This window comes from Corvus moneduloides, chromosome Z, assembly GCF_009650955.1.
Source record: "Corvus moneduloides isolate bCorMon1 chromosome Z, bCorMon1.pri, whole genome shotgun sequence".
In the NCBI taxonomy this organism is placed as follows: Eukaryota; Metazoa; Chordata; class Aves; order Passeriformes; family Corvidae; genus Corvus; species Corvus moneduloides.
This window is the reverse complement of record NC_045511.1, coordinates 44,891,343-45,179,700: the sequence shown is the minus strand read 5'-3', so window position 1 is coordinate 45,179,700 and position 288,358 is coordinate 44,891,343. Positions and strand designations below refer to the sequence as shown.

The window sequence follows — 288,358 nt, the reverse complement described above, 5'->3', positions numbered from 1 at the left end:
AATTTGAACTCATTGCCCTCATACATTTTCAGATCTAGGATGTAGTCTAACTATGGGGATAAACTTGTAATGCCTATACCTTCTTAATCCATTTATGCTGAAGAAGTAATCCCTTTTCAGGCCACAGTTTGGCAAATGGGTTAAATTTTACTCTAGGATGTCTTCTACAAAAACAGTTATCTTAGTGGTGTCACACAAAGAACTAGTAATCCAGGGTAAATTCAACTCTGCTTCTTCAGATGAACTCCAAGAAGTATTTTTACAATGGCAGCCTTTGTGCCAGACTGGATACCATTGTCGCTTTAAATGCAGCCCATGTGAGGCCAGCAAAACCAAAAGAAGTCAAAAGTGCAGACGTTTGCATGAGTCAGGTCTGAAGAGTGCTGCTGATGAGATCCTTAGTGCACTTGTTTGACATTAATGATTAGAGAAGCAGGATATGAGCTAAACCCTAACACATACCCAAATCCAGCCATGTTTTTTTTTACCAGCCAGCATTGGTAATTTGAACATGTTTCTCAAGTTCTGTCTTAGTATCTCCTACCCTTTCTCAAAGAGATCTCTGCAGACAGGGTTTTTTCCTCTCTAAAATACTAGGAATTTGTAATGGTTGCAATAAATTTACAGCAGCAAAATTTGATAGCTGTCAGTGTTACTTAGTTTGTCAGTTTATCTCTGATTTCAATCACATTCTTGCAGTCAGCTCTGCAGTTTCTCTGAATTATAGCTCGACATTTTTTTGTTTGATACCTTGTCAGGGAGTAGATGTAAAGATGGTGTCCAAGACTCTGCTCATATGCAGCTCAGCATACATACGGTTCTGCAGTTTCTATTACAAACTTCAGTGACAGCAGTTTTAGCTGCTTTTTCAGCATACTCTGACCAAGGCAGTGATCAAAAACACAGGACACCCTGTCTTTTTGACTTGAATTGCTTGAAGTCAACCTGAACCTAGGATGAGCTCTGACTGGTTTTACTGGAACTGAACTCACTTCATCTAACATCACTTCCATTGTTTTGCACCACCTTCTTTGAGAATCTGATAAAGTTTGCAAGCAAGATGCAGATGGTCAGTGTGATTTCTCAGAATGGATAGTTGTTCCAGAGTAGAGATTGTAGTTTTTCAGTTTCCTGCATTCAGTTATGATACCTCCTTCAGGGGATTTACAAATGACACTTTGCTGATGCTAAGAAACCGCTTAATGTGATTGTAGAATCATGGGATAATTCACTTTGGAGGGGACCTTAGGAGGTCTCCAGGCCAATCTCCTGTTTAAAACAGTCCATTACAAGCTCTGTTCAGGATGAAGGTTAAGGTTTTATTGAAATGGGTCTTGAAAAACGTCTGAGGATAAAGGCCGTACAAACCCTCTGGGCTCCAACTTCACTACTTGATAGTCTTCATCATGAGGGAATACCATGGTGCACCTCTCTTGCTTCAATGCACTCTGGCCACAGTTTCAGCTACTGTCTGTCAGAGCCCAGGGCCATCCCGCTCGAGCAGCTGCCTGTTCCCATTGGCATTGCTGCTGGGGCTCTGCCTGCCCAGGCAGGGCTGCACATCACTTCTGCTTGACATTCACAGCACTCCTGTTGGCTTCTCCTCTTGTTTGAAGGATTTCAGTTCTGTAATGTTCTGCTCCAAAAAGTTCTCATACGCTTATTTGGTAATTTTATTATGGGTGGGGATTTTTTTCTTTTTTCTTTTTTTTTTTTCTTTTTTTTTTTTGTTTTGTTTTGTTTTGTTCTGTTTTGTGAATTGGAGTTATTCTGCAGCTCAATACAGAGCAGCAATGCAGATTTCCAAACCAGAGTCAGTTTTGACAGGTAGTAAGCAAACTGTGGAAAGAACTGGTCATCTTCAGTAATCCTTTCTTTCTGATATTTCTGTTGATGGATGTTATTGATTGTGGGTGGTTTGGGACTTGTGTGTTTGTCGTAACAGTGGCTTGAGACCTGTTGGAATGGTTTCAAGATAATACTATAAGTGATGGCTGCTGTTTCCTTATGGATTAAATAATCAGTTAGATCAGGCCTGATTTGCTTATACTAAGCCTGCCTAATGGACTGAGCTTGATGACTGAAGCGCAAAGTAGTAACGTTAATGGTGATTCTTTCAATTTTTTTTTCTTTTTTCTCCCTGTCAGGTCATGGAGCTGCTGGTTCATCTGAATAAGCGCATTAAGAGTCGACCAAAAATACAGCTTCCAGTAGAGACATTGCTAGTTCAATATCAAGATCCTTCTGCAGTGTCCTTTGTCACTGTAAGTGGCTGTTCTTCTGAAACTGTTTGCTGCTTTACTTTAGCAAGAAGAATATTCTTTAAAGTCCTGTATTTAGCTCTGTCAGTTTTCCTAGCAAGTTTGTAATTGTTATGAGGTTGATGTTTTAAGAGCTTTTTTTGTACTCAGTTTTATAGTCTAGCGTGGGTGAAGCTTAGTTTCATAAAGCACTTTGCTGTTCAAGTACTGACAGTTACTCTTGATATGTCATGATTGCATGCATTGTCACTGCTTGTATTGTAAAGGTGTTCATTGGTGAAAGCTGCATTTTGCAAGCAGCTATCAATCCTTGTCTTGATATCTCCAGGATAAGAGTTTTACTTAAAACACCTTTATCTCTTTAAACACATGAGGTCCTGTATTTCCATGTGGTTTTAGGATCAGGACCTTATCTGAGCAAGAAAAGGTGAAAAAATGTTATTTTATAGACAGGGAAACTTTCATAGATTATTTCATTTCATCTAATTTAAAAAGTGAAAGTTTTTAAATGTATTTCTGAAACTATGAAACGGTTTGCATTTCAGTTTTGGTAGATCTGTTGAAAATCATCATTATGAAACAGAAGTGATTAACTCACAGGGAAACTTTGTACTTCCTTGTTTTACTCTTCAGTCTTGTTTGTAGCTTAAATTGAAAACATAACATCTTAGAAATGTATGGAGAAGTATTTAGACTTTAAACAGCAGTGACATACATAAAAGTAATCTTAGATTGTCCTAAGCAAGTGGCATTATCTGGAATTCACTTTTTAGAAATGACCAAGACTTCTGGAGTGCCTGTGTTTTGTAGAGCAAAATAAACTATCTTGTTTAAAGACATACTTGACAAACTCTGCATTTGGCTGGACTTGGCAAAAATGTATTTTCATTAGTGTATCTCAGCGATGCACATTGCTTTGTGTCGTAAGGCTTCATAGCATTTTAACTAAAGTGCCATCTACAAAGTAGTGCAGTGCACTACAGCACTCCTCTTCAGCACTTCTTTCAGCCAGATTGTGGAACACAACTCTTATCTCTGCAGTTCTTGTCTGGATTTAGATGAACAGGATAACAGTTAAATAGTCCAGTGTTCACTATTGCTGTGCTGTGCTCTCCTGTCACTGGACTCTTAACTACACGTGCAGCTTTTAAATATGGTGATTTAGAAATATGTTTTCAAGAGAAATTTTGTCTATGCTGCTATCTTGGTATCTGTTCAATATTGTTTTCTATTTTATTTCAGAAATAGGTAAGAGAGATCATTACATTTGCTTTCTTTTAAGCTGTTGCTTAGTTGCAACTGCTTTTGGTGAAATTGGCAATGGAAAAGGAAAACCAGAGAGGTTTTTTTTCATTGTTTTTTTCTGCATTTTAAAGTCGAGGCCTAGCAAGACCTACTCTGAGTAGTCCTTGCTGAGTCTCCGCTTTAATGGTTGTCAGTCTGATAAATCTTAGACAAGAAATTGGTCTTACAAAAGAAATTCGTCTTCTTGTATGTTGTGTTACACAATTGGGTATTGGAAACGAGATACAAGAAGAGGTTAAGGAACACATGCTTATTTTGCATTGCTGCAATACTGTGTGCTTTTTCTACTCCTTTAGAATTTTACCATAATTTATGTTAAGATGGGATACCCCCGTCTGCCTGTGGAAAAACAATGTGAATTGGCTCCAACCCTTCTCACTGCAATGGAAGGGAAACCTCAACCACAACAAGACAGGTATAACTACTTATTCTTGGAGTGAATTTTATTGGTATGGTTTTAGTAAAATAATTTGTATCAGTTGTTAAAATATTTCTTTTCCTTGGTGCTGTCTTCATTACTCAGTATGTTCTTGGCATGTACAATTTGGATCAGTAATTCGGTTGTTTGGGTGGTACAAAAAATTCTTATTCTCTAATGCTGTAGTAATATAGAGGATCTGCAGCAGCAGACTTCCTATATGATAAGAGGTCTGTGTTTCAGGTAAGTAGAAATTTTAGCTAAGTTGTAATAAGTAAAAAGGAGACGAATTTGGGAGCTCTAGAAAACTGTTATTGATGGGCCTGGTTCTTATCTACATGGAGATGAGTTTCCACTGTGCTGGTATTGGAAAATGTCATTAAAATCATGTCTTTGTTCACTCTACATACTGTGATAGTATACAAGTATTTAAAAAATGACCCTACTGAAAGGCCTTGCAGTAAAATCTTGCTTCCATTCATGAGATTAGTGTGAAAATACTTGTAGCCCCTGGGAGCATGAGTTTTCTGTGTCAAAAAAGCAAGTACATGAGTGAAGAGAGCTTTGGAAAATCTGGCTGTACTGGTATACAACCACTGTGTTTGCCAGTGTTTCTTAAGGATGAGACAGTCCTAGATTGTATTTTGTGGCAGAGTTATGACACTGTCAAAAATCTGGACAAATGCAGAGACTGTCTCTCCAAATATCTGCATGCATGCAGACATATATGTTCCATTTTAAGGAAAAATCCTAATTTATCTTCTGGTTTCCATTTTTAAGTACATCAGATGGTAAAATAGAGGCTATTGGGCTGTGAATATGTTTAACTTTTGTTTATATTTTCTTTTTTTGCTGTTAAGGACCAGGTTTGTTATAAAAGGTTTCTGTCTTGTATGTTATAAATAAACAAATGTGTTTTTTTTAAATGGTTGCAGTAAATATAATTGTTTTTCAGCCTAATGCATCTTCTAATACCAACCCTTTTTCACATGAAATACCCTGCTGAACCACTGAAAGCAGCAGCTTCTCCGTTTAATCTTGCTGAAAAACCAAAGACTGTACAGTTGCTTTTGGACTTTATGTTGGATGTTCTTCTTATGCCTTATGGGTGAGTTGATACCAGTCTTCTCTAGCACTGTTGTGTTCTTTATGTGTGAAACAGTATAAACTACACCCTTGAAAACTCATTTAAAGTATGCTGTTACTTCCTGGCTCAAATGAAGCCAGTGGAAAGGTAGAAAGGAAGTTGATAATTTTAAGAACCAGATTACCATCTTCCTTATTTTACAAAACATCTCTTTTCTACTTAATTAGGTGTTACACTATTCTGTCCTTACCTCTTTTGAGATCAAAGTGAAACAATGAGACATGTGAGCTATCTGTTAAATAGCCAGGCCTTTCAAATAGAAGTCTGACAAAAATGTGTGCTCATCTTTCTGCAGTTGAGTTTTAAGGCTTATTTCTCCAAGGTCATAAGCAAGAATAATTTCTAAAAATTTATGTTTTCCAGAGTTGAACCTTTGAATAAGATTTGTCTTTTGTCTGTTTTCTGGTGAAAAATGTTCAAACTGCAGTGATGTTGTCTTAGTGTGAGCACTGTTTTTGAAAGCAAGAAGAATGTATGGAACAACTTGAATTTACTGATTACTGCTTGTTAGGAACCTCTGGTGTCTAAAAATCAGTACTTTCTCAAAGTGTTTTTTCCACTGGTTTTTGTGTCTTTGTATTGCTAAGGGGGCTTTTGCTTTTAAAGAAAATAGAAATAATTTTGATGGTAGAACACATTTCTGTTTTTTCTGGCAGTAAAAGTGGATTGGTGCCAGTATGATTTTTTTGAGCTCATAACTCTTGCTCATGTGAGTGGATTAACCTAAAGGAATGAATTTAAAATAGCGAGCACATGAGCTTTCACCGTGTAGCTTTGTTCGAGGCCGTGCTCCCCATCAGATATTATGGGGGCCACTTCCATTTTGTTTGAATATACAGAATCTTGTAGCTTTTACTTTAGAATGCCTGTTCTTCTGTTCATGGTTCACGCTCTTCAGTTGGCCCAGGTTAATTGCTCTTAGCTTCATCTGTGGCTGTACTGTCAACAGTTGAAGTCCTTGGGCTTTTCAGTGAGTCTTCACTCCTTCCATGCTTTAATACTCTGGCAGAGCATGAGTTTTTAAATCACAGAATCATTTAGTTTGGAAGAGACCTCTGAGAAAATACTCACAGATGCTGCAAGTAGGAGGTGAAAATTTTAATTTTCTTTCCAGAAGGTGCTCAGAGAATGTCTTGACCTAGCCTGTGGCTCTGGGTGTCTGTCTTTTAAAGTCTTGCTCCCTGGGGTGAGCCTTTTTGCAGTGGTTTACCGCTAATTTGTGCTTGTTAGAACTTGGTCTGTCGTTGCCCAGTTGTGAATTAGCCTTGCCAGTTTGCTGCAGTAAAGCAACCAGAAAGCTTAACTGTAGGGCTTAAAGCTCATAATGAAGTGTTCAAAGTTTTAACTAATGAGACTCGGAATGAAATCTTGTTGTTGAGATTGTTTTCCTCTTTCGGTTGCCTGTGTGCTGAATGCAGAAAGAGGGGCTGGCTGGAGCAAAATAATTCTTGTTGGTCTCTGTTTTCCAATTCTGAGGCCATATTGTGTTGACCAGCTTCCAAGGATACATGGAGAGGTGGGGTGGCTTTTATGAAGGCATGGAGATGAGCACAGGGCAGCTAGACTAGCCAGTCTTAAAAAAGACCAGGCTCTGTAAACTTCATCTTTTTATTTTTGCTTTCTTTGCCTGCCCAGTACTAAAACTGCCACTCTCCAAGACAGTATCTCATCTATTATCTTTTTATATCAGGGTTTGTTTCCTGCTACTTGTGTTGCATATGCTTCATTATTTTCCTTGCTGGGTTTGTGTTTTTTGTAGGAATCATACAAATATTGTTGGAGCTTTTAGCATGAGTTCCTTGAATGTAGTACTACATGAGTATTTATTTCTAATACAAAACAGATAATTTTTTCTAGTTTTTAACCCAATAACTCTTTCTGGAAATGCCAGTGGACCTTTCCCTTTCAAAACTGAAGTTTGTTTTCCTGTACAATGACATTGTTATGGCTCTTGCAGAATATGTTGGGATAATTGGTAGCCAAGCCTCAAATTCTGTCTTATGTTAGAGTTATGGGATTAATTAAAGAAAAATACATCAAGCTGGACATGTTATGTCTTTCTCCATTCCAGAATCTAATTCAGCTGGTAATGTCGATTGGTAAAGGCTCTAATGAAAGTCTTTCCCTGCCTGCTTAGGTTTGTATTGAATGAATCTCAAAGTCGACAAAATGTGCCCTCGGCCCAGGGATCTTCATCAAGTAGCGTCGGAGGTCCTGGAATCCCTCAACCACCTCCAGGGATGAGCTTTTACGCAGCCAAAAGGGTAATTGGAGATAGTCCATGGACACCAGAGCTGCTAGAACAGGTATTTAGAGCTGTGGGGCTGGTCCTTGGTGAACTGTGGGTGGTAACAGGGATGGTTGCAGATGGTGGAATGGAAAGCCGGGGGGAAAATATGTAACTGTTTCTGACCAGGCCTTTAGTTGCCCTGAGGAAATTTATTGGGGAGTTTTGCATGATGCCTTAAGGAATTTTGCTGTGGTGGGGTGGGGAGGAAGGTGGTTAGGAAGCAGTCATGACTGCAGCCTACTCTTGTGTTTTACTCTCAAAGGTTGCAACAGTGTCTTCTGTTTCTGAAGCATCCCTTTTTAGCAGTGGTGTAACAGAGTATCATGGTAATGCTGATACTTTGCTGCAGATGACTGCTGTGACAGGAGGCAAGCTAGGAGATGGAGAGCATGTGAATTTCTCCTTGAGCGAGCAGAAGCCATGATTTCAGACAGCTGAGCTGCTACAGTTACTGTAACATCCGCTTTCTTGTCAGTAACACTGTCTTTCCGTGGTATTGAACAGTGTAAGCTGGGGATAGTGAAGTTCATTGAAGCTGAGCAAGTGCCCGAACTTGAAGCTGTTATACACCTCGTTGTAGCCTCCAGTGATACAAGACACAGTGTTGCCACTGCAGCAGACCTTGAACTAAAGAGCAAGCAAAGGTAAGGTCTGGATGGTTGAAAAAGATGGTGTTAATATTCCTGACACAGCTAGCTGCAATGTATGTAGTGCTCCAGAGAGGCTGTGCTCGAGAGGAAGAAGGCTAAAGTCCCCTGTATACCTGTGAAGCTGCCATGTATTCCCTCTGGGCTGGGTATGAGGCTTGTTGTCTTGCAACTGGAAATGTCACTTGGCTCCAGAGCTGACAGCTTCAGCTGTGCGGGTTTGATCATTTTTGGTATTGCTTTTGAGCCATTTTCATACCAAGTCATGAAGAATATCAGTGGTTTCTACATTGCCCTCTGTGGATTATCAATTGTCAATAAGGCTTTAGTAAATGATTCCCAGAAAAGTATACTTTCATTTAATTTATTAGGAGAATAAAGAGATTAATTGTGAAATGGATCATAGTCTAGAAAGTTTGGCAAACACTGTTGTTATTATTGAAACTTTTGCTCACCTGCAGTTCACCTTTCATCATCTAAAGACAATGCTTGTCTTTAACTCATCAGGAGGCCAGAGTAATGGCTGTTTGTACTCTTTGCTGAGACACTAACAGTGGGAGATTTGCTGGCTCATGTAGGAGGTTGGAGCAAGACAGGCCTGTCTTTGAAATGTGTAGGTGGCTTCTGTAGGACTATTTAACTTGGAGTCAAATTTGTAATGTGAAATCTTCTGCATCTGAAGTCTGTTCATGTATCTCAGTCATGACAGTGGAGATGATGCTATTAAATGATGAAGGCTGATTAAGGAAGCTGGTCTCTCCTTTGCTGCTTGTCTTATCTTTCCTTCTGTGTTGGTATTCTTTGCCCAGAGAGAAAAATAACTGTGTGGACAAAATACATGTCAATATGTAATGCTGAATGTCTTTTATGAGAAATATATGCTAGTTCACAGATTACCATTCGGTATTCAATTGGGAGATGACTGTGGTCTGTATGTCTTGTTTCAGTGGGAGAGATGGAGCATGTAGGTTTCTCACAAATTATTTGATATCGTGTTGTCAGAAATTGTGAAAGTGTGATCACATCCTCTATGACTATGTATTACATGTATGTGGGAAAAGTGGTTAGAAGTCAAACTGAGGACTTCTGTTTAAACTTTGGGAAGAATATTAATATGATGCAAAATGCTGTGTTTTAAGAAACAGTCAAAGGTTGGAATCATAACATGTTGGTTTTCAATGTGTTTTTTTTCTTCAGTTTAATTGACTGGAACAATCCTGCTATCATCAGCAAAATGTATAAAGTGTATCTTGGGGATATACCACTGAAAACCAAGGAGGTAAAATTTGCCTTCACAGTTGTCTATCCTCTTAACTGCTAAAGAAGTAATTTTAGTTGTCTTACTTTATTTGAAAACATATATATATTTCTTAAATCTGTCACTTTGATCTCTGCTTTTACTGAGCATTTATGCTATTTGAATATTTTTTTCTCTGTGCCAGTGTTTTCTGATTTGCAGCAGAAAGTAATTTAGCTAACTTAAATATACTGGTGTCCAAAGATGCACTATTTCATCTCTGTTTCTGACAGGGATCTGTTCTGAAACCAGAAATGAAACGAGAGTCAGTCAGCACCCGTGTTAAATTAAAGATAGTTCCTCATCTTCTGCGATCCCGGCAGGCTGCAGAAATGTTCCCAGCTAACATTCAGGTGATGCTTATTTTCCAAATCTACTCTTCCTAATCAGTTTGATGATACAGTTTCTCCAGTACTTAGCAGTGGGAAGCATTGTTATTGATGACAGCGTTTAAAGAAGAGGGGGAATGAAAATCTTTGAAAGTGAAGCCAGACACTCTCTAATCTGCTCCTTCTTCCTTTTGGTCAGGTGGTATATGATGGACTCTTCGGTGCAAACACAAATGCAAAACTGAGAAGTCTGTCATTGCAGTTTGTGCATCATATTTGTATCATGTAAGTAGTTCAGAAAGCACAATGTTTTTTAGCTATTTGCCTAGAAGCCACTCTGTTTAATAAAGATATAACTGAACTAATGAGTACTAAAACTCGGAGAATGTAGGGGGTTTTTTTACTTAATCCTGAAAGCTCAGTGTGTCTGTGCTTGCACACAATAAATTGTAATTTCTCACCTTAACACAGTCAAGAAAAGTGATACTAGAGAAGATGCTTTTCAGGGATCCAAAAGATAATATTTTGTTGGTTTCTCTAATTGCAGTTGTCCAGAGAGTAAAATAAAGCCATTAGGTCCAATGCTTTTAAATGGACTTACAAAGCTGATCAATGAATACAAAGAGGTAAGATTAAAAATTCTTTACTGTAATTCTTCATGTGAATACAAGCAAAAGATAAATACCTTTACGATGGAAACTGATGAATTTTTTTTTTGTGTTCGCTTGAGAGGCTGCCAGAGGATACATTTTAAGAATTTTTTTTGGAAGAGAAGCAAATATTTTAAAATGCTATATAGGAAAACTGTTTTATTTATTTAACACCTATACATATGTGCTTGGGCACCAATTGCAAAATCTCAAGAAACAATAGTTTTAGTAATATAAAGAGGGAAGGCAAAGTAGTATGTAGCTGCTCTTACTCTGGAAAACACAGGGACTTCAACTCTGGATGTTAATCCCATTGTGTTAAGCAGCTGTATAGGCCAGCTTGTAATACATTCCATCCTATCTGTCCAGGGATGGTATTACTATGGGAAGGGTGTTACCAAACAGAACTGCAATGCCAATCTGCCCTGAACGAGTTATTTCCAGTGCCGTTTCAAAAGTCAAATTCTCCATTATGCTCCTACATGTACCTTAGAAAGGGCTGATGTTGCAGATCATCTCTTCTGCAGATTTGAGCTTCTTGCTGCTTTGTTTGAACTTCAGATGTGACCTTCTGGCCTGAGTTGGCATTTGAATGCATGGGACTCCCTGCCATTGGGAAGGGAATGAAAAAGGAAGTAAGCCCATGTGTATAAATATGCGATATTGGTCATCCGAAGGATCCATTGCGCAAACAGCTTCCTTTGTTTACGGTTGCTGTTCAGACCTAGTGGAAGGTTTCTGTCCCTCTGCTACTGTTTCATATACTCACCAAATCTCCGTATCTGTTTTTCTTGAAATAAAATGTAGTTAGCTGAGACCAGAAGAGAGATTAGATGTTTTGCCACCATTTGCAATTTCTTTGTTTCTTGGACAAAAGATCCCTCTGTTTCTATCTAATGTTTTTATTCTCGGATAGAAATATTTTATGTTTTAGGATTCTTTTTCCAGGAAGGCCTACTTGAGCACTTTCAAGACAGGATTTAAAGTAAATGTTTATTTATAAAAGATATACCTGTATGTATTTCTGGTTTTGCTGAATTTTATTTATTGTTTTATCATTCAAGGATTCAAAACTGCTATCAATGGCATATTCAGCAGTTGGAAAGCTCTCCAGGTAACTGAAGCATCATTTAAACAATGGGACATTGAATAATTTTTCCAGAGTAATCAGTTAATTTATCAGCAGCAAGCTTTATGCCACCTGCCAATTTTGCAGTTGAGTGCATGGTGCAGAGAAAAGCACTTTTTGTGACAACTCCAGAAATGTAAAAGAAATATGTTTTTAGCTGATAGCTTCTCTAGCAGTGGTTAATGGAAGCTCATGAATTTTGCACAGTATTTAAGAAATGGTTCCACATTCTGGATTGCTAGAAATAAAAATTTAAGGAATGTTCAGCAAAGACCAGAGGGCATGAAGCTAGGCAAGTGGTATGTTCAGTCATGTGCTGGTGATCTAAGTGGTTGTCCATAAAATGTCTCGCTTTCCAAACTGTGTTAAGGGAGGGGGAATTTGCTGCTTTATGGTGGATATGGCTAAGATAGAACAAACTTTCTGTGCTGGCTGTGATTGTTTGACAGTTAAAATTTGGAATGAGGGGAAGACCAATGAAATGTGAAACATTTCAATTTAAAAAACAAAAGCTTCATGGATTAAAATATCTTGTTTCAGCCGAATGCCTCAGCTCTTTACCAAGGATATAGCACTGGTACAGCAGTTTTTCGAAGCCTTGTGCAAGGTGGGTGCTGATGGGGCTTTGGGAATTCATTAGTGTCTTCTTCTGATTTTGCTCAGTTTTTGACACTATGCACTGTAAAGTGAAACCTCTTGGTTTTGTACTGCAGGAGGATGCTGATACTAGGCTTGCCATTCAAGAGGCATTGTCCATGATGGTTGGAGCATATAGTAACCTGGAAGGAGCCCAGCGTACCCTGATGGAAGCTCTTGTAGCTTCTTATTTAATAAAGGTATTTTCAGTGGAGTAAAAATCGCATGCCTTAAAAAAAGAGCTATTAATTGTCTTCCTGTTTCCTGACAGTTCCTGTTAGATACTTCCTGGAGCACGTCTTCCTTTTCTTACTGAGTGTATTGGCCTGTCTAGGAGAAGGCAGGGTGTGTATGCTCAGATAAAATATTTTTAGCATGGGTTGATGACTGCAAGGCAGGTAACACTGCAGTTCTTTATTTGTGTTCTGTTTAGCAAAGAAACAAATCCATTGCAATTGCATTGTATGTTTCTCATAGTCTTCTCCTTAGAAAACTTCAAGAAGTAGATGCTTCAAGGACAGTGTCTTCTGAAATGCTTTGGGACATTGAGAGTTTGGTAGAAAGGATCATTCGCTGCTAAGTGGGGTTTCATTGTGCTATGTGGTATCTGACATAAGGCACCTGTGAACTTCTCCAGGAGCTTAGTCTTGACACACTAGTCTAGACTAAACCAGACTTGACTGATCCATACTTTGAATACCTTGTTTGTGTTCAGAATACACCAGAAGTCTGGATTTTCAGAAAGAATGAGTGTTTTGTATATTCTGTGTTTGCATGGGTACTCAGACTGACTGTGTAGGTGTATGTATTTCTAGTTTAAGAGATAATTTTCATGCTGATAACTCTTTTGCTTAAGGGATCTAAATCTCCAGGCTGTACCTTTTTGAGACTATCTGTACCTTACAGACAGAATGATCACCCTAAGCTGATGTTTCTTTCCCACCTCTGGCTATGCTGCTCCTAAGTGTAGCTCTGTTTTCTGTGGATAGATGATATATGTCAGTTTCATTTCAAAACTGCCTGGATGGAGCAGTTCAGTTTTTCAAGAATTAGCATGATTCCCCAAAGTGTGCATGTGTTTAATTAAACACTTAATTGCCCACTTGTGTATATATGAGAAGTTAGATTTTTTTTGCCCTGTCTTCTGCCATATGAAGAGTAAGCATGAACAGTGTCTCAAAATGTCTAAACTTTTTGAATCATGTTGGTACCAGAGGACAAAACAAATGACTGATGATGTACAAGTGATGAGTGAAAGTCATTACTGCTTGTCATTTAAAACTCAACCATACGTTTGTGTCTTTTCCCTTTAAGCCTGAAGTTCAAGTACGTCAAGTGGCTGTAAAATTTGCTAGCACAGTGTTCCCTCCAGATCATATCCCTTCCAGATACTTACTCCTGTTAGCTGCGGGAGACCCGTAAGTTGTTTTCCTTTATAAATTATTTTCTCGTATATATATGTGTGTACATATATATGTGTGTGTGTGGATATGTGTGTGGATATATATATAAATATGTATATATATATATGCATATTCATACACACTGTATATGCATTCAATATATATTTGGATTAAATACAAATACATGTACATATATGTGTGTGTAAGTTTGCACATAAATAACTCAAAGAAAATCAAATATGGTAATTTGGAAATTAAACTTCACATTCTTGACACTTCTGTGGAGAGCTGTTACTATACTCAGTGACAGTCTTTAGTTTCAGATGAACTGCTGTCACTAAAGCACTTCATATTAATGATCAGTTGCAATTGCAAAAGTAAAAATACATTAACTGAAATCACTTTTACAGTGTCTAGAAATTATTTTTTCCTGGCAAATTCTGTCAATCTATTTTTAGCTTGTATTTGCAGGGAGTTGAACATGCCGTTTTGAGAGTTGCCACTCTCGAGTAGCTGACTTGTTAAATTACAGTAATCATTTAATTTGCAGTTTTCTGTTACGGCAGTGTAAGTGGTGGGGGTTTTTTTCCAATTTAATTACTAAATTTTTGATATGAGTAGCTATTGTGTAACTAAAGAAAGCTAAACAGATCAGTTGCAACAACCTGCTCTGTCATTGCGGTGTCAGCACTGTTTCAGGAGTAGTTATCTGCTATTAAGTAGACAATGCCACCTGGTAGGTGGCAGCTGAAGCTTGACTGTAGGAAGTGATAGGGAGAAGTAGCATATAGGAAAACAAGGATGTGGGAAGCATGAACTGTTGGTGAACACTAGAAGGATGTAAGAGGAACAGAACTGAGCTCATCCAGACAGTTTTGCAAGGAGAACTCAGTACTATCCCATTTTCTTTCCCATCTCTAAAATAAACAAATCATTAGAAGTTGTAATTAAAGATTTTTTTCTCCCTTCCTTTCAAAAAACCCTCCCAACATCTCATTTAAAAACCATTCTCTCTCCCCCAGCTTCCCAATACTTCTTACTGCTCATTGAAGACTGTTTGTTCTGTGTATATAATGTCTGTTTCTCATCTTTTCTTCTGAAAGGCGGGAGGAGGTACATGGAGAAGCCCAGCGGGTACTGAGAACATTTTCTGGAAAAAATGAAAAGGAGAGTTCTGGGAAGCAGATGCCATCCTTCCCTGAAATGGTCCATTACATTCAAGACAAGGTATACAGTGCTTCTGTCACAGTAGATGACAAATAGATGCATGATGTTCAGGCATGTGGTAAGTGTGGTCTTGCCTTCCCTATGTCGGTTTCCCACAGCTGTCCCAAGGAATAAAGTTAGTGAAAGTCACAGTGAGGACCACACATAGTATTTTATTGCCAAGATTACCACTTGTCATCGCTTTCTGCTGTCAGTAATTGCAAGAGATCCAAGTGTTAAGTAGCGAGGCAGAGCTTTTAACAAAAGGAATGTTTTGCTTTCTTGCAAGTTGTGCAGATGATATGTGAAACGAGGAATCAAGTTTTCAAGGCTTATAATCCAGCACATTTCACAAACACAGTTCCTGGAGGTGCAAGAAGACTACTTTTTATTTGGCCCAGTGAACAATAATATACATTAAATAAAAAAAAAATCCTAGGCTAGGAAAGGAGATACTAGAACAAGTGAAGAAGTTTAATTTGTTGACTTAAAGGCTTAATTTTTCATCTTCATTGCAATTTTTGGAATAATAGCCATGTAAACAGCCCTTCATGAGTTTAGTGGAAGGACGTGCCAAAAACTGTGCCACTCAGTTCAGTCACATCTGTTTGCTCTGAGAGCTCATCTGGAGAAGTGTTAAAATACTGTCTGTGTATAGTAGCTATACTAGGCTTATAAGCAGTGAAGGAGATGTGGAGAGTCACTAACAGTATTTTTTCCTGTGATAGCCTTTTTAAAAAATTGTCAGAAGTATGTAATGTCAAAGCACATCTGATTTTGCAAGAGATCTGTGATAACAGAACTCTTACACCTGAGATATTTATTGTGAAATGTGTGCTCTGATGGTGGTGTACTCTACTAATACTCTGAAGTATTTGATGTTTTAGAAGACAACTTGCTTTTTGTCCAGAATCCTGGCTATTTAAACAGATACTAAAAAATTAAGAAGCCAAGATTGAGTTTTAGATAACACTCTTAAATGCTGTCCCCTTGCAGTTATTTTTAAAATTTTCCTTAACATTTGTAATGTCACTAAATAATTATAGATCAGTGTAGTTTAGTCACTGCTGAGAAGAGTCCCTCAATCATGGAGGAATTAAAATTTTTTTTCGAGCAGTTTTCAAGTCGTCTTTACATGTCCTGACGGTGTATTTAAAAATCCTGGAGGTATATTTGTTTGTTGAGTTATCTCAAAGTGTGATTTTTCACATACTGTCAATAATCTGTGACTTTGGGAGATGTTTGAGAAGTCTGTATGCATTCCTTGGCACAGCTGGCTGAGATGAAAAATGACTTCATGATTTAGCATGATACTTCTCTCCTTCTGAAAGAAAAATACGTGTGAAAGAGTAGGACCAATCTGCTGGGTATGGGAGAGAAACCATTCCTCAAGGGAGTCACTGTCTGTTCACTAAATCAGATTTTCTTTAATAGTTCTGGATATCATTGAAATTAGTGTTGCAAATGATCATAGTGTGTTGAGGGGAGTGAGGATCTGTTGTCTTCTGCAGCTGCCTTGTGTGTTTACTCAAGTACAAGGCTGGCTGACTGAATCAAGCCCTACCACTGATGTGCATGTTGCCTGTTTAATAGATACATATTACTTTTCTGCAACATTTGCAGTGGGTGTCACTTAAAACCTCCTGTTTGGATGTTTTTCTGCTGGCATATTCCTGCTTGTCAGAGCTAACATTTACATGGAAAGGAGTTGCGCACTTGCTGCTGCAGCCTTCCATATAGCAGGTAGAGAGATTCCCTCTGTCTCAGTCTGAGAGACTCCCCAGGCTTGGCTGACACAGCACAGGGCACCCACCTCCCAGGACTGGGGAAGCCTGGCTGTTCTGCAGCCTCTCCAGGCAGACCTGCTATTTTAAAGCTTTCTGGCTGCCTGTCAGGGGGGAGCCTCAGAGTCTGGAAGTTCATGAAGTACTTTACTTTTAAATTCTAAAGTGATTCTTTGTTCCCTGAAAGGAAGAAAGAATGTTGTGCTCCTTCAACCTCCCCTGCTATTCCCTCTCATGCATTCAGAGTTCCCAATTTCTGAATTGATAGGGATGTAAAATAGATCAACCTGACTGTTACCAAGTGCACTGTGCCCTTTTTGTTACAGAGCTGTTACACATTTTCAGTTGCTAAGAGGAGGATTAACACAGTCATATCAGCAAAATTTCACTGACCTTCCCAACATCTCTGCTGTTATGGGTCTGTTATGGGAATGTTCCACTCTTAATATACTCTGTTGTTTAGGCCTCTCACCGAATGAAAACCCCAGCTAAATATATGACTGGAACTGCAGCGTTGCCTTTTAATCCTGTCACATTTGGGGAGGTAAGTGCCTGGTTTTCCTTCCTCAGATACGTATACCATTATTTATCTAGAGGACAGCATAAGAAGCTAACAGCTATCATAAGTCACCCTACATTCTAAAGTTCTTTGAAATACATGTTGGGATTAACTCTCCATCCTTTGTCCTTAAACGGTATTCGGAACAGGATTTGCATGGGGGGTTGGAAGGAATGTTCATTAGAGGGTTGCTCCACTGCTTTCTGCAGCATATCTAATGGAATAGCATTAGATATTAATAACATTAGATACTAGTCTTGTGCAGAGGTCCCATTATGCTCCCTAGGGCTCTTTTTCTAACAGAATTCCAGGCTTCAGTGATCTCTAGACACAAACCGAGATGGGAAGTGAGATCTGTGTTAGCAATGTGTTGAGTTGCGTTTGTACACATGCCAAATTGGTATAGGGTACAGGCTGAACTGCCTGCAAGGAATTGCATCAGCTGATGATAAACCAAAAGTCTGCGTATGATTTAATCTTTAGAGAGTGATGTAGGGTTGTCTACTTACGCAGGCGTATTGCAGAAGGTGGTCCTAAGATTTGTTATACTTTATATTTGTTCCTGTCTCGATACTAACTCTTCTGTCTATATTTGATTAAAGAAAAAACTATCCAGTTTTGATTACATTGGATACAGCACATTGTCTGCTCTTTTGTCTCCTGCATGGTTTTTGACTCAGGATCATGTGTTTTTATCTTCTCTACTTAGATAGTTCTCTATCTGCGGATGTGTCTTGCTCACAGTGCTGGTGTGGTGCCAACCTCACAGAGCTTGGCAGATATGCAAGATCATGCTCCAGCCATTGGACGTTACATAAGAAACCTCATGTCTGGCAACCACATATCTTTCTCTTCCTCCTCCTCCTCCTCTTCAAAAAGTGCAGAAACCAACCCTGTACACATATATATCAGCCTTCTTCAGCAGCTCTTAGCTGGTGTTGGAGGTAAGAAGCTGTGTGCAGCAGTATCCTGAAGAATTAAGTGTCTTCTCTAACTAGAAATGAGTTGTCCTGTGCTTTGAACTTGGCTTCAGCAATTACAGAGTTGAAACATGGACTGTATACTATTTAGTTTAAACTTGCTTTCTTCTGTGCTATTTTGTAGGTGGGAGAAAGCAGGGCTGTAAAATTGCAGCATCAGTTGACATAACAGTGTAAAATTGTGAAGTCATTGTATGTAACAGCTTCCTCACCAGTGATTGCTGTGTCTTCTCACTCTGATAATAGCCTATCTACCACAGGTGTAGTCTAAAACATTTGAATGCATTTAGAACAAATTGTTACCAGAGTGTTTCCTTTTATTAGTTTCCCTAATATGTCTGAGAAATATTATACCTTATTATTCTGTATTGTTTGTTACTCTTAGTGAATTACAAATAAATGCCTGGAAAGCCTGATACTTCTTTACCTCTTTTTAGCACTGAATGTTACATTGTTGTAAATACTGGAGTTGTTTAACACCCTGGTTCTTGAATTATTGTTTAGGTTTGCCAGTCATGTATTGTCTTCTAGAAGTTGTTTCAGTGTATCCAGAAAAACTAGCCACCAGATTTGTAGACAAAATGGATTGGATTAAGGTATTTTGAAAACCCTTTTTTTAATGTTTTTTAGGGGGATGGATGGGATTTGGCATTAGCAAAATCTGGCACATTTCCCATGGTGAAGCAGAGTATTATTTCCAAGCATGCACTTAATTTGAAATTGGTATCTCTACTCACAGTCAACACCTCATGTTATATGTATATGTACCAGGTTGTTATATGTACCAGGATGGGGAAAATTATTTTTTGGTTTTTTTGTATTACTGATTTTGTTCATTGACTTACATGTTCTAGGTAGTCTGTCATCTATCCTGCTGGTATAGTCATCCATTTTGTTTTTTTTTCTGCAAAAGAAAACCGAAGACAAAATTCTGCACGTCTGCATGTGTTAAAAGAAATTGTTGAACAGTGTGAATGTTTCAGTGAGAAAATGTGAATGACTTTTTAGAAGATGAGATTAATTACATCCCTAGTGGTTTTAGAGACCTTTCTGTGGTGATGGTTTTTTTCTGTTTATTAGCCCCAGACAAAAAAACCCCATACCCTGAAGTCTTCTTGGGAATAAGCCAAAGAGAATTCTGTTTCCCTAGATTCTTTTCTCAGGCAATTCCCTGCTTTTTCATGATTTGCCTCAAACGTCTATGATTTTTGTAGGTCTTGCGGGTTGCCATTGCTTTCACTGGGGCAATCTGGCAGAAACAAATACTTAGTCAAGGTTAAAAAACACTAGAATGTGTTCTAATAGTTTCTCTTGATGATATCTGTGCTGCATTACACTGTATGTAATGTTATCACTTCTCATTGTGGTTCGTATGCAGGTATGAACCACACAGGAGAGTACTTTAAAACATTCCTCTTTTCAGTATTCCTCATCATTTGTAGAAAACCTTTCTTTGTCTTTGGCCTAGTTCCATTTGCAGAATTAAGCTTCTAGGGGTGGTTATTGATAGTACCGAGTTTCAGAAATACTGTTGTAAATCGCATTTCATGTGTTTTTGCCTTGCCAAGTGGAACTAACAGGTTGAGGGGTTTGTTAGAAGTCAGGTGTGTGATCTGATGCTAGGTTGGAGTTGAAGTTAACATTACATTTCATGAGCCTGACAGATCATTTCTTGTTTGTTTGCTTGGCTCATTTTGGTGTCTTTGTGGTGGCCCAAGGCATTAAAAGATTAGGGTGTGAATTTTTCACGTGAGTGTTTTGCTTTATACATCAAATTACTGATGAAGGTAAGATTATATTGTAACAAATTACCCGAGGCTTCCAAAATTCAACTTTTTAATTATTTATTTAGACAATACCAGATCTCAAATGCGAAGTAGATAATTTTGCTTTGAGAACTGTAATTTCCTGGACATGTTTTTTTTTGTCACAGTTGGATTTAAACGGTTAACCCTCTTGAGGGTTTTTTTCCCCTTTGATTAATAAGAAGGGTACGGAAGCCTCCAGCAGCTCAGAAAAAACAGTGGTTCAGGGTGTGGGGTTTTTTAGCATAGTATGAGTGCAAAACCTGGAAGCTCTTAGCTGAAGACAAAATTTGGCCAGGAATTTGATCTGTGTGTTTTGACATGGAACTGGTGGGTGGCCCTCTTGTGGCTAGTGGTTTTCTTCCTACAAAATGCAAAATGAATGCTTTGTTGAATTGAGGGCTTTGTTTCTTAATAAGTGATAATGCTGTTTAAAGAGTGGTTTCTGAGTTAAGAACTATTTATGTATCTCCATGAGAACTTTCTTTATATATTGAAACTCTTTATGAACAGACTGGGTAAGAAGCTGCTTCCATATTTCATGGTTTGTTTTTTTTTTAAACTCCCACAGAACCTGATGAACACTAACAAAGAGGAAATGCGTGAGCTTGCAGCCCTGTTTTATTCTGTAGTGCTGTCTACCATGTCTGGAGATGAGCTTAGGGTGTCCTTGGAGCAGCTGATCAAGATGACAAAAGACAGCCATGTAACTACCTTCCTTTGTCTACTTCTTGTTTTTTCTCATGTCATGTAACTGATAGGATATTTGAATCTCACCACGTGTCCAGGATGTATTAACCTTAATCTGGATGTAAAATTAACTGACTTCCAGTTGGATGGTGAGAAGGGATTTTTTGTTGTAGGTGAGTGCGACTGATCTTTAAATAAATTAATCCCTGAAGCTGTTGTTAAGGTCAGTAGGAGGATTTCCTGGAGGTATGTCCCAAGCAAAACACAATCATGTATTTAACCAGTTTTAACCAGCTAAATAGCCACATCCTGTTGAATGGTAATGGATCACACTACCTACCTCACACTGTTTACCAGTCCCTTATTCTTGAGCATACGTAGATACCCACAGAACTGAGAATATTTTTAACCTCTTAAGTGTTCAACTCATCCCCTCCTGAGCCATAGTCGCTTCCTGGGTCCTCAACGGCTCAAGGTCTTGTGCTGTGTGAGGGCTGTGCCTTCTTCCCTCTCACCCCACATGGGCTGCTCAGCAGACCTCCGCAGCTGTGTCTTTACATGCTGGATTTGCCTGCCTCAGCTTATCCTTATTTCTCTCTTTTGCCCCTGCAAGCATGGAAAAGGAGTCCTGAAAACAAATTTGTCAGGTTTCTGTGCTGGTGTGTCTTGAATCCTGCAAGGGAGGGAAAGGAGTAGCATTTCTAGGTTCTGTTTCCCCAAAATGGTTTTGTATCACTCTCTCTGAAGGACTTAAAGCGCCACCATTTTACATTGCAGGTAACAGGCTGACAAGAGGCGCTGTTTGCCTTATGTTGTAGTTGAAAAACCTGATTTATTTCGAATCTGTGAAGGCTCTGCCTGTGAGCCAAAGCCATGTCATTGCTCAGTTTTGTGTAGGGCACACCTCCTGCAGACATGAAGCCAGTACAGATGAGTCCCAATCCACCACTGCTGCTTTCAGCCCCACACACCCATGTGAACTGTGAAAGGAAAAAAAAGCAGGGTGTTCCCATGCCTTTGTGAGTCTGAGTCAGGAAGAGCTCTGACTTTCTGCTACTGTACAAAACCACTTGAATCTGTACAGCTAGGAGTGGTGGTGATCCTAGTGTCTCAGTAAGGACTGCAATGTGAATGGATAGCGAAAGTGGAGATAGGGGAAGGGCCCATCTTCTGCGGGCTTTGGTGCAGTGAGACCATATCAAGGAATGGTCCCTGGTGGCCAAGCTAGGTTGAGGATCCCATTCTGGCAGCACAATTGCACTGGTGCAACTTTTTGTAGTGTTAAAAAACAAGAGATATGAACTAACCCAAGCTTAAGCCCCTGCACCCTTCCCTTTGTTTTGTTTTTCAGTTAGGTAGCATTTCAGTCTCACAGCCTTGTTTCTCCACAAAACCTTTTGCTCGAATTCAGTTGTAGAAATAACCATGGTCATTAAATAGTTCCAGTTCTCCAAATCAGCATTGGAGAAATTGGTGGTTTTGACATTTAATTGTATTAATTAGGTTTCACCATTTGTGGCCTGCCAAACTGTAGAGGCATTGCCTTCATTATAGGCCAGGTGTGTTCTCATTCTTAGCAATGCAAATCTAGTGCAATTACCCTCTAGTGCTTTTTACCAAAGAGTGTGTTTTGTCCCCTTAGTCTGAGTATGTCTGGTTATTAGAGTGTGTTTGTTTTGGTTTTTTTAAGTCTAGCTACCAAATTGTAGCTTTAGGCATGTGAGTGCTGGTGATAAATCATAATCTGTGCTCCTAAATCTCTTTTTAAGTTTAGTTAATTAATCTTAAAAGAACTCCATTCATCAGAGAGTACTAACAATATCAAACTCTCTGTTGTTTTATTATGTGTTAGAGCTCTGCATTCTTCTGGGTGCCTTCTGATCTGGCTTGTCCATCCGTATGTGTTTTTAAATCAGTGCTTTGTGCAAAGTGTTACTTACTTTTTGCACTGTTGGTGTTGTCTGTAGAGCCCGGAGGTCCAGCATGGATCCTTGCTGGCTTTGGGATTTACAGTAGGAAGGTACTTGGCCAAAGGGAAAATCAGAACAATGGAGCTACATGACACAGATCAACCAAATACTGCAGTCATGCCGGAACAAGAACAACTTATAAAGTCGACAACAGAGACAATAGGTAACTTTCTGCCTAAGACTTTGCTGCGTGTAACAGTTTGTTTTTTTTAAATCTACCCCAAACTAAGGATTTTTCTGAGATACTCAGCCCACAGATAGTGTAATGTTGAGTTCAATTTTTGTGATAGAATTTACAGCCTGTAAGAATGTAATCTGATTAGATGTATGTACATTTCAGCAAAACCTAGGTGGACTTTGTAACATGCACACCAACACAGCACATGCAGACCAACACAATCAGTAGTGTTGTTGCCTAGATTCCTCTCAGTGTCTCCTTTCATTTTGATTTTTTTCTAGCATACTGCTTCCTACCAGCTGTAGAGGAGATAAATGCTTTGCTACGTGCATGGGTAAAATACAAGTGCCTGCCCACTGCTAAATAATAATAATAATAATAATAATAATAATACAAAACTTGAGTCATCCTGGCTTGCTTTTTCCTGTAGGTTCTTTTCTGGACAGCACCTCTCCCTTCCTTGTGGTGGGTGCTTGTACGGCTCTTGGGGAGATTGGCAGGAATGGCCCCTTGCCAATTCCCAACGAAGGAACAGGATTTACAAAGTTGCAACTTGTTGAAAACTTATTGTCCAGAATCCCTTCCAGCAAGGAAACAAATAAGGCAAGATTTTTGTAGTGTTGTTATGATTCCTGTTCATTTCTTGAATGCTCATTAGGTATATATATTATCTGCTGAACTCAGCCTTGTTTTTCAAAGGAATTAGGCTTTTTGTTGGCTTTAGTGAGTTGGTTAGGGTCAGGGTCTTTCTAATATTGCACTGATCACTTGTGCTTTCTGTAGTCATAAGTAGGGGCTTAAGGGATGAAAATATGAATGGTCTTAATTTTAATTCAAGAAAAATGGGAGTATCTTCTTTTGCCTGCAAATAATTCTCAAAGGTAACAGGGCATTTGTTCTGATCTGCTTTGGAAAAGGGGTGCACTGATTGATCTAAGCTGCTTGCATGTACTTCTGATACCTTGAATGAAACTTCAGTAAGGATGAGAAATAGTGGGTTTAAAGTGCATCTTCTGGATTTACAGAAAGGTTATATGATGGTGTTATTTTTCATTTATATTTAAGATGAAGGAACGAGCAATACAAACACTAGGTTACTTTCCAGTGGGAGATGAAGATTTTCCCCACCAGAAGCTGCTGCTGCAGGGTTTAATGGATTCTGTGGAGGTGAGACACTATCAATGTATTATCCTTTATATTGCAGTGAGTATTTCTCTTTGGATACTTTTTATGTAGTCTAGAGCCAGGTTTACAAAGGGAGTCATCTTTTTGTAATAGTGCCTCTGGGTTTTTTAAAACTGCCTTTAAATAGAGAGCAGAGGTAGACTTTGGGCTGGTAAAATGTTTTATGCCACAGTTTAAAAACTTGCTAGTCCAGGTGTCTGCCTCAGTCTGAGACAAATACTCATTCTCCTTCAGGAGGCTTATGGATTTTTTTTTGCACACTGTATATATAAATTCTCCAGAGCTTACATTAATGAAGCCTTAGGCCTATACTTTGGCCTTCAAAGGTACCCTGGCAGTAGGTAATATAAATACACCTTTATCTGGACTTCATCAGCTGATATGACTCACTTGAATTAGAAGCTTGTAGGAATATATGTATCTCTTATCCATCTGTATGTATCATTGCAGTGCACTACATTCTTTACAGTACCTCAGAGCTTCTATACATACTGCAGGATGCCAGTTAACAAAATTACATAAAAGGAGCTTTTTTAGTGTTCTGCATTTACAGCTTGTTTTACCTTTCTTCCTTGCTGATACTGACATAGGATTCTGCATTGTAGAAGTGGCTGTTGAGTATCAGGCATGCTTTGCTGAGTCCTCCAATCTGATGTGATCAAACAAGCAAGAACCATGGAATTATAGGATGGTTTGGTTTGAAACGGATCTTAAAGATGATCTAGTTCCAACCCCTCTGCTGTGGGTGGGGACACTTCACACTAGACCAAGTCGCTCAAAGCCCCATCCAACCTGACCTTGAACACTGCCAGGGTTGGCACATCCATGGGCGACCTCTTCCAGTGCCTCACCACCTTCACAGTAAAGAATTTCTTCCTAATAGCTCATTGAAACCTACTCTCAGTTTGAAGCCATTAACCACTTGTCCTATCACTATACTTAGAATACTAAGAGTACTGAGAATACTGTGTACCCAAACTTCAAAAGATGTTTCTGAGTGCAGTGTTTTTCTCCTGTAACTGCATGGGGACATTACAACTTTCTTTGTAAAAGGTGTACTTGAAAAAAAACTATTTATCTTAGATTGCAGGATGCTAAGGGCTTAATTCACCAAGTGCCTGAGCATTTTGTGCTTCTAGAGCATAAGGAAAGCGATCTAGAAGGTCCTCAGAAGTTATGGAAACCAGTTCTTACAACATAAAATTAATCATAAATAATGACAAAAAAGTGGTATATATCCTGTTCCTGAAGGCTCAGAGAATAGTGTGAGGAGGACAGTGAAGCAAAGCAAGTACTGTCTGAATCCTTTTAATGTGAACAAGATTTCTGCGTCTTTTAAGATATCAACAGGAAATTCTTTCAATACTACCTATATAATAAAGCCATAGTAATTTTCACTAATCACTATCAGCATCATTTTAACTTGGTTTTATTTTCATTCTGTCGAATTCTTTCTTTTCACCAAGTTGAACCTCTGCAGAGACTAGTAAATACTTTGTCAAAGGTATCCTTTAAAAAAAGTGTGGAAATTTTAGCTTTCATCATTCAATTCAGACAGTTTGGCATCTCCTCCTTTTCCATCAACTTCAGTGGGTCTGAGGTGCCACCAGAAGAGTGATCTTGCTGTAAATTGGTGCTGAACATTTGGACAGGGAAACAGACTGTGGTTTTGGTGTGTGTTTAGTTAGTACTGTCAGTGATGCTCTGATGTGTTTTTCAGGCCAAACAGATAGAACTGCAGTTCACTGTTGGTGAAGCTATTACTAGTGCTGCTGTTGGAACCAGCTCGGTGGCTGCACGGGATGCATGGACGGTCACAGAGGAGGAATATATCCCTCCTTCAGGTACGCCTTCCTAATGTAGGGGCTGGGTTGGGAAATGTCTGGACTAACACTGGGCTCCATAGCTTCATTTCTGTGGTGTTTGATTTATAACAGTACATGCAAGAGAGGTTTTGTGTTTGTGGTTATATACAGGTTGTTTTACCTCGTCACATCCATCTGCTCAGAAGGCAGAAGTCTTTATTTCATGGCCTGTTTAAATAGCTTCTTATGTAATTCATTGCCACTTGACTCCGTATTTGGCTTTTTCTTTTTTGTTTGCTGTGTTGAGTTAGTTTTGAGTTTTAATACACAAATCTTTTAAAATACCATTTTGAAGCCTGAACAGGAAAATAAGGTTATAAAATCAAATTGCAAGTTTTTCCCAACAACTTCAAGTGATACAATTAAGTGAAATTTACATGCAATAAATGCAGAAATTTTATTTAAGTACTAAGATTTTGTACCCATTGAAATACAAGTGTGACAAAGTGCTAACTTCAAATCAGGCAACTGTAAATATCAGCCTCAGACCTGCAAACACATTTTAATTTTGTGAGAGTGGTCTTAGATGTCTAGTGTACACAAAGCTGAGCATGTGGTAGAAATTAAGGCTTGCCATTGCTCCAGAGATTTTGAGTCCTAACAGAAAAAGAAAAATAGTGCCCTGAGTCTTAGGCAACGTGAATGTTCTTGGCCACAGGCTCTGAAACATGTTCATGAAGGTTTAGGACTCTGTACTTCTATTATTTGTTCTACTATTGTTATTTTCCCAGTGACTCCAGTGACTTCCTAGATAAGCAGAGATAAAGGTGTCACCTGAGTACTTTCGGGTTTATTAGGTTTTTCGTTATTTTGATATTAAAATGGGTGATTCTCAAAGCTCCTCCCCTGCACCTTTATTTTTTTTCATATAGATTTGAAAGTGAATGACGTGGTTCCCTGGGTCCTAGACCTTATTTTGAATAAGCACATCATCAGTCCCAACCCACATGTTAGGCAGGCAGCTTGCATCTGGCTTCTGTCATTGGTGAAGAAGCTGAGCGCCCACAAAGCAATTAAGGTAAGAAATATACCTTTTCCTAGCACTGGCTCCTTGCCCCTAGTTTTTGCTTCTCACCTTGTTTCTGTCCCTTCCTTCCCCTTCACTTCTACTGCCTCTTTTCTGCCCATGCTGGTGCAGTCCTTACTGAGGTCTTTTTGAGACATGGCCTGTCTTTTGTTTCTAGAGGAACAGATTATCTGGCAGATGTACAAGGGTGTTTGTCACCTTTGTAAACATCTGACTTGCATCCAAGTCAGAGTAACCTCAGTGTAAATAGCTTTTATAAGATGCAGTAGCAGTACATCTTCCCTTGGGAAGAAGAGATTGCTATCTGTATAGTGTTTAGGATTTATATTTGGAAAATATTTAAGAGAGGTCTAGGAGGGGAAGGAGGAGAACAACTGAACTAATTTGTTTCATGGTGTTTATCACAACTTTGGTACCTAGGAGCAGTTAGGTGCTTCAGGTACTGTGGTTTTTTTGGTACGCTTCAGGAACCTTGTATTTCAAGTGCTTGTCTGTAATGAGGGAATGTGGAAAGTCCTATACAAGGACTAAATAAAACATTCTCAACCAAAGTGTCCTCTATCTGCATAGAGGTACTATTCACTGTGATAGCACCAAGTAACCATTTTATGCTCTCCCAGTATTGATAAAGAGCTTTGGGACAAGCTGCTTTGCGAATGTAAGCTGTTACATATAAAACACTGTCACGTACTGCACTCATCTAACAGTGCGCCTTGTAGGAAGGTGGTAAAACTCACCAGGTGAGGGATGAAGAAAGCCCCGTCTGGCTGCAAGCCAGATTTATGATGCATTGCTGCTTTGTATTAAACAAAGAAAATAAAATATGTGGTTTACTAATGGCATGGAATATGTATATGGTGGGCTGGACAATTAATTGTTATCTTCTGTGAGTGGCAGTCAGGCTGCTACTTGTGTGTCTGGAAAAAAGGGCAGTTCTTGTCGTAGGTGTAGCTCAAATAGGCAACTCCATTGATACAGTAGCCTCTGTTTACCTGTTAGAAACTTGCCTGGAGACTAAACAAAGTATCCAAAATAATGTCCTTTTTTCTCATCTTACAGTCTCATCTCAAGGATATTCAGAGTGCGTTTGTTTCAATTCTGTCAGATAGTGATGGTAAGTACTATTGTATCTTAAGAATTGTGTATTTTGGTGTGTATCCATCAGACTGGAGGGAATCTTGGAACAGGCAGAAAGTCAACTACACTCAGTCAGCGTTAAAAGATGACTGTAGAAACTTCCCATTTCTTACATTAATAGGAGTGATTTCTAGGCATCACATAAGAAGCACAGCTTTTTTGTGTGTTTTGCTAAAAAGCACACTGCATTTGCCCCTTCAGACTGTAGTAGCAGAAGTGGTATTACTTGTGCTCTGTTATGGGCAGCAGGATGAACATGAACAGAAACTGCATGTTCAGGAACTCTGAGGCCTCTTCAAGCTAGCACATTTTGGCTTACAGCACTACCCATGGCACCTAGTGGAAAGAGTGGCGTCCAGCAGCCTATGCAAAGCTCCCTGAAGCTGAAGAGAGTATTACCATGAATGATTTCAGGTGCCACTAGTTGTCAGAATACCTATGGCTCTTGGAACTCTTCTTGCTGTTCCAAAACTTGCAGTAACAATACTTATGTGAAGATGTAACCTAATTTGATTTGGTTTGTGCCTTCAGAACAAATTGCTGCTTCAAAACACAAACTTTGTTGTCTTGACAGACTAGATCTGCACTGAAATGGAGAGCAGTGAAGCGCAGCACAGAGCTGTGTTTGCTACGCCCTGATTTTGGTCGAACCTTGCTATTGAAATTTGTGTACTGCTAATTTATGTGCTTATCTTGAATTTTACTCCGTAAAATCTCTTGCAGAGCTTAGTCAAGATGTTGCTTCAAAAGGTCTTGGGCTGATATATGAACTAGGAAGTGAACAGGATCAGCAAGAGCTAGTCACTACGCTCGTTGATACCCTTATGACTGGGAAAAGGTACAGTGAACTGAGAACCCAGTGAGGGAGTGCTCTGAGTTGTGTGTGATGAGAATAAAAATGTGCCCTTTTTTTGTGCAGAAATAGATGTTTTGGGGCCAAGGGCAAGCCAATATCCATTCTCAGAGAGTCAAACTGAGGAATTTCTTATTTCAGCTTAGAGTATTTTGTGGCTGAAGTTGTTCTGGTTTTGTTCTATTCAACAAAGCTTCAAAATAATGTGTCAGTCCTGATTCAAGCAGTTCAAATGAGTTGGGATTTGGTTAGATTTACTACTTGCTGCATTGTGTAATTGCAGAGAACAATTACCACTTGCAGCAGGTCTGCACATTGTGAATGTTGCAGAAGTGGGGACTTGCTTGTGCTGAAAAGTACCTTTTGCTAAGGAAGTGGTGTTAATGATCGCTTGTCAGCTTTAGTGTGAAAAATAGTGGTCTTACAAGACTCACAGCTAGAGATTATATTGGTCAGTGTTGGAAATGCTCTTTAATAGACTTCTGCTGTCTAACCTGGTGTGGGTTTGGCTGCTGACTGATAAAGACCTAGGCTTGGAGTGTAGGGATTCAGTGGTGGTAAGCAGGAAGAAATACGCTGAATGGAAATGGTATTTTTTTGGTGTAGAGATTTGTTGTCCATTATATGGCTCATGTGTGGGCAGAACTAAAAAGCCATCATTCTGTATTTTGTCTTTCTACCTTCTGACTGCACAGCAAAACTCTCACTTGCTGTAATGTCTCCTTATTGTTAAAATGATAAAGGTTAGTCACATTCTTTGCAGTGTGTTGTAGCTTTGCACACCTGTTTGTTTTTTGTGGGATTGGAACTGAAACAACTTGTGAAGTTACTGAGTTAATAAAGCAAAACTATCTGTTCCATAGTGTGCAGTGTATTCAAGTGTAATGCTAATAGTGGACCTCTTTTCTATCAGAGCCAAACATGAGATGACTGGAGAAACTGTGGTATTTCAGGGAGGTCTGAGTAAAACCCCAGATGGGTAAGTTTGCTTACAGTCTCAATGACAGAGAGAGTCGTGCTGAAACAGAATTCCCTTAAAAATCTGCTTCCTGAACTTTTTGTTCCTTCTTGTTCTCTAAGTTACTTAATTCCATGTGATACAAATGTGCTGCCCACCTTTCTCTGCCTGCTTTAGGGTGTGAACTGAAAATAGATTTAGGTTTTATATCTTTTGTGTACCTAAAAGTAGTAACACTGATTTCCCTTCTGCTTTTCAAAGTCAAGGTCTTTCTACCTACAAGGAGCTTTGTTCACTGGCTAGTGACCTCAATCAGCCAGACCTGGTGTACAAATTCATGAATCTGGCCAACCATCATGCCATGTGGAATTCTCGGAAGGTAATGCTCTGCTTTCATGTGACTTCCATTCCCACTGTGAACTCTGGAAACAAAACTGCATTTCCCTATTTCTGGTTATATGATTTATGGAGAGCTGCATGTGGAGGGCATTGATGCTTTGGTATCAGTCCAAGGCAAATTTAGCAGCCTGAGGAAAAAATTTAGGGTTACTTGAAATTCTTATAACAAAACTTCAGTATCAGAGTGTTCACATAATCCTGCATTTGCCTCTGAATCAACTGAGATCCTTTTATTTTTTGAGTGTGCTTAGAAAGACAGTCCTTAATGTGTTCAAACAGTGACCATATTTTCAAAACTGGTTGAATTTTTGGATGCCAGAGAAAGTGATCTTTGCTATCTGAAGAGGTACAGCAAAAAGTAATCAGCAACAAGTTGCTAAAAAGCACTGTTGTCAAAAGTATCCCTTTTAAACTCAAGTTTTGATACTTTAAACCATCTGGGAGCTTTAGCAAAGCCAAAATACTATTGTATCCACTTCCAGGTAGAAAAAGGAGCGTCGTAAGTTTGAACATTTAAGTGTACTATTCAGAGCTCTGATGCGGGTACTCTTTTCACTGGCTTTACAAAAGCATGAAAGAACTTGTTTTGAGTCTCTGACAACACCACCTAGTGCAAAAACCAAGTCCCAGCTTTAACTTTCATCCAGAATTTGACAACTCAGTACATCTCTCAAGACCTCCCTCTTTGCACTGTGACTTCAAAAGCACAGGAGCATAGTGAAGTTTCTGACCTTCGTGGAATTTCTCCAGCCAGGATTAGTCAAGAAAATCCACTCAGAAGATGTGGGTTGACCTTTGTTATTTATTGTCGCGGGTTCGGTTTGTAACCAGGCGGAAACACCAATTTAGTGTAGTGGTTTGGTCCAAAATACTCATTACTGTTTATCTGCTGTGAGATGAGAATTAGGAGAAATGCAAAACAGGCACCAAACTTGAAAGAATATAAAGAAGTTTATTAACAGACCTAAAAGAAGAAAAAAAAAAAAATTATACCACCTTCAGAACTCCCCTCCTCTCCCCACCTTCCTCCCTTCTCCCACTGACAATGTTCAAAGACAACCCTTAAGATGTTCAGTCTGTTTACCACTTCCATAATAACCTTGTTCAGTCCATTTAGAGAGAGAAGTCTCTTCTTGCTCATGCTATGAAAACAGTATCACAACGAGACAGCCGCCCACTTCCAAATATTGTTCAGTCCATTTAGGAAGAGGAGTCTCTCTGCCTGCGTGTGAGTCCTTTCCCCCGACTTGCAGCTTTTCCCGCAACTGCTTTCGAGGGTCCACTCTTGAAGTTTTTTGGGGTACAATTTTAAGGTTGAGCCGTTCAGAAACAAAAACAGAGGCCCTTCTCCTTCCCTGGGAGCAAAGGGTCTTCCTCATCTTCATCGTTAGGACTATCTCTGGGAGCATCTCTAGGGACTGAGGTTTTCTCCTTTCCCATTTGGAGCAAAAGTCCTCATCTGATTCATCTCTAGGGACTGAGGTTTTCTCCTTTCCTGTTTGGAGCAAAAGTTCTCATTGCTTCCATCTCTCCCTGTCCAAACTTCTCATGAAATTACAGCTGCGTCAGCATCTGCCTATCTCAGCGCAGGTGCTTTTGCTCACGAGTTGAACACTCCACCCCCCAGATCTTCATGGAATTACCACGGGATACTCTGATATATCATAGCTTCACAAAAGAATTTCAGCTTTAAGCATCTCCTCTCTCTCTTCCTTCAGGTTTTCAGCTCTTCACAGCAATAAAAAGGGTTAATCTCACCTCGGCCTTGCAGCTTTGCAGCTGGAATGTTGAATTTTTCTTATCGCAGTGGAGAGGGGGGAGAGCCGAGCCGCTCCGGCTGCCCACAGCAAGGCAGTGGGGGGGTTCCACGGCTGGAACAGGTCCATCGGCTCCAGGATGGCCGTGGCCCCGCCCGGCCTGGCCCAAGCAGGGCCTGGCCGGGCCCACTGGGCCCTGCTCGGGCCCTGCAGCCACCTGTGCCAGCGCCGGAAACGAGAGAGAGCTTGGGGGGGGAGGTTTGCCTGTTCTTAAATGTGGATCACAGAGGTGATCACAACTTTAAGTGGCTTAGAGAATTGTCCATATTCAAACTGGCCAGCTGATAGGTTCTATCAGTTCCCAGAGGAAACTGTAAGCACCCCTTAGCAATGACGTCCCTTCCGAGACTAGGCTTGCTAACCTATGACATTTATAGAATTTGCAGAATCTTTTAAGTTGAAGTTTAGGTGCCCTAAAGCCCCAATAAGAGCTAGACAGAGCATGCTGTTCAGGGCCTTGCAGGCGATGCCTCACTTTTCCTTACACTTTCTGCAACTTCTTGCTTTTCGTGGTTGTAACTGAAAATGTGTCTTGCTGTTTTCTAGATTAACCCAAACAACACATCCTGTCCTGTGAAGTCTTTAGTGGGGGCTTTTGAGTGGCAGCTTTTGACACTGAAAGTCAGAAAATATGAAGTCAGTAGAGGCACTGCTTTCATTGAGTAATTTCTTCTTGGGCTATCCTGCCAAATCCCACGGGACTTCACAGGCAAGCATAATTTCCACTGTATTAGAAATGACAGTGGAACTGATAGTGTTGAAGAAAGAAAAGATCATAAAAGAATATTTAAGTTTAAAGTAAATATAGACAGATGCAAAATTATATTCCCCAGAAATTTCAGGTTTTAGAAATAAGATGGAGTTATTTTGGTTTTGGTTTAGTGATTGCTAAGTTATTCTAATTCTTCTAAAGCAGCAGAGTTGTACGGAAGCAGTGGCGCACCCTCACCAGTTTTGCCAAGAATCTCTTTTGGAAGAACATATTTAAATCTTCATAGTTTTAATTCACCAGTACTACTTCTGCAAATGAGATCAATCAGTATCTTGAAATAAAGGTTGGAAGAAAGTTTTGAAGTAGTATGTTGTCTGCTGAGTGTGATTGTATGCTTGAGATCACTGTGGTGCTGTAGCAGTGAGGATGGGCTAATTCTAGTACCATTCTAGTCCTTTTGATTTGGTCTAAATCTGAACTATGTCAGTCAGCTTTGCCCCTGACTGTGGTGTGCCCACTGAGCAATAACTGAGGGAGTGAGCAATGTTTCAGCAAATACTATTTTGTTGTCATTTCAGGGAGCAGCTTTTGGTTTCAATGTGATAGCTGCCAAGGCTGGAGAGCAGCTGGCTCCATTTTTGCCCCAGCTTCTTCCCCGGCTCTACCGTTACCAGTTTGACCCCAACCTGGGCATTCGACAGGCAATGACCAGCATTTGGAATGCGTTGGTCACTGACAAGTCGATGGTGAGTGACCAGCAAAGTGCAGCAAGGGGGTTTGCTGCCAGCCAGCAGTGTATCAGAGATCCTCATGGGACAGGTGCACTTTGTGAAAGGACGGGCTGTGCAGAAAGGGGTGAGGTACTGCCCTGGAAAGGAGGTGTTGGAATCCAGGGATGAGCTGGAGCTTGTGCAAAGGTTTTGCACTGTCTCTCATATGTGAAAGGATATTCCAGACCTTGTTTGTGCAGCCAGCATTAAAATTTATTATTTACTTACAGTGGGGTCTTTCCACTTTGATATTGCTTTGATATTGCCTATGAGAAGCTCTTCAGGAATCCTTATGGCCTAAGATGCCTTCCTAAAGCAAGAGCATCTAAATATAGTTCCTCAGTTTTTAAAGTGGGAGGAAGCCCATGGATGGAGGCTATTCCATCCATTTGAGAACTCCTCCTAGGTGTATTTCAGGAGTAAGTGTTTTTCATAAGATGCTCTTGCTCTGGTTCTGCAAGGCTTGGAATCGGGTTTGCTATCTTTTCTCCTAGGAAAGCTGATCTTAATGTGAAGTCATTCACTCTGATCCCTCATCAAAGCACAACTGCTTCTTGAGTAAATGCACGTTTGGTGTTGCATTTTAACAGTTCAGTTGATAAAGGCCTGGGGGACTTTTCTTATTGCATCTTTCACAATGTTAAGCACTCGAGCAGTGCAGAGAATGGCATGTCTAAAGCACAGTCAGAGAAAGTTTGCACAGCACTGGCAAGCATTAGTTCATCTGATGTGGCTGAAAGCAGGTTGTATTGTCCAAAAGGACTCTTTTTTTACAGAGTACAGGACAAGGATGCATAGCTGTGCTTGTTTCATGATTCTTCCTTTTTTTAATTATAGGTTGATAAGTACATGAAGGAAGTTCTTGAGGATTTGATCAGTAACCTAACCAGCGGTCTTTGGAGGATCAGAGAATCCAGGTATTGCTGGAAAAATATTAGATTTGTCTTTGAACTCAATTCTTGTTCACCATAAACTTGTTAACCTGAAGAAGTTGAGGGGGAAAAGAGGACACGTCCTCTCATGAGGGTAGAGCCCAGCCTTGTAGCCTGCCCTTGGAAGTATGATACTTGAAGCTATATGCCTGAATTTTTTTATTGCTTGTAGCTTTATACTAAACTACATTCTCTGAAGAATGAGTTTTCTGGTTACTAGTTCTTGCCTATCCTTAAATCTGAAATAATGCTTTCTCTTAGAAAACCTTGTCAATCTGACAATTATGTACTTGGCAGCAGGATGCCATTTTTAATAAACTGCTTTATGTTTTTAATGGTTTGTAGCTGTGCTGTATTGAAAACCTCCATTTTAATATCAATTCCATACTTTATACCATTTTGGTTTCTTATCCTATGCTTAAAGAAAAGAAGACTAATACAATTTTGTCACTGGAATGTTTGCAGTAGCAATTTTCACCACAGCAGCCTTTTTCACTTCCTATCAGCTGTTTCAGGTTTTACCTGAATGACTGAGCATTTTTTTTCTCTGCTAAAGGAGACATTCTTGTGACAGAGTAGATCTAGGGTTTGGGGGAAGTAAGGAATGTGAAACAGTTCTCAGTTTTTAAAGCTATTTATTTATATTTATAAGCATGCCTTTGTATATACACCTATATCAAGTAAGGACACCGTGTGAAAGAAATAAAATTCCCTGTTTGCAGTTGTCTGGCACTAAATGACTTACTAAGAGGAAGACCTTTGGATGACATCATAGACAAGCTTCCAGAGATCTGGGAAGTCCTGTTCAGAGTGCAAGATGACATTAAGGTAATGGAACTGAGAATTGAATAGGAATCTTCAACAAACAGTACAGTGATCAAGCTCTGAGGTGTTTAAAGAGAAATTCTCTGACAAGTCAGCTTGAAGCCAATGGGAGTTTTGAGTATTAAGCAGACTAGGAATTCATGCTCCTTGCAAGTAAAATTTCCATGCCATACCTTGGAAATTCTCTGTATGTTTGAAGTGTTGGGTTTTGTTCCTGCTGTGGTTATTCTAGATGATTTGGGACTTTTCCTTGATATAAAAGGATTCCTGAGTAGTTGCTTAATTTTGAATATAGAAACATTTCTTTTGGGCTGCTTGTGTGCTGAAATGACTTGCATATATGAAGTCAGAGTCTTTGGTTCCTTCCAGGTTTGAGCTCTGTTAATCTATTGATTGTACCAGATACTCAGATGGATCAAAGCAAGAATTTCTTTTAACAATGCAGTAATACTTTCTTTTAAATATATTAATTAGCCATGAAGATAGCCTTGTCAGTATGAGTGTTAATGCTTATCAATTAATATGAATCATTCTAGAAGAATAAAAATAGCAGAAATGATTGTTGACTTCTTTTTTAGGAGACTGTGCGAAAGGCAGCAGAACTAGCCCTAAAAACTTTAAGCAAGGTAAAAGTCTAAAATTTTGTCGTATGCACATGTAGCCAAGACATGTATGGTTTTGACGTCAGGAGTGACCACAAACTGTATTTACCATAGACTGTTGTCTTGAGAGGATCTCTAGTGTAAGATGCAGTTGTGGAAGACTGAACAGCCCCCTAGAAAGCAATCAAAATAAGCATCAACACATACTCTCCTGTACTTTTATTGATGCCTAGTGAAGTCCTGCTGCTTGAGGGTAATGTGATGTTAAGTTCTATATGAGCAAAGGAAGGGTATAATAAACTGGGTTTTTTCCTCTGATTTTTTTTTTCCTTACTTGGGGATGGAATTTAAGTAAACTTACTGTAACTTCAACACAAGACTGACTGATCTAGTTGACCTAGCCTGGTGGTACTTCACTGGTATGAAACAGAGTAATTGTATATGGACTTCTCTGTGATGCTGTTACTGGCAAGGTTTTTTGGGTGTAGTACACATATATCACTTAATATTTTGTTTGGTAATCCTCTAAAAAAGTCACATTGGTGGCAGTGGATCAAAAGCACTGTGTTTGAAATCACAGTCTTCATAGTGCATGACATTTTAATGCTGCAAGAGAGGATCTGGTCCCAAAATGTTGTGAAATGTTGCGATTGCAGAATCTGTTCTCATCTGGGACTTGCTGCTCTGCCGCATAGAATGATTGAGTCCCTGTGGCTGAGATAGGCTGTCCTTCAACTGAGAGGCCGTTTGGTTCATCTCTTCATCCAGATTCAGGTCAAGGCCTGCTAGGCTCTGAATTTGCCTTTTCTGGAAGTTGACTGTAGTTGAAACTCTTTTAGGAGTGAGTTTTAGGGCTTTACTACCTTGTGGAGAGAAGATGAAGGTGTAACAGAGCCTAGGCTTGGCTATGAGCAGTTTGTCTAGTTGCTGTTGGCTTCTTGTGTCTGAAGGAAGTAATCTGAGGGGGAGGTTTGTACATGTTTGCAGCACTGATTCTCACCTGTCCCCAGGTCTGTGTGAAAATGTGTGATCCCGCTAAAGGAGCAGCAGGTCAGAAGACGATAGCTGTGTTGCTCCCTTGCCTCCTAGACAAAGGAATAGTAAGCACAGTTGCTGAAGTCCGATCTCTCAGGTTAGTTTTGCACGTGGGGGTCAGGTCATGATTTGCCCCAAAGACACCAAGCTTGTTCACCTGAGTTGCAGAATGTTCTTTGTGTTTGAAGTGACAAGTTGCTCTCCGAAAGAGCTTTCCTGCTGAATTCTTTTTTCACGTAGTTTAAACAGCAGACCTGAGAACTCTGCATGTCTTTTGGGAGTTTGTGGCCTCTCTAAAAATGCACGGATTCAGTTCCCAGCAGGAAGTTCTTTTCTCCGTGTGCAAATGGCAGGCTGATCCACAAGCAGTGTGCCGTGCTAAGGCTGTCCTTTGGGACTGGCATATCTGTTCTGGTTGCAAACAAAAAGTCTCATGGTTCTTCAAACATTCATGTCTGATTTCACAAGTGCTTGTGAGTGTTGACAGTTCACATCCGAGACGTGACTGCATTTGGTCACACTGTTCAAATACATTTTATGTCTTGTAACAGTTCAATGTCCCTTCATGTGTAGGGACTTCATATGCTTGTCAGTTTGTAACCTTGTTTATTCTTTCCTTTGACTGAAGGACAGAAAAACTGGAAAATTCAGAGTTGGAGTGTAGCTAGCTGGTCTTCACAAAAATAATTATTAGACTAGAAGGCTTCTAACAAATTATAGTGAATATTTCTTGAACTTTTTCCGTTCTTCTGAAGATATGAAAACCATTTGTCAAAAGGCAGCATGAGAGATGTGATCAGTCTGAAACTGACTAGCAGAGTTTGAATAGGTTACTGTAACTTGTCTTTTCTTGGGCAGAGACAGTAGACATCCCAAGGTGACTTTGCCCAGTGCTCCTTTAAAACATGAGGGTGTATGATTTCTTCCCACATCTGTCTGCAGTGCTGCCTCTTTGCCCATTACCTTTGTGATTCCGGGGCCAGAGTAAATAATCTCTGGCCAGAATATAACATAACATCCCTTGGAAGCTCAGGGCTAGGGAATAATTTTGCTTAAACAAAAAAATACACATGATTTTGTTTGAAGGAAGATTTATATTGGTATATCTGGATTACAGTAGATCAGAGAGGCTTTTCAGATCAGTCTGTGTGTACCTCTGTTGATCTTCCCTTTTAATCATTTTCCAGCATTAACACTCTGGTGAAGATCAGTAAAAGTGCTGGGTCTATGCTGAAACCTCATGCACCAAAACTTATCCCAGCCCTGTTGGAATCCTTGAGTGTGCTGGAGCCTCAAGTCCTCAATTATTTGAGTCTTTCTGCAACAGATCAAGAGAAAGTAAGTGCAGCTATAGTGGGAAAGTATCAACAGAACAGAGATAACAAATATTTAATCTTCATTCAGTGAACAGAAGAACAGCAGATTGGTAGAGAGGTGTTCAAAAAGCAAAGAAAAATAGCTAATAAGTTACTAAAAAGTTTGGTTACACAATATGGCTGGACAAATGTGGGAGTTTTTTTGAAGGATTTGGATTATTTGTATTCCCTAAACCACTATATATTTCCAAAAGTGAAGAGAAATCTTAGTAATCTGTTTTTAAATGCCACTTCTGTTTTTCCCAAGGGATTAGCTTCAGGACTTCATGTAACTTAAATTGGAAGGTGTGCCATAGCACTATGGGCTGGAGGTGGATGTTGGCAGCACTGTGTCCTTTAATTTTTGTCAAAGAACTGTATTAATCAATCACAGTCTTCTGGCAAAGTGATTGAAACCCACTGACTAGAGGCAAATTTAGTTAATTTCATTGTGGGAGGGAAGAGGGTCAAACTTAGCCCTTGCAAATGAAAAAGGAGTGAGCAATGTGAACAGTTCAGTGTGGGATTTTATCTCTTTTGCTCCCCTTTGTTTTCCCTCCCTCTCTCCCTCCCTCTAGAACATCCATCTGCCTCTGAAAGGGAAACATTCATAGTCTATAGGCATAATTGCTTTCTCTATGCATCTGAAATGGATTTTAGCATGAGGTAATGAGTACAGCTGATGTTGCCCTTTCTACTGTTTTCATGTTGTGTTTACACTTGCGTTTGTTTGGGGTTTTTTCATGTTGGTTTTTTCTTTTAGACTGCAATGGATAGTGCCAGACTTAGTGCTGTCAAGTCATCTCCCATGATGGAAACCATTAACATGGTAAGTATTTATTTCAGAAGGATTCCAGCGTAAGGTATGTTGTAGAAGAATAAGAATTGACATGGAAGCTGTACGAAATATCTCTTCAGGGTTCATTTTATTATCACATCTCCATGTGGCTGGCTGTCCACTTCTTTTTATGTACAGACTTCTCATCATGCCACCAGTGCTTGCCCCTCAGATCAGTTGTGAATAACTTTGGCTCCATTTGGAATTAGATGGATTGTTTCTTCATCTGAAGACCTGCCTGCTTTGATGAAGAGGGCATCCTTCAAGTGCTTTTCTTTGGATGTGGGCTCAGATGGTTGTGGCATATGTTAGCTACCATTTCTCTTAATCTCTGGCCCACAGCTCCAAAATCAACTTCTCACCTGGGCGTTCAGCTGATGATAGTCATTGTTTGTAAGGCACAATTGCTGTTCAACCATTGCCTTGTGGTACCTTAGATACTCCTATCTGGGCCTTGCCTGTACTGCCATGGTGGAGATATTTAGAGAAAATGCTGGTATCACTGAAAGCACTGTCAGCAAGTGATGTTTGGCACCAGAGTTTCCTGCTGTTGGAGGAGGAGTTGCTGATGCCCAGATGCTGTACTGTAGGATCTGTCATGGAAGAACTCCCTGTCCTCTGTAAGAACCTGTCCCTTCCCAAAAAAGTTCCCCCTTTTTTGCTCAGGTATTGCACACAGCCAGGGGCATGTGGGCAGGTAGAGGATGTGAGGGCTGAGGAAGTTTTAGGTGAGCTATAGCCACCAGAGTAGTTCATTGTTTCCTCTACTTAAGGAAAAACAGCAACAGCAAGCCCTCCTGTACATTACAGCGTGTGGAATTGAGTTTTGGTGTCAGGTGAAGTGATCTCTATTTATAGAGTGTAAAGCAGTTGGGAATGAAAGGCTCCATGTAAAAGTGTACTTGCTGCAAACCTGCCGGCTGCAGCAGCTGCTGCTGTCCCTCCTCCAGGCCATGCTTCTACCCTGCCAGCCGTGGGGGGACAGTTGTAGTGCCCTGATCATTGATTGGGATTTCCTAGGGTAGGGGAGAGATAGTAATGGCTTCCCTGGAGTATTGTGAAGATGTCCTGGCCTATGAGCAACCTCTTCTATATTCTGGAGCTGGCTGGGAGATTATGTGGATAATTTCCTTCACCATACCAGTGCTGGAGGGTGAAGTAACAGTTGCTCCTACTTTGGAAGCTCAGAAATAGTTACCTTCATTTAGTATGTGATCCTTGAATTTGCTAGAGAATGGATCTCCCCTCTGCAGACTGTGTGCTGGTAACATGAGGCTTTCTGTTTCACCCAGTGGCATTTTAGGCATAGCAGATTAAAAACTATACTAATCACATCCCTCTTGTACCTTTATGTCATTTATACCATACATTTGTATGTCTTGACCTGTTTAAAAACTGTCTTAACTGGTTTTCATTTCATTGTTTAGTTTGGATATGTTACTACTTCCTGGTTTCAGAGAGCTGGGGAGATGTTGGGTTTTGTCCTAAGACACACACGCCCTTTTCACCTCGTTCTCACTAGTGTGTTACTTTCAGGCTTCCTGAAAAGTTGGAGTGCAGGAGTACATCAGTTCCAGCTAATGAGTTTTAGCAAGGTCAGCTCAGCAGAGAAGTGGGACAAGAGAATCTGTATGTGGTGGAAGGCGCTTCTTGTTGGCTTTTTCTCATCATGCAGCAAACTCTTGTGATTCAGCTGAGGACCAGCCAGCAGTGCTGAGGCAACCTCGGCTAGAAGTACACCAACTTAAGTCTGCCACCATTACCTTTCTTTTTTCTTATTTTTGTTCTTTTTTCCTCTCTCCCCCTCTCTTTTGCCTTTCTCTAGAGCTTGCAGTATTTGGATGTGTCTGTCCTCGGAGAGTTGGTTCCTCGGCTGTGTGAACTGATCAAAAGTGGAGTTGGCCTTGGCACAAAGGTACGTCTGTGGTTTTAGTAGTTCTTTTAGAAATGAAGAAGGGAATATAGAGCAGTGTCAATGTAAATATGGTTCTTTTGACTATGTCTTTTAAAGCAGCAGCTTGGGTTCATACGTACTGGAGTCATTTGACATGAGTCCCACTCCATTACATCACGTTTCTGAATGTGTGCTGCCTTAAACTACTCTAGGCTACATGGTTGCTGTGCTGTGTGACACATGAGTGCAGAAGGTTGTCCTTGATTGCTGTAAATCTTCTAGGATCATCTATCCTGAGTGTGGGTCCTTTTTCACTTTCTATTTCAATTCTTGTCATTCATGTTTTGCAAACTTTTACTGGTTCTACCTTTACTGCTCTTGGCTTATGAGAATAGAGGCTGAGTGGGTCTAGATCATGTCTAACAAGTGCAGGTAGCACCACAACAAGTATTTACAGTAATGACCAGAGGCAAATATTGCTTTATCCTACCTTTGTTTTCCCTTGCAATCTTCCAGGGGGGCTGTGCCAGTGTAATTGTGTCATTAACCACACAGTGCCCTCAAGACTTAACACCTTATTCAGGTAAGGTTTGTCTCTAATATCAGGTTTTCAAGGTGCTTTTTGTTGCTGTGGTGTTTCTTCCCTTGGTTTTAGCACAAGAATGATCTCTACACATATATTTTAATCAGAGAGCTGTTTAAAGTTACTTTTTTGGTTTGAGATTGGCATGCTTGGAGTAGGTTCAGTACCTCAACAAGTTTGAAGAGGTAGAGGAAGGAGTTGACGGAATAGTACTGAGCAGGAATAGGCAAAAATATTTCTTTACTTTCTTGGAGCTACAATGCCTGTGTTAGTGCAGCACTGTCAATATGCACTTGTTCCTTCAACTTGAGCTATGGGGGGACCATGAACAGGGACTTTGCTTCATTGGGTCTCTTCTGATATTAGAAAGAACATCACCTTTCTGTTGCAAAATAGAAATGAAGCTGAAAGCATGATCAGCTGGAGTGCTTGCGTATAGGAACCTTATCAGTCAAAGTGTGCAAAACACTAGCACTAGTTTAAACATGAGGACCAGATAGACTTATAACCCCATATACATGCAATGAGGAAAAATGCAAAAACTCAGGCAGTGTAATGAAATGCAGGCCATTGTAATTCTTGTCATAGCAATAAAACATGATGCTTTTGATAAAATAAAGTCTCTTCCAACAGGCAAACTTATGAGTGCTTTACTTAGTGGCCTGACTGATCGCAACAGCGTGGTACAGAAGTCTTTTGCCTTTGCTATGGGGCATCTAGTCAGGGTGAGTTGGGCTTTAGGTTTTATTTTGCTTTTTTATTGGTGGTCTTCTATGAAGCGTTTGAATAATTTGAGTCTCTTCCCTGTTACAGACTTCCCGAGACAGTAGCACTGAGAAGCTGCTGCACAAACTCAGCAGCTGGTACATGGAGAAGGAAGGTATGTTGTTTTTGGGGTATTCGCTTGCAGAATACAGTGCAGAAAAAGTTCCTGGTGATAGCAAAAGCTAGTAAAGAAACAGGTCTGTATTGTGATGCTTGGTTTCACTGTCTGAATAATTCCTATACGTTATATTGATACACAATACCGTGCATTACTCTGTTTCCCCAGAGGCAGACCAAGCAGTTAAAAGGATAATCCTGCTTCCCAGTCATAATGTGCTTGTTTTGCTCCTTCAGAGCCAGTTTACAGAGCAGGGTGTGCTTTAACTGTGCATGCTGTGGGACGCTACAGCCCAGATGTACTGAAGAACCATGCCAAGCATGTGCTGCCATTGGCTTTTCTTGGAATGCATGAAGTTCCTGAAGAAGAGAAAGGAGAGAAAGAGAATTCTACTCTGTGGACTGAAGTTTGGCAGGAAAATGTACCTGGTATGTTGCGTTAAGAATAATAAAGCTTTCTGGGAAGCATGGGACAAGAAATAGCATGCTTTCTGGAATTCCATTTTGAAAATACAGAATTCTCATGGTAAGAAATTTGGGAAGCTTGTTTCCATTTTCTTCCTTGCTCTAGATTTCTTGTATGAAGGTTATCTTCTCTGGCTAATTAAAATAATTACAGCGGCATTAATCACAAGGATGGACAGGCACATTCAGAAGTATTTTGAAATTGTGAGATACTGAATGCCACTGTAATATGGCCCTGATGGTACAGATAACTAGACATCTTTGGGAATTTTGATGCCAGCCTTTAGGGGCTGCTGCACACTTCAGAGTGACAAGGGCCTTTGGCCTTTGTCTCGTGTTGGAGATCTCTGTGATAATACCTTTGGGTTTAGCTTCAATGAATGAATCTGTGCTATAGAAGGGCTGTTCTGTCTGTGGAGGAAGATCTGGATGCATTATAGTATTGTTTTGCTGACACTTTTAGATTTCAGATCTGGTTCCTCAGTCACCAGATGACTTTTCTGGAGTCTGAGAAAGGAGCTGAAAAAGGTTTTCTAGTGACTTGTTCTTGGGGGAAAAAAAAAAAAAGACATTATATTCCTTAGAAACAGGTTAACACAATGTCTAGTGTCTGCTATCTTGGAGCACTGAAATGAGCTCGGTGTCTGAACACACAACAAAGACTTTATTTGGAACCCCTAGAAAAGAACCCAGCTTCAATCAGGCTGGGAGGAATTCTTCACCCCTTTGCCTGAAGTAGGCCTTTCTGATGTGTCTCATGGCCAGAAACCTCAAAAGATCTGTAACCAGTTGTTTGTTTTTTTCTCCAAGGTGGTGTTTGGCTTGTTTGCTTGTGGTGTTTTTGTTGTGTTTTTTATTTTTTTAATAAGATCAAATTTTTGTTTGTTTTGTGGCAAATTACAGTTTTCCTCCATTTGATGTGCAGGTACTCAGGGTGGGATCAGACTGTATTTGCAGGAGTTGATATCCATCACCCAGAAGGCTCTGCAGTCCCAGTCCTGGAAAATGAAAGCTCAGGGAGCAGCTGCCATGGCATCAATTGCCAAACAGACAGGCTCCCTTGTACCGCCACATCTGGGGATGGTGCTCTCTGCACTGCTGCAAGGCCTGCCAGGGAGAACCTGGACTGGGAAGGTAAAGAAGGAATTGTCACCTCGTGGTTTGCTGTGAGCCCCGCAGCGTGCCACCCTTGAGCCAGGAAATGCAATGTTCTGTGCTGCAGAGCAGCGCAGTCAGAACGCTGATGTAGGGAGTCTGCCTTTTGCCCTGCATTTAGCAGATACAGAAGTGACTGGTGAAATTCAGATTGCTTTAGGAGTTGGGTTCCCACTTAGACTAATTCCACTGCACCATTTCTAGCCTTGAGGGGTACTGGCATGTGCTATGGGGTGCTGCTGCCAGTTCTGTGCAGATTGAAAGCTAAGTCCTTTGCAGCAGGAGTGGCAGGAGACAGGCAAACATTACTTCTCCAAACTGGTGTCAAAGGCATGTATCCCCACTGCCTCTTGCAGGGGAATGAATACAAAGGTTTGCCCTGTGCAGCAGGACTATGCATTTTGGCTGTGTGGCACTTTTCAGTGATGTCTCTTTTGTCATTGCAGGAGGAGCTGTTGAAGGCCATTGCCAGTGTCGTCTATGCCTGTAGGTAAGTGCCTTGAGTGATCTGAGGATCTGAGATCTCAAAAGGGAGCTTGTTGTACAGTGTTATTGCTTATAGGGTACTAAGGAGATTCTAGAAGGTTTGTCATCGCCATCTTGATCACCTGTCAGCGTGTGAGGAGCAAGTGATGCTTCAGAGAGACCTGCAGAAGTAAATGGTTGATTCAGAGAGGAAGAGGAGGATGTTGACAGGCCACAGTTGCTAAGAGGAAAGCAGAAACTGAGGGGGAAGATGGAGACCTTAAATGGGAAAAGAGAGGAAGAGGTAGAAGAGTAGTGAGGGAGCAAGTGCCTTAGAAGCATGTGAGAAAAGAAGAAAATAAAACAGGGAGAACAGAGAAAGAGTAAAGAAGAGCTCCACAGTGTAACTTCTATTACTATTATTGGTAGGCAACTGAGTGCCTGGCCACAGGAATTAATTCCTCTCTGGGAAAAGCGGATTTTGGGAAGAGATTAACATGGGTGTGATAGTGTCCATGTGCCTTTCATTTCAGTGCAGAGCTGCAGAACTCAGTGCCTGGTCAGCCCACCATCACAGATATTGTCCAGGCTCTCCTGAAAGAATGTCGTAAAGAAAACCTGAAGTATAAGATGGTGGCACTGCGCTGTGCAGCTGGGGTGTTGCAGGCAACAAAGGAAGACCGGTTCCAGGAACTTGCTGATGTCATCTTTCCCATGATAAAGAAGGTGACAGTTCAACTTCTTGAGTTTTCTCTCTTTCAAAGCAGAACACCCAAGTGGTGGCAGTCCCGATGATGCTGACTGCATGCCAGGCTTCTGCCCAGAGAGCTGATGATTCCTCACACTCAGCCAGATCTTTGGTGGTGCTGAATACCAGACTGTGATGAGCCCTGGGGTGGTTGTACCTGTGCTGCCCAAATTCTGAATTAGCCCAACCGTTCTCTGGACGGAGTCCTGCCTGTGATGTCCAGCACTGCCCTGTTACCACATGGAAAGTTAATTCCTGGCTACTCTACAGGCAGCAAAAGGCTCCTGGGAAGCTGTGCAGAGTATTTTGTGTTTAGTATCAGCAGAGCCTTGCAGCTCTGCCAGTGGGACTCGTGTAGCACAGGCGCATGTTTGGGAGCCCGGCTGCAGAGCTTGCTGTGCCCCTCTGCAGGCTGCCAGCAGTGCCAGAGCTGGGCACGAGGGCGGGTGTGTGCAGGCTGCAGGGGAAGAGTGAGCTGCACTGCAGTGTGTGCCTAGCCTGCCCTCATCCTTCTGTCAATCACACCTTCGCCCATGGCCTCCACAGAACTCTCTGGAGAGCATGGGAGCGGCTTTTCCAAAGCACGATGAAGAGGATGAGGACATGAGGGAGAAGGAGGTTCAGATGGAGTCTCTGATCTGTGCCTTCGAGACCCTGGGCAAAGCCTGGCCGAGGAGCCCAGAAACACAGCGTAAGTCAGCTGATTACATGCAGAACAAACTATTTTCTCTTAAAATGGAAAGCAGAAGGAGGGAGGAACCTGGAGATCATGTGCAGAATGGGGAGGCTTTTGAGAAGATGCAGGATCTCACTGCTGGCAGTTTGTAAGGGTCTTCAGTGAGAAAGCTGCCCCAACAGCTTTCCTGCAAAGTAACCCATCCTTGGGAAAATTCCTTTACTGTTGTCTTAAATTCGCTTCATGAAAGTGTTCTGAGTTTGTAGACATACAGGATGAGTGAGGTGGCTTGCCTAATGAAAAGCCTAACTGCTGCTCATGTTTACATTTGCATCAAAGCTGGTACAAGGTGGAAGAATTGGGAATACCTGGAGAGGGGTGGGAAAAGGTTGCTTTTATTAGCATGCCAGGGTATGTAATGCAGGTGTTTCTTCTGCCAGCATTTGTAATGAATGAGTTGATGTGAAGATTTTCAGGGTCACTTGTTATGGGATGTTGACTTGGTCATATGCAGTGATTAGCTTGATGTCACTTGTTGAGGAGCACTTCAGAGACAGACCAGTGTGTGTTTCCTTCTGCCTTGCCCTGTGGTAACACAGTGATATCCTTATTTTCCTGTAGGTTGCTATCGCCAAGAGTTTTGCAAGTTAATGTGTGACCGTCTGAAACTGAGCACGTGGAAAGTGCAGCTTGGAGTGCTACAAGCCATGAATGCCTACTTTCAAGGGTAATTCTTCTTTCTGCAGTCCACTTCAGTGATTTGTCTTCTCTTTGTTGCTTGAAACTGTTTAATGAACTTCATGTCACTGAATTCTTGGAGAAGTTGAGCAGACTTCTGTGCCAGTGATGCAAGGTGCCTGACTGTTTTTGCATTTGACAGGCTAATGCTGTTTGATGAGGAGCACTCTGACCCTGTGGCTTTGACAGAAATACTGTTGGAAACCTGTTCCTCTATCACCCATTCTTTAGGTAAATGGACTTCTGCTGGTTTGTGGTGGATGATGATTTGCTTGTTAATGCAGTTGCCCTGTGGAGGTTTGTGTGGTAGAGGAAATGCAGAATAAGCGTAAGCTGTCAGAGGTAACATATAGCCCTTCCTTGCACTGCAGTGTGATTATTGTGAAGTTGCACTGTTCAAGACACTACTGTGCAGGGTGCAGTGCGCAGAGAAATGCATTCCTCTGGTCCAAGAGAGCTCTGCAAGAGGAGGCAAGGGCAGAGAGCAGACTGTGCAACCTCTCAGAACATAATCAAGCCATTCCTGATTTAATGAAACACAAGCTTTTCTCCTCCACTGTTCAGACTTTTTAGATACATATGCACTGTCTATCCAAGATTATAGTATCCAAGTATCCAAAAGATACTGCAGATTTTTTCAGCCAGTACATGAAGCTCCAAGGCTTAGAGGCAGTTTGTGCTCTACCAGAGCAAGGCATCCATATATAGGGGATATAAGTGCTACCTGTGTCATGTTGACAGTCATGGGCCTCTTCATTACTTTAGTAGTGTTCCCACTTGTCCTGTGACTGTAGTACCCCCAATCTTGTACCTGCATGTGGTCTTGTTTCTGATGTGCTTAAAGACAGCACCTACTTTAGTGCTAGCTACCAATTCAGAGACCCCTTTGGAGAAAGTTTCTTTTAGGTATCAGTCCTCATGGAATGAGGACTAGGGTCCTCACCTTAATAAGATTTTAGTTTAGAGAACAAGTAACTTTTTGCGACAAGTTTGTGCTTGATGGCTGGCATAGGGTTCATGCATACCCTCACTTAAAGCTGATTGTTACCATTTGTATGGTTTCTAGCCAGTACAACTCACCAGAACAGTCTATTATGCACAGAAGTTGTCTGCCATCACACTGCAGCTATGGCAGCATTCTTTTCCCTGTTGGAATACGTAAGGAGCAGTAGCTCTGTGGTAGTGGCAGAGGAAATGCATACATTGAGTTGTCAGCCTCCAGTTGTTGACTTTCAAATGTGCGTAACTGAAGAGCACTGCAGACTGACAGCACAAACAAGAGCTTAGTGAACTGTGCTACTAAAAATGGTCTGGAGATCACAGAGGTGACTGGTTTTTGTAAGGTTAGTGCATTTGGTTCTCACTGTGGTTTTGGGTTTTCTTGTCTGTTTTCTTTAAATCCCTTAGAAAACAAAAGCTACACATCCATAAGAACAGAAGCTTTGTCTGTGATACAACTGCTGCTCACCAAACTACAAGGTGAGACTTTTTGCTTGCCACCTAGAAGAGCCACTGTTTGCTAAAGATGGCACCTGGCTGTATGGCCTGGAATCCTGTAGAGATGACCTTACCTTCTGCTTGCAGCGCTGGGTGATTCTGGGGAAGCTGGGACTTGGAAGTAGGAGAGGGCTTGAAGTAACTGAGGCTAATCCCAAGTTCTAAAATACTGTTGCATATTCCTTTGGTGAGGAAAATGTTCAGCAGGGAGGGGCCCACATGAAGCACACAAGAGCTGTCTCGTCCGATCTGTCTGTGTTATGTTCAAGCTCCATAGAGGGGGGAGCTCCTCTTAGTACAGTAGAGTGATTTTTACCTTTTCAGTGTCAAGTTTGGTTTCTCATTTTTATTTAGTATTCAAGCCTTGCAGGATTGACTTCACAGGGTGAATCTTCTTAGGTCTCAGGGTCATATGTGTCTGCAGTTGTTATGTAGCAAGTTTTTCCTTTGGGTTTCTGTTAGCATTTCATGCTTCCTTTATTCTAGTAAAAATCTTACATGCCTTTTTCATGAGCCAATTGCAACATGGGAAACATTTGGTTCTTCAGGCCCTTGTGTTCACATGTTGCAGGCTTAGACAGTGATGCCTGGTCTAGAGAGGCACAACTCCCTGTCAGGAGGCAGCACAGGCATGTGTATGGACAGTATGGAGAGTGAAAGGTTGAAGCAGTCACTCTCTTAGTCTGTCTAGGGAAAGGAATGTCCTTTTGGATTTTGTTTGTTTGTTTTCTGGTGTTCATGTCCAATGTCTGTCTGTCTTTATCTGCACAGAAGCTCAACAGTGGGAAAGCCTGACACCAGAAAGCAGAGAGCACCTCATTCGTTCATTGTCTACGATGGCATCAGATAGCAGACCTGAGCTACAAGAGAGGGCGTTTGTGTTGAAGAAAACACTTGAAAATCTTGATTAAATTGTAAAACAAATTTCAAAGTGCCATGTAAAACAAAAACAAAAAAGTGCAGTGGTCTGAAAACCAAGTGGGGAAATGAAGATTACTCTGTAGGATGCATCATTCCTGGCCAAAATAAAAAATGCCTTAAATTCTTTTCCCCATTAATATTATTTTTACTCTTAAACTGATCGTTATTTTATCAGCAAATACCTCTGTCTGCCCTAGAATGTTTGTAAGTGTGCAACATAAAAAACGCAGGGGCAAAATGCTTTTGTTTTTTTTTTTTTTTAATCGGCAGAAGAATGTTACTCAGACCCCCTTTGTCCTTCCAAAAAATAGTTGAAAAACCACCAGCACAGAAAGTGAAAAGCATATTTAGTTTTCACATTTTTTGTATGTAGAGATCTTTTAACTGGTGTCTACTCCAGTAGTGCTGGTGTTTGTTATCTGTAGAGAGCAAAATGCTTCCCTTGATGAGGCCTGTGTTAAACTCCTGTGGCTTTCCAGGGGCAGGGTTTCATCTGACACCCACCTCTGCTTCTGCTTGCTCCTCCCTTGCAGCCTGTTGTCTGTGCATTATGAAAGGCAGAGTACTGTTAACTTCGCTCCTTCCTCCTCTGACCTCAGCATGGATTGACCGAGACTATGCCTTCCCCAGCTGGCAACCTCGGCCTCCCAAACTTAAAATGAGAACTTTTTCCCCCAAAGGATGCACAAGAGAGCACTTTACTAAGCTGTGTGGGACAAAGTTGAGCCAAGTTGGTACCCAGGTGGAACACTGCTCTTCTCAAAATTGTTTTGCATGGACACTCCTTAGCTCCAGGAAACTAAAAAAAAAAAGCCCCAATCTTTTCTAGGTATGTTTTTGAAGAGCGTTTGAAGTTTGAAATGACACATTTTTTTAATAGTGGTAATGTTTTATTCCTTTCCTGTTCGTAAACCTGTTATTGCTTTGGAAACCTGTAACAATTTAGACTTGTCAATATTTGTAAGAAACTGAATCATCTGTCATTTATCAGAGCCCAAGTCATGCTGGTTTCTAGCAATTTGCACTTAAGAAGATTATATCTGCAGTAACATGGGAGTAAAATTGCTATATGGTGATGTGGCCCTGCTGCCTGTCTCCTTTTTTTTCCCCCTCCTCCGACGAAAGACAAATCTGACCACTATAGCAACAACTTTTAATAGTGTGAAGATAGCACTGCTCCATAATCTGACCAGTATGTGTACAGCTTTTTGGGGATAAATGCTTTGCTGACGGTGAAATAAAATCATTAGTGTGGGCAATATTATGTTCATGGCTTTCAGCACAGGAAGGCTTATTTCTTTTCTTGCAGTCTGCAGCTCCTTTCAGATCTGCTCTGTTAGGGAGAGGATTGCTCAGATGACATCACATTTCCTCCATGTCCATTTATTCAAATTCAGGTATGCAGTACCTACTTTCCCCTCAGGTGCCATTCCCCAGTCAGTGTTTCCTGGTACTGTAACAATCTTGTCTGACTTGCTCTCCATAGGGAAGAATGTGATTTGTGCACATGGGGTAAGAGAATGTCAGGAAGAAATGGGCAGAGCTGTCCCACTGTGGCTCTCGTGTAGCAGAAACCTCAGCGAGCACTATTGCATTGTACACTAGAACTGGTCAGTGGGCAACTCCTTGGTGCTGGGAGCTGGTGCTATAATGTTTTGATTTACACCTTGTTGCAGGGAGCTGCCTTTGTTTACGTGTAGTTTGAACTATTGAGCACAGTGTACATTTTAAAATTTTACTGGGCAAATCATTTTGCAGTATCTTTAAAAACTTGCTTACCGTGACATGTAGTGTCATGAGTGCTCTTTTTTTTTTGTATTAGGTGAATATTACCAGTGATGCTTTGCTGTAGCAGTTCATTGTCTGACTTGGGTTTTTTCATATGGGTGAGTGACAGTAACAGAAAAGCAAGAGCCTCCATGTCTGGTAATTTGAGTTTTCACTGTGGACTGGAGTTTTCCGAGGCAATGCCTAGTATGGTCAAATGACTGTACGTAGAATAACTGTAATCATTGTCAATAGCAACCTGAATTTCTCTATTGGGGATTTACACTAGAGGGAAGAGTGTATTCTAGGAACTCTATAAATCAGCTGGATTAACAACTCTGGCCAAGAGTGTTAGGAAGGTTAGAGACGGTATGACACTTTCTGAATCACAAAGCAATATGTCTTTCTTGTGATTACAGAGCAGATTCAGAGCTCCTCTCTAAAGCATGTGCCTATACACAAAACCTACCTGTACAAAAGTTAATTAAGTCAGAGGTTTGATTTCTACCCCCCTCGCATTTGTAAACTTGATAGGATTAAAAAAAAAAAAAAACAATAGATGTGGCCTTCCTAGAGTTTCTCCTCTAAAAGTGATTGCACTATGTAAAACACACTGTACTTTGCCCAGCACGGGCATTTCTTGTGCTGCTGCAATGCTTTGTATACCTGGAGTGCAGTGCGCAGACTCGACTCTAGCACTCTCGCTCTGACTTACAAGCTGTTGCTTAAATGGATGTATATTGAGAAAAGTTTTCTAATGTTGCAAGATCTCCATCAAATTCACTGCAATCTGTACTGTCCAAATATGTGAATGGTCTGACTGAAAGAAAACCCTCCTGCTTACCAAAAAGGTAAAACTAAATAAAATCTGCATGACCTGTTCCTTGGAGTAACTGGTAGTGTTTTTTCTCCTTCAGTGAGTGTTTTATAGCGTTGCTGTTCTCCAGATTCAGTGTGATGCTGTTGTGCTCTGCGCTGGCCCTCAGGTCCCTCACCTCATGGAGACACAGGGTGGCTCTGCAGCCCTGGAAGGAACTGTGTGTTTTTGAACCCATAGCTTGGTGTCCTGCAACCAGGCAGAGTTAGGGGACATGGATCTGTATTACATAGACCCATTTTTTAATATATTATACAAGACTGCATATATATGTTATATATATGTGGTAGATGAGGCCATGAGATTGAAAACTTACTTAATATTCAAGAACTTTAATATTTCCAAATTACTCCAGACATGCACACGTTTCCCCCCAGTACAACCTCAATTATACGTACTTTTCTACGTGGAATTCTGAAAGGAAAAGACACAAATGAAGTAAGCAGAGGAGAGCATACAAACACAAACTTCACAGATGCTGGCTGGCCACCAGGTGGCTGAAGCATCATCTGGCAAGAGAAATGCTGTCTGTATACCCACTGTACACAGACCAGGCATAGGTCCTGTGCTGTGGTGAGCAGAGACCTGCTCTGCAGTGCTGTGACAAAGTTGGGTTTCTGTGGTTTGGGTATGAGCCCCACAGACATGTCATTTCTGGCCAGTGAAAGCAGCAGGATACATTCCAGTAAGTTCAAAATTGAGAAAGGGTTTAATTCTGAGTAGGCGCTATTCAGTGAAAAATAACAAGCACACACATCAGCAGGTAATGTACTTAATAGCAACAAGTCAGGAAATTGTAAAAATAGCTTGGAAGTTAGTTGTTGATGATTGCTTTGCTCCTTAATAAAAAACTACATACCAACAACAATTGGTATGACACTGTTCTCTGGGATTTGACAACAGGCAAGGAAGATTGTTACTACACTTTACAACAGGTCTTCTGAATGCTGTAGAACACTGGTAGCTGAATCAGATTTTCCTCATTAATTAAAAAGCTTTGTAAACTTAAAGCTACTACTTATATACATTTATATGTAAATGCTTATGGATTTACAGGCATTACAGCACACCAAGAGGATTGAAATTGTCCAGCTTACTAAATAGAACAGACTTTTTCCTATGCATTTCAGTTCTTAATAAGATGCAGATATGAACTAATAGCTAAAACATTAAAAGACATTTTAAAAAATTTAAAAAGCAATGGGGAGCACTTAAGAAGGTGCTACTGCACGTCAAGGACCACTGCTTCCCAGCTCTGCAGGTCCTCTTCACTCTTTTGTACGTTTTTTCTCAGCTTTCTTGTGGGCAGGCTCTTTTTTCCTGTTTTGAATCTGAGTGTATCTTGTAATGGTGGATATACCATCCACAAACCTGGTCTTGTAGAGGACATTTGCATTGTTGAACATTCCATCCTTCAGGGACACCACAATAAACTAAAACAAACCAGAAACACTTAAATGTTGCTACCCAAATAAAGACTTTAAACAACACTAGAAAAGGCTTCCAAAGAGAGGACTTCTTTTCCTTCATTTGGCTAATACCTCAGTAATAATTCTTAAAATACTCTAACTAAGGCCCAAGAGAATGTGCTACACGGGTCAACGTACACCCAAACACCACACTGTTTCTGCAGCTAATGACACTTCTGTCCATATCCCATCACCTGGCCTGGGATACAGCCCACAATGCAGGATCCCTGTTCATGGTGGAAGGAAACACTGGGAAAAAACAGTGCCACTAATTATGAAAGAATGCGGGATCTTAGCTAGTCAAAAGACACTACTCCATTTTACAATACTGGTAACAAATGTTCCCCTTCTCACTCTCATAATTTGGAATGGTCATGTCCTATTTGTCGCCATCAAATAGAGACAGGTACTGCCTTTTTTTCATGTACAGGTCACAATGATACAGAGATTCTTTCCAGTAGTGCCTGACTTATTTCAATAGGGTCAAAATGGAATATTTTTAACCTCAGGTTAAAGAACTCTAGGAAAAAAGAATTCAGGAAAGAAGTCATGCCTGAGAATGAAGTCATGCCTGAAATTGAGCATACCACAGATACTCCTCCCTATTGCTCCCTTTTAACCAGTGCAGCAACAACATTTAAGTTTCACCATTGTCCTATCATCAGTCTAGCTTTCAATTGAAGTAACTCAGAAATATAACACACATCCCTAGAATAAAAGACGTAAACAGCTCAGAGTCCTCAGTGCCATACTGCCTTTGGAAATAACAGATGGATCTCTGAGCAATCTGGTCTGGTGGAAGGTGTCTCTGCCGATGGCAGGGAATTGAACTGGGTGATTTTTAAGGTTTCATCCAACCCAAACCCTTTTATTACCTCAATAATTTCAAGATCATACCTGGGAGTGTCTGAAATGAGTTTGAAGCATCTGCCCAATATTCTGGGTATGAGAGAGATCAAGGGCTGCATCCACTTCATCCAAGATGTAAACTGGGGCAGGCCTGAAGAGGAGCATGGCTAATATCAAGGATAAGGCCACCAATGATCTAGTATGGAGACAAGAAAGTTATGATTTAGTCTCATCTGAAAGGCTTTGGCTTTTGAAAGCAATTGTTTGATAGGCAACAAAGGTGGTAAAGGGTCTGGAGCACAAGTCTGATGAGGGGCAGGTGCTGGGGTTGTTTAGCCTGGACAGAAGGAGGGACATTATTGCTCTCTACAACTAGCTGAAAGGAGGGTGTAGCCAGGTAGAGGTTGGCCTCTTCTCCCAGGTAACAAGAGACAGGACAAGAGGAAATGGCCTCAAGTTATGCCAGTGTAGCTTTAGATGGGATATTAGCAAAAATTTCTTCACTGAAATGGTTATCAAGCATGGAATGGGTTGCCCACAGAAGTGGTTGAGTCAGCACCCATGGAGGGATTTAGAAGACATGTAGATGTGGGGCTTAGCAACATGGTTTAATGGTGGACCTGGCACTGTTAAGTTTATGGCTGGACTCGAACTTAAGAGAGCTTTTCCAGCCTAAACAATTCCATGATTCTAAAATGCTCTCTCAAAAGCACATTACTGCTATGATTCTGAAGAAATGGAATCACAGCTTCCCATTTCAAAATGTGAAGTCTTCTGTCAGAAACAGCAAATATTACTTCTTATTGAAAGACCAAATTAGTTGGGTGATGATATTTAAAATTATGCTCTTGCTCTATTTTCAATTCTGAGTTGTGCAATGATGTTTTTCAATGGCTGGTTCTTGAAGTATTCTGTCCTTAGAAAGTTCTGTATCTCTGTCTCACCTCTTCCCAAATTCTGTTTCTGCTTTTCAGTTTGTTAAGGTTTTTTTCCTTAGAAGTTGCAAAGAAGCACATGCTCTACACAGTAGACACTGGAGAAGAAAACTGTTGCCATGGAACTACTTTTATACTGGGAAATACTTGTCTATATAGATTTTTGTGGTTACAACTCAAGGAGAGGACCATTTAATTCAACATTATGTCTACAGTTAAAGGTGGTTTTCTCACCAATTCATTTTTTATGCCACTTCTGTGTGGAGTAAAATCTAAATAAAGCATTGTTCTAAGTCAGAATGCATTAATAGTGCTTCCAATATTGAGTCCATTTGGAAGAAGGCAGAGTCCCTGACTTGACAAGGAAAAGATTAATCGTTTGCTTTTCAGAACTTTAATTAGTTAAGACATATCAACTACATAAACAATGACAATGGAAAACAAATGAATTCACCAACCTTTGTCCTCCACTAAGTTCTGTTAAGTTTTCCTTCCATGTGTTTCCTAAGGCAACTCTGAACTCCATACCAACCAAGACATTGTTAGCTTTAGAGGCTGCCAGCATAGCTCTGGCTCCAGGTAGGAGTGTTGAGAAAATGGAACCAAAGTCCTCATTCACCTAGAAGTCAGACCACAAAAGATGTATGAATGTGCTTTGGATCAAGAGCACAAAGAGTGGAAAACTTAGTGGTGAGCAGCACGACACTCGAGACATCTTGCACAGTTCAACACCGTGACTTCCATGTGACACACAAGGACAGTGAGAAACCAGCAGCTTTTATTTTTCTGTACTGAAGAGAGAAGCAACACCAAAGGATATATGACACCTCATACAAAGCATTTTAGAAGGATCAAATGAAAGTTGTATTGGAAGGCTTCTTTATGCTATCAGCCAGGGAAACGGGTATGCCCTCAGATTTATTAACTGGTGAATTGTGATTTCTCCTAATTAATGGACTACTAAAAGTACAAAGCACCATGTAAGAGATACACGTTGGCATCCTCCCCACTCTTTTTCTTCCCAGGTTTACTTAAGCAATGTCCAGGTATGGGATGAGATGCAACTTTATAACTGCGGATTAAAATTTCCTAGGTTTAGGAATTTATCTGAAAACACACTTATTCCACCATGCGTGATGCTTTTGAATTACAGCTCACTAATTTCTGCCAAACATGATTTTTACAATGAAAAGGTACCATTTTGTCAGTGATATCCTAAGTACAGGCAGGATAATTAATAATTAAATGGATACTTCATTTATGTGCAATTTAATCTTTGTTAAAATCAATTTTCTCAAAGGCCAAAAAGTACAAGTTCTGCTGGTACGGCAGAAAAGAAAGTGTCAAAAGATTTCCATGTAAAAAGGGATAATTTTATATTTTTGTTATTATTCATTATATGAGACAACTGGTAAAAAGGCAGAGTGCCTAGGTAACAGAAACATAAATCAGACATTGCTCTACCCCAATATTATGTATCCTGACAGTAACAGGAGCAGTACCCCAGGTCCACAGCCCTGCACTGTAGAGAGCTACACAGAACCAGAAAATTTTATCTCTGGTAAGATACTGGTTTAAGAAAAAGAAAATACCAAAAATATAACCTGACTGTATTTCAATGTACCTTAACCTTCATGAAATTTTTGTGGGCACTAAAAGGGAATGGGAAAGTAGTTTTGCAGGTTTAACTGGACCTTTACAATTCTCAGAGAATTCATGTCTTATTCTCAAAAGTGGGAATATACAGGAGAGATAAAGTGGTTATTTTTAAACATAGGTCAGGGATATTAGTTCTGAAAACAGACGGTTTTTTTTAAATATGCAAAACAGTAATCTAAGATAAATCTGATCTTCTACTAAAACATGAAGATAAATTTCAAGTGTCATACCTTCTTCCAAGCAATATCTAAAGCTGCTTTTTTCTTCTGGTCAAGCTCTTCAATAACTGCAAGAATTTTTGTCTTGTCATTCTCTACAATTCTTTTTTTCTTCGTTAAGTCATTGTACTGGTGCAATGAGAAGAAAAGATTGATTTCAATGAACTTTGTGCTCAAATGCATTTTGTGCTAATCTTACAGCTTCACTGTGTCATAGTGTAGCTATGAGATAGTCATTAACCACAAGATTAAAAGCCAGTGCATTCATTTATCTGCATGAAGGACGTACATTTTGGGATTATTTGCTAATTAAAGCAACAGAATTTTCAAAAATCAGCAAAGAGGAAAGACAACACTGCTCTGAAAGTTGCACTTCCAAGTTAATCATTTGCTTTTCCGTAGAAGAAAGGATGCTTCTGCAGGCTGATAGGAGAAAACAGCACTAGAACAGTTGAAGGGTAAAATCAGTGGGCAGTTTTGAGACAATACTGGAATAGCATGAAGATACAGATTAATTCAAGACAACCCTGCTACACCATCAAGCTGTCATGCTTGAAGATGAATATTATTTTGGTCTGCAACTTTTTAATACAGTATATAGTTCTCAGATACTCTAATGGATGCCACAAAGCTTGCTAATGCTTCAATTTAGGATAGACTGGAGTAGGAAGGAATAAAGTAGTATTTTTCACCGTCCAAAGTCAACATTATGAGTAACTTAGAAACCTGGTGTGCCAATGAAGGGTTCAAAGATGTAAGATTAGTATGAAACAACCAGCAAAAGATTTCCTGCTATCTCATGAAGGTTTAGTTTCATTTTTGGTGTACTGAGAAATAGAGCATGTGAAAACATAAAGCTACATTATATATATATCTGTATATATTGTATATACCATATGACCCGCTTGCCCAATCTTTATAGGCTAAAGCACAGAATGCTTACCCTCTCCTCTACGTCAGAAAGCATGTTCATAGCTCTCGTGTTCACATTCCTTTCCAACCTCTCTTTATGCTCCTGCAATTTCTGCAGCTTCTGACTTGCTTCTTTAGGATTGGTACTTTTGAAATCATAGCGTGTGTTTGGCTGGCCAAAGTGTGCTTTATCTGAAGCGATCCACTGGTGTTCTTTCAGCATTTTGGCCACCTGGAAGCAAAAAGATATATTGAGGCTTTTTCCTCACACTTCTCAAATGTGAACTAAAATTTAAAGAAAAAAACAAACCAGGAAAAGCCTCCCACCTACATTCTGAGGTTACCACATTAATTCTTCTACCCCAATGCAGCACAGGTACATATCTTTACAATGCTTTGTGTGCTTTCCTTGACTGTGGGCGAACCAAGAATTTAAGGTAGCTTTCACATATATCTCATTTACTTACTTGAAACTCTATTTTTCTACATCTGAACTATACCAATGTCACTGCATCTTAGAATTACCTTCTTTAATTAGTTATCTAATTTGTCCATACAGTCGGAGTGTTCTTACCGATCACTTTTTTCTGTGATCTACCCTCTGTTACTCCATACAGATAAGCTCTTTTACAATGTACAATTTCCACTCCCTCTTCCTCAGATAAAACTTTTCACATTGAGAGCTGCAAATATGACAGTGCTTAGGGGAAAAAGGGCTCTTTCCTTTGCCTGTGGCAAGGGAAATAACCATTCTTGGTCACAAGATATGAAGAAAAGCACACTTTTGAAATACCTTGGCAGCAGCATCAGCAGCGTCTTGTTGACATTTGGTGATGCTGTGTTCTAATTCTTTAACCTTAAGCTGTAATTCATTTTTTTTTTCTCTGTATTTTACCATCTCTGCAGATTTGTCTTTAATTGCATTATCATGTAATGCAATTACTTCCTTTTGCTTGGCAAGCTCCTTCTGTGATGTCTCTACAGATTCCTGAAAAAGCAAATCAGCAGACATTTATTGGCCTCCTTTACAAAGCTGGCATTAGAACCTTATTAGAACCGACACAGCAAGGAGAAAAAATTCACATGTGAAATTTTGAAGCAAAAAAGTAACTACCTCAGCTAAATGATTGTGGTAAGCAAGTCAGAGAAAAAAATGCACATTATAATGTGAGGTTCAGAGGATCACACACAGTAACATCAAAACGGATAATGAAACACAGTATTCACTTTTACCTCTGTCTTAGCCACTTCAGCCAGCATAGCATCAACTTGCTCCTGGTAGGATTTGATTGCTTCCTCTGCAGCTGCTATCTGTTGTTTATAGGAGGCCTGTTCTTGTCTCAGCTCTTCAAGTTCCAGAACTAAAGCTTTGACTTCCTAGAGAGATGTTTTCCAATTTATTAGTTATATTTAAATGGAAAGAATTAAGATTCGGTTTGATGTAGTAAATGCTGTAGAAGATTAACAGTACCCGTTCTTGAGCAAGGGTGCAATCTCACAAAAACAAAGAAACAGAAAAAACCTCAGACAGTGCCTATGTCAGTGACTATACGGTAATACATTAAGCCCAAAAACTGAGAGCATCAAAACCTCAGGAGAATCAAACTTCCTGATTTTTGCAGCCACTTTTAACACTGAGAAAACTGCCAACGGAGGTGAAGTTTTACCTGCTGCATATCTTTTATTTTTTTGCTTGAAGCATCTGCCTTTTTCTTGGCATCATTTAGCTTCTGCTCCGCATTTTTTCGTTCTTTTAGATATTCCGCTTCTGCATTTTTAATTTTATTCTCTAATTCCTTGTATTTTTCTTCTGCTTTCTTTTTGCTCTCTTCCGTTTTGTTTAATGTCTCTTCACACTCCACTGAACCAAGAAGTAGAATACTGAGATGGGGCACTGTTGTCATCTTTAAACTTAAACACCAACTAACTCTCTCTTTGCCTCCAATTGAAAAAAAGTGGTTGAACACTCAGTAATTGCTGAAGCCAGATACTTTAATGATTACTCTAAGACACTGTGCCATTGCTACCAATGATTGGTAGGGACCAAAGAGACAACCAGCCATTATGGAAATATGACCTTTTTTTTGACAGAGGGAAAAATATGGCAAGTCTCAGGATCAGTAAGTAATTAATCAGATGGCTACCTAACAAGATATCACCTCATCCCTAGAATACTATGCCTAGATATGTATCACGTCTGTGATTTTTTTTTTAAGATATTTTACTTGTTGCTGCATTTTGGGCATTTTTGTCTTTCCTTAGCTATATGAAACACAACTTCTTTTCAATGCTTTCTTGTCATGAAAACTACATTACTAACCTTAAATATCTACAGAACAGATGGCTTGAAAAAAATCAAGGATTACGGAAATATGGGATTAAATCCATTTTTAAACTTCCCTGCAAAGACACATTTTCCTTTATTATAAAGTATTAATTATTTTTAAATGGAATATAACATTTATATAGGTTATATAGGAGTATAACCTTTACAGTAAGAGAATGACCAACTGTAAGCAAATCACCTCTATGCAAGTATACTATGATTCTGCATTTGTTACATGTTCCAAAATACAAAGCTAGTATTTCCAAAGTGAAAAGTATTTCTTTCTTAAATAAAGATTCTGTTACTCAAACAGCCTGATATCCATCTCATTCTCAGCAATTAGTTTTCAGTTAAAAGAGTAAGAACACATTTGTCACCAATGGTTTTCTTCAGGGCAAGCAGCTCTTCCTCTTGTTTGTGGTAAGCACTTTGATCAAGCTGCTGCTTCAACAGCTCTGCTCCCTCAGACGTCATCTCCCATTGCTGCTTCAGATACTGGTACCTTTGGAGAGAGTAGTGACACACACTGCTATATGGAAGGGTACCCAGCATCTCACTTTCAAAGCTGAAGTAAGTAGCTAAATATCTGTATACCATTTCTTATGTGAGATACAGTGATGACTGTAGGGCAAATAAGCTCAAATGAATGAAAATCTGATAGAATTGCTTTGATAATAATTGTGAGGTTTGTAGGCATGTAAATTATTATATATGCAGCTCCTGCCATTTAGCCCTGATCTGCCACATTAAAAACAAACGTAACACATGGAATTTGGCAACAATTTAGAGATCACCTTGTTTTTCCAACCAGCAGTATGACAGATGTTAAGCTGAAGAATTAAAGAAAAGATATCTAAAAGCAAAAGTTCCTTCCTCCTCTTGGCTGTATTTCTGGAAGTCTACTGCAGCTCAAAACAACTTGAAAAAATGAATCCAGCTGGTAGATAGCCTGTTATGCAACACTACCTCCTTATGGCATTTTTGCAGAACTGACTGAACATATTTTTCTATTTCATCTTTTAATACGGTATTCAGTAATTGAGTAGCTGAAAATCAAATAAACTTAAAATTATTTAAGTCCTTACAGCAGTATCACTCAGATACTCGTTTTTATGATCTTTTTATTTTCTTGCAAGAAAAATAAGACTGACCACAAATTGGAATTCTGTACAGATGTTAAAGATATGTCTGGAACAGACCCATTCTCCAACAGACTTCATGAAACTTCAACCAATTTAAAGCAGACATCAATGTGTACCCTTTTTTTTCCTGTATTATCCAAAACAAAGGTTTTTTTGGTGTTACCTAAAAACTGAATGTGCTTTTTGATTGAACTTACCAATCATATTGGGAGGAGAGGGAGGAAGGGAATTATCTTCTGCATATTACACTTGCAAAAGGCCCTATGGCCTCTCAAAACAACTCGTTATATTAAATTTACTAAGTCACATTAAGAGAGATTATACACATTTTATAGTGGAAACCTTACTTATCAGCAACCGTCATCAAGCTTGCCAACTCCTTCTCTACAGCTGCAAGTTCAGATTCCTTCTTCTTGAGTTCTATTTCAACATCTTTCATTTCTTGGAATTTAGACAATATTGGTGCAGCTTGTGAGGATGCACCTGTTAAATGAAAAAAAATAAAAACCCAGGCTAATTGGAATTAGACCAGTGGATTCACCATTGGTAATTGCAAATTCTAAACATTAATAATGACTCGGGTTGATGATTTATTTTAGTTGAGAAACAGATAAGGCAGGTAGGCTAAAGTCAGAGTTCTCAGTGGACAAAGACTACCTTCTCTCTTACAGAACTTAGTTCTGCAGGCTTTGAACACTACACATGCATGTCTTGAGCAAACAACTAACTTTTCAGAATTTATGAAATTATTGCAAATCAATGATGAATTACTTCAAAAAGTGCTCAAATTCCAAGCACTTCTGCTTCCAACAGGATTATACAGTCAAATAAGATTTAAGTATTTAAAAATCTAAATTACTTTATGCAAAGTTTGTCATTAATGTTTTCTTAAACTAATTAATACTATTTCAGCTGAAGACAATTTTAGCTCAAACAGATTATTCCCGGTATGTGTCTAAACAAAAAGGTCACTGTTCATTTTTATAAAAAGTATGCAAGAGCCCTAAACACATCAACAGACACACAACATTGTTGTTAGTATTATTATATGAGTAGAACCAGCAATTGCCTCCATGCAGAGTTCCCTGGGGATCAAACACATCTCCATCAAGAGTAACACTTCTCGTCATTATCCTTTTGTCAAAAGTCACTTTCTTAGCATTATCCATATTGTTGCAGACCAGTGTTGTTCCAAAGACATATTCCATTGCTTTCTGCAGTTCAGATTCATATACAATTAGGGAAACGGCTAAATGCAAGTTAGCACGGCCAGCCTAGAAATCAAATGAAATGCAATTAATATACCTTAACTTATAAGAAGTTTCAAATCTTTCAGATCCTTTCAATCAGTGATTTCTGTCTTTTGTTGATAAAATCTCTTTCTAAAAGTATCATTACATTTTAAAACTATTTCAGTTATAAGTGGAATAATTAATACCCACTTAAACCTCACGTAACTGAAAGGATACAAAGGAAAACAAAATCAATATACCCTCAAACCTTGTAGAAATTCATATTAGTAAAACCATTAAGAATCCCAAGTTTTTAGTACAGAAATAAATTGAAAATGGGACAGAAGAAATAAAGTGTAAAGAGTGTATTTTTTTACATACCAAGCTTTGGGCCAACTTGACCGTGTCTTCTTGAACACACCTGGCTGAAATTTTGTTCAATGGAATGATGGTGCATCGATGCTGTAGTTCACCCTTTTCTAAAAGCTTTTTGCCAGTAACCTCAAATGAAAAATAGTTACAAAGCACACCTGAGTACACAAGGGGTTTTGTAAAGTGAGACAATAGGGCACTGGAAGAAGAACACACTGCTGCCACCAACTATGCAAGACTTCCTTGACCCAATTTAAACATGTACATGTGTCCAAACCCCTCTCAAGCATTCAGTAACAAGGCACATGCTTGCCAACCCCAAATCATACAATCACATCTCAAAATTCAGAGTTCTGTACTAAAGCAATAAACTTACCTCTGTGTCCACAATAATGTTGTAGAGTTTCCCTCCAGCCACTGCTTCCAGGGCTTTGGCATTGGATGGATCTTTCACAGTGAAAAGAGATGCAACAGGGCCTTTCACATGGTTTAGATTCCAATCTTTTTCTGGATGTCTTAAAATAAATATAAATTATGACAATGAATCATGTTTGGTTTTCTCCCACACATCTTAAAAAAATTTATATTTAAAACTCATTATGCTTATTATTCTGGTATAAGCAATTCTAAATTCTATCAGAAAGAGAACCCCACGCAAAAAATGGTTAAATTGAATACTTCACAGCAAAAGACTTGCCAATAAAGAGTCAGTTATATAGTCATTAAAATAATGCAATTCCTGATTTATTCACCCAATTTTCAATTGATTTTTCCAATGGGTTCTGTTATTACCACAGCTATAAGAATATGTTCAGCCTGTAACACAAACAGTTAAACCTGGGGGTATACATACTTGACTGGAGTTGACCTCCAAAGAGCAAGTCTACTCGTCACAGGCAGGAAACAATGATTACACATTTTTGCAGTTTAGACCTTTGGATTCTATGGCTTTAGATACTGAAGTTATGACTTGAAAATGCCATCAGACAAAACTTAAATTCTAGTGACTTTGATAAGACTGTAACATTTCCTGACTTTCCCCACCACCTTCCCCCTTCACTTTGCAGCACAGGTAAGACAGTCATTATTGACTGGCACTAAAAGGAAAGCAAGAGCTAAGACGGTGGAATTATCTGGTAAAAGGCCCCCAAAAGCCCTTTCAAACCTCTTTCAAGATCATGCTGAGATCTTACTTGTATGTAAAATGTAGATAAGGAAACTTTGCCATTAAACTTTCGCTCAGTTCTCTCAGCCGACTGATATCAGAAATCAATGCCTTCTTTTTTGCTAGGAGGGCTTCTCCTTTCTCTTCTTCGGAGTTGAACAAAAGTAGTAGACATATAACCAGAGCAGAGAAATCCGTTAGCTTAAAAATTGGTATTCTACACTGTTTATCTACATATACGTAGAGAATACTTACTTAGAAGACTTCCTAAAATTCTTTGTAAATTTTCAGACTAAAAAAATTCATACCATCATGACACCAAACATGCAAAGAGAAAGTTCAAAGTGTCATATTCTTCCCTAAAGGTTACTTGGAATTTCAACAGTTTTGCGTAGTGTCTGAAACAAATGTTACCTGGCATGAGAAACAAACTCTAAGAAGTGTTTTAGGTACAGAAAACCAGTAAGCAATAGGGATGTTGGTCCCTTTTCCCATTAAATTTTACCTGGAATTTAATTGTGCCATCAAACTTCAAAACGTTTGGCCCAAACAAAGTTTATAAAATCAAATTATTTTAAGCTGCTTTCTGTGGAAGTTTAAGAGTTTGTGGAGCCTAGATCAGGGAAATTTCTTTATGAGTGAAAGCAGCATACTTGATTTTTCACATCCCTCCTGCACTGGGGTCTGGGTGAGATGGAGTTAACATCCCCCACAGCAGCCCTCATAGTGCTGTTCTTTGTGTTTCTACTAGAAAGGCATAGATGTAACACAGTTTTGGCTACTGCTAAGCATGCTGGGACAGCATCAAGGGTGTCCCTCCAGCTCCTCTTCCAAAAGCCAGTAGGCTGTGGGTGGGCAATAGAGTGGGAGGGGACATAGCCAGGATATGGGGTCCAAGGGATGTTCCATACTATTACGAAGGTGTACTCATTAGTAAAAGCTATGGGAAAGGACAAGAGGAGGGAGCATCCATTATTAAGGCCTTTGTCTTCCAAAACAGCCTTTAGGCATATACTGAGGTCCTACTTCACAGGAAGGAGTTGAACATTGCCTCCTAATTCCTGATGGGAAGCAGAGCATAATTTTTTTTGTTTTCCTTTGCTTCTGCATCCTCCAGCCAGCTCCAAGACAGACCTGCCACTGGTCAAGGCCAAGACCATCACTGATGGTGGTGAAGCCTCTGGGATAACATATTACAGAAGGGGAAATAAAAGCCAAACCTATCTGCAGTGGCCAGAAAGACGAGTGACAATATGTGAGAGGAAAAGCCCTGAAGACACCAAGGCCAGTGAAGGAGAGGCAGGAGGTGCTCCAGGCACTGGAGCCGAGATTCCCCTGCAGTCCATGGTGCAGACCATGGTGAGGTAGGTGTGCCCTGCAACCCACGGAAGTACACAGTGTAGTAGATATCCACCTGCAGCCTGTGGAAGCCCAGACTGGAGCAGAGTCCTGTCAGAGCCTTTAGACCCATGGACAGAGGAGCAGGTTTGCTGGCAGGATGTGTGACCCCCCATAGGGGACCCACACTGGAGTAGCCTGCTCCTGAGGGACTGCACCCCATGCTGGAGCAGTTTGTGAAGAACTGCAGGCCATGCGAAGGATTCACATTGGAGAAGCCCATGAAGGACTGCTTCCCTTGGGAGGAGCCCCATGGTGGAGCAGGGGAAGGGTGCAAGTCCTGCCCCTGAGGAGGAAGGAGTGGCAGAGACAACATGTGAGGAACTGACTGCAGACCCCGTTCCCTGTTCCCTGGCACTACTCACAGAGAGGAGGTACAGAAGATCAGGAACGAAATAGAGCCTGGGAAATTACATTAAATTGATTTCCCCAAGTTATGTCTATTTTGCCTATGGCAGTAATTGCCAAGTGATCTCTCCCTGTCCTTGTCTCGACACACGAGCTTTTGCCATTTATGGTCTCCTCTGTCTAGTTGAGAAGGGGTGTGGCAGAATGGCTTTGGTGGACACCTGGCATCCAGTCAGGGTCAACTCATGATACTTTTATACTCCTTTGTATACTGCCCCAACATTACGCATCAGAAGTCTGTACAGACCTGAATAGTTCAGCTCCTTTATTTTGTTCTCTAGGCTTATTTTCATTTTTTCAACATCTTCCAATGCTTTTCGGTATTTATTGTAGCCTTCGTCCACCTTTTTAACTTCATCTTCTTTTGTCTTTAATTCTTTTTGTGCATAATTCAACTTCATTTGAGCCTGTAAGGAGCAAGCAAATATGGAACCAGAGCTTCAAAGACAGTCTTGCAGGTGCAAATTTAGAACACTTGCACTATCAAGCTGCCCATGTAATTTATAAAATTTTCCACTAGTTGCAGATATGACAAAAAGCAGCCTTGGCTTTTGAAAATAATGGCACAGGTCATCTGGAAACAAAAACATAGATCGTGTATTTAACGATGGTAACATATTAGAACATGAACAGAGTCTGAGAAGAAACAAAGTAAAATAAGGTGGGATACAGCTACTGTTTTACTTAATGGAGACGAATTTCTCCTTAAGTGAGACAAGGAAAAGTGAACTTTGAAAATTTAAACTCCACTCTCAGAGCCACCCCAGCAGAGGTTTTCTATCTTAAGACAAAACAAGTGTCATCTCTTTCAGTTGTGTGATGAGCATACAGTTTAACTAAGGAGAAAATAGCTTCTTCTAAACTCTCCATTTCACAGTCTCAGGCATCTTTATTTTGATTCCATTAAGTTTTACTGTAGAAATCTCTTAGTTTGATTGTGTATCACGGACAACAGTCTTAATTTTTTCCTATTCAGTACTATTGATCATTTGAGTACAGTGAGTCCTTCTTTGTATCTCAAATGCCACTTTCTAATACTTCCTCACAGCAATGCTAAAGCATTTTTCTGTGCAAGGATATTTTGTTTGTATTTTATCAAAAAGTTAGCTTAATGCGTATGCCAAAATGTAAAATATCTTGCACAGATATTCTGCACCTCTTTTCATTGATCTTTCAAGCATGCGTTTGTCAACTGGTTTTCAGACAATTTTCAAAAGCATGAAGGCAGGTCTGAGACAGGCTGAGCTTTTCTCCTTACCTGTTTAGCCTCTGTTACTGCTTTGCCAATTTCATTTTTGCAGATCATCATCTGTCCTGAAAGAGTAGCTTCTTCACCATCCTTATTGCTGGACAGGCCAGCAGACACAGCATTAAAATGCTGTTGCGCTGCAGCTAAAGCACGTGCATCTTTTTCACATTCTTCTTCTGAAATGTTTAGTTTTTTCTCTAAATTCTTTACCTCATTCTCCTTTGACACTAATGCTTTAGAATCCTTCAGCAAAACAAAGAACAAAAAAATAAATAAAAAACCTAAAAGGGAACCTGAGTCCATTACCTCGAAATTCATTTTGTTTAGGTGAGGAGCAACAAGTAGTTTCATCAACTACATTTCTATGACCCTTTGTCAGATTTTGTGATCTTGCAATATGTCTTTGCATGTTTTCAAATGTGTTACTTGCCCCTGAGCGTACTGAATATCTACAGACAGATGAAATACAGGAAGCGGTAACAACTGCCCAAGAACTAGGAGAATTATCTCTCTCTTCCCAATAATTAAAAAGCGATCCTCTTGCATAAAAAATACCGTCAAAAATATTCAAGGCAGAGATTTGTCATTTAATTTTAAGAGTAACATACATCCAGAAAGCATAATAGTTTGAAGCTATAGGGATCTCTGCTGAGCTTAACAGAAAATTTGGAACCATGAAGAATTGCACTTTATTTGTATTTACATCATGTGTGTTTCTAAAGGGAACCTACTACCTATGCCATACAAATTAAACAGTGCCCTTAACATTTGTCTCTGCTTTCCTGATGTAATTCTTGCCAATCATAGGATTCTTCATACCGTAACAAGAAAGAAAAACCAGCTGTTCCCACAATCTGAATTAATTTAGTATGTAAAGAAAATTATATACAAATATCTTACCTTCTGCATACGTGTTACCAGTTCCTTGTACTTAACCTCTTCACTTTTTAAGTTTTGCTTCTTGAGATCAAGAGCACTTTGTGCTTTTGTATTAACTCTTTGATTTTCTGAAAGAGCAGCTTCCAGTGCACGAAGTCTACCACCTACTTCCTACAATCAGTAATGAAGGCATTTTATTTTAGCCTCTGAAATCAATACAGTATTTGTAATATTTCATCTTCTGTTCACAGCTTTATGTAGAAGAAAATCTGACCAAGCAGGCAGTAGTCTCCAACACAAACAGGTCAGAACATCTCTTCCCTCTGTAATACAACCTAACTTGAAGCTACTATTGAAGAACCACATCATTCCATAAGATGGGACACTGTGGATTTAGACATCCAAAGACTCTATGGGCCATTCAGTAGCTAGTTAAATTTATTGCCCCCAAAATTGAAGTCAATATTGTTTACTGTCAAACAAAAGCTTGCTTACTTTTCTCTTCTTTTGAGACATCAACAAAAAGGGAGAAAAAAGTCTCTGGCAAAACTTACCATTGAATGCACAGAGTGGAAACCTGAGGGCAAACAGTTTTTATGCTTCAGTTATTTTTCATTTGCATTTCAGGCAAAAAAAACCACCCTTTAAATGGATGTCTTCTAGACAATGGCCAAAACCAACAATGAACAACGCATAATCTAAACAACCCACCAGAAGAAGAAAAGGGGATACTATCTGTAAAAATAATTCCCATGTCTTAAAATTCTTTGTATTTAGGTATTCAGATGAGCACAATTCTGTTTTTACTTACCTTATCCTTTTCCTTTTCCATCTCTGCTATGTCTTCATTAAGTTGTTTTACCTTCTGTTCAATTTCAGCCATGGATTCCTGAAACTTCTGTACATCAGACCGCATTTCCTTTAACATGTCAACGGAGGACATCTTTGTTTCTTCAGCCACAGAAAACTGATAAGCTACACAAAAGCGGCTTACATGTTCTATTTCTCGTAGTATTTTCTGGTATTCTAGATAGGATGCTCGTTCCTGAACAGACAAAAATAAAATTAAGAAAATAAACCTTAAAATTTGATGGAAAAACAGTGCTACATTAGACTACTATAGAAATCTTCTAAGCACCTCTAAACATCGGTATTTGAAAGTAAGAGGAAGGATCCTCCATGTTATTTAGTATACTTGGTATTAAACATTGCAGGCCTGCTCAGAAAAATCTCAGATAAATCAATACTCATATAATTGATTGCACACCAGAAATACCGCTTGACTTAGTTTTTTAAGAACTAAGACGCTTTTAAACATATTTTTATTTTGTTCCCTTGTTTTCTTCCTTCTTCCTGCATCTCTAGAATTTCCTGGAGGTCCAAAATGTCACAGTCTCTGTACATGGAAAGATGATAAAATTTCGCTCTCTTATAAGATTCTACAGAGCTTGAAAACATGAGATTGTTTTAGCCAAAACATACTGGTGCAGGGTAGTTGAAAATATTTTTTCAGTACTTGAAGGGCCTACCTTACCACCCTTCTAATTTTTCCATACCTCTTTCAGTTTCTGTAAAGTTGGACTGATCTCCTCATTTAAGACCTGAAACACATAGCAGAACATTTATATTCTGATTTTACCGAACCCTAAACTTTAAACATGTCTATGCATGTCTAGTTCCACATGCAGAAGAGAAACATTCTACAAGTCAAAATCCACATTAAACTAGTTGCTCGGTTATCTTTAACAAATATGAATGAAAGTGTATTTTTCAACATGTAGTACCATTTGAATGTTTTCCAGTTTGGATTCCTTCTTCTCTATGGTTTTCTGGACAGCTATTTTCTTGCATTCATACATCCTAGTACCAGCTGCTTCTTCAATCATAGCTAAAATCTAAAATGAAACAATGCAAAAAACTTTGATGCTTCCTCTTATGCTAGATTGGTTCAACTCAGTTGAACATCTCATCTCCCTCCAACACCTTTATTTTTGTTATCCCTCTCCCAACATATAGATTCTTATCATTCAAATCATTTCAGTAAAACTTCAGACAAAAAAACTCCCACAACTTTCTTACCTCTGGTGGCTTCATATTTAGAACTTTGGTAATTTGTCCCTGGTGACAGAAAGATAAAATAAGAACAGTGGTTGAGTACTATGCAGTAGTAAAAAGAAAAACCAAAACCCCAAACCCCCACTCACTTTTATACATTGTATTATAAGTTCAAGCACTTTTTAAATTTTTTTGCTACAAGAATAAACTAGTTTACTAAATAGTGTTGCTCTTCAAAGTTCAAATATGTCACTCTTTCAGGTAGCATGCTTGAAATGGCCCTTACATCGTATCTTAGGCTCAATCTCCACAGTACTGATTACTCCTTAAGGGAGTAATACAAATATATATTCTAGAGTCTCACTGGGTTGCTGATGTTAAATAAGCTCCTAATCATAAACCAGCTTTTTTGGTGATGCAGCTCATATGTAATAGGGAGAAACAGAATATATACAAAACTGTCCCCATATTCGCCATCCTCCTGGGACAGTTACATTTGAAACAATACATTCTGTTCTGTTTTATTATTCCTTGCAAATATTTCAAGGATTTGCCTAGTCCTTAACAGAGCCTTCTCAATTTATCATCCTTCTTTGGATAATTGTGACTTAAGAAGGTTCATATCTCAGCTTCATTCAAAATACTGTCTAACATGGAACATAAAGACTAGGAAATAAAATCTGTCATTTTAGCATAATAATAAAAGCAATACCTATCTCTTAAGCAGAAAAAAAATAGAAAATAAGATGGGCACATGTTTTAGAAAAGTTTGGTAACATGAGGGCCACACGAGGTCTTGTGCTACAAGATGTGTTTTAGGGCCAAACTATGCTGGACTGGAAATATTAACTACTTACCAGACGCCTCGTTTTTATTTGGTAAGATGCTACTCTAATTAGGAAATTAAGTGTTCTTCCGCTATCTCACCTGCCTTAAATTTAGTGCAAGTCCTATTCTTTCTGGATTTTATAAAGATGCACACAATACCTGCATAATAAGGAAGTAAGGATTATTGACATTGAGTCCAACAGAACAGAAGAGATCCTGCACACGGCTGTTGGCAGCATTAACACCATTGATAAGATACTTATTTCTACCTCCAACAATAACCTGGAGAACAAAGACAAAAAAAACCACTTGGTGTTGTGAGACTATAAACTGTAATAAAGACTAAAAAATCTGAGAAAATCACATGTATTATATCTTTGCATACACATGTATGTGCATACTACGAAGAACATCAGAACACAACTTGTTTGACATTTAAAATATTTAACTAAAATATAAGAAAAATTAGTCATTGAGGACAATACTGACAAACTTTCCAAAAACTCTTCTTTAAAAAACCAACCAATTAAAAAAATCGAAAACCAGAACCCCAACTTCTTCATCAGAAAAATAAAGGTTCCTTTGGACACCAAATTTAACACACCGTTCAGATGTTAAGAAGATATGAAAGCAGAAAAAACCACAAGATAGAAAATTATACCTTGCTTTATGAACATTTCTAGCTAGCACACTGGATCTACTCCTACAGTAGCTAACTAACTACACTGTGGGGGCAATGTAGAAGCCTTGCCTCTACTGCAGAAACTCAAGGACTTCAAAAATTACCCTTTTTTCCCTTGACCACTCTGTTGAGCATGGTAAAAATGTATATATATAGGTTATTAAAAAATACAGATGTTAAAGACTCACCTGCCTAGTCACAGTGATCTCATCATTAGCTTCAAATCCCAGGGGACTTCGACTCTTGTCCGAGTTATCAAAGTTAATAGATACGGTTGCCTTTGTAATTCCAGCTTGCCCATTCTTATAAACTAGGTCTTGCAAGTTGGAAGCTCGCACCTAAATCCAGGGAACAGATATATACCTTTTTGAAAGTAATTAATTTCACATTTTCATTGTACTACTGTAGGTTTTGGAGAAATTAATGAAAAAAATGAAGGTCTAGCTGTATATTTAAGAATCCATGTGAACTGACACATGGGAGCTTCAAGGCACTATCATTGTAAAACCACTAGCCGTGTGTACCAATCTAGTTTTAGTTATCCAGCTAATTGTTTCTGCATGGGGCTCCAGACAAACACTGCATACGTGTTTAAAAAAAGCCAGCCACCAGTAAATTTATTTAACAGACATTTATTTTTCACAATGCAGTTCACAGGGAAATGATTCAGAAAGTGTTCCTTGGGGGTCTGCTGGCTTTGTCTAAAACTGGGGGGAGGTAGGGATGGGAAAGAAAGGAAATCAAAAAATCACCTTCAGACAGATTAAAACTGGTGTCAGAGCACACAGTTTTTTATGAGAATAAAGCAGATATATTATCTCTTAAATAGCAGGCATTGCATGAAAACCACTTTTTAAATTTTTTATGATGAACCAGATAGCCAGATTTCAAGACCCAATCAAGAACTGAAAACATTTATTACAAATAAGTAAATTAGTACCTTTAGATGGAAAAGACCTTCGGTTTGAAGTTACCTTTTAAGTGGTTATTTTTAGTCTATTGTTTTAAGCCACATACTTTTTATAACTGTGGTATAAGGATGAAGTTGTAACTCAACCTTAATGTAAGCATGAACAACAATGACAGAGACCCAGATTTATGCAACGAAAAATCCAAATAGTAAAACTGTTTGTTTCAAAGAAGCACCACTTCAGGACTTCCGTGGGAGGTTACTCACGAGAGCAACATGAAACGTTGCTGGCAGAAGACCTTTCTTAAATGTCCCGTCTCTTTACCTGTGACAGATTGCTGATTCCCAGCACGAAACAAATGGAGTCCAAGACATTGGATTTGCCACTACCATTCAAGCCAGTAATGGCATTGAATAACGGGTCAAAGTCTTTAATTTCTGTCCTCTGAGCATAGGATTTAAAACCTTCAAGAACAATCGACTTGATGTACATCTTCTCACTCTTCCTAAGGGACCAGGCAAAGTATTCCTCTGAGAAGCAGTAAGAAAGGTATCTGGATTGTAATCCTACATATTTCAGAGTAAAGAAAAAAGAATAAGCCAATGAATCACACTGCCAAACAAACAACTAGACGTGTGAGAAAATCGAAAGAACGTATGTCTTTTACAACAAAAATATAATGCATTTATAAACGAAAAAAGCCAAGTAGACGACAGATCCAGGCAGCATCCCAACAATAATCTGTACTTCAGCATTTCTAAGCGACGTGCCTTTACACAAAGCTTATCGCGACACGTGGGTACAGTCTCATGGAAAACCACGGTTTGTCGCCAAGCGGGCCGCCAGCGAAGGCAAGAAAAGGCCCGGTGTTTCAGAACACCGCAGAGCCTGCCTTTCCCGCTTGCGGGAATGCTATACCCGTTCGGCCACACCGCCCGCGAGGGGCAAATCCCAGGTAAGCGGCAGCCTCAGCTGAGGCACCGCGAACAAGGGCCCATCACAGCCCCACCTCCGACCCTGCCGCCTTCATCCCGCTGCCCCCGCGGCCCTGCCAGTGACCCTGCTCCAGCGAGCCCTCCCTACCGGCTCTGATGCCAAATCGGCCGCGGGCAGCCCCGCCTCCCTCCCCGGTCCCGGTGCCTTGCTCGCTCACCCCTGTCCGGTGCCGCTCCCCGCCGCCGGCGCCCCGCTCGCCCAGCCCTGGCCGGCACCGCTCCCGCCGCCCGCCAGGATCGAATTTTGGCGCCAAGCGCCGCAGCCGTTAGGGGCGGTGCCTGAGGGCGGCCCCCCCCGCGCTGCCTGCCCGGCCCGCCCTGCCCTCCCCGGCAGCAGAGGGGCGGTGCAGGGCCGCGCCTGGCGCTTCTGGGAGCAGGAGCGAACGCTGCCGGAACGCGGCCGGAAGGGACAGCGCGCACCCCCGGGCAGGCAGGCAGGCAGGAAAGGCACGGCGGGCATAGCTAGGAAAGGGCTCCGCCACCTCTGACGGGGGCGCGACCCGGCGGAAAATGGCGGGTGCCGGCCCCTTGAAGGAGGGCGGCCGGAGGCCTGTGGTGCCCGGGGGATGTGGGGGTGGACGTGGCACCTGGGCGTTCGTGTGGGGTTCTGTAGCGGGGCTGAGGAGCTTGAGCGTTAACTCCAGGCTGCGGCGGGAAGTGCTTTTGTACCGCCTTGAAATTATATTAAAATGAAGGAAGTGCGGTTCTATACTTTCAATGCAATCCTACTATACCACCCCCTCCACCCCCGAGAAAAAAAAAAGGGGAAAAATAATCGCCATCTGTGCCTGTTCAAATCTGTTGCTGTGATTTACATAGACGTGCTTCCATTCAAGCAGAATAAGGAGAATTTGTTCAAAATGTGTGAGTACGTGTCACTGGAAGAACAGTAGCTGTCTATTTATTTCTGCACCGGTCAAAGCGGGAGAGTGAAGTCGGCTGGATGCATTTACTAATTCCTGAGCCTGCTTTAGTCGTGCTGTGTAAATGGACCAGGATTTTGCAGGCTGGCTCCAGTCTTACACTGTCAGCTGGACAGTGTTACTGCTGAGGTCTGCTGTAAAACTTGGTGTCCTGAACTACTGGGTTTGATGTTATTTTAGTTATTTGAAATAATTCAGAGTGCAGGTCTATATTACACTAGGGAAAAAAATAAAGTGTATTTGCTTGCTTCAGGAATTACATTGGATGCAGCTGTTTAAGGCACTACTAGTGACAGCACTGCAGCTGGAACTACTGCAGCCAGAAGCATTTGATGGTGCCTTATCTGCTGCTCACTTGCTTACCTCTGGACACCATACTGGGAAAAATAGCACAATGGAGAGTTCTGAGATTTCTGCTGCCAGACTGTGGCAAGGTCAGATATTAGACAGGTTGCCTGAACAATTTCTGAAGAGACTGTGAAATGTTTATCTTTCAAAAGTAATACAACTTCGCCTGTCAGTGTGCTGATCACTGATCTGTGATTCCACTCTTAAAATTTGTTTCCTTAGACTCTCGTTAACATCTCCCTTCTTTTTTTCCTCATGTCACTTTAATTTTTAATTTATCTATCTCGGTCTCCTTAATATTACAAATAACAGGTAACAGATACCAGATAACAGATCAGAGGTATGTCTTGTATGTGCTAAGTGGGCTGGAGCAGCAAGTTTCCATCTTTGAGGGAGAAGTTGGTTGTGCATGTTACAGGCAGGAACTTGTTCAAGGTTGAAACTACCCTTGTAATATTACAGAAATCCAGGAGGGGGCTTCAGAGAGATCGGTGGTGCTAGAAAGCACCAGATTGAAGCTTGTCTCTTGCCTTCTGAGTTCACTTAGTACACTATGCTGCAAGAGATGTGCACACTGCAAGGGGATGTTTAACCTTTGTAGAAATCTAAGCTTTTAAAAACTCAAAGGTTTTTTTTGGCAGCTGTAAAATCAAGTAGATTAAACATTTCTCTCTGTGGTGCACTAACAGGCCTATCTCTGCAAACCTAAGAAGTGAAACTGAGCTATAGTATGTTATTACAGCTTTGAGGAAATTTTGCATTTACTGATGTTGCAACATGTGTTTGTCCTGTATCAGCATTTAAGTATAGCAGAAGTACAAAAAGTGCCTGAAAGCATTTAGGGTGCTGTGCAGTGACTGGGAAAGCACAGCTGGCCTTTCAAGAAGCTTCAGCTTTGTTTGTCAGCCCATATCACCTGCCATACCCCATAGAACCATAGAATTGCTAAAGTTGGAAAAAGACCTTTAAGAGCTCAAGTCCAACCTAGCACTGCCATGTTCACCAGTAGATGAATGTCATTTGTCCATGTAGTAGACATATCCTCAAGTGCCATATCTACATATTTTTTTGAACACTTCCAGATATGGTGATTTCACCAGTTCTCTGGGCAACATGTTCCAATGCTTTACAGCCCTTTCTGTGAAGAATATTTTCATAGCACCTACACTAAACCTCCCTTGGCTCAGCTTAAGGTTATTTCCTCTCAACCTGTCACTTGTCACTTGGAGACTAGCCTCCCACCTGGCTACAACCTCCTTTCAGAGTGTAGAGAGTGGGTATAGAGTTTTCAGTGGGTGTAGAGAGTGATATGGTCTTTATGTGCAATTTCTGAGAGATGAATGCAGCTGACCTATTTCTGTGATGGCGTTGGTTTCCCTTTTCACTTCCCCTTGTGAACTTCCTCCTTTGAACCTCCGTTGGAATTGCAACCTTGTAACAATGTGCAGGGTGGCACAGTCATTTAGCAGAGTGGTAACTAGTCACCTTCAATCTGACCTTTTTCCAAGATTTGATAGTATTGCATAAGGAAGTGATTTTGCAACTTTATTGTTTCATAATGCAGTGTCATGCTTGAGTGGATATTTGCAGTATGGTCTCTGCCAAAAGTGGCATGGGAGTGGTTTGCCTTTACTTTGTTCTTATCACAGGGGAAAAAAAATACAATTGAAAAAGCATTGTAAGAATTAAGCCAAGTGGGGAGGACTAATTTTTGCTAAAACTTGTAGGCATGTAGGATTTGAGGCCTACGTAGTTGGTAATCCTTGTATGTGTATAGGAAATCCTGAGGTGGCCTCTGGGTTACTATGCCCTTGGCAGGACTTGCCAAGAAGTCCTTTTATGCTTATTTGGGGTTTTTTTGTGGCTTGTTTTTCTTTTTTGAGGTATTTGTCCCTTATGCTGGTTCTTGGCACTTTGCTTTGAAATACTGCAGAATACAAATAAATTAGATCTGGCAGAAGAAAATAGATAAGATGACGATTAGAAAAGCTTTGCTGTTGTGATAATGGGTGAATTTCTCCTCAGAACCAATCTACAAACTAATTATGTCTGAGATACACTTCACTCAGCTTTTAATCATACCCTTTTCTTACAATGTGGGTGTGACCATAGGTGTAGCTGCTTCAGAATGGAGGTACAAGGAAAAGTACCACAATCATATCTGCAAATTGTGACTGTCAGGAAGATGAACTGTTAAGCTAACCCAAAATTTGAATTGAACTCATATGTAACTGACAGGTTTCTAAGAGGATTTTGTCCTCACGGTTAGATGTGGGCAAGTCCAGGCTAGGAAACCATACCACACCAGTCAGGAATAATAGCTGAGGTTACTTAAGAGAGGTAAACTTCTCTGGTTTGACTCATGCTCCCTTGAGAACTTTACTGCTTTTCTGCTTTAGTGTGAAGATTCCCAGATTTCAGGTATCACCACTAGCTCTTCGGCCTCCAGTCAAACTATTTCAATTTTCTCAGACTTGTCTGTCTCTTTTATTCCTGACCTTCTTTTCTAGTTGCTAGTATGTATTATGGAATTACGGTTTTCACCTCTTCCTTCTCTCTTCCATTTTCCCCTGCATTGTGAACCTCCTTATCCATGCTGATTTTGGGTACCTGAGTTATGATTACCTGTGTGAAGGTTCTTAGCTTTCAGCTCTGCTACAGTTTGCAGCAACTGCAGTGTCTGAACACAGATGGGATCTTTGCTTTTTTATGTATATTCTTAGTGCAAAAACCAAGATTTCCCAATCTATTAGTTCTTTCCTTGATAGTCTTTATTATTTGGTAACTTGATGGGCTAGACCACAGGGCAAGGAGGGTTTGAAGGACATCAGAATAAATGCTGTCTTGGAGTTCACTTCAAAGGCTTTGATGGTTCTTTTTTAAGAAAATCAAGCAGAAATGCATCCCCTTATTTTTAAAACAGTCTTCTTATCACTGTCATTGGTTCTTTCTCAAGTTATCATAGCAGTCTCTTTACTGTAATGATTATAATGGTCTATGAAACACTTTATACAGAAAACACGCAAAAGTGAAACAAAGAGTTATAAATCTAACAGCAAAAAGCTGTTAGACAAACATTCCTAGTAACAATTTTGAGTCAAAATTGGCAACATATGAGGAATTTATTTGCCACAGACATGTTCAAAGAAACAACTGCCCAATTTATTGCATCATGGTATATGTGTTTTGTTTCTTTTAATTACTTCCAGAACATTTCATCCATCTTTGTTTAATGGATAACCCAAGTTTTATCCATAGCTAGACAGTGTTTTATTAAATTTACTGTCCTGGTTAGACAATTACTGCTGATTAAGTTTTGTGGGGTGTACTCGACTATGAAATGGCTCCCTTACTGCACCTGCAATGTATTAATCAAGTTTTCTGGGGTGTATAGGCCTTTGACTCCTTAACTTTCTCAAGATATGTGTCTTGTTCTATGACTTCTAATTATTCTCTAGTTAATTGATAACCATTAAATAATTCTTTATTGAATTTTGTTCTTCAACTATTGATTAAGTTCTCTAAGGGGTATGGGTCCATGGAGCTCCTGTCTGCATGTGCAGTGAGGTAATTTCTCAGGGTTTTCTACTGTCACTCAGCCAACACAGATCTAAATCAAAACCAGCTCAGAATCAACCAGAATCAAAAATCACAGTCAAATATTTTTAAACTAATTAAACATAGTTCATTACAAAATTTTTTTAAAAATCACAGAACTCCTGGTTAACTAAGATATAACTCACTGTCAAATGTATTATTCAAACCTACTGACCTTGAAAACAAAGCAGTTTTGCAGTTTACAAGAGCAGATTACTGTTCTTGGAGCTGAGGTTGTGGCTATGGCATGCTTAGTCCAGTAAGATTTAACTGGACCCCACAAATGTTGTATCACTGCTGTTTATCCTTTGGGGTTATTTGATATGCTTAAGCAATGTAGTACTTACCACTCAGGATTTTGTATCTAAATATACAAAATAGTCTTGGTTTGTTAACTTGGAAATTACTTTGTGTATCCATTAATCACACATGTGTCTGTGTTCTGTTTTCTGTTTGCTTTGGGTCTTTTTGTTTTACAACCTACAGAAAGGTCTTCTAGTCTTGAAGTGGCTATAATGATGCAATTGCAGTAGAAAAAGAGAAATGGTAAGCAGAGAATTTGTCCTGTTTCTAAAATTAGGCCTAAATATAATAAAAAATGGTTCAATGAAATTAGTCTTTCAGTATTGATCCTAGGTGGAATCATTGCTCTGCTGAAAAAACCGGTGTATTACAAAAAGTGGAGATTTTTGATAGGAAGGTGAGGATTCGGATGAATGGGAGGTGTGAGAGTGGAAGCACCCGGGGAAACAACAGAAGAGAGCCAGAAAAGGCCCGTACTGATAGGATGTAGATTTGCAGATCGTCATGATTACAGCCCGTTCGACAGTGCCAGGTAGGGAAAACAAAGGACAGCCCTCAGGCAAGTAGTAAGTTCCTGTACTCAGACATGGAGACTCAAGCTATTAAGATAGGATAGTGGGAAAATAAAGAACAGGGCTGTGCCTTGGAGGCATGCAGACAAAAGAGACAAAAAGCAGGGAGTCGATATTGATGATTCACAAACGTGTGACACGGTGGAAGACAAAGCATTTCTGAATCACGGATGGCTTGCTCTTGCGGGTACAAATGGCACATCAGTGAATGGCTGCCAGCCTAGCCATCATCCCTTTATCCCTGCTCATTCCTGGTTGGGGCACTTGGGTACCTATCCAAATGCGGGGCACACAGGTGGGATAAATCCCTCTCAACGCCTGTGAGTGTAAGCTAGTGAGTGGTATCAGTTTTGTGTTACTCTGAACACACCTTTTGCTCCTGTAAACGTGTTTTCTGGCTTTGCTTTGTTGTTGCTGCAGTGTCATGGTATCTTGTTACAGCCAAACACTGTTGATACCAAAGCAGATACATATAGTGGCAGATACAAATGCTGGCTTTGGCTGCCAACTTACCGACTGTGGGAGGCCTTGACATTGATTTTGATTATACTTTTTTCGTTTTGTGAGAGGTGATTTCCCCAGCACACGTTTCTGGTGCAGGAAACCCTCACTTGTGTTTGTCATTGAGGAACACGGAATATCTCTGTTTCATCATAGAAAGTTGTGTGAGTTGAGTGCTGATTAGTTTTTGGATTTGGTGACTTACTCTTTTATCTAAATAGTGGAGAACTTGCCCTGTTCTCCCTGATGCTTGCATGTGTGTCTTTAGTAAACACGTTTTGCTTTTTTTTTTTCTCGTGTCCTTGTTACTAATTAGTACTTCTGTCTTCATGTGTTTTGTAGTTGAACACGTTGCTGTGTATTGGTTTCTCTACACTTTTCACCCTTCATGTTGTACTTGTGCGTTTTCACAAAAAGAACAAAAGGTGAAGATGGTCCCCTGGACAAAGTTTTCCCCCATGCTACGTATCTCATTGCAACATAGTTGGGGCAAAATGCCAATTGTTTCTTAAGGTGGCTCGCAGATGGAGACTTAGCCACACAAGCTCTCCTTGCACTGGGAACAGTGAACATGTCAGAGCACAGACCATGAGTGGCAAACATATGGGCCATTTGCTGTGTTAAATTATGAATTGAGCAATGAAATTGACATTAATTTTTAATTAGATATTTTTCCACAGAGGTAGAACTCTTAAGAGTTCTGGATGAGTAAAATGTGATTTGAAGAAACTCCTGTTGTGGTGGATAGTCTTGGTCTCCAGACTGCAGTATTTTTTGGGTTCTAGAACCATGCAGTGTGTGCATTTAGCTTTGCATGCTTGATAATGTGCCTGTGCAACTGGCTGGGCACTGAACTGGGGGTGGTTTGGAGGACTGATCTCAAATCTTAATGCGAGGAAGGTGAATCACACTGGGTGTGACCTATGCTATGTTTACTGAGGGTTTACACTTAATCCTGGGGAAGTGTACTGCTGACAGCAGACATTTCGCCTTTTTAAAGTGTGTGTGACCGAAGGAGTCCAGTCACTGACTGAGTCGGATGTAGAAGGTTATTGACTTGTCAGCAGAAGACCCCGTTTTCACCTGCCTGCTCTAAGTATAAGATTCTCTTTCTTTTTCACTTGGGTATAAGAAGGGAAAGGGACTTCAGAGGATAGAATTAATGCAAGTCATTTGTTTGTTTCTGTCTTCTATGGAAAATGTTGGTAGCAATATGCTCCCAATTGCAAGCTCTGAGCTTCACAACTGGAGAAGCATTTTCTTTCAATATGATGAGTGTCACAGAAAGAGGTCTTGCTTACCTTTGTTTTTCTCACTTGCACTTTGGTTCAAGCTTGTAAAAATTTAGGTTCAGGTAAGGGGAGCAATAGACTTAAGTTTTTAATTTTTTTTCTAATGGGACTTTTTTTCTCCTAAAACTAGTAGATTTCTTTCTTTAGTATCTTTAGAGTGGGAGTTGCACATTTTGTTGGGTTGACTTCCCACATGAGGACTTGCTGCCAGCAGGCAGAGAGGTCTGGCAGGTCGCAGGAAGATCTGGGTTTCTAAAGCAATGAGGTGACTTTTCTGACATTTTCTTTATCCGATGATATTACCACAGAACCAAGCAGAGGTCTTCTTGGCATGTTATCGAGATAAGTGTTTTGCCTCATGAAATCTAAACCAGCCCCATGAGCAGCCCACCACTGTTGGGCATCGCTTTGACTGGTGTGCTTTGTTTGTGTTTGTTGCACAGGATGGTGATTGCCAAGGCATGGGTTCTAAAGAAGCATTTTGATGGTTTTCCCAAAACCAGTGACTTTGACCTGAAAGAGATAGAGCTGCCAAATCTAAAGGATGGAGGTGAGCAGAGTGCTAAGTGTTAATACTAATTTTTGTGGAGGTTATCTGATAGCTGATGTATGCCTGTGCATCTATAAAGCTGCATATTTCTGTTTGGAATTTCAAAAATTGGCGGCTTGTCACAAGCCATGTGCCTTAAGGGAGAAGGACAATTGCTGAAGAAATACACTGATGGGGTTGGTAGTTTCAAAGACACCTTGCCTTCTGGTAATGCCCTTAGAAACAATGACTGAACTCTTGTAAGTCCAGTACACAGCAATTGCAGCACACCTTTCAGAGTTTCATGTTGCCTAAGTGCACTTGCTGCCTGATGGCAAAGGCATTCGAATGTGTTTGCAAATGGAGAAAATTACCGAAGTGGTATGGCCTCAAAACCGACAAGGAAACCTCAAAGCCACAAGGAAAACAGAATTTGTTTAATGTAGAAAGAGAGAAGTGGACTGTGACACAGAACCAATGAGGTAACTGTAGTAAAACTCAACACATTTTACTAGTAAAAGGTTTTTATCTACTTTAATTTGCAAAATCATTTGAGAAAAGATGGAGAAGATGATACCCTATAGGAGTATGTTTTCAGTGGAGTTTTTCATGCTGATAGGGAAAATATTGAGGATAGTGCTGAGGGAGAGCAGTGACTGCATTGGGAATGAGGCTATAGCTGAAAGACCTCAGGGCTGGAGTCAGTGAAGGCTGATCTTTTATTTAAAGAAGCAAGATGGCAAGACTTCTGCCTGCATTCAAAATTTTTTTTTTTTTGCCAGTCCTTATCTTATTTGTTCTGTTGCAACAAGAAGAGATGTTGAATATAAACAGAAAAAAAAAGGACAGTTTTTATTCCTGTGTTTCTCTGTTTTGAAAACAGTAAGGAATATGATAACTTGTTACCATATCAACAGCAAGAGCTGTTGATAAAAGAATGAACTTTGATTTTTGGTTTCACATGGACATTTTTACCATATTTTCTTGAGCCTCATCTCACCACTTGTCATTTACAAAATTTGCCACACTTTAAAGGGTGTGCAGGAGGAATTGTGCAGAAGGTTATTAAAGTACCAATTATGTTTACAGAAAACTGTTTTCTCCTTACATATACAGATGCACTTAAAAATTTCATGCCTGTGGGTATTTAAGAACATGGAGTAATTTCTTCCTTCCTATTTTAATCCCTAAAGCAAAAAGAGGCATAAGTTCATACTACAGTGGCACTTTTAAAGGCAGTGGCCTTCCTTGTTATGTTATGTGTCTTTCTTGCTCACTCTTGAGTAATGGGAAGGTATTTGAATACATTTCTAGCTTGCACTAGCTAGACCACTGCAGCACAGGCAATGAAAAATATTAGTAGGTGGAGATGAACCGCTAAAAGTGCTGTGTAAATGAGAAGTTTAAAACATGTTTAACAATGTATTTCCCAAGAACTGGTGTTATTAGAGACAGTATGGTGAATTAGGCTACTTAGAAAAGATAAGCTAATGCCTTCTATTTAAGGAACCAAGTAGCTCGTATTTACCTGTGCCAGGGTGTCTTATCACCCTCTTCTGGCTGAATCGTGGAATGACATTTTATAGGCATCAAAATTAAATTAGAGTTTTGCTTAGGAATTCTGTCTGTGTGACCCTTCTGTAGAGAGAGGAGGCATATACAAAATTGCGGAGTTGAAAATAAGATGGTTTCCTAAGGATACACTGCAGAAAGTTTCTTTTTCAACAGCATACCAATAACCCAAAACTAATGAATGTAGTAGTCATTTCTGGTAGGTTTTCCCTAAACAAAGATGGGATGTGGGGGCTTTGAGCTGTCAGGAGTTCATATCAATTTAGCTGGAAAACTGACTTCTGGAAACTATGCTCTACTGCACTGTTAATATCCAGGAATTTGCTTTGTTTTTCATCACAGAGTTGCTGCTTGCATCGGTGTTTCTCAGTGTTGACCCTTACATGAGGTACACCTTTTTGTCCTTTCTGAATTTCTGGCTAAAATGCCTCATTTGATTTGCCACTTAAACCTCAAAACAACATGCACTGGCAGCACCCACTGTCGCCAGAGTCTCAATGCCTTTGTCTTCTTTTTATAAAACTCATATTAATTACAAGACTCAAAATATAGAGCTGTGCCAGATTTAGCTAGACATTGGGGTAATGTTTCTGCTGCCCTAGACTTTTCTTGGAATCAGCTGCTGTTCCTTGTCATGTCTTCAAATGAAATGCAATGTACTCAAATGAGACTGCAGACCCATAGCAGTTCCTGCTTAATTTAACTTAGCAAACTTGTACTTAAAGATACATATTCTAAGTTGGACATTGCTGATATACCCAATAAGCAGTAGTTGATGCACAGGGAGACTGGGTAGTTTGAAGAGGCTTTGTGGACACTAAATTCAGAGATAGTTCCCTGAGTCTCAAGCTTCATGTAAGCTTCATGTAGAGGTAGACCATGCTGGGAAGATCAGTGGTGTCATCCTCCCAACACTCCTGCCCGGGATGCTCAAGTAGTTGGCTCTGGAAAACATCGGTTATGCTGTTACAATGACAAGCTATTTGTGATCTGTTCAACAACACTGCTGATACTCTCCTTCTGGGTCAATTGGTTGCTACTAATTCTTAGTGTGTCTGGAACATTGTTAAAGTTGCGTACAGTAAGCTGTGTTTGCCTGTGTTACAGACCTTACAGTCGAAGGCTCATGAAGGAAGGGGACATAATGATAGGCACACAGGTTGCCAGGTAAGATCTTCAGTTCCTGATACCAATGTGCATGGCAGATCTCAACAGGAATGTGCTGACACTTGAGACATCTGCAGCCTGCATTATCCATCCTTGACTTGAATCTACATACTTCTGCTACTGATATTCTCACCTGTAACTGGTTGGAATGTGTTTTTCTTTTAAGAACCTCTTTTACCTTTCCGGAGAGCATTTAGGCCTCTGATAAAATCTATATGTTGTTTCTGATGATAGTGTCTTCAAAGGTAATTCTTACAAATGTGAAGCACTAACCATTGTACTTGCCACACATGTTAAACTTCACTTTTTAAAACCTGATGTGGTGGTAGCTGCGTGTCTGCAATCATGCATGCTATTTACTTCAGCTGAGAATACCTCACCATCACCAAAGATACAGCTCTAGCCAAAGGGTTATATAACCTTAAATCCATCCTTTTCCCAAGCTTGTGGTAATTCAGCTCTACAGATGTCCCCTCTGTCTGCTTGTTCCTGCTGTGCTGCCTGTAAGTTGCTGCCTAGGAACATCTGTGGCTTTTGACTCTTGTGTTTCTCTGCAGAAACATTGAAGGCTGGGATAAATTAACAAACAAGTCTGATGAACAGAAGGTCAATTGTTTCTAATAATTCTAAGATTCTTATCTACCCCTTTCCAACACAGTTTTCCTGTTGAGCTAAGAAAGTGAAATTTTCATTTGGCATAGAGACTGCTGATATGGATATCTCCCTGATTTAAGATATTGCTTTTTATCTGGTTTCTTTACCCCAAGAGGTTCCATCTTCAGGATCTTCAACTTTTAAATGAGGTGCAGGTTGTCTGAGAACAGACAGCCTAGCAGCAACTCCTTGCTGTTTCATGCTTTAATCCCAGCATCCTCTTTCTTGCATTCTAACTCACAGAAGCCTGGTCTGACTCAAACCAAACTGGTGCTAGTCAAAGAAAGAGTTGGCATTTGTGTGGGAAAATGGGGTTTTTTTTGGGTGGGGCTGAATCTAAAATCATCTTGCCAGTATTTCCCTCATGGTAAGAGGTCGTAGGCATTTCAGGAAAGGCACTTGACACCAACAGCATCAGCAGGTATGGGATAAAAATCCTGACACGAAGTATTTATTTTCTGAATTACAGGAAGAATGGAAGAGCCAGCCAGTATTGATTTGTTTCTGTGTTTTTGGTTTTGTTGTTTTGTTTTGTTTTGTTTTGTTTTTTTTTTTACTTTTTACACAGGATTGTAGAAAGCAAAAATCCTGCTTTTGCAGTGGGGGCCTTTGTCGTGTGTGATAGGGGCTGGAGAACTCATTTTATCTCTGATGGGAAAGATCTACGACTCCTTCCTTCCAGTTGGCCGGAATCACTCCCCAAATCTCTAGCTCTTGGAACAGTTGGCATGCCAGGGTAAGTTTGGAGATGAAAAGGCAACTATCCCCTGGATTTTAAGTGTGCAGGAGGTTTCTGCCTATCTGTATGACCTTTGTCTTGTTCTACCAGCATATTGCCTATTCACGCTGGTAGAAAGGTGTGCTTCTGCATGCCCTTGCCCTGTATAGGGCATGAAGTTTGGCCTATCCTCTACATCAGAGCAGGTTTACCTTGGAGATTATTGTGCCTCTCCTTGAGGAGCTGTAATAAGTAAGAAAGAGGATTCAGGAAGAGCTGGATAAAATCTAGTTCAGTCTGTGTTAACCTCAGTGGAAAGTCTCAAACTTCACTGGCACCTGGATTAGTCTGCTTTTTCTGATTGGGCTCTGTTGCTATCACTGTATTTCCAGAATCAACACCAAAATGCAAAAGACAGATGCTGTATCATGTAGCAAAATAGATGTCGTTTGAATTGCACTACAGCAGACAGAACTGCTGTGCTTTGGAATCTGTATTTACTATTGGAGTCTCTCAGTCATCTGCTTGCATTTCTTACCTCATTCTCTGTAGTTTTTATGGGACATGAGGACTTAGTCCTAATGCCTGAAAGGCTTTCAAAATTATTGTAAAATTGTGTGTGGTGGATAACTTCTCAGATTTCATTTTAACATCAGTCAAGATGCATGTTTTTTCTAGATGTCTTATAGAGGGATTCAGTTAACCCTTTCAGATGAGACCATGTGGGAAGCTCTAAGCTTGAATTTAGAGATTAGAAGAAGAGTTTTAAGGGATTCTGGGCCAGTTGATGAACTACTTCAGTGGTTCCTACAGATTACTAGTGCACTGCTGAGACCTGAAGTACAGTTTCCAGTTTTGGGCCCCTGACTACAAGAAGGACTTTGAGGTGCTGGGGCATGTCCAGAGAAGGGCAACAGAGCTGATGAAGGATCTGGAGCACAAATCTGATGAGAAGCAGCTGAGGGAGCTGGACTTGCCTAGCATGGAGTAAAACAGGCTCAAGGAGACCTTACTCTTCTCTACAACTACTGACCCCCATTTGCCTAGGTTATAGGCAAATGGGGGTTAGTCTCTTCTCCCAGATAACAAGTAATAGGACAACAGGAAATGGCCTCAAGCTGCATGAGGGGATGTTCAGGTTGGACATCAGGAAGAATTTCTTCACAGAAGAGGTTGTCAGGCATTGGAACAGGCTGCCCTGGGAAGTGGTGGGCTCACCATCCCTGAAAGTGCTCAAGAAACAACTGGATGTGGCACTTCACACTAAGGTTTAGTTGACAAGGTTGGACTCAATGATCTTGGAGGTGTTTTCCAACCTTCATGATTCTGTGTTTTACCTATGTCCCGGGGTGACTGTATGATACTGTATTCCCTATCGTCTGCCCTATGCCAGACATGAATCCTGTGCCTTCCTGTGTCTTTAAGCAGTTTCTCAGGAGAGGGGGGAGAGAAGCAGGCGAATTTTTCAGAGCGGTTTTGTGCTCAAGGACATACAGTCCTCTGCATTCCTGCTGCTACAGAGCCAAGGAAAGCACCTTCCTGCTTTTTTTTCCCAGCTCTTGGCTCCTTTTCTCGGGAGACAGAGAGTTAAAACTCTTTGGTTTTTAGCTAGCCTGCTAGCTGAGCTGCTTGCCTCCTTTGGCAAGAACTTTTCTTGGGTCTTTTCTGCTCTGTTCTGGAACGTCGTCACCGGGAGGCCCTACACCGCGGCCTGGAGGGGCCCACTCCAAACCCCAGCTCTGGAGAGGGCAGAGCCACACCTCCAAAGAATTCTGAATCTTCCTCGGTCATCTCCCAGAGAGAGGTTTTATTGTTTAATGTTATTCATTCTTTGTCCCTGTGCCTGCATGCACTTTGCTTGTTAAAAGATAGTTTTTTTCTGCTTTCCTCCAAGGAATTTCTTTTGGAATCGGGTGGGGGAGGGACTGTTGAAATCTGCCTTCTAACAGAGGGATGTTCATTTCGGACGTTTTCCTTCAAATTTGTCTCAAACCAAGACAAACCATAGCTGTGCACAGTAGTCCTCAGGAGCAGTGAGCCCATTTGTTCAGCAAGTTTTCCTCACCCTTTTTATCTTTTTCTGTCAGCTTCGATTTGTGATGAGTATCATTTAATCTGGTAGATACCAACTGGCAACTGACCTCTGTCTAGCTTGGATTTACTGTCTCTTCCAGTATGTAACTGAGTTGTCACAGAGTTATTGGTGTTTCTCCTTGTGACTAATGAGCACAATGAAAGCTGTTTTCACTTTAGAGAGATTTCTGCCTCAACATTCTCTTTCCCAGCAGTATATCTGTGGGTTTTTTCTGGCATGGCTGTGAAAAAGCCAAATAAGGTGGGATTAGGTTTTGTGTTTCACAAAATAGGAAAACTTAATCTTGTTCTGGTGGTGATGATACTTTGGTTCAGTGTGGTCAAGTCACACTTCTGTGTCTGTCGTCTTTTTTTCCTCACTGAGCATTCTTTCCTTTTCTTTGCAGCCTCACTGCATATTTTGGTCTGCTGGAGGTCTGCAAGATGAAGCCAGGAGAGACAGTGCTGGTTAATGCTGCAGCTGGCGCTGTGGGCTCTGTGGTGGGTCAGCTCGCTAAAATTGGGGTGAGTGGCTTGAACTGCTCATACTTGCTGCTGAGAAGACTTAGCTGTAAAACAGGGCAACAAGGCCATGAATGATCAGTAGGACAAGCATCCCTGAAAGCATGCCTGCACTAGGGCCTTGACATGGAAAAGCTCCTGAAGACACAGCAAATCTAGTTGAATGTTTCAGGAGCTCATATGCTGACAACAGCCTGACTTTAAGGGTGAGCCCTTCACCCAGCCCTCTCTGAGTGTCAGCCTGTGTTGTCAGGGGATGTTTATAAATGTTTTTCTCCTTTCCTTGCAGGGTTGCAAAGTGGTCGGCTGTGCTGGTTCAGATGACAAGGTTGCCTATCTGAAAAAATTAGGCTTTGATGAAGCCTTTAATTACAAGACTGTTAAATCTCTGGATGAAGCACTGAGTAAAGCCTCTCCTGATGGCTATGACTGTTTCTTTGACAATGTAAGTTCAGAGAGAAGGCCTTGTCTTGAGGAGCTGTCATTTTCTTTAAACTATAGCAGGAACTCAATATTGTATACATCTAATTGAAGTCTACACCGGGAACTCAATATGGAGGTCCATTTAATCAAGCAATGGTCTCTGTAGGAGCTTATTGCTTTTCTGTTCCCTTCCTACACATACTTCTGCAGCTGACTTGGGCAGTAACAGAAAGAACAAGACCCAAAAGGCAAAGCTGGATTGTTGGCAGTGTTTGTGGATGGAGAAAGAGAAGTTGTACTTCACTCTCTGAAAAGCATGGCACATTTTGGGGGGTGATGGTCACAATAACATTTAACTGATCCAGTCCATTCCTGGCCCCACCTTGGACCGCAGGCAGTTCTCTGCTATTGCTGATAGGGGAGTGAGTGTGGATGTCTCTGCATTATGTGGTCATGGGGGCTGCATTGGTACCCATAAACAAAACAGTAGCAAGGCCCACTTGCAAAACTACTGGAGCAGCCCTCAGATGTTTCTGACATCTCCCAAATATAGCTGGAATTAATGGGGGCTGTATACTGTTCTTGCCAGGTGTTTGAATGTAAGCATCTTGTTTTGAAGACTAAGAAAGTGTAACAGTATGGATGCAGTTAAACCGTGTCAGTTCACTTTCAAGCCAGAGAACCAGCCCTGGCTCTTTTAATTTCCTAATACAGCTAACATATACATTATACCTGATAATATAATACCTGGTCACAGGGGTATTAGCTGATATATTGGCCTTAAACTCCCTGGCTAGCTACCTGGTTTAAAGAAGCCGTTGTCACCTCTTTAGCATTTCTTTCCTTCAGCAGTGTGTCTGCCAATCCACGGATGAAGGTCTTGAGGTTCTTCCTTTCTTGGCAGTTGAAAGGAATATTTGGTGTTGGGGCAAAATGCTTGTCTCTGTGGCTGGAGCTCCTGCCACTTTGCATTAGCCTTCCAAATTTCATGTCCCAAACAGGTTTTATGGCCATGGCCATTCCCTTAATTTTCACTTCCAACTTTTGTGCAGAGCTCCCCACAGCAGTAAATTTTATTAGGTCTTCTCACCATTAAAAGCTTCTTTTCACAGCACATCCCTGTTCTGGAGATGAGAACCATTAAGTAAAAACTTACATCACCATGATGTGAAAATGTAGAAGTGCAGACTGGTGTGTCGGAAAAGCAGAGATGGTGCTTCTTAGCACCCTTAGGAGGAGGGACCTGTGTGCTAGTCCTGCCTGATGCTTCCAAACCAAGCTTCATGAAACAGATTTGGAATTAAAGCTGATTTCCTACATTCATGACTAATTTTTGGAAGAGTGAGATTGAGTCCTCATAGCATTGTGTAAACGCAAGGGTTTCTGCAGCCACCAAGTCTTTGGGGTAGTGGAAGTTGCTTCCCCAGACTGAACCTGTTGGTGCAACAATGCAATATTGGCAGATTTTGACAGTCAGTGCTAAACACTGGATTGTCTCTAATGCTGCACATGCTCTGGTTCTTATAGGTGGGCGGAGAATTTGCCAGTGTTGCTATCAACCAGATGAAGAAATATGGAAGGATTGCAGTCTGTGGAGCCATCTCTGAGTACAATGACTCTGTGCCTCAGAAAGGTGAGGACCTGATTTATTGTGTCTAAATTGATTTTCTCTTTGGTGATGGCAGAAAGACATAATGGGAGTCTACTGTTTACTTCCCTGTGCCATTTAAGTGTATATATGTGTGTACATTTGGGTAACTAACTGCTGCTGTGGGACACTGGAACCACACTCCTTCTGTGTACATGCACTCATTGTGTACACTATCTGGTGAACATCAGCTGATTAGAAATGAAGGAGTGGTTAAAATACTTAAAACAGGACTCCACAGGGCCCTAAGCAGATACAGATCAGCAGAAGACAGGTGTGGTGTCATGATGCCATATATACAGTAGTACATACTTTAAGATGAGATAATGGTTTTCCCCCAGGTTTTTAGATGATGCAGGTTTTTGTTTTTTGTTTTTTTTTTTTTCTCATAAGATTTCAGCTACTAATGAAACTGCTGAGAAATGTGGCTGAATGAATATTCATTTTCAATAACATTAAATTTTACAGATTTTCCTTCTAGAAGAAATGGGAGGACTGTGTTCTCTTTGGCAGCTGACCGGCTTTGGACTCTCAGATCACTTTAAAAAAATGGAACAGGCTTTTGGGAATGAGGAGACTATCACACATTTTTGTGATTGAGGAAACTGTTTTCTAGAGCTTATGACTTAAACTTTGGGAGTTAGAGAGAGCATGAGAGCCTGGCAAGGTGTCAAACAAGGTGTTAAAACAGTATTTTTGAGATTCAGCTGAAGTCCCTCAGGTGAAGCTGAGGCCACTTTATTTCTGAATCAAACTGTTTTCAGAAATGTTTAGCCCCATAGCTTTATAAATCAGGCCTTTGTTTCCCTAGGTGGCTGTCTATCCATGAATTTTCGGTCTTTTGTGCTGGAAATTCTGTTTGGAAAAATATCTGTTGCTTCTGGCTGAAACAAAGTGATTCAGTGGTCTTTATTGGCTAAAAGCTCACTTTATGCATTAGGATTTATTCTGAATGAAACTGATACTGCAGGTGGCTTGCTGGTTACTTTCTCTTGCAGGGCCTTATGTGCAGTATCCAATGATCTTCAAAGAGCTTCAAATGGAAGGGTTTCTTGTGACCCGATGGAACCACCGCCGAGAGGAAGGTCTGAACGCTCTGCTAAAGTGGGTTGTGGAGGTAAGGAAGGAAGGAAGGAAGGAAGGAAGGAAGGGGCAGTTGTCTGTCAGGTGTACTCACTCTGCAGATTCCCTCTTTGCAAAATCTCTTGTCATAGCTGTTTAGATGAGGTCCCAGCATGACACTATCCTTCTCTCTGCCTTGATCTTTGAGACTTTTGGGGACACTTAAACCATAGTAAATATGCCTGATCCCTTCCCTGTTTCGTTGAGACATGTGATATTAGCTTGTAGACTCAGATATATTCCAGAATACTTGTAGGCTTTGAAGAAGCATGCTTCCAGAATAATTCAAAACACTTATCTGGTAATGAAGATTTTCATATTTAGAGTAATTAGTGTATTTCTCATTCAGTCATTTGTAGTATGGGCCAGGATTTCCATTGTAGTATTGTGCTGAAATTACTGTCAAGAATGAATGTTTTTGTAGTATTGGGAGCTGGGCTTTAAAGGGACTTAATAGGGAATTTCTTATATTTTATTTTTCGAGGTGGAGGCTGAGTTAGTAGCCAGGTTGGTTCATGGGTGTGAGAAGTTTGTTAGCGGGAACAATAAAGGCTAAGAGGCTGTAGCTTTTACAAACGTGAGGATTTGGGATGGGTCAGGTTTTGATGATTGGATTTGCAATTCCATAGTTCTGTATGGGTAGAGACAGGCCTGGCTTTGCAGAAATGATCCCCTACATGTCAGTTGTCTGGGGACTACATAACAATAAATCTGTCCTGGTGTGTTTTTACAGCAGTGACTTCTGCTTCCCGTTATGACTCCACATAGAAGGTTTTACAACAAAAGCAGACCCTCACAAGGGCCCACCTGGTTTTGCAGTTGTCCTGGTGCATGCCAGCTTGCATGTTTCAAATGAAACATATATGATGGAGAAAATTTTGCTGCAATTTATTTAGTTTTGGTGGATGAAAATGCAGTAATTTCCTTTCTTACTTTTGACAGGGAAAAGTGAAGTACCATGAACAAGTCACTGAAGGATTTGAGAACATGCCAATGGCTTTTATTGGAATGCTAAAGGGAGAAAATATTGGAAAAGCTGTTGTAAAAGTGTGAAGTCAGATATTCCTGGGAGAATGACACAGGAGAATGTTAAATCCTTTTAATTCAGTTGTCAATTCATACGATCAGTATGTTTCAGTCATTTTGCTGGATGTTTGGTGATGGTAACTTCTGTTAATAATTTGGCTAATAAGACTAAGTATATTCCAATTGCTTTGCTCTTGAAGAAATCAAGAGTTGCTTCCCAGAGCTACACAAAACAAAGTACCTTAAAATTGCTGAAAATCAGAATTGTAAAAGATTTGATAGTAGCTTGAACCTTTCAATGAGCAGGCTTGTAGAAAGGAAAATCCGTTCGAAAGCTTTGCTAGCTTGTCAGCGATCTCCGACAAACAGGACGGGGAGCCCAGACAAGCTTTCCAGGAGCTTTTTATTATTTTATTTCTGCATCAGTCTCACAAGAGATGGTCTGAGACATCCAACAACTTCCTGATTGCAAAGCATTCTTAAAAGAAGGCAATGCTTTTAGCCAATCAACATGCGTCTAAAAGTTACAGACAGCTGTCTTAACCAATTCATAAACAGCACACGTACCTCTGCTATACACAATGCTGGCCTATTATGCTTTAACAATACACAAAATCCTCATTATAAGCCTTAAACTTATCTTTCTTGCTAAACATATTTTTTGCAACTCCAAAATCTATCTAGGCCAAACCTAGAAACCCTAACCATTGTTTTAATGTCCTTGGTGCTGCATAACTGTATCTTCTTCTAGTTTCTCACAGACAAAGCTGAATTCTAAATCCTTTTGCTTTATTTTCTGAAGCCTGCTTTTATTTCTCACACCTAAAATCCTTTCCAGCTTTTGTGTTTCCCCACACTAGCTGATGGCACATTTGATGTTTATCCATTGATTTGGCCCAGAACTTTGCAAGGGGGATTTTTTTTAACCAATATCGAGGAGGGGAGAACGAGGTAACCTAACAACATTTGGGGATTTCAGCTTCCTCTCTAGCTGGCTTGCTTTTTTTTTTTTTTTAAATTAAACAATGTAGCTATCTCAATTATTCGGAGAATATGGAAAGATAAATCTCTTGATGTATACTTTGCTTGTGTTATAGGTCTATTTGTGGAACACTTGTCTCTTTCACTTCCTTGTGGTTCACACAGAGGAGCTAAAATATTACAAGCACTTTTTTATCCCAGTGGATCTCAGTACAGTTGATATGGATAGATCACTAATTTCCATGAGAAACTTGTAATTGGTGTCCAGGCTTGGAGCTGACCTTGCCATAGTGTTCACCTTGGCTCTCCTGGAAGGTGAGATCAATATGATGGCCTGCATTAAATTGGTGTCCAGCACAGACAATGTGCCGAGCAAAGGAGACACACAGATTAACAACACTAAATATCTTAGATGTTCTGAAAAAGACAGAACAAGAACCTCTTAACTACGGGATACAGACAGGTATTGAAGGTGATGGTGATCCATTTTCAATCACTGTGGAGGACTTCTTGGTTAGTTTTAAGGTCTCATTACTGATTATTGAAGAGGGATCCTAAGCACCCTTACTTAATATCTTTGCAGAGCCAGGATTAGATGCTCCGTATGTCAACAAAAAGAGATCCCTTACTTAAGATGTAGATTGACAATACTTGCTGAGTGAACTTAACAAAACACACCCTGAAATGCAGGTCAGCTGGCCTCTGGGGAAATGATGATTCTTGGTTCTGGTACCTTTTATAGTGTTTTCTGAGGAGAGTGAATTGACAATTTGTGTTAGCTCCAGTGCTGTGGTTTTACAGGGGCCACTGAGGAAGATCTGTGGGCTAATACCACTCCGTATCATGTAAAGGGGTAAACCAGAAAAGGGAACTTGTTGTCAGTAGGCTTCAGATCCACTGAGTAGAGGTCTGCTGTTGTTGGTGGTGTTTTGTTGAGGAATTTTCAGAGGGCTTGCAAATCCTAAAATACTGCATTGTTTTTAGTCCAGTGAATTAACAATCTCTTGTTTCAAGTAAAGTGTTGATTAGGAAATGAACTAAGAATAGCCACATGAAGGTCCTGTCTCTTGGTCAGAGTTGTAGAAAGATTTGTCAGTCAGAATAATCCTGGCTCAGCCTGCTTCCTCCTAAAATACTGATCTGTACATTCCTCTTTCTGTGTATAGATTTTATGCTTCATAAATTGCAGTTGATTTTTCAAGGCTATTTAACCATGAAAATAAAATTTTTATGTGTAAAACCAGTACCACACCACACACCTCTGAGCCTCTGAACTTCTCTGGGGAACATAGCTATTTTTTCCTGAAAATCCAAGTTTTCTGTTACATGTCAGGAACACTGCCACAACATGAATAATGACAATTATATCCCTCACTGTCTGGCGTTCTTGCAGTAGTTTCTTACTGTAAGCTTTGTTGTCCTCAGAGTTCTAAGCTTTGTGGAACAATACCTGGATTTTTCCACATGTTGAAAATAAAAAGGAGTTATTAAAAATTTTGGGTTTTTTCCTTGTGGCAGTGACACAAGGTAGGATGAAAGTCTCTCTGTTTCCCCCTGCTAGTGAAGCAAGCTAATCCTTTGAGTACAACCAGGGTAATGAAGTTAACAAGGTGCCAATGCCCAGCCTAGAACAAAGATGCTGAGATGTGTTGCTGGGAGAGGCTTTTCTGCCAGTACATGGCTCTGTGTCTTTTTAGGGGCAGAGCATGGGGTAGTACCATGCAGGCAGTCCAGCCTGTCCTTGGACAACTGCACAGGGCTGGTGGGTGGCAAATGCCATGTGCCAGGCTCCCCCTCCTCTAACATTATCACTCTGCAGCTAAGCTTAAAGGCTTTCTGGGAAGGGGTGAGGTCCTGGTGGTCCCACTGGCTGTCAGAAGTTGTGCAAGGGCTTGGTCCTCCTCAGCACTACAGCAGTTCTCTATTGCATGTGTCTGCAAAGGTGGAAAGGGTGTCAGCTCTGCACAGGGCACAGGGGCCATTCTTCAATCACCTTGCAGCCGTGGCTGTGCTGATAATCATATCTGGTCTTTTTGTGCTCCTTTTCTCCAGTCCACATGACCATGTTTGTGCCCCTACATAAGTTACACTTCACAAGTAGGGTGGCAGTGGGATTCTTGAGACTTTATTATCCCAGTTAATGGAGGATGTAATATATGAGAGCAAGAGGAAGAGTTTATTTAATCTTAAATGTAAACAGCTGCAGGCTTCATCATTTGTTGGCTAAATAGATCTTCATTTATACATATCATTATTTCTAGAGTAGTGGTTTAACTGCTTAACACCTTATGCTTGCCTGTGCAAAATGAAGCAGTCTCTAGACTTAGAGTTGTTCCAGGCTAGTAAATATGCAACTTTTGTGTCCTGTTCCTAAGCAATGTCAAGCTGGGGCTGGTGGCAGTAACTTGTCTGAGCTCAGGACACAGTGGGTACCCTCCTTGAGGAGTTCACCATGGCCTGCTACACCAAAGGCAGCCTCAGGAAGCACTGGGAATTGTTACAGAAGGCTGTGGTTTGTTGAAATCAGGGAACTATCCCTGGAATGCATTGCTGCCTGATGAGCTTCTCTCATGGTCCCCCCAGGGTCGGTGCCTACAGGAGGGGTCATGAGACACTATCACCCAGCCACAGTATTCATTCTTATGTGAGATCTATTCCCCAGCTGGATCAAATCCAACCTTAAACTTGTCACCACATCTGCCTGTACTGAAGCAAGCAAGCCATAGCTCGGATCCTTGGCTTTTATCTTGCTCCCATGACCCCTTTACTTTAATTGCTCATCTCACACCGTCGGCTCCAGACAGGTTAGCTTGCTGCTGGCCATTACCTGCAGTGCAGAGACACCTCCTGTCCCTATCCTCAGCCCGTTATCACTAGCTCAGTGTGGGCTCAGCCTTCCAGGAAGCTGAAAGCCTCTGGAGCAATCCTGCTAAGTGGTGCTAAAACCACTGTGTTTCCATTATCAGCAGGCTTCACAGCTGTGAGTACTGTTCATGGTGTGGGTCCTTGCTCTCCCCGAGGTGCCCCTCTCAGAGGAACTAGAAACAAAGAAAGGTGAAATACCAGACTTCATTGTCTCCCTGAGCAAATGTGTACTTACTCAAGTAGAGGGGAAATGACCCAAGCCTGGTCTAAAATTCTTCCTTCTTCTGTGCCTTTGGACCTAATGCCTGGCTTCACCGCCCCCTAGAGTCTGTTTATACCTCTGTCACGTCCATGATGAATGCTCCAATTCCTGTAAGCCAGGCAGATGGTGCCGCGAGGATAGTAGGAGCCCACCTTCCCCCATGCATTTCCCTCTAGCCCATTACCTAGAGGTACTACCATCACCCCCGCACTGCCAGAGAGGTACAAGCACAAGGCATTCCCAGAGCCTGCCTGTGTATACACACATGTATAAAACCCACAGACAGCCGTGGCCACCTTGTGGCAATTTGCATCTCACAAGCTTGTGTTTGTCAGCTGCAGCTAGAGATGGGACTTTGGGCAGCTCCCATGCCTTCCTTACCTTGTCTGTCTGCCAGCCTGGACCATCTCAGCTTCCTCTCTCCAGAGGAGGAAGAACTGCATTTCAGGTGGATGTCCTTCCCCAACATCTCCTTAAGATTTTTACAAGTTTCTCAAACTCATCTAGTTCCATCTTTATCAAGGTTTTGGTACTGGGGATTGGTTTGGTTTGGTATTGGGGATGTTGCAGGGGTGGCTTCTGGTGAAGACGAGAAGCTGCCACTACATCAGATAGAGCCGGTGACAGCCAACTCCAAAAGGGATTTAAACAATGACCAAAGCCAAGCCCTCTGTGATACCTGAGTTTAAATAAAAGTGCTAAACTATAGCGGCAGGGAGAAAGGAACAAGAGTACATGAGAAAAAGCATCTTGTAAGACACCTTCACCTGGTCAGACTCTCCCACCCCTCACCAAGGGTGAGGGACCAGCACAACAGCATTAATCCAGCAAGGATTTCAACAGCATGTTCCTCCAGCCAATTCCTTGGGTGGCTGAAAGCTGCATGTCAATGGAGCTCAATCCAGAGGAGCGGCTATGCCACAGTTTGTTGGCATTGGTAAAACAATGTAAGTGATTTTTTAGTTTGGTAGATCCAGCTAGTTTTGAATAGTTAAGAAATTAAACATTAAAATTATTACAAATACTCTTACTGGAATCATTCCAGAGGGGAATCAAAGTCTAACTTATTCAGGTCAAGGAAAGAATGGAAAGCAGATGGCTAGCTCAGTTGACTGCTGCAAGAGATCGAAGAGACATGTGGGTGATTAAGCACCCCACATACATGACATAACTTCCCCAAGTGCACAAGAGCCTTTTCAGAACCCCTGGATGAAAGTAAGGAGTGTCACTATTCCACTGCAATTTGATCACACACAGTTCACTTACCACTCACTGTGACCCCCTGGCTCTTCCTTTCATGTTAGTCCTCTCTCATTAAACCTAATTATTCCAGCTATGTGTTTTAATTGCTGTACTCAAGGAAGTACTTCTCTTCCTGTTGGCCAGCCCATTATAAGGAGGCTATGTAACAGGCCTGCAGACAAAAACATCTTGCTTTTCTTGTTTGACAGCAAGGCATAGATCCCAGCTATTTCACAGCCAAATGACAGAGACTGCAGTCACTGCCTGATGGGAGAACTTCTTCCTGAAACCCTTATTCCCAGAAGAAACCTTTCTATGTTGTTTTTTCTCTGCCATGTACATCAAGTTTACCAAACACTCAAGTCAGTTGGCCATCTACCACCTCTCTTAAAGGCGTATTTTCAGGTCACTGGATCAAAGCAGCCAATTCTGTTCATGCAAGCAGCAGACCACAGAGTTTAATGAAAGCGTGAATGCTGTGCTACTGCCTGGCACATAGCAATGCTGGCCTCACACCTTCACACAAAAAACAAGCAAAAAATGCACCCACTGAGCTCTCTAGAAAGTATCATTACTTAATTCCCATGTGGGAGGGCATATGGCTAAAGCCCTAGGCTTTAGCAAGGATACTCATGCCCATTCCATTTAGAAGAAAATGCTTATTTGCTGTACCTAGGCTTGTTAAAGACCGAAAGACCCTGTCCTTGCCTGTTGAAAGACTCAAGCCAGTTCCCATCCTGAACTAGGGTTCTCTTGTCCCAGTAGGGGCACTTTTGCTCTAGGAATGGAGGCTCCTTACACATAACCAAAACAAAGCATAGGCTTCCATGACCTGTAATGACAAGGACCAACTACAAACAGTCAGATTCTGGTATAACTGTGCATTTGAGGAACATGTGTTGTTTCCTTTAAAGGGAACGTTTACCTAACATGGAGATCCCCACTGCATTTTCCCCAAAGAGCCAAGCCTTAAAGAACATCTTTCAAATTAGGCTGTGTAAGTTATATTCAGCACAGTGTGCCTATATACCAGTTCTTGGGAGGGGAAGATACGGTGGCACAGAAGCTGAACTCACTGCCCATTTAAGAACTGCTTTGCACCCCTTGCTTCAGCACAAGAGGTATTCCAGCTATTCTGGTCTTCCCAGTATGACTTGAATTTCCAGTCACCGTCACCTGGATTGTCCAAGGCTACTGCAGAGTAACATCTTATTAAAAAAGTAAACTATGTGTTAAACTCAACACACAAGCAGCAATGCACCACTGACTGCACCTTTTCCCTGCTGTAACAGGCAACAACCTCATCTGGCCTCACCTCAGCAGAAACACTGGATGTTGCAGCACAGTTTAGTATTATTTCTTAAGGATGATGTGGGATGCCGGGGCATCTTACTGAACTTCATCTGGAACTTTCAGCAGGAATTTTTAAAATCTTTCTTACAGTTACTGCCCAGAAATAGGCCACACAGAATCTGCTTCCAAAAGCAATGCTTGTTTGCAGATGGTGTGATGTTAATAATGCATTCTTGCTACAGCTTCATTTTATTCTCTCCTCACGAGTCTGTCCATGGCAGCACTTGGGGCAGTGGTTTCCCATTTACCTTTGAACAGTTCAAACACACAGCTGCATTTCTCTTAGTCAAATAGCCAGAGCTACATGGAAAATATTTCCCATGTTCTTCTCATTGAATAATCACAACTCAGAACTTACATCCAAGAAGAACCTTGATGGCTCATCCTCAAGAAAAGGGTGTGGCCACTTCTTGGACTAGAAAAATCTTGTTTCAAATTGGGAACATATAAATTAAGCTGTTCAAGGCCCCCAGTCCTCCAGAGCCATGAAGAAATTCATGCATGCTTGTGAAGTGAGTGTAAGGCTGAGTCATGGGTGAGTTCCCTACCACAAAGACAAGAGGCTCACTCATTCCACATTGTGTGCATATGCAGCAGGAAGTCTAGCTTTTCCATGAGTGATACTCAGTGAGCAGCACAGCTCACTAAGCTGTACCCACTGCTAGGTACAGCCCTGCTCCCTTCTTTGCTGAGTTCTTATACAGGACAACATCGAAGCCAGCAAGGAAGCCATTTTGACACAGTGGAAAAAACACTGTTCTTTGTAACAGTGCCAAGAGTAGGTCAATGGCAGGTATAAAAAGGCTGGCAGGTCAGCATTCATCTAGGCAGCCTGATTCAGGATTGGAGGACCACAGAGTCCAGTTTACTGTCCAACACAGTGTCAAGTATGTTTTAAAAGTGCAACAGTGCAATCAAGTGAAAATTACAAGAGTATATAAATATAAATTCTCTTGACCTTAAGACACTACAAGTTTCACTTCTTCAGTCATTTGCTCCAGACTATTGCCTAGGAACCAAGCAGCCCAACTCAGACTAAACACACTTTGTTACTAAAAGAACCAGAAGGTACACGTGCCAATGACAAGGAAGAACTGAAAAGGCAAAAAGGCAGCAAGTCCAAGTTCTACCTTGCACTTCCATGGTAGGATTGGTATTATGCCCTGGAAGGACAAGTCTTAGCTTTGAAGTCTAAAAAGTCTTTTAACAAAAGAAAGAACTATCCTACCCAGTGATCACCATCTTTTCTGCAACTCCCCTTTCTGTGTTTTTAAACCAGATTATAGCCTGGTGACTACCATCTGAGTAAGGTGGCAGCAGACCTCTCCTAAAGCAACCATCATGGCTATCCCATGTCAACAATAGATGAGGTTGCCTTTGACAAGTCTTTGTATCCAGACAGTACTCCTTTAACACAGCAAAATCTGACACCCACCTGACATAGAATTCTTAACATTTTTGTTAAACACACAGCAATATCCAAAAGTGAAGACTTTATACTTTATTGTACTCATATACATGGACCAAGAAGATAGTTTGCACCACTTAATCTAGCTAGCTTGTTTAGTTGTTGTTTTTTTTTTTTTAAGTAGAAAAGTTACAGGCTGCAATTTAGCCAAAGCAGTCATGCTTCAATGTCTTCATGGCTGGAGATTAGACTAGACTTTTAATGGTCTCTTCCAGCTTCTCTTTATTGGCCCCGGAGAACTCCTGCACCTGTAAAGAGAGATTGATTTTTAGAACTCTTGCATTCAATGCTTCTTAACATTAGTTGCATAGCATCCAGTCACATATGCACCTATTCAATTCTGCTAAAACCTAAAATTTTTCCCATCCTCAAAACGGAGTATTTTGCAGATATCCATGTATTATTTCCCACACAACTCATGAGAAACAAAATACTATCAAAATTCACTTCCAGACTACCATTGATCCTGAATCAAGATTGTGGAAGACTCAAAGAGGCTTAAAGAGACTCTGAAGGTCCTCACATATCAGAGGCAGCTTAAAAGTCACCTTGGCTTGCTCAGGACCCTACCAATCAAATTCTGGAAGGACTGTTCCAAATGACCTACCCCTGCACCTGGCTTCTCCTGTGAGAACTGTTCTTTTTGCAACTTACAGGGAAAAATGATAGAGGCAACATTCCTCCGCTGTCTCAAAACCAGCAGCTCTGTCTTCCTGTATCTACAGGGGTACAAGGTACAGAGCAGACTACACTACAGGCCATGAAACTTCTTGCTTGATATAAAAAGCAACACATTGACTGTCATGCTGTAATCACAATTCTTCCAATAACATCACAAAGTTGTGTAAGTTTACCCTAACAGAACTGTCAAAGGTTCAGACTGACCCCATACTGAACTGAAAGCCACCCTACATGTGACACTCAACTATACAGGGTATAATTCCATCCCCTTCAGCCATGAAACTTACATCCAAGCACTGTTTTCCTTTAGAAAAGCCTACCTTCAGCTTGCTTGGCAAACTAAAAGCCTAAGACAACACATGCAGCTCAGGAAGTTCCGGCACAGAGCTAGTCAAACTGCCCTGCACAGGCAGCCCACTGTGCTGTCAGAGCACAATCTGCGTCCCATCTCAACCATCTCTTGGCAGTGCAGACACAAGAGGTCTGTTCAGTCCTTTAACAGGGACAGGACCTTCACTTCAAAGATTATACAGCCTCTGTGTGAAATAAGCTAAACAGTTGTTTGTTGTATATAACCTCAACCAGGTTAGAGACTTCTGTTTGGGTGGGATTCCACAGGCACCTATAGTCATGTCTCTGCTTGAACACAAGCTGCATCCAGATGACAAACACTGACCAAGTAAAGAGCAGGCTGCTAGGCAGATAGACCAGCAGTCTTAACACTGACATCTCACCCCGCTATCTCTCATGAAGCTCAGCCTGTAAGATTCACCTGTAACTAACTCAGTTCACTACCTGTGAACAACAGTTTGCATCACCAGTTAACTGCTGGTTACATTTGCTGCGGTACTAAGATGAACTTGCTTGCTCTCAGGAGTGCCTTAATGCTAGTGGTGCCACAGAGACATAATCAAGAGAAGGCAGACTAAGTAGTCCAACACTCCCAATCTTCTTTGAAGTGTTTAGCTTGCCTGCTCCAGTTCCAAAAAAGCAGAGCCTACCTTCTTTCCGTTCTTGTAGAACTGGAACGTTGGCATGCACTTCACATCACAGTGTGAAGCGACATCCTGGAAGAGACAAAAAAACAATTTTTCAACTGGGTATATTCTCAAGGATGTTGAATTTAGAACCCACTCTAGTTGACTTCTGTTTAGGTGACAGAGCAAAGTCACTGCTGCTCGAGATAAAGTAAAAAGCACTTTGCTTGTCCACCACTAGCAAAACCAGTGCAGTATTAACATCTCCCTGAAGTAAGCCTTAAAGATCCCCTCTTCAACATTTAGTTCATGCAATAGCAAAAACCTTAATCTTAACCTGTACTCTGTGTTTGGAAAAAACCTCTGCATCAAAACAGAGGTCTGTTTGTAGGACACAAGAGCCCTATGGCAACTCTTGGGCTTCCATGTAACATTTTTCAAGTACCTATTTGGCAATGCTGAAACTGCAATACCGCAGACATTTTATTGCACTTAATTCAAGACCTAATTTCATTTTTAATGAAAGACAAAACAGTGCCAAGAGCAGTGGAGACACCAGACAGATCAGTAGGTTGTGAACCATTAGGTTTAATGAAGATTGCATCAAAGCAGCTTAAGACCTTAGACTAATGCTCCCTCCCAAAGTAAAGAGTCAGTGCTCCCAAGTTATCTGACACATGCCATAGGACTTCAAGGGTGCTGATAACCAAGGCAGTTTGTTCTGTTCAGGTATTCTCCAAAAAAAAAAAAAAAAATCATTCTTTCCAGCTAAATCCCTATGTTTCAATTTTAAGTTGAAGTAAATTCCCGTTTTTAGTGTGTGTGAAGACATTTTGAAGAGAAGTCTCTGTCACTTGTGTGGAAGTCCTTAGCTGTCTTCCCTCAGCACCACCCCACAGCTTACCTGGGCATCATCCACATCGATCTCTATGAACACCACATCACCATACTTCTCACACAAACTCTAGAAAGAAATAAAAATAACTATGCAGTTGCAATGTTCCAGGAAAGCTTCCTGAAAAGATGCATTCATATAAATTGAAAGGCTGGTGCTGCTTAAACTGCTAGTGATACATGCTTTATTATCTTAAAGCAGCTATTTTGCTACCACAGCAAAAATTTTCTATTCTGCTCCAGACTGTTTCTGGAAGAGTCTGTGGAAATCTGTTCTTCCCACAAGGACCCGCATATCCCAAGACATAGGTGGAAGGCCTTCTCTTGCAGCCTTTAGCTGATCACCAAAAGATGCTACTGTTTCTCCTACTTTATCAGGAGATAACATGGCCACCTAAACACAGCTGAAGAAGTTACATTAACTGTTTACAGAAGGGTAAGCATTGTTTCCTCTCTGTATCCTACTGCTTGAAGCAATGCAACTGGCAGGTCTCTGCAGACCTGAAATACATTTAAGCACCAGGACAAAAGCTAAACCTTATATTAGTTCCCAGCTATATCAAAGGTCAGTCTATTTTACTTGGTAGTCTTAAAAACAGATACTTCTGCAACTTCTTTTTCCAGGAAATGATGGCAATCACATAAGGCAAAAGGAATTTTCCTCCATGTTATTGTCAAGCAACACAAACATTTATATACAGTTTAATGCAGAAATAAACCCAGAAAAACTACTTACATGGAAAAAGGGCTTGATCATTTTGCATGGTCCACACCACGTGGCAGAGAAATCAACTACTATAAGCTTCTCACCAGCAGATTTCAGTTCTGCCTCAAATTCAACCTACAAAAAAAAAATATTGAACACATTAATGATTCCCCCCTCCTTTCCTAAATAAGACTAATCCCAATGATGGCTTGCTCTCAGACCTAACACACTAATCATTATGGCAGCTCTTAAACACTTAACTGGGTTATTTGTACCATCATGTAAGTGCTTCAATATGAATTGCTTTCATTGGTGTTAGCAGCAGTCAGTGTCTTATGACTCTCCAATTAGAAAACAGCCAAAATGCTCAGTCAGTCTAACTCACTGAATTGTGGGAATAAGCTAGAAATTCTCTAGTTATGATGCTCAACTCTGCCAGCTCTGTGTTGTCCCCTAAATGTGATCCTTACTGTTTTTCATAATCCAGATCTCATTTCTGGATTATGGGACAGACCTTCCTTTGCAGAACTTGAAAAGGACAGAAACAAACCTTTGTACAGTCCTCCACTTTGGTGACTTTTCCAGTCAATAGCTAACATTAAAATGATATTGTGTGTTTTACTCTAAAGCATGTTTTTGAAAGCAACCTCATAGGATAGTTATTTTGCCAAGTGAACCCACATTTGACATCACTAGCCAAAGCAATGCTACACATACAGACTACACAAATAAACACCCAATACTTATTCAGAGTCGTCAAATCTGTGTGTTACACTTAGTCACACCAATCATCTGTGGACAATATTCCTTGGAACTAAACATTCTTACATGCCATTACTCATTTTTGCTGGTCAAAAAGTGAATGCTTTGATAGAACTGAAAGACATTAAAAGCAATAAATACTTGCATGCTAGCAAAAGGCTAACAAATATCTCAGGCAGAAGCAGAAAGTGCTGGCCACCTACTTCCTGACACTATCAAAGAAAGTACAAGCCACTTCAATGATTTTCAACTTCGTTTTCTTGGCAATCAAGCTTCAAGAGAACTGTTAGTATAAACTTCAAAAGATAGCTGCTTTAGTCCCCGCAGCTTAAGAGAGCAAAGCACTGGAGTCCTGTCAGCAACAGCTGACTGAAAGGAGTGTGGTTACTTGCCAGATGTACACAGGGGTTGGTTTTGCAGTGCAGGAGGAGTTAACCAATTCATACCAGCTTCTGCAATCAGCCACAATAAACTGAGACTTGACTCTAGTAAGCTAAAGAATGTCATGCAGGTGAGGAGCCAAAAGTGCACACAGTCAAACTGGACACGAGTGTATTTAACATGCAAGCAGAGATCCTGCATGAACATTCTTATGTATGTATAATCCTATGTGAAAGTCTCCACAGCTTCCTGTAACTTTCAAATACACTCAGCTTTACATCTCCCTGTTAACAGACTTCTTCCCTCCCCACGTAGCTCTCTTCAGAGATACACATCCGTGTTGGTTTTTCTATCCTCGCATCTTGGACATCACAGCTACTCTGATACAAGATCTGTTGTAACACTGCACATCATGTACTCTCATTCTGAAAGAGATGGGAACAGTTAAGTTTTCCTGTCTCCCTACCTTCCCCTACTCCTGTACTGACATAGTATGCATTCCTGCACTCATTCCCACCAAGAGTTTAATGTCCCTTTACACAGCAATCCACGATTGCTGCTCCCTCCCAGTACTTACTTATAGTGTAAGTTCCTCAATCAAGCCTCACTCCTTTTGGCCTTGAAATCCTAATATTGATTTTTGGTATAGCTTCTCAGACCTCTGCACTGTAACATCACCACTCTATTGATTCCACTTCCCGCAGCTGCCAGCTTGACCATCCTCTTTTAACCTGTAAGTCTCCTGTCCAGCTACATAATTACTGTATTCTGCAAAAGGACGCCCAGCCCTGGAATGTGTTAATCATATGGCTACATACCTCAGGTTTGCTATTGCTTAGAACAAAGGGAAAGTGGAACAGCATCGTAATTACAGCTGGTCACATACCATTCACCACTAGTGGTGACCTGGTCCTGACTACAAATCAGGTGTTACCCTGTAAACCCTCTCTAATATCAGCCAAAATTGCTGTAGGACAGTTAAAAGAGATGCTGGGTCTGAAGGTGTTACCCCTGCAAGTTAGAAAATATCGAACTAGCAAGAAGTTCCAAAAGTTTTTCTAGTGAGCTTAATTTCTCTGGAGGACGGAAGACAATAGCAGGAGCAAAACAAAAAACAAGCTGCTTGACCTGTCCAACTGACTTCACTAGTTGCCTTTCATGTTAACTGTGAAGTGACAAGCTTTCATATAAAAAACTAAAAAAATCTGTTACCAGAAGGAGAACCTCCCATCACAAGACTATTTTGTCACACTTTGAGAGGATCTTACAGCTTTGTTAAAGAACATTTTCTTCAGGTAACAGCTCACTGGGGGAAGCCTCAGCTAGCATGCTGGTAACTATTGGTTTGTTCTTTGGGTTTTTTTTTTTTTTTTTCTTTTCTTAAATATTTAACTACAACCTCCCTGAACACACACAAGATGTCAATTTTGCTTCTATTGTTGCCCAGCAGAAAAGGGCATGCTACCTTCAACAAACACATTGGTAGCAGGCATCTGTTTCCAAGAGCCAAGTAAGAAGGTCTAATAATGAAAGCCTCTAGTGCCTCAGAGGTTCCCAGTATCTCCTTCAAAAAGGAGGCTGCTGGCCACAGATGGTGCTGAAAGGAGTCTGCTGCTCTCAGCAATAGATAAGATAGCTCCACACTATCTGGCAGATTTGATTAAAGTTTGGTTGTAAACATTATTTTCAACACATATCAAGTCACCCTTGAACTTGCCCAGTCATCACCTGACTGCCAATGGTTACTATGTAATTTAGTGAGGTTTTTTAAATACAGAAGCTAGCATAAACAGACCAAAGGTTCAACTGCATGAGCTCCCTAGCACACAGCACTTCTAAAACTATCACTTGTAGCTGAAACTGCAATTTTTCAGCATTTTCTTTAACTCAAATAACAAGAGAGGCAGCTAGAACGAAGAGAAAAGCTTTGACAGCACCAGCTTTTAAAGTTTATATACCCCATTACCTTCTGCTATAAAAGGCAGTATGTCCCACAGCCAAACCCTCTTACACTAGTCACTCATCTCAAGGCCACTACAAACCAACCAAAATACTTCTCCTTCTGTGCTCTAGCAGGTACTACAGTGGGATCAGTCAAGCACCCTGAAAATAGCCATTCTTCAGAAGCGAGTCTGTTTCTGGAGAGATGTGTAGGGAGAAAGGGCATATCTAGCTAGGTCTCACTCATAGAAGTCCTTGCAGACAGTGCAAGAATGGGTTTTCCCCTTTGTATCAGAAAAGAATACAAATGTGCTTTACTGAAAACCAGAATTAATCCAGAGATCCCAGTTGCACTGTGCTTGAATACTCTGGGTGTTACTGATGTTAAAATGCTGTTGTCAGCATGACTGTTGAGTCCACACTCTCCATGGATGAGCAACAAAATTCTGCTTTAACAGTGCTTTAACTAAAGCAGACTATTAATCAATGCTCACAGCTAGGAGGATAGTAGAAGCCTGGCTAACTTAGAACAGGCTCTTCCTTCAGAGCCAGGTTTGTCTTGCCATGTGTAATCTGTTCCTGTGTGTAACAAACCCCTCAAATCTTACACCAAAAGTTTGCCCCTCCTGTGCCACCACAAACAGAGAAGGGGGAAAAGATGCAAAGCAGAACAACAGTTTGAGGTTGCATTCACACACCATTCTCTCTCCAGGACCTGAATGGTAAGGCATTTCATTCTTAAGGAGCTTCCGGCATTCACCGGTTTTTGAGCTGGGGTCACAAGTGTTAGTTTGTATATTTATGTATCAGATGTCAACACTTTTGCGGTCCAGTAGGAGAGGTCTGACATGCTTTTCATTTATAAAGTGAACTGACTGTAGAAGAGCACAGCCTAGAAAACAAACTTGGATGTGTGAGAGACTGGAAAGACTGAGGTCTCAAAACATTTTGGAGTGCAAATATGCGGGGGAAGGGGCAGGTCAGGCCTTGCTCCGGTGAGGCAGTGCACTGCCCCACACACCCCATCCTTAAGACACTGTATCCCAGCCGCACAGTGGCTGCCAATCACAGGCACACTGGAGGCGAGGGGTATTTAAGGTCGTACATGCTGCTAGCACGTCTTGACCCTACCTCCTATTGGAATTTCTAGCAGCTGAACACCTCTGGGACCCAGGAGTTAGTAGCTATATGTGCCCTTTTCTATGTATTTTCTGTCCTTTTCTTCTTCTAATTCCCTCTTCTCAGAATTTTTGAGTAACCTGCAATCAAACAGACTTGGAGTTTGCTAAGTTGAATGGGCTAAGTTAATGCTTTGAGAAGTGTTTTATGTAGACTGAATGTTGCACTAAACCTTTTGCCAAAGTTCTCTGATTTTCTAAAGTTGCCAGTAAAGTCTTTTTTGTTATTTTGACCTCTTGAGAATATCTTGTCAGTACTTCTCCCCCATGTCTAACTCAGAGTACATGAACAACTGTAAGTCCTGTTAAAGACCTTGTAGAGCGAGTTTTTTGGGGCCTCACAGGATGCCACACAGCATCACTTGCAGATGCCTCAAAATGAGATCAAACTGACACTTGCACCAAATTTCAAGTTCAAAAGGCAAGACTAGCCAAACAGGATTTTTCCTGAAGTGAAAAGCTTGCTAAGTTTGCACGGAGAACATTTTTTGAGACTTGGGTTCCTAAGTTACAGCTAACAAATACTCTATTGTTGTCTATCAACCACATCAGCTGCTGTGCACAAGACCACATGCTATTTCATCAGCAGCATGGTATTCTCCATGTGTTGGTCTAGGCCTTATTACTATTCTGTACCTCAAAGCCACAGATGTGTTTGTATTCACAGAATCATCCAAAAAGTGATGTGATGCATTAGCGTAGTGAATATGTCAGACAGCAGCATTACAAGGGAAATACTACTTATGCCAGCAACTCCTGCTATGTAAGTATGGGTAATAGGCTCTAGCAGTCCCGTTCAAGTCAAGAAAAATGGATTCATTTTTCCATTATCTCCTACCCAGAAAGGCAACAGAACTTAGGCCAAACTCCAAGAAAGCAGTCTAGTCCTCTACACACTAGCAGTACATAAGGCAAATCGGGACTGCTAAATTAGGGTACTGTATCACAAAATCCGTTAGGTTGGAAAAGACCTCCGAGATCGCCGACTCTACGTGACCCAACACCACACTGTCAACCAGACCATAGCACTGAGTGCCACGTCCAGTCCTTTAAACATCTCCGGGGACGGTGACTCCACCACCTCCCTGGAAAGCCCATTCCAACGTCTAATCACCCTGTCTTTAAAGAAATTCCTCCTAATGTCCAGCCTAAACCTCCCCCGACGCAGCTTAAGACTGTGTCCTCTCCTCCTGTCGCTGTAGTACCCTGCTACCCGCTTGAGAAACGAAGCCTTTTCCTTAAGACTTTAAAGTGCGATGAGCAACAACCTGTCATAATGTGAAGTTGCATCACCTCCCTGCTCATTCCGACTCCCCGAAGTCTCAGGTCGCGCAGTTATTTGTTCCCTCTCCCTGGTCTGACCGAGCCCTCCGCGCGGTTTCCCCCGTTCCCGCCGCATGGCTGAAGCAGGCTCCGCCTGCCCGGGCAGCACACCGGCTCTCACCCGCCATCTCCCGCAGGCCAAGGCCTCTCGGGAGCCCAGGGCAGCACAAGCAGAGTCCCCTGACTGCCTAGCTGCCCCCAGCAGCTCTCCCTCCCCGTTCGCCTGCCCGTCGGGGAAATGATGCTCATCCCGCCGCCCGCCCCTCTCACGGCTAAAGGACATGGCCGCCTCGCCCATCGGACTCACCAGGCTGCCCACGGTCTTCACCATGGCGGCGACGGCTGGGAAAGGAAGGTCGGTGGCTTAAAGGCAAGAAACCAAGGGCTTCGTCCCCGCGCTCGTCTCGGCTTCCTCCCTCGCCTCCCGCTGCCCCAGCGCTTCTCCCGCGCCGCCCCAGCCGCCCTTTTATCCCCAGCGCCGCGCCGCGCATGCGCGGGCCCCGCCCAGCCGCCTGCGCTCCCTGCGCCCCCCCCCCCCCCCCCCGGCGCCCCTGGGGCCGGGGTGGCCGGGGGCCCTGGTGAGGGGGCCCGGCGAGGGGCGCGGGCTGAGCACCGCCGGGAGGGGCGAGTGCGTCCCCGCCGGCTGCCAGGGAGAAGCGGCAGCAGCAGCGGAAGAAAGGAAAGCCCAGGAAGGCTGAAAAAGTGCTGTGTAACGATGAGCAGGAAGTGCTGGGCCTCCCCCCCCCCGTCCCCCCCGGAGCAACTCTGTCTGACGCGGCGCTTTGCTCGCCTTGCGAGAAGGGGAGCTGGTGTTTCCCGTAATGCGAGCAGAGCGCGGCTGCTGCTGCAAAGCTGGAAGGCGGGAATAAATCACGGGAATATTTTTTCTTTTTCTTTTTTTTCCCTGGTTGTTTTCCTTCCCACCACCAAAAGCACGGAGTGGCGCCGTTTCTCTGTGGGATGCGGGCCTTTCTGCAGCGCAGAAGGCTCAGCGGCGCGAGCGGCGCTTGCCCGGCGTAAACACTGACCGTCTCCTGTAGCTCCCCTCATGGAGGGTCTCAGCCAGGACCGGAAAGACTCCTCACAGAAACAGGTTAGCCCCTTCCCAGCCGAGGGGACTCTGTGGTGGAACCTTAAGTTCCCATCTGTCTCGTTTATTTTTCTGTGTTTTGGAGACATCCTTCGTTTCACGACATGCTGCACCAATGCTCACCCCACAGTGCAATACAGGTCTGCCACAGCCCTCCTCTCCTTCTCTTGGGCTGGTGGGATTTCATGTTGGACTCGAGGTTGCTGACTACAGCTCCCACTGCATGGGACACAGGAGAGGTTAGGTTTTTGGGATACTGGTGCCACGTGTGTCATGAATGGGCTGTTTCTGCAGGTTTTAGTAGCTGGGTTACCAGCCTGTGAAAACTTTGCTCTGGGATACAGCGGAGCAGAGGATGGGAAGGCTTAGTGCAGGTCCTGGATAAAAAATATGCTTCTTCCTTAAAAAGAAAAAGAAAACAAAAGACAGTTTGGCTTGGATACAGGTGCCAACCCATCCCAACATGGATGACAAGGGATGTGCCCTGATCTGTTGCTTTGCTTGTGGAAACTGAGGAAGTAATTTTTTTATTTTGGGAATTTATTAAGTGTATGGCATAGTACAGAAGCAGGACTAGTAAGCTGTTCTCTGGCCCTGTGGTTGCATCCTCTTTGCTCAACTTTAGTTGCATGACTGCAGGTCACCTCCTGTCTAGCTCTTTCCAGATGTAGTAGGTTGGCCTACCTGAAGCACTTTGGATACTACTCTCCCTGCTTCTTCTCCTGCCTCTTTGATGCCATAAGCATCCTCTTTTTTTCTTTGGTAGCATCACTAGAGGAGCCAGGATGCCTGTGGGTGAGAAGCAGGACCACAAGGGCTTAGTGGTTTCTGTTGGCTTTCATATTTTCTTCCAGCTTCCTCCATCTGGTCCCTGCTGCCCTTGTGTCCATGTGCCTTGTGGCTGACAGACACAGCTGGTACATGTGCCCTGTGCTGCTTTGGGGAGGTGCAGCTGCTGCTGCTGGCTCAAGAGAAAGCAGGAATTCCTCATCAGCCAAGGCACCTTGCTTTACAACCTGCTGCCTGCCAGGATAAAGTGATAAGAAACCCAGACTACCTTCAGAGTCCAAGTCCTGAAGGCCCCAGCTCAGCCTAGCATCGTGTGGCTCTTGCAGAAGCCAGTGCAAGCAAAGGCAGGAAACACCCCACTCAGATAATAAATTTTTAGAAACCCACAGCTTTCTAGAGGTGAGTGTGGGTAGGTAAACTCTAAACTGGAAGGAGAGGTGCCCCCCTCCTCAGGTGCCGTGCATGGCCACTTGCCTCCTGGTATGCTTACAGTGAGCATACAGCAATTTAACGTCCAAAATGTTGCTGTAGGATTGTTGTATGGATGCCTAAAATAACTGGACAGTAATATAATTTATGTGATCTGTGCTTGATTCTTAGACTGTAGTAATTACCATCATGACAGTGCATAATAAAAATGGTACAGAGGAATGTGCGTCTTCTAGATGGGAAAAAAAATCTACACACCCAGAAAACACACCCTGTTTTCTTATTATTTTTGTCTTTTTTTTTCTTTTTTTTATGGAATGCCTCATTGTTTAGCTCAACAATGCTGTAGCTGTCCCATGTACAAAGTCACTCAGCCATGGGGGCCTCAGCTTTTCATGTGCCCTCACTCCCACCCACCTTCCTCACAACCACAAGTGCAACATACTTCTCTCCCCTAGGCTGCCGGAGAGTGGATGTTAAAAATGTGCAAGTTGAGCGTGGAGAAATTGAAAATCACATGAATTTCAAGCTTCAGCAGACTTCTATATGATTTGTTATTCCCAGATGTCAGTGGATAGGACACTGGCCAATAGATGGCTCTTGGCAAATATGGGGGGGGGGCAGGAAACACTTAAAGATACTCAGGAAGGTGTGTTTGCTTGCTTCTGAAAGTCAGAAAATGTGGCCCGAGGAGGGACAGAATGAAAATGCAATGTAAGCTTCAAAAGTCAGTCCTTAGATAGTTTCTCTTGCAAAAGATCTGGAGACATAGACAAATACCTATGCCACCCATGCATAAGTAAGTATATATTTGCCACACCCCTTGTATGTGTGGGGGAATGTGGAAGAGGAAGTTGGCAGGTCTAAATTTGGTGCCCTCAAGAGAATTAATCAATACCACTTAGGTGTAGGCCAGTAAAAAGGACTGTATTTTTGGAGAGCTCATGCTATGCCATGATCCTCATGAACATCCAAGTGGGAATTCAATGAAAATTTGCCTTGTTTTAGTCACCTTTAAAGCTCCTGTGGTGGAAGGCATCCTATATTTTTGTACTTTGTTTCTGCTGATTTCAGTCACCTGTTAGGTGAGAGCAACATGTGCCAGCAGTAGGGAAGAGCTTCATGCAGAGCTGGAGGTGAACTCAGGGTGTGCTCTGGGTCAGACCTGCAGTAGGTTTGAGAGGCTGAGCAAATTACATTTTCAGTTCTTTCTGAGCTGCTGGGAGGGCTGGGAAGCAGGGTAGGAAATATGGGCAGCAGTAATCCCTGACAGGATGACCAGTTAGGCAGGTCATAAATCATGGTGTCCATCTGGATGAGTGAGCTGGAACTGTGACACATGGTCCTGGTGTGATGCCCCCCAGCTCCACATGGCTTTCGAGAACTGTTTACCTGTCTGCAGTTCAAGGGCTTTGGAGCCATGAATCTACGTTTCCAGGGCTTGCTTTGTCTTTTCATCTTTGTGTGCCAGTGCATGTGCCAGGTGGCTGGAGGAAACACCAGAGTGGTGAGACCCAAGGTAGGATGGAGATCGGTAGCTGGACATCCTGAGTGTGGCATTGCAAAGCATTAGCCAGTGAAAAACCTGCTCTTGGCAGGCTTTGGACTCTGGCACACAATAGTCATTCAGGTTCTGTTTCCTCATAGGCATGTAATGGAGAGTGAGGAAACATGAAAATAAGAGGGAAAAAGAAGAGGAAGAACAAAGGAAGTGGAAAAGGAAAAAAAGAGCAGGAAACCAGATCCAGCAGCTTGTGCTAATTCTCGCAAGTTAACCTCTCCACGCCTCTGTGAGCGTATCTAAGACAAACTTCTGTCTCCCAAAACCACTATTAAGTCTCCTGACCACTGAAATGTGTCATTCAGTAAAAGGCATACCTACAAGGATAATATTACTGCAGCCATGGCACAGATGGTCAGTCATGTCCAGCATTAAGAAGTAGTGCATCCAGTTGCAGAAATGAGGAAGCTGCTAGAGGCAACAACTCCAGCCATAGCAGTATCAGATTTTACTGTAGGAAACCCTAGTTATTTGCCAGTGTCTTACAATGGAAATTGAGAATGTTACACCTGGCCCTGACACTGCAACAGAGCAGCAGCCTTTAATTGTCCTTTCCCTTTCCTTCCAGCCTGCCCTTCTGGAATATTTTGCTTTTGTAACTGGCCTATTAAAGGTGCATATAATAATTAATAGGTGTTAATAATTAATAATTTTATAGGTGTTCTTGGTGTTGGGCAAGCATAAGTCACAGAGGAAACCTGCTTCTTTTTCTCTCCCAGGCTGATGTACTACAGATGTAATTGCCCAGAGTTTTTTGAATGCTTGGTGTAGCATGTCTGGTTAAAAATGAGAGGAGAAGTTGAGTAAAATGTGAGGGGAAAAAAAAAGGAGAACAAAGATCTTAACCACAGTTCATCTCCCCTCATCCTGGGGGGATGTTGGTAACAAAGCACTTCTGAGAATCAAAAAAACATCCATGTTACTTCCCTCGCACTCATTTTTGCTTCATTTTTAATAAGTTCTTTGGAGAAAAGAATATCAAAACACTCCAAAGCTGATGCAGCTGCTACTTTTGGAACTTGTATTAGAAGAAACCTGTTTTTCTTTTTTAAAGTAAGTTTCTATGAGCTCACCTAGGTCTATGGCATGTTCTGTGTCTCAGAAAGGAAGGTACGCTGGCATGATGTCTGCAAACGGGAATGCTCATCTGCACTTTCTGGTATTGAGGCACTTCAGATCTCATGTCAAGACAACATGTGTTGTGTAATTTCCTTACATGTCTCAAACTCAGTCACCTCCTCCATGCTCACAGCCTCTGTTCTTCCTTGGATAGCAGAGCAGGCTGGAGCAAGCAGACCTGCATTTTTCCTATGAGACACTGTTGTGGTTTTTCTCTAGAGAATGGTGTCTTTATTTAGGAGGTCCTTCATTTTCCTAGGGAATGCTGCTGAATCTCTCTGTGCTGAACATCCTCTGCTGACACTCAGGAGCAAGACTCTTTGGGGAGCAGGAGGGTATTACAAGACTCTTGACCTTGAGGACAGCAGTGGACAAAGAGGAAAAGAGAATTTCAGGCTGTGCTAAAGTATGAAACTGAAATTTAACACTCTGTGGTTGCTGTGCTTGTCCTGGGTGTCTGCAGAGTGGGAGACCAGGAGACTCCTGAAGAGGAGATATTTTTGCTTTTTTGGGACATGTGCATTTTCACAACTTTTTATCTGGGTGACAGTATCTGCTGATTTGGCCTGAACATAGGCAAACACTGGTGTTTCAGGACGTGGAGATACGCATGTGGAGATGTCTTTGAGGAAGCAAGTCATGAGGAGTAAGTGTGTATGTGGTGTCTATCTAGAGGACAAAGTGGTTGGTGTGTGTTTTGCTTCCAAGTGTGGTGAGTTGACCTTGGCTGGCCACCAAAGCCACTCTATCACTTCACCTTCTGAACTGCACAGGGGAGAGAAATTATGTGAGTTAAGGACAGAGAAATCACTCTGCTGTTACTGTCATAGGCAAAATAACATCAGCTTGGGGAAATTAATGTATTGGCAGTTAAAGTCACAAATAGGATAATAAGAAATAGGAACAAGCCTTAAAACACCGTTCCCCACCACTCCCTTCTTTTTGGCACATCTTCACTCCTGATTTTCTTTACCTCCTAGCCCCCAGTGGCACAGGAGGATGGGGAATGGGGCCTACAGTCAGTTCCTCACACATTGTCTCTACCACTTCTTCCTTTGCAGGGGCAGCACTCACACTCTTCCCTTTCTCCATTGTGGGGTACCTCCCATGGGAGACAGTCCTTCATGAATTTCTTCAGTGTGGGTTCTTCCCATGGGCAGCAGTTCTTCATGAACTGCTCCAGTGTTGGTCCCCTGCTTGGCGTGCCATTCTTCAGGCACAGACTGCTCCAGCCTGGGTTCCATGGAGGGTCAGAAGTCCTGCCAGCAAACCTGTGCCAGGATAGGCTCCTCTCTCCGTGAGTCCACTGGTTCTGCCAGAAGCCTGTCCAGAATGAGCTTCCCCTGTGGTCTTAGCCTCCCTTGGGCATCCTCTTGCTCTGGGCATGAAGTCCTCCACAGACTGCAGGTTCTGGAGGTTCTGCTCTACTGTGAACTCCCATGGGCTGCAGAGGCAGAGCCTGCCACATTGTGGTCTTTACCAAAGGCTGCAGAGGAATCTCTGCTCTGGTGCCTGGAGCACCTCCTCCCCCTTCTTCTTCATTGACCTTGGTGTCTTCTTAAATCTGGTACCTCAGAAGTGCTATCACTGTTGCTTATGGGCTTACCTTTGGCCAGTGGTAGGTCCATCTTGGAGCCGGCTGGCATTGGCTGCAGTGGACATGGGGGGCAGCTTCTAGCAGGTTCTCACAGAAGCCACCTCTGCAGGCTTCCTGCTACCAAAACTTTCACACATAGTTCCCATTAACAGGGGATTTGGTTCAGTGCTTTTCATTTAGAATTTATCTGAAATACAGTTAGTTCCTGGAAATTAATAATATATGTATTTCGCCAGAGATGAGTCTGGTCAGTGTTGTGTGGGCAGGACCCTTTTCATCAGAGGGTTTCCAGGAAATTAGCAGGGCTCAGCCAGTATCCACTAGCACGATTTGCCAGGTGCTCTTAGTTTTCTTCATCTTAAATGCAAGTTTATGAATGAAATACACTTGAGTTGGTATGTTATCAATGAACTAACACATTTGCATTAAAAGTGTTGACATCACACATGGGTGCTTTGTAAAGTAATGTAGAGAAGTTGCAAGCTGTAATTGTCTTTAGCTGCCTTCTAAAATCTTGTTCGCAGACCAAAAAAAGTCCGTATGCACCAGAGGCTCCTGTGGTCCTGAAGTGTTTGTTCTGACTGCCACTATTCAGGTGTCCTTGCATGAAGCCTGGCTCTGATCTCCCGATCAAACATGTAGGAGTCCAGTGCCTTTTGGCAGCTGGCTGTGGCAGACCACACCGTGCTGCCCACAGGAAGCAGTGTGTGAAAAGGGGTGTGGGTATAAGATTCAGTTCTTCATTTTGCTTTGCATTACATTCAAATTACAAACCAGTGCCAATGACAAACACTGTTTTTGACTATGTCCAAAGCTGTCATGCTTTGTTTCTCTTTCTCTCTCTTGAAGCTTCACCATCTTCCCTGTCTTGTTTTCTTCTTAATTCCTGACCACCCCTAGTTTTTTTCTTCTCACCATGCTGTGCATATTTTCTTCTGGAAGTAAAACACTACATTTCAGTAGTTCTGAATCTGCTGCACAAACCTCTGCATTCCTGCACTACCTGCAGGGTGAGGGACCCAGATGCATAAGCCACACAGACTTTGATCTTCAGCAGTGATGCATTTGTCAGGTCTGATTTAAAAAGACATGATGCGGTTTGTACATTGAGAGTTGTTAATGGCCTTATTGGGAAGGTGCGGGGCTCACATACCCTCTCTTTCCTGTTTTGCACACTCCCTGGACCACTGCAGAGACAAATTTGGCCCCAGGGTCCTTAAAGTGAGTGCCTTGATGGTGCTCTCTGCTCCAAAAATTAGAATGGATGTGGGCCATTGGGTCATCTTCACCGGCTTCAAAAGAGCAAGTGTGTTATCTGTCTTAGGATCTCCATGCAGCTCTTACCTTCATGCTCCACTTGTGACCCTGAAATGGGTGATATGATGTCTGGAGACATTGTAGCAGTGCAGTAAAGAAGCTGTCAGGAGCATGAAGGGAAAATGATGGCAAGAGAAAAGCAAACTAGGTTTGGGCCTGCATCCCAAGGTGTCTCAAGGCCTTCACATTATCTTATCCCTGGGACAGCCTCACATCCTTCCCGTGAGGTTCACCTCAGAGAACTAGGGCACTGCCTCAGCACTGTTTTCTACCCTTGCACCCACAGCTGTCCCTAGGTTGGGGGGTTGATGAGTCTCTTAAAATGCAGTTGTATGGTTGCCTCTGAAATCCATTGTGGTGGGTTGGCCCTGGCTGGACACCAGGTGCTCCTCAAAGCTGCTCTGTCATTCTGCTTTTCAGCTGGACAGAGGACAGAATTCTTGTGGGTTGAGATAAGTACGGGAAGAGATCACTCACTGATTACCATCACGGGCAAAACAGACGCAACTTGGAGGAGAAATCAATTGGATTTATTACCAATCAAATCAGAGTAGGGTAATGAGAAATAAAACTAATTGCTAAAAAATCACCTTCCACCCTATCTCTCCCTTTTTCCTGGCCAATTTCTCTACCTCATCCCCCAGAAATGCAGGGAGTTGGATAAGGCTGCAGTTAGTTCATCACACATTGTCTCTGCTGCTCCTTTCTCTGGGGGGGGAGGACTCCTCACACTCTTCCCCTTCTCTGGCCTGGATTTCTCAAGGAGCTGCAGGTGGATCTCTGCTTTGCTGTGTACCTCTGTGGGCTACAGGGGAAGAGCCTGCCTCGCCATGGTCTTCACTGCAGGTCTCTGGAATGTCTCTTCCTTATTCTTCTTCACTGACTTTGGTGTCTGCAGAGTTGCTTCTCTCACATAGTGTCACTCCTCTCCCTGGCTCTCCTGTCCTACACAGTAACTTCTTACCCTTCTGTTACCCCAGAGGAGCTACCGCCACTGCTGATGGGCTTGGCCTTGACCAGCGGTGGCTCCATTTTGGAGCTGCCTGGCATTGGCTCCATCAACATGGGGGAAGCTTCTAGCAGCTTCTCACAGAAGCCACCCCTGTAGACTGCCTCCCTTCCTCCACTATGAAAAACTTGCCTTGCAAATGCAGTGCATCCATAAACCATCACTGTCTCATTTTCTTACCCAAAACCAACAGTGCTTCATCTCTTATTGCTGGCTCAGGTCAGGGTTGGTTTTGTGTGGGTATGGAGTCAAGTTTAACAAGCATGTAATCTGTGTTTTTCTAGATGCTCGCTTAACAGAACCATGATGTTCTCTGGAGACAGATGTGCCCAAGCTTCAGTTTCCAGAGGTGCACATACAATTGCATTTCTGTGCCTGAACAAATAATGCTGAAGAGTCTATGTTTATGCTGCAGAAGTTGTACAGCTGACATTTTTCAAAGCAATTATATTTTTAGATGTGCAAATATGCAGGGATGAGTAGGAAGATGGTCGTCACATCCCGGAAAAACTTAGGATCCTTGAAGGCATCTGTAATAAAGCATTTGAAAAACAGGGCCGAGATGCCCTAGAGCAGACAGAAAGAAACAAAACTAGCTGGCTACCTTATGAGACATGCGCTCTTGTGTCTTCCACAAGCTTGGAGGTGGCTGTGATTCATGCAATGACAGGAAGGCTTGAGGAACCACACAGCCAGAGCCCCAGGACAGAGGAGTCTCCCTTCTAGTCTTAGTGTTATCCATTAGACATCTCAAGCCGCTGCTACATCCGGGCAGAAGAGGTGCTGTAAATGTTGTCACATCCATGCTGGTGGAAGGTGTCACCTTTTTCATAAGGATTTCACAGCTGTTTGGCCAACATGTATGTGGGGTTTGTGGGTCTGTCCATATGACCAGGGTGACCACTGACAGATGGTACCCAAGTGTATGACTGGCTACAGGTCACACGAGTGCCAGTGATGTGTTTCAGGCATCTGTCAGCACCAGTCTTGTCTATTGCAGCAGAGGAATACAAGGGAACGTTCTCTCAGTCACCAACAAGGCATGAAGAGAACACCTGGCCTTGGCATTCCTGTGTGCTACAGAGGAGCAATGGGTCCCTTTGCATGCTCGCTACAGCCACGCTGAACCTAAGCCTCTAACCAGAAGATGTTTTCAAGTTACTGGGCTGTGCCACGTGCAGACCATGGACCTCCCAGTGAAGCTGTGGTCATATGCATAGTGGAGATGCAGGGGAATGTGTGGATCTTCCTTTCATTTTCTGCTCTGCTGGAAAGGTGAATGCTACTGCAGCTAGTACTGTCATACCAACTCCCTGAACTGCTGTAGGGCAAAGGATATGACAGTGATTAATGATGCAGGGAGGCATAGCTGCTGCTTTTCCTTCCTGTGCTGGACATTTAACTCCCTCTCAGCGTGCTGTCATATCCTACAGGATCCTTCAGACAGCCTTCCTCTGGAAACCTCCAAATGAAAAAAACCAAAACAGTGTTGAGCTGAGAGGTGGACCTGAACATCTGTATGTATCACATGATTCTCAAAGATAGTTAATGTTTACCACCTTTGTGGTTAATTAACAGGAACCAAATAATTCTGCTTTATTGCCATGCAATTTCCTCTCATGGCAACACCAGAATGACTTATGAGACATTTCTGAGAAGTGTGATACTCATTAACAGCCTTTGGGTGCACCTGGCCTCGTACGAGATGCTTCTGCATGAGTGCACTGCTGCTGCCTGCCACCGGAGACAAATGGGCTGGACACCTGTACCTGGGTGCAGGTGCCCTGCTGCAATGATAGACATCAATTTCTTCCCTGACTACCCCATGTTTGGGGTTTGTGTGTGGTGTTGGAGCAGTGGGGGTTTCTGCAGGGGGGCACCTGGGCGGTCCACATGGGCTGGTGGGCTTCTTCTTGGTCATCTGCTTTCTGATAAACCCTGGCTTTTCCCACCAGTGTTGCAGCGCTGCATCAGGCAAGCACCAGTGTGCAGGGATAGATGAGGCATCCTCTTCTCCAGATAGAGTCCCCCCTGACTGTGGTCTGCAGGAAATTCTGTCTCAATCACAAGTTTATTAAAATTTGGAGATTTTCTTCAGATTTTACCCAAATTTGAGATATAAACTTGAACCTTGCTGTGGGGCTCAGCAGGGCCCTTCCCTCAAGGTTGTGTTGCACAATGACGTCTGTGCCAGACAAGAACTCTCAATCCTTAGTTGACTCTTTAGTGTCATATTTATGTATTTTCCTTCTAAAGCAATCACAGCCCTAGCAGTTACAAAGCACAGAAACTTAGCAATACAAAAACCAATCAAAATGGAGAAGTATGTTCTTTTTTTTTGTTAAGAACTGAAAGAAAAGAGGCTGCAAGCAGGAAATAGGGTATGCAAAGTAAAGAAAAGAAATTAAGTTTTTTTGTGTGTGTGTGGTCCCAAGCTCTACTTTCAGTAGTTGCAAGAGAGGCTGCAATAACAGTGTCCAGACACAGAGCTGGTCTAGACAGGCCAATTAGTGTTTCAGAGTCCTCTGAGCTCTTAACAAGATTAAGGGCTCCCTTGACTCATTTCACCTTTCAGTATTGGAATAAAGGCCCAGATTTTGTCAACAGACTCTTACAGAAAGCATGCTGTCATTGCAACAAACTGGTTTATTTTTGGGGGAGGGTTATGTGCAAAAATAAAATGGTTCAGTGGGAAGCCTGGACCCATTCCCAAGTGCTGTTACTTGAAAGCTTTGCTCCTGATCTGCTGAAAATCAAGTCACAGGGAGATAGGAACTAGGTTTCTACAGCCTTGTACCTCTCTGGGAGCGAGCTTGCACCATGAGGTTTGGGACAGTGGTTATAGGCTGCAATTCAGCAAAGCGCTGAAACTAGTAAGTCACTGCATACACACTTCATTTGGCAGCTGGCGGCCAGGAGGGGAACGAACAGAAAGCCAGAGTTTGGCTATTGGGTTTTGGTCGGGGCCCAGCTTAGGCTTTCTTCTCTAAAGAGCGAGGCCAGTGGTTGGCTGGTTGAGGGAGGTCAAAGGAAGTTTGCTAAGGCAGGTGAAATGGAGAGGACAAGACTATGAGGGCACTTGGGGCTGGGCTGTTACTGACAGCTGCAATACCTGAGAGTTATTTCCAGCCTTGGCTGTTGCTGGACCACATCCACCCACTCAATGGCTGTTGACACCAATCACCCATTGCTTCTTGATTCCAAACAAAGATGGTGTTTCCAAGATGACCTCTGTCTTAATTTACATTGACTGGTCACTGGCCTTTTGGGTATTTTTGGTCAGAGCAGAAGGAAAGGCTTCTGATCTGCATGCACCCTGCCTTTTTTTTGTGTGTGTACCTCCTTTATTGTAGCTGGCTCACATTGCTTTTTTCTCCCATATAGGCTGGAAATCAGCGAATGTACATTAGCTTGGGCATCTCTCTTGAGAAGCACTGGGCATCTCTCTAACACCTTCTCAAGGCTCTAATTTTTGCAGCCTTCATACGATATACAGCCATTTAGGAGTCTGTAAAAATAAGTCCTTATTAATTTATTTATTTCTTTTTTTGGCACAGATTAAACCCCTTTTTAGCACAGATTAAACCCAAAACACTAGTAATGTCTTACGACCATAGCTGAAGCCTTCAGTAGCGGAATGTTATTTGTTGGGATGCAGTGTCATTGAAAGATTGTTAAGCCTAATCTGATGCCTTTGTCTATTTGGTCCTGAAATTAAACACTAATCAGCCTTGGAGCAGGACACCCAAGACTGTACATGAAACTGGGTGTATGTGGCAGCGCACATCCTCCACTTCCTCCCTGCCTTGACCACTCTACAATCAAGGAATTCTTGTTAGGCCTTGGCCTTGATTAATGGGCAGTTAAGTTACCCTTGAGCTTATCAAAAGAGCTGTTTGTTCCCAGGAACCTCTGTTGTCTAATGAGCCCCAGTTTTCTAATGAATAGCCTTGAAATCTTATTTTTGTCTAAATACCAGCCCAAGTGGAACAATATTATTGTTATTGGACATTTTTTTTCAGGAAAATTTCAGTTAAAATTCTCAGATTGTGACCAGGATGACTAAAGCAAATCATCTCACAACCTTGTGAACAGTGGTCTTGAATGAAGCACTTTGAACTCTCCTGGACCACAGGGGCCTGTGACCAGCATCTCCATGTGCGTTGGGTTTGTGTGACAAGGCTCTGGTAGCAGGAGGGCTCTGGGGGTGACTTCTTTGACAACCTGATGGAAGCTTCCCCCCATGTCCAACACAGCCAATGTCAGTTAGCTCTAAGATGGACCTGCCACTAGCCAAGGCCAAGCCCTTCAGTGACAGTGGTAGCACCTCTGTGATAACATATTTAAAAAGGAAAAAAAACCCAGGAAAAATTGCACAGGAACAATTGTAACCAAAGAAGAGTAGAGTGAGAATATGTAAGACACCAGGGTGAGTGGAGAAGGAGAGGCAGGAGGAGCTCCAGGCACCAGAGCTGAGGTTCCCCTGCAGCCTGTGGTGCAGACCATGGTGAGGCAGGATGTTCTCCTGCAGCCCATGGAGGACCACAGTGGAGCAGAGATCCACTTGCAGCCTGTGGATGACCCCATGCTGGAAAAGGTGGATGCTGAAAAAATACCATCCGCAGGCCTGTGGTGGGAAGCCCACACTGAAGCAGGTTCCTGGCAGGGACCTCCATGCCTATGGAGAGTGGAGCCAATGCTGAAGCAGGTTTGATGGCAGGACTTGTGGATCCCTGAGGGACCCACTGCTGGAGCAGTTCATGAAGAACTGCAGCCCGTGGGAAGGTCTCACACCGGAGAAGTTAATGGAGGACTGTCTCCCATGGGAGGGATGCCACTGTGTAGCAGGGGAAGGGCTCCTCTCCCTGAGGAGAAAGCAGTGGCAGAAACAATAAGTGATGAACTGATCATTCCCTGTCTCCCTGCACCAATGTGGGGTAGGAGGTAGAGATTCAGGAATAAAGTTAAGTCTGGGAAGGAGGGAGGGGTGGGGGCAAGCTGTTTTTAAAATTTTTTTTTACTTGTGATTCTCCTACTCTGATTTTCATTAGTAATATATTCAACTAATTTCCCTAAGTCAAATCTGTTTTTCTCATGGTGGTAAATGATGAGTAATCTTTTCCATGAACCTTTCCCCCCCATTCAGTTGAGGAGGGGAGTGATGGAGTGGCTTTGGTGGGCACCTGGTGTCCAGCCAGGGTCAACCCACCACACTGTCCGAGTGGGATGCCTCTTGGAGCTTCCCAGCTCTCACCTGTGGGACTCTGGGAACTGTTGCCAAAAGTTGCTCATGGGAACTGGGCTGATTCCCCCCTCACTCCTTGAGGGTCATTCCTTTGCCCCTTGAGAAATGCAAAGGCATTTGACATATTTCACTGAGGGGGATTTTTAACTTGAGGGGGATTTTTAAACAGGCATGTATAACTTTGTACATACTTCTATGTGTCTGTGTGTGTGCGTATGTGAATTGATTACACACCTTACAGCCTATAGCAAGTGTAGCCTGAATGTTGCCATCTCAATTTTACTGCTATGATTATAGTACACCCTACTGAATAATTTTGTAAGTATTAGATTAGTCAATAATTAAGGGATGTTAAATCCTTTAGCTGTAAACTGTTCTGGGGCTAAGTTTGGACACAGCCACACCTAGGCTTCATCAAGAGTTTAGAAAGCAAGGGGTTCCTCACCAGACCTTTTTACTCAATGGGAGGATCTCCCTCTTACTCTTTTTGTCCCCAGCCTCTGTATAAATAATTCTAAAGTGATTCTAATATAATTTTCCTTCATGTGCTTCGTCTAGGCAGTAAGCACTAGAGTAGAGCCTGCCATTGAACTTTGTCATGCTTGTACAAATTTATATTAAACCTGCTTTTGCTGCTGGTGATTTGTTAAATGACCTAAACCATTGTTTCATGACAATGTAAGCTTTGAGTTTCTAGTTCCCATTTCACTCAAAATGCACCTACCCTTTGTCCCCATGGCCTGTCTGTGTTGGGCCCTCAGGACTGAAATATAAGCAAAAGAAGTATATTTGAGTTGCATGCAGTTTTGTCCCAAGAGAGCCAGGTCCAGGCCTGGAGAAGTTGAAGCTTCAGTTACTTATTGACACAGATAGAAATAAGTGGCCACTAAATGCAGAGGCCATGAAGGGTTGCTCTGAAGCATATTTTTGAGAAAACACACTACCTTCCTGCAGTTCAAGATGTGTTTGTATTTTGTCCTACAGGGTCTGCTTCCCCCCTTTCAGGTGGAGATTTGCTTTTTCATGATTTCTTCTTCCTCACTTTTTTTATAAGTATTGTCACAATTAAGAGATTTACTCATGATGAGCAGTAGCCACTTCTCCAAAGTGTATACCAAGGTGGAAAGTTGAACAGTGATAAAAGATCAGGGCTTTGAAATAAGAAATGTCTAGTTAATCCTTCATTATTTTCCTGGCAGATGGCCAGAAACCCTCTCCTATTTTCGACAATAAAACATACTGTTGTATTTGTCTGTATTTGATTTGGATTTGCTCATCCCTCTTTATCAGCTGTCATGGATCTGGTAGCTTGAGTAGAACAGGATTGTTTCCAGAAACTAAGAATCCTTACCAGAAAACCAAAGAGAAAGGTGTGTTTTATATTTGGTATGTTAATATCACCTGTTTAGTTGCTGTATACTCTGTTAGCACTAAACAAAATGGGCAAAGATTGGCAAAAATATTAGAAATATACATTGGAACTACCTTTCTTATGCATATTTCTACCAGAAAAGGTCTCTACTGAGTGGGATCTAACCATGATGTGACTTCCATCATGCGAAACTAGAACTGCATCAGATGCCCAGTATATATTCCCCACAAACCTGAATCAGTGGGTATTTTTGGGTGGTTAGTGCTGGACTCATATTCCAATGTACCTGAGGCTTTGGTTGTGCAAAAATCAAATCCAGGAGCAGTTTCCTTTTTCATTTTATAGCAAAGCTTAGTTGCTGGAGTACAGACAAGAGACTTCAGGAAGGGGAAGTGCCTTTTTCTTCATACCTTACATCTCCTTTGTACCCAAGCTGCCAAATATTACGTGCAAAAACCAGTTTACTTACTGGTCTGACCCTTGAAAAGGCAGTGAACGGGCGGGACTACTTTACTTGGATGAGTTGGTGGTGGTTTAAATTCCTGTGGTCTGGGGAAGGGGTCTTAGTAGCTTGGGTTTTATGCTCAAGACCTAATGTTGTTGAACTTTATAAATAGAGGTGACTCAGTCTTTGTTTTACAGCCCTTAACCAATATCAAACCGACTTCAAAGTTGGAAAACATTATGTCGCTCATTCCTTTTGGAGTAGGTAGGCTAAATGAACTTGCCACCGTGACAAGTAACAAGCCCAGCACAGAAGCTGCGCTGTTTTACCTGAGTATGCTGTATTCATAGACTCATAGGCAGAGAAGAGCTGCAGAATGTACTTGAATCTGGATGCACTGGGACAGGCTGCTCCTCTGCAATTAAACCGCAGCACTTACAAACCAGTCACTCCTTTGAAGTGCATTTTCTTGATTCCCTTGGAGCTGAGAGATGAACTTTATTTCCTCCCCAGAAGAGATATGATTGCAGCAGATTATTGCTTAAGCAAGCTACTGAGGCAGAGTCAGGAAGCTTCCTTAGATTTCCACTGTGCTTGCTAAAGACAGAGGATCCTTGCAGGTCTATGGCCCTGCCAGTAAGGCTTTTATTCATGAGTAGTGCGCCTGAGTCCATACAAATGCTTGGCCTGCTTTTGGCTGGGGGAGGGATTACTGGTGAAGAAGAGAAGAAAGCCAAGCAAAGTGTCTTGGACCAAATCTTCCCAAGCTTTGGGGAACTTGAGAATTTGCTCCTAAATCCAGATGCTCCATTTCAACCTGCAATTCTGTTTATCTGATCTTGTAGCTTGAGATGCCATGGCCTGAGCTGAGTACCCAGGATTTGGGGTTTGTTTCAGGATCGGAGTATCTGCCTGTGAGTGAGACCCACAGGGTGCTGAGGGCTGGCCTGCACTTGGGAGGCTTGCACAGCTGTCAGCATGAGCAATAACCCTGGTTGCCTCTGCCAGAATCAGGGCACACTACATTAGGGTCCCACTGCTGTTGAGATTAGCATTGCAGCACAGTGCTCTCCCACTTTGTCCTCCAGCATGTTGCTCCCTCCATTCAATCCCACTTTTTGTCTGTTGCTTACTGGGCCATAAGTAAGCCCAGTAAGCTTGATCCTGAGGCAGCACCAGGACATGGTGCAGCACAGCACCCCAGCACCACAAGGTGCTCCCAGGGGTCTGTGTTGTCCAGTCGGTGCCCTCCACTTCCTGCAAGGTGAGCAGACCCAAACCTCCCCTCAGCTATGGGGATGCTTGAAGAACAGCCTCCTTCTTCTTGCTGTGCACAGCACAGCAATATTCAAGGACAGATAGACAAGGGTAAAGCAGTTTTGTCTGTTTCCTGTGGACAACCACTTTTGGGTAAGGTCACCTCTCCGGCATGCCATAGTACCATATTTCCTGAGTTGTCCCTCTTAAGAAGAGCCAGAGGTTATTTTTTGAAAATGTGCATCATCCCCCTTCCCCAAATTTTTGAACCATTTTTACATCCTTTGAACCTTAAGCATGAGCCAAATTTGCAGACAAACCACCCAGAGGGACTTGGTTCATATGAGATATTTCCACTCTAGGCATTGTTTTAATTGCTCTGCTGAAAGCCCATCATTGTACTTTGAAGCAGGGCTGGAAAAATATCCATTAATGACATTGTCAGCCTAACTGATGGTTGTTTTACTATTTTGTTGCATTAGTTGTGTTTATTACAGGTGGTATTAAGTCCTAAGAGCTGGGATTCTGCTTCACTTTCATCCTAAGCAGCAAGAGCAGTGTCTGGCTAATGCTGTGAGAATGAGGGGTCAAGGGTCCCTGCTCTCAGAGCCCATGGAGGGCCTCTGCTGGGTGCCTCCCCACTGCAGTTCAGCTGTCTGATCCTAAAGCACAAGCCAGCAGGTCATTCTGACCCAGCAATCTTCATGTTCACTGGATAATGAGCACTCCCTGTGCAACAAGAAAGGATGCTAAAAGCCAGTGTAGCTGTTCAGCTAAAAATGGCTGTCAAATTCACACTAGATGAGCAAAAGACTAGTCTGGGACAAACTGAATAGAACACAGTTAGTGACACAGACATCCTCCCTCATCCTTCTCCTTTTCTACACTTAAACACACAAATCCGCAAGCCCTGCCAGAGCAGATGCAATTGCCACAGCCATTGCTTACCTTATGACTGCTATCCAGGTGACAGTGTCGCCCACCTGCATTTGAGGGGCAAAGGAGCCTCTTGGGGACTGGGTGAGGGCAAGCAGGATGGCCCCCCAGCCTTCACCTGCTCTCCACTCCACTAACCCAAGAGTTTTGCTAGCCTGTACCTTGGTGCTTAGGGAACTTCCTGTATTTGTAGGCTGAGTTCGCTCTTACCAAGAAGTAGCAGATTTCTAGGGCAATGGCCTAGATTTGGAAAAGGTGCCCTGGTAGAAAATCTTTTGTTCTATCTGGACTTTGCAAAGTCCCAGGCATCTGGCTTTGTTCATACACCATTTTCATACTAGCTCAGCTTTATTCTCAGTGCAGTGGCACTCCTTCTTTGTCAACGAGTGAGATCAGAGGGAGAGCTTGTGTAAATCCATGGAAACAATGTGCAGCACACACCCATCTACCAGGCAGTCTGTTCATTCCCAAGAGCTTTCTTGAACTTGTCAATCTGCAGACTACTGAGTATTTTCCATATAAGTCATTCATATCAGTGGAGTTAAAAGATAGTGAAAGGATGTGATTTTATCAGATGACTCAGAATTGGGAGCGTTTATTCCTCTCAAGCACCTTTATATCATCCTGACTCAGCAAAACAAGTCCAGTTCAACTTTTTTTTTCTTATTTAGCAGGCTTCCTGGGAATATTTTCCTTAATGTGGACACCATTCTGCAGATCCTCATGGTCATTCTCAGGAAAGCTCCTGCTACAGGCAAGACACTTTGTCCAGGTGTTGACATCAAAAAAGGAGTCCCAGTTTGACAACAAGACCTAGCACAGAGATTTTTGGGCATGGAGCCTCCTTGTGCCACTGGCACATGCCCTGTGCATAGGTGTCCCTTCATGCGTGTCTGTCTGCACACATGGCTTTTCCAGTGTGTGGGGGTGTGTGCCACAAATACCACTGTACAAGCACTGTAGGAAAACACCAGAGCTGGGACATTGGACTGAACAAGATTTTTGTCAGTGGTTACAGCTGGCTGTCATTTATCAGCAGAAAGAATTTCTAATCTGCAATGAAATGTTTATTTTTTACTTTAAAGTCTCCTTGATAACAATTTGTGCATTATTTGCTTCTTCCCCTGTCAGGTCAATAGTAAATTATACAGACCCTTTTTACATGGTGCCCCACCTGACGCGGAAGTCATCATCAATGAAATAAAATGTGGTGAGGTACCAGAGAAGTTTGCATCAGCCACAGGAAAGCACAGACTTGAAGGGAAGTACATTGATCTTTCTTCCCCTTATTCTTGTTTTGGTTGCTTTAACACCACTGAAATCTTTTGTGACTGACAACCTGAGAAGTCAGCTCAGGTAATAAAGAAGCCCTTTTCTGAGGGCTTTAGGGTAAAATGTTCATAGTGCTGACACATGTATCCACCAGGGTATCCTTCAGTCACTCTGCTTCTGGGGGCAGGTCTCTCAGACTGGGGAGTAGCCTGCTCCATCTGCTGGGAGTTGGCTGCACCTGGGGTTTGGCAGACAAAACTCTGCTCTGGGTCTGTTGGATAGACATTTTTCCCTAGAGAGCTTGGAACCACAAGAGGGACATCCTGAAGCCTCTAGGGTTTTGGTACCAGCCTTTCTGGGTCATGCGTTCTCATTTGCACCACAGCAAGATGTACTGCCAAATAAACCCCACCAAGTTCTTTGGATAACCCGCACCAGGCCTGGGACACGGGGCTGTGATTATCTCCAAGTCGGTGATGGCTTCCAGCAGGGGTGGGGGTTCCAAGTGCAGGGGAGCCGGCCAGAGTAACGCCACGAACACTGATAGGATTTGAGCATCGTTCTCCACTTTATTGTTTACTTTCACTAACTTATATCTACTTTGCAAAGATTCACACCCTATTCCCACGAGACAGCCTCTAAGCAACAGGGGAGCCGACCAGTGTGTAACTTTGCCCAGGATTTTCAAGGCTGCCTGCTGCCAGGTGTCTTCCAGGCCTGCCTGGAGTCTGAGGCCAGTTCAGGGGTTCTTCCTCTGCAACCCTGGGTTGGCCAGACTTTCCTGGGGTATCATATACACCTGTTCCACAAGGAATCCCTCTACAGCTTCCTGCCAAGTTTCAGGCTTAGGAGAACTGTGGCTCCTCAGCTGGGCATCTGTCCGCATCCTCATCATACCTATGCAAGTGCTTGTGTGTATGTGTGGGTGCATATGTGTAATCCCCTTTACATGAGGGGAAATGTAAAACTAAACATGGTGCTGGCTGGAGAGAGGCCAGAAAGGGGTTTTTGGACTTAGCATCTCCTCTAGCATTGCATCAGAGCAAGGGGGCTTCCTCACCAAAAATCCAATTTGATTGTGAAACAGAAGGAAAATGGCATTCACAAATTGAATCCAGTACAAGTCGAATGAAAAACTGGTTTCATTAGCACCAATGCAGAGCTCAAGTTAGGCAGGCTTGCTCTTTGATTAAGGCTCCTGAATTTGTGACCAAAACCTCTGGCAAGCAGGATATAATAATGAGAAAGGACTCCTTAAATGCAGAGTCACATGATGATGTGAGTGGAGCTGTGAGTGGAAAAGAGCTCAAGGATGGAAAACTGCTAACTCTGACTTCAGAAGACAGAGGTGATCAGTTAATATTTTTGTTTTTACCTAGGTCTTTTCTGTGTTCTTCAGCAGGAAACACGTATTTTCCATACTGTCATGCACTAAGGTATTAAATAGGGGAATACTAAAGGCAAACAGGGAATAGGTATGATATTATTTTCGCTAGAAAACTCTGTGTGACTTCTGCATCCCCACGAGTTCTGAAAAATGGGGAAGTTTCAATGGGAGCCCTAGGAGTCTGCAGCAATCCTTTACCTGAGGTAGGAGCACAGAAAGGGCCATGCGGAGCAAGACCAGAGGTCCAGCTACCTCGAGGTCTTATTATTGCCAGTGGTACCCAGGGGTGGTTGCTGACAGGGCACATGCAATGATGCCTCAGCAGGTCAGAGTGGAACTGCACTGCTGCTGGAGCCAGGAATAGGGGGCAGGAGTACCTTTGCAATTACACATATTTCTGTGGGTTTCTGTAGAACCTTGGGGCTGCTGTTGCAATGGAGTGGCAGCTGTGGAAATAATTTTTTCATTACTCAACTGGATTAGCTGTTGGTGCTTCAGCCGTCACCCAGGAAAAGTCTGGATTCCTGATACTGCCTAGCCAGCTGCAGTGTGGATCACACCCAGGGGCATGTCCCTGCCACTGAGGTGCATAGGCAGATGAAAAATCAGTCTAAGTTAAGTCCTCCAAGTGCAGCATGAGATGAGTTTGCTGCAGCAGTCATGCACCTGGCCAGCTTTCCCCTCACCACACAGCTGCAACACCAAAGGTTTTAGGTGAAAGCTAATAATGTTCCCAAGGCCTCAAGATCCAGCAGATGTGGGGTGTGATGCAGGATGGTCTGCCTGGGTCTGCAGGAGGAAAACCTGCTGTTGACCACCTAGCTGAAATTCACTTCACCGTCAAGACCTGAAAACTGTGTAGCAGAGAGGTAAAAAACAAACCAAACAAAAACCCTTAAGAAAACAAGAGAAATTAACAATGGCTGAGAAGGAATCCATCTGACTGATGGAAAGCTGAGCCCCTATGACTTTGGTTGCAAAAGTGAAGGCCCTAAGCCTTGTGCTGCTGGAAGTGTTTGCACACCACTCTCCTCCCATTGGTTTTCCCACTGCCTGGCTTGGGGCAAAATAAGTCAATCCAAAGGTGCAGCTCAGACCATGGGTTCTTTTTAGGAAAAACATAGCTGCCCTGCCCCATGGAGAGGAGCTCTATCTTCTGCAGGAGCTTTTGTGCAAGAGGTTTATGTTGGTGAGTACCCCCTTACTTGGGAGTGGCATCTTGGCAGCTGATGACATCTGAGGTCAACTTCTTTCTCTTTTTTTAAACTATGCTCACCATTTTTGTGCCTGCCAAAGGCAGATGATGCCAATAAAGGACGATGCTTTTTGTTGCCTTCAGGCCAGCTGCTGAGTCCTAATGGCCTTGTGCATCAGGGAAGGAGAACAGTGCCAGGATTTGTCCTTGCAGATGATGCCGTCCACTTTTGTCAGTGGAGCAGTGGTCCATCAGGGAGGAGTGCTAGAGTGAGGCTGGAGTTCCCTGTAGTGCTGGGCCTGTTGGTGGGGTCTGACTGGTACCCAGCACCTTTGCTTTTAGTAGAAACTAAGTATCCTTCTTGGCATTTTATGTTTAAGGAGGCAGGGCCAGCCCACTTGAGTGAGAAGGAAAGGTCCCACCCATTATGAAAATTGGCAATCAAAATAATCTTTTTCATGATAGAGCCGCAAAACCAGTGCAGTGTACAAAACTGGGCATTGGGTAAACAGGGCATGCAACTGAAAGAATAAGTGAAACTCAGTGTTTGGGATGCTTTTCATCATTACCCCCTTTTACTCAGTAGAAATTCCCCAAGCTAAAGCCAGGGTGGCAAACATTTCTCATCTCCCTTCTGTGATCCATTTTCACCTGCATTTGTATTTTTTTTTGTTACAAAAAAAAATTTAAGAAAGGCAAGTCCCTTCCTCCTCTCTTTTACAAGTCCCGCTTTGTGCTAATAGTGCAAGAGATGGTTGCCATCATCCATGGTTACACCATCCTGATGTTTTCATGTAGTTGTCTGAATATGTCTGCTCAATGTAGCAACAGGTCTTTATCCTTCAACGACAAATTCCTTGTAAACCTCCTTATCCTACTTGTACAGTCATGAGGTAACAAAGCAGTGCCTTGTATAAGTAAAACCAGGTTCTGAGAATCTCTATTATTTTACAGCTGGAAGGGTTTTGGACATATGTTCCTGCTGTGTATATTTCTGAGCAAACCATTTTTCTGGCAGAGTTGTTTACAAAATTGTAAGTCCCAAGGAGAACTTTTCAGGAAAGGGGTCAGCTAAGACCACATCTACCTGCATTGTGTAGGTTAAATTATTGGGTTCAATCCTTATTGCTGGATTTAAACAAGGCTTGTAGTTGATCTGGATGGTAGGGAGTGATTGCTGGCTGGTATCTCAGAAAAACATGGGGTGCACCCTGGGGGAATTTGGGAGAGAGTCCTGCCTTCCCAGAAGCCACTCACTACTCCAACAGGAGGCAGGTGGCTGGACAGTCTGAAGACAATGCTCTGATCGTTTTAAAGGAAACAAAGCTGCTGCTTGGTTGGGTGGATGGCCTTGATTGTGCAGCATCTCTCCAAATGCAGGGAGTGTTTTTAGTTAGACTTCAGCAGTGGCCAAGGGTCACAATTAGCCCAAACATTTGGCTTAGAGCAGGGCCCCAGGCAGTGCAGGAGGTGAATTTACCTTGTGTTTTAAAACCATTTCCTTTGAGGGATGAGTGGCTCCAAAAATGCAGCTTCATAGGATAAAGACTTTTTAAATGAGGCACAGTTTTAATTTTTTAAATGAATCACCTCCACTACTTTGTTACTAACAACAGGTCCAGAAGCTCTGTTAACAGCTTCAGGAAGATTTTAATCAGGCAACACTTGGAGCTATTTTAGAGCGCACAGCTTTTCTGTTGCTTTGATGTATCACTCCCCTTTCTAAGAAACATTGACAGACTTCAAAAGTGAGAGGTGCTGCGCCAAAGCCCTTTGAAATGGCCAGGTGCCAGGTTCACCAAGATGCATCCCAGCCCTCATGTGCAGACTGAGCTTTGAGGATGGACTGTACTGCCTGTGGTGGTGGGGCGTCTGGGGCGAAAAGCATCCTCTGAAGGGTTTTTGCAGATGATGGGCATTTAGGGTCCCACAACCTAGTACTGTTCTTTGTTAGGGAAAGTAAAAAACAGAGCTTCCCACAGGGTCACAGCCTCCTTTGGGCAACCACCTGCTCCGGTACTGGGGTCCTCCACAGGCTGCAGGTGGATATGTGCTCCACTGTGGATGTCCATGGGCTGCAGGGGCACATCCTGCCTCACCACAATCTGCACCACAGGCTGCAGGGGAATCTCTGCTCTGGCTTCTGGAGCATCTCCTTCTTCCTCCTCTACACTGACCTTGGTGTTTGCAGAACTGTCCCGCTCACATATTCTCACTCCTCTCTTCAGCTGCTGTTGTGCAGCAGTTTTTCCCCCCTTCTATAATTTGTTATCCCAGAGGCACTACCACCCTTGCTGATGGGCTTGGGCTTGGCCCACAGCAGGTCTATCTTGGAACTGGCTGGCATTAGCTCCATCGGATATAGGGGAAACCTTTGGCATGTCCTCACAGAAGCAGACATCTTGCTACTAAAGTCTTTCCATGCAAACCCAATACAATTGGCTGGAAGAGAGAGGGGCATATGAACTTTTCTGTCCACTGGCTAGGGAGAAGTTTGCTGAGTGTGATGGTGGTGATGACCTGCCAAAAATGTGCCTATCTCACTTGAATACTTTGATGGTACCATACATTTGAAGTGCTTTTGCCTGTCTGGCAAATCCCAAAACATCCATTGAGCCTAGCATTCATATCCTGACCTGCTCCATTAAAGGCACATTGCTCATAGTGCCTTCCCTGCCAGAAAGGCAGCAGTGTAGTGGTTATGCTCTTGCCCTGCTTGTGCTGGCAGCTTTGTGCGCACCAGTGCGGGAGGGCTAATTAATGAAACTCGTACTTGCAACTTGTCTGAGGGAAAAAGTACCAGCAGGACATTCATGCATTGGGTGAGCATTGGTAAGTTAATGCCTCTTCCCAAACACACCTTTTTGGTAAAGACCAAGATCTATGTTTCGCAGCGTCCTGTCTTTGCTGTGTTGCCAGTTGTCATAGGTTAGCAAGCATAGTCCCGGAAGGGACGTCCTTGCTAAGGGGTGCTTACAGTTTCCTCTGGGAACTGATAGAACCTATCAGCTGGCCAGTTTGAATATGGACAATTCTCTAAGCCACTTAAAGTTGTGATCACCTCTGTGATCCACATTTAAGAATAGGCAAACTCCCCCTCCAAGCTCTCTCTCGTTTCCGGCGCTGGGACAGGTGGCTGCGGGCCCCGAGTGGGGGCCAGCGGGCCCAGCCAGGCCCTGCTTGGGCCAGGCCGGGCCGGGCCACGGCCATCCTGAAGCCATGGACCTGTTCCAGCCATGGAACCCCCCCCCCACTGCCTTGCCGTGGGCAGCCGGAGCGGCTCGGCTCTCCCCCCTCTCCACTGCGATAAGAAACATTCAACATTCCAGCTGCAAAGCTGCAAGGCCGAGGTGAGATTAACCCTTTTTATTGCTGTGAAGAGCTGAAAACCTGAGGGAAGAGAGAGAGGAGATGCTTAAAGCTGAAATTCTGTTGTGAAGCTATGATATATCAGAGTATCCTGTTGTAATTCCATGAAGATCTGGGGGGTGGAGTGTTCAACTCGTGAGCAGAAGCACCTGCGCTGAGATAGGCAGATGCTGATGCAGCTGTAATTTCATGAGAAGTTTGGACAGGGAGAGATGAACCAGATGAGGACTTTTGCTCCAAACGGGAAAGGAGAAAACCTCAGTCCCTAGAGATGCTCCCAGAGATAGTCCTAAAGATGAAGATGATGAAGACCCTTTGCTCCCAGGGAAGGAGAAGGGCCTCTGTTTTTGTTTCTGAACGGCTCAACCTTAAAATTGTACCCCAAAAAACTTCAAGAGTGGACCCTCGAAAGCAGTTGCGGGAAAAGCTGCAAGTCGGGGGAAAGGACTCACACGCAGGCAGAGAGACTCCTCTTCCTAAATGGACTGAACAATATTTGGAAGTGGGCGGCTCTCTCGTTGTGATAATGTTTTCATAGCATGAGCAAGAAGAGACTTCTCTTTCTAAATGGACTGAACAAGGTTATTATGGAAGTGGTAAACAGACTGAACATCTTACGGGTTGTCTTTTCACATTGTCAGTGGGAGAAGGGAGGAAGGTGGGGGGAGGAGGAGAGTTCTGAAGGTGGTATAATTTTTTTTTCCTCTCTTAGATCTGTTAATAAACTTCTTTATATTCTTTCAAGTTTGGTGCCTGTTTTGCATTTCTCCTAATTCTTATCTCACGGCAGATAAACAGTAATGAGTATTTTAGACCAAACCACTACACCAGTGTAAGGCATAAGGTCCACCACCCTCATTCTCATGAGCAAAGCCATGCAGCTGAACTTCCTGCAAAGTTAGCTCCTTTGCAGTGGGCTCTTTGAATCAAGCAGGAGCCAGATGAATGGATGAATGGAAATGGGGAGGTAGAGGCAGCCGAAACATATCTGGCATTTACAACCTGCACCTTCATGCAAGCAGAGTTTGTAAGTGAAGTGTATGTTCAAGGAATATGAACAGGTGGGTGGCACTCGTCCTTTGAGGCTGTTTCATTGTGGAATGCCTCAGGCAGACTCAAAACTTACATTTGTACTTTCTGTGCTATTTAGGGCATGCATGGGTATGCCAAGAAAAGACCAGTTTGTTGCTCCTCATTAAAAGTATATTTTTAATAGAGAAAATAAAGAAATAGAGAAAATAAAAGAAAAAGAGTGGAAGCTCTTTCTATTTTTTGCCTTTTTTTTTTTTTTTTTCAGATTTTACTCCATGCAAGGTTTCAGCATGACAGCACAAGCAGATATACTGCTAGTCCCGGTGAATACATATAGTGGTAGCTGCCTGTGAGATTCAAAGTAAACAAAAAAAAACAGGCAGCAACTTTTGGCATGGGAAGGGCTGAAGTGGTTAATTCTGTATTTGCATTGGTCTTAGTTTTGAGGTGCAGGCTGCATTTTGTGCTAGATGTTAAACTGTAATAGCAACCAATGAGATCTCAGCCAAGGGGAGGAGAAGAAGAACCCACAGCTGTGAGACACTGACAGGTTGTCATGACCTGACAAAATTAATCTTCAAACAATGGAAGAGTTGGCTCAGTCAATCCCAGAACTATTTGTAATTATCACTGAAAATTTGATGAATGCAGGAAATGTAACAGAAGACTCAAAAAGTGCATCATGACACCTGCACAGCAGATTGTACTATAACAACCTGATTTCCCCTGTAATGAGGTAAGAGGTGATGCTGACATGCAGGAGCAGGTCACCTGACACATCTTTTGGCACTGCCGAGGCTTTTTATACCTTCTGTGAGGCTTTCTGGAGCATGGTTTAAATTAGATTACTAGAACGTGGGTGCAGACTTTGTTGGATGATTGCAAATTTTAGGAGTTCTTGATTTATTATTATTTTTTTCTCAGTCTGATCCCAATTGGTGTTTTTATTGTTGATCTGAATGCTGGACTGTGGCATGTGCTTCTCACATCTACAGATGATTATGAACTGGGATGCACTGCCCTGAAGCACAGGAATAATGATAATGTTCTTGGCAAACTGGAAAAGTGGTTTGGTTAATAAAAGGAATTACTTTGAAAAAGGACAGGCGCAAACACTTGTTTGTGCAAACAACTCGTTTGCATCCCTGCAGTATGTCTGGGAAACTTCTTCCCCTTCTGATAGCTGGCAAGCTGCTCCTGGCCACACAGAGTAGAAAAGGAGAAATATAACCCACTACATTATCAGCACAGGACAAGAAAGATGTTATCTCATACTGCTCATGCTCATGAGATGTCTGGGAGGTGGCTGAAGCCTTTTGGGTGGATGAGGCAAGGGGTGCCACATGAGGGTGCCTGTTGGAGGGCCTCATCCATGAAAAGGGTAAACACAAGAACACCTTTGATGTTGAGTCCTTGGGTGCTAGGTGGCCCTGAGGCCATGTTTCCCTGGAGAGGTGGCCTAGAAATACCTGGACTTGGAGGTAAGCACTGCGGAGGGAAGAGCAGAGATTATTCTCTTCTCCCTGTCTCATCTCTCCCTCCTCCTTCCTTTCACCTTGTTTCTGTAAAAATAAAATTAGGACAAACAGGAACCAAAACACCCTGGGGGACCATGAACAGATGTGATAAAGGATGTAGAAAATATAAATTATTTTGGAAGGCATGGGTTTTCTGCCATCCTCCTTTCCACAGAGACCAGTGCACTGGAGAGGAACATGGGATCAGGGGTATCTTCCCACTGTACTCTGCAGGTGCTTGAGGCTTTTAAGTAGCAGCCTCCTGGGTGCTGCAGAAACAGAAATGCAAAACAAAAGCAGTGGAAAGTGGAAAAGTATGTTCACAGACACCTTTAAGAACAGGATCTATGTCCAAACCAGGGCTCGTGTGCTCTGGCATGGCAGCCATGGATACACACTAGCACTACAGGCAACTCCCTGGGATGATGGGAGGGATGGAGCTGCAGACCAGGGCTGAGAGTTAGGCTTTAGCCTATACCTGGGGCTGGAAAAGGCTTTTCCCTCAGTGCAAGTCCCTGTGCAACCCACACTTGCATGTGGGTTTGTCTGTGCCTGCCCAGCAAAGGCAGCTCATGTCCCAGGTCTGCAAGGAAAGTGATGGGGGATGAGGGGTTTGTTCAGGAGCACACCGTGAGCCCACAGCAGGGCTGGCAGGAGCCCTGGTCCAGCTCACTGGGATGCATCATTGCCCTGAAGAGAGGTTGCTGAAGTGCTTAGTGGGGATGCACAGCGGCTGATACCACATGTATAAAGGCAAAAGGCTCTGGCTGGACACAGTTGCTGTGCCTCCAAGGGAAAGAAAAACACAAATAGGATGAAGGTAGGGGGAAAAAAGACAAAAAGCTGTATGAGATGTTACAGAGATGAGGAGGAAGATACAGGTGCAGTTACACACAGCACAGAGAAAGCCAGACTGTGTGGCAACCGCTCTATGGCTGCCAGTTCAGCTCCAGCATGGGGGAAGGTGGCGGGGCAAAGGGATTTCTGCAGAGACTGGCAGGGCACAGGCAGCGGCTTTGGACTTCCAGGAGAGTCACTGTCCTATTGTGAGATTTAAGCTAGAGTTCAGGAATCTGGCCAGCTCATAGGAGAATTTATTTGGACATATCAATCAAACTGCATCGAATCCTGGCTGAAACATCACAAGGTTGGCAGGGAAACAGTCATCTTCATCTGACCTTTTTTTTGGCCAAACTGGAGCAGTATGTACTTGGTTTGCTCATGTGGTAAAAGCAGTCCTTCCTCCTAAAGATGCTTTGGAGGAAGACCAATGAAAACAGCCTGTTCCAGGAAAAAGACAGCAGCTAAATGTCAGTTTTCACCAAGAGCAGAGCAAAATTCCCTCAGAAAAGGACCCTCAAGGACTGTTTTACCAATGGTAGCAAAGCTCTTCAGGTACCTGGGTGCAAGCACCATTTTCAGGGAGAAGGCAGAGGAGCTTCTCATTGTAGTGCAATGTAGACCTCTTTTCTGCACTGGATGGGAGCTGTACATTGCTCAGTGGGGATGAAGGATCCAATCCTCCAACAAAAATCCCAGTGTGGAGGCTGTCTCTTGTGGGTTTGCCAGGCTGGTCTGAGTTGGGAGCTTTGTCTGCAGGCAAAATATAGGCGACTGGGACCCCAGGTAGACAGATTTGGGATTGCGTGACTGTGGGAAGTATCAGCAGGGCTAAAAGCCTGTTCTCAGGCCTTCCACTGTTTTTGCCCTGGGTGGGCAGTTGGCAGTGAGGGTTACTGCTGCCCAGTGCCTCCCCCCAGCAAGCAGGAAGGCTCCAGGTCTGACCTGGATCTTTCCAGACAAGAGTGAACACCATGAAACAAACTTACGAAACATCTGGCTTACTTTGAGTTTCTCTCTGTTTTTGTTCCTCTATTCTAACAGGCATCTTCAGCAGAGGATGTGCAGTTGCAGTACTTCACATCTGGATGTGTCAGTCTTGCAAACTGATCTGGTGGGCAGTGCTGCTGATGCAGTGGCTAGAGCCAGATATCCTACCATTTTCTAGAGAAAGTTTGTGAGGACTAAGCAGCCCAGAGCCTTGCAGAGCTACAGCAGGCAAGACTCTGCACACTTTTGCAGAAAGGGAATAGTAAGCCTGAAGGCCCAAACTGATTGCATCCTAAGACTCAGCTTTTTGCCTACTCGGATCTTTTTTATTTCTCACTGCTTCCAGTTATTTGCAGCTTTTATGGTCCTGATGACCTGCTATGTGATTGGACATGTGGCTCCCCAAGGTTTCTTGAATACTCTTCTGTCTGCCTTTGAGGCAGAGGGTACCCTGGTAGTGGTGACATGTCGCACTTTTGCTCCTGCATCCTCAGACACCCCACCACATCTCTGAGAGCCCCAGCAGCCATTGACTACAAGCTCTGCTTTGGAGACATGGGCTGGCAGCAGTATAGCCTGGGAGAGGAACTGGAAAGTCCCAGCTCCAGCCCAGACTGTATCTCTCCATCTTGAGTGCATGGCTGGGCAGATTACCTGATGCCTATGCTTTAGTTTCCCCATCTTTGTAGATGGCATCAATACCTGCAAGTCTTGCTATGGAAATTAATTACATGTGGCTGTGGTCTGAAAACTGGCCAAGTTCATGCCGATCTGCAGAGGATCTGCCCTGTGACACTTCGGACAACAGCCTGGCATCGCATCAAGTGACATCCATACTTCATCTTGTCAGAAGAGGAGTGGCAAACCAACATGGGTGCAGCAACACATGGGTGCAGGCAGGAACAGAGAGCAGCAGCAGCATCCATTGCATCAACCCACCATTATCTAAGCAGGGGTGGCAGAGGAACCTGGGCTTCTGGCACCCTTATGTAAAAGCCTGGCTGCTGTCCTGGCAGCCAGCTCTGCCTTTGAGTGCATGGGACCAAGGAGTTCTGTAGCCCTGTTACAGAACAGCAGGATGCCACACAGGACATAACATTGCTCTTGGAGGCCAAGCCTGGGTTTTGACATGACAGCAGCATGATAGTTCAAGAGATAGAGGCCAGTGCAGCTTCCTGTCAGTCTGCAGAGGGACAACAACTTTGTTGCCATGAAGACTGACTTTCTCTCACAAGACTCCTCAGAGGCTGTCTGCTCAGGGTCCCATTTGCCCTACTTCCTGCTGGTTGAAAGCACCCCTGCTTCCTGCAGGAGGTGTGGCACTCTTGGCCTTAAAACACCCCTCTGTGGGGCTGGTTGCATCCAAGCACTTTGGAGATATACATTCTGTATACAGTTCCTCCAAAGCAGCTGAGACAACATGCTGGGCATTGCTGCTCCATGTGGCTGCTGTGTGGAGCAGTGCTGCCCCTGCAAGGGGTCTTACTGTGCCAGGCTGCAGGGCACTGGCTGCTCTGCATCTGGCTCACTGCTTTGTAGTCTTGAGGATGCCTGCTTGCCTCATCATACCGGTATAGGCAGGGCTCAACTAAATCTCCCACCAACAGGCTTTTGATGTTTTTAAATTAGGAGAAGTCACTTTAACCATGGGCAGCTGATCTGATTTGTCCCTTGCAGCCCATTCTCCATCCATGCCTGGGGAGATGTGGAGCTGGCACAAGAGTCAGCACTACTTGCCTGCAAATGGAACACAGTGTATCCTCTGTGCACGTGTGTGTGCATGAGAGAGGTATAGAAATAACTCATCTGATGGGGCATGTTGGCCATGAAGGTTTTCTGATAGCAGAGATTTTCTGGATTAAGTGATGCCCAAGTCATTTTATTTCCCAATGGAATTTTTTGGTATGTTGGACTATGTGGAAAATCCAGTTTTGGTCTCGTTGTCCTTTGACAGGTAGTCATCCTGGCTGTTATTTCCTGCTCTAGCCCACTGATGCCTCATATAGATCCTGATCCTTGATTTGATTTGAATTTCATTAAACTACACAGAAGGGTCTTTGCCCAGCTATGAATACTGATTACTGGGGATATCTGCAACTTCTTTTGGGCCCAAAGGCACTCACTGGTGATGAGGACAGGGCTGAGAGAGACATTGCACCCAACTACATGTCAAATGTGACAGGGTTCTGAGCATTTTTGGGTCTGACAAGGAACGTGGTACCAGTGAAGGCAAGTTCTTGTGCAAGCCTACTTCAGGTATTCTTTGCCCCAATCTTTAATACTAAGGTTGGTTGTCCTCAGGTGGTTGAACTGAAAGGCAGGGATATGGAGTAGACTGAAGCCCCTATAAGTCAAAGGGAAGTGGTCCCTTGTAGTGTACCCCAGGGTTCAGTGTTGAGGTCAGTTTTGTTTAAAATCTTTATTGATGATCTGGATGAAGGGACTGACTGCACCTGCAGTCAGTTTGCAAATGACACCAAGTTTAGTGGGAGTGTTGCTCTGCTGGAAGGCTCTGCAGAGGGATCTGGACAGTCTGGAATGGTGGGCTGAGGCCAGCTGTATGAGGTTCAACAAGGCCAAGCGCCAGATGCACTTGGGTCACAACAACCTCACATGATGATGGGAGGAGTGGCTGGAAAACTGCCCAGCAGAAAAGGGCTGTAGGGTGCTGGTCAACATCTGGCTGAACATGACCCAGCAGGGAGCTCAGGTGGCCAAGAAGGACAATGGAATCCTGGCCTGTATCAGCAATAGTTTTGGACCAGGACTGTGGGGGAACAGTGACTGTCCCCCTTGTACTGGGCACTGGTGAGGCCCCTTGAATGCTGTTCCCAGATTTGTGCACCTCACTGTAAGAAAGACACTGATGTGCTGGAGCATGTCCAGAGAAGGGCAATGGAGCTGGGGAAGGTTCTGGAGCACAGGTCTCATGAGGAGCAACTAAAGGAGCTGGGATGTTTAGCCTGGAGGAAAGGAAACTACCTGAAAGGAGGTTGTAGCCAGGTGAGGGTTGTTCTCTGGTCCCAGATACGTGACAGGACAAGTGGAAACAGCCTCAAGTTGCACCAGGGAGGTTTAGATTGGATATTAGTAAAATTTTTTTCACTGAAAGGGTTGCCAAGCATTGAAAGTGGCTGCCCAGAAGTCACCATCCTTGGAGGTATTTAAAAGATATGTGAATGTGGCACTTGGTTTAATGGTCTTGGTAGTGTGAAGTTAACAGTTGGACTCAATGTTCTTAAAGCTATTTTCCAGCCTTAACAATTTTATGATTTTGTGGTCCACTTTTGCTGCACAGCTTTTACCTCTATTGCCCTAAGGCCCAATTACAGATCTTCTGGGAAATGTAAGTGGATGGACAAGGCTCCTTCTTCTAATTCTTGGTCCTTAAGTGCTTGATGGTTTCGGAGTGCTGGTGTCCGTGTACCAAGTCATTCATCCCCAGCCATACTGCATTCTATACTACTTCTGCATCTTTTCCTAAATAACCTGAAATTCTCAGAAAAACCTCAGTAGCTTCTTGAAAGCAGAAATATAAGAAACCTTCTGGATTGAGCTCTCTGACTGTACATTGTGCTTATTATGCTGTATCATGCCTTGTTCTATACTAACTCAACTCTAGTCTAGTGTCTCCTTACAGGGAGCCCAGCCCACAGGTAACTCAGAAAACTTATATGCTTTTTGGTACAGTGGGATATCTGCTCCACTTATATTCAATCCTTTGTTTTATATAACCCCATAGCCACCATCAGTGACCCCTCTCTGAAGTGTCCTCAAATGTGGTATTTATACACAGTAGCCACTCTTATCTGGTTTACGTATTCTTACCAGGGATGAAATCAGAAGAACCCCATGCTTCTGGAACATTTAGGCTGCAAAATCACACTCTGAGCAGGTGCTGTGCAGTGTGATCCTTGGTGGCATGAACAGGGTCCCCCCGCTCCTGGCTGGCTGTGTTTATCTCCCTTATTTATCTGGCATTTCAGAGCGTTGTGACTCCAGACTTGGTGACATTCCTCCTCCTCCCATGTGGACACCAGCTGCCAGCTTCATATAACAGCACACACAGGAATGGCAGCAACATTATCTCACTGGTGCTGGCCAGAGAGAAATCATACCTTTGTAGGACCAAAAGTAAGACAAAACAAAATTTACACAAGCTCTGCTGCTGCATCTCCACAGTGCTGTGGGTTGGTCTTGGTTTTGCTCTCCTCTCATCTGCCTAGGACTCTGCCATCATTGTTTGTTTCCAAGCATGAAACCCAAAGCAAGTGAGGGTGGGAACAGCCAGCTCACCAGCCTGCCTTAACACTTCCCTCCCTCCCCAGGGACACATTCATTTTGTTTTTTTTTTTTTTTCTGTTCCCCTCAGGAAGCACTGACTTGTCATTTCTAACTTTAATTTCACATAATTTTCCTTTAATATGATTATCCTTCCTTCACATAATTTATTCTCACAGGTGCTTATAGCACTTCCCTGCAATAAACAAGATTAACTAATGAGCTCTTTATCCCTTACCCTACATTGTTAACCAAGCTATTTAATAAAATCAAACCCGACATCTGGCCTAGCAATACCTGACTGGGCAGCCACCTCTTTTATCAACTTTCTGCATTCAGCTGATGGCAAATATTCAGTGCCAGGCACTTAGCAGCCATCTAACCAGTGTCTGCAGGGCAGACACAGTTTTTCATATTTATTATAATCTTGTGATGACTAAGGCTGTAGCCCAGAAGAATGCTTAAACATGTTTTAAACTGCATGGTGCAATTAAGTACCCTTAATGGTTGTATGACATGACCATATACTTGAGTGGTTTCTAAACTGCAGCTTTCTTGAGGTTTCCGTTCTTGTCATACACAGCCTCCCATTTTGCCACCCCTTCTTTTCCAGCATGGAAAAACCTCCCCTCACCTTTGGGAATTCCCCAAATGCCCCAGGCTAGGTGAGATGGGTCCAGAGTTGTGTCCAGGTTCTCCCTGGGCAGAGCTGTAAGACTGTCCCTGTTCAGCACCACCAGTAACCACTGCAGGCATTTCTGCCCTCATCCTACTTCCCAGGGAAGGACTATGATCCTTCCTGGGCTCCCATGACTGGTTCCTGGTGTTACTTCCTGGTCCTACCCTCTTCCAGGGTGAACAGGCAGTGGCGGAGCCAGGACAAGGTCCAACTCCAAGGTTTTGTTTTTTGCAGAGGGTATAGTGAACCTACCTTTTCCTTGAGGAATTGTCTCCCTCCCCAGCTAAGCCAGGGATAGGCATGCAGCCTGGCTTTGATGCTATGTGTGGCTTGGAGGCTGCCAGTTGATATTGCACCCTCCAGAAGCAGCCAAGAGCAGTAATTCCCTTGATAATTCCCTTGGCACTGAAAAATATTTGGGACCGGCCTACTGTACACATGAAGTAGGTGGGATCTCTGCATATCACAGGACTCCTGTGTCCTATGCACCAGGTCAGGACCCTGGTCATGACCTCGCCTATGAAACTGCAGTCTCATGGACAGAGCTGCACAAGGACAGATGCAGAAATCAGTTGTGAGCCACAACAGTGGAGCAGATGTCAGGGAAAAGGGCAACCCTAGGCTGCTGCAGTGCAGCAGGAAAAGGCAACAGCATCTTCTCCCCAGCTATTGTAAGCTGATCTGGATGTGCCTCTGCTCTGTGCCTTTGGTGTCTGCCTGGAAAATGCAGACACACACCCAGCAGCTGCAAGCATAACCAAGTATCTGTAAAATGAAAAGCATGGCCAAGGAGTGCAAGAGGAAGGGATGGCAAGGCAAAGCAAGGCAAGGCCAGGCAGCAGCAGCTGACACTGTGCCTCCCTCCCAGCCAGTGAGGCTGCTGGCTTCATATCCAATGAATCCTGGCCACTTCTAAGTTAGCTACAAAAAATCATGCCACTCCCAAATGAGGAAGAAGGACTACAGCCAAACTATTGAAAACAGAGTGAAATAAATGGACTATACTGAGGAAGCAGCTAGGAGGGGATAGGAAGGGAAGGCATGACTAATAGGCAGCCAGGAAAGCCCTGGATTTGTTTGTGGGGTATAGATGAGCTGGGAGTGGTGACTGCTGTGATTGTTCTTTGCCACCTGGTTGCATAACAACAGACTGATTTCCTGAGGCTGCTGGCATACAGCATGGCAAAATTTGTCATCGAGGAGAGAAGAGCACTGAGCAGAGATCCAGGGTCAGTCCTCACCATGCTCCTGGCCTCCTATGTGGTGCAGGCCAGCAGTATCACAGTGACAACCTGTCCCTGCCCAGCAGCCTCCTTTTCTGGCCTTTGCCATGCATGCAGGCTCTGGGTCCAAACAGAACTGGTGCCACTCTGCAATCAATGACATTGTCATAGCCTCAAAGTTTCTGGAGACAGAGAGAGAACTTGAGTTTTCAGAACAATCTGTTCAGCAGATGTTGGTTGCAAATGAAAATTTGAAGGAATAAGATTTACATTCAGCAAAGACACTAGACTGAAAAGATCAAGGTTAGTGCTGGTCCACTGAACTAGCAATGAGGTGTGAAGATGACATCTACAGAAGAGCTACCATTAGTAAATGTGATAATCATGCTTAAATCTCATCTGTCGTTTTAAATCTGCAGGACCTTGGGGGAGAAGGAAGGGCTCATCTGACCTGTAAAATGGGAAGACTTGAAGTGACTTTCTTGTGGTGGCACAGTCTGCCACTGTCTGGGAGAAACTCAAGTGTCTTGTTCACTAGGCCATGCATGATACAGCACAAAGTGGTCATGCTGGTCCATCTACAGGAGGCACATCTGGCAGGATGGACAAGCCTGCTCTGAAGAACCATGCCTATAAGCTTGTGAAGAGCATCAGCTTTTGCAGTGCTCCAAGCTCAGCAGGGACAGGTGGCAAGCCCACAGACCTTGATATTGGCAGACACTAGCAACACATCAGGCTAGAAAACAAGGGTAATGGAAATGCAGCCTTGCTGCTGGGAGAGGAGCTTGTCTTACATGGGATGGATATATGAAGAAGTGCTCTGCATTATGCGCGCGAGTGGAAATAACCTTAGAGAAACAGATCAATAATGATACTGCATATTCCACCTGGGCTGCATCTGGGTACTGCAACTCCTGTATCTCACTGCTGGAAATGTGTGGTCAGGGTATGTTATCCCAGAGAAGAATCTGCAGTGCAGTAAAAGCAGCAGGGATCCTTTCTGCAGTGAGGATCCAAACTGCTCTAAGACAACTCAGAGATGCACAAACTGTTCCTGTGCTGAGATGCAAAAGAGATCTCTGGTCAGACTGTTAAGGTGACTCCTCATGATAACAACTGCTGGCACACACTAACCCTGTCCAGTGCCCTGCCGCTGTGAGATCAGTCACACACAAACATTTCCCAGTGTACTTCCAAGCAGAGAGACATAGGTGTCAGTAGACTCCTTTCAGAGTTTTAGCTTGTTCAGTGTTCACAACAAAGAGAACAGGGCCAAGGAAAGAGCCTGTTCTTACCACACTTCCCTTTAAATAAAGCAGTTCTCTGTGTTTCTAGAGCATGCACAAGATCTGAGTCCATGTGCACAGGCAGCCCAGCTGTTCCCACTCATGTATTACCAGTATTTAACGTACTGAAAATCTGAGATGCAGATTTCTATCTTTTCTATAAGATACACATCAAATTTCAGGGCTTCATTAACAACACTATCAGTAACCTCACACCACATTTTGAGTAGCTGGCTTAGGAGAAGGCTTTCAAACATTGACCACTTTTTGCACTTCCAAGTCTCCATTACTGCTTGTGTATCCAAACCTTGACAGGCTTACAATATTACCTCGAAAAGCTTCACATCCTAAATTTTTGACTGTTATATCATATGTGCTCCTTGTTTGGACAAGTGATATTTGAGTTACAAAGTTTTCTTTCTGCTACAGTCATTCTTTACCTCATCTATCCAGGAATACGGGCATTTCCGTAGCTTTAAAAATTCCAGTACTGGTGCAGAATAAAATAAGTTGTATCTCCATCAGCAGTGAGTGAAACAGGTTTTAATCTTTATGCCACTGGTAAATTTGGCTCTTAAAGGTTTAAAACTATGCCCTAGAAACAGAAAGGATTTGAAAAATGAGGTGCTAACTGCATTTTTATCTGCAGATCAAACCTGAACTAATCCAACACAACCTTTTAAGATTGCTGGCAATTATTTTGTCTTTCTGCTTGAGTGGAGGTCTATTTCTGTAGTCTGTGCCAGCAGATCCTAAAGGTAGGTTAATACCATTGTTGTGAGGCATTATGAAAAGAGTGCAATGTTGCCTCTATATAGGTACTAAACAGGGTGCAGCTTTATTTACAGTGTAAAGTGCATCACATGGAAGTCGTTTAAAACACACAACAAGCAGTGACATAAATGACAATACAGTACTGGGTAGGGAGGGAAAAATATTCCAGCAAGTATCAAAACATCATCAATAGCACTAATATAACAGCCTCTAGTTTCAGCTATTCTGTCCTAACACCACATAATACAAAACGTGTTGACTGGGTTGCTCCCAGGACTTCACGTACTAGTCACTAGTGTGAAGCTGAGGTGCTAAAAGCTATTCTGCAGCCCTAAACTCTCCAGCAATGTCCTGCTAGATCTAAGCACTCTCCTCACCACTGCTGTTCTGCTCTGGAGATGACCAGGACAGAATCAGGGGACACACCAGAGAAGCACATTGGAAAAGGGACACCAATGTGAGAATGACATATAAATTAAGATCTGCTTTTCTCACCTATGCACTCTTTCCCTTGAGAAGTCTTGTGCTACTCACTGCAGCTTCCCTTCATTTGCTGGTAAGGCAGCAAGGAAGTCAAGCAGCAAAGTGCCTACTAATGGTGGTGACTGTGTGTTGAAATGTGGACATTACTTACTGGACACTAACTTCAGTCAAAGCTGCAAACATCAATGGCTGTGGAGCTGGGAGAAGATTTTTGCTACGTGCTAGCAGAGTCCATTAGAAAAAGAAGGTTGTGGGAGCTAAAACCACAACTCTTCAGCTGGTTGCAGCTCCCACTGGGAAAGAATCTACATTCACATTAATCTGATCCCCTAATGACTCCTATTTTTTACTATCTGTTTTTTTTTTTTTTAATTGGCTGAAAGCTCCTAATAGCTGAAAACTTTGCTTGTTTCTTTCTTCCCTGTTTCTGGTCTTGGGCTAACAGCCATCAGTTATGTGTCAGTATTTACTAGAGCCCTGTTACTGTAACTGTGAGCTCATTTTGGTGTCAGGGTTCATGCATAAAAGGAAGGTACATCCATGAAGGTGAGTGGGGTGGGGCAGTTGTGCACACTCTTAATCTGGAGGGTAGCTAAGCAGGAATAGGAAGCTACAGAAGGTAAAATTTATTTCTCCTTTTTCTTTCCCAATGATGACTGCAAATTACACTTTTCTGTTACTATTGGGAAAAATGGAGCTTCTGATCGATGAGTCTCCGGTTCTGACTCCAAGATCTTTTTTCATAGATCAGACTTTTTGTTTACTGATGACAATTGCCACATATGTGACTTCAAAAAATGCATGTGATTTCTGCCTTGTAATTCCACCACCCTACTTAATCACAAATCTTAGCATTTGAGTTCATCAGAGTATGACTTAATGGTGGCACTCAGGTGTGTGCTTTCCTCAGATGCAATGGGATTACCAGTGTGAGAAAGAGACATCTGATAGCACGTGTGCTCTCGGTATTTCTCGGTCAGCTGAGCATTTCTACCTGTGTGTGTTCTCAAGACAGGCTTTTTCCAGTTTTTTGAGGGTTCTGCATAACAAAAATGCAGATAGCAAACTTTCACCTGTAAACGTAACCGTTGCCTTCACTCTCTGACTCAGGGGCAGTCAAATACTGGGACCTAAACCCCAGATATCAAAAACATTCACCTAGCAGGTAGCTGCTAGATATGTACTTCATTTACATAGGAAAGGGATGGTGGTTACAGGCAGGTGGTGTGTTCCATGGCAAAAGGAAAGTGCAGGTTTCAGAGATCTGCCTGCTTCCTACTGCTGGCTCCTGGATTATCCAGTTTAGAGCTACACCTGCACTGCCTGTAGGTCAGAAAGCTTCCAAGGCTCCTGTTGGCTAGACTTAGTCCATTCTTCTCTCAATGAGATGATGTTCCCTCATCTCTTCTACAATTTTGACTATTTAACCAAGAAATCTCAGGTAAAATTCATGCAGGTGCCTCCCATTAAGTCACTCTCCAACGAAGTTAATGTCACATAAACTACACTACAGAATCTTCTCCTTATGCTCACCAGAAACGGTGGTTACAACACCGACTTTATCACATGCAGTTATAATTTTTATCAGCTGAAATTCAGAGTCAGGCCCAATGCAGAGTTTAGTGGCTCTGTCAGCCTTGTGTAACACTCTTTACTGTTGAGTTGCTGGACAGTAGTATGCTTTGGCAGCTGGTAAGCAGAATTGCCATATTCTGTTTAATCATAGTTGGCAGTATAGTACAGTTTAATTAGTTTACTTAATGTAAGAAATGGGAGGGACTTCACTTTAAACAACCTCTTCCTCAGTGGACTGTAGGAATCTTTACATTTGTATGTGTATGTGTGTATGACATCTGTGTAGCAGCATATATTTGATAACACTTTTGTAAATGAAAAATACAGAGTATTTCTTTAAAAATTGAAAGGTATTGTAAAAATGTATCACAAAATAAAATACAAAACAAGGGAGCTGGGGAGGGGTGGGGGAAGGGAAACAATGGATTTGATTTACAACGCATTAGATTCCAAGCCCTGGTGCCTAGGCTGAAGAAAGATATCTGAATGTAGAATTGCTGCTCTGATGTTAAAAGGGATAGAATCCAACCTTCCGTTTCCTGCATTGAAAAACCCAAACAAAATAAAATCAGGGGTGTGCTGAACATACCAAACGATTAACAGTGAGGTACAAGAGGATGGTGTCTGAAATTATACCAGGGATTAGAGTGCCACAGCTCAAAGAGGGGAAGACAGTAGGCATGGGGAATAGAGATATCTGACATTTAATTTTAGTCATGGCTCATCACAGAGTAGTTTGGAGCTAGTCTCGTTCTGCATGCTGGTAAAAGCTTTGGGATCTTTCAGCTTCCCCTTATAAATCACACCTTGTTAACCTGCAGCAGTGATTCTCTGCTATCGTGGCATTTGCCTGTATTATTTTAGAATTGTCAGAAAGGTATCATACCCCATAAAGGGCCACAGGTAATGGAGGCCAAAGCTTAACAAAATATGAAACAGATGTCAGAGCTTGTTTCAGTCTTCACCCACCCACTTGTGTTTGGGAAACTTCCTCTTAAAACAGCTCTGGAAGGGACAAGCTGCTAGACTCAATCCTGCAGGGCTAATGTCACAGGCTTTGTCTGTCTCCTGCAGAAAAATATTAATATTCATGTGGTTCTTATTTAGCTCTCCAGGATAATGACCAATGTGTTCAGCAGGAGCCTGTGTGAGTCGCGGTATAAACATTTTTGCTATCATGTGTTTTATGGCCCTAGAGCTGCCAGGAGATTTGAACTGGGACTTGCCTCAGAGGCAGTGTGTCGTACTCTTTAAACGATTACATCACTCAACGCTGGGTGTAAGATGACCTATTATTTATAACAACTCTTGCATGAGCCTAGTCTTGAACATGGACCCAGCTGAGGTATATACAGTTAATAATGAGCTCTAGTAAACAGTAGGCCACTAAAATTTCCTGAAGAATATTCTGTATTCCATGTCAAAACTCCACTTCCATTTACATCATGAAAAACCAGTCTAAACATTGCAGGTTTGCCTGTCTCCTTACATGTAAATATACAATTTTCTGAGCTTTCTAGAAGTTTGGCAATAATTTTGCACAGTACTCTCTAAGATCTATCCATATTGCCCATAAATCTTGAGGCATCTTAAGGTTACTGTTTTACAGAACCTAGAGATGCTCGAAATGTTAAAATTATTTGCTCATTGTTCAGATTTAGAGTTCAGTAGGGTATGATTCAGCCTAGCTCTGGGACAGTGCTCAGCAACACTTACCTAGAGCAGTCATGTCCAGTCCAGGAAGAGGGACAGTAGCACCGATTTGGTCGTATGCACTTCCCACCATTTAAGCAAGGCGACTGGCAAACAGCTGCATACAAACACACACACAAATTTGCATTAATGAGCACAACCACAGCAAGCTGATTAAGGAGCAGGGCACTGAAAATCCATCCTGCCTTAGGAATGGAAAGGGCAGCCTGAGAAGCACACGTCTGCTAAGTGTGATTTGACTCTATTACTTTTGCTGCATTGTATGAGCTGCATGAAGCAGCCAGTGTGTAATTTTACATTGCCTTAAAAATTCTGTTGTTTCTGATTCCAGTTAAGACAACAAAGGAAAGTGGAAGCAGGAGGAGGAATTAGAGGAGTCATAACATAAACTGGAGAATAGGAATAAAATGTAGACTTTTTTAAAACAAGGAATGTGACAGCTTAACACTAGCCAAGACAAGCAGACATCAAACATGGTAAAAAAGTATAGAAAGAAACAGCAGAGGAAGTTGAAGGTCAGAAAGCCATGTGCAGATCAACACTAAGCAAGGAGTAAGATTTCACACAATGGCACCTATATGGAGACAAAGAAAGGAAGCAGAGAGTGACAGTAAGGTTCTGAAAGACACTGGATAGCCCTAAGAGGTGAGACTAGGTGCAAGAGGGTGTTAGAGAAAAACCCCTTGTCTACCTTCCAGGTCATGCTGAGCCTAGTTGAACATGCTTTCTTGTGACAGTCAAACCCAAGGATATCAAGTAATCAAACAGGAGTCAAAGTTTCAAGTCTTCCAATCAGTTTTGAGATTGAAAGGTAAAGAACCATACAATTTACAGAACCAATTTAGATACGCACTTAATGAGGTACTTCAAACACAGACATGTTTATTGCAGGAAAATTGAAAGATGTGAATACTTTGAAGTAGATAATGCCAGACATAGAGAACAGACCTAAAGATACTAGTGAGGACAAAGGCTGGGTAATATTTTTGCAAGGAATATGCATCAGGAAACACTGATTAACACGGAATTACAGGAAATGTAAATGAGGAGTCACAGGAATGCAAAAAAACGACTCCAATTCCTCTGGGCCAAACAAGAACAAACAATGGCAGGAGGCTGTAGTGATAGGCCATCCATATACAATTAAGTGCACCATGTAGGTAATGTTGAAAATTACTTCTGATTTTGGAATGAAGCATATGATTGCAACATCTTTAGCTGTCACTGAAGTACTTCTCTGTCACAGCATAATGTCAATATCAGTAGCTGAAACAAGAAGTGATTAGAAAAACTTCATAAGCAGTGTCTATGACGCAGATGCAATTTTCACTAGAATTTTCCCTTTAGCTACTGAAAAGTAAGTCAAGCCTGTACAGATTTGAATTTCTGGCCCAAAAGTGAAGAAGCCATCTATCCTCCTCAAGCATCTATTACAGCTGCAAAGCTTGTGAAATACGAGCGGAAATGATGCATTATGTGTTAGGCAAGAGTCCCTTCAAAAGACAATAGTTCAGAGTTAAAATGCTCCCTGTGGTATTTCAGTTTTCTGCAGAAGTGTTGGGTTTGCAGTGTATCACACAGCTTATCCCCTAAAATCACTATTCTTATCAGTTAAACAAATACTATGAACATTCATTAACAGAGGCATGGATTCCTTCCCAGCTCACACCATCAGCTACTTCCAAGTCTTGCAGGAAGGCAAAACTGGGCTTTCATGTTAAATCCCTGTTAAAAATAAGTTAAGGTGCACCCGGACATAAAATACAGTGAAGAAACTGTAAAAGATATTTTTCAAAATAGCTAATATTTGTAACTGTTTAAGATCTAATAATGATTGAAAGACATTTCAGTAACAACTCAGTTGCTGAGTTTTACTGTCTTTTCACAGGGAAAAGTCTTTCCAAAACTGGCATTTGTTCAGTTTTGATATTCTAAGCCTCAGGTTCAAATATTTTCCATAACTGCAGTCAACCTCATCTCACACAAACTGACTGGTCAGGACACAGACCTGGACATCAGGAATCACTACCGTCCTCCTACCCCTCTCTATTTTTGTGTGCTCCATGCCCTTCACCTTTGGTTAGATGCAAGTAAGAGATCTAGTAAAAAGAAGTGCACATTGGATTTGTTCAGAGAACTTAGATGATACCTAATGTAAGGCAGCCATGTATGACATACCCATTAAACTCAACCACCCTTAAATCCTTGCTTTGCTCTGCTGTCTTTCCTGATTCAGTACCCAGGCAATTAGTGGGAATCCACCAAACCAGACAGCTATGTGGTGAAAAACCTCTACAATACCTGCAGCTTGTTTGTCAATTTAATGATGACCTGAATTTCCAGAAGATGAAAATGAAAATCATGCCCTTGGAATTGAGAAGAATTGTTTTATTCTTCTCCCTGGAAACCCTTTCTCCTTTGCATTGCTTTTTGCAGAGAGTACTTTGGGAATACTGTCTGTCCTTTACCAGAGCAAGATTTTCTGGGAATTTTAAAGACTCATCAGGGAGGGACTAATCTGAAAGCAGTTTACAGCTGGGGACAGCAACTCCTCCAGGAATATTATTGTAGGCCTAGCTTTTCCTGCAAGAAGCTTAGGAGTTCCATGAGTCCCTAGAGAACTGTGCTAGGTATTGCTAGTAGTCATAAAAAGTGAGAAAAAATGCAGGTGAGAACTTTTACCCATATGGCAGCGTGATCCAGTCCATCCGAGGGGGCAGTCACACTGGTAAGGGGCCACACAGCGACCTCCATTGAGACACGGCAGAATGCATATTGCTAAGGAGAAGAGCAGAGAACCAGAGAAAAGCATTACCTCCCATGAAAGCAAAGAATAGAGTGTGCAAAAGATGAACTTATGTTTAAATAGAAACTCCACTACCCCTTGAAGTGATTGCATGGAGTATCAGCAGAGTTGAGCAGGATCTACCGACAAGGCATGAGAAGCAAATACTGCTGGCATGGCACCCAGATATGACAAGGAGTAGTGGCAAAGAAATGGATAGGCTGGAGCAATTCCTAGAGTCCCTCAGATGCTTGGAGGCCCTGTGTTCATGGGAAATGAGCCAGGGCTGTTTCCTTTTATCCCAGGTATAATATCCACAGACACTGGCCACTTCTGTGGTGGTGCTAACAAAATCAGTTCATACTTTAATTACAAAAATTGGATTGTTCATGAATTCTTTGGACTCACAGATGTAGCATCCAAAACAAGTTAATCTATGCCCCGCCCATAGAAAAGCACTTTGTCTAGGCCAGTAAAAACATGCTGAGACAGGTGAGACCGTAAGTCCCCTGGGGAAAGGCAGCTTGGATACAAGGCATTTTGGGTGAAACAAGACTTGGGTTGGAACCTTTGGGGAAGAAACAAAGCACATACCAAGCAGCTGATGACCTCTGGACAGAGCAACAATCAGGCTACACTGCTCCTCTGAGCAGATCTGCAAAACTCCCATATGTTCATGATTTAAGTACCTTCACAAAACTCTTATCTCCACTATGTTAAGTGAAAAAAGTACTTGAGGGTACATGCTCTAATAAGAGCAAGGGTTGAGCTGGGTCTCAAATTTGGACCCCCAAGGGGCACTTCCATTAGAGTTTTATATTGGGAGGGTGAATGAGGTCTGAAGAAGACTGAGGTAGAGGTTCTTCCTCTTCTGCTGCTCAGCAGAGGTCAAGCTGAGCAGGTGCCGTCAGCTTGGATAAGAAAATAATTATGAGTTTCCATGGACCTCACATGGACTAACCCTTATCACTGAGAAATACTTTTCTATATCATTAAACTTGCAGTAGTCTGCCTGTTTTTTAGAATGGACAGGACTCTCTTAGGAAGATGGATCTTACCTTTTCTGTGAAATGTTCTGTGAACTACAAGGTGACTAAATTCTGTCAGCGGCCTTATTGTGGCCTGATCCTGACAGACGTGTGCTCAGTGCTAGCACTCAGAAATTCCTTGGGCTTCCAGAACAGGCCCTTAACTTCAAAGACTAAGCCCGTCTTTTCTGTTCACTGGCGCACTTTGCTTGACAAGCAATGCAAACTTGGGGTTGCACTGACCAGTTGTGCAAATTCTTTTCCTGAGCTGGGATGACAGATTGAAAGAGCTGGGATCATAAATGAAATGGCTGGTTCCGGAGAATGCTTCAAGTGTCATTACTGATGAAACTAATAAACTCAGCTGTGGGATGCCAAACACAATTTTGTCAGACACAGTTTCTGTGTCTGGTACTACTTCACAGTTTCTGCTGAAACTGTGAGACTTACATGGCTGAGTTGCATGTATGGCTGTGGTGATACTGACAGTCATAGGGACAGAAAAAAGGGCCTGTGTGAATGTACCACATGACTGGAGTTTCCATAAATGCAAAAAGACAAAACTTGCTGAACCTCTTGTTCTCATTCTGTATCTACCACTAATTTGTGCCATGTGCAACTGACACTGTCACAGAGAAGACCTGAAAGCTGCAGAGATAGATTCAGAGGACCATTTTAACATATGATACATCTTAAATGCTTGAACCGTATTCTTCTCCAAGAACTAGATGAGAATGGGCACAATTTTTGTAGGTTTCCATGTATACTCAGAGTCAGGGGCAGTGACTCAGATTCAGGGACAGTGACACCACCCCTGCTGTAGATGTTCTTGGAAATGCTAAAGCCTTACATCAGGGCCATACTGAATACTAAATACAGTAAGGGTACTTTCCTTTTCTATCCACATAGACCCATGCCTTACCATGTGTACAGTAATAAGGCTCCTCATGCAGCAGCTATGCCAGCCTGAAAGGGTTAAATCTCCCAAATTCCTTGTGCTAAGACCACCATGAAGAAAAAGTGAAACATGGTTCAAACTGGCATTCCCAAATGTTACCCAAGGAATTTCTGACACAGTCAACAGTCAGATTTGGTTCTTTTCAGTGAGAACAGGTCCAGTTCTCTAACCATTCTGAGATCTATGGCAGGAAAAGCCAGTCTAGAATTTGTGAGGTAGAAATACACAGGTCAGTAGGGATAGCATGGAAAAGGTAACACATTGCAGTATTTGAACAATGAATTGTTGAGGTTCATAACCACAGGCTGATAAATATGTAAGCCAAGAGACTAATGCAGCCACCAGCAGAACAGTCATGTCTCCTCTGTTCTAATCCCTGTTTGTTCCCCAAAACTACCAGGTATTGCTGTTAGAAACAGACTCTGGAGAACTGAAACAAGGTATTCTTCAACCACAGTGAAAGAGCACCCAGAAACAAAATCACATCAATTTAAATATTGCTTGTTTTACTTTGAAGATGTCAGGGAATGGTTATTTTTCTAGAAACAAGCCATAAGTATATACCTCTCTGATCTTTTTCATTTGTCAAGCAGAATGTATTAATGATTTTTATGGTTTTGGCTCTTATGCTTTTTTATTTTCCCACCTGGTTCACTGTGGTAAATTCACTTGTCTTACCTACAACACCCTAGAGATTAGTGTTAGGGATGATGTACGTACGCTCCTCGCAGAGACGGCCCATCCAGCCATCGGGACATGAGCAGGCGTTGGGTCGCTCGCAGATGCCACCGTTCTGGCACGGGAACCGGCAGACAGCTGGAAACAGCACGATTTCATTACTAATTCAGGACAGTGAATTAGAAGCCTAGCAACTCAGAATCTTGCACAGGTCTTTGCAGTTGTAAAGCTTAAAGCAGAACAAACAAATGCAGTGAAGTTCAGAAACATTGCTTGATTCCGATTTCAAAGGCTACATCATCTTCTGGCTCTGTGTGTTTGATTAGGTACTGTAAGCAAGAGTGTGGGAACCATTAAGACAATCAAAAAATTATCCATGGAAAGAATGAAAATGTAGACCTATTTATAGTGGAATAAATTATTTGGAAAATGTTCCAATGCTGACACTATGCTTTATCTGTTTTTCCCACTAACTTTTGTAAAACAAAATGAAATACAATACCCATACAATACACCATAAAAACCTATTACCTTCCTCACCCCTTCCTCAGGCCTTCTGAATTGGCTCTGGAATGGAATCAAGCTTTCTTCTACCCTTGGTATGAAACACCAACATAATGCCATCTGGCTTAATATACGGTATGTCTAAAGTAAGATTAACACTGCGTGGTAGAACAGGCAATTTTTACTGCACTATCATCCAGCACAAGGAGAAGTGGCCAAAAAGGGTGCAGCACTGGCACAGAAAGTGTTCATCTATGGAACTCAAAGTGTGACTGTAAACCTCACTTAGCGTTCATGCTGACTGGTGCCCCTTGGCTTGCGTTCCTATTAATAAGCACCTGATCATAAAAGTGCGGAATTTGGAGTGGACTCCATCATGCTGGGCCAGTATGTTCCTTGGACTGGATAGACTTTGGACTTCACTGTCATTTCTATAACACTGCACTGTATCTTGTCTCACACATCCAGGAAAACCAGGACTACTTTAGAAAATCACGTGAAAGCTATGCACAAACATATTATGCTTAAAGATCATTGGGGAAGTACAATCTTTTCCCGTTATAAAGGGAAAATGAAAAACTGTGCCTTCGAGACAATACTACAGAACAAATAAGTAATCAGACTGACAGTAATCTCAGGAAACTCAATCTGAACTGCTAATTGCATCCTATCTTTAACTAGTCATTAGGTGACCAAAATATGCATTTAAGCTTTGAGTGTTTCAGATCTTGTACAATATTAGCGTTAAATACAAACAGTGGATTGGCACACTGAAATACTGTTCAAACCTGAAGCCCACATTGGAAAGAATGCAAATCTTTCCCTCAGAGAGACAAACTTGAGTCACTCCTGGAGCTAAGCCATGCCAAGATGCAAGCTACAGCTTGGAGTCTGTTGAAATGAGGCCAAAGCTCTGCCATTTTATTTTTCAATCTCAAGAGCCTTCCCATCAAGTGTCAGCTGATAATGAGAATGGGAAGAGACCTCTGAAAGGTTAACATAATTTGCAATATTTTAACTGTGATTTTGAAAATTTTTGTTGTAAAAATATCTATTACTACACAGACAGCTTGTCTCTGGGTGTTGACTAAAGCAGAACAGTGTGCCAAACAGATTTCTTTTGAGCAATGAAAACACCATTTAAAGCTACCATTTAAACGATATTCCACAAATGTATAATGGCATGTGAGATAAAAGATTCGTGTATAAATGATATCCCATGTTAAATTCAAAGTCCATGAAATAAGTTCTCTGAAATGTATTTTCTCTCACTGTCAATGTAGAAGATGCAGGTTTTCCATGAGTTACAAATAGCTTTGGATGGCAACTCCATGACACTCAGTAATCAGATGTCAGGCAGATAGGCTTTTCCTGGATTTCTGCCCAGGTCCTGGTTATGAAACTGGACGAGACTGTATCATCCCTAGGTATGCACTTGTTATACACTAATTTAGGCAAGCAGAGACTATTTGTCTGTAGCTGTGGGGATTATTCTTATCAATGGACAAGAACTAGAAAAATGCTTGGGACTGGAAATTAAGCTGGGATCTCATTATTTTTTGGACTTTTTGCTATTGTAAAAGCAAGCAGGGCAAATGCAGTCCTGATCTGCTGGGGAGAGAAAAGGAACCATCAACTGTGACTTTAGTTACTGGTAGTAAATCTCACATCCACAGCATCAATCTTTTCAGATCCCCTTGCAAATTTATCTTCACAGGACACAAAAGCATTACACTCCTGCAAGACAAACATGGGTCAGAAGGGGAAAAATAAATTCTGTTATCTGTTCTGAGCTTTGGAAAAAGCTTCTCTGTCATTGCAAGTGAACAATTTCCTCAGGCCCCAGCTTCCCTCTCATAATGTTCTTGTTTGCTGAAGGAGTACGAACTTTCTGGTTGACAGCTCCACACTGACCACTCACAGTCAGTAAGATGTGGGAAGAGGGCAAACAGACAAGACAGATTTTAGAGCACTTCAGGAAGAATTAACTGGAGTCAGGTAAGCTGTGTGCATCTGTGCAGCCTGACGAGTCCTGCAGATATTTACAATCAGCAGATCCAGGCTAATACTTCTCACCCCTGAAACTCAGATCAGAATCTGGCTGGCAACCTCTAACCAGTAGTGATTCAGGCAAGTGCAGCTGTGGTGAGAGCTCTTCCAAAGAAGCTAAAGAAGTCTGCTTTTTAATTATAACATTTATGTTAACTAACCTGTTCAACCAGGACAAAATGTTTCAAGCAGGCTTAGGACACATTAATAATCAACTCACACAGCCATAAACAAGAAATGCAGCATGAGTCATTACAAAGAGTGCTTTCATGTTGTTTCTGATGTAGACCACAAAGGCTTGGGTCCTGTAGGGCTTTTGTTAGGAAAATCACTCACATGAATTATAAAGCAGTTTTGAAAGATCACTTTGACGTGTCATGAAAATGCAGGAAAGTCCTCTCAGAAACATCGTTAGTTCTTTTTAGTTCCCCTTTTAGGTGAAAAGAGGAGGGAAATGGTTATTCCTCTCCCCTAATACACAGGTTATCCTGCTTTGTTTTCCACCCTCATCATCTGTTCACCTCTTCACTTCATTTTTTAAAAATAATTTTCCCTAATACTTATTCCTCTGAACAGTCCCAGTAGACTCTGCAGTGTTGCAAACAGAACATGTTTGACAGTGCTTTGCAGATGAGCCCTTCCTGGTTGCTGGTAACAATAGGCATGAACCTTTCCTAGCAGAGTTACATCTCTTGGGATAAAATATGTGAGTTTGCTGTAAAATATTGTATAATTGTAAATATAAAATAAGAATAAAAAGTAAAGCTGGTGATATTAAAGGGACAGTTGAACAATCTGAAGTGTTAAAATTGGAATAGATAATATCCAAATAATTTTCCTAATGAATTCTAGCTTAGGTAAAGTAGCTATTATGCAGAGATCCCTTGAATTCTGTAGCAATCACAGTTTAGAAATACAAACTTTTCAGAAACAGCCTCGTGCTTTGGTAATGTGAATTTCCAACAGAACTTTTGGATACACCATGACAACTGAAGTAACTCAGATGCTTTTCCTTCAGATCTTCTCTACTTGGCTGCTTGATGGGTAATTCTTCATGGCAGTGGCAAGCCATGGTCACAAAACAAAGACAAACCTGTTTTTCAGGAGAAGCTGCTCTATTCCTGAAATATTCAGGAGTTGCAAGCCCATTTCTTTCATTCTGGTTCTCGTCAAAATGCTCTACTGATCCATGTTTTAGGCAAGACATTATAACTATCAGATACAGGAATTTAACTAAGTGCCTGCTTTCATAGAGTAGGGCAACTCAACTTGTTTAGGTGTCAGCATTCATAATATTTTGCTGTCAGAATTAATATAAAAAAACTGATGAGGGGTCCATGATTAGCCAGGCTTAGTGCAGTATGGAATCCTCTATCTCCAAAGGGCTTCTGACCTAAACAGAAAGTCTCTGAGGAAGGAAGAGCTGTTGCTTCTATTTTGACATGGGGAGCTGAGACTTGCAGGAGGAGAGGCAGACCTGACAATTCTGATAATGGCTCCAGTGTTCCCAGGTGAGTGTCCTTGAACTTTTCTTCTTCTGTGTGAACAGGAATGGGTCTGCTTGTGACTGGCCATGTTACAGAATGGGTCTGCTTGTGACTGGCCACTGCTGTGTTGTAAGGTTTTTTTGCTTTCTAAACAGAATACCTAAAGCTCAACTTGTCATATGGTGGCTGTTCCACAGTCTGAAATAAGACCTCAGGTTACAGCTAACTCACTGTTCCACAGCCACCCAGCAGCAGAGGCCAAGCTTCTGATATGGAAATGGCAGATGGCAAGATCTTTTCCACCAAAGCCCTATGACCCTGGAACTCTTTTGCTATGTCTCATCTGTGGCTTTACCTTAGTATTTGAATATGGTTATATATGTTTTTTATTGTTGAGTTTGTCATCTCTTCTGTTTTGTGTTTGTTACCCCATTTTCTGTTCAAAACTTTTCATTTATTTGAATGTTCTTGTATGGAAGAGTTAATTCTTTGCTTGAAACAAGTGAATGTTTTAGCTCAACAGACTGAAAATTACAAATACCTGCTGGTATGCCAAGTGTAGAAAGGCTGGACTTTGGTATATTGTTAAACCTATGAATTTTCTAGAGTGCTTAGTGTGTATTATTTAGTCAGCTGTATCAATCTATCTTTTATTGCAAACTGATTTTCAGGAGCTGCCACACTTTAAACATAAGCACCCATTTGTTCTATTTTGGTTTCTGCAGTGTTCGATTTTTGACTGTGAAAAACTGACTGGCAGTGCTTCTCTGAAACAGCTCAGCTTGTCAGAAAGATGACTGGTTCTGCCATTTTCTCACAAAAGATGTCAGGAGAAAGGATCCTAGGTGTGGGATACAACACTGTAGCAAAAGAAAGTGTAAGACTAGCAAGGACTAAAGAGAAAAATTACAGAAGCCTTCTCTTTAACTTAGAAATAAAGCAAGAACCTGGACTTTAAATGCTGTGAATGAAACTACAACTGCACTGAAACTAGCAAAAATTTCACTTTCATTTTTATTGCACCTAGGATGACACCTCTGTGCTTATGGCAAGTTAAGATATCCTTCTGTTAATAAAAAAGATATCCTTACCTTTGCAGGTAGGCGGTGTTGTCCATGTTCCATTTTCCAAGCAAATGCTCCGCATGGGCCCCTCCAGCATGTACCCACTGTAGCATGAATAGGTGATCATGTCTCCATACTGATAGAAGCTACCATGAATCAGAGCATTCTCTACATGAGCTGGGGGACCGCAAGATATCTCTAAACAGAAGAAACCATCCAGATGTTGGTGAGCTGCAGTGCCTATATGATGCAGGTTCTAACCCTGGACACAATGCTGTCCAGGGGAGGTGCCAGAGACACACCTCTGGTGGTAAATCAGTAATGGAGCCCAGGGATCTGGTCAAACTTAAGAAATGGGCTCATGAGAACCTTATGATCTTCAACAAACCCAAGTGCAAAGTGCTGCACTTGGGTCAGGGCAATCTCAAACATGAGAACAGATTGGGAGAAGAAGTCACTGAGAACAGCCCTGAGAAGGGCTTGGCGGTTCTTTTTGGTGAGAGGCTGGACATGAGCCAACAGTGTGCTTTTGCAACCCCAAAAGCCAATTGTATCCTGGGTTGCATTAAAAGGAGTGTGACCAGCAGGGTGAGGTCATTCTATTCTGCTCTTGTGAGACCCCATCTGGAGTGCTGCAGTCCTCAGTTCAAGAAGGACATAGATCTGTTAGAGTGAGTCCACAGAAGGGTCCACAAAGACGATCAGAGGGAAGGTGCAACTTTCCTATCAAGACAGGCTGACAAAGCTGGGATTATTCAGCAAGGATAACAGAAGGCTTCAGGGAGACCTCATTGCAATTTTCCAATTTCTTAAGGGAGCATTTATATGAGAAGATAGAGGCAGAACAAGAGGCAATGATTTTAAACTGAAAGAAGGCAGGTTTAATTTAGATATTAGAAAGAAATTATTTACCTAGACAGTGATGAGGTGCTGGAAGAGGTTGCCCAGGGAAGCTGTGGATGCCCCATACCTGGAAGTGTTCAATGCCAGGTTGGATGGGGCCCTGAGCAACCTGATTTAGTGAATGGCATCCCTGCCCATGGCAGAGGGGTTGGAACTAAATAGTCTTTAAGATCCTTTCCCATCCAAGCCATTCTGTGATGCCATGAATCTAAACAATATGCTTGGAAGAAGCCAAAAGGCTTTCAGACATGCTTGCAAAAGGACACTACGCCTTCTGTCAGTATTAAAAAATATAATAAAAGGCAGCACCTCTTTCTGCAACCTGTCTCATCATCCGTAATCTCATGGGAATCATTCTTAGGTTATTTAGGGTATCCAACAACCAATTCCAGCTCCAGGGCTTGCAAAAGGTAAATTGAGAATACCTTTACAGAAGGGCCTAGTAAATAGTAGGATGAATACTGTTGAAGCACCAACCCACATAGACGTACTCTGAATCCTTTTAAAGAAATAACTCTGTTAGAAAGAAAGAAGACACAGCTCTTCTCTAGAGCTTCTTAGAGCCCTCTGGGAAGTACCAATCTCTGTGGAACCATGTGTCATGTACTTACTTTCACACTTCGCTGTTGCTGGAGTCCAGGTCTCATCAGCATTACAGGTGATTACAGACTGCCCTTTCAGCTGGTAGCCTTCCCTGCACCTGATGGACACATTCTGACCAACATGAAAATCCACCTCTGACAGAAGGGCATTCTCTGGGATTACGAAAGGCACAGGACAAGGGTTTGCTGTTCAAAGAAAGGGTGTGAGGGAAAAGAAGGAAAGAAAAAGAGCCAGAAGGAAGAGAGGACACTTTAGAATAGTTTCTGCAAATTTCAAACCCAAAACATATGAAAAGCAATAGAAATGGATACTGCATATGAGTCCAGTTTGTAATTTGATTTGAAATTATGAGATTTGGGTCATAAAATAATAAAATAATGTTTAATTCACTGTTGTCACATGGCTTGCTACTATACTGTGCTGATGCCAGGAGAGGACATACTAAGGATTTAAGTGAGAAATATCCTACTTGTTACTCTGAAACCATTCTCTCTTGTCCTTCCTGTTTCCCATAACCTTTCTACAAAAGAGAACCAGATCTATCCTACTTCATGTTCGGAGGGGCTGGACCAATAAAGAGCAGCAAAAATTCAGCTATTTGATGAGAGACTTATTGTGATACTCATTAGAGTTTAGCATTTCTCTAATTTTATTTATTTATGGCTGTAAGCTTGCTGGGCTTTCTTGCATGGTCTATTGATCTCATCACAAATGTGGAAAATATTTGCTCTATAAAGAGCAGAGATTTATGTCAGTTTCTTGATACTAAAATGAAGAAATACTTTGTAATACAAAAATTAAATGTCTCAATTAACCATCCTAAGACTACACTAGGTTTGAACATTAGTTACAGGCACATACAGCAACAAGGAAGGCTGTTGTGGGTGTGTGTGTGCACAGTGCATATGTACACAATGTGCCATTTCACAAAATTGCGGAAGAATTTATACAGCCATTAAATCCAACCTGCTTCTCCAAGCAGGGCCAACTAGGTCAGAAGATGCCCTGGAACCCGACCAGTCGAAATTTGAGCAACTCTGTGGATGAAGATGTCATGTCCTCTCTGACTGAGTCTCTGTTCCTCTGTTTGACTCTGTTGACGGTAAAAAGTTTCTTCAGAAACTTCACTGGAGCTTCGTTTACTGCAACTAGTGTCCATTGCCTTTCCTTCTACCACTGTGCAACTCTGACAAGAGTCTGGCGCTTCTTCCTTTACACCCTGTCAGTATGTCACTTGTGGACAACTATAAAGTCTCCCTTTTGCCTTCTCCTCCAAATGATTCTCTCACCTGCTCCTACTATACGGCTGACTATAATAACTCCATTTTATGTCAGCTTTCCAACTAAAGGGAACTATGCAGAAGACAGCTTGTTCTTTTACTGTCACAAAAATACACTCAGAGAGCTTAATGCTTTAGCTTGTATTAGTAACTGCTCCTGTTGTTCCTCTGCAAAAACTTTTCCATTACAAAGCAAACACACACGTTTACAGAGAGGCAAGGGATTGCTCCATCTTCCATCTCTTGTGCACTCTGCTGCTGGTTCTCCTTCCAAGCTGTATCCCCTCTCACAGGCATATGTTACTGTACTGCCAACTGTATTGTTCTCATACATTGCTTTCCCATTCAGCAAGGAAACTGGAATTTTGCATCTGGTCTCTGCAAAGGAAGGAGTCTTATTAATTCAGCTTGATATTAGTCCTGGACTTCCAACAATTCCTGAATTAATAACACAATATGCTTAAAGTTGACACAGACTTATAAATCTTGAAGAAGATAAACTCAATAGCCCTGGGAAGGAAATGTAGCCAACCTAGAGAAGAAGCTCCTCCCGGTGATGGAGTAAAGCCCCAGCAAAATAGGGAAACAAGGACACATTTATGACTTCATACTGCAGTCAGTGGGGCAGAAAGATGGAAATCATTCTTTCTTGCCACTGACAGATTTTCCAGAAACCCCACATTACAGAATCATTTCTCAAAAGCAACTCAGTCTCTGAATCATATGATATGCATGCATAAGGGAGGAGCTATTGCTTATCCCAGATCAGAATGTTCCAGGACGTGAAACCAAACAGTTACCTTCACACAGTGGCAAGGGTTTACTCCAGCTCCCATTGGCAAGACATGTGATGTTCTGGGGCCCAACAAGATGGTATCCAGAGTTGCACACAAAGGTTACATTACTTCTGTATGTGCTTCCAGTAGAAATGGCCTCTCCTTTTTCAATAGAGGGATGCAGCCCACAAGTAATTTCTAGGAGAAAAGAAAATGTTTGAGTTTTATACACACAATGAAGACTGTTCTTTTTATGAGTCACACACTATCTGATAGCTCTGTTCTCACCCTGAATCAATGGAAAGACAGCAAGAAAGAAGCTGTGAACTGTTACGCGTTATACAATTCCTTCCCTGCCCTTTCTTCTGGTGTTCACACTGCAGACACCTGAAAATGTGTCCAAAAGTATTTGGTGTTGTTTTAAGATATGAGGTATTTTCAAGTCAACAGAGGATCCAGAATATTTCTTCTGTGTAGGCCTGAGGCTATTTCAGTTTCCTTTGTGCCCCTACAGTGGAAGATGATCTCAATACGTGCTCAAGAGCAATGGCAGTAATTAAGAAGAATCCTGACCCCTGTCCCACACTGTGGACACCAAGTAAATTCACCAAAGGTGAGAGAGAAGAATGCAAGGCATAGGACTATGACTTCAGCAGGAGAAGAAGGAAAATTATTTATTGGTAAGGACTATAAATATTGGCATTTTATTTATAAGCTGTATGAAATAAGTAATAAATGCTTCTTTTCAAGCTCCCTTAATTAGTTATCTTCTTGATAGAGAGCCCAGATTTGATCCTTGGGGGCACAGTTGTGATATCCAGACATACTGAGTGGCCAGGATATACTTGCTTTGGCATGGCAGGGATGAATATGATATCCAAGGCTCTGCACAGCACAATTCAAGGCAAGTCAGATACAGCAGGCCACATTCCTACTCTACTGACCTGAACACGATTCTATGTTTGTGCCATTTCAATGTGCCAAAATGAGCTTGCTTCAGATCAGAGAGGTACTGCCAATGAGAACTTCTCTGCTGGGCTTTTCCTCTGACTCCTCCTTTTACAGTCCCTCTGCTGGAGGGAAAAACAGGGAGGAAGCCAGATAAAACTCTCCTTCTGCTCTAGCTTTCCTGGGCAACACATGGCTCTGCTTGCTACTTACGCACGCACGTAGGGGCGGAAGGGCTCCACTTTTTGTCAACGTGGCAAATCCTTCTGCTTGCCCCGTGTAGCTCAAAGCCAGGGTCACAGCTGTAAAAAACTTCACTGCCAAACAGGAACTCCTCTCCCTGAACAGATCCATTTTCTGTCACGTCTGGGGGTCCACATGATATTCCTGTAAAGTAAGCAATACTTTCCAATCAAACAGAATGTATCTGGCTCGTCCTGTTCACAGCTGCTCCACAAGTTTTACTCTGAGAAACAGGAAAGAACGCAGCAGTTGTCTTCTCATTGCCAGGAATTTGCCCTCGAGTAGCAGAGCAGAATCATGCTTGTTGCTTCCAACTCTTGCTAAAAGAAAAAAATCTGTTGTGGCTGTGCTGGCAGGAAGCCTCAGGAAATTGTTTCCTCTTTCAGCCAACAGCTAAAGTCCATGTAAGCATTTATGTAGAAACTCCTATTTCAGCACTGTGATCAATGACATCTCATAGAAGTGAGGTACCTTTGAGAATGATATCCATAGAATTACATTTGAGGATGCTAAATACCTGTGACTCCTGGCAACTAATGTTCAGAGGTCCTCAGTAACCCCAGAAATCATGACTTCAAGTGTCAGAACTATTTAAACCTGGAAGCTCTCTGCACAGAAGCAAGGCAGAAAGGTGTAGAGATTTCCTTCACACTACTACCTGCACACACCAGCAATTCTGCCACCCTTCCAGGTTGTTATCAGTGGTACTTACCAAAAACGTTTAGGGGTAAATGCAGACAGTATGAGTTACAAAGCAAAATGAGCATTAGTGATTTCTGTTGTGTGATATCACCCTTGACCAACATTAAGTGATAGACTCAGGTAGAACGTACTTCTGCACACTGGCACTGTGCCACTCCAAAGCTTGTCTGCTTGGCAAGTTCGTTCTGCATCACCCTGTGAAACAACAGATAATTTTTTCAAAGAACAACTTAGCTTTAGTTAACTCTTTTATCCCATCAGCTTTAGTGCCCAGCAAGGCGAGGAGGCTTTTTCTCCATGTGCAACCCATGTAAAGAGAAAATGAAGTGCTACAGTTCAAGTCTACTAGTAGAGTTCATCGTAGAACTCCCTTCTGCAAAATCATGGGTATTCTTTATAAACCAAAAGTTTCTGGGGCCAGTTAGTCAGTTCTCTTGACCTTATCTCTAGAGTATCATCTTTTTGTCAGTTTTATCATTCTTGTTCCAAGGAATGTGTTGTGAGGACAGATTTTCTCCTTTCAGGACTCACTTACAGGAAATTCAACTAGCAATTTTTTTCAACAACAGTACAAGCTCATGTTTTATAATGTGATGAGCTGATTTAACCTCATCACAAACACTCATTCTTTATACTTGCCTATAATTTACGTTATTTCTTTCTTACATAAAAGTTAGATAGACAGTCTAATAGCCCAGGATTTAAGTCTTATTTTATTCTGAGACACGGAGAAAAATATTTAATTTTGTCCCTTACTGTACTGTACTTTCATTACAAAGCAAACCCATCGATAAAGGGCAGCTGTTTGACATGTTGTTGCATAGCATCACACCCAGCGGACTTTTCTTCCCAAAGGAAAAAAGCAGGACTTCCCTTCAACAGCAGGGACACAGTTTGACACTAGGTGGCGAAACTGGATTACAAAGATATTTGGAAGAATTTATTACTGTATAAAACCACTGGCTTATTCCTTCCAAAAATTATTTGAAACAGCAACTCTACCTTTTTGTCTAAATACCAACACCTCCATCCCCAGTAATATTGCCTATTTGACAACACCATGAAAATTAAATGCATTGTTACCTAATAAGCATTCTCCAAAATCTTCTTATTTTTATCTTGACTGAGTGAATTAACTTCTGACTGGAGGATTTTACATGCACGAAGTTCTTAATTAATTACTGGTGTTATGACTGTACAAAGGAAGCACAATCCTGCACTCTGCTTGGTACTCACAAAACCAGCATTAAGAGCCAGCCTCTGTCCTGGAGACATCTCACCTTGTGTCTCACTCTGTCATCACCTGGGGATGGTGGAGATCATGCTGTGCCTCAGCAACATACTGCCATTTCTAAATTCACTGCAGCTTTTGAAAACACCCCTGAGACAACTCTGAACCTGTTAGCCTGAGTCCTGATACTGGGAAAGCAATGCCGTTTCAGAGCTCAGGTGGGGATAAAAGCCATAATAAAAACAATGGACAGGAAAGAAATTTGATTCCTTCTCCATCAGGGAATAAAGCTTTCATTGAGCAAACTGGAATATCTTTGATCTATCACTTTAATACCATCTAGCAATGTCATACAACTGAGGGCAGTGGAGTTTATGAGGAACTTTAAGTCTGGAAGACACAACTCTTGGCACAGCAGACAATGCTTGGGACACCATGAAACGGAAGGAAAAAATGCAATCTAACTCTGGCTGAAGAACCAGGTCAAGGGAGCAGAATATGAGAAATTAACTCTTCTATGACTTATGGTTACAAGCATGTGTAGTGCTGCACTTGCAGAGGTCTTCAGTTAAGAAAATTCAAACACTGCAAGATACCTGCTGGACGTATACCTTTGAACAGGATTCTTGTATTTGCTTTGACTATACCCTTAAGCCACTCAAAGACTACCCCAAACATACCATGAACTCTCTACAGATAAAAAACCAGCAGACACCCAGCTTCTATGGCATCAGTATGAATGAGACAGTCCACAGCAATCCCACAGGAACTGAGAATGACAACTAAAATTTAGAGTGTTGGAGATTTGAGCTTGCTTACTTGTAACTCATAGCCAGAATCACATTTATAAAGAGACACATCTTTGTAATTGTATTTAGTGCCAACCACAAATCCATGCTCTGGAGACTCTGGAGTTCCACAGGACACAGGACTGCAGATGTCATCAGAAAACGGTGGCAGCCAAACACCATTTTCCTGAAAAAAGAAATGTAATTAGAAATGTAAAAGCACTGCTTTATATGTTGAATTCATATCTAACTGAAAAAGAAAAATCATAGTAGAAGCATCCAGTTGCTGTGGGTGTAGAGATACAATACTATCTGTTCAATCTTTTATAAAACTTGGTAATTTAAGTAACACTTTTAAGATGTCAGCATAGACTGGAGTTTATCTTTGGCAGGAACACTTAGCTTAAGACTTACAAAACAGAAGGAACAAAAAGTAAAATGGGAAAAAGAAGCTTGGAAAAGCAAGGTCACTGGTGCAAGGTCACCTTATCACTCAGGGAACACATAAGAAGAATGAAAACTACATCTGCCTGATTTCATGTTTTGTATTTCTCTCCAGGTTGAATGTCTAACACCATGACTAAGTGCTTCAGCAGCCTTCTCTGACTCACTAAGGGAAGTCTGATACCTGAAGAAACACTAGTCAAAGACACCTACTCCTACTTCCACAGATACTTGAAACAGCAAAATAAGGTGAAAACATTTCCATAAGAAATACTTTGCAAACCCACACGTGCTCAGCTTTTCTCATATGAACATAGCTAGTGATTTTAAAAGTCTATTTACAAGCTTAAGATGAGGTTGTCCACAGCTAATGTGACAGCAGGTTACCAGCAGAATTGATGAAGATGTTTGTTCTTTAACACTCAGAGGATTAAAGTTTGTACAGGTGTACATTGGATTAAAACGTGTGTTGCCTGTTATTTTGGAGAAAAAGCTCTGCATTCAATCATCAAAATACATTAGAAATGTTGGACATAATTTTTTAAAATCTCAGACATGATTTAAGGCCTGGAATGTGACAAAATGAATGCTTTTTTAAAGAACAACCACAGCTTTTGATGGAAGAAGAAATAAAAAATTTCTAGTTCTGAAAGTCTATACATAGAAAACAAATAATCATTCTTACTGGGAAACAACTAAACATTTTATATTTTGCAGGATATGCTTTGAATTTTTTTGTTGTGTCCAGTTAAGGGCCAAAAGGTAAGGAAGGTATGAGAAGGACTCCTGAATTTGAGAAATAAACAGCAGAATAAAACAGTGTTAATAAAAATATACCTTGCATGTAGATGTGCTTGTTCCCACCAGAGTGTAGCCTTCTACACATGACAAAGTGATGCTTGTGTTCACAGTGAAGTTGTTCCCAAGAGCGATTACATTAGTGATATTTCCCGGGAGGGGACACTTTCTGGGGCAACAGGAAATACTTTGAGGGGACCATTGTCCATCTTCCTGGCAAGTGCATACATCCACTTCTGTTGCCATTGTGTAGCCTTCCAGACATCTGCAACACAGCATGAAGACCTGACCACAGAGACACAGCTAGGAATGAGCTAACCCATAAATTAAAAAGTCAGGACAGCAATTTTTCAACATTAGTTGTTAATAAGCACATCTTAAAACTTCTCTATTATTTCAAGACAGGCCTGTAAGAAGTATGTCTGGACTGAATTAATTCTGTTGCAAGAACTGGAAACTTCAGAGTTAATTTCTGTGCTGTTTCATACTGCTGCAGCATCCCAGTGGAAAGTGAGTTGATGGCTTTAGTACTTGGAGGGCACTGGACATTTTAGTGCAGTTCCTACACTGCTCTTCTCTTTGTTAGGAGGATCTTTGGTGAGGTAGAGTGTGTGTGAGCACCAAGCAATTCTAAAGATGATTTCACTTTCTTCCAAGAATAAACCAAGCCTTAGCCTGACCACAGACCATTTGCTTAGACATTTAAGGCTGACTCAATGGTGCTTTACCAAGAACATCTCAACTGGCTTGCACTAGGGGGTTCGCTTGTAGAACTGCAACAAAAGTACTCCTTTCACCTTTTTAAAGTTGCATGGAAATGACTGACACTGTTCACTTCACCCACCTGCCATCTCTGTCTCAGTTCTGTCCCATACCATTATTTGCTTTTACCATCAAAAACCATCTTCCCTTTTGCCAGGGCTTTCTTCATCTTGGAGAAAGAGATCTGCAGTGTATACCCTTCACGAAATTAAAAAAACCCCTCAGTTCCTGACATCTGACAAAGGAGTAACTTGCTGACAGCAAGAGAGATATCAGCCCTTCTGTATTACAACAGGCACCTGAAGCAGAAGGAAAGCACAAATACAATGCCAAGAGGAGAGCAGCTGCACACCCTGCTGACTGTTGCTGTCACCTGCTAATAAAACCTGTAAGTTGAAACCAGTGCTTCAGAGAAGGAGAATAGGAAAGCAAACAGAAATGGGAAATTAAAATCAGTGGAGGCATCAGCCCAACAGGCTGAAATGCCTTTCTGGAGTTTTCATGAATTGTCTAAATAATATTTTATGAAGTGCATGGCAATGTGGGCTTTGTCAATCTGAGTATATAAAATTTGCACTAACAGAGGGTCCATAAACCTTCCATCTCCATTACTTCAGGAACTTCTAATGAAAACAGAATAGCAACATAATTCTTACCTGTACTGGACCTTACTTCCATAGGTGTAAGTGTTTCCAAGAACCTCTGCATTTGGGATAGATGGTGGTGGGCCACAGCTTAATAGCTCACAGCTTGGGTATGGCTTCTTCCACACACCAGTCTCCACACAAGTCAGTTCTGGACTCCCCTTCATGACAAAACCTGTCAAGCAGGTATAGATGATGGTGTTCTCATCTTCAGAGCTGCTCCCATTAATAAATGTGTTGGGGATGATGGGCGGAGCACCGCAGGAAACCTGTCCGCAGCGAGGAAACCCCGAACTCCATTTTCCAGCTGCCTCACAGGTGACTACAGAAGGCCCCAGCAGTTTGAAGCCCTCCAGGCATTGAAACTGGACACTTATCCCACAGCTGAAATCTGTACCAAGAACGACCCCGTTTTGAATCTGTGGTGTAGGACACAGGCAGGGTAGACAAGATGGAAGGCTTCCACTCCAGGAGCCATTGGAGAGACATTGCCGTAAGGGATTGCCATGCAGCTCATAACCAGGGAAGCATATATAGTGGACAAATTCTCCATAAGTAAAGGCTGAGCCATTCAGAAAGCCATGGGAGATGTCTTCGGGGGGTCCACAAATGACTGGTTCACAGTGTGGAGCTTCTGAGTCCCACGTACCATCACTCTGACAGGTAAGCGTAGATGCTCCTTGCAGGCTGTAACCATCATTGCACTGGTAGTGCACTTCATTCTTAAAGCTGAAATCTGAGCCAGTAGTTCTCCCATTGGGAAGAGGCAGCGGCGCAGGGCAGGTCACAGCTTTGCAAACTGGACTGATTCCGCTCCAGCTTCCATTTTCAAGGCAGACTCTCCTTCTGTCCCCATCTAACAGGAACCCTTCGTTGCAGCTATACTCTGTATGTCTCTGGAACGTGTAGTCCTCTCCAGTCACCTGACCGTTTTCCAAAACTGGTGGTGGGCTGCAGGAAACAGGAATGCAAATTGGCTCACTGCCATCCCATTTCTGGCTCTCTAGGCATCTCCTCTCTGCAGGGCCATTTAACTGGTAACCAGGATCACACTCATAGTAGACAACACTCTCAAATGTGTAGTTTTTCCCTCTTATCTTCCCATTCATAGGCTGGGTAGGTGAATTGCACATTATTGCTTTGCAGTAAGGAGCAGTGTGACTCCACTCTCGACTTGGCAAGCACAGCCGTATGTCAGAGCCAACCAGTGTGAATCCTGGCTTGCAGGTGTACCGCACTGCGCTGCCGAGTGTGTTCTCAGTGACGTCCAAAAAACCGTTCTCTGGGGGGGACGGCAAGGTGCACTCTATTGAAATACAGGCAGGGGCAGTGCCGTTCCAAGCCCCATCTTCTTGGCAAGCTAGAACAGGGTTTCCCAGCAGCTCATAGCCAGAGTAGCATGTGTATAAAATGATTGTTCCAAATAAGAAGGTGGTGAGCTGTATTGCACTGTCCTCCTTCAAGGAAGTTTTGAACTCTTTCATATTGTTAGCCAGCAACATATGCGAAAGGGAGGGACTCTCTGTAACACCCTCCTGGTCAGAACGTCTTTCCCCATGTCTCAACTGCACGTACTCTCCGAAGTCAATGTGAGGAGGCAGGCCACAGTCTGTTGGAAGGCAGGTTGGTGTGGAGCTAGACCACCCCAATTCTTCACAGGTCTGCATGGCAAGGCCTGACAGCTGAAAGCCTGGTACACAGCTGTAAATGACCATGGCCCCGTAGCTATAATCTGCACCCTCCACAAAGCCATTCTCAATGGGTTGAGGGGGCTGGCAATTTATGGCTTTACAAGAGGGGACCTCTGTACTCCACTCTCCTGTTTCTAGGCATCTCAGCGTTTCCTCCCCTTGGAGCTGGAAACCTCTGTCACAGAAATACCTAACTGTCTGCCCGTAATGGAAGTTTGTGAATGAGTATTTGCCATTGAGGATCTTCTTAGGCCTTCGGCATTGGATAGGTTTGCAAACTGGCCTTCCCCCAAGCCACTGTCCATCTTCGCCACAGAGGACAGTTGTGTTCCCTAGCAATTCAAAGCCTGGTTTACATGTGTAGAGGGCTGTGCTAAGGAAGGTGAGGCCCTGCACATCAACTATGCCATTCTGAATTTCTTCTGGTTGTGGACACTCCACAGGAATGCATTCTGGCAAAGGCAAGCTCCATGAGCCATCAGCCTGGCATCTGATGGTGGACATGCCCTTCAGCAAAAACCCATCCACGCACATGTATTTCACAGTGCTACCAAAATGAAGGGATGCAGTCAAGGGGTCTCCAAAGGGGATATAGGGTGGTGCAGAACACTGTACAACCTTGCAGAAGGGAAAGGAATCATTCCACTGCTGGGAGGGCAAGCATTTCAGTACAGAGGAGCCGTGCAAAACATAACCCTCCTTGCAGGAGAACTGTACAACACCGACTTGGTAAGACACTTCCCTTAAGACTAGATGATTTTCTGCCAAGGGTGGTTCTGGACATTTTGTTGGCACACACTTGGGGCTTTGCTTTTTGCTCCATTTCCCAGACTTTTGACATATCCATGAAACATCTCCAATCAGCTCATAGCCTTCATCACAGAAGAACTCAACTTTGGAGCCCATATCAAAAGTTTCTCCCTTGGAGTAGCCATGCTGGATGGCTGGTGGTTTTCCACAGCTGAGGGGAGCACAGTAAGGAGGTGATTCACTGTACCATTGCCGATTTGCTTGGCAGGTAAACACTGAGCTCCCCACCATCTGGTAACCAGAGTCACACTGATAATTTGCCTGATTTTCAAAGAAGTGTCCAGTGGTGTTCTGAAAAACAGATAGGACAGAGACATGTCTGAAATAAAGACACATGATTTGGGCAATAGGAGACTGATTTAATTTCTTGTGTTCTCCTGGTCTAGCTTCTAGCTGAATCCCTGGCAGCACTAAAGGCTGGCACAAAATATCTTGCCTCAAATGATATACTCTGTTTTCAGGAAATCTCAGACCACTTCCAAAAGAAAACAGAAAATTCAAGGCTTAAAAGGTAAAATTTAGAGAAGGATTCCCCTGCTTTCTCCCTTTCTGACCCATGAGACCACAATGTGTGTGGACAGAAAGATGGAAAAGAAATGGATCAGGGCAAGCTGCCATCAAATGTCCTATTGTTGTCATGATTCTTTAGTTTCCAGGTGCATCTAAAGTTGGAGCCCTCAAATCTGCTGCTACTAGGAGACATTTATAAATGCCACATATGCAGCTGCAGGGCCTTGAGCAGGCAGCTGAGGAGCACCTCAAAGTTGCAGTCTGAGCTCTGCCTGAGGTAATAAAAAATTTCTCCAACTGTAAAGAATATATGAAGGAGTGATTCTACCTAAGGAAGACAAACCAGAGTGATATGCATTAATTAGAAGATGCATCTGTGTGGGAGTCTGAACAGAAATTGTTTCTATTACTGCTGGAAACCCATACAGGAGTTGGAATGCCAACCTCCCCCTCAACCAAATTTAGTAAATGAAGATTCCCTGGTAGTTAGATTTAAGGAAGGAAGAGGATGTTCAGAAGAAAAATGCTTCAAAAATTCAAGGTTAAATCTTTATAATGGTGTTTATGATCTTCCTTACCACAATATTATCCTTGTGCATCAAAGCAAAACACAGGTTAAGCAGTTGTTACAGGTTTGCGCTGCCACAAGAAGATTTTAAACTTCAGGTATTATTGCAATTTAATTTAATAAGGAAAGGGAAGTTCTGACTTCAGTAGAGAAATGTGCTTACATCAAAAGAAGAGAAATTATCCCAAGGTGATTTATGTATTGCATATCAGATTTTTTTCCATAGCAGTGAAAATAGCAAGGCTTGTGAACTGGCATCATTACTTCAAACATCGCCAGAAGGCCCTTGAAAGCTACCCAAGAATCAAACAAATGAAGAAGACATTAAGGAAATCTCTTGAATGCCATATGGCATCTTTAGTCCCCTAACTGAAAACCCACTTTATGATAGGAAATCCCATGGAAGAGTTTATGCTTTTCAGATACGATTCTGCTGCAAATCCACCCACTTTTCCCTTTTCTTATACCATCCAATGTTGTACTTCCTCAATTTTAACAGAAGAGCAAAACAGAAGAAAGAAAACCCCAACAGCAACAGTTGTGAAGATATATTCAGTTTGCCATGGTACCAGGCAGATGAGAAAACTCATTCTATACCTTAATAAAGCCATTCTCAAGCTGAGGTGGTTCTCCACAGGACACTGGGTGACATGTGGGCAAGCTGCCACTCCAGTTGCCAGTGGCCTCACAGGTCCGCTTCTTCTCTCCCTTGATGTAGAACCCCTTGTTGCAGCTGTAAGCCACCACTGCTCCAAAGCTGTAGTTGGACCCACTGGCATAGCCATTGCTAATGTGGGGAGGCTCTCCGCAGCGAACAGGGATGCATTGGATGCTCAGAGGAGAAGGATTCCACTGGCCCCCTCGAAGGCATTCGATCTTGGCCGAAGTGTTCAGAACAAAGCCTTCCATGCACTTGAAGCTCACGACGGAGCCAGCTGCAAACTTGGCTTTACTAATGGACTCCAGGATGCTGTATGAGACGGTGGATGGCTTTTCACAGAAATCAGCTATGCAGTGGGGCATGTCCCTGCCCTCTGGAGGTACCCACTTCCCTTCTGCATTGCAAAGCAGCTGAGAGTTATCAGCTAGGCTGTAACCATCCAAGCAGAAGTAATAAGCTATGTCACCAAAGAGGCGGTGGCCACTCTCTGGTGATGCATTTTCCACAGGGGGTGGCTCGTCACAGGATACTGCCAGGCACTGCTGGTGGCTCACACTCCACTTGCCGCTGGCTAAGCACTCTATGGTTTCAGGGCCAACTAATGTGTAACTGTGGATAAGGAAACCACATAGGAAGTCAAAAAGACAGGCACTGTCAAACTCTACAGTTTCCTGATGCCCCTGCAGTATGAGCTTGTTTGCTAGAACCCCAGAAGAACAGGATTGTTTAAAAAAGATATGGTCAACTTCAAAGGGAAAAACTAAAAGCCTACATGTCCATGGGTGAGGTACCACAATGGTGGATATCCCAGCACACCATGTGCATGTTGCCTCTCTCTCATCTGTCCATCCAATTACCATTTCTGAACTTCCATTTTGGCTCAAACTACTACAACAAACCTAGTATTGTGCTGTGACCATCCATGCAATCCTCAAATAAATGATCCCACTGTTTAGCAAAACTGGTTGGAAAAGAAAGAGATGAAAAGCCCAGAAAGGCCTTTTGTGTTTCTGTATTAGCCCTCTCAATCTATTTTCACACAAGCAAAGTGAAACCTCTTAGTAAGTTACCCAGAGATGCTCTTGCCAATAATGCATATAGAAACTTTAAAATAACTTCTTCTTAAAAACTCACTGTAAAATATTAGAATGCCAACAAAAAATTAATGCTGACTAGAAAAAACCCCAATGAAATGGTTTACAATAAAATTCTACCACATTAATACTGTTAGTGTAGCTGTAGTTCTCCAGACTGTCTCTGGGATGCAGGGACAGGCATTAATCCATCCTGCTCATCATCCCGCTTAAACTCCTGCTGCTTAAATATGCAACAGGCAATAGTGTACTCACAGTACCTTTGACTGTTTTCTTAATTTTTCTTCTCTGTGGTGTGCTCCCACAGAAAGCCAAGAAACAATAACCACGGCAAAGTCCCCAGTAACTTTCCAACTGAAGGCTGTTCAGATTTTGAAGCAACATCTGTAAAAGTGTTTTGTCTTGTTTGCAGGATTGTTTTTTCAAGGCCTCATGACTGGACCCCAGAAAAAGAGCCTGTTGTGCGCTGATGTTTAACACGATCCACTGTCACAGACAAACAGCTGTGAAAGTCTTTAAATGCTGCTATCCTATCCCATTTAAAATGCTTGCACAGGAAAGAGAAGCAGCTTTTAAAATTGTAATACAGTCTAGAAAACATAGCAAGGATGCTTTGCTTCAATTATGTTTCAAATAACATTGCAAAGCTCATTTATAAGAAAAATGTTGGCTTGTTAATTTACCCTTTTACAGCAAGAAAAAGCAGAAAATCCTCTAGTCACTTTGGACTTCAACTGGCAAAAGCTCTGCATACCCACTCTGCCTTTTAGGCAGAACAGTTCCAAGAAATTTAATAGAACTGCTCACGGACTGTAGAGATTACCATGTGCCAAGGGTCTTGCAGGATCAGAGTCCAGCATTATACTTTCATGCTTGATATCATCTAAATTGAGCCTCCTCTTTGATGAAATAGGGTCTGAAAATGTCTCTACACAGAGTAGATAGAATTTAAAATATTGCCCCTCAATAAACAAAGAGTCATAATTTTAAGGAAATAGAATTTAGAACACCACAACAGACAGTTGTTAAACTGCACCAAAAGCATTCTTGCACCTTGATGCAACGTAAGGAATTCGTTATGATCAGAGCCTTGAGTTTACCCTAAAAGTATTGGTTCTGTAGTAACTCCAAGGAAAAGGGCTTCCTATTGAATTGTGCTATCATTCTCCCAGATTCCTCTCTATTCTTCTCTTCCAGAGTGTATTCAGTTGCTCTGAAACTACTTTAAGAAATGTCTGTATCTCATACTAACTTGACAGCCCATGAAAAAAATCTCCAGCGCATTTATCTTCCAAAAAGTTAAGACAGAAGTAGTAACAATGAATTAGTGTGCAGTTATAAAGGTCTTATGAAACAGTGCACCAGTTTTACTTGTCCTGACAAGTGTGTCCAGTAGTGCTAATCTACATACCCTTCCTTACACGTGTAAGAGACCGTGTTTCCAAAAGTAAAGTTATCTCCATTGATGACTGCATCTTTGATGGCAGGAGGGGATCCACAAGACACAACATTGCAAGTTGGTGGTGTGCTGTTCCAGTTCCCTGAAGATGCACAGACAAGTACAGAAGGTCCCTGAAGGCTGAGACACAAAGATCATTATTAAGGCTGCCATTTCATTCCAGGTGAGGGATAGAGAGCGAAAGAGCTGCTTTGCCTCCTGGCTCCAGTGAAACCAAGGGGTCTTTCACACTGACTTCAGTAGAGGACAGAATGTCACCCTCTGTTCATGGAAAAACACTCTGATGCTGTCAAAAAAAGCTGGTCTTCATATTACTTTGAAGAGAAAGCTGGTGGATTTCATGTGGGGCCTCAATGCTCTGTGCAGATACACACATAATTCCTGCTGTAGCTTTGTCCATCATTGAGCACAAAAGAAAGAAATATTTGTTTAAGCTTAAAAATTTACTTGTATACCATCAACAGTATGCCAGTCTTGAGACTTGCAGCCAGGCCTCCGCTTGAGACCAGATTCACCCAAGGACTTAAAACATTATCTTCACCCAAAATACTGAAGGAAACGCTCCAGTTCAAGTTTGCTCACAAAAAGGCACTCAGTTCCTTCAGGAGGTAAAGGATTTTGCTTGAGTGAATGGCCACACACATTTGAAGTCGATGGTATTTTTTGGTTTCCTTAGCTGAGGAAACAGCATTGTTTCAGAGGGTGTGACTCAGGTGTCTGAACAGAGTGCGCAACACCACCCTGAGATGCCCTGGGTGAAACCCCTTGTCTCCAGCTGCTACGTCAGCTGCCTTTGGGCTCCCTGTAGGTCATATCTGAGAACCCTCCACACGTGTCTGATTCCCTGCAATTTGCTCTCAAATGGTATTAGACCCCCATGTTTAGCTGACTGAAATAAGTTAATGGAAAAGAACAACACTGACCTGTAATGCTCTTACAAATTTGGCACAGGCCCTTGTCAGGGAAGTAGGGCTCTGCCTACCTATGGCAATATGTTTAAGACTAAAAACACGTAAGGGGTGCTTGAAGGAAGAGACTGGGTCCAGAAGTAATATATAAGATGGACACTGTTCGAGAGGGCTTTCTCTGGAGTGGTGACCACAGGAGAGAGGACCTCTCTCACCAAGCTATGGTAGATAGGTAATGACAAAGAGTCAAAATTGACATGGTATTTCCTGCCTATATGTCCAAACTCCGCAGTCAAAAACTCATTGGTATTGGTAAAAGCACTGCCTGGTTTAGTGCGGTGCAGATAAGCCCACAACGTGAATCTACAACTTAACACTATGCTGAACTTCAGCTGAGGTATCCATTTGTACTAACACAATTAAAACATTCACCAAATGAACATACCTCATCTGCCTGCCTGCATCTGGACAAGGAAATTATTGCAGCAGGAAAATGCAGAAAAAAATAGTCCCTAAAGAGGTCCATACGAGACCACTTATGTCAGAGTATATCTGCTAGAAGTACAAGCAGATACCAGGAGAGGCAGAAACCTGCATGTACGACTGCATCCTTGGATATAGCATTAATGAGTTAATCGTAAATTGCAGCATATTAAAAATGCGTTTCCAGTATAATTGCTTACAAATGTAAAACAGAACAAAACCTTAGAATACATTACTACTACAAAGAGTTCAAAGAGTAAATTAGTAACTTCCAGAAAGTTCCTTCACAAAAGGCATTGTAAAGCAATAGCAAAACTAATATTGGGTATGAACTACAGTTGTAGAGGTATAATGATCTTTAAAGACAAATGAAAACTTTCAGAAATAATGAAAACTATTTTTCTGAACATTCAAAATATTTTTATACATTTGATGGTAAAATGAAAGCATTACATATGTACATAGTAAATCCTGAGTGACTTTTCTGAACTGCTCCAGTTCAGGATAAAATACAGAAAGTACCCTAAAGATATAAAGAAGTCTTTTTCAATTCTGCCTTAGTATTTTATCTTTCTAAGCAATGATCCCAGCTTTGTCTCTTTCAGACCTTCTAGCAGGCATGCCACCTGCATTTGGCTCAGGAATGTTTGTGCATTTACCTATATCCATTGTCACAGGTGTATGACACAGAGGAAAGGTAGGCTGTGCCACTGAGTGTGTATTTTCCATTGCTGATACCCTGTGGACTAGGGCACATCACCAATTCACAGGAGGGGGGAGCATGATTCCAAATGCCACTGGCAAGGCACAGAATTTCCTTTTCACCCACTAAGTTGTATCCATCATTGCATCTGTGTTAGAAGAAAAGAAGTGCTATCAAACACAGAGCCTTTCATGCACAACATAATCAGCCATCCCTTTTTTCCTCATCATCCACACCTGCATAAACCATTTCTTTTCAGGGCATAGAGAAGTAGTACTGGAGTAAACATTCAGCTCTGCTAATGAACAGCCACATCTATAACCAAACATCTTTCCATTATTTTAATCCCATCTTGCTCCTCTCCATCATTTCAACCAATCTCTCAATTCAGCCATACTCTTATTTGCTGCCAGATTGTCAATCAATTATTAATACAGCACTTCAAACATACTGAATTCCTACCTGTACACCACCTTATTATGGTATGTAAAATTTGAGCCAAAAATGGCACTGTTCTCTGGAATAACTGGAGCACCACAGGATATAGCTTTAAAAAGACAGGAATACAAGAGAGGTTGATATAACACAAACACAAATGAACAGAAAATTAGGATTTGCTTTGTTTTCTCTCAATAGATTTGAAGAGGTGGAAAGCCCTAAGTAACAATGAGTTCTTGACTAATCTGTAAATGACATTTAGGACTCTTTATCCGATTTCACCTTACTGAGAAACTGAACTAACTGGAAGTAGGTAGTTATAACTGCTCTACAAACCACATGCTTGACTCTCAAGAGGACTCCATATCTACCTCTCTCTACAGAAAAAGTAGCTGGTTTTTTGCTTAGACAGTCTTTGTCAACTCCTCACTTTACCTGTTGCTTCACCACATTTGTTCTGGTTTTCTAAAGAAACTATTTCTGCTCTTAAACCGTGACTATGTACGTGCATCAGCCTGTCCTTTCTTGTTGCTTTTTATCCACCGAGACGCAGTTAATGGTCTTTAAGTCATTAATTCCTTGAACATAGAAGGCTGGGTAGAGAAGAAATACACTTCAATGCTTGCATTAGACTGATTCTATACCTCTGACGCACCGGAGAATCTTTGTTAAGAGAGTACTACTACAAATATGACAACTGTGCTTATGTCTTAAGAAAACAAAGACTTCAACACTGAGATCTAGATCTGCTAGGACAGGGTTTCATAAGCTCCCACGGTCTCTAAAGGCTCTTCACTACTGCTTTGTCGCTTCCCGCTCTCTAATGATAAAATCACATTTCCACATGCATTCTCCCCGGGAACCACACCTTCACAATAGGGTATCGGGTGGCTCCACTCTCCGGACTCCATGCAAGTAAGTTTTGCCACTCCTGTCAGCTGGAACCCTTCTTTGCAGGAAAATGTTACTTGACTGCCAACACTGTAAGAATCCCCATATAAATGGCCATGCTCTGGATTTCCTGGATTACGGCATTTCACGGGTTCTGAGGAGGAACAGGGAAACGACGAATAATATAATTGTCAGGTTTTACAAATAAGCTGCAGGAGATATCGTTGGGAATTTGCTGAAAGTAGGAAGGCAAAGGACATGGAAAACACTCTTAAGTAGCTTACAGCCTTTTCTTTGCTTTATAAGTAAGTGACAGACACTGAAGGCTCATGCAAGTAAGCTAACCTTGACATGGACGAGCCTTCTCTAACTGAGTTTGCATACATCATCAGAAGCAAACAGAGCTTACAGTCATTTTTCCCTCAGTGAGGGAAAGCCCATTCCAGCATGTCCCTCCCTGAACATGAAAACAGCCCAGCTACCTTTTATCCCAACCTATGCCACTGTCTTGTTATGTTCATCCAGAATTACCTTGTTTGATGTTTCCACAGGCAGCTCTAGCCCTACTCAGAAACCTGTATTAAAATATTTCTTCACCGCACAGCTCTGCTCTGAGAAGTGAAACACTGTGGCCTTCCCAGGTCTTGTGCTCCATGTGGAAGAGGATTTTGCATGTGTGTGTGTCTTGGAGCAGCATCCCAATGACTGCTGTACCCATATGGAGAGGTGAGTTTTCAAGAAACAAAAGGAGACACTTTATCACAGCCTCATCCAGAATAAACTGACCTGGAGATGAAAGCAGGCCCATCCTAGATATCAGTTATTGGCAGCTGTCTTTCACTGTGGGAGGCAGGATACTGGCCTATACAGAATCTTGGAAAGGCTAGCTTGATGTTTTTCTTTCCCATACCTGAACATTTTTTACCATCTCCTGTGTAGGGAGGGATGCAAGTACAGACATAGGATCCATTTGTGTTGAGACAAGATGCATGCTCATCACAGTCCGATCCAACAGCACATTCATCAACATCTGCAAAAAACAAACCCACAAAACACACGTCTCTAGTGTGCTATTTGTAGCGAGCACTTGCTTTAAATTTCTGTCTTACTAACAGTCAAGAGGAATTACTTTTAGTAGTATAATTAAAAACCACTGTTAATGCAATCACATTTTTGATCCTCTGGTAAAAATATTTAATATTTAAACAAATATCTATAACTCACTGTAAAGTTTTATTATCATTTTAATTATAACTTGTTCTACAGCACTGCACAACATGAGAAAATCAGAGATAAATCTTATTAACCTTCAGCCACCACTTCCACAGAAAGTATCTGGTTTCCAAACTGCAAAAGAACAGATATTGTAACTATTGTTACTACTAGTCTGGGCAGACACTCTGAGGAAGGATTCTTGCATTAAACTCTTGCTTGAGAAATCCTCTATATCTCAACCTTCCTACTTATAAGACAGGAAATCTCAGCCAAGAGGGGAAATGCTCTGAAAATATTAGAGCCCCATCTTTGATGAAGAGAATTAGACTAGGCCTGAGAAGAGCCTGCAGTTGCCAGAAATGTTAAAATTAGTTCAAAATATATTAGTTATTATAATTAACTACTTACATGATAATAGCACCTTGTGCCGGTTTGGGCAAATTTAGAAATATATCCTCTGATAGAAGGCAGGTTACAACCAACCCTCCCCCACCAGGTTTGGGAAAAAATAAATTTTCCTCAAGGGAAAATGAAAGAGATAAAAACTATTTATTTAACAAACACACGGGAAAAGGGATAATGATGCTAAATAATAAAATCTCTCACTGTGGAGAAAAAGCCTGGGAAAGTGTCAGAGTCCTCCCTTTGGTCTCCTCGGAGCTGGGGCTTGGCCCAGGGCCAGGCCCTCTGTGCTTGGTGGAAAGTCCTCCTGATGTGCTCTGATGTTGAAACAATCCAGCAGAGAGAAAAGGAAAAAAACGAAGTACCAGGAAAACAAAAGTTCAAGTCTCTGGAGGAAAAGGAGCTGAGGAAAAAAGCCTGCCAAAAGGTGGCTGGAAAGAAAAGCAAGCCGGGCGCTTCCCTTCCCTCTCGCTCTCCTGCCGCTGTTGAAAGAAAAGTCTATCTCTGTGTGACCTTGAACAAGCTGCAAACTGCTTTGAAAAAGTTTTGCTCAGTTTTTCCTTCCCCCTCTCAGGCTCAGTTTAGAGGCATAGAAAGGCACAAAAATTAGTTTCTGGGCATAGGGCAGCGATATGGGATACACATCATAAAGTCACCCCAAGACACACCTAAAAATTGCATTTGATAATTTATGATCCATGTAGTTTGGTACTATGCAGCAAAAAAAAAAAAATCCCTCACTCCTGAATACCTCATAGAATCTTTTAATCTTGACAGGAAGGAAATGTCCTTGGTATATGAACAATGAGTCAAAATTGCAAAGAGTCAATTTCAAAGTACCTAATTGAAAAGTGCTGGTATCAGGGATTATTCCCTGTATAAATGTGCCTGTTTCAGACTGTTAAAGAAAGGTAGAACTGATGCCTTAAGTCTGAACTTTTGTATTTTTCAAATCCTGTCCTGTTTAGTATATAACTCTGAAATTTCATACAGCCAGTTAGCTGCTGTTCTCTCATGCTGGTTAGACATAACAAACCCTCTCTGGGCCTGAACTCAAGGACACCTTGTTGTCCCAGGCCCCAAAATATGTGAACTAAAGCCTCTGACAGGAGGAGCAAACTTGGGGTAATTACATCACTACCTGAAATTATAATTGGAGAATTAACCCTGATATGCAAATGAACCAAACTTATAAAAGTGTGAAAAACCCGTGAACCAGGGTCCATCTTGGGTGGAGCCCCTTGGAGGCTTTTGACTGCCCAGGGTGTACCTTTAAAGGCCCTACAAATAAATACCTGCTTTTATTCTCTTAATCTTGTCTAGCCTCTGTTTTCAGGTAGCCACTTCAAGGCATCAGAACAAATCTTCATCTAAATACCGTTGATCCAGGTATACCATGCAGACACACAGCTTTGGTTCTTTGCCCATTTCCAGAAAAAAACCCACTGGTTAAAAAGGCAAGACAATTTATTGATTTGGAGTGTTTATTCTTCACTGCTGGATGAGTCAGATCAGTGTGAAAAGACCACAACACATTGAAAAGAAAAGGAGTTTCTTTCTGACATGCAGGATGACACCTGCACATTGATACCAAAACAGTTGCCAATTACAAAAGTACCAGGAAAATGCAAAGTGCTACCACAGCACAAGTGGAATGACTACTTCTTCTGTAATATCTTGTTAGGCAAGAGACTTCCAATGAGTTGGAAGTACACTGTGAATCAGACCCTAATGAACAAAAGGAATGCTTCAGGGCATAGATGTACCAGGCTTTGCTAGCAGCTCCCTGAAGCATGAGTCAGAAAGGTAAAAGGTGGGCCAGGGTGCCAAATTCACTCTTGTTTTCATTTTCCCATTAGCCTGCTTTATGAGAGACAAGGCAAGCTGGAAGGTGGGGCACAGGCTTTTTCCTTCTGAACATCATGACTCCTACTGCATAGAGGTTGAACTATTTGGACAGCCTTGAAACACCTGTGATGATGTTTGTAGGTTCTGAAGGAGTGCTGCTGGACAGGATGCTATGAAACCAGATGAAACCTACTCCAAAGTGAATTTTGGCAGAACTAAAAGACTGTTGGCTTTTCTTTTGCTTATCTTGACTGAAAAAATTCTGTGCTGCACCTACAAAAGCTTAGGAGTCAAATCAAACATAGATCTTGCCAGTTTTTTACTGTGCAACTCCCATTTGAGGCATGACTAAGACTGCAGCGATCCAAGTACAACTAACTAGTGGATCCCAGCAGGGGTCTGCTGGAGACATGGCCCTGCAAGACCAGTGACACCTACTCCTCTGTACACAGCACAATGCCAGCCTGTCTCACCTTTAAGCTGCGTCACTGCACCTGGTCCATCAGACCCAGATGACCAGCAAGTAAGTTACAGCGTGGCAACTGCATGAGCTGTGTCCACAAGTGCACTCCCAGCCTTCTCAATGCTGCAGCTGCTTGCTGGCAGGCATGTGTGACTCACCAAAAAGCCCCACAATGGAAAAGGGCTCAGAAAACACTGGCAAAGGTAATCTGCCCATGAAGCTTGGGGACTAAGGAGACAGTAAGGTGGCCTTTCTTTTCAACAGACATCAATCAACAGTAGAGTGGATCAACTGGCACTGTAAATGCTTCTCCTTGAGTTCATTAAAGAGTGTGAATGTCTTCCTGAGTTAGCCAGACCAGCATGGAGGGGTGGAAATGAGTATGTGGCTCAGGTCAACATGAGGTATAAAGACAACTAGCAATGGGCTTGAGCTGACCTTAACCCACATATTCATTCCCAGCTACTGTGCAACATCATGATGGTGAACATATTATAAAGCTTGATAATGGAAAACACATTGGAATTGTGCCTAAACTGTATGTTGCAATTGCTGTATTTTGTTAAGTAACTTGAATTTGTTTGTATTGTGCTATGCAGTACATTTTGTATCACTCTACTTTACCAGAAATCCTGTGCAGCATCTACTGTCTTCAGGTGAGTAAATCTGATATTAAATACTACAATTTCCATGTGTGAAATATCTAAAAACACCTGGTCAGAGAGCATAGGACACTGACAGCATACTGAAGCACAACAAAATGCATAGGTTAAAAGCACAGAATGCAACACTGCAGGACATGGAAGGAGAAAGGCTGGGAGTGCAATGCAGGCCTATTATGTATATAATTTTGTATATGTTTGATAAATGCAGGATGTGGGACATACCGGAGGATGGACAGAGAAAGATGGCAGAATGTAGTTTTGGTTTCACATAAGGCTGAGCATCGTATTTCAGAAAAGTGAACATTTTGGATTATGATTCTGGGACAGTGGTCAGCCTCCACAATTTCAGAATGAATGTCCACTCAAACCTAAGGGCACAGGAGAAGTGTAAGGTGTCAGAGCATGCAGCCAAATGTATGGCACCTCTTACCAAGGCAAGATGGTGAAATGCTGTTCCAGCTTCCATTGTCCAGGCAGAGCATCCTGGATTCGCCCAACAAATAGTAGCCACTGTTGCAGTGATAGGTAACAGTACTGCCAGCAAAAAAGTCCTCAGCTGAATAAAAGCCATTTTCTAAAGTTGGAGGCACTCCACAGCTGATTCCTGCAACATGGGTGAAAAGAGGGCACAGGCATTAGCGGAGTAAACACAGATCATCTTCAGAATAATTCCACATGAGAACCACTACTGCATATTTTGCCTCTGCAGCTGTACAATCCCATTAGCAATAGGGCCCAGTCCTTTCCTGAAGCAGCTACTCAATTCCAGGTCTAGTGGAGGGTCTTGTTTTGTGGGCGTTTGTCAATAAGAGACTTAGCAGGACTCTCCAGCTCCTGCTAAGAAAATTTTGCTAGCTTCGGAGGAGACATCTGTGGCTGAGATCTGAGTAGATGCCCTTCAGTCACAGAACACTTCTGATAAGAAATGATCCTTGGTGAGTTACAAAGAAAAAGGAAAACTGAGTTTGTCTTGCTTGACGTTGTTGTTATTTCCCTTTGCTGAAAAGCAAGCTCAGTGTTACTGTGTTCAAACATTGCAAAAGTAGCTAACAGACACTGCTAAGAGTTATGGTACTGGCCTGAGATCAGGAAGTGCATGAATGATGGAGAGATTGGAACTGACCTCACACAGAACCCCGGGCATCTCTTAGATTGACAATAATAAATAAGCCTGTCTGATCCCAGTTACGCCAGCAGAAGGCATCCCTGTACCTGCCTTCCAGAGGTTTCTATTTATTCTAGCAGAGGTGCTTGTGTGCTTCTTTATCTCAATCAAAAAGGCGTGAACTTATTCCAACAGCCGCACAGCTCATCTTTGTAGCTACACGGCTTATAGGAAGTCCTTGTTCCCTAGCTGTGTGCAGGGATCACACAACAAGTATTTAAAGCCTATAGTAATGGAAGCCAAGTGCTTGCTGTGGAGGAATAGAGCTGCAGAGCCTGTAACAAAGACAGGCTCTCAGGCATCTGTGGGTTTGGGGATATTTAGCACCAGCAAGAGGAAAAGATCCTGGTGGGTGAAGACAGTGATTCCACTGAGCCTGATTCAATCAGTACTTTTTCAGGCCTACACCACTAGTATAAACCTGCAGTTTTTTATGCAGGAAATAGATATCTTCAAACAACTTTCACTCATCAGATACTCGTGGAACAGGTACCTTTAAAATAAAGGCCAGTGGGTGAGTCTGGCCTTCATTCCCTCAGCCTGTTTGTGGCAGGTCAGCCCTGTTCTGAGTTCTGTGCTCAGCTTGGCCCAATACAGAGAAATCAGAAACACTGTCAGGATTCTGGTGGTTTGTCACTGATCACACACCAAAAAAACGCAAAGCTGTCTCTGTCAGTGAACTTTCCTTCTGCCCAGCAGGACTTGCTTTTGGGTAAATCCTCACAGGCATGCTATTCTTTAAACAGAAGATGAGACTGTGGACTTGTGCTATAAACAACTGAATAAAGAGGAAGGTATTAAAATCACATTATTTTAAAGACATTTTTAACAAATTTGATGATTTTCTCCAAATTACATATAAATTCTAGGATTATGCAATATCTACTTCTGGATCCAATTTACTATTATGCTGAAATGGAAAATGTAATCACCTCCAACACAAGCAACTGCAGTCACAAAAGAGGAGGACCAAAGGAAAGAAAAAGGCAGGAGCAGGAATCATATAATCAAAAGAAACTTGGCAGCCTGAATGCATACAACTCAGTTTCTTTGAAGAAATCCTGTAAATCTTGGAGCACTGCCAAGTTCTAACAGAAATATCTGCTGCCTTTAAAGAAATTAGTTCTTAACTTACTGAAGTCAAGGTTTCTACTTCAAACCAGCCATTCTCAGTGACATTTAAAAATCACAGAGATATTCTAGCATTTCCTGTGTATCTTCCACACTCCTAATGCCACTGAGGAGGAAAGTACCTGATAGCTGATTCAAATGGACTAATTTCTCCCATGGGTGTTAGAAACTGACTGAGAAACATGTAAGAACCTGATCATGATATAGTTTCTGCTCAGCAAAACATGAGCATAGTTTTAAGCATACATGTATATGCTGTAACATGGATAGATTCAAGTGCATGATAGCTGCAGAAATAAACAGGCCATGAATAGTGATAGGAGCCAAATAAATGCTAGGGCTTCCTAATCCTGCCAGGCCATTGAGACAACTCACTTTCACAGCGGGGAAAAGGCCGTGTCCACTGTCCCAGGTTAAGGCAGTGCTGAACAGAGTTTCCTACTATCTGGAATCCTGGGTCACAGGAAAGGCTCACTTTTGACCCTGGCTTTAAATCAGCAGAAGAGGCCCGCAGATGTGGTATGGATCCTTGCAAAGATGGGCAATCTGTGAACAAAATACATGCATACAGTAAGAGATACAGCTACGTGCTAAAATGAATAAATTGGTTATGTGATTGTTTGATCCTGTATAAGTTTATCCAGGAAAAAGCTTTGGGAAATGTTATGCATGCTACATCCCACTTGGGTCCAAAGGGTTTTGAGAATCATCAACATATAAAATCAGAAAAGGAATCTGCAGGAAAAGAAGCAAGGAGGTAGCAAGTATTTTAATATCATACAATTACTCTTAGGATAAAAGGCAGGAAATTTTTTTTCTGATCCAATACCATCTTCACTCTTTTCCCATCTCAATTCAGGAAGCAATAAATCTTTGTCAGAGATTTCAATGAACTTTTGTTACAAACCCCTGGAATTTGAGGAATGAGGGATGGCATGTTCTAACTGTCAACTTATCAGAATAATTTACTCAATGTTAGTAGGACAAAGGCTGCAAGATAGCATAGTTGACCCCATAAAAGAATTTTATAGTATTGTTCAAGAAAAAATGGGTTCTAGGAAGTAAAATTCTAACCAGCACAAAATATACTCTTGTAATCTATCTTCACTCTTCCAACAACTCCTGGCAGGAAATCTGGCCAGGCTAGTACATTTCCTTTTTGCAGTTCTTCTGGACAGGATGTAGCCAGAGATTCTACCTATGGATTTAAAACAGTTGGTTAGGTGATGTTTAAGGACAGTGTAGGAAAAGAATATTAAAGAAAAAAGATATTCCCTTCATACGTGCATGCAACACTAGAACAGATACTTGAGCAAGTAATGTTCATCCTTTCTAGCACAAGAGGTTCCTGGCTGAAGTACTTATTATTCTGTTTTTATAAGCCATCTAGCTATGGACAGTTTGTGCTGAGTCACTACCTGAAGGACTACTTGACATACAAACACAGTATTGAAAACAGCTCTTGAGACCCAACTGCATTTGTTAGTGTAAAAGAAAAATGCATCTACATCTCATAAAAATACAGTAATGAGGATGCAACCTGAAGAGACCACTTATCTATTTGCAGAAAATGTCAAATAGGAGCCAAAAGGGACTTAATGTTCAAGATCTGCATTCTGAAAACTGCTAGCACTGCATCAGATTTAAGGGACAGAAGAAACACAAAGAGGAGCAGTTTCATAAGGCAATTAGTTGTTTCCAGAACACAAGTTTTGTGAACTGAATTAACTAGACTCTCTAAAATACTGCAGGCAAGGCCCAACCAAAGAGGGACAGGGACATAACTAACCAAGTATAGAAACAGGAACTATACAGGCCAACTAAGTACAGGAGGGAAGAAAGAAATACACTATTAGATCAACAGCAGATTAGTATCTTGAGAGAAGATCTGGTCATATGTCTCTGATGGAAAAGTTTTCTCATATGGGTGATTGGCTTCTGTCAAGTTTCCAGTGGATGCAATCAGCTACCAAGAATAATGTTCTACAGTGTCTATCCTAGTGAGAAAGAAAGATACGTAATGAACTTTGGAGTGATTTGTTCTCATATTGTCCCTACTCTGAACTCCGTGAGGCAGATTGGACTCTTCTAGAGTCAGTATAGCTGGAGAAGAAATCAGTGTTCTCTGTTTATTCTGAGGCCATTTCAAAGTTCTCTTTTCAGCTATCTGTTCCAATGGAAACTGCTTAGGCCAAAGGCTGCAAACAAGTTGCAAGGAATCTGCATGAAAAACTTTCCAGTGTGGGAAATACAAGTTTGAGAATCAGCCCTTTCAAGCCATATGATGGAGAATGGGAGGGCCAGAAAGGACCTCACAGTTCCCTATACACTACTCATATTTCTGTTGCTGTCAATTCAACAAAACAACCAGAGTGCTGGTTTACCTAGATAAAATTAATGTGCAAGTGAATAAGCAACTAAAGCACACAATGAAAAATCTTAAAGACTAGATTCCACCCTCCTCTATTCACTAGGCAACATATTCTGTCACCCTGCTTTCCTTTATGGCTGAGAATAGGAAGGTAAGACTTAATGAATAGTTCCAGCTGGCCAGAACACACCTAATGATAACAGATTACAATTGCAATTTACTATTCCAAGCTCTGAAATGAAAGAGGTAAAAATTTCATAGGAAGCTTACTTGGCTTAGCTTCCTGTCTGGTGTCACATCTGTCTTTTCAGATGAGTAATATGAATACTATAAATGAATGGCAGGATTTTCTTCCCTGTCCTAATTCTATTGCATCTGAACCAAGTGGGAATTCAATCAGATCTGTCATTAAAGGGGAAACTACTGAGAAAGCTAAAGAAAATCGCACTTAAAACTCTTCACCAGTGTGCCCTGTAAAAATCACACGTATGCTTATCAGCTTCGAAACTGCTAGTGAACAAAGACTTGAAGATCTGACTTGGCAATGCAACAGTTGGTGACCCTAAAAGCCAAGAATAGTAGCAGATGGTTGGTTAGTTTTAAACCTCGAAGAGAGGCAAAGTAGTAAAAAAAGGAGAAACAGAGGAGACGTCTGGATGCTGGAAGCAAGGATTCTGCTTTACTGTTTTTTCTGTTCATGTCATTATTTCTTATTTGGATCATGGATAACAAACAGCTACAAACCACCAATTAGTGGTACAACTTTAAGAAAAATCAGGAGAGCAGAATCTTCTAATCCAAAGACTCTTCCCCAAAGAAATGCCTCTAACTTTAAACATTTGTCTTTGCTGTTCAAGTGTTATCAAAAATTTAACACTTCTGACCTTCAGTATTGAAATGCTAATGAGCAGAAAGTGGTGATGGAGCACTGTCATCAGGTTTGCAGATAAAATCAAGTTGGTGATAATATCACTAGTCAGTGTGCTCAAGGACAGAGTTGTGTCTGTAGGGACCTTGACAGGCTGGAGTAAAGGGCCAACCCAGACCTCACGAAATTCAACAAGTAAAAATGGGAAGGAAAAACCTTCTGAACAATATAGTCTGGGGAAAGCCAAGAGCAGGAGCAGCTCTGTGGAAAAGGACTTAGGGACTCTGGCAGGCAGTGAGCTGAGTACTGGCCAGCTGTGCACTGTGCAAAGAGTGAGGACCAACAGCATCCTTGGCTGTGTGAACAGGGTTACCATCAGAGAACGAAGGAAGGAATTATTCCTTCTCAGTGCTTGTTAGATCACATCTGGAGTACTGCATTCCATTTTGGGCTCCTCCTCACGACAAGAAAGACATTGACAAGTTGGAACAAGTTCAGGGATGGGATGGAACATTTGCTCTGGGAGGAGAGGCTGGTTCAGCCTAGAGCAGAAGCAGCTATGGGCACACCTCACAGCAGCCTCCAGTGTGTATGGGGAGATTATAAAGTACATAGAGTCAGGCTTCTACAGCAGCCCACGGTGGGAGACACAACCAGTAGTCATAGATGGAAGTAGGAGGTGCCAACTAGGAATAGAGAAACAAATTCCAATCAGAGGATAACTGAGCACTGATGCTTGTGTCCCAGAAAAGTTGAGGGATCACTGTCCTTGAAGACGCCTTTAAATCTTTATTAATTTTTAACTCAGTGGAAGTTTAGTGCTGCCAAGCCTTTACTTTTTGTACCTGATTAGATTTAACTCAATATTCAGTTATCCTGCCCTTTCAGACTTTTCCTGAGACTATATAGACCAGATTTTTCAGTGTCTAATGCATTGACAGAAATTCTGAAGTTTCCTCTCTGAAGTTTTAACAGTGCCTTCACACAGCAGAATAAGGAAACTGTATGTGGTCTGTAAAACAAGTGCTTAGCTTGCTTCATTGGATTTTTCTCTCTTCTAGCAGTACTGTTAACTTTCATGCATGACTTCCTTTCTGTTTTGAAGCCACATACTACAGAAAGGCTCAATCGAAATAGAAGATGACTCAGTGTTGATTTTACCAGACTTAGTTTTGCTTAAAGCGACTTTACTTACTACATTGAGCTTATTACCCTAAGTCAGAACTCCATCTAGTCCCCACTGACTTCTGAGGGAGTAGAGGTCTACCCAATATGCTAACTTGGAATGCCTTCTCAAATGTTCATCCTATGCTCAGAGCCCTCTGGTCGAACACTGCAGTAAGGATTTACCTGCTGTGGAGAAAGTACATGGTCCCAAATGTTGAGCTGGCTGATGGAGCCCACAAAAGATTCAGCTGGGTTGAATCCTTCTCCTTTTTGATCTTGCTCTTGACCCAGCACAAGTGCACCACCACCTAAACTCAGAATTTGAAGACGGGTGGGAAACAAAGCCTTACAGCAGGGATCCCATAAGAAGATTAAAAACTAAGCAAAACAAAGCTTTTTGTACCCTGTGTTACTAGGGTTTTACAGTGAAGACCACCCACCTTCAACAAACTCTCTCAGCAAAACCTCTGGGAAGCCTTATGCTAGGCTGAGGTAGGTCAACATAACAATTTGGAAGTGACTGTCAAATACATATAGGAACAGAAATCACCTATGGCCGCAATTTAAAATGCAGTTTTGAGCAGGTGGGGCATATTTTACAGTACTAACTTACATTTCCTGCTTTAAACAAAAGCTTACAAAGTCGTACAGGTCAAATGTGATTCCATACCCTCTGAAGCACACTGACGGTAGTCAATGCTCTGAGACATGGTGCACAAGTTAAATTTCCTCTCCTTGACCAGTAACATGTGAACATGCATTTTGTTCATCATAGGGTATGTGGACAAGGTCAGAAAGTAATGGTGGCAGTACTCTTCCTGAGGTCTTAGAGAACTCCAAGGTAATTGTGAAAGACAGGAGGAAGCATAAGGCACTTGGACTAAAATGTTTCAGTATTTAATTTTTTATTTTAATAAAATAGTCTTTTGAAGCTCCATGTAAATTTGGATAGCAGTATGCAAACAGTATCAAACCAGACTCTCTTTGCAGCCACATAACACCAGGCTTTTTCTAGCTCTTCAATGCTGAAGATACTTCTTTTCCTGTCCTCTGATATGACTCTATAGATGACTGATCACAGGAAAAAAATGAAAGAGCAAACCCCACCTTGTTAGGAAAAAAATACAAAGATAACTTTAAATAGGTGACTGAAAAGAACAGGAGAAGGCTAGGCTAATCAACTCTGAACACACATATGTAAGGAAAATGCCAGATAAACTTAATTTTGTTGAGTGAGAAACTTGTTCTCACAAAGCCATTCCAGAACTTGGTCTGCACAGGTTCCTTTGTGGACTAAACTGCATTGTCCATAAAAGAAGTTACCTACTAATTTATCCCAGAATGGCGCATTTTGTCCTCAGTGATGCCGAGTGAGGGGAACTGTCCTCACAAAAAAGAACAGCAAACATGAGCTTTTCATAAATGCTGAAAATGTGAACATCTACTAAAAACACCTACATAAAAATTTTCTTGCATATTCTGCACTAAAAACAGAATGAAGGCAACAGACGTGGTATAAAATGAATGAAGCATACCAGGGATCTTTGATCCAACAGAGAGCCCACTGCCTCCATCGGACAGTTTTCCATCGATGTACACCTTCCATGCCCCATCCGTGCATGTCCATGTGACCGCAATGTGATGCCAGTTTCCATCATTCACTGAAGGACAGTCTGTTATCTTCTCTTTCCCATTCACATAAAGAACCCAGCTGCATGCAAGGAAGACACAGGCATACTCAGCTGCATGCAGCAACTTTACAAGCGTGGTCTGTCCCCCATGACTCAAATAAATGTTATTTGACTAACAAGGTAACTGTGACTGTATCATATGAGAAACCTCTCTTGAAAGATCATCACAGATGGTATCTCTCTCCCAGATGACTTGGAAATTGATTATCATATGCAAAGCATAGTGAAATAAGTAACATGTTTTTGTAACAAAATATAAAGGCTCAAGTCATGGCTACGTAGTGAATTCTTAAACTTTCCTGTTGAGTTTGGAGTCACACTACAAGTCATACTCTGCTTTTGTAAAAGTACAAGTCATACTCTGCTTTTAGAATCATGCTAGAAGTACTCTGAGTGCTGAGCTCCATTTAATCCACTTATTGTCTCAACAAGCCATTTAGATAAGACGTGAATGTAGTCCACAAAAATTGTCTTCTAAATTCACTGCTCTCTTGCCATTACTCTTCTACAGAGCAAAAAGTGATGGAAACAAAGCAAGGAGAAAAGCAAAACAAAGATACAACTCTGTCAAGGGAGTTTGGATGCAGATTTTTCTACCCCAAAGTAGGCAAAACTTAGACTTCTGTTCTACACTTCCTTTATCAATCCAAGACATTTGTAAGCTATAGAAAAGCAGAACTGTGATTTACCCATTGTAATCAGTCAGAAGAAATGCATTATCACTTCCATTCTCCACTGCATAAGAAATGGGAGTCCCATAGTTTGTGGTGTCAGTAGATTTCATCCAGAATGTGCAGGTGATGCCACCAAGAGACGGTAAAACACCATCAAGCATGACGTATCCATAGATACCAGAGACTTCAAAATCAAGATTGAAACCAGAGGACTGTTCTGCAGCAAAGACAAAGAATTTTCAGAACACTATTCACACAAACAGAAAAAGAATTAAATGAAATCTAAGCAAATGCAATAAAGTGGAATGAAGCCCTTCGACAAAAAATATTCATTTTAAATTGAATAGAGGTAGAAAGAACATTTGGCAGTCTAACATCAGCCAGCATACAGAGCTTTCCAAGGCTAGAATACAGCATTTGAAGACAAATAACTGAAAAAGAAGCTGATTATCTAACAATGAACATGAACCTTTCTTCTCAGTCCTCTATCACTGAAGTGACATATCCAACTAGCATCTACCATCCAGCAACCTAAAGAGGTATAATCAGCTGGTTCCATTTAATCAAGCTTTGAAGAAAAACCCCAAAATAACCCAAGATTTTTCCTGTTCTGGACTTACTGCAATACACTGCATTGGTATGGGACAGCACTTCTGTGCTGCTGTTCAATGCACAGTGACATGCTTTACAAGGATGCTACATGTTATGTTATCAAGTGGAGCTCTCCTGAAAGGTGGGTGTTAAACTCTGACATAGGATGGCAGGGGTAAATGTCCTGTATGTCTTCTACTGTCTTTGTGAAATCAACATGGCTTCTGTTTAAAGAGTCACCAGCTACTAGTATACGACTTTATAATATTTAGGGAAAGGTTCTAAAAGACAAACAGATTTCCGCCTTGTGGTTCAGATGTCTCCAGTATCCCACAGGAAGTCGTCCTGTGACTCTTGCCGCCTGGCTATAGCAAACTTGATACCCTTTTGCCTGTAGGGAACCTGATGCCTTTAGGACTTCTGAAGCTGAGACTACCACATACTAATCTCGAACCCTGTGATGCAAAGCCCTATACAAAATAGAAGAAACAGAAAGAGCTGCTTAACTCAGACACACACAACAACTACAAATTAAATTCAATACTGGGTATTAAAAAGATAGAACCATGCCTTAGAAAAGAGAAATGACACAGACACACGCTGTTACTTTTCTGCAATTATTAATGCTGCAGCCACACAGACTTCACTCATTCTCTCACAGTCCCACCACCCTAGCTACTTTCTGGGGAAGCTGTATGAAAGCAGCCCAGCCAGTTCAAATCTTGCACAGAGACTTAGTCAAGGCACCTTTTTCTGAGACTTAGTCCTGTGTACCTGTTTCACACCTGCTGCCTGTAAAGCCAGGGGGACATTTACAAACGTACGAGTTCAAGGCATCCACACAGGTGGCTTGGTTTAAGCAGGGACTGGAGTCACAGTCATTGATGTTCACTTCACAGTTCAGTCCTGTGTACCCTGTCACACAGAGACACCTATGGAGGTAGAGAAGCACACTTCAGAGGTGACAGCTATTATAACAAAGAATTCTGGCTATGAGGCAAGATCTGCCAATGAGAATGGTATATCATAACACTAAAAAAAAATCAACAGAAGATATATTACAGAATTAATGGAGTTTTGTTTTGGTCATTCCTCTTAAGCACGCTTGCATTCTATTAGCTGTGTAAAATCACTTCTAGACAATACAATGCAGTACAATATTTGAACAGCCTACATTTCTTCATATGAAACTAGGAGACATAATCATTGCACTGCCATGAGCAAAACATCTCCGAGGTACACAGAATTAAAGATGAGAGGTATTCAGCTTCGCAGACAGACACATTTATATTTAGGGAAAACCAAGCCAGTATAGAGACACCAAAAACCTCTGATACTTGGAAAACCAAGGTGCTTGAAAGGCATCAAAACTGCTGGGGCTTTGGGGAGGGAAAGACTAACTAAATGCAGACATTAACAGCTGGCCCATCTACCTATACAGTGACCTAAGATATGACACTTCTAGTGGCATTTGTAGCTTCTGATCTGAATTCAGATACCCTAAAGCATAAAATTAAGTAGCTCAAAGTTTCCACTGGGGTTTGCATTTTAACCTCTACAGTCTCACTATGTGCAGCTATCCCTGTCTTTCCGAGCTATAGAAATGTAGTATTACCAGGTACATAACTGGTCATCATGTATTATTACAGTGGAAAGCAAGACAAGCGCCTGAAGTTTGGGAAAATGGACATCTTTTGGAAGACAATAATAAAACCATGCAGTCCTACCACACTTACATTTCAAACTCTGCACATTTTCTTTGTTGTTTTCCTTGGAATTTTTTAAGAGTCAAGACACTAGGATATATTTTATTGTCTTTTAAAATCTCTTTTACAGTTCATAAAGGGACCACTTATTTTGGATCAGGCTGCCAAAACGCTTGCTAAAGAAATCTAAGAAGGCTGAGGCACCAGAATACGTCTGACTTTCCAAATTATATTACATTAATGATCTGTTTTTCACCTGAAGCTGTTGATACCATCTCTGCATGTAGCTCCATTCCTACAAGGCCTGCTGAGACACTCATCAATGTTTCTTTCACACAAGACACCAGTAAAACCTGGGAGACACTTGCAGGAGAAACTTCCAACTCGATCTTCACAAATAGCCCTATTAAGACATGGGTTTGAAAGGCATTCATTCATTTCCCTTTCACAGCGATCACCTGAGAAAAAAAAAAGAACAAAGTAACAGTTCTGGATTGAATTAACCTAAGAATGGAGATTATTAACACATCTCCGTTTTTTAAAGGATGCAGCTGATCTTCTGAGAAAAAGCAAACATAAGAGTAGCCATGCAGGTTTGGGATTAACTCCACTAACAAGGGTTAAGTGGACACAGAAGAATTATGAGAACCATCTTAACAGTTACAGAAATAACATGTAGCAAACTGTAGAATTTAAACATGACTAATTTGGGGTGAACCAGGAAATCACCTGAGAAACTATTCTGAGCAACTAATGAAAAGCTACTATAAAAGACATTTGGCTGAAACCTTAACTCCAGAGAGAGATGTGAAAGCCATAAACACATGATTCTGTGATTTCTGATGTGAAAGAGGCCCTATGTCACAAGCAGTGAAACTGAACGTGATTTTATGGTGGAGTTCTTTGTCAACATGATAATCAACAGATATGTGTATTGGTTACAGAAACCTATGAATGCAGAGTAGGGGATTGGGGAGTAGTTTTAATATAGACCATTTTTTCTACAGTTCTAATATTTTTATTTTTAAATAAAATTAAAAGTAACAATTTGAACCCATGTTCAAACATTGGAATGTTGTTATTTGTTCCTTAACATCATGCAGCAAGTTCATGGCAAAATTAGTAACTGAAGATCTAGCACTTAGTAAATCCTTCTGAAGTCACATTTGCACTACAGAGAGTCTGAGAGATTAGACAGATTTAAGGAACATCCATAAGTTACATTCATATTAATATATATTATATATATTGCTATATAGCAGTGAGATGGAAATACTTTGGGTAGGGTAGGAAGACACATTTTTTGGTCAGAAAGAGTAAAGACTGACTTAAAGAGAATAAGGTGTACCTGTGAACCCTTTTGTGCATGTGCAGCGGTAACCATTCTTGCCATCAACACAGTGGGCTCCATTCAAACACGGACTGGAGCTACATTCATTTATGTCTTCCTCGCACAAGAGACCTTCAAACAGCAAGGATTACAAGGCATGATCAAGGCATGGTCACAGACTGTATGCTGCAGTGACTTGATGTGGAAAACAGAACAACATCATACTGCAAGCAGGATGAAAGGTAACCGAGAGCAGGTGATAAAATTACATGATTGTCTACTCTACTGCAACAGTTACAGAGATCATCTGTGTTATTTGGATGCTGGGATCAAGATACAAAGTCCATTGTGTGTCTTTATAATGTTTAAAAACCCATCCAGCTAATGCTGCTGTTGATAAATGTATAGTCATAAACACAAACAGTGAGGGAGACCATTTCTAATGGAAAACACAAAGATTTTTTTTTGATTACACAAAATTATCTCCTCAATAGTTTACTTCAATATTTAGAAATCAGGTGCTGCTTTGGCCAAGTATTCAAGTGTGTTAATTTCCCTGCAGATTTCAATACCTTCCATGTGCATGCAGGTGACAGTTCAAAACACTGAGAAAAAATATAAGCAAAAGCCCACTCACTTATTCACAAGGCTGCAGTAAAGCAACTGCATAAATGCTGTATCTAGCTGGGCAGCCAGTCTCACAAGTACTTTCCCTGTTAGTATTTACTAATTCCCTAAACCTTATTCCATCTTTCAGACCAGAAATGTCACAAAAGAGAAGGATACATGCACACACACAGACACAAACACACACTCCCCCATCCTGTCCTCAGAAGCTCATCATTTTATTTCAAAACCTATTCACATATACTAGAACCTTACTCTAAACTGTAGATCATACTGTTTTCCTGTTATAATTCCGTGGATATGGAATTACACAGCACTTGTGCTTTGTGTTATTTACTTGGCACAGAAATGATGCCTGTCTGAAGCAAAGCTATGAAGTGAAACAAATTACCTGAATAGCCTGGTTGACAGTGGCAAACAAAGGTCCCAATGCCATCTTTGCATATTCCATTGTTTTGGCAAGGAGATGATTTACACTCATCAACTTGTGTTTCACATTTCAAGCCTAGAATGCAAAATAAAGGACTGAGAATAGGAAAACTTAAAATTGTTCAGAAACGTGGATGATATGACTACCTAATATAGGAAAACATGATTGATTAAGGTTTATTATCATCTCATTAGATTGTGCTTTAACACAGACCTGAGACAAATGTTGTTAGAAAGGTGTGATGCACACTGGACAACAGAGCAGTTTGAGAGAGTGGCAATACCTATCAAAAGTAACTTCTTGAAAACAGCTGAATTGTAAGACATCTCTTTGCTTTGAAGCCACTAGGAAGCTAACACTGAAGAGGAATACAAGCTCAGTACAGGTGGAATTAGCTGTCAAGACTTCAAATTTCTAGCTTTTGTTAATCATAAATATTGCCAAGTTGATAGGATTTTCACATCCATTAACTCCATTAAAAGAAATCCTTTTCAAAAGCTTTTCTGCAAAACACAACATAATACAGCAAGGATATGAGGAAGCATCTACATTCTTATATATTCTAAATATGTGATGAATATTCCAATTAGTTAGGCTATACTGAAATGCTTTACTTCTTTATACGTCCTCATTTTAAGGGCATCAAGAAATACTAGCTACTCCACCTGCTTCCAAGTTTTTTACCTGTATATCCAAGGGGGCATATGCAAATATATCCACTTCCCAATTGCTTGCATGTCCCATTATTGTGGCATGGTTCCAGAAAACACTCGTGGAAGACCTGCCAAAGGCACAAACAATACAATTACAGCAAAGCTGGCACACAGTACTCTAGTTTTAAATTGTATAACCGATAGTAATTTTGGAAAGATGGGATAAAAAAGTCACTGGCATTAGCTTCTAGTTCCTCCTCTGTCTTCCCAGCACGGTAACCATTTGTGGTTTTTTCCTATTGAAAAATACCACAAATCTGAAATATTATTTTAAAATTACCTTTTACTTAGCAAAATTCCCTCAAAACTGTCTGAGCTATGATTCACAGTTTATATTAAGCTATATATAATATGCAAGTTCTCCACTTTGCATCCTTCTACATCAGCTAATCACTTCCTGCTACTGGCCATCAGGTGAGCTGATGTGGCATTATTTCTACTACTTTTGCAAACCAGAATTCATCAAAGCCCTGGAGCAAATGGTCAATTAAAACCATAGAAGATCAGTTTGTCACCTATCCCTGTGTTATACAATGGTTCAGGCCAAATTTGTCATGAGTCAACCTTGCTCCTATTTACACAATATGCCAAATTCCGATTCAATCAAGATTCCATTCGGATTCAGTCTCATCAAGAGTTACAGACTGGGGGTGAGAGGGTGGGGGTAAGGAGGCATCTCCAAGAAACATTGTCACTAGACGAGTTTCACACGAGAACTTGCCTGTTATTTCAGAGGGGGTACTCACAACAGAAGGGAGCTCTGCTTGCCTCCTCCCAAGTGTATCTGTGCTACAATATGTAAACTCAAGATTTTACATCTGAGACTTAGATGTCTGGTTGCATTTTCTGGAATTCAGCATATGGAAGACCTCAGATGACTGAATACACTCAATCTACTTTTTCTAAATTGTCTGAAACTCTTCCTGTTGTTTACTGTTCTTCTACAAGTGTAATAATTATTTCATACATCAGGTGTAGGCTTCAAGACTGGAATTTAAGATTGTTGACAGCTGATGCCACTTTGTCTGTTCAATGAAAGTCCTTCTATGACAAAGTTTGAGTGCTCCCCTCTTAACCATTGCTTTCATCTCTTCAGGAAATAAAGTCAGCAAAAGAATTACATTTAAAAAGGTCTTACTTGTTTACTGCTGCATGAAGTGCTTTTTATTTCACCTGAGATAACACTGGAAAATAACACTTGTCTTTACCTGACTGCTGACTTTGTACCGCTTGCTGATATTTTCTGGGAAGGCTGGTACCATCATTATACTCTCCTCGGCTGCTGAAAAAGTAGAGCCAAAACCTAAAGAGTAAAGATATGAAAACACTGTTAATAACACTGTGTAGTAAGGTCCCTATTCCATGGGGGCATTATAACTGCATGTTAGTAATGCATATAGAGATACACTGAAAAAAGTGTATTTGTGGGAATAAAAAGCAAATTTTACAGTTCTCATTACACAAATATGTATTTGTAAGGACATACATTTCTAAAACACGTATGTGTGTGTACATATAAAAATATTTTCTATGTTTTTATATACAGATACATGCATGCATATACATATCAGTGTGTATTTATATATGTTTCTCTCTATAGCATATGCGTATAATATACATAAACAGTGTACACACACACTGCATATGTATATTCTGTTTATTGAGCCTTCATATTGAGTCACTCTTAAAAACAGAGGCTACACCAGTAGGCAGAACCAGCTGAGAACTTCACTGGTTGAAATCAAAGGCCTGCATTTGTCCAGAAAGTAAGTGGGATGTTTTCTATTAAGACTACTTCTGGCTACCCTTTAGATGGTCCCTTTATTCGCTTTATCCAGCAGAGAAAATTTGGCTTACTTGAACAATCTGTGATGGATCTGGCACCAATAACAGTTGTTGTTCCATAAAAGGGACAAGACAAGCAGTAGGACTTTCCCGGATCTGGTTGATAGTAGTCTCTGGGACAAGGGTAGCAAGGTGTCAAACCTGTACGAGAGAACTCGCCTGCACGACATGGTACTGCAAAAGCAAAAAGACCTTTTTTGAGCAATCTGATCTCTTGCACATCCACCTTACCGCCCTCCACCTCTTTTTTATTGCTTTCTGTTCTCCTCTCATAGTCTCTTCTTAGGCTTAAAAGGAACAGGATGAAATCTGCCAGGAATTCACAACTCTAGGAAATGTCAATTTAAAATCTTCTGTGAGGTGCCATGTTGTTCTCAAAGGATTATGGAAATATCTGGAAAGTATTTCATTTTATGACTTTTGCTGCTCTGGGGGCAGCTTTTAAATGGAACTTCCCTTGCATCTCTCACATGTTTTTTGTTTGTTTGGTTTTTTTACTTCGTTTGTTTTGGTTGTTGTTAGATTTTTTTCTCCTTTAAGAAGGAGTAAGGACAAAGACAAGGCTTTTTTGCACCATGTATCCTTACAGACTATTTCCCTGGGAATTCTTCTGGCAAAGATTGTCAAAGACAGTTGAGGAGAATTTCTTGGAACAAATTACAGAGAAAACTGTGTTAAAATTCAGAATTTTTGCACAAAAAATGAGGGAGAGATAATAGTGACAATTTCCTTTCTCTTATGTGAGGAAAAAGGTTTTATTTTCATTTAGGTACCCATCACATATCTCATTTTATTCCTCCTTATATAAGAATCCATCTTGAAAATCAGGAGGAGGGCAATTGGTAGCAGGAAATGACCTACCACTTTGCTAGGAAATGTTGCTTGGTCTACACTTAACCAGAAGAAGAATACAGTCTAAGGCAGATGAACTGGATTATATTCACTGATGTTTAAACAACAATTTAGACATTTTTAATATTTAGTTAAAAAAAATTCATCACCCTTTTGTTACAAACCTCCACAAGCTGAGACATCCACGGCACCTCTTTTTACTGTTGATGTATTTTCTGGACAAGAGATGCAATTCCTGGATCCAAATGATGGCTGATATGTTCCAAGTGGACATGTTTCACACGTCTCAAGACCATTAGGTGAATATGTTCCCTGCTTGCATTGAGCTACAAGGCAAAAGAGCTCAGAAAGATTAAGCAATGTCCAACAGGAAACATGGCTCCTGATCTCTGAAAATAATGTTGAAATTACAATACACATCACAAGGAGTTTTGTTTCTGGAGCGTACTCTACTCTGAAGGACTTCATGGCTACAAAGGGCAAAAAAAAAGCCAGTTCTGGTAAGGTACTGATAGTGCAATTATGAATTATTAACCAGTAAATTCTCTTCCAATCAGCTTCACAGATGATTTACTGCAATCCAGCGACTCATTTTCATCAACAAAACTAACAGTAATAAAGACAATAAAAATTAAATCAAACTAGCTCTTTCCTTTTCAGAAGAAGTTACAAACACACAGTGGTTCTGGGCTGTTCAATGCCTCAGCATTGTAGGCTAGGATGGAGAGGGGCTGGCAAGGATGACAGTGGTATTAAGTGTATTTTTCTCTAAAAAATGGGCATGCAGTCTCAGAAATGAAATACAGAAATGAAAGACTGAAATTAAACAAAATGTTAAAGGCTAACTCTTCTTAAAACCTCTGCCCAGGCATCCTGCATGCCAGAGCATTGGTGAAAACTTAGATATTTCCTTATGCATGTGCATTAAGGTGCAATTAGGAGCACTCCTCATTTCACAGGCTAGCTTCATTCCAGTATTTCCATCATGGGGTCCAAAAGGACGTCACCAAGAATTCAGAAGTGGCTTCCTGAGTAAGACAAAAGTTCTCACCTTTGCACTCGGAGATGCTTCTAGAGTGTAGATACTCAGTATAGCTACCAGATGGACAACTTTTGCATTCCAGCTGCCCTTCCTCATCTTGATAGGATCCAGTCCAGCAGCTTTCACAGGTAAGATGCTCCAGGGAGTAATAGGTACCCAAAGGGCAGTTGACTATAACGTAATGTTGGAAACATAAGTTTCCCTCAGAGTGAGAAATCATACATACCTGCCTTGCCCCTGGAGTTCCCATTTAGTCAAATGCTGTTTTTTATGAAATGTGATTCTGTTCTTCAGCGGATAGGGTATCTCTCTGGAACACTGTGAAGATTTAACTATGCACAGGAAATGGAATCCAATTCCCTATCTTAGCTACACATCACTCACAGGACTAACAGGGTTAAAAGACTGCATACCAAACACTGTTTTCTCTGTATGACCAAGCATGGATTTGCCTGTCTTCCCCCGGGAGTAGAATCCTGGATACAAAGCATCCCTTTTCCACAGGCCTTGGTTAGGAACATAAACATCCTCTGGAAGTCAAACTGTGCAAAGCATTTTTTGCAATTTATTGTTATGGGAGACCACAAGCACTGGGCTGTGTCAAATCATAACCCTCTGCAGAACTCCTCTAAAACCTTGTTTTGCAAAAGGATTTTAAATACACATAAGAAACAAGTCATCCAGCTTACCACACATTCTCCCTCTCAGCACAGAACCAGGCCTGCAGAAAAGAAAGGCCTTCTCAGTCTCCAGTGAGTTGGTGTCAGCTACAATGAGCTCAGATGCAAACTGAAAAGAATACATAGGCTCCTTATTGAGAGTTCTATTCAGCCTGTTTGTGATCATTTCCAGAGTTTTAAGGAGCCGTCTCTGGTTTTCCAATTCCAATGTATCATTTCTTTCATCAGGCAGTGGCACGCTAGCTGGAATATAAACAGCAAACACAAAAAACACACAGATTTTGCAGTCAGCACTTCCAGTGTACTCTGGAATTTATCAAGAGTGCAACACTCAAGCTTGTCAGTGGAAAGTGGAAAAGAGGCCACGTGCACACAGCCCTCCATGAAGGCTATGATCTTTCCCTCAAAGAAAAACTCTGTGATGAAATGGCGCTACAGCTGTGTCCAGAGAATGGCCATCTGCATCTTCACCAGGCTTCTGTGAGCTGGAGAAGTTTTTACTGACCATCTTAGAAACACAATTTTTAAAAAGGAGGAAGCAGAGAAGTTCCATGTTTTGACTTGTCTCACCTGTGATGTTAAATATTAACTTGATTTTTTGGTCAGTCATTGGAACATTCAGCTTATGCCTTTTGACCCGAGCAGGTGCTGCTTTTACAGAGGCAGAGAGATGCTTGGATAAGTCTTCTCCTTGTACTGCATCAACAAAATCACCATAGGAATAATCCAGGTTGTTTGCTGTTCCCCAGCCAGCAGGGCCTGTGAGACATTAAGAAAGAACAAAAAGAAAAGCAACATCATGTGGAAAATAAGTACCTGTACTTATTTCTGAAATACAACTCCAACAGAATGGGATCTGTTTGAAGCTCCAGATGATGTGTATTGACTTTGACTCTGTATAAGTGGCTACTGTACCTGCATTTTTGCCAATGAAAAGTCTTACTCCTAAGTGATATCTTAGATGACCTGAGTCATGTGAAATTAGCCAAAGCTTTAAAGAACTAGTTATAAAAGTTACAGTGTTGCAATTCTTTCTCTTCCTCTGTCCTGCATGAACCCACACCTGCACCCTCACCTGCCAGCAACATCCTAAACAATTCCATATTGCCCTTACTTACAGACAGCACAGCCTATGCCATGCTTCCATTGCGTCTTCTCACAACTCCTTGTTAGAACAGTTCTAACATTGTCTGGCCTCTCAGAAAAGGCATCACCTTATGTGTGTATTACCCTAGATAGGCATTTCTTGTTACACACAGGGAGTCAAATTCAGCCCGTGTCTAATGTCCTTTGCCACTCTAACATGATTTCAATCAGCATTGCTTCTGTACACAATCTACTTCTCATGGTTACTAAATCTAGAGGGATGTGGTCTATTACATTTATCTAGATTATTTTTTAGAAAACATGAAGATAGAAGAAATATCTGCCAATCATCTGTTAGCATCACCAAGATTATGCTTTATTTACAGTGGCAACTAGGACAAGTTAACCTCACAGTTTAATATCATGTGAGCATTCCACAACTTATTTTCTAAACTTCTGTCTCTCATGCCTTGAGGAGAGTTCTCATCTCCTGCTTCTGCAGTGTAAAATCATGAGAAACTCCTGAAAAACAGCAACAAGGTTATTCTGGTAAGAAGTTGACATGAACCAGATGAGAATAGGACCCTACATTCCATGTCTGTAACACTGTTTTTTCCACATGCCTTTACAGATTAGTTCCAGCTGTCATCAGCATTCATCCTTATGCTGATGACAACTGCAGACAGTACTTCCAGACCTGCTGCATGTCTGAACACAAACAAATGCTCTCAGAGTGAAGCATTCTAAAAGGTGAGCATAAGCAGGAAGTTCTACCAAGTACCTCCACTATAAATCTGTAAGAGAGACACAGTCCTATGACAGATTCTGATGTGGATCTGCCAAAATGCCTCCTGCTAAGACAGGTAATGTAAGGTATCCATTTTCAGCTTTTCTTCTCTCAGCACTCCTAAGGGACTCAGAAAGGCCAAGAACAACAGCAGCACAACACAGACACCAAGCTGTTCAAAACTGGACTGAAAATGAAAACTTACTTACTTTGGCATAAACCAAAGTGGGAACAACCACTAGGACGGTTACGGATTTCACTCTGATACAGCTACAGTCATGGTGCAAAATCTGCCCTTGCATGCAGGAAGTATTTTCACAGCAAATGGGCCAATGTAAGTGCATATAGCTTTACACAGTGAGGATTCTGGGCAGATCCGAACCAGCATCACAGATGCTCCTCATCTTTTTAACAATCTCCAAATCTAATTCTTGGAGCTTTTCAGTATTTTCGTTTTCAACTGTATGTGATTAGGAAGCTACTTTTTTCTAGGCTAACCAAGCACGTTTCTAGGACTGTGTGTGTCTGTGCTTTTCTTCCCTCCCCACTATAAGGCATCTCAGGAAATTCTTCCTCCACATTATATAGGAAGAAGCATGGATACCAGACATCAAACAGTTCCACAATATTTTTATAAAACCTATTATGTAATTGCTTATTATCTTATGAGTGCCACAGTTATTTAAAATAAAAAATCTCACTAAAGACATTGTGGCAAGAATCCCACTGCTTTAAACCTGGGTGGCTAAGAACCTGTGGAATCAATAATTACCAATGGCAAATCCATTTTCATAATCATAATTATATTCCAAGCAGTGTTTCTGTGTCTGATCTTCCAGTCTGCAGTCAATATCATCGACATCATTACAGAATGATGGGACCTTTCAACATAAAGAAGAATAACATTAAAAACATAAAACCACATAAAGCCCTCTCTCCTGGCTTATAAAAACTTCTAATTACAATGTAAAGCACTGGTTCTGCCAGCGACACTAGATTTACCATTTCATGTCTCTTATAACCTGGGCAAGGTCTGCTAAAAGAGGTATGTTTTATTGATAGAACTCAGAAATAAGAAAGCAACTTGCAGGAGTACAATCTCTTTGTTATAGAAGACCTTTTTTTAAGAGAAGATGTCAATTCATTAGTCTTACAATTAATCACTCTTGCATGTGAAATCCCAGAACACAGAAGTATATTCAGGCTTTCTTCTCCCTGCTGAATAGCTCATATTTATAAAGCACTTGTTTTCTTTCCAGCTATATTACCTGTAATTCTGTGAGGTTTACAAAAATGCTGTCACTTTTTCTAACTTTCAAACCTTTCTTCTTCATACCCACCTCTCCCTACCCATGGAAAGGGACTTATGCACCAAAAGATCTCAGAGGGGAGGGAAAAAAATCTCAGGAGGACAGAAATCACATGACAGAAATCACACAACAGCAAACTCAACAGAAGCCTTTCTGATATTGTTTATTTTTTACCCTCCATAAAAACAGTAGGAGATTGATTACCTAAGAATAGATGAATGCATGATTTTTGATAAAATATGTATTTCTTGCTTTTTACAGAAAGGTTTCAAGCAAGTGGGGCCCTAGGCAATGTTTTGAAATGGTTTTGTTTTTTCTATATCAACTTTCATTGAAAAGATGCTCCTGCCCATTCATTCCCACTTTTTGCATCTCTGGTAGAGATTCAAACTCTTGGGAATAGGAATAGGCATATTCAAAACAGCCTTTTTGAATGTTTTCCCAGACTGTTGCATTTTGGTGTAACTGGTTGGAAAGGTCACTATCCTTTTTTTCCTTATTTTCTTTTACTTGCCAAAATAACAGCTCAAGCACTGGTGGTGCCAGGGAAAGAAACAGAAATAAAATCAGTCAAGATTTCTCTGCTGGAAAGAAAAAACCTGAATCAGGGCAAGGGACTCATGCAACTCATGAAACTCATGAAACCTGAGCAGATCATTGCTACTGGATTTAAGTGCCTGGACGTACACACCAAATTTGGAATGTATCTATTGGTACATATGCATATTCATCATGCTATTTGGTTATATATTATACACATACTATATAAAATACATTTATTTTATGATCACACCCAACTTTCAAAAATAGCACTGAGGGGACAATTGACTGGGGTTTTCAAAGCTACACAGGTTCTCCTTGGAAGCCTACTGAAAATCTACGAGCTGCAGCTCCCTAAACTACTTGGACACTTGCATAAATTCTGCTGCATATGACTCCACATTGAAGACTAAACTGAACTACATTAAAAAGCCAGTGAATCATCTTTATTTTTAAAAATAACTTGTCACCTTCTGAAAAAACACAGAATTAACTTATGGGCTTCTGCTGTCAATTTCCTTGCACAAAGGTAGCTAACTGGAAAAAGTAACAATATTTTTCAAGAAGTATGTAAAGGGAAGGAGTATTTACTAACCTACCATTTTACCAAGAGCAATCTGGAATGCATCAGTAAAGCTGTTTAGAAGATTGTTGTCATCACATCGTGTTGCTTTGTAGAGCATTTCAAAGGATTTGAATCCATGGTTTGCAAAACGATTTACTGAAAAATGTTGGAGAAATAAATTTTTACTGATCAGCGCAAGAGTTTCATAGCTAAAATGAAGATAATTCAGGCTAAAACTGGAACACAAGGAGGCAAGAAGCACAGTCTTTAAATCAGCAATTTAAATGGATCACTGTTATCTCAGCCAATGATATGACCCTTTGGCAGGCATAACATTTACTGGAAATTTTAAAAGACATTAAAAACTAAGTCATTTTTCTACTTCAGCATTTTCTTATTGGAAAAAAGCTGTGAGCTGTCAACTAAAGTTCATGCTAACTTTTTACTGAGAGGAAAGCAATAAATATAAAAGTCTTATTACTAATGTTGCTAGACTAAATATAAAAAGTTCTCATCGGAAATTAAGCAAAGTTCCGACATGTCCAAGTTATGCATTTTGAATTGGTATCTCTGAAACATAACTCTCATTTGTTCATAGCTGAAACACTGATCTTTTCATGCTGAAACCAAGAAATTGACTCCAATGGAAGTGGACGCAACACTAGATATTGAAGCGCCTCGGATCCACTGCCCAGACAATATTGAGACTGTGACTCTGGAACATCATAACTCTGCTAATATCAGCTGGCAGGTACCAGCAGCTGAGGATAACTCTGGTGACGAGGCAAGTCAAAATCTGTATCTATTTAACTGGTACTAAGACTGGCTTCAAATGTAGTTCTAATACATATATTATAGAAAATGTCACCAAAGGTGGAATATTCCACCACTGAAGTTTTGCATGTGTCCATCTCAGAGAAAACACATAAACTCTTCTAATCTGATGGTAATTAGATATGTAAATACAGCACACACTATGCATTTCAATCAGTAAGTTGCCAATACTGTTGTATTCCTATTAAAAAGACACTTCCAGTGCTTGTTAAAAACCTGTTTCAACTAAACTGTTATCTTTGCCATCTTTGCTATTTTGTGATTCCTCCGATTCAAATTCACAGCTATTTTTGTGGTTTAGACAGCTTCTCAAATAACACATTTACAGACTTCCAAGCATCATTTCACAATATTTGTAACAATTCAGAGGCAGAGGACAGAGAATATTTGTTATAAATAAATAGAAGTCAGAATTTCTAAAACATTTTCATTTGCTTTCTCATTAAATATAGTGTTTCATGAGTTGCAGATTCATCTTAGTACCAGTAAGACTTACAAGAGCAGCTAGGCCACTCTGGAGAATAAGGTGGCTTCCAGAGACCATCTTCATATGCACAATAGTAGTTTTCACTTGATCCTTCTGAAAAGCTGTAACCCTCTGCACAGTGCAATGTGCAATTAACTCCTGCTTCATCTGATGTGCATATAAAATCACCATTCACAGGCTCAAAGGAAACTTCACAGGGAGAACCTAGGAAAAACGCAAAGATTTATATAATGATTAATGCCATGAAATAAGTGATCCTGCATGAAAATGGCACTGATGAGATTTCCAAAAGTACCTAGTAGTGACCTGATCTTGCCTCTGTTGAAGTTTGTGGAAGTATTATTTGCTACTTCCATAAAGTCAGGATCAGGCTACTGCTAAATAATTCTCAAATTCTGCCATTGCAATTGGAAAACCAGAAACACGAAGACTTTAAAAAAAAATTATATATGAAAAACTGTTTACTAAAATAATATAAAACCTCAATCTAAGTTTTCACATGAACTTTACACAATGAATTCTAGTAATCTTGTTACATCTTGAATTCTAACTAAACATTATCCATTCTGCACCATCACAACAACTCAGGGTAACCTCATAACCTCAGTTACAATTCATTTTTCAGGCTGACTGTGAAGGAGGTTGTGAACATCTGTAAACGTTAGTCACAAACACTGAACCCCAAGAAGTCTGAGGTGGTATAGACCTTGATACAATGCCAGTTCTAAGCACTGGCTGGTCCTTGCTAAGATTTAGAGGAAATCAGAGACTAGCACATCCATTTGCAACTTACCTTTCCTGAAAGCTATAACCAAAATTCCAGTCTGCATGATTTTAAATTCTCTCTTGACTAACAGATATTTTTTATACAGATGTCCAAGTAATACATAAAAAGTAAAAAGCAGGTACAGAGTAGATTTTTTATTCTTAATATTTTATGTGCCAAATTATTGTTTGGATTTTTAAGGAAAAGCGAACTGGGGGGAAGAGATGTCTATGCAATAAACAAAATGCACTAGTATGCCTATAGGGACAGGTATATTCCAAAATCTAGAGTGTTTTATTATCTTCTGTAATATTTGCATGTAATTACAGAAAAATTAGCAGAAAGTTTTCCTTTTAACTACAGATTTGAAGTAAGATTTAAGTAACACCTATTAATACATTTCACATGGTATCTGTCACTGCAAAAAACCAAAAGACCCACTTTTATGTTTTACTGCTTAATGAATCTTAATTTCAATGCTTTTATACCTAATTTGAATTTATAGAACCAAATTCACCGCTGCGCTGTATCAGTCTTAGACAGTACTAATGAATATTTTGATTGCCTTCAAGTTACTCCAATATAAAAAGGGAATAACTAAAGGGAGGGCTGGAGCAATCTTGCATCCTTTATGATATTCAGTTAAAACAATGCCATATGGTCTTGCCCAGAAGATGAAGACAACAGACCTTTGAGGACAATGTGGATCTCACATGTCCTGTTATTGCCAGAAGGATCCACAGCTGTGTACTGGACTGTTGTCTCTCCTTTGGGAAAGCGATCTCCGGGTGCATGACTCCTAGTGACAGTCAGTGGACCACCTAGAAGAGTTAAAAGACAATCTAAGGCATCGGTAAGCAAAAGAGTCTTGCTTATAGCCAGCCCTGACAAACGGAAAAGGAAATGGCAGCAAATCTTCAAAATTATGTATTCTTAAAAATAAATAAGCAAAAGGAACTGCAAAAAATCTCACTCCAAGGGATTATGAGCGAACAGGTGGAGTTCTCTAGCCTTCCACCATCTCCTGCATGTTTTGGGGTCCACTATCTCACCTGAATTGTCTGAAAATTCTGGTTCTTCCCATGTCGCTGGGTAATCATTTTCCACTGCTTGTATGGGTGGTGGAGATCTGCATCTGTCAACTACAGGAGGTTCTGCATCTGCAGAATTTGAAAGATGGCATGACATTACCTTACAGAACTACTGTCACACTCAAATGGCATCTACAACCAGAAGAAGTCAGGTAAACAGCAGCTTTAAGCTCGTATTGGAACATACAACAAAGGTGAACAACCTGGAAGTTGCAGCAATTGGAAGACGCTGAGTGAATGGACAAAAGTAATTATTCTGCTGAACTCATGGCTTCTGCAGTGTTTGCTTTCTACAGAGCAAACCTTGGACTACCTGCAGGACTCCTGAATAACACAACTGTCCTACAGAAATACTTTAATAGTGATTTGCATCAGTAATGTGTGTGAACTTTGGAAACTTTGTTGGAGTCTTTCAAGAATTAAATAGAGATTTATGATGAAAGCAAGAAGTGACAATGCAATAAAGCACTTAATAAACCAGTCTGGGGAGAAATCTTAACAGTCAGAAAGAATGGCAGAATAAAATACACCCCAAACTGAACATTGCAAGCAGTGACTGCAAGTATGCAAACTGTGACCCAGGAATGGTGATGACAATAATCCTGGGCTTATAACTGCACACCTAAAGACCAGTGACTCACAGTCTCTTTCTGCACAAATTAGTTTGCAGCCATGACAGACAGCCTTCCCAGTGATTTTTACTAGCACTTACCAATAACTTTGACGTGGAATGTACAGCTTGCCTCATTGCCTGACTTATCAGTTGCTGTGTAAGTAACGTCAACTTCGCCAATTGGGAAGAGAAATGGTGGTATAAAAGCTGGGGTAACACGAACTGAGACCTGTCATAGGAAAACACTTGTTATTTAAAAGCCAAAGCTGGTTACTAATCATGGTATTCATGTTTCAAAAAGTGCACAGACTAGTATTCTTCAATGTCAAGCCTGTTCATGCTTAATGCAAATAGCTTCTTAAAGTAGTAAGGACGGACTTTACAACAGGGTGATCTATGTCCCTTCTTAAATCTGCCTTCCTTATAGCAACAAGGATTTCCCTAGTCAGGATCTGGACCCTGACCTGTTGGAGATTACAGCATTGTGCATTAAGAAAATTCCAGACTGATGCTTGTTTGTCAAATGGCACTGAAGGCACGCTACATTGGCTTAGAACCTGTTTTGTCTGTAGACAGCTCTCCAGCTGCAAGGGCAACAGACCTGGGAGAGGAATGGAGCACACAGTTGTGGGCCATAAGTTACATATGCAGTTTGAATCTATGTATGTGTATGAGTCAATAGCCCACAGATGCTTCGGTACGGCACTTGGCTTCCACAGTTCAATGAATGTCCCTGTGTCAGCAGAGCTATAGTACCTGACAATAGCTATGCCACAGATGAAAATGTGTGAACTTCAATCTCTTTTACTGGGATAGCTCAGTTTCCTAGTGCAAAAAACTCCTGCATTAAAAGCACACACAGACTCACTGTTCCTCTGCTGACTCCTGATAAAGCATTCAGTTGCTGTAACTTGATCATGCCTGAGCCTGTACGGAATGTTGCTCTTTATGAAACAGCTCTGAAGCAAGTTTTCCTGGTAATTCCATTTCCAAGCCTCTGACACCTATGGTGGCCAATGGCAACACTTCTGAACCTTGCACAGGAAAATCAGATTTCTCTTTCTCACCTAGGAAGCTGAAATTAGTTTTTACTTAACCCAGCGTGTACTTGTTAGCCCTTTAGATTAATGAACTGGTTTACTTCCTTCTGAGAAGAGTTTATTAAACTTCTTCACATTCTAAGTGCTCATTTTTAAAGCAGCTGTCTTCATATTATAAACAAGAGAACATTCTTTCTTTTTACCACATAAATTAACCGTATGAGGTTTTATGCACTGAAACTCCATGCAGTGTTCTGTGGCTGCAAAACTCTAATCAAGACAGAAAATGCTGAATTCTCAAGATAAAATTTTCTAGAAGATTTTGCTTCTGCTTATCAGAAGAAAGAAATTCTAGTGGATGATAAAATTAATCGAAATCAGAAAGACCGCGTCCAGTTAAACAGATAGAGATTTTGACTTGCCTCATCGCCAGAGTTATCCTCAGCTGCTGGTACCTGCCAGCTGATATTAGCAGAGTTATGATGTTCCAGAGTCACAGTCTCAATATTGTCTGGGCAGTGGATCCGAGGCGCCTCAATATCTAAACCAGGAAAAGGACAATCTAGTTTTATATGTGGTATTACGGAAGTAAAACCTCTATAATGGTTAGACTGAAACTTGTTATAACCACTCTTTCTCATAATGCCTGGAATATAAATGTACATATTTTTGTAAATTTCCTGTCTCTGCCCCTTTGTAATTCTTGCCTAGAGATTCACACATGATTAGTAAATCCTCCTGTGGAAAGGACTGATTTTTGCTGTATTTTTGTTTATCACTGAGTACAACAATATTCTGGTTTCTACACAGAACCAAAGCCCAAGGAATAAGTAAGAATTAATTTGTTTCTTTTATTACTCATCCCTTCCTTCTCTATCCCTTCCCTGTCCAGACACAGGACACATACAGATGAAAACACTTGTTTCTGACAGTCAGTGACTTAAAAAAACCTGGAAGTAGTTTTGACATGATATATAAACTATGAACAAGACAATAGTGACTCTCAAATTCTCTGGAGCATGCTGTGGAACTGACTTAAAAGTAACAATGTCAAAATCTGGGCAGCAGTTACTGGAAATGTTCCTTAACAAACTCCTATTACAAGGTATAATGTAGGACAAATGGAGTCTTCTTGTGACATGTGACAGTGCCAGATGGTTCCAGAGGACTGGTGGTACAATACGGGTAACATCACTACCAACATTTACACCTCAAGTTTCTCTGACAAACTTGAAGTACTACTTCAGTTCCCTGGCATAGAGCCTCCCAAAACATTTGTGGTCAGGTTATTTTATTGCCGTGGTGTTGCTTGATGAACGGTCTCTAGACTCATAGGACAAGGACACATTTGGCTCTGAACTCATCTATGCCCAAGAGGCTTTAAAACAACTCAGAACTGATACCACTTATATTTTTATTATGAAATAATTCTGGTACAGACATAACTTGGGCAATTAAATTACATAATTAAGAATGAAAAGTAATAAATATATGTGATTTTGCCTTCCTTTGAACTCATTCAAATGAAATTTTTATTAGAAATGTACTCTTATAAATAACTACCAGTTATGGTTCACACTCCCTTGACCACAGCCTTCAGGCTGGGGCAAATTCCATTTGAAAGTGAAATTCTCTGAAAGGGCTAATAATAAATAAGTCAGAAAGAAAATGGCTCTTTTGAACTGGCCAAATATGTTGGCAGCAAAACAGAGAAAGACAGTAACAACAATGAAAGAATTGAAATACAACTATTCATTTTTACTCAAAAAGAATAACCTTCAGAGTTTCTCAGTGCCTCCTACATTAGGGGTTTATGCACTGGTAATATCTAAAAGCTTGAACCCAAGCCATGCTGTTTTATCTTGATCTAAACACTTCAGCTTGTGCTGGGATCCCATCAAATATTAAAAACTGTGGTTTGGCCCAGGTTTACACAAGAGATTCAGAAAAAACAATGTGGTACATCATGAAACGGGAAACAGTATGTTTAAAGAGAGAGACAAAATCTTCCTGGCCTGTACAGAGAAAAAATGCCTCAGTTTCTGTAGCGACCTGGCATGATGACTGCCGTAACTGTTTTCTGTACTGTTCCATCACCCAGTGGCTGGCAAGGGCCCCAGTTTGGGGTGAAAGCAAGAATTCTCAGAGCACAATAGTTCATGAAGAGGTGAAGAGCATATTCCCAGACTTTTGTTTTTATCCTGCCATAATCCAGAGCCAGACCCCTTCCAGTTCAGTTATGCATGTGTGTAAGGGAATAAATAACCTAGCACTCCTGGAAGAGGTGAGCAGAACTGTACATGAAATGGCAGTTCTGTATTGAAATGCATGTCACCATCTTCTGCCAACTTTACACTTTGTCAGCCAATGCACTTGGTGTTAGCCAATTTTGGCCTTAACTCTTGTGCATTGTTGCTTGGGGCATGTCAACAGCCATAGCCACTCAAAGACAACTGAAATGAACATTTCTCTATAGTCTATCCGCCAGGGCTTACACAGCCTTTACAGTTTTGCTCTGACGACAGGGTTTAAAAACTTGTGCTAAACCAGTAATGATAGTATTATCATTGTTATTTTACTAGAAGTGTGGGCTCCACTTTGAATATTTTTAAGCTACAAGCTTTTACCTCTACTTTGAAATTTTAAATTTACCTGCACATCAGGCCTTTTAGAAGGCAGCCACCTAACAACTGAGAGATGGAGCCCAGGAGAGGCAGTTGATGATGAGCACTACAAGATGACACTCAAGTGACCTCTGAACTCCACATTTTTATTACAAACTACAAGTAAATCTGACAGCCAAGCTATAAAGGTCCAGGCAACACTTCTTACACACTGTTTAAGTTTTACTTTCCCCAGTTCAAACCTGACCTTACTCAGTTATTTGCTGTGTGCTTCCCTTCAATTCTGCACTCGTGTGTACACAGACATGATTTTGTGCCGGTCTCTACCTTTACACAGAGCCTCCTGGATGTTTGCACTCCATCTCCCAAATGAAATGCACCTTATTTCTTCTCTAGCTCCAGATAGGATGAATCCCTGGGGACAGCTCAGCTGGCACACAGTCCCAGAAATGGCAGGCTCCAGCCCACATCTGGGAGGGAGAACTGTCACACGTGCTGGTTTCTGGAGGATGGGACAACGCTTTTCTGCAAGACAGCAGTAGAACATGATTTATAACTGACATACACAAAGTACACATTCAAAAAACCTGCAAATAATGTCATATGGAAAATTAGTGGGAGCAGAAAATACATGGTCTTTTCAAGAGTCTGTAGAGGTATGAGTGCATCAAAACATTATGACCTGATGAAACTTTGCTACTTGACTTTCAGTGCTGAATGAAGTAAACAACAGCCAGTTTATCAGATCTTCTGTTGTCTCACTCCTGCTCTTCACTGAAACAGGAATATAGTAATATTCATGCAGATCCCCTATATCTCACTCTCTGGATTCACTTTTCTTTTTTCTTCTTCTTTTCCTTACATCTTCCTCTTTAATGGCTGCTCTGCAGCTGCATTTCCTTGCTTCTATGAAAACTAGATCATGGCAGGAGAGAGATAATAGAAGACATATCTGTAGCCTTCTACAGCTTCTATCTTGAAATAAGAAAGAGAGAAGAAGAAAGATACTCTGCCATGAACTCCTTATAGGTTAGGGATATGATCTGATTTTGCTTACTGCATTCCAAACCAAATGAAACTGGACTTGGTCTGCTCTGTGTTCAAAACAGCTGGAAAGACTCAGGGTGACCATAGGAAGCAGCTGAGCTCTGTAAAATCAGGAAGGGTTGATGGTTGCTTAAAGGTTTAAAATAGAAGTTTTGAACTATTTTGTTACTAGGGTTCGCTACAAATCCTGAAGACCATTTACATCAAAGCAAAAACCACAATGTATTTAAACAGGTTCACAAAAGCTTTGTTTCATTCTTAAGCGGTTGTTTTTAGGAATGTTATTTTTACTTCAAGTATGGAGGCATTAACAAAGAGGGTAAAAAGGGGTGTCCCATGAATGTGGTTTGTACACTTCCAGTACTGTTTCTTGCAACAGAAAATAGGCAAACACACATGAAAAATACTTCCTTATTCAGAGCCAATGAGAAGACTTTTAACTCTTTATAACTCATCAGTGAAGAAATTAGACAGGTCTTTACACCAAGAGCACACAAAAAGCAACCCAACCCAGCTACACAAAAGGGAAGCTCTACTGAGCTCTTAGCAATGGTTTAATGACAGAAAAATGATTCACATTCAAAACACTTCACATTCCTTTTCTCTCCTCTCCTTTCCCAAAACATGCAGCAAGTAACAGAAAACTGGTTTTTATGCATGAAACTAATTTAAAGACTCTTAAGAATTCTGTGTATTTCCTGAGATGTAAACCCTCAATACCTAAATGTTTTTAAAGTCCAAGCAATTAATAATTGCACTTCATTTCAACAGGATGCACAGGTCACAAACACTTCTAACACATTTGTTCTGTTCAGGCAGATACTGCTGGCTCTATAAGGTGGAACAACTCCATCAGGAAATAAAACCCCAAACCCTAAGTTCTGGTTGCTCACCATATGAAGGTAATTAACAAATAGCAAAAAGATCACAATTTTAAAAAAATATTTGAAGAGACAAGCTAAAAGCATTAAAATGTATATTACTCTGGGAACAAGTAGAGAAACTGAAACATGTAAGCATGAAAAGCAGAGGAAATTGCAGCTCTTTGGAAAGCAAAAACAGCTGGGACTCTTGCTTGAGACACATCCAGCTATACTAGAAAAATCCAAGTAGAGCACAATCCTGAAATGTCTGACAAAGACTCAGGATAAAATCTGGTATATCTAGCCCAAGGGAATTTCTTCTAAGTAGGACAGGTTTTTACCAGAAAAAGCAACTGTAACAGTGTTGTTTAGATTTTTTTATCAGTGCTCAATTCCAGAATTTGATCAAGCTGATCCAAAAGTCTGGAATTCATTAATGGTAGAGGGATATACATGACATTAGTCATATTGATAGGGAATTAATAGAGAAGAAGTATTTCTAAGGAGACACAAGAACCTGCTTTCACCTGCAACCACCTGTGATGAAACACAACACTGTATTGTAATTCTTAACATCAAAAGGAACTTGACAAATAAGAAGATTATAAAGCAAATCATGCCTCTTTCCTTCAATCCCTTTGCCAAGACTGTTTCAGGGAAAAAAAACTGGCCAGCTGCAATCAGAAGCGAGAAATAGTAATTCTTTCAACGCTAGATGGCATCAGCACCCTGGATGTCATTTGTATTTTTACTTCACTAAATATTGAACAAAGAAAGGAGAAAAGCATCGTGCAAAATTCATTAATTTTAAAGTGATTGATATTAAACTTTTGCCAATGGGTAGGAAACACAAGAACATGGCTGTGGAGGTTTTCTGGTTTTACTTTTTTCCCCCTCAAACTGGAGAAATGACAAAGCTTCCCTTTTCAGCAGATATCTTGTTTGTCACCCACCTATAAAACATATGTACCCTACTCAAAAGTAGCTCATTGCTAACAATATCTTTAATGGAAAAGACAAAAATTTAAAACTTATGTAATATCCAAGCTTGCATTACCTTCCAGTCTCTTGGAAAGAGATGCATGACAACAGACCCCACAGAAGTGACTGTAAACAATCCAGGCAGTGTTGTGGTACAGTGACAGTAATGGTTACAGATGGCTGTGGTGCAGTCTCAGTGAGCTAACTTGCAAATATGGCAAACTTTGCACTGATGAGCAGTCAAACTGAAAAGCATTCAGAAAACCAGCTAGACGAATATCCTGAGGTCCAAGAAATCTGTTTCAAGGTAATAGACTGAAGACAACTCCAGTTTGCTAACAGAAGGATATGACATTAATAAATTATCAATTACAAAAGCCTAAATACAGTAGGATTTCCAGTGCCTTTTATCCAGCAAATGGTAAATAGTAATTAGGAGCTATTTGGACTAAAAATAAAAAAGACAATACCTCCTTGACAATTACGATAATTGAGAAAATGGGTACAAAGAGTAGCTTCTGAGGAGGATACAGTATCAGTTTTCTGATATACATCCTTACATGAATAAAACTCCACACATTTATATTGAACCAGAATTCCAGCAAGCTTGCTCTAAACACCCATCACAACAAGAAGCAGCAGAAATGCTTCCCAGCTAACACTCTTTCCTTTCTGACAATCAAAGGTAACTTTCTCATTAGATTTTTCAGACTCAGCAAAAATAAGATATTGCCATGGATAATCCAGGAACGGAGGCAATATTACATGGTGTGAAGAAATCTTCTGATAGAGAGCAGAGCTGGATTTTATTAATCAAAATGCTAAGCTAAGAAGGATGAATTCAACTGATGAATATGGTTAATCTTCTAATTATAATATTCCAACCAGATTTCAGGGGCCCTTCCTTTTGAAGTTAATTGAAGTTTTTCCACTGATTTTAAGAGAAGAAAGATTAGGATCTCTTAGCAAACCGTCTTGTTAAATTAATTCTTGTGGATTATTTTCATCGTTTTAGAGAATGTACTTACAGTTAGAAATTTATGCTTGTCTCACACAAAGTCCACATTTTTAAGACTGCAATAAAACAGTAAAGAAATAGCCACAGGTTCAAATGAAGTCACCCTACTGCCATTGTATTTACTGGATCCAGGTGACATATACTTCACTCTGACTTTAGTCAGCACTGGATCAGCTTCTGAATTGCTGGATTTTAGACTTGTGCTTATTTTTTTTTTTCCTTCAGTCTGTGCTTGAAAGTGTTTCAACTGCATTTCATCATCTTACTTTTCAAAGTTAATTCAAGACCTGTCACTAGTCCTAAATGGATAATTCTGAAATATATAGTCCTTTATTTCTGGAACAGCAGTACATGCCTAGCTATCCCTGCACAGCTGGGGTGACCCCTGAATTCTGACTCAGAGGTGCTTAGTTCCTAACTTGTGTAATCTCTTATTTCCTTATTGTGAGTCCAGCAAAAGTGACAACTACTGCACCTTTATTCGAGTGGTTTACACAGGGCCTGGCTAACATAAGCTAGTCCTTGCCTGCAGATCAACTTTAGCTTTATGATGGTAACTCAAAGTACTGGTTGTTCATATTCAATCCCTAGCATAGACCTACTGCTTCTGTGTTTCTTGTAACACACTGTGTGACAGTGTCTGACACTAATGAGACACAACAACCTTTCAGTAATCAGCAGTCCATGTGGGATTTAAATGACAATCTGTCCACTTTCTCCATTTACAAATTCCTTTGCCCTTCCCCAGCTTCTAAGATCGGTATAAAACATCCATACAAAAATTCTCATTTGTAGCTTAGCTTCACCAGTTACCACAATATGGAGAATTTCTCATCTGTGTCAGCACGTTGGAAAAGGCTGTGCTCTGACATGAACAGAGAGAGTTAGGTCAGATACCTACCCACACACTTTGGCTCCTTTGAATCCCACTGAGAGGTTCCCTGGCAGGTGAGTTTGCTGGTTCCTTCAATTTCATAGCCCTCATTGCAGGTCACAAAACATACTGTCTTATAGGAAATATCCGCTGTTGAACAATTAATGTATCCGTGTTGAGGAGACCGAAGTCTGGGACACGTTCGAACTGCAAAGGGAAAAAAACACCAGTTCAGTCTGAGCACTGAGTATCAGTGGAGTTACACTACTTTGCCCAGTTTTTCAGAGGTGGGAGAGATACCATCTTGTACATTAGTTACAGTAACTTGTACGAGTTTAGGGAATAGAGCTAGTACAGAGCAGACTTTTTCAAAGGCTTGATACCTTCCTCTTCCGTAAACAGTCTTACATGAAATAAATGTATGAGGCTGGGCACACACTTCCAAGTTCACATAAGTACTGACATAAGTCCAAGCTAACAAACTAATTGTGCATCTGGCACACAGTGTGGGGCCTGAGCTGGTAATGCCTTCAAAAGAGGACAGCTGCAGGCATATGGAATCCTGTGGAAAATTGTGTGTCCTTGGGAGTTCCTAGTTTCTAACAACGCCTGAGAGTTCTTTGGGGGATTTCCAACTGGCAGGCTGGTATGGGCTGAGAACACACCAGGCAACAGGCTAAGAGCTTATGAACAGGTCAGATGACAGTGCCTTGGTACTCAGGAGTGTTCTCAGGCACTCTGGACTGCATTCACGGAATACAGACACGGATAAGCCTCAGCAAATAAGAAGATGCTCAGCATGCTGATGGAGACAGAGAGAGGAGGAAGGAACTTATACGGCTTGTATACCAGGTCCATGAGAGATGAAAAGGAACAAATCAGGCTGTTGCTGAGACAAAAGAGACCCTTTCAGGTGTCAGGCATGGAGACGGTCCTGGCTGCTGCTCAGCACAGAGGCTTTTCTCCTGTAATGTCTTGCAAACACTGAAAGCAGTATGACTCCAAGGAGAATGCAGTCCTGTGCAGGATGTGTGTGCAGAAAGGGAAGCAGGGAAGTGAAGAGTGATCCTCAGATTGTTTTATGGTTTTACTACTGAATCCTGATGCTGCAATCTAGCACAAAATTACTCTGTAATTAAGATTGATCCCAAAAGAGATGAATGATCACAGTAACAAAAAAGTAGCACTGGTATGAACTGGATTTATGTTCTTTGTTTCAATGTCACAACCTCAAGATTTTATAGTAGGACCTCTTTCCTTTGTACGGCCTTTTCAGTGCAGATCCTTTTAAGCTAGGATCTCATGCTCCAGCATTTTTGCCCTTGATCCCATCCAGACAAAACTCTGAACTACATACACACTGCCTGGCCTTTGGGTCCCTCAAATAGCTAAGCTGTATACACCTACTGTCTGGACATGAGTATGTGATGATCACGATACCCCAATAACCAGCCACTGACTTTCCAAAATGAGTTGAAAACTCTGATTTAAAACTGATCTCAGCTGAAGCTGGCAGATACTGTTCAGTATGTTCAAAAGAGGGATAAAAAAACCCATGAGGGCAAATGGTGTGATTGCTCGAAAATATAATCAAGAAGACCACATTTCCTTAAACCCACAGAATGGCTAAGGTTTGAAGGGGCCACTGGAGCATATCTAGTCCAACCTCTCTGCTTTACGTTGGTCATCCTAGAGCACATTGTACAGGGTTCTGTCCAGACAGTTCTGAGTCTTGCTAGTGAGGGAGACTCCACAACCTCTCTGGCCAGCCTGCTCCAGTACTCAAGTCACTCTCACTGTGAAGAAGTTCTTTCTCATACTCAGGTGGAACTTGCTGTGCATCAGCTTCTGCTCACTGCCTCTTGTTCTATTGCTTGGCACCACCAAGAAGAGCCTGGCTCCCTCCTCTTCAGATACTTATATACAATGGTAAGATCTACTCTCAGTCTTCTCCAGGCTAAACAGGTCCAGCTCTCCCAGCCTCTCAACCCTTCCTCACAACATGAAATCCTTTCTCATTTCATTGTTTTCCACAGCTTCTGTTTACCTTGCTGGCAGGAGGGCAACCTCTGGTGACAGGTGGCTTCAGAGAGCTGGACAACTTCTCTGCTGTGTTTTGGGAAGCTGATTTTACCAATTAACCTAATCTTGCTGGTGCCAGGTAGAAGGCAAAATGTGATCTCCTCTAGAAACACATTCAAAGGGAAACCAACTTGGCAGCCTCTCCTTTCTCCAGTAATTGTTTACTCTGCATACAAGCGGACACCACTAGGCACCTCAAACTAATTAATGGGCATGTGGCCTGAGTGCTCCTTCAAATGAAAGCCAGCTCCATAAATGTCAGTAACTACAAAGCCTCTGAAAGCTACAAACAACACATATTAAATAATGTCTTCTTTTTTTTAAACAGCTATGGTGACACCTAGAGAAAAAAAGTTTGTAGCAAAAACTATGTATATGGGATGAGAAAGAAGCAAAATAAGCCATGCAGATGTACCTAATATATCCTTATATTACCACTCTCTCACTTTTACTCTCTGAAAGTATTACTACTCTTGTTCTTGCATATACACAGGCATTCTTTAGGAAGCATATTTAAAAATGATCTTGAAAGGCCCATTTTGTGAGAGGCGCTCTGAGCTTCAGAGCAGCTTTGTAATATGCTGTATCTTAACTCTAGTAGGGGGAGTAAGAAAAACATGTTTACAGCTGAATCTCACATCTTTCATACACAAGAAAGTAGGCTTGCTCTCTTAAGATATCTACAGAAATAGAAATACCCAATCTGCAATAAAAAGAAGCAAATTCTACCAAACTCTACTACTTAGGAAGCCTAAACGAATTAAGATACTGAGGACACTCTTGGCAATGTTAATGTGCCTACAGAGAAGGCAGTCCCTTCACTACCTGCTGTCTAGACATTTCTTCTGGAAGGACTACACAGCTGCAGTGCTCTTGCCTCCTCAAGTGTTTCAGTGTTCACACTTAGTGTCTCAGCATGGCTCTGGCACAAACCTATAACTGAGCCCACGTTACCTCAGTCATGGTTCCAAGCATTAAACACCAACCCACCCTCTTATCAGTAACATATTTTCCACGACCAAGAAACATTTCCATAAAGCCAGTGAAAACAGTAACAAAAATAGAGTATATTCTGCTTGCTCTGGGGTTTTTCCTAATAAATTGTTCTTGATTAAATATATGGTTTGCAGTTGTTTTTTTCCTGGGTTGCTGTTAATTGCATGACATATGACTGCATTAATCACTTTCTAATAGCACAGCAGATTTTAGCTAGAAAAAGAACTGAGGAGTATTTAATGTCAAAATCCAAAGCAGTGCAAAGGGATTTTCCTTCACTCTCCCTTCCTAATTTATGTGATAAAATACTCCTGGGATTAACAAGATGGCTATAAACCATGCCTTTGATCTTTCTCCCTTTCATAGCCTGAGTGAATCAAGACTAGCAGATCTAGCACATGTAACAGTAGGATTTTAAATACTTTTTTTTTTTAAACTGGAAATCTTGAGTATGATGGACAACGGCACAAAAAAAGCAAAAATATATTCTTCCAATGCTTCAAAGGATATTAGCTCAATATCAAGACAGTATCTCAGTGCCTTCCCCCAACCTTCCAAATTCCCTGTTAAAGAAAGATCACACCCCAACACCAAGTAGGTGAATTCCTTTAAATGCTCTAGCAAGATTTTCAAGTACTAGAATCTTCCACTTCTCCATGAAAGAGAAGATGAAGGATCACTTCTTTGTGGCTGACTGCAGCTTTTCCCAGATTTTTTGCACAAGGGGCTCCTGTGTGACAGAAGCTTTGACAGTGGGTCCCCCAATATCCCAGTCTGCCTGAAGCAGCATGCATCTTCAGTCTATGTTTTGACTGCTGGAAAGCCCACAGCTCCAAGTTCTGCTACTCAAGATACCCTCATGTTACTGGCCAGCAATTTATTTTCCATTGAAAGCTTCTCCTTCCTGCCTCTTGTCACTGGAAGCTAAAAAGGAAACCTAAGATTTCCAGAACTATTTGAAGAAATGTCCTGCAAATCTAGGCAGAAGTAAACTGCTATAGGAAGAATGTCCCAAGAGACCGATCTCTAGCTCAGATTCCTCCTTTCAGAACCATAAGTTGCTGTTTCTTTCAGGGCTGCAGTGTTTGCTGTACTGTCATGAAGTGCTAATGCCTCCAAAGATCAATCCAAGGCCAGGGCAAGAGTTACAGAATGAGCTGATGGCTTTTAATTTACTAGCTTTCAGGGCAGCACATTAATGTCAGGGGCATTAAAATCAAGTTAAACATGCTGAACTGCATCTTGTGGCTGTTGAGGAGATAAGGGCTTCTACCTGGTTTATTCTTTTTCAGTCTCTCCTTAGAAGACATACCAGATATACAGACATGGAATTGCAGTTTTCATTCTAAACCATCAAAAACCCAGCCTCAGGTAGAGACAAATAATAGCAAAACAAATCTCTGCTCCTATCAGAAAATCCAGAACTAACATTTTTCAGGATGCTCTTTCTTATATCTTCTCCCTTTCACACCTATTTTTTTCTGGCTGGCATTCTTCTATAGTGAACTTCTAGGATATTATAATTGAAATTCCACTCAAAATTCTTCTGAAGACCCTGCTCAAGTCCCAAGCTTTCCTGTTTTTGGTAAGAAGAAATTGTAAGAAAGCAAAATGGAATTCTTCCATGGCTAATGTCTCCCAGCACCAACGCCCCTCTAAGCCGAGAGTCTGGTGGATGTTCTAAAACTGCCATGTAACAAGGTCTTGTTACATATTTAAGTACTTGGTAGGTTCACTGGATTTACACAATGTAGATACTAAATTCACAGAAATTAGGTGGAGAGAGGTGAAGAGAGATTTAAGGAAGGTGACTGTATATTCACTTGCAAAAAGACTGTCTGCTTAGTAAATCTTGCTCTGCTTTTTCCTTTGTAGAAGTCCTCCTTCCATTTTAGAAAGGAGGGAAACAGAGTGATTGGGGTGGCAGCCAGCCTTTGGAACTTTCTTTCACACAAGGACTACCAGGATCAGATCTGCACACCCAACAATGTAGTGAGTAGAGAACACCACTGTATTGAACGAACAACAGAAAAAATACTTTTCAAACACATACCTCTGCAAGTAGCCTCTGATCCAGACCACTGCCCATTTGGTTGACAAAGCCGGATGCTGCTTCCCACAAGATCAAATCCTGCCTTGCATCGGATTCCACAGGCAGCATTAAAGTAATTGTTGCAGACATTCTGGACAAAGTGACCATTTTCAGGGGGCTTCAGTTCAGGGCAGTGAACAACTAAATAATCAAACAGCCACAACAAAGTGGTTACTAGCTGGAGGGCAACAGGACACTGAAGGAAAACAATCCTTTTAAATTTCTAACTCAGCTTGCACCTTGGCATTTTTTCTGGTTTGGAACAACAGAGAAAATCTTGCATGCAATTTGACATGACCCTCACAGCACAAAGCCACATAAAAAAATTGTCCCAGCACTGCATTGTGCATTCCAGGGGTATTCTGTTCCTGGATGGAAACACTTACCTTCACAGGTTTGTCCTACAGCACGATATCCCTCCTGGCATGTACAGTCCCCAAGGGAGGTACTTCCTGGTGGAGAAGTATGATTTTCATCAGGACATGAGATGCAAGTGCTGATTCCTCCTGGTGAACCTTCAGGCTTGTATGTTCCTGGTGGACAAGCTTTCAGCAAAAGAAAACAGAAATGAGTTCAGGACATTCACCTTTCACCTAGCAGATTTGTTCAGGTGTGTTGCTTTACTCTTTTTACATTATTCATCTATATATTCAGTGTCACTTAGGGCAGGAGCATTCTCCACTTAAAGTACTGCAGAGCTGTTAAGAGGTTTCAAGTAATGCCTACCAGACTCAGTGGAGTTATCTACAGTGACTGTCCGGGGACTGACATTAAATCCATGATTAATCATCTTGAAAAGAAACCCAGTCCCAGAAGACACACACTGACAAAACCTGTGCAGATCTTATGAAGACATTCTTGATTCAGAAGTGTAAAAAATTAGTTCAGACTTAACTACATTCAAAACTACACAGATGTTTAACGCATACAGATTCATCATAAAAACCTAATACAAGCCAGCAAAACCCCCATATGATATATATGGTCTATATACTAGATGTGCGAAAATGTGCGAGGCACCAAAAATGAAGGGATTAATTAAAGCAACTACTTCTGAAGATTTTGCACTCATTTATATTGCATTTCATATTTTTAATTCTGTGCACCTACACACACAAGCTTTAAAAACATTCAGGTGATACTTCCTAATGCAGGGAAAATGCATAGGGAAAAGGCACCTCTCACCAGAGAACTTCAGATTGGCTTGAAAACTCTGAGTCTTATTGCTCTTTGCCTTGAATTCTATTCTTCAGGAAATCTCTGTAATTATTTGTTTCTTTCACAAGATATATGAATTAGGGGAGGGACTAATCAATAGATGCTGCTAAACGGAAGTTTTGATTGACAAGATTACCACTTGAAATGGAACTCAAAGACACTTCTTCTGAAAAATGTAACTCCTAATGAAAATTCAGAAAATATTCTGAGAAGGTTATGCAATATTAACACTGAAACCCAACCAAAAAAACTCTCTCTCCATTAACTTCACTGTCAACCAAATGGCCACATTTTCTCCTGCAGACTGCAGGTCAGGCTCTCATATGCTCCCCTCAGTACAGTCAATTTGCAGCATTTGATGTAGCTTTGCATGGTAAAAAGAACTGTACAGCCATAAACAGCTCAAGTGACTTCCTCCTTACACAGTTAGGTGTGCCCTGCTTCTGGAGCTGGTCTCTCCTGTGGAGCTGTATCTCCTGGAGTTGTGACATTCTGGCAGAATTAGTCTCTGCTTTGGTAGATGTTAGACCAGCTCTGTCTTTTCTGCCCGTTAGATGCTAAGACACTCTGTCTATTGTCTTACTAATGAAAACTTACTGCTTTCTAGGCAACTGGAGAAAAAAAAAAAGAATACAAAGACAAAAGAAAATCCACTCTCCTTTTTCCTCATCTGTCATGAGAGAATTGACTTTCATAAGCCAAGTTTTATGGAATATACCTCAAAAAAAATCAGCCAATATGAACAGGTGGTACTTTCCAGAAGGAGGATGGTTTTTTTGGATAGGTTCCAGAGAAAACACTTTTGTTTGCTTTTCAGAAAACTGTGTGTGGTTTTTTTTTTTGAAGAAAGCAACCGAGCTGCTTCCAGGAAAGAGGCAATTTTGGGTGCTGTAATTTGGATTCAAAAATTTTTATTTTAAACACACTTTTAAAGAGACAATGAGCCTTTGCAGTAAGGGATATAAGTACAAAATAAATCATTTCAGGAAGGAAATAGGGCAGAAAAATCCAATCAGATTTAGAGCTGGGATTTTTTAATTTTTGTTTTGGGATTTTCAGAAAAGTATTTTGAAAAAAAAGTCTGTTTTTTATAATGCACCTGTTCTTCCCATCCAAGACAATCCTCTTGGACTTCTACTGCTTCTTTCCTTTCTCTGTGCAGAAACTCCCATCTTGACATCACATGACTCTGAAATATTGTCTCCTGCTTTAGATGATCAGAGTATCAGAGGTACTACTCTGAAATCTCTGAAATACTTCCATATGGCACTCTGTGGAAGTCTCTGTGCATTCTTTTTAAAACTGTATCCAGCACAAAGTGATGAAGTGCATCCAAGAGGATACAGGAAAGAGTGAAAATGAAGCATCACAGGGGACCTGCTCTATGACAGTGCAGCCCTCCATATGTCAGTTGAAGTAAATTAGTCTCTGCCTTTTCCATGGCATATAAAATGACGCTGGTGTTTCATTCCAAAAAATCCCCCACCATAAACTAACAAACCCCAAACCTAATTTCTCTCCTCCTTTCAACCTCACCTTAGATAAAAAAAACAGCAGAAAGTTTCTGTTTTGAGAAATACGGGATAAAAATAATCACCCATTCTATGATGTGAGCATTTTAAACAATAAACCCAGCAATTTGCTTAGAGCTTTGAATCAGTCTGGCTTTGAAGAAAATTATTAATTCTGAAATCACACTTACAATTTGCTCTTTCCAGTCAAGCAGCAGGAGGTAAATAACACTGTTAAAATGGTTATTAATGTCTCTACTGAGAAAAACGTGTTTCCCCAAATGTCCTCATTCTTTTTGTATGCTTCAAAAGCTTATCACTGCCTTTGCATGAAGTTGAGCTATATTCTAACCTGGCTTGTTATATAGAACTTTTCCAAGTCTGAATCCCTGCTCATTGATCCCAAATATACCCTAGACATATTCAAACTACAAAACTCCACACAAGTTACAATCAGAATCTTTGCCAGAAAGCACTGGCTTACAGAGATATTTTGAGTGTGTGAGATCACACAGTCTATCCTGAGATGTGGAAGAGATGGTTTAAGAATAGTGCACTTCCATCACAGTCGCAGAGGTTAGCCTGGCCTCAGCTCATATTAAAACCATTCAAAATCAGCTGTGGATGAGCAGAGCCCTGGCCATCTGCTCTAGACTGTCCACACTTGACCCAGCTAGACTGCAGGCCCATCCCAGCCAGCACTACATCATGGCACAACTCCACACTCAGTGATGGATTCAAAGGTAAGCCAGAGCTTAAGGGAAAAGCACATCTGAGGAGCACACGTGGCTCAATCCATGACTGATCATACAGTCAGTAATTTTTTCCACGGATCAAGCAGTATCAAATTTCATTCTTGTCACCAGCATGCAGTTAGCAACTCTATGCCAGCAAAAAAATGACTACAGAGAGAGATCATGTTCTTTGGTGCTAATCCGTAAAAACAATTAAAATTTTTTTTGACATTTGCTTCCCCTTTCCAGCAATGTCACGGTATAAAAAGCCTCAGAACAGTGTGTGAATAAACCCCAGTGTAAATAAGCACCAATCCATCACTGTCAAGAATGACAAAAAGAGGCAAGAATTGAAAAATGGGAAAACAATTTTAACAGTATCAGCCTTTAAACAGAGAGGACACTCATGTCCACATTGCATACATGATTTCCTCAACAAAAAAGAGAATTTCTATATGTGAACCATGTTGTTCTCTGCCCAGTAGTGAGGGGGGGGGGAGCAAGGAAATGCTTTTTGTTTGATGTAATTCTCCTCTTGAGACCAGAATAGTGAACACTGAGTTACACCAGAGGATTACCTCTTTGTTAGAGGATATCTGGAAGCAGGGATTAATGTGCTAACTCAAACAAGCACAAGGCCCAGATTCCACAAGCACACAAAGATGGCTCACATGGAAGTTGTCATCAACAACCTGCTTTCATAAAATGGTAGATATTCGTCAAGAACTCACATGCAGATTCTATTGTCTGTAGTAATGACAGTGCAATAACTTTCTGACCAGAAATGATAATGAATGCTTACTTCAGCAAGCCTCCTGCATTTTCCTCCTCAGATATATTCTCCTAGAGTATATAACTAACCAAAAAATTATAAGGAAATCCAGCATGTCTCTTCTGGTTTTGAATGTTACTGGGCTGGATGACATCTTGGGCCACCAGTGGAATGCACTTTCTTACTTACACTTAAGTTGCACATAAAAAAGAAATCACTAGAAAAGAAATATGACAGGGGTTTGCTAGAAACGAAGACCCACAGGGCAGACAGAAAAACATTTTGGACAACAAACCATATTGACAGCATAACTATGTGTCAAGATGTTGTTTGAATCTAAATGATAGAATGTTAGAAAAGGCCACTAAAAATTAATGAACAGACTTTCAAATTTAGTAGGAACTCTGTTCTGCCTTCCTACAGTAATGAAATAACTGACATTTTAATCTTCACACAAGAAGAATTTAATGTTGTAAAAGTGGCAACATAAACAAAGGCTTATTTCAAAGACTCACTAAACAATTACTACATATTATCCAGTTTGGCTTCTTTAACACTGCAAATGCTAAAGCCAGCAGCAAAGTTAAGCCAGTCAGCATTGAACCCTCACAATGGCATAAAGACTCCAGTCTGGACTTAAACAGGTGGAGATTATGAGGCAAAGGATTCTTCTACTCTGTTACACAGGATCACATTTTTTCCTCTAAAAGTACAAGTAAAAATTTTAAGGATAAACATTTCTGCCTTAAAAATGTAAAACTTTCAAAATCCTGGGAGAGCAGGCAAACTCAATTTCCTCCCCAACTACACTAGTGCTCTAAGTCACTGAAATGGAATTATTCTTCAATTATCCCAGTGTTAAGAGAGAGGAGACTCAAACTCCATGTATTTCAAAGATTAATTTGAGGGATTTTGTATTTTCTTCAATGCATAATTTCTCCCACTAACTACCTCTACTAAGTAATCCCTGGTATGAGCATTTTTTCCACACTTTATGCTAATGAAGCATCCGATTAAGGGTTTATCTTTTCGGGATATGGCAGGAATCAGCTAGGCAATATCCTGCTTTCTCCTGCATCAACCTGAGCTCTATTCATACACAGCTACTCTGATAACTGTAGTCCATAATTCTCATTTTTTCCCCAGAAGTGTAAAGCCTAAATGAAATGACACCTTTATGCAAATCTCAAATAGTCTTTATAACTCAGTCTCCAAACATCTTCAATGAGGAAAGAAAGCCTAGTTTTTCATTTAATCAAGTTGTGTTTATGATATTGTAATTATATTTGTGACACTGATTGCATGGATAGGTACTCAACACAGATGTTGCAGAATCAGAGTACACCATGAATACCTGTGAAAAAAGTGCTCTGGCAGCTGTCTTTGCCATTAGTCATGTTTTAAATTTGCTACCATGAATAGACCTGACAATAAAACTTAGTTATTTTATGAAATGGGAATTAAAACCTTAATAATGAAGGATATACAGAGAAGTTACAGTACAGTATCTATCATGTGCTACATCTTTCTATGTTCATATCTGCATCTCTCAACATGACAGAGTACTACGCAATCAAATTTGTTTAAGCGCCAAGCACGTCCTCTCTTAGAAGTAGCAGGAGGAACAAGAGGCTATTATGAATTTCCTTTGAAAATAGCCTGCCAAATAAAATACACTTTACAAGGAGAAGCCACGGTGTCACAGAGGAAACGGAGATCCCCATTCCACACCGAGCAGTCAAAGACTTCCTGACACTTTCCTACTTACTGCTGCAGCAGAAGATGAGTTTGGGATGTCCTGCAGTACTAGCATACAGTGTTGCTCAAACCCCCCTCCTGCTTCCAAAACCTTTCTGCTGCTGCTGTTGCACACTTAATGTGTGAGTGACCTCTGCAATGGAAGAATGTGAATAACATGGGATGCCACAGCTTCATGGAACTCCCCAGTCCTCTGTAATCTCCATGCATTTCGCAGCAACATCTCTTGGCTATTGCTGTAACTGTTTTATGGGCCATTCTCAGCTTGGGCCAGTAGGATTACAGACCACCACAACCTCTAAAATATACTTCACTGAACCCGCACACAAAGATCTTTAAGCTTGCTGCTCAAAGACTTTCCACACAACGGGCTCTCTGTTGTAGAGATTATGTCCAGAAATTTGTTGTCACATTTTAATTATCTTGGAAGATGGTTTTTCTTAAGATCCTCTATATGGTAGATTTTTCAGGTTGGCCACATCATGATTATGAAATGCCTTTAGAAAGATAAAGAAAAGCAAATCTAAACTACTAGCAGATACAGTAATCTACCTTTCTGCAGTTTGCAACAGGTATGATACTACAAAAGAAAAAAAAAAAAGAAAACGAGGCAGGAGCATGCTAGGGTTACAAAAAATAGGCAAGAAAGTGGCTTTAGTTAAACATTTGACTTGTATGACTTGTACAAAGACTGCAAAGGAAAACCCTGAGCTTGCCTTTACGTGTAGGAATCAGGGAAAGATTTCTAAGTCATAGCATGTTCTCCAGCTCTTTAACATCTCCTATTATCCCCAGCATGTGCTCTGCATTAATTTCAGACAGCATTGAGCCTGCTCATCCATCTGCTCTTTGTCAGTATTTTTTAAGCATCCTTCTCAAAGCAACATGATTAGCAATTTAACAAGCTAGATGTCTGTTCCTGTTTGATGTATTTTGCTCCATCTCCTTAGTGGTTCTACAAATTTCCTCTAAAGCAAGGGCAGCAGGCTGAAACAATTCAGAAGTTTAGCTGTGTCTCTACATGATACATAGAGGATGGTTCACTCAGACCTTACAGTTGAGGTTACAGACAGCGAAATTGCAATATTCCACTACCAAGTAGGCTGCAGCATTTGCCATGACACTTAGAGATGATTTAGCTCTAGATTTTTAAGGACTTCAAACAGTCATAACAAACTTTGAGAAGAAAAAACTTTTTCTTGATGGAAATGAGAATCTTGGATCCCCTCCCATGAGGCAGAAGATGTTGCCTGGAAGGAGATCCAGTCCTTGGGTGAGCATCCCATCCTAGTACTGCAAGCATATGCGGTGTGGAGAACAATCTGCCTGCTTGAAGAATATAAGCCCAAGAGACACCACAGCTTTTAAAAGTTAGGATGCCAACAAGAAACTTCTCCACAGGGAGGGCTGCCTGTGCTGAGCATCTCTGGGTAGCTTGGGGCCAGCACATTTACACAGGATTACTGCAAAGCAATGACTCTGAATGCAAAATACCCTCCTTGGTCATAGCAGCAGTATTGAGAATATATAGACAATCCATTTATGCCCACTTTTAAAACTTTTTTTAAAAAGCAGGCCAAGTATTATATGTTTAAAGCTTGGTGAGTGCCTTAAACAGATTCATACTTGAACCACACTTGCATTGCAGGGACACAGAGCTGTGAGATGTATTATAAATGTTTTACAATCATAAAAATAAAGACTACTGATAAAGATTACTACATATACTTTTACAGAAGGTAACTTTTCTTTTTGTTTCAAAGCATGTGGCTTACGTAAGAATAAGAATAAAAATCCAGATTCTATGCACTGTATTGTAACTTTAGAGGAAGCCTACCCATGCTTCATTCAAACAACAAATTCACAAGATAGATCCTGACAACCTATAGTACCTATATACAGAAAAGTGCAGTACCTATATACAGAAAAGGCACTCATGTATTGAAATGAAGCTCTTTGGGTTTAAGTCTTGGTGCGTTATAGACAGTTACAGGTTTGCTGTTTGCATGGACATAAAATCCAGCCATGGTGATATATCTGGAGGAGATACCCAAACATACATATGCCTATCAGCTACAGATACCAGTTCACACCAGCACTACTGATCTTTAGACCTTGAATATTGATGTATGTTCTCATGTCCTCACGTATTTCTAGAAGCTATAGTGCTAAAAGTGTAAAATTAATTCCAAAACTACAAAAAGGCTTTTTCTGGGAAGTTAACTCAGTTAATGTTGTGAAGTTTGCTATGCAAATAAGTATTATTTATGAATTTATTTGCAGGCAAGTGAAGATTTTATGTCTAAAACTTCATGCACAGTGAGACCCTTATACAAAAGGGGAAATCCAATAAATTCTGAAAATGCTTTGCTCAGAGCAGCACTGCTATACAATAGGCTTCTTTGGACATAGTATTTATCATAATCACAGACACACATTCCTCAGCAAACCTTGATCACTGCTGATGTGATAGCATATGCTACTCTAAATAGTACTGTTCTAAGTGCCCTGGATAGCTTCCTGCGATTTAAGTATATAAACACTGGAAAAGAGCATCGCCATCCTGTCCTAGATGCACTTGTTTGCCATTATTGCTGTGAAGTTACACAATCGTTTTTAGAAAAGCAAATTTAAACCCCCCCCCCCCAAAAACAGACAGAGTGATGTAAAAAAAAATTCATTAAAGACAATCCACACGTTTTGTTTGTGCTACACATAGTTGAGAAAATACCTGTTTGAGAGATCTAGTATCTGTCTTGTCTGAAGGCACTGGAAGCCCAGGGTTCTCTAGACCTGGTCTAACCATTGTACCATGCATCAAATAACTCTTCTTGTCCTTTTACCCTTTCAGAAAGGGTTCTGGGTCAAGAAGGAAAAGAGAAGGACAAGAAAAGGACATATTTGCAAAATCTACCACCTACCTCCCTAAGAAGAAGGACTAATAATCAGCAACTGGTGCCTAAAGGGCTAAAATGATCCCTAGGCCAGATCCCAAGTGATGGCTGTCAGATACGGAAGAGTGGAAAAGCTCCCCTGGGCTGCAGTCTATGCCGCTCAGCTAACTGCTCTGAGAGCTAGAGGCACACACTGTGAAACAAGAAATAGAACTCCTTTATCCACAGCTTGAAAGATGGACTACTTGGCAAGAGAGAAGTCTGAGCTGGGATGAAAAAACTCATTCTTTAACAACTCCTAATGTGCTACACCCAGATGAATCTGGACAGAAGTGAGAATCTCCACTGCCTGCGACCCCTTGGACATGCTGCAGTTACCACAATCCAGCCAGCACTTGCTCAGCACAGCTACACTTTCTTCCAGAAGCAGGGAGCAAGAGTCTCATGTTACAGCTAACACAACACATCACCTTCTCCTGGGATTGCTCAGTATAACAAAATAAGGGAGAGGGTTTAGAAGCTGACAAAGCACGTACCCCAAGCTTCACAGCACTGATAGGTCACTGCAGTGAAGAATGTGCTTGGTGGTTCAAAACCCATTTCCACTATGTTCAGCAACTTGAACAGTTTTGTGTTCAGTGATTCTTGGGACTTAATAATGTAACCAAAAATTACTCTCTGCTCAAACTGAATGAGCAAACTGGCTTTCCTGGTAGAAGCAAGTTGTATAGGGAATCCAGCAGTAGTCAAGAGACTCCATATCCTCAGATTTTCTCATTCTCATTGGTACAAAAACTGTGAATTTTCTCTCTGGCAAAATATTAACAGAGCCCTGTACATTCCTGAATAATAGTCTAATGAGAAATACTCCTTTTCTGCTGTTGCTTCCAACACCCACTCCCAACAGCTTCTGTGCATATGATCCTGGAGTTAAAAAAAAACCCCAAAAAGCCAGATACCTATTTCTGCCTCCTTTTCTGAAGATCAGAGTAGTTCCAGTGCTCAAACACAGTTGGGGAATGCAGCAAGTAAAAGTTATTATAAACAGGAAAGAGAAGCTATTTCTGCCAGACCCTCAATAAACTGTCACTACTGCATTAGGTGCCAAACTTGGCCTCTTTTCCACATCCCTTATTTTCATCATTAAGTATACTTTTCAACAACAGTGATTATACTCCTATTAAGTAACATTTCTGAGCACTGAAGATAATAGCACATGACTGTGCAGATGGAGAACATATGTCACTATTTCCATGTTTATTTACTTAGCAGCCCAGGGTAGGAAACAGAGTTTTTGGTTAACTTAAGACAGCTGAAGCACATGCAATAGCTCAGGCCAGTAATCAGGCAATAAAAAGTGGTGGTTTTGCCAATTATTTTTTTACATATTGTGAAACTACCCCAACTATCCCTGCAGAGAGTTCAGTAAACTGTTGTAATCTTGATGTTATAGTTCCTGCTTAATTCCTGGAATCACTGCTGATACTCATGATTTACTGTGAAAAATGCCATAAATCCCATTCTCCATTCCTCAAGCAAAACTCTTATGGAAACTGACAGGATTCCCTGAATTCTTTTAATATTATCCAAATACGTATATCAAAATAAAGTCTTGTTTATGGAAAGCAAGAGCACTGAGATAACAACTAAATCACTATGCTCACTGTTAACTGCTGCTTGCTCAAGAAGCACTTGAAGTGACTGCTTCTCACTTCATTTTCCCCAGTTGTCCCCTGCCTCTCACTCCTTTGCAAGATACAAAAGATGTTCTTAAGAACACATGACTCTTGCTAAAGCAATGTCTGCTTCAGGAAGAGGGTCACTTCAGATCTGAAGAAAGGATTTTTAAATACTCAGTCCTGTGGCTGCCAACAAAATTAACATTTCTGCTACAAAGGTTAAAAAAAGATGAAAAATAAAAAAGATTATCTTGCAGTGTCTTAACCAAATACACAGCCTCAGACCTCAGTCTAGTGAAGCTTCCTTCTGTGAAGAACTGCCATTGAAAACATTTCTGAACCGTACTATTCATCCCCCACTGGACAGCCACTCTGCAAAGACCTAATTTTCTGCAATGCTGGAGTTCTCCCATAGAGAAGGAATCCCAGGGTAGCAAGTTGTGTTTCTAAGACCCCTCCTTGCAATTTGGTCAATCAGTATTGACAAAAGGTGCTAAAGTAGCGCCTGTAAGTAGGGAAACACCAGCATGATGTTGTCTCAAGAACTGTCAGGTTCTCAACCTCTCTGCACATCTAAGTGAAACTGAGGTCTCTGTCCCAGTTCTCCAAATGTAATTTTTCCACCTTGAAAAGGCAGAATGACTTGTTCTCTTTGTAAAGGGCAGCAAGACTCTTTGCATGTTTTGTGAGAAAAAAGGTCTGCTACACTTCTGGTCCTACCTTCTCCTTTAAATAAATGCCCTTTTTCTAAGCTCTTTTGCCATAAACAAGACCTTACACATCTGCAGAGATGGAGAATAAGAAGGAGGGAACACTGCTAACTGCAATCTAAAGCAAAAAGGAAAAAAAGGTAAGCATGCCCAGAGAAGGGTAGTAAAGATGGAAAAGGGTCTAGAGCACAAATAGCTGAGGGAGCTGGGGATGTCTAGCCTGGAGAAAAGGACGCTCTGGGGAAAATATTATCACTCTCTACAACTCCCTGAAAGGAGGTTATTGCCAGCTGGGGGTCAACCTCTTCTAAGTAGCAAGCTACAGGCTGAGAAGAAATGGCCTCAAATTGTGCTAGAGGAAGTTTAGGTTGGATGTTACGAAAAAATTTTTCACCAGAAGGGTTGTCAAACTTTTGAAGAGACTGTCCAGAAAAGTGGTGGGGTCCTCAAACCTGGAGGTATTAATAGATGTGTAGGTATGGTACTTAGGAACACGGTTTAGTGGTGGACTTGGCAGTGTTAGGTTAATGGCCAGAACCAATGATCTCAGTCATCTTTTCCAACCTAAACAGTTCTACGATTCTATGAGTACTGCAATGGAGTATCACTGCTAAGCAGTGAAAAAGGTACGCATGAGGGAACACTCAGCTACTGTTACACTAAAGAGATACTGCCAGAGGGTCCCTTAGTGTCTGAGGCAAGTATGATCTCTCTCAGTCCAAATTTTGTGATCACATTACTTCGGTTCTCAGGAGTTCGGACTGTGAGCACAAGGTGAGGTACTGGTCCACTTAAAAAGCCATACATGGACGCAGCTTGGCTACTCTCACTGATGAAGTCAAGTCACTAAAGAAAACTAAGTGTCCTTGCCTTTGTGCCATGACCTAACCAGAACCCCTGACACGACCTGTGCCATGACCTAGCCAGAACCTCTGTGCTACCATTGGGACAAGTTTTTAAATGTTTTTGGTCATCCAGGAAGAATATGGGTGTTTACAGAAGTGTAATGTTTTAAAAAAGGTATTGCAATTCATAAGGCATTTTGAATTTCCATTCAGAAATAAAAAAGAGCAAAATTTATATATGTGTTTTACTCCTCTACAATTCAAAATGGCATAAAACCCTCAAATGATGGGATTTGCAAGTGACAGCATATTTTGATACAAAGTTGAGGCAAAGGCTTAGGCTCTAAAATGAGGGAAACATTTGCATTTCATGTGATATTCTTCACCAAGCTGACAACAGAAATAGGCCTAAAGGATCAGAGTATGCTTAGGAATACATACTAATATCTCTGTGAGACAGAAAATAATGCAAGTCCAAAAGAAACACCAGCTTAACAACGTGTAGCTCTTCTGGTATATGACCATGAGGCTTGGTAAGCACTACTTACATCCTGTGCTGACACCTTGACTCCTCAGAACAAGGCTACTCAGTTTCCCACTTTCCTCCTTGTATGTAGAAAAACTTAGTCCTGTGAACTGAGTTACTTGACTGACTTTTACAGTATTTCATATTCCTGCAAGAAAACCCCTCTTCCATGCCATCTGTTTTGAGACTCAAGGCACCACTGTGTCACACAGAGGTAAGAGATGCAGAAGATACAGACCATTAATCTGCTGCATTTAAAGTTGCTAGTGCACCTCCATCCTTGACTGGACTCCCCAGAGTGGGCACACACGGTGTTGCTGATGTAAGTTGCACTCCTATGATGCTAAAGTTATTGCAGCAGGCTTTAACAGGCTGACATTCCCATGCCTGCACAGTTCATGGTGTGTTCTGAAGTCAGCAGGTGGGTGATGTGTGAAATGAGGAATAGAAAGAGAAAACACAATAACAGGCTAACAGTTTCTTCCAGAGCTCCAGCTATTTTTATACAGTCATAAAACTCAGAATATATGTTTTTAAATTCACGTGACTTAGAGTATTCCCACCTGTAGGTGCTTCTGTGTTCCACCAGAATACTGCCTCTCTACAGTTTTCAATACCACCTATGTGTATTTCCAGATATGAGTTTCACTAGGGGAACACAGTGAGAATTTAGCAAGCACTTTTCTGCCATAAAACCAAAAACCAGAGCTGACGCGGAGCTTGACAATAGTCAGAGGAATGCTGTACTCTCAATTAATCTGTGAAGTTTTAACCAATGAACAGGCTGGAGTTAATGGCAATAATCTGTAAAAAAATGACATGCAGTATTAGTAGCCTCAACGCAGAAAAGTTCTTGTACTTTATCTTCTGGAATTTTTGTTTGAGAAACAAACCCCATGCCACAAGGAAATGGCAATTTTGCATGGATACTTACTAGCCTATACAAGGGAATACCCTTTCTTTGAACTTTTTTGGGGCAAAAGTTTGTCCTTTTTTTTTTTGCTATCTTCAGAATGTTTCTTTTGATGTCAGGGGAAAAAAAAAAACCAGCATATTTTCTTAATGGCCAGGAGAAAGATCTGAAGTTGTTAAAATAAGTGCAGGTCTGTGTAAAATCAGTGCATCTGCCCATACCTACACAGATGGGAGATTTTTGCCGTTTCTCTAGGCTTTACACTGCTTAAAACCTGCAATTTAGTGCCTAATTTTATAGGGTTTTGTTTCAAATCTGTCAGGTCCAAATTATATCTAAATGACATGACTATAATTAGACCACACACTGCTTTCCATTAACTATGTTTTACTCACTTCTGTATCATCACTGTTTCCCAACTCCCCACCAGCCCCAAGGTCCATTCATTCTTCCTAGTCTTATTGATTAAAAATTCTCCTATTCAATAAATTTCAGTCTAGGGAGAAAAAGTTCAACTTCTCAAACCACCTTCAGGTGCCAGTTCTACTACAACATCTGCATTGGAAGTATTGAGTTGTTGTTCTGGCTTTGTTTTGCATGGTTACAAATGAAACCCTAGGGTTTTGGCCTGAAGTGGTTCCCATTTCTACACAGAGTCCTGATTCTGTTTTCATCAAATCGCCAACAAACCCAGTAAAAAAACAATTTCCTGTTTCACAAAATTGATCTGTGCTGCTGCTTTCTCATTCCCTAGGGACCGGATCACACTCCACTATGCAGTCAGCATTGTTTCAGGTTGAGAAATTTGGGCTACCTGCAGCAGATTTTAGGCCGATAGAAGAAAAAACATGGGTGCTTATAGACAGTCAACCCAACTGCTCCATTCCGGCTGCTGAGTACTTGGCAGATATAATCAGTTTATAATGGAATATCTGCAGCCTACATGCTGTGATTCTTCTCCAAGATGAGTGTGCTTTTGGACCCTTTTCATCACAGTGTTTTTTCCACCATACGCTTCTTGGTGTCCATGGCCTTTTCTTGAGTGGTACTAGAATGTGAAATGCTTCTGGACCCCCGTGGGTCTGAAGAAACAGAGAATGTGGGAGCAAGGAGCACAACTGCAGAGGACAGAGAGGGCTCTTCCCTGAAGTAATTGTGAAATGATCTGAGGAACCTGCCAGACAATTTTCCACAGAGAGCACAGAGAAATCAGCTGGATGGGACTGAACCAAAGAGGCAGCAGAAAAACAATCTCATCCCTTCTCACTACGATGTTTATGCCTTATGAGGGTGGTAGACAAGTGAAGAAACCTCTATATTGCTTTTCAGGTACACAGTCCTTGAAAGGCTTTGCTTACGTCAAAATCTGCAAACAAATGACTTATTCAGATGTGGTTATTATTGATGAGCTTTGTGCACCTTTACTTCTAAGTTTTCTTCCCCCTCTCAGCAAGACCAAGGCAAGTAACAGGTCACCACCTCTGAACATTTGCAATTGCTGCAAATTGCATTTTTTACACAGTACTATCATATTGGGAGAGAAGTAGATAATTTTGTTTAAAATGTTGAAAGGAACAGTAGTCTTTCTTACAGTGAAAGCACTTTGCAGTATTCCCTGGCTTGGGTAAAGTAAATTTCACAGCATAAGGCAAGACAAGGATTTTTTTAAAAAAGGAAATATTCCTACACCTCACTTCAATGTGAAACTGATTCTGAGAGATAAGAGTCAAATTTGTTTGACAGTGTGACAAATACACTGTATACAATCCATCAAAATCCAAATGTAGAGACACAGGGGATGCCTGATTTTGTCACAATGAGAGTGCTATGCTCAAGTCCAGTTAAATGAATCAGCTTTGACAAGACTTCCGGTGCAACTTTATGACAATAGAAATCATGATACTTATGCGCAACCTCACAGGTACTAAGATTAAAACTTGCAAGTTAACTGTAGTAATTACTTTCTAGGAATTACTTAAGTAGTTAAATGTGAAGCTTCAGAGCCTCGGAGACCCACCGGGAACAAAGTAAGTAATTAAAACAAATTTTAAGTCTCTTAACCTCTCTCCTCACTTCAAAATTAACACTTTGCTGTATACTGCTATCTCGTTTTGTCCTTGATGCACTGTTTCAAGAATTTAAATCTTTTCTTCTCTAAGACAAAAGTTACTTAAAAGCTCACAGAACGCTAAGATGTCTGCTTTTAATTTGTGAGATGGCACAAATTCAGGAACAATATGTCTATGAAAACATCCTGGCTATGTGTTTCTGAAAAGGCAGTGAAAGTAAGATGACACTATGTGATCCACAGAGGTAACCAAAGAATGTTGCAGTAGAAAACTTTTCATTAAGGATTTCAAGGGACAACTATTCCAGTAAATGCCTGCTATGATGCCAGTCCCAATCCTAAAATAGATTCTCAAATCTGCAGGACCAGTCAATGGCTTATCAAAGGCCCTTATTAAAATGGTTTGAGCCTAAACTGTTTAAAAATCAGCGACAACTGGCTGATGAACATTTTAAGCAGTTAAAGACGGCATGTCCAGGGCAGATTTTGTAAACCACCACTTCTCCCAGGACTGCACCACCGAAAAAGGATGTTTTCATACCATGTACAATCTCAGTGAAGGGAGCCTGCTTTTCATCCTGTCTAGAGTCTCAGGACAAAGCCCAGGCTTAAAAGTAATGGTTTTGCAGTCATTTAATGAAAGGTTAAACCTAGCAGGTACTGTATTTACACTTTTTTTTTAACCTTTTTCATTAGAATGACTGCCTGAAATGTTTACCTTGTGGACAAAGGACACATGGAGACAGGCTCCGTGGAGAGCCTAAGTCCGATTGACACAGAAAGCTGAAGATTATTTCTGTGTCGTGTCTATTTGTAATCAGAGTATGGTTTCTGCATCTCTCAAGCCCTCCAAGTGGTTGATTTTTTTCTCCTCAAATTGCACCTATGTTCTGGAGGCTTTATTTTCATGACATTTGGAGATGACCAAGATATATCACTTTGAAGATAAGGAAAAAAGAGTAAGCTGTATATCACTTTCTAACATTCCAACAAATTTATTTCAGACACAGTTGTGTACTTAATAGGAAAGAGTCTGGTTTAGCATAGAAACTTATTTTCTAAAGCCTCAGATGACGTCTAGATGGAAAGGATGAATCTTTTCAATACTATGTACAGATGCAAAATTATATCTCTGCTTTTCTGGTCTGCATATGTCAAAATTGAATCTGGGTATTCACCTTCACCCTACAACTTCATTTGTTAAAGAAGTTCCTCAGAAATGGTGCAGAAATGCAGAGAAAACTTTTTTGTTGGTAGATTTTTTTTTCAGTTTTTGGGTTTTCTTTGCTGCGACAGTTCCTTTAAAATTCAAGGGGGACAAGTTACGTGGTACAGAGAAAAAAAACCCCACATACCATAGAAACATCGTTACCCATATTGGATATCATGTTACAATATTTACTTTTGCAACAGACGATTTATATAGTTGACACACAAGGTGAAGAGTCACTCAGTTCCAAGGACTTGATCCAGATCACATTGATAGTAGTGGAGATACTCTTACCCACTTCAACTGGCTTGTCTAAACTACAGATATGGGGAAAACCCACCTGCAGCTTCATGTGCTAGTTATTTATGTGAAAAAACCTGTACCAAATTGACTAAGAAAACCCCCTTTTTTACAATTTTGCAGGCAAAGTCCTTGTGGATCGATATTAAAACTTTTTTTTTTTTTTTTTATGGAGAGCTCACTGTCCGACTCTACGGTTTGTTTAAGAGTTTTTCTGATGGACTAAATCTGTCTTTAAATTCACTGCCAGAAATGCTCCATCTTCATAAAGCAGGTTGTACAGGCGGCCAACAAATGACTTTGTGTCAGAAGTCACTTAAAAAAACAGCAAAGGTACTGTAGGATCATGCAGCTACCTCCATCTCCGTCAGTCATTCCTACAAAATAAAAAAAAAAAAAACAAACCAACCCAAAGCCTCTCCTGATATGAAGAATACACTGACAGCACACTTTTAAATTTTCAAACCAAAGGATTTATTTCTATTGTGTGCTCCATTTTGAAAAATCTTGCAGCATCCAATTAAGTTTTTCCCTCAGCCTTGCTTTGCTTCCTATAGCAACAAGCAGGAGAACCTGTACCCTAACTTCCAGAAGCAAGAGCAGGAAATACTGCACTTCAAGGGACGAATTTATGAGAAAGCAGATTTAAATGTAAAAAATCTGGAATAGCATGTCTGCATGCTTCCAGATGTGTTTATTTTGCACATAAAATATTTGTAAAAGCCATTTTCTTCAGTCCTGTTTCTTACATTATTGTTTTCAGTCTTAAAAAAAATTTTTAAAGGTAATCAACCTACTAAACTTCTGTAGCCATGCCTATAGTATCTGGTTTTTATTTCCACCTTTCTCATCCACTTGTCTTCCAGTACTCTCAGCAGAAAACCACTGGAAAACTGATTCACATTTCTCTTGTACTCACCTCTTATGATGTTATGACACCCTCACTAGAAAAACACATTTACATTTCTTTTGTATTTAACCATCATGATGTTGTCCTGAAACTCTTACCCATAAAGACTCACAAAATTTATAAGAAACAGAAAAAAATACACAGAATGGCAACAAGGAATATTTTTGCCAGTGTTAATTACGCATCAATTCAGCATTACTTAGTTACAGGCATTTTGCATCCTTGCTCTTGGTTTAGATCCCTCCTCCTTACATGACAGCCAGGCATTTTGACACAGTGTATTCACAATAGAACCTCTGTGTATTGTCACAGATGGAAAGCCACTCAAAAGAGGCTGCAACAAAGGAAGACTAAATTACAAATAATAAAGTATACAAAAGTATCTCATCCCCCCAAAGGGTTACAGAAATGGGATAATGATTAAAGAGCTGTTCAGTAAAAGGGGCGAATCACATGTTGACAGATGCTGTACACAGAGAAAGGTCTCTCCAGTAAAACTTTTCTGTCTCTACAGCAGGTGAGTCTAACTCCTAAGTCTTTCCAAACTGTGAAGGTTTTGAAAGCATTTAATTAAGGCTTCATTAAGCACATACACCCCAACTTCCTTGCAGATGTAAAATTTTTATTTGCTTCCTTGTTTTGGTATATCAAGATCTGCAGGGTTATATGACACAAAATACCACACTAGCAGCCATTTGACACTTTGAAGAAATGCCCCTTTTTCAATTTATCGGTTTTCATTGGCTGCAGGTCTTTCAGAGAGCCCTCTTTTACTGACAGCTAAGTTAAAACTGAAGAGTGTTTTTTTGGCTTAGAAATTAAAAGCAAAGGAGAAGAGAGGAATCAAAGCAGACTCCCACCCAGTTTTAAGATGTAGAATCAATGAATGAAAGCATAAAATAGCACTGCTTTGTGAGACAGCAAGAAGCTAAGTTCTAAGAGCTTGAGAATCTGCAGTTCCATAAACTAATTCAAACCTTCAGATACAATAGGAAAATTTAGCCTGAAATCTTACTGTGCTTGGAGACATTATCAACACTCTTCTTCACACTACCTTTCTTGCTTTCTTTTCCCTCCCTTTCTGTCAGAATCTCTGTACTGTTGGTGGTTTTCCTCCAGATCCATGGTAGGCACTTACTGAAGAGTATAGTTTCATTAACCCAGTAACTCCTCTAGGGCAGCTAAAGAAATACCTCACATAAAGAAATATTGAGAAAGGGTGATTCAGCTTCTGGGGAGTAGAAGCTCCTGTCAAAAGCAAGGGAGGAAGGAGACAGCATGGCAGCAGAAATATTTACTTTCCTTTGACTAGACCATTGGACACACCACCGGAATTAAAGTTCTTCCTGTGTGACTAAGAAAAGAACTCCCAGTAATACATTAAACACAGAAGTTTCTTTCTAACTAGAAAGATAGCCATTTTATGAACATCAGGTTTTGTTTTGCATTCTCAACAGGAACAATCCTGAAAACCTCATGGAAAAAATGCTCAGATGAAAACTGGCTCCTCAGTCCAAGAAACCACAAAATGCAAATCTTCCCCGCATTGCTGGATGTACATATCCCCGGTTTAAAGTCTTTTCAGTAATGTGTTCTGAATTAATATTTGTTAAAAAAAAGGAAAAAAAAGTTAAGTTTTCACATGTTTTCATGTTTCATTGGAAAGGCTCTTCAGAAATCTAATCTATGTGGTGTTTTGGAGCCAAAACTGTTGCCCTTGTGGTTGTGCACATGATTACTGATATGCTGCATATTCCTAAATAAAAGCCTAGGCAACCTATTAAATATTCATGCATATGGTGGAATTCAATAATTATACCCAAGCAGTGAGCTAAATATAAACAAAAGAATGAATAACCAGCCTAGACTAGAAGGAATGAAGTTACTCGTTCTGCCCTGTGAGCTGCACATCATCTTTTTGGATACCTTGTGCTGCAAAAAATGGGGTCTACATGTTAGAAAAAAGAAACTAGTGGTTGTAAGACAACAGTTTCCTAACCTCCCCAATAACTGTGATGCTTCTTAGGAGTAACTGATGAGGTGAACATGATGGGTCCCACCTTTATCTGCATCATCTTGAACCTAAAAGGTCATCCAACCCAAGAGACCACTTAAAACAGAGCTTTCCAAGGAGAGTCCTACTGAAAAAAAATTGTGAAAAGGCCGTATTAAAGACATAGATTCTAATCTCCTAAGAGAGAGAAGAAGATACAAATGGAGATCTGGACATTTGTTTTACTCTCCTATGAAAGGTGCAGTTGATTTGAACAACTCGCCTTTTATTGATGAAATGGAAAAAAGAGTCTTAATGAAAAATCACAAGATTTATTTTTGCTGCCTTCTGTATTTTTCTTTGGTTGTCTCTGGTTTGAACCTCAACATTTGTAATCAAGGAAAAGAAGGAGAAGAAAAAGTGAAGAGTTACTGAAGAGGAGGTGTTTATGCACTCTGCAATACTTGGGAACTGGTTACAATCCTGCCTCCATTTTTCCTCTCTCTCCCTTCCTTTGCCACAATCATCACAGATGTCTCTGGCCACATGAAGTTCCCAGTGTACGCCAAGAAGTTTTGTTTGGTTTGCTTTTTAAAGTAGAGAACAGTCGGTCTGTTCTTCCTTCAGTCGCACATCATCAACAATATTACAAAGAGTGGGAGGGGACACTGAATTTCTGCTTTCCAGCACAAAGCATGTGGCTCCTATTTAGTTTTACAGAAGCTTTCTAGAGAGTGTTTTCTGGTAATTATGAAAGTAAAAAATTGTTAGGATTTTACATGTTATTCTGATGCCTCACATTTAAAACTACAAACAACAGTAAGGTGGTATAATGAAAAGCACAAGAGCATACAGAATATAACCAGAGAAGAAACACAATAGCAAAAATAACCTACTTCACAGAAAAACAATTTCCCTCTTAATTCAAATTCTTTTAAAAAAAAGCCTTACTGTACTAGGGAAGCATGGGCTAGTGGTGTATCTTCAGGTTTTGCCAAAAAATGCTAAAAATAGTCCAATTAAAATTGAAGTCCTGTCACTGTAAACTTGCCACAAATCCTCCCGCACGTTATAGAGTGACGAAAAGTTAAGATGCATTCTTAAGATTCTTTATGCTTTCCAAATCCACAGCTATGCTCAGATGTGAAATGTTAAAAAAAAAGGTTGAAATCCTTTTCAGAATAAAAGATGTAAAAATAGGCTGTTTTAAAGAACATGTATTCTCTTTTTTTCCTGTCTGTCTTGAAGAATGCAAGAGTTGAAGAGAGAATACATAAAGAAAAGGTTTGAGTTACTTAGGTCAAATTCTCCCTAAAGTACATGTATGCAACTTCAGTTGCCATCACAGAGCAGATGGCTGCAATCATCAGCTTACTGGCAGTGTATCTAACATCAGACCCTCCTACAAACTTATTTCAGAAGCACCTACCAAAGAAGCAAAATTGAAAACTTTTGTCTGCAGCTGCAAAGTGCCCATTTTAAGAAATCTGACATTTACCATTTTTGGTGGCACTTGAAATGTACACTTACCCCATCAAAAGACCCTTTCATGTAGAAAGGGAAGCTCTAAAATGATGGTCCTGCTCTCTTTAGGAACAGCTCAAAGCAATATTTAATGATACAAGCTACTGATAGAGGTAGAAATGCTGTATCTATTCTGTTCATTGCTTACTATGGCACTCAAAGAGAAGGAAAATTAATGACAAAAGAAAAAAATACGATGAAAATGTGGTCTAAATAAATCAGAATTGAAAATAAGCAAAATTGAATAGTGTATCTGTTTAGAATTAATTGAGCACACAAGAAAGCTACAGCTACTTACATAAAATACGATTCCGATCCAATGTGCTAGTGCTGACATTGATTCCTAACTACATTCCTCTACTCATATTGCACTCAAAACCCAATGAATTTCTGCTTACCTACTGAAAAAAGGAAAGGTATTCCAGAGGAACAAGTTGAATTACAATGTGATAATTGGCAGGGAGTATAATACAACTTTACAGATCAACTTCTGCAAAGAAGCGTAAACTGTTGTTATTTTAACAATACTTTGAATGCATATGAGTAAAAGGGCTTGTCCAAAAAGTAGTAGCAAAACCAGTATCAGTGAAATGTCCCAATGACAAGCCTCTGCTTAGTGACTCAAATGTTTTCTTCCTGTATAGTAACTGGAAGTCATAATGAGAAATTAAAGCACATTTACATGACTGTAAGTTTTGCTCAGAATTTGTCCTGCAAAGATCCACAATTGTAGGCCCCTCTCCAAACAGGACAGTTTGTGAAAGTTCGTCATGAGGGAAAAATGTACTATGAGCACTTGAGGGAAAAAGATATTACCTCAGACTTGGTAAACTCATAGTCACAAATTTCCGGTGTGCTGTGTTTCAGGGAAGCTTTACTTTGTCAGAGGACTTGCCCTGTTCTTATCTCTTTCCTGTGCATCTCTTTGAGCTACTGCTGAAGACGAGGTATGAGGTGAGTTTGACTGCTAGAGCTATTCTATGTCTTCAGCCAGAGAGTTTTCCAGAAGCCTTGGAAGCATTTTGATGCAGGTTCATAGCCATAATCCCAAACACATCTTTTAGCTCTCAGATAGATTAGCCATGTACTCAGACCATACAGAGAAATCCAAATACTGAGACACGAGACTCACCTGTACATTCATGTTGTAGTCCTTTACCATAGTATCCTTTTTCACAGATACACTCGAACTGGCCAGTGTGAGTGCCACATTTACAGCTTGCCATGATGTCACAGCAGTTTTCGTTTGCCTCGCAGAGGTATGAACAATGCGATATATCTTCTTGGATATAGCTGCCAGAGGGCAGGTCTGGAATTGTATCAGTTCATTAACAAAGAATTCAAACAAAAGTAATCCCACCATCTCACATTATATCATTAGTGAAACATTTGTTAAAAACCCTAGGCTCCAGTTCCAAGTACTAGTGGTGGCAGCATGAAGCAGAGCCTTGCTATGCTCAGCATGCGAAAGATTGGTGTCCTTATTCTGGAAAAAGGCTCACTGAAATCCACAGTACACTCAGATTTTCTCACTCAGCTTCATTGGAGTCTAGCACTGCCAGAATGCAGTCTCACTGACAACAGAAGCTGTTGAGACAGCTTTTACCAGCTTTGGTGGATGCCATATTTGGCATCAGAAGAACATTTGGTCATGGCATGTAAAACCAGTTGGTCATATTATAAAATAAAAATCTTTGGCACATTCACATAAGCCAATCCAACCTTACCTGGAACTAACAGGCTGGCTACAAAGCACCAGAAAAGCTTATTTTATACCGCTTATTTTAAAGTAGCACAGTTTAAAAAGTTATAGCAAATAAACTCAAATGGGTAGCCTGACGCATGTTCTAAGCCTCAATCAAGCAGTACTGCCAAACAAATGTTTAATCATGAGTTCTCACTTGCTTGTCTAAACCTACTCTATTTTTCAGGAAGAACCTTTTTTTTTCAGAATATAGCAGATTAAAATAGGGCAAAAACACAGTCCAAACAACTTTCCACCTCTTCCTCTTTCCAGTTTTACTGTGTCTATAAGGTCATAAACTCAAATTGTATTGACCCTTACACAGAGAGATCTCGATCAGTTCTGAACAGGTTTACTGTTGTTGCTGTGTGAGATATCCTAAAGGTATTAAGTTTAGTTCTAAGGTGTACATTAGATGCCTCTTGTACCTGACTACAAGGTTCATCCATTCAAGCACAAGCTACACTGGGCCAAGAGCATAGTCTGTTCTTCACGGACAAAAGGAAGAGCTCAATGGATATAAATATGTATATACATCAGTGAGGAGAATTTTGCTCACATCTTGTTGGTGATGAGTTAAGCCAGATAAAGTTTATCCTTTTAACTGAGGGACAAACACCTCTGCTAGAAAGTATGAGAAAAATAAAAAGGCAATCAACACTACATGAAATGTAAATGCAAGACAGTACTGGAGATCTTTCTATTCAGACCTCTCTGCTCCCTGTAGATGTCTGAGGTTAGGACATTAATACCTTCATGAAGAGCTCTGCGTGCCAGAGCTTCAAATTCAGCGAAACTGTGAAGCAGATAACAGTGATCTTCTTTTGGATGGGATGCCATATCATTCAGTTCTCGGATATTCCCTTGCCATATTCCAAAGGTGAAGATCTCCACTCCAAGTTCACGTAAGGATGCCGCAATGGGTCTTGGGTCTCCCCCATTGGAATATCCATCAGTAATGAGAAATATCACTTTTGTAGCATTTCCACGGGCATGCCGTAATATTTGCTGGAAGAGAAAATGAAATTGCACACCTCAGCAAAGGGTTAAGAGTGATTGATCTGTACACTGCCTCCTCCTTTATATGACTCCTTTTATTTGAATTTTACAGCTAATTAAGCCCTTGCAAGATCACCCACTATAACAAAGGTCAAACATCTGCACATGGAGCCTGTGGTTGAAGAAGGCCAACCACTGGGTCACACTTTAGGTGGTCACAGTTTGCACAATCACAGAAACCTTGACACAATATGAAATGAGACACTCTTCATTCTGATTGATAAAGTTCAGATTGCATCAGATTCAGCAATGATTCTAACCAGAGCTTAACTGACTTTTTTCAGACTGAAGTTTAAATAGGTAACACAAACAATTGAAATCAAGTGCAAGACCCAAAATACAATCTAACATATTTTAATGTAATCTTTTGTTTCGATCTACTAAACTATAAACCCTACTGCCGATTTATTGTGAGTCCTCTCCTAAGAAGCATTTGGACTGTTGGTTATTTTAAACCCAGCATAACATTCCCCATTTGTCCCTGTTGAATGGTGCTTTCTTCCCTTACAACGGTTTGCTAAGATCACTTTAGATTGTCCATCATGGCCTTAAAAATGCCTGTAGTCCCTTCCACCCTGCTGCTCGCTCTTTCTAATAGTTCACACAAAGCATGTGTGACACTACTCAGTACTGCCTGTGTGAGAACATGCCCCATAGGTTCCTGCCCATTTCAACCTTCCAGTCTGACAATGCAATAGTGCTAATTATTCTCCAAGTAAATTTGATTGTTGGATGAGGAAGAGCACCAACAAGAAGCCACACTATGGAGTTACCATGCTGATGATTAGCCTCTGTCTGTCAGAGCATTGAGTAAATAAGGGATGACCACCAACTTCCTAAATGTGGCCAGCTGCTGTCCACAATCCTGAAGCAGGGGATTGTGAAGATGTATTTTCTCCATCCCCTGGGAACTTACATAGAAAAAATTAGATGCAGACTTCTGATTTGGTAGCAGGCAAATTATGACCCTGTTTATTTCAAGAACAGATTGTACCATGCTACAATCAATGCAGAAGACCACATTTAATAAACCTTTGAATGATACTCCAAAAGTCATGTCATTGTATGATGAGTAGGTAAGCGTGCTTAAGACACCCTTAACGAGCACAAACTCCAAAACCAGAGATCAACCAAACTGAGCCATTTTATTACAAAATCTTTGTATTAGTCTTATGAAGTAAAATTGTCTGGCTTTCACCTCATCCAAAAGCTTACTAGCTAGGCCAATCTAAATAACCTGCAGAGTTTTTAAACCCCTTCTCAGCAAGCCAAGCCACATTTCAGGACAGTTGGATTTTGATTTGTCAGTTCACTGATTTCAGGTAGATACTAAGCAAAAACATGCACACACACCATAAATCAAAGCACATACCATTGGCACTGTGGTCTGAGAGACTGCCAAGCAATGTTCTGCTGTTGGGCTTGATTTTATTACTACTTGTATGCAAAACCCAAAGGGAGTGAAACCAAATTCTCTTGCAGACAAAAATACCCTCCACAAATCAAACTTATTGTTCCTCATATTGCTTAAGTGGAAAACCAGAATGAAGTGGGAAAACAGAATGAAGTGGGAAACCAGAATGAAAAGAATCAGGAAGAAAAAGACAAGACAAAAGGCAACATGAAGACAAACAGTAGGAAAAATGTACAAATGCCTCAGTTCAAAATGCATTCTGAAACCGACGCTCTAATACAAGTGACATTGCAGGCAGAGAGGATAGTGCTGTTTATAATTAACACATATAATTAACATATTTAGCATTAACTGTGCTATTTTAAAATAAAATATAAGCAACTTAAACTTCTATCCAACTTCTTAAGTATTCAGGCTGAAATTCTCCACTCAGGATGTTTGTTTAAAGCTATTTCAGTAAAAATGGCCTTTTTTTTTAAAAACAAGACAAGGAAAACATGTGTTCCATCCATACTCACTTGGTTTTGGCAACTGTAGCATCTCTGAGCTCTGGAAAAAGAACCTTCAATCTGCAAATCACATAATAAGCATGCAAAAATAGGCTCCAAATATATGCAAGTTGTGGAATGTGTGTAACTGAGGAAGAAACCAAAACTTAGACAGGGTTAAGAGACATAATGGAGATTGCCAGTGCAATTCTCTGAAGATTCCACCTACATGCAGATTGCTCCAGCAGAATATGATTTCAACTTGTGATTGTGTCATAACATGTACAGAAGGGGGAGCAAAGCTTTATTTTGGAAGGATATGGCTTGGCAATTTCAGTAGTATCCTTCAGCACTGTTTCCCTTAGTGCATGACAGAAAGCTTCACACACTTTGCAGATGAAGGTAGTGGATAGCATTCCACATTACCCTGGTTCTTCAGCAGTTAATGCTCATAATCAGTAGCAATCAAACTTCCACGTTTTCCCTAAACACAGAGACAAGTCTGCATGGACAGTGAACAAATGAGCTTGAGCCCCAGTAGTCTAGACAGGACTGCAGATATCTCAGGACTATTTAATTCTGACTAGTAAATAAGCAGGGATTTTTGTTTTACAAAATTAGTCTGCTACAAAAGCCCTCTGAAACTCCTGAAACACAAACATGACTTTCCATGTAATCAAGTTCCGGGTCCCGTGAAAAATTGCTTAGCAAGCCCTTTTAAAAGATGTGTGTTTGAGTAAGTGGAAAGCCATCTTTGAGGAGCAAACGACTGTTTTTGAGGGGAAAATATGCCTTAGCTACGTGACCCTCAGGTAATGCAAGAGGCCAACATCTTTTCTGTCCTCTGCATCTCAAAGGGTAACCGCTTCTTCAGGACAGCACTTCTGTCACACAGACACAAACTGAGCCAACAGGTAAAAGAACAGGAAGCTGTCTTCCTGCTACCCAGATGACTTGAATACTCAGGCACCAGGGAATCTGACTGGAGAAAAAGACAGACAAACAGACAAGATTGCTACACATTGCCCTGAGAAATCAAAACAAAACAAAGCCACTGATCAGCTTGGCCCTCATGTCTTGCAGCTGTAGCTCTAGACACAGAATCCCTGCTGTATAAAAGCAGATGAAAACAACAAGGGAAGGAAAGAAACATTCAACATGGGGGGGCAGAGAAGAGGTGGGGGGTGGAGACCAAAGTCTATTTTTAAATCATTTGCGTATGTCCGTTGGTCCACTCAGTATTTTGTTTCTTTTTGTGAAGACAAGAGGACAGGCCACCATCCTGTCAGGGCTGCTGACAATACAAGTACCAGTCTCCATTCCTCTTCTCTCGAATATTTGTGCAGCATTTCACATAATTTTTGTTTTCACTAACCCTGACTTACATCCCTCTATTCTGAGAAACCTCTCTCCTTCCCTCTCCAGAAAGTTGTTTCGAAAGCTGTTTTTCCCCCAAACAGAAAGTTCACGTATTTTAAAATGTTTGTTCAACCCCTAAACTTTTTTAACCCCTAAACTTTTTTAACCCCTAAACTTGAAGGTACACACAGAGATTGTTCACCAGCCCTTGCCAACCTTCTGGACTTATCTACATAAAGATGACTTTTTTTCATGACAAGGCTTTTCAGTCTTTTCATAAATTGTCAGGTTCTTCAATAAATACAGTTTAAAAGCCCTCTAAATGGTACTAGTAAGTTAAAAGGATCCTGAGAACCTGTTTCTTTGACAGGAATACCCACATCTGCTTCTGATTTTACCATCAAATAAAACTGAGCACCAGCCATAACTCAAAATACAGGGCTGGACAGCCTGTTTAATTGAGAATTTAGCCCATTTGGTCACTACCATAAATTAATAGGGGAAAAGTACAAACAAAACAAAACAACTAGTGCTCTTGATAACTGAAGAAAATTCATGGGGCCACTACAAATACATAGTCTTTTACCATTTCAGTAACTGTTTTCTTGTCTACACTTCCTTCAGAGGAGTAGTAGATCAGTCAGTTTCAGTAATCCTTCCAGGTCTTAAATAAAACATTCTTTCCACATTAGCAAAAAGTTATTACCATCTGTATTTTGTTCAGTGACTGTTTAGTGTGTACAAATATCTGGCAGTCTAACCAATTTTTTTTGTGCCAATAAAAGTCCTTAGAATTAAAAAATGAAGTCTTGTGCAACAAAAGAGTTATCATAAAAAATCCTCCTCTAGAAATTCACTACTGTAATGGAAAACTAAATCCTATCAGAACAGTCACAAACCACCTAAATTCTAACTTCTGTGTTTTTAACATTAACATGGAGTTTGTAATACAAAATTAGGAGATGAGAAGTATCAAAGGCCAAAGACTTCTTCAGTCACTTGACAGCCACAGTGATGATGTTGTCAAAGGTTCTTCGTTACTGCCTCAATTACATCTTCTGCATGTAATCCATAAACATATGTTCTTGGCCTTGATTCCTGTCCTTCCTCTCTCTCTTGATTTTAAAGAAGATTCTGACCATACAGGATTGGATATTAATACATCTATCTAGATAGAAACAAGTAGAAATGGGTTACCCTCTCTCACTTTACAGACTAAGCCTCTGATAATAGGCTTGACAGCCCCAAGATCCTTGCCAAGAGAAGCCTGTTTTAAATGCTTAGGTTGGAACCTAGCCCTCAAAAGAACATTATCCAACATTCCCTTGTAGGAAATACACTACCTAAGGGCTACAAAGCAAATCTTATTTGTTACAGGTCAGGAAGAACCACCACTGCATCTCAGAAGCAAACCAGAAAGCCCTCCACTAGAGAGCCATTCAGCTCTGCTGCACCAGGAGAGCACTTACACTGAATTTCTTTTCACTTTAGGAATTACATAAAACATACACACCAGGGGATGAGTTCTGCATAGAATGAGATGATTATTTTTCTCAGAGGATCACTTATTCAATACAAAAGAAACAATTTCCATTTTATAATATTACAGAATTAACTACCTATAATGCAACATACTCACTATTAAACTTATAATAAAATGAGTAAATGTTAGTTATTACGAAAAACACTGCATAGATTTGATCCATATATTCATGAGAATATTAAAACAGTACATCCTAATTTATCATAGGTGGCTTCAGAAGCAGATCAGCATTTTATTCACGAAGGAAAATGGCAATGCTAAATCTCTTTGACAAGCTCAACTTTTGTTTCAAGATTTCTTTGTTTTTACCCTTCCTGCAGGTAAAAATGTCCAAATCTGACAGGAGATAAATATTCTATATAAAAAAAAAAACCAGTACTGTGACAAAACATAGCTTTTGGTGGAGCTGAGGCATCTTATCACTGAATCCAGAGCGCTCCTGGGGAACACGGTCATCTCACAAGAGTAATGCAGAGCTAGCGGGTGACAAATACAGTTCCTCTTCATCATGAAACTGTTGCCAGGTGAAGAATTATTTGCACCTGGTAGTTTAACACAATGCTTGTTCTTCAAAAACCACTGGCCTATGGAACCACACAATGCTTACTCTGTAGGAAGAACTAGAAAGCAACCAACCCACCTGTGAAAACTTTTACCAGTTCACCAGGCAGTCAGGTATGACTTTGGGATTGCCCACCACCCCAAAGGACAGAAAACATGCACAGAGGGAAGGGAACATAAGCTAATGACTTTGGGAAAATTATTATTTTATGTATGTTTTTTCTGGAAAAACCTAGAATATGTATGTAAAATATAGTATATAAACAGGAGCTTTTTCTTTACTCAGCATGCACGGTATTTTGGAGGAGATATCCCCTCATGCATCCAACCAAATAAAGAATGCCTGCTTCTTAAAGTTACATTGATACTAAGGAGTTTTATTTTACTGATTTTTGGTAACAATACAAATGTTGTTATTCCTCTGCACAAAAGACCTGGCTACACCTCCTGAGTTCCCTCTCTAAAACAGCAAAGGTCTGATTTCACCATGTTTTCTTTCGGTCACTATACACTGCTATTTTCACTGCTCCAATCAAACGAATCTTATCCTCTTTTTAGGCTTCATGAAATGAACTAAAAGATATTCCACAGTTAGAGGTTTTGGCTTACAGCCTTTCCCACTCTCTTCTGCACTGCTACACTGGCTCTAGAGAATGAACTGTTTCCTATCTAGAAGAAATTAACTAATTTTAAAGCTTCCCTTGGATATTCCCCTACCAAGACTCCACTATTAATTCAGAGAAAAGAGGTATCTATAGAAATAATCTGGATATTTAAAATATTTAAATAGTTCCTTCAGTAATTGGCAGGCATGACCCGAGTAAATCTCACAACTCTGTCAGACAACCCCACTATATGGATGAAAGCACACAGGTGAAAAAGCCAGGCATGATCATGGCCAGGACATGCAGGGACATGACATCTGAGGAAGGAGTGACAGATCTAGTAATGTTCAGATGGGGGAAAAGAAGGCTTAAGGTTGTCTTATCCATGCTTACATATTAATACTTAAAGAGGGGGAGAGTAAAGAAGATGTATACAGAATCTACTAATTGGTATCATGAGGCAAGAAGCACATATTTAAATACCAACATTCCACTTAACTAGAGGAAGAAACATTTTTGCTGCAAGAGTGATCAACCATTGAAACAGGTTTCCCAGAAAGTTTATGGGTTCTCCATCCCTGGATATATACAAACTTAACTTAGACACAGTCCTGAGCAACCAGGACAAAAGCCTAAACAACCCAAAATCACCACTGGCTTTGCAATGACAGGAGCTACTACATAGAATTTTGATTCACACAGCTGTGTTAGGACTGTTGGGTCCAGTGATCTGAAACTGTGTGGCTTGCAGTTTTGAGCTCTGAATTAGAAAGAACAGAATGCAGGAAACAACTAACATACATATCCTTCGTCTTCTGTCATCCTGAGGTCTCTAAACAGGGCATTAAAAAGCAAGGCATGTTATGTATACAGACATTTTCTGAGCTCTTGGTGCTATATAACCTTTAAACAAGTTTATAAAGACTTTGCAAAGTTGCTGGAGGCCCTTATATGCTGCTATGTTGTGTGCTATATTCAAAATATCATTTTGCTAATAGTTCTCAGTTTGATTTGAAAAATGAAAAAACTTAGTTTTCTTTGTCTGTGAGCAATTTCCATCATTAATATAGCAAAGATGTTATTTGATTTCTCGAGTATTGCTCTGGTCTTCTGCTAATAATAAAAATAGGGACTCAAAAATATTTTACTGAATATGTAACTGATTTTCAGACCAAGCATTCACATCACTATTGACTAGTACATCTGCCAAATATTTGTTTCTTTTGTGTTTGCTTTAAATATTTATTACTTTAAAAAAGCAGGGAAAAGGCGGAAAAGCTGAACTGAATAATTGATTCCAAAAGGCCAAACACAATTCATGACCTCGCCCATCTACTGCCAGCTGTCACTGCTCAATTATCATCTGAAGAAAATTTTTTTTTTTTTTTGTTCCAGGACAGCTAGAATTGAGCAACACTAACACAAAGTTATCACTGATAAGAGATGTCCCAGACCAACTGGGTGTGGCGGAGTGTTTACAGACTACTGCTTACATTCAAGGAGGCTTTTCATCTTTCTGGTTGAGGTTGCCAGTGAGACCTTGAACCAGAGGGAGTATCATAATTTTAACAAGAGCTTTTGTTTCAGATTGTGTTAATAGCATGGAGACGTAAGCAGGGTGCTGGTCCTACAAAGAACCTGTTGCTAAAAGCAATAATAAAAACAACAGTGCTTTTAATTTCTGCATTTAGAGAAGTCAGAAAATTCTGAGCATCAAAAACATGCTGTCTCACCTGCAAAATCTGACTCACAAATTCCAGTAACACGTGGAATTGGGGGACAAAGCATCACAGAACATGCAAAATAAACATACAGAAGTTTAATGCTGAGGCTTATGTCAGGAAATACTGCTAAATATAATGTATTTTGCTGTAAAGGCCTCTTGTAAGCCTACAAAATTGATTTAAAATAAACAACTTATTTTGTCCTGACTTCTTCAAAATTTTAATGCTGGGGATTTACTCCTTCTCTCAGAACAAATCACTCCAGCTTTTCTGTTTTGTCTTTGTGTCTCTGAAGCAAAGCACTTGCTAAAACTGATTTCTCTGTGAAGGTGCTAACTTTTAAGAACTGGGGATCAGAAGGTGCTTATTGTCAGACCCTTCCAGAAATGGCTCTGAGATGACAACAAAAAATGTTTTTCTCATGAAAATGAATCTCTGTTCCTGAAACATTTAGGATGATATTGTCCAGATACCATAGTGGTGAAAGATCTCATTCATTGTGTTGTTGATTCAGATGTTACATCTGTGAGATTTGTTTTATTTTTTGCAGCAGTATCTCAAGTTTCTCACCTTTCCTCTACCTCTGTACATTACACTGGGAAATGGCTAAAGGCTTTGTGGTACTGCGCTGTAAATAGAGAGTGTGTCTTCTAAGAAAGGTCTGTTTGGCAGATACGGAACACAGTGGATGCTGGCACTCATTTCTCTTCACATTCCCAAACTTCCACTCCTTACTTCGCACACAGATGGCTGAGAGATCACAGGTCAGGACGGCTGCTGTACACTGTGCAGTGCAGATCCTTCCAGGCAGGAACATTCATCTCAGTTCTCAGAGACAGAAGTTATGAAAATGCCAGATGTGCTCTGATCATATAACCTTGTAAGGCTTAGGATTAGACCAGCTTCCTGTAGCCCAGGGAAATGGGCTGAGATAGGTATATGATGGCAAGACAAAAAACAAGTACACAGTTTCCCTGCTTCTTTCCTTGCTGCTAGTACTCTATTCAGCAATGACAGACACAGAATACACTCCTTCGTTATGAAAGGAGTATGTTCTCCTAGGGCTGCTGCCTTCTTTTCATAAATTTATAGTTCACTGCCTTTGTCTTTTTATGCTTAGCACATGACAACAACTTGAGAACATCCGCAAGGCTAGAATATGTTAACAGTGGTAGAAAGGATCAAAATAAAAGGCTGTGTCATACAAATGAAAAGCATACTTCAGATGACTAATTTCCAAAACTTCAGGAAAATCCACACCATTGTAAAATATACTGGCCAACTGCCCAGTTACTTGGGATCTCTCTTATACAGTGTGAGGGTCTCTGCTTCTGAAAAGCCCCTGATGCGCATGTGGCATTTCCCATTCGAAGAAGGTGGGAAAGTGGGAGAATGTCACCTCATCATTATCTCATTGAATTATATCATACACAGCTTCACAAACAGGTACTCTTTATAGGTGGAAGTCATAGAGTGCCCTATGCAGTTATGCAAGGGATCAAACGATGTACCCATAAGCATCATTTCAGCCTTAAAACTTCATGAAGAACATCCAGAAAACAGAGACAGTCTTGGAAACTAACTGGAAACTAATAAAACCTGATGCACTTTTCACAAACTGCAAGAAATTAATGGAGACTGTGACTGTGATTAAATCTAACGTATCATTAAAATTCTTCCTTCTGCTGGCTAAAACCACAAACAGAACCATAGAATTGTTTAGGATGGAAAAGGCCTGTAAGATAATTGAGTCCAACCATAAATTTAACACTCTCAGGGTTACTTGGCAGCAACATCGCCAAGCCCATGACTAAATCATGTCCCAAAGTGCTACATCTACATGTCTTTTAAATACCTCCAGGGGTGGTGACTTAAATGCTTCCAGGGGCAGCCTGTTCCAAGGCTTAGTAACCCTTTCAGTTAGAAGAAATGTTTCCTAATATCCCATCATAACTTTCCATGGCACAACTTTAGACCATTTCCTTTCACCCTATCACTTGCTACTTGGGAGAAGAGACCAACATCCACCTTGCTTCTCAGGTCCAAAACAAAATACAGTCTAGCTTAGGTACAGTTTTCAACTGTTGTGGTCTCTGTTGTTGCAAAAACCTTCTAAAATGGATTAATCCTCATATTGGTTTGCCTAGCTCTTAGGTTCTTATATTTTTAAAAGTAAGTTCTACAGAACAGTTTGGAGGTGTGACGGCACAAGAAAAGCCAATCTTCTTTTACTAGCAGCTCTGAATACTGCTGATCAAACTCACAGCCATGCAACAAGTAGTAAACAATATGCTATAATAAGCATCTCAAAAATTGAAGACCAACAAGAGAACAGTAACTTCTGTTGGCTGATTTGTCATTCTCAAAGATAGCACATCGCATAAGCACAGTACTTGGCCAGAAGCTGTGCAAAAGCATAAACATAGGTAGTAACCTCAATGCCTTCATGCCTTCGCGGCCTAATCCATGTTTTAGTAAGCTATAAATTTTGCATGAAAGTAACCTAAACCATTCTCTCTGATTACAATTCCTTTTATAAGGCATTTTGGGTTGCTGCTACTTATGTCTAGTAGTAGCATGAACATATTGTTGGAGTATAGTCAAAAGTATAAACCCCATGGTTTGGGGTGGCGTGCAGTACAAAATGTTAAAGAGAACTAACAAGTGAGTTTTTTGAGTCATGAAAGACAATTCTTTAAAAGGCTATGAAGAACAGATCACTTACTGGTATTTTTTGCCTTTTTTTCATCAGAACTACTAAGTGTACTACTTCTAGGGGAACTGGAGAAAGAAGAATATAAAAAAAAATCAGTGAGATTAAGCAGGTGTTTAGTTCAGGGTATAGAGCCATACAGTGTTTCAAGGCACTTGCATCTTTCTACATAATCAATGAAGAGTGTGACACCGGAATAAAAGTCTCAACACACCTAATGCAGAACTGCCATATAGAGGCACTGCACATGGGGACAATCCTACCAGTGGTGTCTACTGGAATAGAGACTCCCAGGATGAGGCACTTCAGTCAGCACCTGAAGCCAGGCTGTCTCTCTTCAGTACCTCACACTGACAAACACATTTTACCACAATGAAGAGAAAAGGCAGAAGAATATCTAGCAGAATCCTTCAGTGCTTCTTATAATGCACATATTTAAGCATTCTTTTTTTAAAAAATGCACTTAAATTAAAGGGAAGATAAAAAGTGGCTAATCTGCTGAACACCAGACTTCCAAATTGTATGCTTCTGTTTAGATGAAAATGCAAGACACAATTTTGTAAGCACAAACAGTTCAATTTCCCAAGAACAGATTTTGAACCAAAGAAAATATTAATCATGATTAGGCAGCCCCAGATATGATGCTAAAAAGACAACTTTTTGCTTGTTCTGGCCAAAAAGTCAGAAAAAAAAATTACTTAATAACTTCTTAAGGCAGATACATTTCAGGCTTGGTCTAAGAACAATGAATAATGTGCAGATATGTATCTTGCCTCTGATCCTGCCTTATTAATCTTTTGAACAAATCCCATGCAAGGCTGCAGTATGCAGGACCAGTACTCTTCAAAAACACCACTCTTCACTGATTAAGACTGGCGATTTAGAGCTGACACTAGTGATGGCTGACAGGAATGCTACTTTCAGTTTGGAAATCCTTAACTACCAGCTCTGCAATTTCAAAGGTGACCACAGAGGTAAACCAGGTTGACTTCATTTTTTTCTTCCACTATATCTTTAACACAGACTCCCAAGGCCATATCAAAACTCAGAGAGGCCCAATGCTGTCAACCAGTCAGTTAGCTCTAGTTGACCCAAGCCACCATCAGATATTTAGAGCATGATGCCAAAGACAGCCTAGAATCTGCTACTCTCTCATTATTAGCTGCTGATTTTGCAGAGATCATAGGAATAAAAATCCACAAACACATTCTGGATAACTCGACAACATACATGACTCTGAATGTTCATGTTCTCAGTGAGAGGGCACTACTTTTTTTCAAATAAAAAAACTTTAACCAAATACATGGTAAGAAAAGATTTTCAGTTCTTTTGCGTCAATTAATCTTTAATTTTAATTTGAAAATGAGATCCTGAATCTGAAAATGCATTGAAAATAAAAGCTAATTTTCCTAGTGGGTAACAATGCTGCATCTTGTACTTTTGTGCTTTTGTCTTAAAGAAGAAACAAAGCCATACTATTTAAACAAGTATTAAATAAGCATTAGAACTGTTTTTCCTAAACTGATATGTGCTTACATTCTTTTGAGGGACATTTTTTAATATTTATTAATTATAACACAGAGCACAGAACTTGACATGCTGGTTGGACGTTCGTCATGTCCCCTCAAGGTCACTTTAGATACAATCACCAGATTTCAGAGACCAGATTCCCAGAAAATATGTCACCTTATTATGTAGGTGACAAACCTTCCACTTGCATATACCTATACCTATACTGACTTCAGTGGAGGGAAGATGAATTACAAAAACAAAAGAATTACCTTTTTAATGCAACTATTATTATTATAACACAGAAGAACTCCCAAAGGCTCCCTCAGCTACTGCTCTGCCAGACTTTTTATAACAATTGACTTGTCTAAGGCTGTCTGAGTACTATCTCTGACTTCTGCTCAATAGTAGTGCACACCTACATCTTCCACTTCAATTATGAAGAGAAATTGTTTCCATTTTACTTCCATGGAAAGACAGAAATAAGACAATCTTCTTCTTAAAAGATATAATTTTATTAAGATGCTGCCACTTGGAGTAGCTTAAATAATTTTTATTTTCATCTTTTTTTTTTCAGCTCACCAAAACCAATGCAGCTCCAAGATGTTTAAACTGTTCATCAATAAAGATAGCACACCAATGCTGGCATACATATAACTGTGACTCTCAGCTGCTAAGACAAGAACACACCATTAAACTTGCATCACTACGTGATGTCCCCTCAGTTCTATTTCAAAACCCATCTGGTAACAAATGCACACCCCTCCCACGAGGTGTAATGGGTGCTGTTAGCAGTGGTTATCTCTCAGGATCAGAAGCTCCAATACAGCTGCCTACAGGTCTCTCAACACTTTTCACCACTGAGGTCTTTTGGCTTTATAAGCATTCCTTAAGCATCAGGAGCAACACTTGCTCAAACCTGTTTGTATTTTCAATTCTGCTTTGGTTCTTTCTTGCTGTCACAACAGCTCTTCAGCCTTCCGTAATGCAACAAGCAATCTGCTTAACATAAGCTGCATGTAGTTTGTGCTGTCCCACCAACTTATGCTGTGAAAAACTGAAGCCAAAGAGTTTTGCATGAACGAGCTCAGTTTCTTCCCCTTTCTAAGACTGTTTGCATGTGCCTTGAAAGAAAGACTCGGAAAATGAGCACTTGCTAGCTCAAGCATGGCACGAAATCACAAACAGGATGGCATACCCAAACATCAAGAGCAGTTCAGCCTTTCTCACCAGGATGCTGTCTCTTGTGGTATATTCAGCATATTTCTGTGAATCTCATAGAATTTATCTTTAATCTGCTGGGCAGGAATGTCAAAGCGTGGTCCATGTGGCAAAAGTTAGTACGGACAGCTTTGACGAAACACAGAAAATCTGAAATAAACTTGTCTGTGAAGTACCTTTGGAGAGGATGCAAAATTGCAGTGCTAAGGAGAACTCTTATGTTTTTGAAGAAGATGGATGTTACATGGTTGTGCAACAGCTTCTCAAACTGAACAGGTCTGCTTTTAGGATGATGTTAAATGACCAGTTTTTCTGCCACACATTCTAAGACAGCAACTGCTATGTAAATCTGGCTCCTGTTCACTCATGTTCCCAGGTCAGACACTAACTGGCCTGATGACCTTGCAAATTCACTTATCTCTCTGCCTCCGTGGTTTCAGTGGAACTGTCGAAGATGTGAATTAATCACTTTTAGACCTACCAATGAAGAGTGCTGCACGATGATTAAAGTGCTGGGATTAGTCTAACAATGCGCTTTCCTTCATTTTCTGTTACGATAACACGTAACTGATACAATTCCAGAGACTTTGCAATGCTTTGCAAACACTTTTGAGTTTGGAAAAGAAGCAGAGAAATCTGGTCAGAAGCGGAAGGAACCCCAAATTACAGTGTAAAAGAAAAAAAAAATTGTAAAGAGACATTTTAGAAAAGTGAAATAAGAAATCATTATGGTTGTACCAAAAGACAGTTAAAAACATTAGGCAGCAGTCTAAGAGTCCAGAGGGAATAGCAGTTTTGTCATACTTAAAAAACGTTCTAGATTTATTCCAAAAGTAGTATTTTAAACTTAGAACAGTCATTTTCTGAAGAGTGTCTACAAAGGAGAGTTCCCTGAAGATGTTAATTTGTCTGACATGAAGAAATCATATTGAAGAAAACCACAGTACAGTATCTTTAACCAAGAGCCAGTGAGCAGACAGGAATTTAACCTTGTCATTCTATCTTAATTCTCCCTGTCACCATGTGAATATTTTTCTTCCCACATGCTTATAAGACCACAGTGAAAAATGACAGTCATGCTGTTGGAGCCACAAAGTTTAGCTAGGCTCAACAAACTAAATTGTAGGTTTCTGAAGGGATTTTTCGTTTATTCCACTTCAAAGATATCGTTAGTCAAGATTTTGTATCAAGAAAGCAGATGGTATGTCTTATGCTTATATTTTGTTTTTAATGGTTATTTTAAACTTGTATCATTAACTTTTTCACATAACACCCCTGGGATGGATCTATATTGAAACATGGATTCAGAGTGGAAGATCTAATACAGGGATGTGTCTTCCTAAAGCAGGTTTGGCATGTGCAGCTCTGAGCATATTAGACAGTGGACTTGCTTTCTCCTGCCAAATGCAAAGAGGAGAATAATCTTTGCCAATTTCACATGCCCAGCAGTGACGCACCTCTTGCAATCTCACTCCTCAGCTCCAAATGACAATGTGTGTGTTTCAAGACAAGTACACCCAATGCTCAGCTACAGGACACTACCAGAAATTAGATGTAAAAAAAACCCAAAAATGAGACTTGGTTTGGTGGTTGTTTCTGAACACCAAGGCCAAATGACAAAGAAGACCAGGGCCTAGCCTTGTAAAAAAAGCTTCCTGAGTAGACTGGCTGTCCATGAACCACCTACGGGGAAGTCACCCCAGGATGATCAAGTGCCAACACATGTCCAGGAGCTGCCTGGACCAAATTTCTGCCATGGGTTTGTATGGCAGAACTACAAGTGACTGTGTTACCGTGTCTGGAAATGTTCCTGGGGACATGCCCCTACTTATTGCTATAGCGTACACAGACTAAGGGGACCTTTGTAAGTAACCAGCAATTAAAACAGACACCTGGCAACAATGTGTATGTATGTCTGACAGCTAGCAGGCACTCAAGTCCTGCTACCATGAAACCAGGTAGGTGTTTCAGATGCCAGACTTCTGAAATTGAGACATGGGCTTCATGCCCCTTCAAAGAATGAATACACACATTTGTTTGCAAGGGCAGCAGAAAACATGGGAGTTGCAGGCGCAGACAGCACAGGAAGACAGTGAATAATTGCACTGACCATACTATTCTGCATCCCACATTACAGCATTCCACACCCCATCATGCAGCCCTATACCCCTTGTCACAGAACACCCTCGAACAACGCGGAGAACCCACACACTGCCCAGCACAGCACACCGTGCACCGAGCCATCGCACCCCAACACCCCACGCACTACTGCACCGCCGCGCCTTCCCTCGATGCCGAGACCTCGCCTTGCCACAGCGCACCCCGCACCTCACCGGTGCTGCACCTCACGGCACCACCGCTCGTTCCTCTCACTGCACCCCTCACCTCACCCGCCAGCGCACATCCCACCGCACCCCTGACCGCACATCCCACCGCACCCCTGACCGCACCGCCCCGCACCGCGGTGCCGCGCACCCCGCGCCCGGCGCAGCCCCCGCCCGCCGCCCCGTCTCACCGCCGCCTGCTGGAAGGCGCCCTTGGTGTAGGTGCCGCCGCCGCGGTAGGCGATGGCGGGGATCTCGCGTCCCAGCAGGGCGCACTTGTGCTGCTGCGGCCGCCGCCGCGAGATGTAGTCCACGCGTGGCACCACGTTGCTGCGCGAGGAGAAGGTGACGATGGCGACGCGCGTGGCCGCGGGCACCACGGGGAAGTCGGAGAGCAGCTTCTTGACGAAGCGCAGCTCACTGAGGAAGTTGGCCGGACCCACGCTCGACGACTCGTCCACCAGGAACACCAGCTCCAGCCGCCCGCTGCGCGCCCGCAGACGCCGCACCTGGCGCTTGAAGGCGCGCCCCAGCTTCTCCACTTTGCTCTCCGTCGTGTCGGGCAGCGGCGGCGCCTCCAGGGATGGCGAGGCGAAAGTTGGGGCGCGGAGGAGGGCGCCCGGCTGGCCGCCCGGCCGGCCCTGCGTCGCCGACGGCGACAGGAACAGCGACAGCGACAGCCCCCACCAGCAGCAGAGAGCCACCAGGGGCCACATGGCGCGGCGGCGGGCGCGGGGAGACGCTGGCAGCCGCGGAGGAGAGCGGCTGGTCGCCCCCTGACGCCCCACCTCCTCTCTCCTCTGAGGGGCGTCCGGCCTGCCTCTCTGTCTCCCTGCCGGCCTCCCCGCCGGCCCCCGCAGGTATCCGCGCCCTTTAATCCCCCGCGGCTGAGGCGCTGCCCCTCGCACGCCCCTCTCTCGGTTTTTCGCCCCTCGCCTTTCGGTAACGTCCCCCCCCCCGTCCCTCCCCGCCTCCCACCGCCCCGTCCCGCCCCGATGGGTCCCACACGGCTGGCGGGGGCCAGCCCGACAGAGGGGCGGGTGGCGGTCACTGGAAATACGCCGAGCAGAAGCGAAGGGGGGCGGAAAGGCAGGACCCCCCCCCCCCCCCCCCCCCCGAAAAGTGAGGAGAACCTTTTCCTCTCCCTCGCCGCGCGGGCTGGAGCTGCTGCTCGCGGGGACGGAGTGAGGGCTTGCACTGACACGTGCTGACTTAATCGTGGTTAATTTAGCCCTTTGTTTTGCGGGGAAGATGCGCCTGCGGCTGGGAGGTTTGAAGAGTCCATATGCTCTGGTCCCGGTCCTGGCTCTGTCACAGTCTCCCTCTCTTGTTCAAGGGTACCCTTCAGCCGTCTGAGGACTCGGTTTTCCAGCTTTCAAGATGTAGCAATACTTTATTGATGTACATCTCACAGAAATGACAGCAAGGTGTCCGGATATGCGGGGTGAGTGTCCACAAGGGTGTGTGAATAAAAGCACTGGCATATGTGCATCAACATGTGTATGCAAACATATATATGGATGTAGCAACAGTGACAATAAACTGCTTGTTATGAAAAACTCCTGGTAGCCAAGGGTGACATTATAAGCCATTTCACAGAAGAGGTCCTGTGCTGTCTTGCTGTCTGTGAATCACTTTGGGAGAGAGAAACACTTGCAAAGAGACCTCCCGCCAAATTCAGAACCCGCTACCGTTCAGCCAACCTCAGTACAAATTTAATTCTCCAGAATATGTTGAGGAAAGAACTTGGGTTTGTTTTAGCCACTGGTTTCAAACTAAACAGTTTTCTACTTAATCAGTGCCATTTCCAGGAGTCTCAGAAAAATTACCCAGGGACAAATTAGCCATGTAAACCTGTTGATTGCAGCTTTCAACCTTTTGTTGGTATTTTCCTTCCTTTACACATTTGCTACTCCTCCTCTCTGCTTGAGTTTGCTTTTGTTGACATACCACAGTTCGATGGCATACACAGGTACATTGGCTCATTTGCAAGTTAAGCCCCATGTTTACATTTGATTGAATTATTTATTCTTTATTCACTGAGGCTTTAGCTGATGGAAAATTGATGCAATACTGTCCTTTTGACTTTCCAGCAATACTCAAATTTCACTGCAAATGACAAGAGACTAAGTAACAGAATATATTATTTAATTAGGCAAATGATGCATTTGATATACAGATCCAACAAGTTTTTACATTTATGTAGTAGTCCGAGTGCTTCAGAAAAACCTGTTTCTTAGGTGTACTTCTGAAACTCAGTGCGTGAAGAGACGATAGAAATCAGACACTCTTACAGAAACATATGTGAAGAATAGGTCTGGTACCAAAGGATGTGCATGTGGTGGACCGATCAGTTTCTGTTCACGTTACAGTGAAATGAAAGATACAACATCATACTTGGGATACTATGGGAACTTTTTGTCTTGAAAGGGTAGCTGAAAGTTGCTACAACCACCGAAGTTCTCAGCAAGTTGATTTGCACCATTGGAAGATTAAAGAAATGATGCACTGTGGTCTGAGTCACACCACTAGTATACCTAGTCTTCCTATCTACATTGCACTGGGCTGTAGACTCTGTTGCACAAACCAGGATGAAAGGATGGAAAAGTATAGGCAAGAAGAGGCTGGTTCCTCAAGGTGCTCCTAACTGAAGTGGATCGTTGCAGTTATGATGTTCTGCTGTTACCCTCAAGTTTTCAGATCCTAAAAAGTACTTTTGTCTAGGATAGTTTGTTGAAAAGCTAACTGTCAGTTCCTTTGTTTCACCCATATTTACATAATCCCAGATTCATATTTATAAATGCCACACATTTTAGGAACTCCGAAGCAAAGGAAAAGATGTGTTGAAAACATTTTTAACAAAGGAAGAACAATTCATGTCAACGGCCGGTTTTTGTATGCACCTCCTGTATTGCTAGTGTGCAATCAGGTATGACTAATGGTGAAAACACAGTAGTTAAATTCAGTCTTAGTGATCTCACCAGAATTGCAAAAAATAACAGGGCAATTTAAAATTAACCCTTGATACATGCACGATTTGTGCGTGTATTTTCTTAAGTCATGCAGGCCCTGCAGTCATGCTGCACAGAAGCTCTTACTGGTTTAACACAAAGATGCATGTCAAGTCATTAATGCAAATATATTTATCACACAGGGAGTTTGCAATAGTAGAGGAATAAATAGGTGAAAAGCTAAGCTTTGATTATGGATGCAAGACTGAGACACTGAGACGCTAGCACAGTACTGATGTGAAACAGAATCCAGGAAAATTTGAATGGTGAGGGGAAATTTCAGTCAACGGATAATTAGTATGCAAGAGTCTTTGAAAAGAATCAGTGACCTGTATATAGTGAATAATTCTCCTATATTTCTCCTTGTATATAACACAGGTAACTCTCTTTACATTCATTGACATTCAATCTATTTGTGCATTACACTAAAGTATTACAAGATGCTGTGAGAAGTTGGCATCAACATCTGTAGTAAACGAAATCTAGTGGTATGAGGGAAAGAGTGAGGGCAGCCAAAGAATTCAAGTCTGTTCTTGATGTGATTTAACAAAACCTTAGAATAATTTCTGGAATAAACTGAAACTTAAAAGCTTGGATGCAGCATGTAAAATCCTCAAGAAGATATTTTATCCATGAGGCTCTGCTTGCAAAAGAAAAAGTCATCTTGCAGATGGTGAAGGTCGTGTGTGTATGTGTAAGCAGCAAGCATTCTGTTCACTACATGTTCACTAAGCTTTTCTGAAAACAGCATTTCCAGGGGAAAACTCTGCTGTAATGAAATTGCCTTCTCCAAGCCTGCCTGCCAGCTCTTTACAAATCCTTTCCATGTTGGTGTGCTTAAGCCCTCTTCTTTTGATGGTCTTTTCCCTGTTGTATTCATGCATATTATTTGTGCTTTGGTTCATACTGATCTGTAGCAGATGGGGAAGTGGAGAGCAGAAGGAGTTTTTCCCACTTTAAGTGTCCCTGAAGGTCAAAATATCTGCCCTGGGCTTCATTACTTGAGCAGAAAATGCAGGTTTCATGTGGCTTCTTGATGACAGTGTACTTAAGAAGGTGGTGCTGGACTGTGACTCTATTCCATTACAAAACAGCAGGTAACAAAAAAACATTAGGTCTTGTGAATAAATTCGCTTTGTCATGTGACAGAAGAGGCCTGACTGGTCCTGAAAAGGAAAGCTTAAGAGCAGCACTTCAGCTGCTTTTACAATCACATTACTGTATCTCTTCAATTGTCTTATTAAAATCACAGACTTTGTGAATTCCAGTAATTCTTTACTGTCTCCCCACAAGATCATATGGTCATTTAACACCACCCTGATTACCAAACAAAAGGGAAATCTTTACCCCCAGTTATAAACCCTTCTGCAAACAAACAGTCTGAGGATTGCTGTCCTTTAGCCAAATAGCTTTTTGCTTGAATTACTCAATGAAACATGGCCAAGCATCTTTCCAAATATGGAGAAGAAAAGCATTGTATTTCCCCCCCTTCGTGTTCCCCCAAATACAGCTTGACAGAACACATCCTTGTACTCAACCCACACAGTATTTGTGCCTGCAAAGACAATGCCGCAGTATCACATACCCTACAATTTTTGAAGGAATGCAGGTCATTTTTGTTTTTACAGTAAGGACGTTCTGTTAGCAACTTTGTGCCACATTTCAGCTGCAACTGAAATGTTAGGTCTTCTGCAGGAATTTTACAGCATCCTAAATTTTAGCTAAACTAGAGAGAAAATGACAGCTTAAGAACAGAAATCAGAACCTGATGTTACTTAAGCTTGTTCTAAGACTCCCTTCGTGCTCAAGCACACAGTGTCCATCTGGAGAAACCTAACACAATATGTAGCTAGCAGAGCTAATCTTTCTTCCCCTTCAGCCTTTGCCAGGGTACAGGATTACTCTGTGCTGTCCACTTCCCCTTGCAAATGTAAGGTAGGATTTCAGCGGGGTGTATTTAAGGAACTGTATGAGGAGGAAAGCTTTCAGGAATAGCATTTACAGAGTAGGGGTAGAAATACTTTCAATCTCAGAAAATGACCTCTGAATCAGCCTAGGGAGACGTTTATATGGTATTGGAGAAGTGCCAGCCCCTGGTAGAGCAGCAGAACTGTTCTAGGAAAGGAGGAGAAAGAAGGGGCTTTGAGAAGTTACTTCATCCTTTTTCTTCCTGTGCCCTTTGGGAGAAAGAACATGTCCAGCTCCTGAGTCCTGGAATGTGTGGTTTCTCCTCCTGGCTGAGAACCTTCACCTCCAGGTGCTGCAGTGCCTTACCTGCTTGCAGCTTCATTCACTGCCCCCAGACTATAACAAAGATCAAGCAAGACTGCAGTCTCGTTGCAAAGCAGGGTCTGCTCTTGGAAGCTCCCTATGCTAGAATGTGTTGCTGGAACATACTGTCTTAGCAGTTTCTGACAGTTAAAATTTCGATTTTTTTTTTAAATGGAAATAGTGAAAGGAGCATGGAGGAGAGCATTATACAGGACGCATTATGCATTCAGTACTGAGGAGTGAAAGCTAGGCTATCAAGACCTTAGGCATAAAATCTGAGTGGATTTTTTTGGCCATTTTAGGCCTCAGCCCTTGGCTTAAACAGAACATATGGAGGAAACAAAGAATTTTCTATAAGTATAAGAGTATTCTCAAGAAGGAGGAATAAAAGGAGATTAGGCTCTTAAATTGTCACTTGTTTTATCATTAAAAGTTGGGATAAGATACTTTGCAATCCTTTCAAATAGCAGTAATTCACTGGCTGTAATTATTTTAAGATAAATTTTCTAGGGCTAGAAACTTCAAGTTTAGACTTCCCACATAAACATTGTTTAAACACACACAAATTGAAGGCAGTCAGTTTTGATTTATACACATAAATCCCATTGACACCTCTGGGAATCCTGACACAGACTGAAGAGAATACATGGCAGTTAAATGAGAGCAAAATGTCTGTCCACATGACTTTGGAAAAAGATTATTATGTAGGAGGAGAAGTGACAGTCTGCCAAAAGTTTCTCCTTTCAGGCAGAGGTCTGTGTGTTTTAGTCTTCAGCAGAGCAAACAAGCGTTTGAATGAGCCAAATTATGGGTTATTAGTTCAAGTTATAAAAAAAGAAAAACAAGATTCATATTGCTTCTCAGTATTCAGACAATGATGAAGTTTAGTCATAAGAATTTTGTCTTCACTGGTGGACAAACTCAGCGCACAATAAGAATATCATATGGCTAGCTTCCAAGATTAAAAAAAAGGTAGGCAAAATCAAAAGATCTGCTGGTCTCTGTCTGCAAGCAGATGTTCACTACACTTCTAAGTTAAGCTCTTCAGAATTAATGAAGCATACTTTTTCCGTAAGCACACAGTCAGTCTGCCTTTGGCCTACAACTTTCATGCCAAAGTGAGTATATTTTGCCATATTCTATACCCTGAAGTATGTGCTGTATGATTTTTGAAAGATCTGGGCTAACATTGAGTGTGAGAAAAACATGGAAGGCACCTTTGATCATAAAAGACAGGTTTTCAAGGTAACTTGAAATTCTGAACGCTCTAGTGGGGTAGGACGAAAGATACAGACAAGGTCTGTAGGGTGAAGGCTGTTTATGGCTTTTTTTTGCTCCTGAATAGGCTGATACAATGCAAAAAATAGATTTGGTAGACAGGCTATTCCAGGCTGCCTTTTCAGAACTTGCTGTATATTTTAGCCTTGAAATACAAAAGCACTGTCAATCTTCCACTCTGCAAACTTACAGCACACAGGTACTGCTCACTGTGCATATGTTCTTCAGAAGATATTCTGCAGAGTGGTGCTCTGGGAGAGTGGGGGTAAATTTCTAAACTCTCTTCGCTCTATCAAACAGGCTCCAAAGAATCTAAGAAATGGCCTTCACAAACATGACTGGAAAGTGCTTTTCTGAATGAGTAGTGCAGTTCTGTAATTTCTAGAGGTACTGAAGTTTTAAGGAATAAGGGAAAGAAGGTTTGGGGCTTGCAGAGCAGTTCTTCCCAATTGCAACCGAAATTCACAAGCAGGAGAAGTGTGACTTTTCTCTGTGGATAAGAAAGGACTGCAGTTTCCAGGGATACAGCTACCTTATTAAAATTCACACAACTTCTAGTATGGCCTATGAATATGGAGTATTTTGGATGTGCATTTAAGATACTATGATGAAAATACTGGTCTCAGACAAGAAATTATCTTCAGCTTGGTGGAGATTACTGAAAAGAGATATGATGGTGTCCTGATTGTAGAGATGTGTGAGTGCCTTTGCCTGGAGAAGCCATGTGGATGTGACCTACCCATGCCATCGTGGTTTTTTTCCTGTTGTTGAACACCTTTTTGTAGGTAAAACACATTCTCTTTTTGTATACTTTTGCTATTAATATTCCTGTTGTTATGGTGCATGTCTTATTTCACTGCTTTGTGCTTTCAATAAATTGTTACCTGAACCCATAATCTCTGCTTTTGTCCCTCCCTTTACCACAAGGTGTGTGGGGGAAGGGGACTGGTTTACTTGGGGTTTTATTTCCAGCTCGTGTTTTAAACCAACACAAACAGGCAAAAGAATAGGATAGATAGTACATTATGAGGCAAAACAGAGGTGATGAACAGAGAGAGACTTCACTATCATTTCTAATAAAAAAATTACATGGTATTAAGTGAAAATGTCAGGGACCTCTCTCAAAAGGAGATGCTTCACACATCAGTGTGTAGTCAAGCAGTTGAACTCCCAGCCATATAGCAATGTAGTGGACATTAAACATTTGTGTGCAGAAAAACTGTGCAATAAAAATCCTTCCAGTGCCAGTGTTCTCCAACAAAGTACAAATATATCTCTTCCATCTCTGAAAACATGAAGTGGTGTATCCCAGATTTCAAAAGAGTATTAACTATACTTGCCTATCTTTAAACTGTTTCCTAGAATGTGTTAGTTAAAAAGAAGACTGGAACATACACAGATCCTTAGGCTAGTCTGACATGGCTCATTTTATATTCATACAACCTCACTCTCCCTCTGCATGAGAGTTCTTATGCACATTACCCAAAATATTATTTTGAAATTAAGCCAACCCAGGACTGAAGACATGAGAAATGGGAATGCTTTCAGAATTACTGTGATATGCATCTAGAACAAAGAGACCTTAAAAACACAGTGCCACGAGAAAGAAAATATACAAAGTTGGAGACAGAATGCTCTCTTTTTCCCTTAGAGAAAGAAGTGTGAGTTCTTTAGCTAACTTCAGGGACAGCAGTAATAATTAACATTGACCTCAGGATGGGAGCAGACAAAAACTGAAATGAGATCTAGATCAGCAGAAAGGTCCACATTTCACACATTAATGGGGACAGCATTGGGGCATCCCAGCCAACAGTCATATCACAATACTGGGACAGCTGGAAGAGTGTCAGCCTCCATCCTGTACTCTTCCAGACATCTGCTGCATCTTTTCTGTCCTAACAGCAGGTACACTCGGCAGCCCAAGGCCTTACAAACCCTTGTTTGAAGTCACTCATGCAACCATGCCATGTCCCTTTCGTCAGCCTATCAGAAGTTAAAGAAAACAGAAAGGAGGATGTGCTGTGTTTTGCATTTGACTTCCTCGTCCACATAAAATCACACTAAAGGTCTATGTGTTTGCAGCAGTTAAACTAAAAAAGTGTTTGGAGTAAGCTTAAGACATCTTTAAGCAGTCTGACCTATTTGGTTCAGGTGGAGGTTTTTTTTCTGGTTGAAGGAACAATCAGGTTACATCCTCCTACTGTTAACAGTCCAAAGTGTCTCCTTTCCTGCCTGGCTAGGTAATACTAAGATTTCAGCAAAACAAAAACAAACATCAGGAACTCAAACTAAGACTCAGTGTTCTGGGTCTAATTCTTCCTTGGATATTCAAGCATAGTTCATATTTATTACTGATCAAAATTTTGTCATAGTAACATGTAAGAAAGAGACCAAAATTTGGATGGACTTTGGAAATCAGTGAAACCAGTGGAGACATGCCAGCTGACACCATTTTGGAACCCCAGATCTGAGTCTGAAGATAACCATCTAAATGTTATACCTGTATTCTGTTGCATGGAGGAACGAATTGTCTTTCTGTCTTCACATCTGTGTGTCCATGTAAGTGATGGCCTTAAGTCTGTCTGGTGCAAGAAGACACATCAGCATGATGAGCTCTATGCTTAGTGTACTCCCCTCTCTGTACAGTAATCATGTCTGGAACCATATCTTGCAATTTACCTTTTCCATGGTCTTGTATTTTGTCTACTTGTCACAAAGATTTTCTGTGCATGTGTCAGCACGTAAGTATTGCATGACCAAAAAGGAGTTAGATTAATCTAGTTCAGTCAGCATATGCTCTCACTTCTATTGTTTTTGATGTTTGCCGTTACATGAACTTTTTCAGCACATAAAGCATGATCCTCAAATGAAATAAAATCATGATTATTACTAGAAAGGCAATCAATAAAGTTAATTGCTATCTCTTTGAAAAGTATATGGTAGAAGAAGAATTGTGCAGTCTTTTGTCTATGGACAACTAGTAATAAAAACTCACATACTGCTTTGAAAAAATTGCTGTATGTGTCAGTACTGTCAGTATTCATAAAAAGATCTCGGGAAAAAAGATGTAGAATAAATTCTTGGAATAAATTTGCTGTATGTTGTGCAAAGCCTATTTTTGTCATAAACAGGAATAAATGATTTTTTCTCCTACTGAAATTACCTGAGGTGTGTAAAAATTAAATCATGATGAAAATCCATGTCTAGTCAACTCAGTGCTACTACTCTTTCACTTTATAAAGCTATTTTACTTTATGTGTACCTTTGTACTCTCTTTTTGTTCCAGGCACAGTTAACTGAAAATGTGTGTTAAAGCAATTATGATTTCATTTGGTCTTTCAGTGCCATGTTCACTGAAATGTTTGTGATTCAATTGCTGATTTACTTTGCACTAGACACCAAATTTTGTGATAGATTTGGTCTAAGGATCTCCATTCTGTTGCTGTGATGTACTCTTTGTCATCAGCGAAGAAAAAATCCTTTCCTTTAGCAAGTGCTGTGGGCAAGGAAAGAGATGCCCAGGGAGGGAAGAGCTTTGGCTGAGGGTGGTTAAGCAGAGAGGACTTCATTCTGCTTCAGGAATGCCTCATTCCCAGACATACCAGGTTACAGAGCTGTTATCAGGGCCATGCACTAAATAGCACTGCATGACCGAGTTCAGCTTAATCTACTTTTTGCAGCTTTGCAGTTTTCATCATCAGGGATGTTACAACCCCACTTTCTAGGTGAGTTATGATAGCCTGGTGGATCCTAGTATAACTGTCATGGCTCATGGACCTCTAAGAGAATCAATCAATTTAGAATTGGCTTAGATCAAGTCTCTTGAGATTATATGAGTTGAAGCTTTAAGCACAGGTGTTTACCAGAAATGTGGGATGGAATCACTTGGGGCAGTGTGGAGAACTTATCTTACAGGATATAAATAATACCTACTCACATATGGGAAGGGAAATTCCAGGGCTTGATAGTAGCTATTAGGTAAGAACTGAAGATCCTGGATCATGCATTGTGTGTGGAAGTCTTTTGGCTCTGTTTTGCTATTTTCTTTCCTGCCTATTGGTGTTTTCAGTTCTCCTTCCAAGCTTTGTATTTACATTTCCTTCCTCATCATCTGAGTGTACACACAAAACATATGCTCTTGATTTTACTCCCTCTTTTAAACATATCAGTGCAGTACCATGATACCAGTATTCAGTAACCAGGTTGTATTCTGATCTTTCAAATAGTTCCTTTAGGTCTCCTAATACAGAGGGCACCTGTGCAGGCTTCTATGCTGATTTTAAATTCTAATTTTAAATTTGAGTAGACCCAGACTGTGATTATATATACACACCAAGAAAAGAGGGACAATTTCTGTTCATATCTTCAGGATACCATTATTTACACAATGAATTGACAAAATCTCCTGTTAGATACAATCACTAAAAGGCCTTCCATGACATCAGCAGAAGTGTCATAAGACAACATAATTGGTTTGAAAACTCTCTTTGTGAATGAAAGCAATGGCTTATTTCACCCCAGTTTAAGTAGTCTTTTACACTCAAAGCTTCTTGCTTATAAACTCTAACTTTTCGTATTTATATACAATTGATTACACACACTTGCATAACCATTCCAGAAAGAACGCTTTTTTTTCTTCAGAAGTACAAGAAATGCTTCACTTTTTTGTTTCTGTGTTGTTTTGTTTGTGCATGTGCAAGTGTCAACTCATGGATCACACTTGTTAGACAGAGCTTGTTAAGGTGTTTACAGGTTGTATCATAGCATGTAACTTAAAAAGGAAAGAGTAAGATATTTAGAAGCAATTTTATTACTTAGTAACAATAATGGGGGCACACAGTCTTTGTTGTTAGTATCTTCAAGAATGGACAAGCTCCCCGCAGTGACTGCCCTTGCCCTTCCAAATAAACACCATATGTTAACTCTTTAAAAAAAGAGTAGGTACCCTTAACAACTAGCCATTTCTGTAAACTACACACCTTAAAGGACACCAGCTTCACTGGGACCCAGCCATAAAATGGTTCTTTTTGCTGAGGACAAGACCACCTTCTTCCTCTGCTTCTGCACGCCAGATCCATGCTAGCAGAAGCTTGCTTTCTTTTTCTCTCTTGTTGCTGTTGGTGAGTATTTTAACTTTCAGGTAGACATGGTGGTTTGGATAAAAAAATGTGGAACAAATCTTACTAACTTAAAATCAGAGGAATAGAGAAACAGCAGTGTCATTCTAAATGTATTTCCAGACCTATTACCACATCCACTGAAAAAAAGGTCTTTTTTTTTCCCTTATAGAGATTGCTTCTCATTTAGGTGATAAGCCCTTCAAGAACTGTAGAAAGTCAAAGTATCTTGTTCCTTCTAAGAATTTTCCAGTTTCCATGAGCAGGAATTTTGCATATTTTCATGTTCTACTTGCAAAAATAAATGGATTAGGAGTGTAACATTATTGTATTTTTTAAAAATATAAGAAAAAGAAATACAGTATATCAGAAATCTGTATTGTTTATTACAGCTTGGGAAAGTTTTAATGTTAAAAAATGCATAAAGTACATTCGTATGTTTTTTTTAAGGTTCCTTTTATTTCTTGAACCCTTAAAAAATCTATATAGACAAGAGGGAAGAGGAAGCCTAATGCTGCATGAAATCTAAACCTGAATTTTACTACTGTGGTGTCCTTAAAAAGGCAATTAATTCTGATACTGAAAATGTTTCTCACAGTCCCATAGATTTATGAACACCAAAATTCTCAATTTCTCTTCTTTCTCTTGTTTTGTCCCATGCAATCTCAAAATCACAGCTTTAGGAGTTGCCAGCAGGCCTACCGGAAGTATAACAAAATTGATATGCATACATGCATTTAATGCTTCAGTTCATGTATGTAACTCTGGTTAGAAAAGACATGCATGATGAAACCCCTCAAAATCAAAACCAAGTCCAGTGACAGCTAAAATTCACTCTGAAGTCATTAAATAGTTGGATTTAGAAAAAGAGTACAAAATTTCAACTCAAAAGTTTGCAGAACTAAAATTAAGATAATAATGGAAACTACTTTTTGTCCTTAATGAAAGGCTACAAGAATACAGAAATTGTTTTTTCAATGAAAGACTAGTGTGAGCTTTGAAACCTGCTAATTTCTTTACTAAATTTAGTTACTTTATTATCAGCTGCATATGTTACAAACCAGCAAGCAAGAACCTTCTAAAATAACAAATATAGACAGGACCTAGTTGAGCATTGTTTCTCCCCCTCCATTAAATAGAAAGAAGAACATTTTTTCTCTTCCTTTGTTTACTTTTGCTTCTTTCTCCAGCAAGTACATTTAAGAGTTTACTGTAAGGATACATCTTTCCGCAGTGTCAAAACTCAGGGGTAACCTCCTTTCCCCTAGAGAGCACCTCAGAAAAACCTGGAGTGAAGGGTGATGAATTCTTGGGAGCTGTGAGGGGTAAGGGGTAAGTTGCCCTTACATGTGGAGGCTAGTTTTTTTGCTCCAGATGGTAGGAAAGAAGGGAGGGTGCTTTTCCAGTTTTGAAGGCTAGGGTCAACCATCTTTTTGGTGTTGAATATACCATTATGGGTGAGTATGACTACTACTACTGAACTACGCCATAGAATGCAGTGGAGCTGGAGGTACTTTCTAATGTAAATACTGAAAAGGAAGAACAGGAAATGAAGTGTCTATTAGAAAAATAAATATTAGAACATTTTATCCTCTTCCTGTGTCTTTGGCATGACTGCCTGTCTCAAGCCTTCTCCCCAGAGTACAGATGCAGTGAAATGTACTGCCCACTATTGTACCTACGACCATAGTGTGGAGTTTCTCTGCAGTCTAAACCATTGCCTCACCTTATAACCTCAGGGTGAAATGGACCTGTTGATCACTCTTTGGATTGTTGCTTCTTGAGTATAGCCAAATATGGAGGTCTTAAAGGTCACTAACAAAGGTTAAGATAAAGAGCATGAGGGCAGCTGGAAAGCAGAATAGGCTAACGACTCCTATTTTCAATGATCTAAACCTAATCATGGAAGCTACAGAGGCAAAAATTACTCCAACAACCCACTGCACTAAGCTTAAGCAAAGCCAGATCAATTGCAAATAAAGACAGATGAACTTTATCTGAACAAAACAAGGAGGGATTTGCAACTTATCTAGATAAATAGGATTTTGATGATAGAGCATGGCTTTTCTCATGGGCATAATTTATTTTAATTATCCTACACATGGAATAGAGGATGCTCTGGACAGAAGGAATTTTGCTCAGACATCTTGACCTAATTAAGAGTGCATCAACATTTTATATTTGAATTCTGTCACTAACATGCACATGACCTTGGAAAATCACATTGATTATTGTTTCGTAAAACAATCTTTAACCGTCACATGAAGAAAAATGGGAAAGTTCATTTATTTTTCTGGGCTTTGAATATATAACAATTTGACCACTTAGACACTAAAATTCCAAGATCACTGCACAAATATGCCTAAAAACTTTAACTTCCTTGGCCTGGCTTGTTAAATAGTCTGCATAGTTGTGGCTAAAGGTTAAATGGCAAGATTCTAAGTTCACTGGCAAATGTTCTGGCATCCCATGGGTGAACATATAGAACATACAAAATGTGCTCCTGCACTGTGAGAACAAATGAAGTACATGGGTCTTTCTGGAAAACTTATGGCTCTGCTCTTCTAGCATCATTTTTTTCATGGTCTCCACACTGCAACATTGTTTGTTTATTTGGGTTTGTGTTTTGCTTTTATAAATTTATTTTCAAGAGAAATAGGTAGAATTGTATTCAGACAATAAATGTAGGACTAAGAAAGGATTAAAATACATTAAAAAATGCAACTTCCTCTCTTCCCCCCTCCCCCCCCCACCCCCCCAAAAAATCATATCCTAATATCCTAGAAAGGTTATCCAGAGTATTTCTATTGCCTCCTTTGCCTTTGAGCTGGGGCTTGTAGGGATCTGTCAGATCTGCAAGGTGACACTTGGTTTAGGACTGATAGATCCAGTAAATCTGCCCAAAGGCTTTCAAAATGTCCTCATTTACCAAACATGATTTTGTCTTACAGACAATTTGAGAAGATTCTTGAGCCAAACGCAATGGATGTGCTGCTGAGAGGTGGAAAGTGTGTGCCCAGGACTTGTATGTCAGGGGAGATCCATTTTGTAATGATTCTGCCTCCTAAAAGCAATGGAAGAGCTTTGTTTTTCTTTAGCACACATTGAAAATAAGTTTTGAAAATTTGAGAGCTGTTGTGAAACAGCCATCCTCTGGCAAGCTCTGCTGCTTTTGCCTTCCAAATGTTTTAAAATTTGTACTGTGTCTAGAACACCATTTTTTTTCAGAGAGCCACAGGAAACATGCAATCTCTGGCTGCTACCTTAATCCTACATTTAAGACCACTTGAAAAGTTTTAGGGATACATTCAGATTGCAAAAGTATTACTCAGAGGCTGGGAAATAACACAGATATCTTGTCTTCTTGACTGGACAATGCTGCTTGCTCTGAGTGAGGCAGTTATAATAAATAAGGAGTGCTGACAAAATTAGTCCTGCTGTGCACTGAATTAGTCTAAATTAAGGCTGTGCCTCTCACAGGGCTAGCTGCTCCATACAAATATTGCTGGATTCTTTAGCTGGACCAACAAGTATTCATAGTACTATACCAAACGTAAAGAGGGTATCTGTTGATAGAAACAGGGGCTTGCAGGTCTATTGGGTACGTGTTGTTTGTCTGACTTTATTTATGAGCTTATTCCTAGTGAGGATGCAGCATTATGTGGATGATGTACAGAGTCCTTTAAAGTTAGCTTAAGCTGAACATCAGGTTTATTGTCTTGCACCCAAATGCCAAACACAGGGTGGTAAGTAAACATGTGCTACTTACTTAAAAAAGCATGTGACCTCATCTTCAAATTGGAAAAGAGATAATTTTTCTTAAATTTCCAAGTAATTAAAAAAAAAAAAAAGAGAATCCAACAGGCATAAAAAGACATAGGGATAAAACATCTCATTTCACAAATCCATTAAGTTTTCAATAATTAATGCAAACAGGTGCATATGTAATTCTACATGCTACTCAGATAAACTACGTCTTGCAAAACAATGCACCCACCAACACAACTCTCCCTGGATTCAGTAGAAAGAGGGCAGTATTCAACATTTGAGAACATGGCCCCCATTTCCATATGTTTATGTGAAATGAAACTCTGGTGTGCACCTGAAAATTAGGTTTTCATAATGTATTATAATAGCACTTATATACATATAATAATATATATAATAGCACTTACAAATGCTAATGCTGGGGTCGAGTAGAATTGCTGCTTCTGAGCAAGACCTGACATACACATTCTTCAAAATTCCCAAATGGTTTCTTTTTCTTGGTAATCTCAAGTTTGATTGCAGGTTGAAAAGGTGAAGTAACACCCACTGCAGCTGACACAGCTCTTGCAGAGTGTTTGTTTTATGGCAGTACCTCTCTTTTTGGCTGAGCTGGTTGTCTTTTTCCCCCTCAGTTAGGAGCCTCATGAGCCCATGGACTCCAAAGACACAATACAGGAAATTGCATGGATCACTTTATTGTTCTGAGCTGTTTGTTTAGTTATGTGGGGCTTTCGTTATCTCTGACATTCCAGAGAAGCCTTACTTTGAGGACTCTGTGGATACCAGTTATCAAATAGGTGAAGTTAATCTGTCTATTCTCGTCTGTCTTCTGCCTGAAATACATCTGAAAGAGTCAAGACAAGGTGAAGCAGTTGCACTCCATGTTAAAAGACCAATAAGTTATTTGTTCAAGCTGAATTTGAAAAGGCAATGAACCAGAAAATTTATAACATTTTTGTTGATAAGGTGAAGTCAATTTAGTAGGATGAATGTAGGACTGGATTGATTGCAACACACATTGCAGACAAGATTCCTGAATAAATGAGTGAAGAAGTGAGCTTGAGCTGCACAAAAAGAATCTTGGATTTGTATTTTTTCTTCAAATGTAATTTCCACCTGTCTTCTGTTGTTGCAGTAAAGGTGGAGGTCCAATCCAAATGAAGGAAAACCAGAGCCCACTGTGCATTGTTGTGATGGTATTCTTGCCCTTCATAAATTTCAAGTCCCTGTATATGTTGTGGGGAAAAATAAAAAGTGCAGCTTTCTCTTATAGTTACAGAGAGAAAGGTAGAATAAAAAGCATTGCAGTCCTATATGAACCTGTCATGTAGCCAGATCAGTATCATTACATGCATGTTTTCTTGCCTCATCTCAAAGTCAACCAAACAAAAGGACAGAAAAACCATCACATATGTGAAATAACCCTTGCTTCTGGGAACATGATGATTGAGAATGCAACTATAAAAAGTGAAAATGTAGAGGATTGAGAATTATTACTGCTAATAATTCAAGGGTTAGAGGCAACAGACTTGAAATGAGAAGCAGCCAATTTAAACCAGCAAAAATATGTTCTTTCCCTCCTTTTTTGACCTCTTCTCTACTATACACACTACAGAAGTTAGACTGAAAATCACTAGGTTGGAATATTGCAGAGGACAGTGATATGAATAGGTTAAAAGAGGTTCAATAGATTCAAGGAAGAGAACTATGTATGGCTATTAAACTTTATTGTAGTTAGTACTTCAAGAAGAAGAAGAAGAAGAAGAAGAAGAAGAAGAAGAAGAAGAAGAAGAAGAAGAAGAAGAAGAAGAAGAAGAGAAGGAAAACAAGGAGGTCTTAACTTGTCCTGTTGTAAAGTTTTCTTCAACTGTCATTAGCAACTGTTGTTGGAAACAATTGCTGCTCAAAGCAGCATTTGGCCTCATCTAGCATAGCAGATTTTGCTTGTTTTGGAAAAGCATTTTAGAGCTGGTCACTCAATGTCTTTTCAAAACTTTTGCTGGCTTCTACAATAACACATTGAAACCCCTTGCTTAAGTAAGGTTACTTAACAGGCTGTGGTTCTAAAAGAAACCAATTTGTGTCTGTGGAGACAGCAAAGGCAACAGCACACACAGAAGTTATGGACTCAGCTAAAGCCAGCTTACTCTAGGAATGCAGAGAAAAAAAATACTTCTCTGCTGTTTACATAACTGGAATGTTTCCCTGCTTGTAAGCAGGTCAATACTTTTAGCACTGGCTGCTCAACAGTGTCAAGATGGAAAGTCTTGTTTCATTCAGGTGCCTCAAAGTACAACAAATGTGATAGAGCAGCCTTGCAGTTTATCATGAAATAAGCCATTTACTAATGCAGCAGGACATGTTCTGTTGTAAGCCATATCTAGTTTGTCACCACAGGAGCTGAGTTCTTCAGTGTGTTTGTGCATGCTGCTAACCTGCACAAAGTCAGCAAGAACAGAGCACAGTGCATATCTGAGAGCTGAAAGTCTGTTTCCCACCCATTCCAAGGACAGACAGGGAGGGAAAGCTCACTCCCAGGGGTGTTGTTTAAACATTACAATTGTTAGGTCAGAGCCTTGGAACAGCAGACAGACCTGGAGATACCACCCAGGGATGGGAGAGCCTGAGAGGCCTGTACAGACAGCAGAAGAGGTTTGGAGATGACAGTGGAGGAACCCCGCCCAGATTCCAAAAATAATGCAGAACAAGACTCACTCTGCAAACACATGAAAGGTTTGTACAGACTTTTACAAGTTCACGGTAACTTGAAATTGTCATTCTACTTGTTTTCAGGGACATTTCTTAATCTGCTTCCCTTTGCCCCCACTTGCTTGATTCAAAAAAATTTCCTAAAGAAGCTTTCTGTTCAAGTGAGACCAATGAAAAGTACATGCAAAGAGGATATTCAGCATCCATTTTAAAGAGACAAATTCATATATATACAATCCAGGGAACATTCCTGTTATGGTGGCTCTTATTTGTGCTACCGCTTGCATCTGATAAGATGATGCACGTACTTAGAGCATAGATTCATACTAAAAGCTTGGCTGGATCATAGCCATGATACTTGGCTTAGAGAATTTGAGGTACAGAGAACAAACAGATTTTCACCATTCTAATGTCAGTTAAATCATAAAGTGTCTTTGCATAGAATTAGCTCTTTCTGTCAAACTGACAAAGATTTTTTAGACAAAGCATTAGCAGTGTAAAGGCAGAGCACGTCTGTGCAAAATCCTCTAGATTTCTATGTTATAGTTAATCCCCAATGCTTCTGGCTTAGTATGTTGGTTTATGAAGCTTCCTTTTTCCTTTCTCTTAAATAAAGGTGTTAGGCAGGTAGGGAAGAGACAACACAGTGACAATAATGTGCCCCCTATGGGGATCAAGTGGAGACAAGCTGGCACAAAGCTTTTTCTCCTGTAATTCATCCTCATACAGACCTCTGCCCTGTAAAAAGGGCATGAGGGGATAAAAAAGTGATGATAGTTGTCTAGCCTTCCAGAGGAGACCAAGGGCTTCCTGAACACTGCTTTAGTTGTTCATATGGAAGCATCTGAGATCACTTAACATGCTAATTTTCTCCTCTTATGTTTAGGTTTAAAAATACTATTTATGCTTCCCAACAGCTTATCCAGAAAAGGGTAGCTCAAAGAAGATGGTTCACTTTCACTTGAGTTCTTCACTTTTTGCAGCTGTGTGAAATGGAGCACCAAAGTAATGTATTTTTGTCAAGCTTAGAAAGAGTTTGTATGTCATCAAGTATTGACAGCCAAAAATCTTCATGGCTATAACCAGGCCTTGAAAGGTACAGCACTGACCTTGTGACTTGGTCAAATATGGATCTAACTCCTTGTGAAGAACCTGGAAAGCCAACGACAAATCAGGTATCTTAACTTCGAAGCAAACACATTTAACTTCGATGTCTCGAGAAAAGAGAGGAAACAAAAGTCACAGCCTGTGTTTCAGAGTAATTTTTTTTTTTGTGATGTAAATGTAAGTAAGCAAGAAGAAATCTTTATTCAATGTGTAAGGGCAGAATAAATACCACCAATACATACTGATCAGGTCACTGTAGAAAAGGATGTGTTCACAGGATGAGAGAGTGAGGACTGCTTCTTCTAGAGTCCAGCTAACCATGAAGATTGCATTAAAGCCTGTAAAATTTTTGTGATCCTGGAAATGAGCACAATTAATTTAATCTGGTATGCCACTCCCTCATATTTTTCTAGTCCACTAGTGTGGTTTCATGTGGCCTCCCAAATTCATATCTATTGCCATCAAGGCTTAATTTCTCTCAGTTGTAAGCTGTGTAGGATAAGTCTGGACTGAAATAAGATTTTTGCCTTATTTCTCTTTTGAATTTTCCAGAAGTGCAAGAATAGCTCTACAGACAAGAATTTTGTAGAGCAAATCCTTCTCCAAGCTCTAGCCATGTAACTGCACTCGTGGGAGAGCAGTAGGGAGAGACCATGGGCTAAGATGCAGACTTGGCAAAGTGTCTTCTGTTTTTCAGCTGTTGTACTGACACAGGATTCCTGATGGAGCCATTGGCAGGCTGTTTCTCTCACTCAGTCTGTGTGTCACTTAGCAAGCAGAAGGGAACAAGTCTCACTTTTCAATCAAGTTGCTTGTGATTAATTCAGACAGGTTTGACAGCAAAAAGTAAACAGCATTTGGCGAAAGTCACTCTTAATGAGAATGTCGTTGAGAAAGTCACTCACAGAGAATATGTACACAGCTTCCCTCCCTCTCATTTTTTCCCCAACCACTACAACATGAAAGATGATAATTTAGCTTTGTTTTCCTAAAATCATGATCCCCATTGCTACCACATCACAGATTTACCAGAAGAGTTGTTTCAGCTTCCAGCTAAATGAGGCAGGATTTTTGGACATCTGCCCTGCTTGATTGACACAGATATGTTCTGGAAATAGACCACCAAACACGGATGTTACAATACCCTATATAATGTCCCATGCAGAAGAAAGGAGGAAGACAGAAGAGAGCTGGAACTTCAGGCTAATACTGGAAGTCTGCTGCCACCCAGGCGTGAATATCCTGTTAAGTAAGTTGGAGTCAACTGGACATATCATCTTGTCATCTATGCAAAATACCTTGCTTAGAATGCCCTTAGTATGAGATGAAGATTAGGGTTTGGATGTGAATGGATGAGCAGAAAGAGTGCTTCAGCTAAATTTGTAGTTAAAACTTAGGATGTATTTCCCCCCTTGTAACAGCAATAGCCTCTCTTCCCTGGAGAGGCTACAGCATCATCTAGTGGGAACTGATCAAAACTGTCCAGGTCACGGTTGTATGATGCAGTTGCTGAACATAAACTAATGCCCTTAGCATTTTTTTTTTGACATGGGGCAGAAAATATCCTCTTTCCTCCAGGGAGAAAAGTTTATCTGGAAAAGACTTGGTCCAGCCAAGCCACACACACAGCCTGGTGTAGTAGCTGCTGGATGAGCTGAGTGTCTCCAGGTCGGCCTTCTCCTTCTGCAGAGCTGTTCCTAGACACTCCCAAATTAATCAGGCAAAGGCAGCAGTGAAAAATAACCTGCCAGTGCACCCATGAACACTGTGATTCTCTATCTTCATGCCAATGAGTGGGAAGTGTTTGAAGTGCACTGAAGTTCCTGGGAGACATACATGTCTTTGTCTTTTGCTCTCTTTCTTTCTTTCTTTCTTGACAAGAACCACTTTGATCCTAGCTGGGAAGCCTTCCAAGACCATCAATGCTGAAACAAAAGAAGTGTGCTGTGTAGAAGAAAGCACCTTGGGTCCTGCAAGTACTCAGAAATAAGCAGCAACTGTGTAAAGCTGTGCAAACCGTGTAAAGCTGTGCAAACTGCATTCTGGAAACTAGCTTTCTAGCAACTGCTTTCC

The 288,358-nt window shown here is 41.2% G+C and overlaps 5 protein-coding genes and 1 long non-coding RNA gene across 19 annotated transcripts in view; 3 read left to right on the top strand and 3 right to left on the bottom strand.

Moving 5' to 3' along the window:
• The window catches only part of ECPAS (Ecm29 proteasome adaptor and scaffold), a 61,725-nt gene extending 10,057 nt beyond the window's left edge, over window positions 1-51,668 (top strand). For 2 of the 3 annotated variants that reach the window (XM_032095743.1, XM_032095742.1), the window contains exons 3-49: window positions 2,148-2,264; window positions 3,863-3,981; window positions 4,940-5,092; window positions 7,269-7,437; window positions 7,926-8,065; window positions 9,266-9,347; window positions 9,599-9,718; window positions 9,894-9,979; window positions 10,242-10,320; window positions 11,409-11,458; window positions 12,014-12,080; window positions 12,187-12,309; window positions 13,424-13,527; window positions 14,616-14,739; window positions 16,966-17,046; window positions 17,771-18,005; window positions 18,546-18,637; window positions 20,418-20,552; window positions 22,504-22,669; window positions 23,115-23,287; window positions 23,750-23,851; window positions 25,590-25,713; window positions 26,607-26,752; window positions 27,821-27,875; window positions 28,622-28,736; window positions 29,665-29,730; window positions 29,971-30,088; window positions 33,216-33,383; window positions 34,245-34,324; window positions 35,062-35,167; window positions 35,743-35,790; window positions 36,777-36,898; window positions 37,989-38,139; window positions 38,920-38,985; window positions 40,820-40,909; window positions 41,405-41,471; window positions 42,105-42,196; window positions 42,285-42,351; window positions 42,591-42,782; window positions 43,744-43,952; window positions 44,420-44,463; window positions 44,972-45,164; window positions 45,733-45,877; window positions 46,484-46,589; window positions 46,743-46,831; window positions 48,008-48,079; window positions 48,869-51,668. In XM_032095743.1, the coding sequence (XP_031951634.1) occupies window positions 2,148-2,264; window positions 3,863-3,981; window positions 4,940-5,092; window positions 7,269-7,437; window positions 7,926-8,065; window positions 9,266-9,347; window positions 9,599-9,718; window positions 9,894-9,979; window positions 10,242-10,320; window positions 11,409-11,458; window positions 12,014-12,080; window positions 12,187-12,309; window positions 13,424-13,527; window positions 14,616-14,739; window positions 16,966-17,046; window positions 17,771-18,005; window positions 18,546-18,637; window positions 20,418-20,552; window positions 22,504-22,669; window positions 23,115-23,287; window positions 23,750-23,851; window positions 25,590-25,713; window positions 26,607-26,752; window positions 27,821-27,875; window positions 28,622-28,736; window positions 29,665-29,730; window positions 29,971-30,088; window positions 33,216-33,383; window positions 34,245-34,324; window positions 35,062-35,167; window positions 35,743-35,790; window positions 36,777-36,898; window positions 37,989-38,139; window positions 38,920-38,985; window positions 40,820-40,909; window positions 41,405-41,471; window positions 42,105-42,196; window positions 42,285-42,351; window positions 42,591-42,782; window positions 43,744-43,952; window positions 44,420-44,463; window positions 44,972-45,164; window positions 45,733-45,877; window positions 46,484-46,589; window positions 46,743-46,831; window positions 48,008-48,079; window positions 48,869-49,008 (5,388 nt within the window). In that variant the 3' untranslated portion in view covers window positions 49,009-51,668. Of the gene's footprint in view, window positions 1-2,147; window positions 2,265-3,862; window positions 3,982-4,939; window positions 5,093-7,268; window positions 7,438-7,925; window positions 8,066-9,265; window positions 9,348-9,598; window positions 9,719-9,893; window positions 9,980-10,241; window positions 10,321-11,408; window positions 11,459-12,013; window positions 12,081-12,186; window positions 12,310-13,423; window positions 13,528-14,615; window positions 14,740-16,965; window positions 17,047-17,770; window positions 18,006-18,545; window positions 18,638-20,417; window positions 20,553-22,503; window positions 22,670-23,114; window positions 23,288-23,749; window positions 23,852-25,589; window positions 25,714-26,606; window positions 26,753-27,820; window positions 27,876-28,621; window positions 28,737-29,664; window positions 29,731-29,970; window positions 30,089-33,215; window positions 33,384-34,244; window positions 34,325-35,061; window positions 35,168-35,742; window positions 35,791-36,776; window positions 36,899-37,988; window positions 38,140-38,919; window positions 38,986-40,819; window positions 40,910-41,404; window positions 41,472-42,104; window positions 42,197-42,284; window positions 42,352-42,590; window positions 42,783-43,743; window positions 43,953-44,419; window positions 44,464-44,971; window positions 45,165-45,732; window positions 45,878-46,483; window positions 46,590-46,742; window positions 46,832-48,007; window positions 48,080-48,868 lie in introns of those variants that run through there. The other variant, XM_032095744.1, reaches the window with a different exon arrangement.
• Window positions 51,669-52,348: 680 nt separating this feature from the next.
• Window positions 52,349-73,594, bottom strand: SMC2 (structural maintenance of chromosomes 2). Of its 2 annotated transcripts, none has more exons than XM_032095745.1 (25): window positions 73,505-73,594; window positions 72,676-72,917; window positions 71,629-71,778; window positions 70,918-71,040; window positions 69,955-69,993; window positions 69,660-69,770; window positions 69,432-69,476; window positions 68,687-68,920; window positions 67,897-68,046; window positions 67,006-67,239; window positions 65,995-66,154; window positions 63,970-64,087; window positions 63,153-63,291; window positions 62,786-62,905; window positions 62,242-62,446; window positions 61,520-61,655; window positions 60,408-60,532; window positions 59,372-59,565; window positions 58,938-59,081; window positions 58,498-58,692; window positions 57,736-57,936; window positions 56,805-56,921; window positions 55,374-55,534; window positions 54,029-54,176; window positions 52,349-53,095 (listed from the first exon to the last, which is right to left on the bottom strand). In XM_032095745.1, exons 2-25 carry the CDS (start codon window positions 72,841-72,843, stop codon window positions 52,931-52,933), a joined length of 3,582 nt encoding a protein of 1,193 aa, XP_031951636.1. In that variant the 5' UTR covers window positions 72,844-72,917; window positions 73,505-73,594; the 3' UTR covers window positions 52,349-52,930. The 2 variants fall into 2 exon arrangements, with proteins under 2 accessions (XP_031951636.1, XP_031951637.1); XM_032095746.1 differs by having other exon boundaries at window positions 72,676-72,881.
• A 100-nt stretch (window positions 73,595-73,694) lies between these two features.
• PTGR1 (prostaglandin reductase 1) lies at window positions 73,695-94,575 on the top strand. 8 transcript variants are annotated; one of them, XM_032095749.1, is made up of 10 exons: window positions 73,695-73,776; window positions 81,326-81,432; window positions 83,326-83,371; window positions 84,091-84,150; window positions 85,373-85,540; window positions 88,003-88,120; window positions 88,407-88,562; window positions 90,068-90,173; window positions 91,187-91,305; window positions 92,253-94,573. In XM_032095749.1, exons 2-10 carry the CDS (start codon window positions 81,327-81,329, stop codon window positions 92,361-92,363), a joined length of 990 nt encoding a protein of 329 aa, XP_031951640.1. In that variant the 5' UTR covers window positions 73,695-73,776; window position 81,326; the 3' UTR covers window positions 92,364-94,573. The 8 variants fall into 8 exon arrangements, with proteins under 8 accessions (XP_031951640.1, XP_031951639.1, XP_031951638.1 ...); XM_032095748.1 differs by having other exon boundaries at window positions 73,695-73,780; XM_032095747.1 differs by having other exon boundaries at window positions 73,695-73,784.
• Window positions 94,576-100,517: 5,942 nt separating this feature from the next.
• TXN (thioredoxin) lies at window positions 100,518-109,844 on the bottom strand. Its single transcript, XM_032095755.1, has 5 exons — window positions 109,658-109,844; window positions 103,796-103,900; window positions 103,070-103,129; window positions 102,190-102,255; window positions 100,518-100,755 (listed from the first exon to the last, which is right to left on the bottom strand). The coding sequence occupies exons 1-5, from the start codon at window positions 109,679-109,681 to the stop codon at window positions 100,693-100,695; spliced, it is 318 nt and encodes a 105-aa protein (XP_031951646.1). The 5' UTR covers window positions 109,682-109,844; the 3' UTR covers window positions 100,518-100,692.
• Window positions 109,845-109,892: 48 nt separating this feature from the next.
• LOC116437558 lies at window positions 109,893-170,406 on the top strand. Of its 3 annotated transcripts, XR_004237360.1 has the most exons (4): window positions 109,893-110,443; window positions 145,721-161,911; window positions 165,762-165,927; window positions 169,719-170,406. It is a non-coding gene; the product is annotated as an uncharacterized LOC116437558 (long non-coding RNA). The 3 variants fall into 3 exon arrangements; XR_004237361.1 differs by lacking the exon at window positions 169,719-170,406 and having other exon boundaries at window positions 145,721-160,645; window positions 165,762-166,583; XR_004237359.1 differs by lacking the exon at window positions 169,719-170,406 and having other exon boundaries at window positions 165,762-166,583.
• SVEP1 (sushi, von Willebrand factor type A, EGF and pentraxin domain containing 1) lies at window positions 148,215-267,832 on the bottom strand. Of its 2 annotated transcripts, XM_032095312.1 has the most exons (50): window positions 267,216-267,832; window positions 251,257-251,512; window positions 249,893-250,069; window positions 227,582-227,740; window positions 227,157-227,336; window positions 222,053-222,232; window positions 217,570-217,767; window positions 215,041-215,159; window positions 213,678-213,807; window positions 212,927-213,034; window positions 212,564-212,695; window positions 211,118-211,312; window positions 209,822-209,943; window positions 208,145-208,253; window positions 206,070-206,258; window positions 205,509-205,742; window positions 204,829-204,990; window positions 203,942-204,103; window positions 202,938-203,099; window positions 202,289-202,383; window positions 201,052-201,148; window positions 200,329-200,442; window positions 199,329-199,442; window positions 198,237-198,438; window positions 197,049-197,206; window positions 195,699-195,900; window positions 194,854-195,029; window positions 193,502-193,626; window positions 189,987-190,110; window positions 189,288-189,458; window positions 187,047-187,220; window positions 182,934-183,053; window positions 182,001-182,177; window positions 181,157-181,241; window positions 180,651-180,842; window positions 178,553-178,720; window positions 175,984-176,656; window positions 171,820-174,599; window positions 170,441-170,666; window positions 169,191-169,346; window positions 167,272-167,335; window positions 166,409-166,582; window positions 165,272-165,445; window positions 164,676-164,849; window positions 163,200-163,376; window positions 161,713-161,883; window positions 156,624-156,719; window positions 153,815-153,910; window positions 151,136-151,229; window positions 148,215-149,958 (listed from the first exon to the last, which is right to left on the bottom strand). In XM_032095312.1, exons 1-50 carry the CDS (start codon window positions 267,738-267,740, stop codon window positions 149,928-149,930), a joined length of 11,079 nt encoding a protein of 3,692 aa, XP_031951203.1. In that variant the 5' UTR covers window positions 267,741-267,832; the 3' UTR covers window positions 148,215-149,927. The 2 variants fall into 2 exon arrangements, with proteins under 2 accessions (XP_031951203.1, XP_031951204.1); XM_032095313.1 differs by lacking the exons at window positions 148,215-149,958; window positions 151,136-151,229; window positions 153,815-153,910; ... (6 more) ...; window positions 167,272-167,335; window positions 169,191-169,346 and having other exon boundaries at window positions 170,447-170,686.
• Window positions 267,833-288,358: the final 20,526 nt, after the last annotated feature.

Bases quoted from the DNA above. Each gene is read 5' to 3' on its own strand.
- SMC2 (XM_032095745.1), bottom strand. From the start codon at position 72,843: ATGTACATCAAGTCGATTGTTCTTGAAGGTTTTAAATCCTATGCTCAG. The intron at 58,693-58,937 runs GTAAAAGTGAAT...TTGCTTTTTCAG, and splicing joins CTGAAGTGGCTAAGACAGAG to GAATCTGTAGAGACATCACA. The intron at 57,937-58,497 runs GTATTTCAAAAG...TTTTGCTTCCAG, and splicing joins CTGCTGATGCTGCTGCCAAG to GTGGCCAAAATGCTGAAAGA.
- PTGR1 (XM_032095752.1), top strand. From the start codon at position 81,327: ATGGTGATTGCCAAGGCATGGGTTCTAAAGAAGCATTTTGATGGTTTT. The intron at 81,433-83,325 runs GTGAGCAGAGTG...TTTTCATCACAG, and splicing joins GCCAAATCTAAAGGATGGAG to AGTTGCTGCTTGCATCGGTG. The intron at 88,121-88,406 runs GTGAGTGGCTTG...CTTTCCTTGCAG, and splicing joins GTCAGCTCGCTAAAATTGGG to GGTTGCAAAGTGGTCGGCTG.
- TXN (XM_032095755.1), bottom strand. From the start codon at position 109,681: ATGGTGAAGACCGTGGGCAGCCTG. The intron at 102,256-103,069 runs GTAAGCTGTGGG...TGTCTCTTCCAG, and splicing joins TCGATGTGGATGATGCCCAG to GATGTCGCTTCACACTGTGA. The intron at 100,756-102,189 runs GTAGGCTCTGCT...CTCTCTTTACAG, and splicing joins TCTACAAGAACGGAAAGAAG to GTGCAGGAGTTCTCCGGGGC.
- SVEP1 (XM_032095312.1), bottom strand. From the start codon at position 267,740: ATGTGGCCCCTGGTGGCTCTCTGCTGCTGGTGGGGGCTGTCGCTGTCG. The intron at 174,600-175,983 runs GTATAGAATGAG...TCTGTTTTTCAG, and splicing joins TTGAGAATGGCTTTATTAAG to AACACCACTGGACACTTCTT. The intron at 149,959-151,135 runs GTAAGTGTTGCT...TTTTCAATGCAG, and splicing joins ACTGGACATGACTGCTCTAG to GAAACGGAAGGTTGGATTCT.